General features: G+C 45.1%; 4 protein-coding genes and 1 non-coding gene across 15 annotated transcripts; 3 read left to right on the top strand and 2 right to left on the bottom strand.

The window, feature by feature from the left end:
* Positions 1-23,010: 23,010 nt before the first annotated feature.
* On the bottom strand, positions 23,011-107,632 carry LRRC56 (leucine rich repeat containing 56). Its single transcript, XM_071558715.1, has 17 exons — positions 107,582-107,632; positions 101,193-101,307; positions 99,441-99,500; positions 87,280-87,423; positions 80,975-81,143; positions 78,950-79,114; positions 68,148-68,235; positions 61,472-61,532; positions 42,902-42,998; positions 42,310-42,507; positions 36,144-36,321; positions 34,135-34,335; positions 32,671-32,735; positions 31,408-31,538; positions 30,465-30,658; positions 27,408-27,768; positions 23,011-26,353 (listed from the first exon to the last, which is right to left on the bottom strand). Exons 5-17 carry the CDS (start codon positions 81,038-81,040, stop codon positions 26,161-26,163), a joined length of 1,998 nt encoding a protein of 665 aa, XP_071414816.1. The 5' UTR covers positions 81,041-81,143; positions 87,280-87,423; positions 99,441-99,500; positions 101,193-101,307; positions 107,582-107,632; the 3' UTR covers positions 23,011-26,160.
* A 344-nt stretch (positions 107,633-107,976) lies between these two features.
* HRAS (HRas proto-oncogene, GTPase) lies at positions 107,977-149,454 on the top strand. 6 transcript variants are annotated; one of them, XM_071558720.1, is made up of 8 exons: positions 107,977-108,136; positions 130,911-130,977; positions 132,279-132,423; positions 139,003-139,156; positions 143,667-143,845; positions 146,092-146,251; positions 146,948-147,072; positions 149,152-149,454. In XM_071558720.1, the coding sequence occupies exons 4-7, from the start codon at positions 139,046-139,048 to the stop codon at positions 147,065-147,067; spliced, it is 570 nt and encodes a 189-aa protein (XP_071414821.1). In that variant the 5' UTR covers positions 107,977-108,136; positions 130,911-130,977; positions 132,279-132,423; positions 139,003-139,045; the 3' UTR covers positions 147,068-147,072; positions 149,152-149,454. The 6 variants fall into 6 exon arrangements, with proteins under 6 accessions (XP_071414821.1, XP_071414823.1, XP_071414819.1 ...); XM_071558719.1 differs by lacking the exon at positions 107,977-108,136 and adding an exon at positions 109,449-109,835; XM_071558718.1 differs by lacking the exon at positions 132,279-132,423 and having other exon boundaries at positions 107,978-108,136.
* Positions 149,455-157,009: 7,555 nt separating this feature from the next.
* LOC139673294 (USP6 N-terminal-like protein) lies at positions 157,010-238,651 on the bottom strand. 6 transcript variants are annotated; one of them, XM_071558710.1, is made up of 17 exons: positions 238,569-238,613; positions 233,251-233,463; positions 225,294-225,375; positions 189,406-189,696; positions 184,378-184,451; positions 183,764-183,849; positions 182,877-182,916; positions 182,083-182,163; positions 173,381-173,488; positions 169,494-169,603; positions 168,816-168,864; positions 167,183-167,303; positions 166,222-166,316; positions 164,652-164,717; positions 163,199-163,298; positions 161,836-161,988; positions 157,010-161,650 (listed from the first exon to the last, which is right to left on the bottom strand). In XM_071558710.1, the coding sequence occupies exons 5-17, from the start codon at positions 184,441-184,443 to the stop codon at positions 160,350-160,352; spliced, it is 2,376 nt and encodes a 791-aa protein (XP_071414811.1). In that variant the 5' UTR covers positions 184,444-184,451; positions 189,406-189,696; positions 225,294-225,375; positions 233,251-233,463; positions 238,569-238,613; the 3' UTR covers positions 157,010-160,349. The 6 variants fall into 6 exon arrangements, with proteins under 6 accessions (XP_071414811.1, XP_071414810.1, XP_071414812.1 ...); XM_071558709.1 differs by lacking the exon at positions 233,251-233,463 and having other exon boundaries at positions 238,569-238,651; XM_071558711.1 differs by lacking the exons at positions 225,294-225,375; positions 233,251-233,463 and having other exon boundaries at positions 238,569-238,640.
* Positions 238,652-238,744: 93 nt separating this feature from the next.
* TRNAA-AGC (transfer RNA alanine (anticodon AGC)) lies at positions 238,745-238,817 on the top strand. The gene has a single exon. It is a non-coding gene; the product is annotated as a tRNA-Ala (tRNA).
* Positions 238,818-245,455: 6,638 nt separating this feature from the next.
* Positions 245,456-258,003, top strand: RNH1 (ribonuclease/angiogenin inhibitor 1). Its single transcript, XM_071558708.1, is given in 11 exon segments — positions 245,456-245,834; positions 245,837-245,896; positions 247,487-247,592; positions 249,172-249,342; positions 250,944-251,114; positions 251,764-251,934; positions 252,709-252,879; positions 253,367-253,537; positions 254,486-254,656; positions 255,882-256,052; positions 256,446-258,003. Coding segments are annotated over 11 exon segments (1,530 nt in total). The 5' UTR covers positions 245,456-245,755; the 3' UTR covers positions 256,534-258,003.
* The last annotated feature ends 6,242 nt before the right edge of the window (positions 258,004-264,245 follow it).

The following is a 264,245-nucleotide window of genomic DNA, read 5'->3' as shown; positions in this document are numbered from 1 at the left end:
CAGCTTGTCTAGCACTGGTAGTGTGCTCCTTGTACCCCAGTGTGGCCTCTTCCACCTGCCTGGCTCTGCCCCAGACTGTGCAGCGTGAGCACAGACCCACAGACTTGCAGCTCCAGAGACACTTTCTGGCTCGGCTGCAGTTGCAGGGGCAGTTTTTCTCCCAGCCACCCTCTGCAAAGATGTTTTTTACAGAGTCCAGAACTGGAGCCCTAAGCCCCTCCCGAGCACAGGGCACTTTGGTACACAATGCAAACAATCTATCTTTTGTTAAGGAAACTTTGCTGTCTGACCATTTGAGAGGCATTAAAATTTGGGACAGACAAAGTGCCTCCCAAATGGTCAGACAGGAAAATTTCCTTAAAACCTTGGTGCTGGCTTCTCTGCTCAAACACGTGCAGCTGCAGAGTGCACAGTGAGTGAAAGATAAAGCCATTGTCTTGTTTCCTGTAGTGCAAATTGTGGGAACCAGTGCATTTTGACTGCCCACAGTTGGAGAGGGTTAGACCCACCAGGCTCCTTCCCAAGGTGGGTAGGTTCAGGTGCCTGGGTAGAAACTGAATAGAGACCTCCACATCACCATGGTGGTGATGGTGATGATAGTGATAGGGGGTGGACAACAGAGACCCAGGTATCCTGGCAGAGCTTTTCCCCTCAAGCTCCTTAGACCCTCCAACCCAGAAATCTGTTCGTGTCTCCTTCCTGCTCACAGTTCAAAGTGATAGGATAACATCCTCCATGCCCAGAGCAGATGCTGATTCTCTGGGATAAGCACACCTGCTTTCTGCTAAACCTGTTGGCTGTAATTTATTCTCCCCAGCAGAAAACAACTGAGGTTTTGCCAGCTCCCAAAAGAAGATGACCTGAAGTGGGGTCTGAGCATGCTGGAGGGTGGAGCAATAGGATCAGCTCCATGTGGTGCTGTGCCTGACTCACTTCTCCATTATACTACCTCCCAACCACTCATTTAACTCCATTAATTAGCTATGCTGCTGAGGTGCAATTCACTCCCATGGCCAGCACTTGGGCTGCTTTCCTTGCCACCCCATGCCAGCAATAATTAATGAAATCCAGGCTGGCTGCTCACCCCTCTCTGCTCTGCAGGTAGATGTGGATGAGCTGTAGCAGCCTTTTCCCAGTGGACCCATATGTTGGCTGTACACCACCAGGCACCCCAGACTGCTTTCCTTGCCTTTGGGCTCAATACAGAACCCTTTGAATGAGGCATGATTTAATTAAGGACACTGTTTCTGCAGAAGATTGCTCATGTGAGACTGTAAAGGACTTTAACTTACTAACTTTCAGGACATACTTACAGTTAATTTGTGGTCACTTAAAGCAGTAGACAAGCACACAGGGAAGTGTCCATGTTGTTCTGAGGTTGCTCTGCTCATCCTTAGCGTCAAGCCTTCACTAGTGCTGGTTAGACTACAGTTACACATGTCCCTTGTCTGGCTCACATACCAGATTTCTCCATTGACTTGATGAAGAAAGAGAAGGCAAAAGGCAATCACAGAAAGTGATGGGGTGGATTTCACCCCCTCATTAGCTCAATCATCCCACACCCCAGCCCCCCAACCACAGACAAAGCAGGAGGGTGAAAACATTGATGTTTCTGGCAGCTTCCCCAAAAGGAACAGACAACATCCCAAGAGATCAGGTGTGTATCAGCCTGGAGCCAGGTGGGTATGAAAGGATACCCCTACCAGCGCTGTCAGTGCTTTTAACAGCAGATTAGGAGAGCTGAACATGGCAGCAAGACCTGGCTGTCTGGGCATCACTATGGTGAGCTGCAGTGCTGGACCCATGTGAAAGGCAAATGGTAGCCCTGGCCAGCAGTGGGGTTTGGGGATGAGGCTGTCAGAAATACTGAGCTGGGGTGGTACCAGCATTTCTCTAGTGGAGAAGGAGCCATTTCTGCACTTCTTGCACATGATTTAGAAGCATGTCCTCTTATCCTCAACCCATTCTGTCCTCACCTGAGCCAGGACTGCTAGACCCCCCGCCCCCAGGTCATCATCTTTTATCTCAGGCTTTAATGCAGGCAGCTAATTTTGTGTCCTGGTCACCTGGGGAGATTATCAGTCAAGGGAAGAAAACACACTTGAGAATGATTGCTCTCTTAGGTGACTGATTCAGCCCCTGGAGGAGCCATCTCCCTCCTCCACATAGGCAGGAGCCAGATATAACCAGGCATAGTCTCATGTTAGATGAAGAGGAGAGTCCTGCCTCCACTCAAAATCAAAAGATGTGAGATACCAAAGTACTACAGAGGGCCTGGGCCTCACTCCTTGTCTAGGAGTCATCCCCCAGCCAGTCCTATGCACTTTGTTCAGGCATGGGTAGCATCAGTGTACTGCATGAGTGAGCTCAGCACCCTCCTCCAGGACTCACCAGCTCCTTCAAGAACTGGAGATAGTGCAACTGCCAGCATGGGGAGGGAGCACAAAATCAATTCCCTTTTGCACAGCTCTCCTGCAGCCAAGCTGTCAGAAGAGCTGTTGTGTTTCTGGACAATGGACATCTAGATGGCTTGGATGTCTGACCATGAAACATTTGAAAGCATCATAGTGGAAGAGGGTTGCAGCAGAAACCTCCTCCAGGATGTTAATATGAGTGTCATGGTGCAACAAGGCTACAAGATAGCAATGAAATGGGCCAAACTAACTCAGTGGTGGCGTGCAGTGAACTCAACCAGTCAACCATCAAGGGCAGAAAGGGGGTAGTCTTTTCCAGAGTTCAGTGGCTCAGTTCTTCCCCTTTATGCTTCTCCAAGCAAGTCTGCTCTGTCTGTTACTGGCGCAGATGTCCCATCCACAGCCATCCAGCATCACAGGCACTGATGCAGTGGCATGTGGAATAAGACAGTATTTGGATGCAGCAGCACAGCGTGATTTCCCTTCAAGCAGCTACTCCTTTGGGAGCTCCCCAAAATCCCCAGCTAGCCAACACCAGAGCTGGTGGACTGATGGAAGCAAAGAAATAAACCCATTGTTTCTAGAGCAGCTGGAAGAGGGCCAAGCAAGTATTGATTCAGTTCTTCATTCAATGCATGTTTGAGTGAAGCAATTCAGAACTGTTCCATCAATTCAAACTTGTGTAATAACATTGCCCACAAAACTCAGGAACTTGGTCCATCTTTCCTAGCAGATCCATTTATCTGAATCACTCCCTGAGTAACAGCAATAAAATTATCTTGGCCTGATACACCAAAACCAAAAACCCTAAAACTCTAAAAGGCAAAGTTCTTGTTATCACTTTTCTCTGGACAAGAATACTCTATGGGAATATGTCAAAGATTCAATTCTCCATCTCCCCCTTACCTTGAATAAGTGATATGATAAGAATAAGAATAAAGTAAAATTTAGAAAATATGTTTTTGATAAGGACATGTTAAAAAAAAATTTAAAAATGTTAAAACCCCTTTTAGCACTTGGAGCAACCAGAGCCAAGGAAAATGGCAAGGCTGAGGAGAAAGATTGTGTGGGCACTGCCAGTGTGAGAACAGTGTACAGGGAGGGAACTGTGACTCTCGCTTTTCGCCTTACAGTACATATGACTTGAAGTTATATATGTTTTCTCAGTTCAATAATACTTCTAATAAACTTATGTCCATCTCTGCTCTCCTCACATCACCTGCTCTCAGGTGATCATTTCTTCTATCCCATACTTTGGGCTTAGCCTAATGTTCCTCCAAGGTGGCAATCCACCTTTCTCCCCATTCCCTCTAAAGGGTTTTCCTTTCCCATCAGATTTATTTTTCCACGTTCCTAGCAGAAACTGAAATGAGGGCAAACAAGGATATTCATTCACATCACCGTCTCCGTATTATATCTGTCTCATGGGTAAGATGCAAACCCTGCTGTGAATAACAGCCTTAACCATGGCAATGTGCTCCAGCACCACAAACACAAAGGCACTGAGGTTGTAGAAAGTCTGGAAAAAAGAATGAAAGGAGGTGAGGGACCAAATCCATCAAGGCCTGTTAAGAGCCAGGCATCTGGACCTGGGTTGAGCAGCCAGGTATTGGGATTGGTACTTCTTCCTGTTTTTTCTTCCTTTGTACTTGCATCTCAGCATCTTTCTAAGTGGAGGTCTTGTTCCACTACCTCTGCCACCACCAGGCTTGATTAACCTGGAGAAGAGCTTGTTTCCTTGTGCCCTGAGTTGTAGTTGTATACATGACAATTGAAGATCCTGGCTGCTTGAAAATCACAGTGATGCATCACTGAATGGCCTGATGGTAAAACCAGACCAGTAGTGAGATGCCATCATCTCAGCTTCATCCTCCTGTGTGATGAGCCACATGGCTCAGGCTATGAAACCCAACAGCCCTTTCTTTCAATATGGGGTACCCTGGCTTCCTCCATGTCAGACACTGTCATCATCTTGCTGTGTTCATGGGAGAGTTTTGAGTGTACCTGCTGGCTGGAGAAATCAAAGCACTGAGGTACTCATGAAAAGGACAGAAATCCCTGCTAATATGGAGGAGAGAGATCATTTTAGCTGTACAGAAAGCACCTGCAATGTAATCAGGTCACTCTAGGCATGCTTGACCCCTCCATTGAAGACCCTGGCACTGTTACACGAGACTCTGCATGGGCAAGGCCCTGTCCCACAGAGCATGCAGGCCAAAGACACAAGATTGATGGGAGGAGGCAGAAAGCATGTTTTATGAATTTCATTCTCCAAAGAGGATGAAGAGGAGTGGAAGGGTTAAGTGACCCTCCCATAGCCAGCTCACATCCCCATGGCAGTGCCAGAAATGGACACAGATCCACTGCTGTTACACCTCCTTGTGGCTGTTAATACTCTTAAGACACAGCCAAAAATACAGCACTGGGTGGACTGGTCTCTCTCGTCTAAGGAGGGACCTGAATCTGGATAAAGTAGCAGCTTTTTGCTATTCACAGATGAAATGTCATAATTTTTGGATGATTTTGGCTCTATGGAGACATCAGACTTCCTTTTAAAGGATGATGTAGGTTGTTTTGCTTATTCTTGTTTAAACCCAATAAACCTCTAAAGCCTGTAAAGAGCAAAGGAGATGGTGATGAAGCACACTGTCTACAGACAGTGAGGCTGGAGGTGACATTCATGGTTTAGAAAAGCTGTACCCTTGCAAATCAGAGAGAGAAGGAAAATTGGAGCTGCATGGGGAGAGGTGCACCCAAAGGTGTAACTGGCTAGTGAGGGAGAGGGGTGCCAAAGGGTTAAAGGGTTTTAGTGAAAGCACAAAAGAGACTAAATGGATCGGAGAGTGAAAATCCAATTAGGAGATCTAACAGGAAGAAGCCAAGCTCTGAAACAATAAAGATAATAGTTTTAGCTGCCAAAGAAAAGATTAGAGTGAGAGCAGATTTGTGGTGGGGCCAAGAGGAAGGAAAAATTGTAGCTAAAAACCCCCTAAAAAATACAAAGAGTTATTATTTGTCAAGACAGATTCACATTAGAGTCTCACCTACAGCAAAGTTCATCTTGTGACCCAAACTGTGCAGCTGGTTCTTGCTTTTATAATCTGCTGAATGCCTTCAAAGAAGTTTGAAGTTCCAGTTTGAGTCCACCACTTTCTTATAAGCATGAAAGAAACCAGAAGAGAATTGACCACAGTGAGGTTTGTTTGCTTACTTTGCTCTTCTATGCTGTCTTGTAAATACGTTTTAGCTGGGATAAAAGCAAAGGGGAGGAGCTGGTGCAGCTCCAAATCTGTTCCCTTTGGGTCTCAGACAGGCTTTCACCTACAGTTCTTTACGTGCAATGGGGTCTCTGGAGGAAAACCAAGGAGATTTAACACTTGGAGCATGGCTTTGCAGTCATGAGGCAGCCCAATGCTCAAAAAACCTCTCAGATGACACCTCTACCCTTACAGAGGAGAAAGAGCCCTGGATCAAAAAAACCCCAAACCAAAATCCCAAGCTGGTTATGCGTGGTATGCTGTGCTGATTACTTAAGCAAGAGGGATCACAGGAGCTGGCAGAACCTCTGGCCAAGAAACAGCGGCGTCTGGAGGGAGCAAGAGCTGTGGGGCAGGCATGCTTGCCAAGCCACTGCACTGACCTGTGCCCCAAAAGGCACCTCTTTGAAGCCTCAAACTCAAAATGTAATAGGGAAACATGGAGAATGGGATGAAAGTATCAAAAGTGTGGAGGAACCTCCCTGCAAGCAAGGACTCATGCACACCAAGCCTTCTCAGTCTGGAAAAGACATGGCTGAATAGGTTTGGTAGTGGGCTACAAAGTCATGCATAGCTCAAAGAAGGCTGATATGGATTGGTCTTGCTGCCTCCTCCCAGTGCAAAAACTGGGTCTGATTTCAAAGCATGCAAGTTTTCAGGCAATGGGGGACAGACCTGGGGATCTCCCTGCCTAAGGATGCTGTTGGCTGTGAGCATTTGCATGGGTTCAAGACAGGACTGCACAAGCTGGTGGGGGAAAAAACCATTTGGATTAATAAATACAGACATATGTTGTTTAGGAAGTCTGTGGGATTGTGCTCTTGACCTGTGTTAGTAGCAAATGGTGAGGGGACATATGGGCCACACTTTGCCCATGTAACCCTCCCTCACTCCTGGTGGTGATGACAAAGGGTGAGAATGAGGCAACTCTAATCAATATGCCCTTGAGAGCACCTACTGCTCCCTGAAGCCTCCCTAGGATGCTCAGCAATTCAGACCCTTGATATTAGTAGGAGTTTCTACTTCCTCATGGTTAAACAGCCACATGGATCCCAGTCTTGTCCCAGGATCACAGCTGCCCTACAGCTTATCAACAGGAAAACATTACAGGGAGTGATTTCTCCCTGTAGTGTGTGTCCTCAACTGCTAGACTACATCAAAGAAACCCAGCTGCAGCCTCAACCAGCTTTTCTCTGAAGTGTGACTTGTTATACTTGAAAACAGATGTTCCCCCCAGTGAAGAATCCCACCATGCCTACAGGGGATCATCCATCTCTCACAGAGTTGAAGCTTGATCTCCAAGCTCATGCAACCCCACTCAACCCATGGTCATGGCTGTGTTTCTCCACCACCAAAAACACACTGCTCATATGACACAGCAGAAGGCCTCTGACTCCTTTGTCAGAAGGGAATAGTCTTGCCAGTGCCAGCTCCCAGATGCTAAGAAGAAACCTTTGCCAGCCCCATGCCAACCCCAGGGCATCTGGTCCCTCTGCCAACTTCTTGTATGCTGAACCATATTTGCTATCTCAGGCAACCATGGAGCTTTCATGTTTAATAAAAGTGAAGGCTGCACAGGTGTGGGGGGAGTAGATGGCTGGCTGAAGGTCAAGATGTCCATGTGCTCCTTGTCCCTCACATATTATGTTTTCCTTGACTGTTCCTCTGACCTTCCCTTCCTCTGGATATACATGGTGCTGATGTGGGATGTGATGCCAAGCCAGAAACTGTGGTCTGGCTTTTATGGCCTTGTGGGATCACCAAACCCAGCAAGAGCTGCCAGGCACCAGCCAAACCTGTGTTGGGTCTATGTCTTGTGCCTATTGGCAACTGCCTCATCCTGGCCAAAAGAAGGGCCTTGCAACCTAATAGAGAGGTCTCATGTTCTCATGATGCCAAAAAATGCCAGTGCCTCTGCCTGGCTTATACTTTGCCAGCCTGTGATCAGCTCAAAGACCCCAACCCCAAAACACAGCACTGCAGAAGCTATGGTAAGCCCCTCTGCTGCCAGGACATCCTGGGAAGGCCACAGCAGAGGAGAGCTGTTTGAACCAGAGCTGCTGCACTCACAGTGCAGGATGGAAATCTTGCCTAAGCCAAATGTTAATGAGATGGCACAGGCTCTGGGCAGGCTTTGTACTTTTTTCCTCCTGGATTAAGCAGTGACATGTGAGGATCATGGAGCTGAATGGCTGACAGCTGAAGGTTAACATCAGGTCAACAAGCTCTTTTCCCTGCCTTTCAGCTCCAAGACCCTGAGGTGGGAGGTTTACCTAAAGCAAACATTTTTAAAAAGGCAGTTCTCCTTTCTTCCCTGTCTCTTTGCTTGCAGAGGAGATGCCCTGGGTTGAAAGTCAGCTTGAACACTTTTTCATGAGTATCAGGATGTGGGAGAAATGGCAAGCCATGGCTCTTCTCCCATCTGAAGTCCATTGGTCTTCTTTCCCAGGGCAAGCTCACTCCCACACACCTGCAAGTGTCTGTAAGCACCTGAGCTGTGCACAGAAAATCAGGTTTAAGCTCCTGACTCTGCAGCTGATTTCTTGAGTGATGCCAGGCAGGTTTTTCACAGACTGACTCAGCCACCCTCAGGTTTTCTTGTATTGTAGAAGCATAACTGAGGTCTGGGCTCTGACATTGCTTCCCTAAAGCAAGGGTCATCACCTCTTCCCACATCACTCTCGTGGTGTGTGCCAAGACAGTGACACCCCTTACAGAGCAGTGGTTTCTGTTTGATCATCTAGGTGGTACCACAACTCAAACACAAGAGGCTTGTTTTGCCCTGTGCTGCTGTGCAGAGGGCTGTGGGCTGCCCTAGCCTACACCCAAAACCATGCAGGCTCGTCAACAATATTAAGGGCAGTAGAGCAAAACATGATACCCAAAGGATCTTTTTTCCAATGCAGTATTTGATGACTTATTCACTATACACCTTTTGAAGTAGTGATCCAACAGTTGCATTGGATGGAGGGGCTCCAGGGCAGCTCCCCCTGCACAGGGAAGTGACTCGTGGAAGCTGTTTCCTAAAGGGATCCAGTTGGGCAGTGTGGGAACTTCAGAGAGGACCATGGCTGTCCAAGCTAAATAAACCCAGTAGAATGTGCCATGGGGATGAGAGGAGGTTCCCCAGCCTCCCCACCACCTCTACTATGGGTGCATCAATCCTGAGCAGTCAAGAGTACTGAGCAGCTTGGAGAGGTGAAAGAAAGGAGGGAACAGGAGGAAAACCAAATCATAAACCACCATAGATACGTCTGCCATCACCTTCTGGCCACTGCTTCACTCCTTGTTAGCATTCAGAAGTTGCATTGATATATAGCTGTTGGAGTAATTGAATTGGAACAAATTTCCCAGTAATTTTGGTTTTTTGCATTCAGACACAGACACACATACACATATATGAATGTAGGTGTGTGTGTGTACATATATATATATATATATATATATATATATATATATATATATGTATATATATAAACACATCTATATGTATGCCTGTAAAATTGAATCACCATCCTTTATATTGCCATAGCTTACTCTTGCCTGAGAAGGAGGTTCCAGTAAAGATTAGATGTGTTATCAAATGTTGTACCCCTTATAAGACAAAAACATTTCACTTTCAAAACACCATCCACATTTCTGATTGTTTTTTATACCAATAAAAATGTCATGTGATCTCTTGGTAAGTGAATCAAAAATAATTAAGACTGTAGATTTAGATTAGTGGAACCACAATAAGTCTTTCTGTATTCACTCTCACTTGAAATAAACACCCCTAATTCAAATTAATTTGTAATTCAGTGAAAAAAATCCTTAATTAAATTGAAGGAGCCGTTAGTCCATTGTGTTCCAAATGAGACTGTCAATAGAGCTCTCATCTGATTCTATATTGCCAGTCATAATTACACTAGAACAAAGCACCTGAGAGTTTCCCTGGGCAGCTAAGAAGCCCTCAGGGTCTGTGAGGGGAACTTGGCGGCAGTGATAGCACATCCAAGCCTTTTCTTCAGGCCTGGTGCTACAAACTGAAGCAAAACCCCTTGAGCAGAAAAATGGCCCTTTTGGGCTCTCAGTCCTCCACTCTCAGTATTCCCACCTCCTTGGTGCTTGTTGCCCTCTGATGTAGCTTAGGAAAGGAATTGCTCACTTCCTAAGTGTGTGCAGGGAGGGTGCTCACCCTGCAGCCCCCTAGGGACGCAGACTAAGGGCATCACTCATGCAGAAAGGCACAGGTGCATATTAAGGTTTTGCATGTGCCCAGTGCAGTAGTTTATCCTGCACATGGCTCCCAGAATTGCACCTTGCTGAGAGCCAGCTACTTACCCATCATCACTTATTCCAAAGTCAGGCTCAGTCTGGGGTATTTGGGCAGCTCAGCCTAGCCAGGAACAGGAATGGGGCAACCAGAATCCGTGTCCCACAGCACCAGAGAGGAGGAAGAATGGCTTATCTACAACCCAACCAAGACCATACAGTGAAACATCCCATTGCTCATGTCGTCTGCCCCATTTTTGCTTTTGCTTCAGCAAGTGGAGCAAGTATAGACTATTCCCTGCCATCACTGACTGAGATCTTTTGAGGGTCAGCTGTGTTAAACCCATACAACCACTGCCTGTGGTGGAGCCACTTGCTTTGAGGAGAGGAGACAACATATTTTCATGTTAGTGAGGCTTTAGACATGGTTACAGATAAAACATCCTCACATAAGTAAGTCTGGGAAAAGATGGTTGAGATTAAAAATACTGTACAGGGAGTGCACAGAGTGTATTTACTGGCTGTTCAGGTCAAAACAGAGAGGGTCCAAACCTGTTAAACCAATCAGGTATTCAGTTTGGAGATAACAGTAAATGGAGGAATTGCCAGCACATCTGAGAAAGGGATTATGATCTTGGGAAATCAGAGAAAGAATCTGGAAAAAAACCTCAAACTAAACCATAATTCAACAGAATTGTGGGTGAGGTGAGATAGGATAACCAGTTGGACAAACGGAGGATGGAGAGAGTTGCTCTTGCTGGAATAGTCAGTCAGACAAGAAGAATAATTTCTATAGAAAAGGTGCTTTTGATCATAATCTATGATATGGGTTAATCATGCTGTGTTGGATGGCTTAAAACAGGTCTCTTACTTGGTTATCTCTGCTGGTAATGCATCTCAAGAAAATAAGAAGCACTTTAAGTGAGCTACGTAAGTTGAGGAGAAAAGTGATCAGGCAGGGGTTGGTAAGGGAACTGGGATCATTTTGTCTAGGAAAGGGGATGTTTCAAATACAGAAAGGGCTGTGACGGAGACCAGAGTTTGTGCAGGCAGAATAAGAGCAATGGTCTTCAGTGGGGTCAAGGGCAGTCTGGGCTAGACAAGGGGAAATCATCTTTATCCCAGCAGTCAGGATAGCTGGTGCCACACCAGTGGGAACTGGCAAAGAAAGTGTCAGGAGAGTTAGGACAGGGCTAGGCAGCATGATGTCACCTCCCCATGCCCCTTCCTCTTGTTCCCTTCCTCCCAGTCTGACAAAAGGCATGTTTCATTGACTCAGGCAATGAAGCAATGCTGGGGATTAGCTGCCTGGTATCGTGACAGGTGAGAGCAAACATCAACGATGTTGTAAGATCTTATCATGAACTTTTTTCCTGTTTAGAGTTCATTGATGCCAGCTGGATTGCAGTCACTGACGATCGTGGTTTATAGCATGGAGATGCTGCAGGCTGCAAAAATGAGGGAACAAGGAACAGTGATGGTATTCAGTTCCAAATATTGCCCTTTATATCACTGTCCCTTAGCCTTGCATGGTGTTGCCAGTTGATGGAGGTTTTCCTAAAGGTTCCAGCACAGAGATGAGACTACAAAATTATTCCATTCCCGTATGCCAAAGGCACAGATGATTACAATTTTTCTTCTGACTCCTACTCATCCCACCTCATGGAGATCAGATTAATTGTGGCACATGATCAAAGAGATTAAAATGAAGAAACCAAGAACTAAATGGCTGCAGTAACACTGAAGAAAAACTTGGGTGCAGATAAGGACTGTAATTTTGCTTCAAAATAGCCTGGGCTTGGAGGGGTGAGGTATATGGTGCTAACCCCATGTGTTTTTATCCTAACAAATATCCCAGCTGCCCTTGTTCAATGAGAACTCTGTTATCACACTGCTAGCTTCAAGAAAAAAATTTCACTGCCTTTTGGGAGTGTAAAAGCAAGGTGTGAGACCTGTGAAAATCAGCAGAGCTGCAAAGAGACTTTGCTGTGCAGCAAATGCACGTGGTGGCTTGGAGTACTTGGGGCTGAACCTCCTGCACATGAAGTCCGACATGACGCCAGGTCATGGTGTATGGACCAGCTGCAGCTCCAGGAGCCCCTCCCCTACAGCTGAGCACCAGCAATACACCATAAACTGGCCCATAAACCCACCATCCCTCTCCTAAGATAGAGCAGTTGCTTTAATGAGAGGTTAGAACCATCCAAGAGAAACTTCGCAGTGTGGGGCATGTGTATTCCACCCACTCCTCTCCTCTTTCTCCTCCTCCTAGCCCGCTCCTGGCACACCACCCACAGACCCCGCTGGCCACCCTTGCCAGCTTCTCAAAGAGCTCCACTGAAGCAGAACCAGATAGAGCTGCCAGCTCGCCTGTACAAGATGGCACAGGCTTTTCAAGCCGCCTCTTCCTGGAGCTGCCTACTCCCTGTGGGAGGTGTAAGCAAGGCATGTGTTGCTTCCCCTGGTAAGTGATCTTTCAGCATGTCCCAGCACCACCAGCACCACCAGCACCAGCACAGAAGTCTGTGCTGCACAGGTATACCAAGCATCAAAGTTGGCTCAGATAAGCACCATGTCACCTCTTCCAAAGGCCCTCTGGGTGAAGTGCAATTCAAGACAGAGCACTGTAGCTGCTGACCCAAAAGCCAAGGTATGCGGTTTTCGCGGTGTCCCTGCTGTATCTGTGGGCACAAAAGTCCCATCCATGGCCCCTGACCTTGCCCACCATAGCATTGCACTGGTGCCAGCAGAAGAATTCCCAGGCTGGGAACTGGAATTCCCAGGAAGACCCTTCTTCTTGCACACTCCCAATTTTTATTCTCACAGCTTTGGGAGGACCACAGGAAAGAGTATCCACCACTGTGCCTTAGAGAGACCTGCCCTAGGCATCCTGTGGGATGTACTGCCCATGAGGACAGGCTGGTGAGTGGCAGGGGAAGATGTCACCTGCTGTGACGCATATCTTCATGTGGAGATGAGGTGTTTGTGCAGGGGTGAGAAAAGCCAAGACCACTGCACACTGGTGGCTCTGGCAAATCCCATCTTTAGGTAAAATCCTGTCTTTAATTCCCAGCATTTTACTGTCTCAGTAAAGCACAGCACACATAACGGAGGAATAACAGGCACCCTGCCTGCACTTCAGCTTGCCAAAAATGAATTCAGGTGCTGGTCACAATGCAGGCACACACTTCAGGTTGCTGCTTATCACAGTTTTGAGCCTGCTGCAACCAGAACTTCTGGAAATGCTGCCTTTGAAATATGGGAAGTGACCAGTATGGTACTGCAGGGGAGCAGGCAGGCAGGTGTCAGATTTCCAATGCCTGGGAAGCAGAATGCAGACTTTTGTGGGCTGAATGAGCTGCTGAGACACAGACTCACACATCTTACTGGCATTGCCAGGGATTGGGCTGTCTTGACACATTTCCGCGAATCTTCATCTGTGCTGGAGAGGCACTTCTGGTCTCAGCAGTCATGCTGACCAGGGAGAGACTGGGATACTCAGAGATGCAGTGTTTCTTCTGGGGGAAGCAGGCAAACACAGATCATCCAGCTGTATTTTCATGCTGGGCTTTCAGCAACTGGATAAGTGGGGGCAAAAATACTTTGTAAAAGGAGAAAAAACCCTTTCACACCCAAAGCAGGAGGGCTGGGTGCTCCCCTGAACCCCAGGGCTGCTGTTAGGGGTCTATCATCATCCTGGGAGCCCGTAAGGGTGGGATAAGGAGTGGTAGAGTGGCGAGGGTGTCTGGCATGGCCAGAGAGGGTATGGGCTGTGTGTGCACTGTCAACACAGACGGAGCAGCCTGCAATGCAGGACAGTGATGAGGACCTCCAGGCCACATGCAGCCTCCTGGGTCTCCCCTTATTTTTTTAGCAAAAGTCTCTCTGGGGTCAGCCCAAGCCAACACAAGACGCAACCTCTAATTATTCAAGTCTGAGTTTACAGCTCCTGTTGCTTACCACTGTGGAGCCGCATTTGGCCCTCTTGGCATGGCTCTGTGTTTTTAGCTCAGTTTGCTGTGGTTTGCAGTGCTGGGCTCGGTTGAAAGGAGCTAAACCCAAAAAGTGTTTTTTAATATAATCACTTTTGCATTGCCACTGTTGCACTGTAGGAGGGATGACAAAGCACTTGTCTGAGGGATGTGGACTTGCTCCACCAGCTGTGGTGTAGCATCTGCCACACCAGGCCTAAGGCCAGCACCTCTTCCAGCGAGAGGGTTTAGGAGGAACCTAATGTCTGTTGTGACCAAGGAGGGTGGTTGTCACTTGAAGCAGACCTCGTGAATGACAACAGACACATGATAATAAATACACAAGAAAACCCCTTCCACCCTCTCTCCACTGGCCTTCACCCAGGATGCAGGGTGCATCCCTTCGCTGGCTCAGCTTTCTCCATGGTAACAGATGGATGTCAGAGTCCCATCCCCCTTCATAATGCTGGGATGGGCGGGTGGGAGACAGATGGCGATGGAGGGGAAAAGAGTCCAGATCCTCCTGAGTGGCAGAAATTGCAGGAATCCCTCATTGCCGAAGCCAAGACGCTGACCCAGAGCCATAGGAGGGAGGGAAGGTGGAGGCGCGTGGCTCTGCTGAGCCCGGAATAGCAGAGCAGCTGTTAAGTTATCACTTGTAATTATTACAGCATATGGGAGGGAAAGAATAGCTCTCAAAGGGAGAAAAACAAATAAGGAAAAGGCGGGCTGCTGCAGGGCTGAGCCGCGGGAAGAGTGACACTCGGCACTGCAGCGGGTCCCCACCAGGTGGCAAGGGCATCAGAGGACAGCTCTTCCTCTCCACAGCCCTGGCAGGAATTTGGGTGCAAATATTTGCACCCGCAGCACCAGGTGCTCACCTATCTCACAGGGTGCCCACTGCCCACTCAGAGGCATGGATATGCTAAGGAGAGGATGACACTGGCTGAGGTGTTGTAGAGCGATGGATCCTGGCATGCTCCGCCCTGGGCCCTTCTCCCATGCACGATTCTACTGCTTGCTCTGCAATTCGGCAGGAGCCATTGCTACTGCATGTGGGAGAGGCAGTAGGGCCATGGGCAGCAGGGGATATTGCTAGAGCACAAAGTACCTGCACGCCACGGTTTGGAGGGAGGGCACCCAGATATCTCACCTATTGATGCTGTCAGACTATGCCCAGTGCTGCATGGGGAGACAGGTCGGATGGCATGGAGCACTGCTGCTCACACCAGCTGCTGCAAGACAAGGCTGGAACTGCAGAGCCGGACCAAACACCTGCCCTTGGCTTCAGGATGCCTCAGTTAGCCCCAGTAAACCAAAGGAAAAACTTCAGGTATGGGCCATGTATTGGATAGCCGCCTCCTGGAGTAGGGGACAGGTGACATGCAGCAGCATGAGAAAGAGAAAAGAAATTCAGATAACAGTTTGTGAATGAGGAGCAATTGCAGTCTCTCTTCTGTGCCACTCAGAAAACAAATATTGTATCCCTTCACTGTAGTTTTTATTCTGGGCTTTCAAATTCAGAAAAAAAAATGACAACAATCCCTTGGAAATGTATTGGCAATTGCACCAGCTGCACCCCACCTTTGGACTGCAGTGTGGGAAAAAGGAATGTTGAGGAATGTCCCCACCCAGAAAAGTCCTGGAAGACCAAATGAAGAAAAATCTAACTATATCTGCTATGTATTACATGCAAATATTTAAATTCACTTATGAAATTCATAGCCACTGAGGTACAGATATTCTTGAGAGCGGGAGAGCATTTTGGACCCATTTTGATGCTTGCTTGTCCTGTGCAACAGGCAGGTAACCACAGAGATGAGTAAAGATAAGGAAGAGATGTTACTTGTCCTATTCCCATGCTCTGATGGCTTTTCTCTGGGCAACTGCTACTGGCTACAATTGGAGATGACGCAGCACCAGGGGCGAGGGCTTAATGGGTTAAAATTTACTCTGCAGAGATACTTCTACACTCTTTTATGTTCACCTCTCTCTTGATTTTCAGTTGTATTATTTTCTGTCTACTGCTGCCTTTTCCCTGACAGTATAATGGGTATCCTCAGAGCAGGTGAACTGGCACCTGCCTGCTCACCTAGAGCAACACCAGTGTGTCCCCAAGCCAACCTGATCCCCTTGCAAAAAGCCACACCAACATCTGACTGAGCAGGAGATGGGGAACCCTGGACACACCGGGCTGTTTTGCCAGGACCAAAGCACTCTGCTGCTGGACTGAAGCCAAGAGTTTGGAGCAATGCCTTGGACAGGCACTGCCAGCAGGACGTTGATTTAGATGGGTGCTGAGCATCTGCTGGCCCCATGAGAGCCTAGGAATTGCCCTTAAACTCTGGCACCCCACTTGGAAATGCAGCACAGGCAGCTGCTGAATGGCGATGAAGCTGCAAACAAAGCTGTGACAGAAGCACTGGAAATGGGACAGTACAGTTCTGTAATCCAGAACAGGAATAAATCACATGTGGCAGACAACAACCCCAGCACCCAGTAAATAAACCAGCCAAACCCTGCCAGCATCCCAGGATCCTTGCCAAAACAGGCATTGTGCTTGGAGATTGATGGACCAGCTCTGTAGCTAGCACATATAAGTTAGCCTGGGTGAAAATCAGGGAGGCAACACCAGTTTGCATCAGATGGAAGTCTGACCTGATGCTTTCTAAACTGCTGGGCCTGTCAGAAGGGCTGACCCCTGCCCAGAGCTTAACACACCTGCATGGGCAGGAGAAAAGGACTCCTGCTGCCTTCCCTATGAAGCAGAAATGCTGATGTGTGGGGGTGACCCAACAACACAGCTGAACCCAGAGGTGCTCCCTGCTGCACTGATAGCTCGGAGTAGAGGGAAGCAGCAATCTTGAGATTTGCAGAGCTGGTTAGTCCTTTTTGCTTCCATTGGAGCAGCCCAGGGGGCTGTGGCAGGGCAGATGGGGGCTGTGCCCTGGGGCAGGACACAGCTTGGGGTATCCCTGCCATGGCATTGGTGTTGGAACTAGGTGATCTTTAAGCTGCCTTCCAACACAAACCATTCTATGACCTAGAATGAAAGGATTCTCAGTCTTTCTGCTAGACCCTTCCTGGGGGACTGTGCTGCTTCAAGCAATCAGGGAGAGACAGAAAGTTTGCCAAGAGCTGCAAATGAAGAAGTGTGTTTGAGGTTCTTTCGTATCTCCACACTGGCCCTGGAATGGCAGTGGCTGAGTTAGAGCCATCAGGGTCTCGATGGCTAAACCCTTGTTTTTAGCAGAATGCTCTGCCTAGGTGGGGGTGAAACAGGTCAAACTTCACCTATTTGCAGGAGTTATCAGTGATGAATGGAGAAGGGGGGGTCATGCTGCTTTAGGTGTTGAAGAATGCTGAAACCAGCCTGACTCATCAATCCCAAAGTTAAACATTCTGCAGACATGAAAAACAATGTTTCCTGACAGAAACTGGCACCAGTGAGGAGGTGGCAGACAAAGTTCCTGATAAGCAACCAACAAGTGATAGTCCTGATAACTTACCTCATGGTGCTGAGCTGAAGGCTGCTGAGCTGACACAGCTGGCCTAGAAACATATGACTGACAGTCAATCACTTTATACTATAAAAGCCCAGTCCCAGTTCTAATGGCAGGTCTTCTAACCATCTTGGAGACTATGTGGAGATTCCTCTCTTGAGTGGGTATGTCCCTCAAGGTTACTCCACAAGGCTGAGTGAAAGAGATATGTCCATGGTTGTTGGTATGGGTGAGCAACATCAATCTCTGCATAATAATTATTTAGCTAGCTTTAATATTGTTGCTTCAATATGGTTTCAAGAAATAATGCACTATACTAGTAGTTACAACTGTCTATATTCTGTAGTAAGCAATTCTGATTAAAGTCTTTAGTCATCATTATCATCATTATTAAAATAATCTTTCTATTAATATAAATATATTTGGTTTGTCATCCTTAACTCTGTAGGCCAACATTGTTTAAAGGCTCAATTACACCTATAGAATCTTTCAGACATAAACTATTGATCAACTCTGGGACTAGGATTGGATCCAGCCATAATTAGACTCCTCTCTGAGAAGGAATTTTGAAAGCAAGGGGGTCCTTTCTGACCCTTGTGACTCAACAGGAGGGTCACCATGATAGAACTTGACTGAAACTTCCATTCTCCCCATGACACTCCTGCATCCTGATTACCCTGCAGCCCCTGTTCGACCTCCCACGCCCTCCATTCTTGACTTAGGGCAGGGTTGCAGTGATGCCAGAGCCATCCCGGGGATTACCACCTTGCAAGAAGCAGACACACACACAGTCACACACAGGTGCACACACACAAAGACCCCCTCCTGCATTTTTGGCCACCTTCCCAAATGCCAGCATGACAGGGCAGCCCCTTTCCATCTCTGCCCCTTCTTCTGTAAATCACTTGCAAAGTTGTTTGATCTCAAGCTAATGACTTTTTCCACAGCAGCAAGGGCCTCTCATATGGTTTTACACGTCACTAATATCATCCAAGGGTTTGTGTTTGGATTCCTGCTTCCCCTGAGCTTTTCGTAATAGAAGAAAATCAGGATTGGGCAATAGCAATTGAAAGGGGAAAGTAATACCTCTCTTTTTCCTCCTCAAAACTAACAAAATTGACAACAGATAAAAGAGAGGAGAAATCAGGGAAAGTATAGGTTTTGAGCTTTTTTTTCCCATTTAAAAATTAATTTTGTTCATGATTATCCAGGGGAAAAAAGCATTTCTTGTTTTGACCTTACAAGACCTCTGAATGTTTTTAATTCCTTGCTATTTATGTGAAACCCCACCTGGAGAGGCAGCAGGAGACATTCTTTGGAGGATCCTAGCAGACTTTGGGACTGAGCCTCTGAAGGGGGAAGGTTTGGTGACTAATTCAGGAAATCCCCTTCTCCTGGACACAATGTCCATATCCTGATCCTGGCTGTTGTTCCTGACATGCAGCACTTTTCTGGTAAGGTCTGACAGATTCATATCCAGACCCTGGAAGATGCTTGCCTTGGAAACACCACAATCTTGCTCTAACCCCTCCACTGTTGAGAGGCTCTTGCTTTGGAGGGGCTCCATCACTCCTGCCTTGTTACTACCTCCACATCCCATCCAGCAGAACCCCCTGTGACAGAACTGTGCAGTGCTTCCAGCCTGACTCCTGCTGCCCACTGCAGTGTGTGCTTCCTCCTCTGCCTTCCTCCTGCAGCAGATCTCCCAAGGGTTTCCAGTGCTTCCTCTCACGGCAGTTTCACTTTTTCTTTCTCTCACTGAACCTGACACCTCTGTAGCTCCTTTACATGGCAGATGGTGCAGTCACAACTGCCTGTACCCTTGGTCAGCACATGCCCTGGCAGAGCCCTGGTCTGCACAGCCTTGGTCAGCTCAGGGCACAACCAGGAGACAGCACATACTCCACTGTCCCTACAGGCAGCATGGCCAGAGCCAATGTGTTTTTGCTGGTGAGGACAGAGCACGTACTATGGTACTCACCTTCAGGCCCCTGTCATGGCTCTAGATGTCCCCTGGGTTGTGGAGGATGCTGGTGACAGCAGCCTCATCAGCAAAGTGGCCCAGGGATGAAGAGGAACAGTACAAGCTGTTGGGGAAAAAGGGTCAGATCCTGCCCACAGCGCAGCAGTAAGACTCTGGCCGTTGATTTTTGCAAGGCTCCACATGAGGAAACGGCTGGGGCAGAAATTATGTGGGTGGGGTGGTGGCAGATATTAAGCCCTTGGGACCACCCCTCATGGCTGCTGTCGCGTTGCCCCTTGCAACCCTCCAGGGTCTCCCTGTGCTGTCCTGACACCAGGAGGAGGGCCAAGATCCCTGCAGGTGGAAAGCCACAGAAGAGAGAAGAACAGCAACAAATGCAAGCCATGCCTAGCTTGCACTACTGTTCCAGTGAGGTGTGGCCAGGAAGGTACAAGGATGCCAGCAATTGCTTGCAGGTGGTGGGCTGAGCTGGATGAGCACTAGGAGCAGGGCAGGGGAAGGATAGAAGGGGCAAGGGTGGGGATAAAGGGAAGAGAAGTGGGAGAGAGCTTTCACACAGCTGGGTTGGGAGAGGACTGGTATCAGACCGGAAGACTTAGCAGCAGGGATTTGCCCAACTGCACTGGGAAGCACAGTCCCCTAGGAGGTTCTGCCTGCTTTGCTGGGCTCCAGAGATGAGACATCCCTGGTCAACATGGGAGGAGAAGCTGGAACTCAAGCCATGCATGGTTTTGAGCCTGTTTGCAGCTTGTAGCTATTGTCTGTGACAAAGATCGTATCTTTAAGACATGTTGGGATTGCACATAGAATAATCATATGCCCTATAGCACCACTAATGCCCAAAAGCACCACAGCTTTCCAGTGCTGAGGCGAGTTTGGGATGTTCTCCAGTACATTTTGAGGGCATTGCAGGCTTCCCAAATAAATAGAAGCCAGGTGGCATACAGCAAGCCACTACCAGAATAGTACATTTGAGTGCATCACACGAGGCTGGCCCACTGGGTACTGGATAAGGCAAAAAAGAAAATACTGAGCCCCTGAGTGCCGAACGCCTTCCAAACACGCTGGAGCCGCTTGGGTTTGGGTTCCGAGACTGTTACACTTGTGAGACTCTCTTCTTCCCTCTAGCGTCCATTCCAAGATGTTCCTCTTGCTCTTTACCTAAAGCGGCGCTTGCCTGGTTGTATGTGCAGTCACTCCCTTCCTCAGGCACAGGTTTAATATTTAGAAATGGTACTGCAACTCTCCACCCAGGAATTCAACGTTTTCTTTTTCCCGCTTATGCTGTGCCATGCAGGAGGATCCCGATGCAAGGCTGTCGTCCCCTGGCACACTCAAAAAATGATCTCAATTACTTCCTTAATTTTAGTAGCATCACGCTGAGCTCCAGCTGGGGATGTGCAGCCACAATGAAGTTTGTGATGGCAGTGGAGAGAGGATGTTGACAGTGGCAGTTGTCTTGTTTGAGGGATGGGTCAGAGCAAGCCCCTGCTCTTGTTGCCTATGTAAGACCATACTACATCTCTCCTCATATCACAATTTGTCCTTGGGCAAAGCCTTAGGAAACCAGTGCAGAGCTGAAAAATTACTTCACTTTCACTAAGGCTGGATCAAGGCTGTCACTGAAAGGTTGTTTTATTTCTGGTGACAGCAAGAGACCTCTCAGGTGGGACCTCCATTATCCATGTCCCCTCCCATACAGCTGGACTGGTTTCTCTAAATCCAGCCAGCCCACTCCTCTTTGAGCACAGAGGCAACAGACATACCCCTGTTCTGGGGACCAGACAGCAGACCTGCACTCCCAGATGCATCCACAACAGGCCAGCTCTCCGTCTGCACCACCAGCTCACGGTCTGTGGCAGCACCTTGAATTCAGTCCAGGACAAGTCCTCCTTGCTGTCCTGAAGCCATCTTGACCTACCTGCTCTCCAGCCTGTGCCTCCCTGGAAGGTCCAAGGGCTGCTCAAAGAGCCACATGCACTGACTTGAGGTGTGCTGCCCCAGTGGTCACAGGCTCCCATGATGCCTCCACTCTCCATGGCTGATTCTTTACTTCAGCCAGGACATGACCAGTATTCCTCCAGGTAACTTTAGAGGAGGAGGACACTAAAAACATGACCAGGATACTCCAGCATACTAAGAAAGCTACTGCAGAGTAGGAATCACCTCACCTGGCATTGCGTGGTACTATCTAAGCCATCACAAATCCTGTTTTATCCCTGGACAGACTGGCACGAATGGAGCAGAAGTTATCAGAATAACCATATGCCAGGAGTGTTTGTGTTCTACCATGGGTGCAGATGCTGCCCATGGCAACGAGCCCAAACATGTCAGGCTCTGAACAAGCCAAGGAACCATGCAAGAAATGATCCTGGCTGACCTGTCATTTGTGTGTATTTGAAGAGAAGGCATGTACAAGACTTTACCTCCTGAACAACTCCTGGACTTTCTCCTCCTTAACAGCCAAAACAAGTATCTTCTCTTTGTCCTTTAATGAAGATGAGTTTGTTCCAAGTGCAAAGCAATCCCAAGCCTTCAGTGACAGTAAAAGCCTTGGTAACAAGCCCGACAGTCATGAGCCCTGTGGTGGTGGGCTGTGCACACAGCTGTGATGGGGACACAGGACAGGGCTAGTACCCCCTTTGGCCTGTCTCCAAATGGGATGCTAAGGTCTCTGCAATGGGTGGAGCTCTGCAGAGCTAGGAGGTGTAGAACATAGTCCAAGTCTGAGCAGGAGCTACTTTTGCTTGTCAGGCCCCATTTGTCTGAGTGGGATGCTGTCTGGGACATGCTTCCCTTCAGGAAGAGGGACAATTTTTAGACACTGAAATAACTGGCTGGCTAGCACACAACTCCCTACTTATTTTTCCCTTTTTTTAAAAAGCTCTAGCTGCATGGAGCCTTTCAGTATGCAGGACAGCACCAGCTACTCCAGCAGAGCTGCTCAAAGCTAAGTGATGCTGAGAGGCCTCCTGGTTGGAGCATTGTCACTTTGGGCCAAATCCCTCTGTTCCTATCTCTGCTCCCTGCAGGGCAGCTGTTCCCAGCTGTTCCCCTCCCTTCCTTAGCAGCATGTACTGACGAGACTTGGCTCCCAGGAGAAGACGCTTCCCCCTGAAGTGCTGATTTATTAATAGGTGAGGAGAATAGTTCTCGCCCCTGTCTCCAGCTTACATACCAGATATCCATTTGGCAGCCAGCAGCAAATTCCATTAAGGCAGTGAGACACTTAAAGGCACCAGCAGCTCCTGGCCCATTACAAGAACAGGGAGATGGACTCTGGTAACGTACATCTGAAACTGGTCACACCCAACTGGAAGCAAGGATGCTACTGAGACAAATATTAAGAGTCTGCAAAGGCAGGGATGGGCATAAGCTTGTTCATTAAAGGATTTTGTCCGTATTCAAGGGACCAATGCAGGAATTTAGCAGGGGAAAGAGCAACAAAAAAACCACACACTGAAACTCCCCATATAATTCCTTTTTGGGCCAAGAGATCTGAATTCATGAGTAGCCCATGCCTGACATTTCCTAATTAGCCGACTAAAGCCCTGGCTGACTTTTTCATTTTCTAGATGAAAAAGCATGGACAAGCAGAGGCTAAACCAGAGCAATATATTTCTCTGTGGATCTGTTAATAGCTGTGCAGACAGCAATGGCCCTGTTTATTTTGCTTGTCCTGGAAACTGCAAGACAACAGCATGACATCTACAGGAAATGTGGAGGCACACCTGCTACTGGCACAGAGGAGTCTACCAGCCCTTCTTCCCCATCACATTGGGCTGTGATCACAAACTTGCTCTCTTAACAAGCCTCCCTGCTGCTCCATGCATGACAGCCTGATGCTGGGTCCCATTATGCATTTAGCTGCAGAGAACATACTCTTGCACATACTACTCAGCAGGTCAGATCACCCAGAAGGGACACAATGAAGGTGGCACACAAAAATCTGATGCCCCCAACACAGCTGTACACCACTGTTTGGCCTTGCTACCTGCTAAGCTTTCATGTACTGAGAACTAATTAGCCTGACTCCACTCCCTGTGCCAAAACCATATTAACAAGTTAGAGGCAAGTCAGATTCCTATTGGTGCCGCTGGTCTGCTGCCACCACAATTCACCATCCTCTCTGTATTCCTGAAACCAGGCTTTACCTTGCTGGGTAGCACAGCTGGACATCTACTTCAGGAAAGCAATGCCCAAAAGCTAACTGGGCATGGGAGCATCCTTCTCTGGCCTGCTGCCCTGTTCTCTGGTACGTGTGGTCAGCAGAGCAGCTTGAGACCAATCATGCCTCCCACAAGGTTCATCTGACAGCAGAGCTTTTGCTTTCCTTCACATAACCCTGAGGTTCAAATGAGGAGTGGCACACTGCAAGAGCCCCAGGGCCCTCAGCTCCTGCCATTGCTAATTTCTTCTGCACCACAGTGCCACTAAAGCCACAGCACTCATCCCAATTGCATCACTCTTCAGGCCTTCAAGTTTGTACACTTAATTCCTACAGTGGCACCACTAGGACCCAAAAGCACATGGTATCAAGCCTGTCTTACATATCCATCCCTACCAATACACACCTGAGAAGGTAATGGGTCTCCAGCTGATGCAGTGATCATCAGGTAGAGTAGACATCTCCTGTCTCTGTGAACACATGCCACACCACGATGCAGCATGTGAGTTCCTCCATTAGGCCACCAGTGGGGAAGAGCTGGTTAGTAAGGGGTGGGATGGGTCTTTAGAAGGTGACACAGTGTCTGCATCCCTGAGAGTTATCACTGGAGTACCTGAAGGGAACGTAAAACAGGCAACCCTGAGTTAAGTGGTCTGGATGAATCCCTCAGTGACTTGTATTTCCCACACACAAGCACAGAACTGTTTTTTCTGACCATTTCTCCACATCCCCTCTGCCACCTCAGAGAAGCTTCTTGTCTCTGTGCACATAATGAGCCAAGCTGAGTTTGCAGTGAGACAAGTTCATAGGTGCTTTCGAGGAATTTTCCAGCTCTGTATGCAGAATTTTGCACCTGCAAATGCACACATCCAGACCCATCCAGCTGCTCCAGTTTACATGCACACACCCCACAGATCCTTTTTTTCCCCCTTTGCTGCTTTGAAATCAGACACCAATTGAGAAGGAGGCTCTGAGTATCTGGAGAAGACAGTCCTACTCATCACCCACTGATACAACCCTGGATCTAAAGAAGGGCCTGATTGTCACCATTGCTGACTGACAGCAAGGGCTGCAGACTTCAAGCAGGCAGGGAGGACACAGAGAATTTCTGAAAACTATGCTGTCACTGTCTTCTTTCTTTTTACAAGGTCAGATTTTTTTTTTGTGATGGTATGGTCAGTGACACTGGCAAAAAGGCAAATTTGGGAGCCCATATAAGAATACAGGCACTGTTGTTGGGTGATATTTAACAGGAAATCCTGCCTGCATCCATAGTATTGGACAGAATCACATCACATAGTTTTTAATGATTTATAATGGATGATTTCCACTAGGCTCACTAAAACTGAGCAAACTAGCTTCAAGCTCCATGCTATTCTGTAGAGGAAAGTGGTGCAAGGAGGACCATGACAAAAGGAAGTTTTAGGGCTTTACCTATTATTCTGTTTCTCTATCTTAAGATGGCCAGCAGAAAGGAGACATAAACCAATTCATTAACTCATCACATAATTACTGCTTTATAAACTGATCAAAAATATAATCTAACCATAGTAATTTAAACTAGAAAAAAATGTGGTCATGCTTGGTTTCAGGCTGCAACATCAACAACCTTGTAAGGCACAGTCATTTGGACCAGCATCTTAGTCTGCAGTCACTAAAACAAATGTTTTGAATCTTACCTGAATATAAAGAAAATGCCCTATTGAAAAAACAAGATATTATTCTCTTGCTTCCCTGCCTTGTCTTTGCTGCGTCATCACTTACAATCATTGAGTTATATTAAATTGGAAAGTCTATTTGGTCTAAAAAAGCTAGTGGCAGGATGGAAGTGGAAGGCACATACAGAGGATGCTCTGACACCTGGTGACAGAGGTCAGATCTGTTAAAGAAATTCTGAAATGAAATGTCTATTCAGATGAAGTGAGAGAAATCCTTCCAGGCAGCTCTGGAGTAAACAAACATGTTAATATTGGCATAAGCCACTTGTTCAGCATTTGCTCTCATAGCAATGCATCCAACAAGAACCTCTGATGCCTGTGAATGGGGTGAGATCCTGTGGGGGCATACACTCTGAAACCATCCAGGTTTCCTGGGCTGTTCTCCAGGAAATGCACTCCTCCCTTAGAACCTGCTCTGGCCAACACTTCCTCTCAAGCCCTTGGTTTTGGCCCTCATATGTTACACATCCATGACTGCAAAAGACAGATGGCATGGCTGCTGCCTTGTCACCTCCTCCAGCCCACTCCACAAACAGCACACTCCATGCTCTGCTTTGTTCAGTGTCCTGCCTGACTCACAGAGCTGGGTATGGTGTGGTTGAGGGGAAATACGATAAAATTTGTTCTGGTTTAGTGCACAAAAGTTGCAAAAATAACCATGTTTTTTCTGTAATAAGAGGTTGTTCATTAGCTCCTTGGTTGATCAGCAGTTGCTCTTTAAAGTATTTCTGGAACAGCTGTATCCTGAATTGAGGCAAATCACACCTTTTGGTTGAACTGCTCTACTTGCACAGCTGTGTTTAGCATGCAGAAGAAGCTGAAAGATAGCATTGATCCTTCATGACTGTTCTGTGTACATGGCTCCAACACATATTGAAAACTGGGCATTTTCTAGGATTGCAGACTTCTGTTCTGAGATGTTCTTGTAGCAGTGGTACTATCTGGCAATGGCTGCAACACGTCCCTGGCAGTCAGGGGCGAAGCAGCATTCGCTGGACCAAACCTCTCTGAGGCTTTTGTGGGTGAGCAGACAACTGGATGCTGGTGGTTGATCTCTCCAGAAGGGTTCTCATCCATGACAGGCCTGAAGAAAAGAGAGAAATGCTGTGGTGAAATTGCAGTCTGCGTTTGGGTATCTGCATTCTCCTCACCAGCTCTGAAAACTGAACCGAAAGCTGCCAGGCTTGGGAGAAGCACAAAGAACACTGGCTTCCCACATAAGGCATGTGTTCTCTGCCTATACTGGCTCCATAATGACTATGTTAACTTAAAATCAAGCTGTCATGTCACAAGTCCTCAGCTGTATTTCTTCAAAGAAGCAACACGATGCTAATGTTACAGTAAGTGGGTTCAGAAATAACCATGTTTTGGAGCATGTGACACTTCTCTAATGCCTACTTTATTTTTTAGAGCTCGTTCTAACATGAATTCATCTCAGGGAAAAAAACCTAATACAGATGTCAGGAACTTGTCCTGGGGAGAGTCTTGAACAAGTGCCACAACAAGAGCTTTGCAACAGACACAGCACTGGCTCTGTGTGGGGAACATGAGAATGGAGCAGTAAGAACATAGCAAAATTCTGAGCTATCATTCAAGAAAATACACAATTTCCAGTACTCAAGCTATCATCATGGCTCGGCTTCATGAATGAAGACCTGGGAAGGGCTCTCCCCACGTGGGTGTGCCCTTCCAGCTTGCGCAGTGGATTTATTAGGTGAGGCACAGAGTGTGCAGAACTGGCCCCACCCTTTAACTCCTAAGGTTCATCTGCCACGGCTGAGCGAGCCTGGATGGTGACAGTGAAGTCCTCGGGACTAGAACCTATAGCCCCTGGTATTCCCAGGAGGTCTCCCATCCAAGTACTAATGGGCCTGACCCAGCTGAGCTTCTGAGATCTGACAGGATCAGGTGTCAGGCTAGCATTTAACTGCCTTGACTCAAGCTGTAAGGAACATGAGAAAATGTTTAATTTAGCATTACGTGGACAAAGGTAAATGTCAGCATGTATAAAAGGAATTCTTTTTACAGAACACGAAGGAGACCCCACAGACAACATGGAAGTCTGCCTTTTCCTGCTGCAAAATCCCTTCTGTTTTCTCCAGACATGTTGCAGGCACTGCTGCCAGCACTACACATACCTGATCCTTGTTGATTTAACAGCTGCTGGTCCTGAAATAGGCCTTTGCTGGCCAGTGCAGCCAGCAGGCTGGTGCTGGGATCTGGAGGCAGCTGGCATCTTGTGCAGGCTCAGGAGAGCAAGTTCCTCGTCTGGAGGCTGGGCTGAATGTTCTTGATGAGCCTGTGACTGGCATTGATGTGTACACTGCCTATCCTCCTCTTGGATGGGTATTTTTAGGCATCTTACCCTGTGGTTCCTTGTTTTCCAGGGTCTTGCTGCAACACCCATTACAGATGAAGGTGAAGGGCTTTTTGGAGGGGATGGAATTAAACAATGTCTTGGGTTGGAGAATAGTACACCCTCCTGAGTCTGGGATGAACCTGAAACAGAGTGAGAAGTGCAGTGATATACCATCTTACTCCTAAATGACTAACTCAGTGAATGAAGGGGTTTAGAGATGCTGTGTGAGGGAGCTGGGTGGGCAGATGTGTCCTGGGGCAGACAGCAATGCTGGCCTTGTTGAATTGCTTCCTCTGATAGTCAGGGGTTTGGGTTCCTTGGCAGCCTCTTTGCCAGCACTGTTGGTGATGTGCCAGGCACCACAGCTGCTCACAAGCCATGCAGAGCTCAAGAGGGACAGACCAGCTCACCCACCCTCCTGTTCTCAGGCAGGACCACACATGCATCATTCCTGGCCAGTGTTTGCACTGACTTGTTTCAAATACCTGAGGACTCCTTCCAGAGATCTGAAGTGCAAGGCACAGGAATAATCACACATGAATGGATCAACTTTTTTTATTTGGAGACAGAGATCACAGAATCTCATAATTTTGAGATTAGCTTTAAAATTACAGAGAGTTCCTGACCACCAGGGAATATATTGCACTACATGCAGGACTACTATCTGGCTGTTCATATTTCAGCCCATGTAATCCTTAGGTGCAGCATACAGAGAAGAAAAAAACTTGGTGCTGACTTGTAATGAGCATGTATATAGACTTAGAACAATTCTATACATAGCAGGAATCCAATTGCTCTTGTCTGTTGAAAGAACCAACCATTCTATATATAGCAGGGATCTGATTGCTCCTGTCTATTAAAAGAATCAACTGTACCTACGTGCCTAATGTGCAGGGTCCAAAACCCAAGCCTAGAAAGTTCAGCTTAGTAGCTCCTAATTGATGGGGATGTATTTTACTGGCTAGATAACCACATAAAGCTGACATAAAATTTCCACTGAACAGTTTCCATCATACTATATGCTTTTAAAATATCTAAACCTCACAGTAATTTTAAATTTGTTTTTAAGAAAGACTGGTATGCCTGACTCAAGAGACTGAAATAACATTCAGTACCTTCCAAAGAGTGCAGTTTATACAGATCTGGTGCTGCAAATGCTTTTATGTAAGAGTGGCTTTACCCAGATGACTCGTCCTTTTCTGGTCGTGATTGTTTCCAGCAACAAGTTCTGTGAGAAACTCACAATGGGTACAACACACTTCTGCTTGTGATTTGGGATCTGGGTCATTCCCCTCTGCCACCTTAGATAATAATAGATTTCAAACCACTCCATCATCTCCTAGCAGAACTGGTTACAAAGCGGTCAGATCCATGCCCAACCATTCACTTTCACAGAGTGCTATAGGGCATGACACTGGTATATGTGAGATGTTTCTGACATTGCCTTCTCAGTCTACAAAGATGATGAGACCGTAATACTCAATCTAAAGAAATCATATGAAATCTAAAAAAGATTATATTAAATATAAAGAGACTATGAGATCATAATCTTAAGATTTCTGCAGTCACTGGACAATAGGCCCTTCCTTTAGATTTTTTGAAACAGCTTCTGTTCTTCTTAAGGAGATACTGTTTACATCCCTGTTAATACACACAGAAGCTGTGACTAGTTTAATGATATTTCTGGGTTTTTTCCCCAAATATATTTTTCCAAATATTAATAGATCCATTTTTGCCCTTGAAGAAATGTAAAATGAAAAGTCATATGCTTTTATTTATTGAGAAAAAAAGAGTTATTATTAACAATAGAAAAAGATTTAAGTTGTAATTTTGTAAGGTCCTCTATTTGATATGTATTTGGAATAACCATTATTAATATTTCTAATGTTCTTAAAGACAATATTCAAGAAGTAGAGAAGAGTGGGAATTCTGCTTTCATTCATGTAAATGCAATTTCAGAGAAGCCTTTGGCTTTGTTCCCGAGTAGAAGAGCAAGTTCCATTTTTAAACTCTTGAGACTGAGGGGAGATGTCATTGCAGTTACAACTTCCTTGTGAGGGGAAGAGTAGGGGCAGACACTGATCTCTTCTCTGTGGTGACCAGTGACAGGACCTGAGGCAACAGCCTGAAGTTTCATCAGGGGATGTTTAGGTTGGATATCAGAAAAAGGTTTTCCACCCAGAGGGTGGTTGGGCACTGGAACAAGCTCCTCAGGGAAATGGTCACAGCATCAAGCCTGACAGAGTTCAACAAGTGTTTGGATGATGCTCTTGGGCACACAGTATGACTCCTGGTGAAGGTCCTGTGCAGGGCCAGGAGCTGGACTCAAACTTGTCCCTTCCAAGTCAGCATATTCTGTGATTCTGTGACCCCTTTAGTTACATATCTTTCCAGAACTCCCAGTTGCCCAGTTAAACCTTAATCATTAGATCAGTTATTATTTACATCAATGCCAACTGGGTTCAAATACAGATCAGTTGTGACAGTATGACAGTATTTTAGACTCACCTGGCACTGTCATAAATCAATGACACAAGGTAAAAGACAGGCAAGTCCTTCCTCTAGACTTGATGCTAAGCTAGTGTAAGATCACCTTCGGTCCCGTTAATCCTACAGATCCATGCTGAAATATATCAACTGATGGACAACACAGCTGGCCACCATGTCCTGCTTAAAAACCGGAATGGATTACTTAGAGTCTGACTCTGTAATGGTATTTCCAAATTACCGCTTTAGATCTCATAAAACACTGCAGTTACTAATAACCATATCTACAAACAGTAGCCAGTGTTACTACCCTGATGCTCACTCTTCACCAGACGTTTAGGTCCAATACCTGAGGAAGAGTGGGAGAGACTGGTGTGGCAAGAAGAATCAAGTGAAATCCTTTCAATGAGGTCATCATCACAGGCCTTCCTCAACTCACCTTCAGAGCTGTGAGTCAGGTCGCAATCTTCACCCTCTTCCTCGTGACTAAGAATTACCTCCATTGCTTGGCTGACTTGTTCTTGCTGACCTGTTTGTAGGCACCTGGACAACATCAAATATCCATCTTTAGTTAGCCTTTGAGTGTGTTTATGCAGACAGTCAAGTGCAGCTTGGCATGGCTACTCAGGCAAACACCCAGGCAGTGGATTTAATTATCCACTGTTATTTCACACTTTCCAGGATATATGAAAAAAATTATAATTTGATCAGTCATCTAAGATGCTTGTGTCTGATTATCTGAAAGTGTCCTAAAGTTAATCAGGTGATGTGGGACAGATTTAAAATACTTCCAGTGAAGTAAGCTAAGAGAAATACAACCATTCTTACTTCCAAAATAACCATTACCCATCTATGAGATGGGGGAACCTCTGCATAATGCTATTTGTCTTTCAGCCTTTCATTTGGTTAGGCCAATGTGTTGCTTGCAGAAAACCTCATCCACTTTCAGATCTTTTACTGTCTAAAGGTAGACACTGTCAGGGCCAAGAATGGCTTACCACTTGAGAAAAGTTATTTCCTTGCTCTCGCTAAGGAAGCAAGCCCACCCTGCCTATGCTGGACTTCAACCTGCTCTATGGAGAGGTCAGAGGGTTCTTCTTCCTTGCCCAGATGCTCCAGGCGGGAGGGCAGATGGAAGAATTGCCACCCTGTCTCAAAGCAGGGACAGGAAGGCAGGAAGCCAAGACTATCCCTTGAAACTGCCACCAGGTGGCCAAAGAGCTTATTTTATTTTTGCAGAAGAAAATGAATACCGAATTGATGGCACGGCAGGATTTCTCCCGCGGTCTCACCACTTGTGCTGCTGTCTCCATACATTTAGTTCAGAGGATACACTTTCCTGGTGCAGATCTCTTCCTCCTCCATAGCCGTAAAGGTTTTCTGTCCTCAGTCCACACAGTTTCAAAGGGCTTGCTGCAGGTGGCTTCAAAAATGACAGAATTTATCTTGATAACCTTGGGAACTCTTCCCCAGCTCTGTTTCTAGAGTTGAATTTTAGATGGCATCAAAGTTCACTGTTACTCCTGAGTTTTTAGATAACACCTCCCCAGTTTCTAACCCTTCAGTTTTAGGAAGTCCCATACCCCAGTCGTGTGCTGTTACAGCCTGAGGAACCCAGGGTGGCAGTAACAAAATCTTTGATTTACATCTCACTGGCATATAAGCCTATAGCATCTATACCAATAGAAATATTAAGATCAGTACCACAGAAACTGCATAATTCAGTATATGACCACAGTCCTATTCTACATCCCAGTTTATAACACACAGTAATTCACTCAAATGTTCAAATTTATTTCAGAGAAACTTCCAGCACTTGTCCAGTAGCAGCAGAAAGAGAGGGGTGGAACATATATTTTTCCACAGTTCTTTAACATCTATTGTCAGCATCAAGTGAGGCTGCTGACAGTGCAGTGGGGCAGGTATTCTGTGCATGCCATCTCCCTGACTTAGCACATAAACCTATGCACGCGTGTCTGTGCTGTGTTCAACCTCAGGGCCCACAAAAGCTCACTGTGACGAGCTGGGCTGCACCCCTTTGCACACATGAGTATCCTTGTGCTAAGTTATTGCTGAAATGAGCAGTCTGACCTGCAGGTCTCGGCTACCACCCCATTGCCAAGAGGCACAAACTTTGGCTTTGTGTTTGTTTAGTCAATAGGAACGATCTTGAAGAATTAGCAACCTGACTATTTATGCCAACATCAAAGAAACACTAAAGTCTTTTGCTTAATACCTGTTGTAGAAACACCATCAAATTTTGCAATCCTGCCTTGCACTTTGCTCAGTGCAGGATGATAAGAAATCTGCCACCAGCAGCTTGTATGTGACTTTCATGTGTTCCTTTACAGGTAATGGTTAACTGCTGCTAGCACATGGGCAGATGCAACACCATGGCAAGAGACACTCTGTCCTCCTAAAGGGCAATTACATGTTGAGGGGCTTTTGGGCAACAGAAGAGAGTGAGCTGATACAGGACACATTGGGAGTTCAGTTTATCCCAGGATTTGTGGGGGTCACCAGGCAGAAGTATGAAGAATACATGAAAAACATACTCCCAGCTTTTGCCTCCTTTCACGAAGGGCCTTTGTAGGGTTCCCACATATAACTTGACTGAGTCCTAGGAAAAACAGGAAAAAAGAAAACATTTTACTCCAGTGATTAACAAATGATGCTGTTTTTGCAATCAGTCAACATCATTTCCCACAGACAGTACCAGCTGGCATGTCCTAACACTGCTGCTAAGAGGCAGTTTCTTTGTTTCCTTCAGAATCTGTCTTCTGCTCCTGCCTTGCCTCCTCCACTGTGCTGATACAAACATTTGTGTGGACACATGGTGAATCAGATCAGGGAATAGATTCACATTAAAACAAAATATGATTTTGGGGGATCTTTTTTGTTTGTTCTGCTGTATTATTTTTCAGCTGGCTCTTGATCACAATTAGGTTAACAAGAGACAAGGCAGCAAAAGGTCAGGAAGAAGCAGTGAACACTGGGTGAAACTGTCTCTGTCAGAAGTGCTAGCTACCTAAGAGTCCACATAAAATATGGTCTCATTCCTTGGCAAGCTGTACTTGACTTCCATGTATTTTTCCAAATGTGCACTCAGCTGTTGACTCTGCATTGCTTCATATAATTCATTATTCTGAGTCGTACCTAAGCAAGAAGTGAGGAGGGACTGGCATCTGAGAGAAGCAATCACAATGCCTGGAAACAAATAATGTCTTCCATTTAATCTGCACTCTGTGGGCTAGTAGAGTTGGACCATCAAGGTGTTTCCAGAAGCCAGGGAAGAATGTCTTGGGAAGTGCCAAATACTGTATTGTAAGTGAACTCCCCTTCCACCCAGCTGTTCCCAGGAGTTGCTGACTTGTTACTACTTCCACATGACCAGGGCAAAAATGGGCAGTGGTACACCTGTGTTTTGGTCTAGCCTGTAGAACAGGTATGTGAAGTCAAGAAACTGACTCCTCTTGCTAAAGGATCAACCCCAGTAAACCCAAAAGTGTGTGCTCATTGACCACAGTGATGCTGCTGCAGTATGAGACTACAGAACACAGTCTGAGCACATGATCCAATGGGCAGTGAAGATGCATCACCACACTTTTATAGAGGACTACCTTGGGCCACATTTCTGTGACTGAACAGGATGTGCCCAGGTATTACTCAAGTGAGCCCCAGCTAGGCTGACATATAATTTAAAGGGTTGAGCAGGAGAGCTGAGGTATGAAAGGCAAGGGAACACCTCTGAAGTACAGGGGCTGTCAGGAGGGACAGCAGCACATGATGCATGGGGGTGAGGGGCTGAGGAGTGGGTAACTTGCACATTCTGCTGTAGGAGGAATTAAAGGAAAGCCTACACTACAGCAGGAGAGTCTCATGGAAGAAAACATGCTGAACCTGATCTAGCAGTGGCATGGGTGGGTGGTATTCAAAGCACCCAGGCTTTCATCAGTAACAATATAATTCAGAAAAAGGTGGAGGTGTGGGAAAGAACATGATTAAAAAACATATAGTACCATGTGTCAAATCACTGGAGTCATCTTCTGTGAACAGCTTATCAGAAACAGTAAGATCTGGAAAAAGACGGCTACTGCACAAGACGTGGGCATCGCTAGATTTCCCTACTTTAGCAGACCACTGTGCATTTCCAGGTCTGGAAGTTGTTGGGGGTCTTGGACCACATCCAGACTGCCTTGCTACTGCTTCATGACACGGATCTAAAAGGGAGATTTCACTTGTGAGAGCACAGTTGTATAAGGCTTCAAACCACACCATCACCATACACTGACAATACAGTGACTGTTGCTGCACGTTTGGAGCTATAGGGGACAGAAATTACATAATTTCAGCTACAAGAAACATGCAGGAATGGGTTGAGCTTAGGGACAGGGGTTTCCTGTCCTACACACAATCCCCTGTAACTGTCCCTTGCAGATGGCAGAACCTGGGGATCCCCAGCTAAAGTAATATCCCTTCCCACTCTTCTCCTGCTCCTGGGCATGAGGCAGTAAAAATTCCTGACTGTACTCACCATCAACCTCTGATTGTCCCGCAGGTGAACCTGGATGCATCCAAGGCTCTGCTACTTCCCCTGCCTGCATGCCCAGGATAAGTGGAAGCTGCATCTCATTTGCTGCTCACCTGCCTGTGGGGGAGTCATTGCCCCAGGCACAGCCTAAGCCCTCAGTCTTAAAATATGTTGCTTAAATGCCCTGGCACAACACAGATGGTCACCACCACCTTACCAGAGCTACTGGACAATCAGGGCAAACTGTGTACCAGGAGTTACAGAAATCTCAGAATGGCAATGATAGATTTTTCCAGTCCTGCCTCAGAGACAGATACTTCTCTACCATAGAAAGAAAGGTGAAAACTGTGTTTTTTTGTAACGTTCCAGGACAGGGTGGATTACACAAAAGCTAGCAAAGGCACTCAGAGCTTTGTCCTCTTACCTGCCCAACCCCTGGCTGTCCTGGGAGCACAGCACAGCTGTAAGAGCAGCATATACAGCCAACATTCCATAGAAGAGTCAATTTCATTTCAGTGCCTATGCAGATGAATAATGTCTTTGTAAAGTGTTGAGCATCTACCAGCTCCACAGTGAGCCATCAGATCTGTAGTAATGTGGCTATTTCCTTAAGAGCTGAGTATTATGGACCTTTAATATATCTCAGCCATAGTTGTTAATATGAGCCCATGCAATACACAGCATGTGAAAAGTACCCAACTCAACACTGGTATAGGAAAGAAAAAAATATGGGTATGTCTGAACTTGACCATATGAGCTCATCATTTTAGAGCTGATGGCAAGAATATGTCTGATTACACTAGGAAATGACATGAAATTACAGTTTTGTGTTCTGTCCCTACTGTTTCTGTCAGCAAACTTTGTTAACTAGTTTTCTGAACCACCAAGGTGATATTGCCAAAGCAGGATCACTAAGGGATCAGACTTTAATGGCTTCTTTCCTCTACCATAACTACTATTACAACTAATGATTTGGACCCATAGGGATTAGATAAATTATAAATGTGTGTACTTATTCCAAAACAAACTAAATTTTTAATGGAGTACAATTGGCAGGCAAACCACAACTGGGGGGTGGGGGGCTGGGATACCAACTGCATTGCTCACACTAATGGGAAGCAACAGGAGCAGTTATATGAAATACTTCGCAAAATTTAATGGTTATGTGGTAAAGTGCATGTAGTATGACACATACAAGCATGGACATGTGAACTACTACCATACTATTACGATAGGTACAGGGACAACAGGTTTACTTTTAAACCATTTACTCTCTGCTGATGAATGTAATGGACTTAATCACAGTGGAAGAGAAAATGGAATAGTACTCTTACAAGACCATGCAAACTTGCTGGGATGTTGCTACAACTGATGGGTGGTGACTGAATTGCCCTTCCTGTTATTAAATTGGAGTAGGAAATCCTACTACATCCATGCAACATCTTTTTTTCCCATCACTTAACCCAAAAAAGGAACCCCAGTAGGAAACTGTCATACCTAGCCATGAAAGGTCTCCAGCTAAACCACCCTCCTTGATGGATTTCTTGATGATTAGACAATCCTCATGCATCTTCTTAGAAGGAAGGGGAACAGTCTGGCTTGCTGGTATTTTGTCCAGATACTTCAAGTGGGGAATGATTTTTTTTACTTCTGCTCTGTAATTATAACCTGGTTCCTGGAGAAATTGAGAAAGTGGTCAGTTTGTTTAACAGTGGTGGACTTCCACCAGTAGCACAGCACTGTTCAATTTCTATGACTACCATGTAACTCAAAATGCCCTCTATGAGGCAAACCTATTCACCCCATCTGACAGATACAGTCAGGAGTTTCATTTCACTGTGTTTTTCTCCTCATAATTTCTACTCAAATTGATCATGAATATGTCCTAAGCAGTGCAAAGACACGGCCTTCACCCAAAGGCTCCTTTGCTGTTTATGCACTGATGACTTTGGCATTTGTCTTTGCTATATTATGTATAATGTGCAAAAATGTAGAAGGCCAGTGATGCCAATGGAAAGCCTGCGCAACCCTCAGCATTTGGCCAGTCTGTCTCCCTGCTTTTCTGATTCTCTGGTTGTTGCATCAATACTAAGGAGATAGGAAGACTTGAAAACATGAGTGTTGCCACACCAGCTGATGGGAAAAGAAAGAGCATTTCCACGGAATCTGTTTTTAGGCACACTCATAAATCATCTACAGAGAATGAACTGCACTGATTTTCTGGGGCAGTCTTCAGGGGTTTGGTGTGTGATTTTACAAACTGCTATAAGTAAAGGCTTACTTCAAGGTATACTTTCTTCTGCAAGAGGTAGCATGCCAACAAGCAGGTGCATAGAAGGCTAAAATGGGCTGCACTCGGATTCCTTTTGTGTGTGCTGGAAAAACAATACGATTCCTCCCGGTGCACAACAACTCAGTGTGACAGCCATGGGGAAAGCACTGCTGTAGCCTCTCTCTGCATGTGTGGGTGGAGCTGACACCTTACAAAACGATTCACAAGCACATGCCAGTGCCTGGGGACCTCTGAGCAGCAAGACCAATCCAGAACAGTTCCAGCTGTGCTCAGAGCACAGTGCGAATTGGGCTGTTCTGGTGGATTCCTGCAGCAGAAACCATCTTGTGGCACCTTCACCTTTAGGAAAACTTAGCAATACCTTAAGGCTGACTGGGCTGTGCTGGCTTACAATGGAAATATGTTTGGTTAAACCAGTCTCAGATTACAAAAGTCAGCAAACAGTGTTGTGATCTCTTCTACTGGAAGAAAACCCTATAAAGCAAGAGTGCACTACTAGTAGCAGAATAAAAATCGATAGCTACCTGCAGATCAATCACTTCACCCAGGAAAATGTTACACTTTTCAGGACATTGCACGCAATATTAGAAATCCCCACAAAGTCCTCATTTAGTACTGAGTTGCCACAAACTGAGGTCTTTCTATGGGACCTGGAGGGCTGGATGCTCCCCACATTTGCACAGTGCAGCACTGACACTGGCAGAGGGAACTCACCAAACAAAACATGTTTGTTGTTGTTAGAAGGCAGACATTAATTTTCTCTAATTAAGTCTTTAATCTTAATTTAGAAAATGAGTCAACCATTCATGGTTAAAGAGACTTTCCAGCTATGTCTTGTTGGAGAGAAGAATCATGTTACATTCATGTTACGTTACTGCAACAGAGGCTGCAGAATTTATCATCAGGTTCTTGCTCTTGGTTTAGATAACAGGGGAAGATGAGCTCATCTGAAAATCAAATTATAGGGAGCAAACAGGCCATCTGAAGAAAGAACAGTAAATTTAGCTGGACCACTCTGTAGATTAAAAGTAAATAAATAGGAGAGCTTTTACAGAGCTGTAGCAAGGGGCAGACTTCAGGAAGCAGCTTTGAAAATTAGAGCTGGCCATCTAGGGCACACCAAAGTAAGCCCACATCTATTCTTTTCTGTATTTCAAATGGCTTTTCTGTACCCTGAAGTAATGCAAACATCAGTCAAAACCAAGAAAGCAAAAAAGTCCATGGAGAAATTCTTGGCAGCCAAGGACAGGGCCCACTCTGTAACCATCTGAGGGCAAAGCAGCTTCCCAATACAGACACTTGGGTGGGAGACTACAGTGAACTTACAGTCTACCTCTGATACAGCTCAGTGTAAAACACACAGTTGTGCAGACTCCCTCAAGAAATTCTGCCTAGCATTTGAATACAACTACTTGCACAGGAGGAGAGACAGCAATCTCATGTGGAGGAGAGCAGTAGGGCACACCACCACATAGACCTTATCTTTGCACTCCTGTTATGTGACAACATGCAGCAGCATCCCAAGGACTGACTTCCTCATCTGAAGAAGCCAATGGAAATCTGACATTTCTCCATTACAACTACACTTGAGGGCTGAAGATGCCAAATGAAAACTACATCCTCCAAAATCTTCACTTTCATTGAGCAGGAACAAGAACAGAGTTGAATCAGACTTTGTGTGCCATTAGGATACTCTGCACCATTTCCAGGTAGGAAGCTGGAAATTAGGATACACTGCACCATTTTCATGGTAGGAAGCTAAAATAAGGAAGTGTCAGAAGTTGTATTTATCTTCATGAGAGTAAAAAAAAGCAGGCAGTGCTTCCTTGCTGTGGGAATATATTATTTTCCTCTCATGATTGCCTCTTCCATAAGGGAGGAATGTTTATGGAGAAACCATTTGGGTTACAAGTAGTTACAAGTGTGGTCTCTTAAGTATACTCTCGCCATTTCAAAACAGAAAGGCAAGTATATAATATTTTCTTTTGAATTCCAGAGAGGAAAATTATGATAGCAAAAGAGCTACCTTCCATGGCCCCTTTTACTGAATGATATGATCAAGCCAACAATTACATCTGAAAAATGCTATTGACTCATGCATCCAAAAAGTGCCAAGATTTAAAAACTACACATCTACTACACGATTGAGTTTTACTGTTAGCACCTCTTTCCAAGTCCAGCTCCAGAACAAATATTAAACCCAACCTTTTAGGCAAATTAACAGCATAGGCATGATTACTTTGGAATGCACAGTGAAGCCATGGAAAATGGCACAGTGGGATCACAGCATCAACTCCTGCTCTGATTTTTGAAACCTTCATTAGCAGCTCTTTATGGTGCCATTGGGAATTGCACCATCCTTAGTGAGTGCTGTGTATTACACAGCTCTCTATGTGTGTGCATAGGCCTAAGACCTTCCAAAAGACCTGGATGGCAGTTTGTTGGTGTGCTGGCTGTAAATAGTCAGTGAAATGAACGAGGCATTATGGGACCAAAATGAGGAACAGTCTCTTGTGACCAAGCATTTTAAACTCTGATTTTCCTCTAGTTACATTTTCAGTACATGCCAAGACACTTGTTTTAATATCCCAACAACACCCTTTTTTCAGGAGAAAGTGACAGTAATACAGCTCTGAGGCTGTTAATGTAGAATTAGATCTTGCTTTGCTTTGTTTGTTGAGTGCCCTGAAACCCAAATTAGATCATGTATTACCATGTTCTAATATTTGTGACACAGAGGATCTCATGCCCTCAAAAAATATCTCAGCAGAAATTATTTTATCATTTCAGTACATAAGAGGTGAATCACTCTATTTTGTATCTTCAGCTTGTTCTGAAGGTCTTTTTGATAATTTAACATTTCAGGAGAAAGGGCAACAAGCAGTTTGTACAGTATAGTTTTTCCCAGTTACTTCAAGCATCATTTTCTGAGGGTTCAACTTTTGAGCACAGTGGTGCCAGAGCATTTGATTTTGGACTGGAGAGCCTCCAAAAGAAATGCAAAAGCCTCAAAACCAGGTATCTAATTACAGAAGCACAGAAGAGTTGGTGTTGGAAAGCATTTCTGAAGATCATCTAGTCCAACTCCTCTGATAAAGCAAGTTCATCTAGAGCAGCTTTTACAGGATTGCATCCAAGTAGGTTTTGAGTACCTCCAGGGAAGGAGAATCTACAGTCTCTCTGGGAAGCCTGTTCCAGTGTTCTGTCATGCTCCAAGTAAAGTTCTTTCCCATTTCAGATGGCACTCCCTTTGTTTCATTTTGTGTCTGTTGCCCCTTGTCCTGTCAGTGGGCACAAATGAAAAGAGTCTGACCCCATCCTCCTAACTCTTGGCCTTGAGATATTTGTATGCACTGACAAGATCTCCTCTAGTCTCCTCCAGGCTAAACAGTGCCAGCTCTCTCCGTCTTTCCTCATAAGCAAAGGGTTCCAGTTCCCTAATGATCTCCGTGACCCTCTGCTGGACCCTCTCCACTAGTGTCTTCTCTCTTTTGACCTGGGAAGTCCAGAACTGGACACAGCATTCCTGATGAGGCCTCACCAGGGCTGAGTAGAGGGGCAAAATCACCTCCCTTGGCCTGCTGGCAATGCTCTTCCTAATGCACCCCAGGATACCATTGACCTTCTTGGCCACAAGGGCTCACTGCTGGCTCACAGACACCTTGTTGTCCACCAGGACCACCAGGTCTCCTTCATCTTCCTTTTGCTACTGATGTAATTGATAAGCCTTTCTTGTTATCCTTGATAACCTTTCCCAGATTTAATTCCAAGTGGGACTTCGCCTCCTCATCACATCCCTGTATGCTATTTTCCTATTTAGCTGATACACTGTCTTCCTGTATTCCTTACAAGTGGCCTCTCCCTTTTTCTACATTACATAAACTTCCTTCGTACTTTCGAGTTTCGTTAGATGTTCCATCCAGGTCTCCTTCCCTCTTTGCTTGATTTCTTACTCACAGGGATCTACCAATCTTGAGTTTAGAAGAATGATGCTTGATTATTCACCAGCTCTCTTGGACCCCTCTGCCTTCTAGATCCCTAACCCATGGGATTCTTCCAAGTATGTCCTTGAGGCGGCCAAAGTTAGCCTGCTCATGAAGTCAAGGGTTGTAATCCTATTCACGTCCTGGCTTCTTCCACGCACAGTCCTGTACTCCATCATCTCATGGTCACTGTGGCCAAGGCTGTACCAGCCTTCACCTCCCAGACCAGTCCTTCCTTGTTTGTCAGTACCAGGTCCAGCAGCACACCTCTCCTCAATGGCTCCTCCACTCCGTATCAAAAAGTTGTCACCAGTGCTCTGCAGGAACCTCCAGGGCTATGTGTGCTCCAGTGAAGATCAGGGTGAATTGAAATGCTGTGATTGGCAGCTCTTGTAAGAAAAAATATTGTTTTGGTTTAGCTTGGAAAAACGCCAACTGCCCATAGCCTGTCAGAGTCCCCCCCAGCCCTCTGCAAGGGAAAGGGCAGGAACAGAGCGGGGGAGGGAGGAACCTAGAAGTGAAACTTTAAAATGGCAAGGTTTTCATAGTTACACAGAAGAGAGAAAATGAAAAAGAGAATACAATGTAACACCTATACATACAAATGTGAAAAGAAATAACAATAACTATCGAGTTGCCCAACCAAATAATACAGCTTCCAACCACCTAAACCCACAAAACTCCCCCAAAAGACTCTTCCTGAGAAAAGTCTCAGCAAGAGAGGAGAAAACCCAGTAATAAGATGCTACTTCCCTAGATAACACAGCCATGGGGGTGGCAATGAGGCCTAAGCACAAGTGGTGGCAGCGTGTCCTCCTGGGGCTGGGGGGAAGAGCAAAAAGAGACAGAAGCTCCACCTCCCTCTCTTTTTATACTTGCTATGATGTTAAATAATATGAAATATCTCTTGGTTGCTTACGTCAGATGATGCTTGTTCCCTTTTATTTATGTCACTCTATCTGGGCCTGCCAAACTGAGGCCTAGCTAAAACTAAGACCAAATCTACCACAACTACTTTCTAACCTGCTTCAAGTCCCCCACAGTCCAGAAGGATCCACACAGCTGGGTCCATGTTGTATGGATTTCTGTTAGCACAGCTGTATGGATCAGAACAGCTGACTCCCAGTTTAGTCCTGCTCTCACAGGGAAGAACGAGCACATTGCTAGGAAACAGGCTCGGGTCTTTGCTAGCACTCTTGTATTTGATTTGTTATCATCCTGGACACCACACCCATGAGATCACAAAATCAACAGCAATGAAAGATGAGAAATGCATGTCATGTCATTACTTAGAATGATAAAATAAAAAGATTAAGAAATGTTTTCAACTCAAAGTTAAAGAGCACTGACAAAAAATTAACACAGTATGTGTACACCAAATCCTCACCTCTGCAGATTCTGCATTTGGCTTCAGGCAAATAAGGTTTCCCTCCACTGTTAGGTGGCTTAGCTTGCAACAAAGTCTCAGGTACTGCATCTGGTCGATGTCCTCAATGTTGTTCCCTTCCAGGTCCAGAACCTCCAGGCCATCCAGCCAGGTCAGCTGGCTCAGCTCAGAGATGTTGTTATAGGCTATGTACAGCTCCTCAGAAGAAGCAAACAGAATGAATATGTAAACCACAGCCTCGCACAAGTAACACTCCAGCTTTGCAAAATGTTTTCTAATATTTGAAATGTTAGATGTTACAGGTTGAAATTAGCACAGAAATGAACATTTTTCAAGCATGGCTGTTGCTGCCCTAAATAACTGTAGCTAATACAGCAACAAACACTATGTTGCTTTACGCATATTCAGCAGCAGACTTGACTGTTACACTTCATTTTAAAAAAGTTACGTTGCAGCATCCTTTAGAAACAAAATTAAACGCATGAGACCCAAGCCATTCAGAGAACCAGAGTGAGAACAAAGACTACAAGCGAAGAGTATCAGCTGAAGATAGTTCTGAGATTGTCTTTTGGCAGGACACATGTATACTTACTTTTAGAGAACTGCAGGAAGAGATCCCATCTAAATCTGAGAGCCCACAGCAAGCCACCCACAGGACACATAGGTGAGACAACGAGGTTCCCAGATCTCTGATAAAAAAAATAAATTCAGGCTCTATTGGAATGGATGAAGAAACTCAAGACTTATTTCTTTTTCCGAAGACTAGGCCACTGCTACATCTGTCGAATTCTACACTGTTTACAGGAAATGTCATTAAAATGTTCACCTTCAAAGATGGGGAATAAAATAATACCCTTCTACTTCTCTGTCTCTCAGAAATCTGTTTTTGTATGACAACATGTCACCCTAGTTCAGTTTGATTAAGATTATTCCAAGAGCTACACATTATGGTAATTCTGCTATAAGTCACAGGCAATTGCTATGAATTTTCTTATGCTGGCATTATGTGATCTACACATATAACACAAACTAACATATCTGAGCTGACTGCAGAGTCATCTCACTCTGCTCTCTTATGGAGTAACCTTTCTTGTGATTTTGCAATTGACAGGAATAGCATTCTTGCTAAACAACATTTTTTGAATCAGCAGAAAATTATAATCCTTTCCATTCTATTTTCCCACTCCTTAGATGTGGGAAAATATAAACGTGGGATCATTTATATGAATTTTAAACTTTCTGGCCCTAACCCAGAAACCTACACAGTGGCCTGCTTAACTCCTTGCATATGTAATATTCCACTGACACTGGAACAGTGCACAACACAAAGATAATGCAAAAAGGGTGGCAAATCAAACTGGGGGCTTAATCACCTTGCATCTTTAATAACCTTAAGTTGCATAAAACTCTTACTCTAACATGAACAAAATACAACACTTTATCAAATCCCAAACCAACTAAAAGCTCAGAATTCTCTACTGTAGCCATGATATCAGACTATCTGAATAATAAAGAGCTAAACAGCAGGTAACTAACTAGGAGGGCAGTTTATCAGAGAAGGTAGAGACTAGCATGGAGTTCAAAGAACCACAGCAATGGCTGAGGTTGGAAAGGACACTGGGAAGTCATTCTCTCCAACATCCATCCTCAAGCAGTGCTAGTTGCTTAAGTCCACATCCAAACAGCTAAAATAGTTCTTAGATAGAAATTCTTGGATTCCAGAATTGTGGATTAACAATATTACATAATACCTATTCTTATAATATTCATTATGATAAATTTTCTAGGGAAAATTTAAGAAGATAAAAGTAAAGAAATCCCTTCTGATCTTCCCTTACTCATATCTTCTCTTTATGGATGGCACAGAGCAGAGTGGCTTTGCATTGCCCTTTGAGAACATCACATAGCTTTGATACAATTTTGCAGCACAAAACATGTGCCTGCTCAAAGGATCCTGTGCATCCAGCCAATCCCAGAGGTCAGGAAGGAGTGCTTTTACAAGGGGGGATAGATGTATACTTGACTGTGGCTCTTCTTGTTTCTCCACCATCTGAATACTTAGAGAGGACCATGTCAGGAGAAAGGAGATTGCAAAAGGCTGAATAAAGGATGGTTACATCGAAAAATATTCTCAGATGCCTCTCTCCTGTGATGTGCCAAACACAGGATTGAATAGGAGTCTTTAGGTGAAAGGGGATTTTCACCCCTCTGTCTCCTAGGGACTGGTATGTCCACAGACATCATCCAGACATATCTCACATCATCCATCCCCTACCACTGCAGGGCTGCTGGCATTGAGTGACTCTAATTAACCCTTCCCTGAATGCTGTCGATTTAAGTAAGCTCACAATGGATACACCATACAATGTGTTTATATAACATTTTATAGCTTTTGAAGTACAAACAGTGCAGCTGAATTAATGGCCAGAACAAAGCAAAAGAGAAAAATCTGTCATATGACACATCTCTTTCTGTTTAAGGCTACTCCTCCTTACAAAGAAAACCCCCTCAACTAACATAAACCACAATTTCTTCACTGAATTTTGTGCACCCAGGCAGTTTGCCTATACTGACACAAGGATAAAGAAAGCCACACACACCCAGAAACTCCTTTCATGTATAAACAATGTAATTCCTTCTGCAAACTTACTTTACCTTGTTCCTTAGCTATATGGGCAACAGGAAACACTTGCCATGGTGTCACTGTTCCTGTAACCAGATAACCCCCCAAAAAGATGCCTTTCCAAGTCCTCATTCAGATTTGCCTGACCCAAAGGATCATAATGTCCCTGTATGTCATCACATTCCTGGCCTTGCACAAGATCTTCCAGGGACTATTTACATTGTGTGTATTTTATAAATATATATTAAAAAAGTGGTTATAAAGCTTCTTTAAGGAACAGATGCCTCCCAAAGTAGTATTTACAGAAAATTTATTATTAGATTTGCAAGCTGCATGCCTATAATAAGAAAGAAATTAAATTACACAAACAGAACCTACTATCAAGCAAGGACAACACATCCATAAACACAAATATGGCATTAGGCATAATGTGAAGGGATTACACTGCTCATTTCATGGCCTACTTCAAGCACTGATGAGATTTTCAGATTTTGGACTAATTTTGGTGCAGAATTTTCTTTTCTGTAAACCACCAAACATACGTAAAGGGAAGTAGCCACTCTCATTTTTGTATCATTGAAAGGATGTTTTTGGTAGACACTCTGTTTATTAGGCCAGCAAAACTGAAGACAATCCTAACCTGTTTACTTTACTTATGGTATAGTAAGATATAGTTAATAGATTTTTTTAGTTTTGTTTGAATTGAAGGGGTTTTGTCACAGAAGGAGACTGCAGTAATATGCTTGTTCCTAATGTTTCTCTGTCAATATAAAGAATGCCCAAGCAGAGCAAAGGATTAATTCCCAAGCAATTTTTACACAAGGTCCCTAAAAACAGTTATTCCTCTCTAGACCTAAAACCTTGATCACTTCATGCATTTGTAGGAGTCCCCTGCTCCAACTCAGAGGTCAAAGACTTCCAGAGTTAAATCATATTTCCCTCTGAGCGTTACAGTTTTCAGTTCCAGTGCTGACTATGGCTAAATCCACTGCACACAAGTGGGGCCAGTCCCTACTCAACTCTCTGCTGTGTAACACACAGCAAATACTCACTATGAATTATGAGCTAACAAGTCTTTAAGGATTCTCCTGCTGTGGACACCATCAGCAGAAGACACTAACTGAAAGACTTTGAAAGCCTACTTACCTTACTCTTCACAATTTATGCTGCCAAGTATAGCATCTCAAATATACTCCAATTTCTTTCATGAGCTGCAGCTCTGACTCTCCCACAGATAACTGGTGCAATTCAGGAGTAGCACATTTAAGGCTAATACTAAAACAAGTTGATTAGTATCTGTATTCCACACAAAGGAATTAGGTTGTATATCCCCTGTCTTGGGTACTTGCAAAAGGCAGAACTGCCGCACATTTGCAATGCAACCCAGTGTTTGATAGCAAGGTCTTGTTACTAAAAAAAATACTTAAAAACTAGATACTTCAGAAAAGGAAAAAATGGAAGCTAATGTGAGGTGGTTTCTTGTGAGGCTGAAGTTGGCTGTCCCAAAGCTCTTTAACTCATGAAACAAAATACTGAGAAAGCATGACCTTTGTTGCAATGTTTGTATTGCTTAGCTTAACTTTGTTCTCAATTTCAGAAAATGGAGTTAGAAAGCCAAGGTATCGTCTCCTCTGCACCTCAAGATTGAGAAGACCAAATAACTGTTGTCTTTCCTTCCCTGCTAACGTAGTCAGGAGAAGACTCAAAAGGACTTTTTCCTCTGTCTGGGCCTGTCTGTAGAACTAAATTCCTCATGCTGACACTGGCGTAATGGAGGTGCTAGAGGAGCCTAAAATTCTGGATCATGCAGTCACATTTTGGCCCTGCAGATCTTTATTCCTGCATCCGTAATGAGTCACCCCCAGTCAGAGATGTTATCACATCTAAGTACATCTGCAAATATTTTATTCAGTAACTAACAAACTAATCTTTTGGAAGCTGCATGACTCATGCTGCAGCATCAGGGAAAATTCCCTTGTTAATTACTACAGTGATAATTGCCCTTGAGAGCACGTCTGCTGTAGGGTGAAACGGCCACATAACTCACAGCAAGCTGTTCCTGTCAACTTTATACACCTGCATTTCTGAAAACTCTTCTGAAATATTTTGGCTGGTGAGAACTGAAGAGCTTGCAAGAGATGGGAGTGTCTCCTCTGGGACCAGCTCTACTGCATCTGGCACAACCACCTTGGAGGGGGGGAGAGCAAACTGAGGAGTGATGTGAGCACGCATGACCACCGTGGAGTGCAAGTGCACACACAGGCATGTTTTCATTTAAGTGCAGAGGGTGAGGTCAACACAAACTGGGGTGATGCATCTCATTGCTTTTTAACAAGAAATTGAATTAATAGGAATCTGCACTCTGATAATGATCTACTAGGGTAAACTATTTTAATGTAATAATAAACTCTTAATAACAATTTATCAGGGTAGTAAGAGAGAAAATCCACTATAATTATACATGCAGTGTAACAAAATAGCCCTCCAAAAATAATAACTGGCTGAGACTGAAATTAATGAGACCAGGACTCTCTGGTATTAGGCATGATATAAATGTATAGAAAATTACAGCATCTATTGAAAAAATTAGGTAGGGAGCATGATTGAACAGTTTGATAGCTGAAAGGAAAAAGATGAGACATTGTACAAAGCTGGTGGCAATGTGTCATGTGACACAGCACAGGAGTGCTCCAGTGATGTGCAAACAAAAAGCATACAGAAGGAACTAGAGAACACTACAGAGGAAACATAGCTCCCATTAACATACATAGTGGCTAACCAAATTCCAGTGGACAAATGTCCCACCTCAAGTGATGTGGAAGCTGGGAACTTTACAAGAAGGGCAAAGAATAAGCAAAGCCACTACATATCCTGCTCACCTCTGTTGTGGTTCATTCAAGTCAGGTTTGAGGCAGTGAAATGGAGCATGGGGTGGGAATGTGTATGTCATACCTGTGGTTGTGATAAACAGAGGATTACAGCTCCTGAAGTTGCCAGACCAGGGAACACTCCACACACACAATACTCCACACACAATCTGACAAAACTGCCTGCAAAACATGCACTGGATACCAGATCATGTTCTTAGTAACCAAAAGTGCCAAGGAAAACAACATAGACTTTAACCTTTAACATACAAATTTGCATTTATAATTGATTTTGAGAAAATAATACCAATAAACTGAAGGGTTTGAAACCTGGGTTCCAATTATCTCCAGATATGGCTGCAGGGATGGGAACTCATCAAATATCTTCATGTTTCTGTGAGGGTCTTGGCAACACCTTCCCCACTTGTGCACAACCATTTAGGATTTTTCCCATGAAATCTGATGCTCCCATCTTGTCATCACTCCCACAGACTAGGGAGAGAGAAGAGGGCAATGAACAGTTTGGCTTACAACACCTAACAGCAAGTTTGGGAAATAATGTGTTCTTCCATTAATCCAACATCCCTGATCTTCAGGGATTGATTTGCTCCAGCCAAAATTTTACTGGATGAAGAACAGACCTAGAGAGCCAAATCCAGCTCTTGGTTTCACCACAATAAAACTTGAATAACTGCACTGAGCTCAAGCTACCCAGTAAACACAACAGCACAACCCTGAACACGTTCATCAGCTTGAAAACCATTGCATCTTCTGAAAATTGGTTTTGAATCACTCACCTAGAAATAAAGCACTAAATCCACTGACCTTGCAAACAGCATCTCAAAGCACATGTGCATCTGCTGAATAAATCTTCAGAAGCAGTACATCTAAAATAGCCCCTGATGTGGATTTTATTTATTTTAAAGGTCACTCTGAAAATGAACACACTGGTAATCGGAGAGATTTAGATTGTAAAAGAGTGATCAAACTACAGTCTGGCAAAATAAAGGAAAAAAGAATCCAGTCTCTGACCTACAGAAATCAAGTGGACTATATCAAGTTGCACTGTAATAACAATGGCATGATCTGTGTCAGCACACAATGGTTTGGTTGTACAGATAATTTTGACATCTGAAACAAAAACTTTTAAAGCCTGAAAGTTATTTCAATTAGTAACATATGTTCTAATAGGAAGCTGACATAATAGTTTCACTGTGTTCTCAAATAGCTGTATTCAAAATTATAAAATTGATTGTGTGCATATGTTGCTTGCACTTGATCAAATCTATGACACAGCCTCCAAACTCTGCAAGCAGCACTGCGACCACATACCTGCTGTCCCTGCAGTGCCCTTTCACAGCTGAACAAGGGTCATTTGAATGTGAAGACTTGTCTTGCTTTGCAGTATTGCAGTCTTCGTTGGTTTTGTATTTGCCCTTCCAAATTCAAGTACAATATGCCAAAAACTGTTGGCTTGCACCTCCTCTGTCTTACACTTTACATCGCCATGACACACAGGTTGCCTTTAGGTTCTTTATGCTCCCTTGTGCCAGTGTGAACCATGGCCCAAGGTGCAAGACAACAAGCATCGTGTCCCATCTTTTGTTGCCAGCTCACATTTAGGCTGAAATACATGGAAATGTAGCACCTAACAATCAAGCCTCATTCTGCTTTCTGAAGATTAGCTCAGTTGGTTAGAGCATGGTGCTAATAACACCAGGATTGTGGGTTTGACTCCCATATGGACCATTCACTTAAGAGTTGGCCTTGATGATCCTTTTGGGTCCCTTTCAACTTAGAATATTCTGTGCCATGTATCTGTGCAGCTTTTCAACAGTAAGGGTTTCTAAGCATAGAGACGTTGTTAGAGACTTCAAAAACTAAGCAAAAAGATAGTTTGCTAGGCAATTCTTAACTCATATGCTTAAACACATCAGAGGAAGGCTAGCATGTTTTAGGTTGAACAGAAAGTATGCATTTACCAAAGGGCTTCTTAAATAAAAATTGTGTCTATGAAATTCTGTTTTTCTATCTCCCTTTTACTGCAAATGAAGAATTTCTGTATGAACAAAAAGTTACTGTTGCCAAAGGTCTTTGCAGTAGCACGTCTCTGTTGTCCCATATTTTTGAGGCAACCTTATTATGAATAAGGAGCTGTTTTCAAAATGGGCCGCAGTGCTCATGCCCCTGGCAATATTTCTCCCAACAAACAGATTTCAGTATTTTATTCCAGCATTGTGGCATTTGATTGGTTGCTTGCTTGCTTGAAAAGGGTTGCTTGCGCTTTTTTTTAACCTGTGGATCTCTGCTGCACACCTTCCTGATGGCAAACTGGGTGTCTGTGAGGAAATGCAACTGCCTGGTGCTGCACAAGGGGTAAATAAATCAAGGAGAACATTCAAGGCTTCACACTTTGTCCAGTCCATGACTCTCCCTTCTCAGCTTTGCTATGCCAAAAGGAGAACCAGCTGTTGCAGCTTTTGTGGACCTACCAATGCAAATTGTAATTATCAAGGAGCCACGTGCTTTTGGCCAGCACTTTCTCTAAAGCAAAAGCCTGAAAAGAAGGACAGGAGACTACCTGGCTATGGCAGCCAGAACCACAGACTGCTCAAGGCAGTTTGGCTGTTTTCCAGCACTGGAGCCAGAGACCACACTGGCGGTCCTGATAAGAGTACTTGAGCTCTGCCATGGACACATCTGTGACCAGTGCTTCAACCAGAGACACTGCATAAAAGTAGCTCTAACACCAGTGCCCACCTCCCCCTGCCTTCAGTGGGGCCGAGATCTCTCCCTCCAGCGTTGGCAGGTGAGGACAGCATATGGATACAGGAGATGACAACAAAATTCAAGCCCAGTGAGACACATATCTGGGCCATTCCTGACTTTTTCACTTGTCATTGTTGCTTCTCCTTGCCTCACTGAACTCCCTGTAGCAACTGCAATAATACAGTGAATGCTATGCTACTTGCAAGCCATGCCAGACTACACCTCATTTAAACAAAAAGTGCTTTATGAGACCAGTAGGAGAGGGGTATTTGTAAGTGAAATGGAGTGCTGATACACGTGCTTCTATAACTACTCATAATTGTGCTCAAGGTAACCCAGCTGCTTACTTCTGTTAGAGTTAATAGAGATGAAATGTAGCTTTAATTTCAAGTGCTTTCATTTTTAGTTGCTGTCAGAAAAACCTAGAGCAGAATAATAGGCTTGATCAATGTTGATGGAGTCAGGAACAGCAATTCCCTAACACACGAATATACATGTGTGGGAAGGATAACATAATTTTGTGTTAATTTCCTTTTGATCATTAAAACTGCTTGTCAGCTTAGTTACTGCTAGCATTTTAACAATGGAAGATCAGTTGCTTTAACTCAGCTCCCACAACTTGAAAGGAGTAGAGATTGTCAAAATATGGTCTTGTCGAACAAGACCTGCCCTTGATTTTTTTTTTCCACACTACTCCAGCTCCCACCCTTGGCATAAAGCTGCATCCCAGAGGTGCTGTAGAAACCCAACACACCGTGGCTGCATCTCACCAGGTGCATTATATCTTCCACAAGGCAAACTGAATTTTCAAATAGGAAACACTTGAGACAGAGTAAATAAAACTCTCACACCCACATTGCCCCTCAATTTAGCCCCAGAGCTACTGACAGATCCTATAGCTTTGGCAATTGTTCATTCTCATTGTTGAAAGCTTACATATAAAAAACCCCAAAGGACAGTGAAACTGTGGTTACTGAATGAGTTACTTACATTGAAGAATTGAATCCCACAGTGCTTTGAAATTTCCTGCATGAATAACTTTTCAGTCTCCCACATGTTCTATGCCTGTTTCACAGTATGTTCCAGGTCTGAGCTTTGGCAGAGTAAGACAGATACATTCTGACTTTGATTTGATATAGATCTCATCCTTCAAAATCAACACTTGAAACTTTACATGCTGCAGGGTAAGCAGAAGGAATATTCTGTAAAAGATCCAAATTATGTGACAGATCCAGTGGTGTTAAGACACACACCATTAAAAACGTCCCTGAAATCTCTTCTTCTGTGTACCAGAAAAACTGGAGTTCTAGATTAATTGACCACACATGACAGAATTGGATCAGCTTGGAGTAGCTGTTCAATTTTTGTCATGGTAATGGCTATAGAGTTTCCATTGGAAAAAAAAAACAAACTTGAGACATTGCAAAAACGGGTTGGTATGAAAACCCAGAGAGAAAATATAAGTCATAGTGATTTAGTCTGAATGTACAGTAGTGGAAATACAGGTTCTTGAGATTCTTTAGATCTGGCACATTTGTATGACATTAATGATTTTCTCCTATGGCTGATGAAAATTTCTTCTAACTTTTTTTCTATCTGTTTATCTATCTAATAAGAGAAACAAAAAATACAGAAGCTTGCAAGGAACAGACAGAGGTACAACTTGGGCCTATGAATGTCAGGTGATTTACTCCAAATTTCTTTTCTCTCTCAGCCTCTAATTTTCATTCCAGATTTGGTATGACAGACTTGTCTCCATATGTCCCAAGTCAAGATTTTTTCCTTAAACAAAAGCTTCTAGGGAGATTTTCTCTGCTTGTACTGGCCTACAGATGTTCTGTTACAACAAGTGAACAACATGCAGAAGAGAAGCTTGGGGGACATCACCAGGGCTCTCAGCCATCAGAGAGGCCACTGATCAGCTCCACTGAGAAATGGAGAGGCTTCACCACATGTGACTAATTGTCCTCAGCAACCTCCTGCCAACAAAAGTCTCAAAAGGCCTTAATAAACAATTTGAAAGGAGCTCACACAAAATTCCAACACATCTTGACCTCACTTTTCACCACCTGCAAGTAACAGCTCATTTGTAGACTAATTTGCAATGGTTCCTTTGCAGGCTACCAACCATCTCACCAAAATGGTGTATGGTCTTTGTGCAAGTAACTACAGTGACAAAATAAGACTCATTAAGCAAATAAGCATACTTTCAAATATTTTTAAAATCTTCCAGTATGATTTAGCAACCATATTTAATGTGCTTATTTTATAACAGATAAAGTTTATGCTACTGATTCTTACTAATTCTAGGGTCAAAACATAACATGTGGTGATAAAGCTTTCTTTCTTTAAGAAATTCTTAAGGAATAAATGTTATATGTTAAAACTGGGTTCATCTTGGGATGCTGAGAAAAAGAACTTGAAAAAACCAAAAAAGATCTATAGGACCTTAACAGGAATGATCACCATAATTACAAAAAAGAGCAAGACAAACTAAACAACAATAAGCAGAGTAAACCAAAACACTGCAAGTTGGTGCCTATGGTGAGGGCAGAAAGCAGTAGAAAGTGGAGCAGTAGGACTGTGAGGCTGATGGAAGTTTAAACCAGGAGATACCACAGATGGTCTTTTCAAACACAGAATACTTCATAAAACTTCTGTTACCAGAAGTGGAGGTGATAGGTTTCATTATCAGATCTTTGTGTTCAGATTCTCACTTCCACAAGAACATACAATTGCGGCTTAACGCAAAGGGTGAAGAATATGCATGCATTATATGCTGATGAAATCACAAACTTCACCTCCTAAAACCCCAAAGGCATTTCTGTATTTCTTTCTTGCAGCTACTGACCCAGCTACTGATGCATCTGAGTGATCTGATGCATCCTTTAAACATCTCAGGACAGAAGGATAACACTTTGCCACACAGCAAATCAGAAACACATGTAGAGAAAAAGAAGTGTGCATGTATTTTAGGGGGAAAATGCAACAGGTCCTTAGTGTGCAGTAATGCATCCACAGAAAATAAGAACAACTCAAATCATCTCTTGTGTAGAGAATATTCCATAGAAATTAGATCATAAAACTGATGGTACACTGAAATTCTATTTGTTCATTTTTTATTCATATTGCTTGGCAGTTACAAACTGATGAATAAATAGTAGCTTAATAAACTGATGAATAAACATGTAGCTTAATTTTCCCTCCAACCTTATTCTCTCCCTTTTTTAAAATCAGAACTTACCTTGTATTCCAAAAATGCAATTTCCCACTGAACATAATTATTTTCAATTAAAAAACCCAAACAAACTGCAGAGAAGCAACTCTCTTGTAGAAGAGAATCAAAACAACCTACAAACCCATTAAAGTAATGCTGATGACTTTGCTACCTATTTCCATGAAGACAATCCTTCCATAGCTGGATAGCATTAAGGAAAGAGGAGGCACCCAGCTCAGGCTGGTTTTGTGCTAACCTGTCATGAGTAAATTGCTTAAAGGATGCAGACACCTCAGGCTCTGCTAGGGGAAACTTGTCTGACTGTGTGAGTGTGGGGTGTGCAGGGAGTCAAGCAGGGCACCCAGCATGTCAGGCCCAGTGTGAAGTGGCTTCAGTCGGAGCAGTGAAAGTCTGTGGTGGTCGGAGTGTGACTGAGGGTGGCTCCTGGGTGGTCAGACAGAGAAGCTTCCTTAACAGTTAGTTCCACTGGCAATGGGCTAATTATTACTGCTTCCCATCCCTGTTCTTTGGGTTTTCTCAGATTATGGTTATAACCACTCTTTCTCATCACTGACTATAATGAATATTTAGGTATAAGTTTTCATAAGTGAACCCTGACACAGCTGAAATAGAGCAGCTGCAAACTGCCTAACAGTCAAGTACCTAAGTAGTTATTTGCTGGCAGTAATCAGCCAATTATTACCACCATTTTTATTTTTCATATTCATCCAAAGCATCTAAGCAAGATCATGACCCCATTAAGCAAATTCTTATACATAACTCATTCAAAAGACTGTGTCTATCCAGCAGTAATATACAAAATAAACAACTGAGACAGAAAATATGGCATATTTCTACGGCTAACACAGGATGCTGTAGAAACAACAGCTAACTCAGGATCTGAGTTCTAATTTTGAAGGCCTGTCTCAGTGTGGCTCAGTCACAAAGCCTAATCTTGCCACAGCTTAGTCTAGCCAAATCCAGTCAGCCACAAAGCCTCTACTGCAACCTGTGAGTGGTTCAATGGGTAAAGCTTCTCCTGTAACTCCAGAGACTGGAATCAGGTCACCTTGAGGACCACTAAAAGGTTCCTCATTTACTAAAAGCAATTAGTGTACCCTAAGTAACTACAACTTGTAAACAAACAATATTTGTAAGCCCAAAACACCACTTAGTAGAGAATTTCAGAGGTTCCCTTCGGAAATCACAAAAGTTTTTATCTATGCATTTTCTTGATGAAGGAAAGGAAGGTGTACAGAAGGTGAGACACAGTGATGAGGCTTTTGCAGGTGTGGATATATGCACATTTTTCTGCTCACTGACTTTAGAAGAGTAAGTGCTGGATTCTTTGCATAGGACCAAACAGTTTACCCTCAAACACCAGAGCAGGAAGGAAGAAGAAAGGTCCTCAGGCCTTCTCATCAGAAGGAAGGCTGAGAAATGTCCACCATGACAGTCCTCTGACTCCCTGGAACACATCATACTACCAGCACATCTACAGCCGAGGGAATGCTTGCTTTGAGATGAGCTGCATCTCCTGGACAACACCAAGTGAAGCTGGACCCCAGAGAAAATCACACGTGGAAAAGGTCTGAAGCCTTCATAACAGCAAGCCCAGGCTCCAGTATGGTATTGACTCCTCAAATATGCAACAGAGCTACATTAGCAAGTTAGTGGCTGAGGAAGCAGAAAAGAGAAGCTGAACTCTAACCTTGGATGGGTGCATGACATGAGAAAACATCCTGAAAGGAAAGGTCACTTTTTACCAGATATACTCAAAGTGGAGTCTCTATTCAGATCATGGGCAGAGAAGGGTTATAATTATTTAATGGGCTTTCCTTACCTTGCAGGAGTTTACTGGCAGACTTGCTGTACACATTATCTCTTACTTACTTACTTTGCTATTTGACTAGCCACGTTCATGTCACAAAAAGTGTTGTGGTCTATGATAATCGTCTTATGGTTTTCATGCTCTGCATTGTATGGCAGCTTGGATCACAAAATAGAACCATGATAGTGGTACACCTGGGGGAAGAACCTACCACCCTGGAACTGCTCAGATGGCCACAAGAGCAGACCCTCTCTGCTCGGTCTATGATGAGACAGGTGCACTACACCCTTCCCACTGACCCTGTCATGATAAGGAGACTTTTAAACCTGGAGTGCAATGGTAGGATCTGCCTCAATCCTGTTCCTTACAGGTCCACTTTGTACCTGACAGTCTGAAATAGATGACAGGGGAGCTTCAGAAAACAGAGTGCTGAAGGCAAGAACCATGGAAAGGCACTGCAAGGCCATGAACTTGTTTTGATGTTCTCTGTGCTTGCTGTGGAATGGACTCCAAGCTCCAGAACTGAAACAATGCATTTGTACAGAAAAACAAGTTCAGTTTCCCTTGCTGGTGTATCAGACTGCCAGATTCCCTGACATCTAAGGTCATAAAGACATTTACACTGTCTGCTTTGGGCACCTGACCTGGTGAAATTAAACTAGAGCTAGGCATCTCAGAGAGGTTTACCCAGGACAGATAAGTGGTCAAAGCTATCAGATTTCCCTAGGGCTTAATGCAGACAGTCTGATGGTGCTTTACTGAAAATAATCCGCTCAACTAAAAGTAGCTGTATTTCTGCACCCAAATCATTACTTTTTATCAATAATATGAATACCCTTAAAACCCCCAATGCTAAATAAAACTTGATGTCACAGCAATTTTGCCAAGGTTTGTAATATTCTCAGGGATCTGCAGGCATTAATACAGAGAAGACTCATTAATACTGAGATTAAGATACAATTTAAATGCTTTCCTAGCTCCTGGAAAGCACCCAAATTCTTCAAAGAACATGTTCTTAGGAGAGACTTACAGCCACTTTAAGTGCTGAATGACTTTCAGGCTGGCTACACAAAAGAAGTAACAGAAACACTTCCTATAGAAACTAGCTTGAATATGAAATTAAATGCTATCCCCATCCTGGAATGCAAACATGAAATTAAACGATGATGCTCTGGGCACTGAAATAAGGGCATGAAGCAACTCACCTACACCGAATCAGAGCAGTGGTTCTCTCACTGCATGTATAAGTACAATCCAGAGCAAGAGGACCCTGATCCCTCAGTAAACACTGCAAGAAACTACTGTATATACAAATAAATCAACTGTTGACAAACATTTACAACTTTAATGCAAACTAAGCAACTGAATTAATTTTAGAAAATATTTGTGGATTTTTATCTATCCTAAAAGCAATGCTGATCCTTGCTGCACAAAATTTGTTGCATTTACATGTGGTACCTGTGCTACATGCATCAAACATAGTAATTGAAAAAGATTAGAAATTACAGACAGAAGAAAAAGCAAACTGGAAGAAAAGGGAAAAAAGAGAGACAGGAAAGGAATAAGTAAAAATGACAAGGAAAAAAGTAAATTTAGGGAAAAAGCAAATAGCTGGTCCCTAGACACACACTATCAGTAATACATCAAGTCTTGGGGTGATGAGTGTCACAGCTCAGTCTTACACAAGGTGGTGTAACTTGATCCAGAACCAACAAAGCACTTGGATCAATTTTTCATTTTCAGCTTGTGAGCAATGCTACTGAAGGCAAACTTTGTGTGACTTTAAGAGGTACACATTTCCCTAAACTCCTTGTTGGATAAGTACCAGAGAGATATATTGCTAAGTACAAATACATAAAGATCCTAATTCAGGTCTCCAAAATATTTTTAAACATTACTTAAACTTTACTTGCCCTCAATTAAGAAAGAATTTATTTGCTTCTGGTTTCTTAAAGTCATGAAATGATCGGCAAATCCCTTATTTAAATCACTTGGCTCACATTTCCAGTTAATTTTTTCACAGCACAGAGGGCTCAAAATATTTCAAAAAGTGAATACACACATTCCTGCATGGGTAGTCTTGGCTCACAAAAGCTTGAGAATTGTTGATTTTGAATGTAATCTGCACCTTGTTCATTTGAACCTTCTGATTATTTTACTGACTGAAGAGGACCAATATTCCTGCCCTCTTGTTCTGGGGGACGTTCTTGCAATAGTGCAAGACCAAATTAAGAACTGAATGAAATGTTTACTCTATCTGGATGAAGAAAATCTGCTTTCCTTTCCCTATATCCCTTATGCTCACTTGTGTCCCCACATTTTACAGTCTGCATTTCATCTCACTTATGACAACCTCTCTCTGTTACAAGCAGCTGCTTCAGTAGCCCTGAGAGCAGATCAGTCTTCTGCTGGCTACAATGTTTAGAGCTAAATGGGAGGAAATGAACTTTAGCTGGTGACACAGCTTCTGCTATAAACTTATGGGAACCAGTTCCTAAGATCCTCCTATCCGATCTAAAAGCCCTTTTGTAAAGATATCTATCTAAACATCTTTAAATGGATCTTTTAATTCATCTCTGAATTGAGAATAAAAGCAATCTGATAAAAAATACATTGGCTATGTGCCACAGCAGAAGTAGTAATTCATTGGCCTTGAAATACAGTTCTTTGACTGGAAACATTACAAAGTCAAGGACTATGGTCATCAGAAAAAAAAAAAGGCAGGCAGATTTTAACAGGCACTCTTCAGAATAGGTTTGACTTTTCGTCCTTTATTATCAGTTCATAAATCTAGAATTTCTCAGCTGTTAGCAGATGGGTGAAGGTCACCAAACAAAACATAATAAAATTATTGTGATTTAGAAAATTAACAACAATATAAACTAATTTCTTTCCACAATAGACTGCATTTTCCAGAGCCATTCCCCCTTAGCACAGGGCCAGTAGAAAATTAAAACCCACAAACAGCCAAAAAATAAATCCCCTTTCAACTGCCAAGATTGATTGTTTTCAAATAAACTTGGCTATATTTTTCTTATGGAGTGAATTAAGTAGTTGATAATGCTATCCTGTACTTACATAAAGGCTTTCAAAGTTTCAAGCATTCAAAAGCAATGCAAGCTTTAGGAGGATTGGGGAAGGATCATGAATTTACAGCTAAAGTAGCTGAACCACATTGCCCCTCAAAGGAATCAGAACTTCTTCAGAACGACCAGGAGAAGTTAATATCCAAACTCACCAACCTAGCAAGCATTGTTCTCCCATAAAATCTGTAATATAAAAATACCTTGATTCCTCCCTACCAGAACATCCCTCCTTTGATTTCTATTGAACAGCAAATGGCAACGCACATCTCAACATCCTCACAATTTAAGTTCCTTTGTGAGGCTGACATGAGGAAACATCAAAAATAAAAATCAGTAACTAAAGTCAGGATCATAGATCTGCATTTTGACATCTCCCTATATCCTCTTTACTAACAAGTCAATTCTTTCCCCATTTTCACAATGAAAAAAGATGTTTCAATTCCATTTCATTCTAAAGTAATTGGGTAATTCTACTCTGCAAGACAAAATTAAACAAAAACAGAGACAAAATGCAAAATTTCCCATCTTAGTACCCACTCATAGATGCACACTGTCAGTCTTTTGCTCATAATGATTCACAAAAATATGTTTTTGTCACATAAAATAGCATGAAAAGGATGTCTGCTTTTAACATTCCATTTATGTACAAAACACCCTCTATCTTTTGTCTGCTTTTCTGTCCTTACCTTCTTTTCAGTAAACAAACCAGTCTTCCAGTCTGACCCTATGGGCTGTTTCCTGTTATCTGCTGCCCTTTTTAACATTACAACCACAATGATTCTGAACTCATGCTTGACAAAATCTGTGGGAATTACTTTCATTAGGAAGGTAGAACATTTTTTTTCTATCATCCTCAAAAGCTTCAGTTGCAAGGGTTTGGTTGAATACAACACAATAATCACATTTTGAACACAATTCAAATATCAAGAAAATTAATTTAGAAATAAGATTTCTGAATGTTAGAGTAAATGGCTACAGCCTGCTAGATTAGAAGCAGATATGTTGCATCAGCTATAGGAGGCTTCGCTACTGCTGTGGCAGCAACATTGCTTTAATGGGCATTACACTGACATGATACAGACATCCAAAAATAAAGTTCAACTACCAAGGCTGTGCTTGCACGGGATGTGTCCTTTAATGATCTGTGTTTATCAATGACAGATTGTCAAAGATGGGAATTATTAAAGAAAAGCTACTAAGATAACTATATTGAGTTCAGGTCTGGGAGAGCTAAGTAAGTTGTCTTCTTCTTCCTTTACCTATTCCCTGACAATTGCGTTTAACTGGCACACAGAAAGGACATTTATTTAAAGGAGCAGCAGTAGCTTCTCCTGGGGTCTGTGGACCTGTGAATCCTCACAATATTAGATCTGATATCCAATACCAAACATATTTACGTTTTAGTGAGTCAAATAAAAACTCGAGACCAAACCTTACCTGCATCAAGTACCACAAAAATGTCAGGTCAAAGAAAATGGTTTGCCAGAACTTTTCATGACAGAAATTAGTGTCTCAGAATACAAAGCTGCAAAATCCTCCTAAAACCAGTCCAACAGTTTAGTTTTCCTGAACAGCATTCTATATTCAATACCCACAGAAGTGGTCAGAATATTTCCCGTTGACACATTTAAAGCAAATAAGGATTTTTCACCAAACTAAAGAACATTTTTTAACGTTTTTGCTTTCTGATATCTTCTGATATTGTCAAAATTGTAATTTTTTAACACATTACTTACTTCTCCATTGCAATAATGGAGCAATTTCATGCTTATGACAACAGTTGGTCACTACTAAAATAATTGCAGCAATGCAGAATCACCACTTTTAGATGTTATGGATTAGAAGGTAGGAAAAGCAAAATTTAGACTGCAGATAGTTCACCTCATCACTATAACATGGAAAAATAAGATAAAAGTATGACAACTGAAGTTCATTAGCAACTTTCGAGAGACCAAGAAGAAGTTATTGCAGTTTCTTATCAGGGACCGTGTTCTCTTTATCAAGAATTGGCAAAAACACTACTTTTCCCCCCCACAAATTTAGCAGGTAGCCATACAAAGCCAGAGAGTAGTCCTGTTTAAAATAAAGATAGCCTTTTACACAGCCCTTTTCTGATATGAACTGTTCCTATCAACTATGCATTAATTACCAGGGATAATACAGATATCATCACAGGAGAGAGAAGACAGCTGCGCCTCCTCATTGTGATGGTTTTCACTTCTACCTTTCCAACCAACCATCTCCCCAGTTGTCTGGGACAAAACAGGTGATGTTTCCATGAAGCTCAGTAAGCCAGGGACATGCAGTCTTCATAGCAGCTCTTATAAACCCAACTTCCTTAACTTCAATAAAACCAAAGTGCTTTTCATCAGCTAAGGAACTTGTCTGACCTGTATAGAACAGGCTACAGTGCACAGTAAAAGCCCAAAGGCTGAAACATTCTGAAATCCAAGAATCTACACATAGGTAAGAGGTGAATTTTTAGCTCCTTTCAAATTTGCAACAAATTCCTATGGACTTCAGCATGGCAGGAACTTCCCTGGTGGCACACGAGAGATAATTCATTGACACCATTGCAGCTACACTGATTTATTCCAGTTCAGGTTCCATCCTTAAACTTGCACAGTAGCACAGCATATATTCATGACCTAATCCGTTATATAGCATGGAGAAATCGAAGAAATGAAAGCAGCACAAATGAAGATTTTGTCACTTAAATTGTGGGCTGTTATTCTTTATATTTATTTCATGGAATCATTCATTTCTTACCTCACAGACACAAGCAAGCTATTGTTCAACTTCAGTTCTCTCAGATTAGGTAGATGCACACCTATGAGAACAGAATAAAGAATCACTTTGCAGACCTGGGATTAAATGAAACTTCCAGCAACTAAAGGTCGAAGCATCTAATTTTACATGCATTTCTTGGCTGTTTCTGCCAGATCTGCACTGGACTTCTAAGAAAATCCATGAGATTATTTCACTGAAAAAATATTTCATTCTTTGCATTTTTAGAACATACACGTATTGTCTGCATGACTACCCAATTACAATTTTTGAAACCCTCTCCAACAGGGCACCTTTCCAGACAGACAACAACAGCAACTGGCTTGAGGGGTGTCAGTTTTCTTTGGGCCGATTCCTCATCCTTACTGACTATTGACTGATATTCTCAAGAGGTAAGGGATACTTTATAGTACAGCACCTACTTAATGGAAAGTAGTGATGGACTTTACTGGATACGCAGCTAAGTAACACTTCTTCCAAATGTAACTGTGTGCCAAACAACAAAAACACAAAGTTCCACGTCACAACATCTTTTATAGTTCAGAGGTCCCCAAAACACTATTCCTATTTAGCTAAGAATTGCTTTCTTCTTTTAATTTTCTGGATATGATCAATTGTTTACTATTGAATTGTACAAGTTTCATATCCATGAAAACCTCGGTATTCTGTTGTTGTTACTTCTTTAATGCTGTGTTTTCTTCTATACTCGAGAGAGACTTACCTTTCCGGTTGCTTCTAAAGGTATCTCTGAACCAAAATCATACACCAAATCCCTCCAAGCTACAGAATAATTTGGATATAAGCGCAAGTCTCAGGAAACATTTTTTATTGACAATAGCAAACCTGTACCCTTCCCCACTAGGAGAGCTTACCCAAGGCTGGTGAGAATCCTTCAGCATAACATGCAACCATGTAGAAGCAATACTAATTTTAGACAAACTGGATCATTGCCAAAACATTAAAAGGTGTTCTCAGCAAATATTTTTGAGCGCTCTGAGTAATCACTCTGTGGCAAGGGTAACTTACAGATATCCAGAAGGACATCATTCCAGCCCTTTGCAAAGTATAAAAAGAAGAAAAAAGGAAACAAACAACAAAGAAATAAATTTAAAAAAAAAAAAGGACTGGGATTTCCAAAGCAAAGAAAGGTTATGCTGTTCATTCCCCAAACAGAACAAGAGTGATTATGGCAAAAACATTTTAATAAATCATGTTCTAGTAGGAGCATTATCTACATATAATGCTATTTGGGAGTGATTATAATGCACATACTGCAAGTATTTAACTTCATGCCTTTGGAAAGCTCTTCTGAAAAAAACCCAAAAAATTCAAAACACTCTGTGGATTTTTTTAGTTTAGTCTTCTAATAATTTTCCATAACCCATAAATATTGGAGTACAAATTATAACACACATTCCTCATTCTGCAGGGCATACTTTTGCATGTCAAATAAGTTTTATACATTTATAACAAAATAATTTAGAGTCCTGGCAGAGGAGATATTAGGATCCCTGTAATTATTCACAGCAGTCATACCAGCTACTGAGCAAATACTTCCTCAGATACAAACCATGCCCTAAGAAGATTCCCACAGAAAAAAAATCAAATCTAGACTAAAAAAATTGCTATCCTGTTTCTGATAAGGACAGAGAGATTAAATTATTTCCCCCAAAGTGTTAAAGGAAAGAATGAGACAGATGCAGTAGCCTCTGCAGTCCCAGCTCAGCACCGGGAATAGCCTTGCCGTGGTTTCAGCTGGAGAGGGAAAAGGGTTACCAAGCAAAGGCTACAGCAAAGCATTACAAAGCAACTGTGTTTGAAGGACTAGTATTAAGCAGCAAATCTGAATGAGGAGTCAAGAAGAGTAGCACAAAAGAAATGAAGAGACTTGCCCAAGAAAAAGCTTTCCACTAAATGCATTTAGGAGTGATTCAGGAAAAAACCCAACCATTAAAGGATTCAGAGGCAGAGTGATAGGCTGATGACACAATTTTCACATCTGGTTATTTCATTATTGTAACTTGATCCTCCATCTCAGATATTTTTCTGCATTTTGTTTGGCACAGTCTATCCCTGCAAACTTCTAGAGTGCTACACCCTAATGTGCGGTTTACTAGACTGAAATAGAAGTGTTTTCTGTGTGGTCGTGCAAAATTCTGCCAACAATATTCTGCAATGTATTTCTGCAAGTCTGCAGGTTCTTCCCTCCTTTAATTTTCCTATTGATATGTAATTGCTCTTTGGTGCTTAGAATTCATTGTACAATTGATTTTGCTGGTTTTTACAGTCCCAAATACTTATATATACATTAGAGCCTGGAAGATTAAACTTGGAAGAGAAAATTGTAAAGTGAAGGTGACAAAGTAAGATCTACCCAAATGTAACAACATATTTCTAATTTACTTAATTTTAACCCCCATGGCACCCTTCCTGAGAACAAGGACAGAAATTATTTTCATGCTAACCTAAAAATACTCTAAAATATCAACACTATTAAAGTCTAATATTAATTTTAAAGGAACAGATGATATATTCCTTATCCTGAAACTGCCTTCATACTGTTTAATTTCAATTTTTTAAAGATGAGAATGGTCCAGAAAAATGCTGGTGATTGCAGAGCAAGGCTGAGAATTCAAAATGATGATCAATGTTATCTCATGTCTATGATTCCTTTTCATTAAATACCATTTTTGTTATATGGCTCTGAAATTACTAACCACCAACAATGTACTACTGTTAAACTATTCTACTGTACTGTACCAGTGGAACAAAACTAAATGAAGAGCAGAAAGAAATCAAAGTGTAAGGTAGGTGAATAAAAGAAAAATAAGCACACTCAAAAGCATTGCCCGAAGTGCTGCACTTCACAACAGATGTCTTTCTGAGCTGCCTGGGTACAGCAGGTGACATTTAGAAAACAGGGTAAGGAGAAAACAGACAAAATGCTGCTTTAATTATATTCTACAAGCTACAACACTTATAACACTTCTTGTTTACACTAGGAAACCCTTTTTAGGGAGCATCATATATCTTGTTTTTCTATTGTTAACAAAAATCATCATGACTTGACTTTTGATTTTTGGAAGGTAGACTAGTAAAAAGCACACAAAAGAAACTACTGATAAGGACTTGCACTGGCATCAGGCAACCTTCACACTTTGTTGATCCTACAATACAAAACAGGCATGTGAGAACAGGTTGTCCTCTTCCAGCAAGAGCAACCTGATTTGTAAATTAAACAGTCTACTTAATTCACTTAAGACGTGTTCGATCAAGTAAGATACATCACTTTGATGTTATTTCTACACGTTCTAAATGTGCCTTTTTTTTTTCACATTTCTAGAGTGAACTGGGCAATACAATTGGGGACAAGACCACAGCACTTGAAGGCAAACCCAAGCTAGCTGGAGTCAAGCTACTAGCATGCTGCCCCAGTACATACTTGTGACTCATGGAGACCCTGCTCAAACCCTGCTGCAGTGGGCTGTCCAAGCCCTGCTCAGCAAGGTTTGTCAGCTCCAGCTAAAGCAAGACCAGCACAGTCAGACTCACATCTCCAGCCTCCACACTGGCTCCCTGACCGTGCAAGCACCTGCTGCTGCAACACTGGCTACCAAAAAACATCTCCCAGCTCCACACCAGGGATGTCAACACATAGGGAAAGGGTAAAAAGAGACAATGACCCTGTGTGAAATATAATAGTGCATCCCTACTTCTGAACCTTTAAGAGAGATTTTCCTTGATAATATGTGTGCAGTGAAAGTGGCAATCTCCAGACATGTAATCAACTTAGCCTGACCACCAGCAGCCAACAATACAAAAAGTACCAGCGAACAGCACTGTGGGTAACTTGATTTGTAGATACTGAAATTACTTAGAAATAAGAGGACTATGTAGTGTCTTAAATGACTCTATCCCGCTATTATTTTCAGCATGAATTTCTGTGAGTTGGTCATGAATGCAATTTCATATCTGGCCATGATCGAAACTGAAGGGATAAACTAATGAAAAGGAAATAGTCCCTCTGTTTGAGTATGAACTGAAGTCTACATGCAGTTGAAAAGCACAGAAATCAGCTCCAAGATCTGCAAAGCTGGATACAGGACTTGCCAGGGTGTTCAGTGTTTTCCCTGTCACTCAGAAGGCACACTGAAAACACCTAGACATTTCAGCATTTACCCCAAGCTCAATACTCACAAATACTCACATTCAAGTTCTGGCATAAAGCCTTTCCTTCATTTTAAAACCAATCACATGAAAATATTTCAATATCAGTCTTTTCAAGTTTTAGTCCACACCCTGCCCTAAGAAAAGTAACTGTTCCCCCCCACCACGTCCCATCATTGTGTAGAGGCAGACCTGACAAATTGGGCAAGGTTAGCAGGATGGTGCTTTAAAGTTTAGCACATCCCAAAGTGGAAAGATCTCAAGAAAAACGTCAAGGAACAGCTTTTAAATTACTCTGGAAATCTTTAGGCTCCAAGTGTTTGTGTTACAGACTGTAACACAGGCTGTAAATTTTGAAATGTTTCTCAAGTGAAAAAGGTAGTGTAAATTTGAGATTTGAGTGCTGCAAAGTTCCATGTGAGCCAGTTATGAGCAGTCAGTAACTTGCAGCACTTCTACTCGGACATTAAAGAGTTTGCATAGCCTGTTTTACCTTTACACATAAACCCAGTTCAAACAGTATTGTTTACTGAGTGTGGGACGATCATCCAAACAAGTAATTTCTTGATGATAAAGATGCTCCTTCCACAGCCAAGGAATACAGTGAGAGAAGGGTTCAGTCATTTAATATGACCATAAAGGAAACTAATTGGCCAGGTTTGAAATGCAAAAGAAAAACCAAATTACAGAGCAGTCCAGGCTGGAGGGGACAGTTGGAGGTGTGGAGCTCAGAGCCAGGTTGTCAGTGAGATCAGACCAGGGTGCTTAAGTCTTCACTCAGCCAGGTCTTGAAAACCTACAGTCTCCAAACCTGTCTGGATACTCCTATTGCTTGACTGTTCTAGTAGGGGAAAAACTTTTCATTCTGTCACACTGGAACTTCTGTCATTCCAGTTGGTCTGGTTCTTACCCTACTCTTTCCCTCAGGTTATTTCTCCAGACCGCTGTGACCAGAGACCAGGTCAGCAGCACAGCTCCAGGGGCAGGCAGACAGCAGGGAGCAGGCAATGAGTCTGACACCTTCAACAGCAGCCTTGCTTACACCATTCACATTGAAGGTGTAAACTGCTCTGCGATACCCCTAAAAACTTAGGCCTTACTCCATGCACCTAAAAAGCATCTGCCATATGGAAAAAATGGCAATAAATTGAAGATCACTGGAAGCATTAAAGTGGCAAACTTTCTGCCCTATACATGTGCTGACATTTGCAAAGAGATTTTTTCAGGAAGGAAATTCAGAAATGCATTTTTTTTAAAAAAAAAAGAAGGAAAATCAGGATGGTCTTGATGTTCTGTTATTCTCAGAAGCAGTGGGGACCTGCAGGTAGTGGCCAACTCTTGATAAAAACAGTGGGATATAAACAAGATGGAAATTGTTTGCAGCGTGGGAATAGTGCTCTGTATTCTGTAAAAGTTGCAAAAGCCTTACTAGGGGAGGAGAAAGGGATTTATCCCAGTGAAAGACAAGAAAGTGAAGAGTGAAAAAAGTGAAATTTTGCTAGCTTGTCACAGCTAATGTAAAATGGCATAGGAATGGGAGCACCACTTTTGAGCACTATAGAAATGGCATAATGAGATTTCTTTATCAACTGGAGGAAACACAACTGAACAGATTATGATCTCTGAAACAAACAGATGTCATTTACCTTAAATTATCAAGTGCCTATCAGAAAGAGACCTATTTCTGAAATAAACAGAATAACTAATATGAAGAGGCGATATAATTCAAGACAAAATCCCCCTTCACTGTACTTGCTCAACCATTCTTGACAAATGGACATCAAAAGAGCCATTAAAGCAAATCAGCTGTTACATTACAGTCATTTGCATATGAAAAATAAACTGCTTGGTAGGAATCCACAAGACAGAAAATGACTGCCATTTCTGGACAAAAAAGGGAGGTTTTATAGTCTCAGTATTAACTCTGCTACAGAGGGAATTCCTTGGGTATTTCTCCCTTCCCTAGTGCAGTGATCAGGACATTGAAATGAATCATAAGCATTAGGGCTGTTTGTGGCTTATCAGAATGACACCTACAGGTCCTTTCTCCAGCACACTTTCCAGCACAGCTCAATAAGGCAGTACGGGATGCAAAGACAGGCTGCTGGCAGCATGAGCCACCTGATACCACTGGCAATTTCTCAGTCACCGGGAAATCTTACAGTAGAGGGAAAATGACCTTTGGCTACTGTTTTGCTAGAGACAAGGTAATCAGTAGGCCCTAGAAGCACATTATACAAGAAAAATTTGTTCAAGTTAATTGGCTTTAGGCAGAAGTGGTGCCACTCATCCCATTGCCATAGTTTTCAGTCCTATTTAGAGCCTCACATAAGAAAACAGAGATCAAGGACTCTGAGGCACCAGAGGGATCATGTTTCAAGAACTCTTGAGCAGGAGAGTACTTTACACTGGCTGTTGGTCTCAGAGTCCCCAGCCCAAGACAAGATAAAGAAAAATTTGAGATGGTGAGCAGAAAATAGTGTTTTCTTACCAAAGTTTCCCAAGCTGATCTCTCTTGTATCTACTCGCATCTCCAGGAACTTCGCTTGCTGCAGATCATCTACCCCTGTCAAAACTTTCTGTAAAGATAAGCAGAAATATATGTGTACTCTCATGCAATAAACCAGATGTCACAGCAGCAAAAAGCTGTAAAAAGGCTTTCAAACAGTGTTTTGTCAACACATATTACAGGTACACATGACCAGACATGCAATCACATTGAAATAGTATTCAAAGACCTTTTTTCCTTGTAGCTCCAAAATATTGTACTCTTCCATAATGTATATATTTCTTAAAGAGACAATGCTGAGGGTTACATTCAAGCTGCAAATCAACAACAGACCTACGAGCCAATTAGCTTCATTTAAACACTATGGCCATACTTTAAGTTTTGCATGAGTCCTGCACTAATCCTCAGCAGATAGAAAGTGTTACCCTCAAGCATCACCTGTAATCGAAAAGGCACTAGGTGGTAAAACTCAACAAAACACACTGTTCAGGCTTTAAACCTCAAACAATGAAAAGGAAAACATGTTTTTAATTCAAGCAGCCCACTTTTCTGAAAGACAACAACACTAGTTATAAGAATTACAAATTCCTTTGAAGATATCTAGGCAATGCAAATAGATGCCTCCAAAATGCTTCAGTTTTTTAAAAAAATCTTAGAAGTTGGATCAACCATTGCATTAAGCAAGGATGTGTGAATGCAGACTCTTTCCTGTGTTATCACATTAATACCCTAAAGTCTGTGTTGATAGACTCATGTACTTTTTACCTTGGCAGGCATAAGCAGGATGAACAAAATAAGCAGAAGCTACACAGACAGGAGAGAGGGAAGCCCTAAGACTGCCAGTGAAAACTACAGCAAGGCTGTGAAATCCTAACACGCCACGCTGCAACTCCACAAGGAGCTGAAGTAATCTCACATTACCACTGTTCTCATCCCCTATTTCTTTCCGCTTTGATCCAGCTTCTCTCTCTTCAGTTTTTGTGCCTTTACTTAAGAAGAAGGCAGGAAGTCATTCATTCAACCTCTACATACAAGAGACAAGCTTTCTAACTATTAAAAAGTTATAACTTTCTTTAGGGTTTTTTTAATAAGGGGGAAATGATTAATTAGAAAGGAATGTGTAAGATCACCTCTGCTTATAAATGTTGGGAAGAAAAATAACCACAAAAATATTCGATTCATTTTGCAGGGGAAAATATGGTGGTTGTGGTATTCCTGCTCATTAAGTAACATTTTTATTGTTCAAAAGTGGCTGCAACTTCACTCACTCTGATTGTTCCACATTCTCTTACAAAGGATGAAACGCAGTCTGACTGTAACTGAGATGACAGTTTAAAAGAACATGGTGAGCATGGTTTCCAGAAAAAGCTGAGCATTCCTCCTTGAAAAACTGTCTCTCTTTATAAGGTCTTTACTTATGCTTCTAAGAAACAGAATTATCCAATATCTTAAACTGGTTTTGAACTATCTTTAAAACATTATGTTTAAAATTATTTTTAATCTTATTTTTGAAACTCTGATTTTAGGCCACCTGAACATAAGAAAGCTTCCAGACTTTCTTGCCTCCCCACTAGAGTAGAAGAAACAATGGTCTAAGGTGAAAACCTGGGAATCCCCAACAGTATCCAGACATTTACTTCCTATTCCCAAATGCAGCCACTACAAAATGTGTTTTGCTCCTTGTCCTAGTTCAGCAGGAGGGACCAGTTATCACTGTGTGTGGGGTCATCAAAGCTGTGTATTCTACCCCCTCTATTAATTCCCCAAGGACAATGGACTATTAGCAGCAGCTGCCCAGGGAACCATTATCACCTTCACACCCAGCCTGAGGCAGTGTGGCTGCTAATGGGCCATCAACAGTTCAACAATACCCTCTGGCTCCCAAAGTTAATCACCCATTGTGTGAGTCCCCGCCCAGGGGGAGGGACTGGGTGCTCCCTGAGGGTACATAAGTGGTGGGTAAGAAGACCTTGGGAACTTCTCCTTGTATCCAGAGGAACAGCAGGACCTCAACAGGAGGAGATCACCACTCTTACCCAGACCACAGCCCTCGCCTACACCAACAGGTTTTCCACTTCCTTTTGCTCTGGACTTTGGGGGGAGCCACAGGGGTCTCAGCACAAGGGCTAACAAGCTCCCTTGGGTTTGTGCCCCAGGACACTGAGTTATACTGCTGGGGTTTGTGAGTTGAAAGCAATTTCCCTTTGTGTCAGTGTATTTATTGTAATATTATTATTAAATTTTAGCTCTGACTTACAATCTCTCTCGTGGTGAGTTCATTTCCCCTGCTGGTTCACCTTTAAACCAGCACACTCCTGCAAAGGTAGAAAGCTTACCAACTATGGACTGCTTTCTCCCTCCAACTGAACGCCAAATCTCTCACTGCATGACACATTTTGCAGTATCCCTTTCCAGCAGATGACTCTGTCCGTCACACAGCATGAGATTATGTGTGAAACCAGAGCTAGCTGATGGCCAGGCACACAACCATGCACTCGGAGTGCTGGATTTAGATGCAAGTTTATTATCATTAAAGGAAACTGCTTCTGAAACATACTTCCCTGTTTCCCATCAAAATAGTCTTCAGAGTCTACATGAGAACAGGGAGAAGTCTCAGAACAAGTAATAAGCTTAGGGTCATACACTTTTTCAGTAGAGTAGCAAAAGGTCCTGACATCACAAGGAGTTTTTGTTCCTTTTTTGTCCTTTTTTCCTTTGCTGTCTGCAACTTCCCTGCATGCTGTCCTTCCCCCTCCTGTATTCCAGCCTTCCTTCACAGTTCTGCTCCCGTTCTTCTCTTTCAAAATCCAAACAGAAAAGCTGCATAAAGTAATATTCTCTCCTTTTTTAGGGTTCCCTATTCCTTTTTCTCATACCAGGGAGTACCAGTGTGATTTTTTTTTCCCTTCTTTTCCTATTCCAGATCCACCGTTTTTACTTTTTATCATTGTCTGAGAGACGAGCTGCTTAGTGCATCCATATTTTTGTACTGCAACAGGCAGAACTGTGGCTCCAGTGCAGGAAAGGGTTATTGGCCATCACTACCAGTTCTTTGAACTATAGATAGCTGCTTTGAAGCATGTGCTGACCAGATGCAATAAACTCCATGTATTCCTGGTGCCCACCTCCCTGTTCTGCATTTCCAAGCATCTGCAAAAATCCCTGTCCTTCCATCTGCTAATGCCAAGGACATGCTTGGACAGCTTGAAACCAATTTGCTGGGGGATGCAAAAGTTAGGGCAGTATGTGAAGGAAATGACATATGCTCTTAGGTGGAGGATATGAGCTCACTTAAAGGCACTAGAAGCACAGAGACCGCAGGTGCAAGCCAGTCAGCAAGCAAAAGGCCAGGGCGGCAGTTCAAGAGAAGGTTATGTGGTGAATGGTTCCTGTGGAAGATAGTTAGGATATTACTACTCCCCAGAGACCATTCTTGGCACACTGGTGAAGCTGCATGTACGATACAACTCACGTCATAGGTAAAATTCTGACACCAAGAACAGGGGAGATTGAGGCAAGGATGTGGAAACATTTAAACAAAGGTGACACATACTTAGCAGCATCTTCTTCTTATGCTGTTTTTTATGTCAAAACATGGGAACCTTCATCAAAATTTGAAAGGAGGCATAATTTAGGAAGAATTTTGTTGCTATTTGGTAGCAAAAATAAAAAAAAAATCATGACCAAACACACTGAAAGGTCATCAGCTTGGACAGATAGATGTCTGGCACCATGTGAACAGAAGTGATGCTGGAGTACTCTCTGTCTCTTCATTCCTAGGGCCATCCCAGGTCTAGGACAGGCTCCCACCCTAATTCCGAGGTGTCCCACTGTGGCTTCAGATAATGACTGCCTACCCACAGCTCAATGAGCTGTTCTGACAGCCAGGGACAGAATGTCCCTGCCTGTGCCCCAGGAGGGCTCACAGACATGAAGGTGCTGTACCATCCAGGTATTCCTTTGGCTGTTTACAGCTGTTCAGCCTCCACAGAGTGCAAACAAAAAGGGACCAAGGATCTGTTCTAGGCAAAGAGCAGGATATAGTTTTGATCTAAATTAACTCAGAGTATACCTTGAAAAACCTAAGTATAATTCCAGGCTGATTGTTGCTGTTCAGGGTGGATTCTGCCGGCCACCCATCTGCAGCCCAGCAACGTAAGTATCAGACACAGAGAAGAAGGCTGTTTGCTGAAGAATTAAACATCAAAATCTGCTGGCACATGCTGTTTAAGAAGGTGGCCTGACAGCTTGATTCTGAGGAGTAAGTATTACACTCCACTGTAAATTTATTTATTTGAAAGGTTACATTTCCATGGTAATGCACTGCACTGTTCTTTGAAGATGAATACACGATCAATAAAACAAAGACAAAGTTCACTTAACATTTTTCACCTTCTTCAAAATAGGAGTAAAACTACTCTTCATGATAGTATGCAGAAGCTATTGGTAAGTAATTTAGTCACTATTTAAGAAGCAACAGCATGATGAGTCACAAACCATTTCCACAAAGCAAAATGTCTGGCCAATATCTAACTAGAGAGTATACACTAGTTGAGAAAGCTTTTCCTCTGACTGAAAATAAGAGCCAGTAAATATTCTGCAAAAATTTCAAGCGAGAAACACTTCTGCACTTGCAGAGCTTCCCAACTGGCAGAACAATCACCTGGGATGCTGAGAAATCCCACTTGCAACTATCTGTAAATTCCTTAATTGGCAAATAATATTTGTTCAAATAAAATTGGCATATACATCTGATATCTTCTCTTTTTCCCTAGATTTTTCACATACTCTTAGAAAAGTAGGTATGTAGCTGAGAAGCATGTTGCATGCAGCTGTCACAAAAATATTTCCAGCTGTGCATTTATTTTGCTGATCCTCATTAATTTGGCTAAGACAGGAATTCCTGAGTGGTGAGCTTGTTTTCATTTAATACTACACCTGTATGCAAATATTAGATTCATGTCCATTCATGTGTTCATTGCTTTTTTTTTTTCAAATTCTCAACTCAAGTATATTCTCTCTCTCAAAAAAAAATGTTGCTAAAAGTATGACAAAATATTTCTCCTAGGAAGAAAACTACTGGAATAGACTTTAAGTGATTCTAAGTCAATGGATATTCATTGAAAGGACGCAGAACTTCTCTGTGGTCTCGTATGCCAATTTCCTTTCAAAATAGCTGGCTAAATGCTGCAGATCCCATAATTACAATATTTAGCTGTATTTCACTACTTTCTGCATATACATACAAATACATTCTTCTCTCAGCTAAGATGAAGAGATTAGCTAGGCACTATAAAAAGAGATTTTCTCTGCTTGTATGAAATGTGTAGATGAGGGCAGTAATTATGAAATTTAAGAAGTGATGGAGACATTAGCAAAGATATCTTTATTTTTGCACCGAAGCCTCCAAGTTATGCCAACAGGGATAAGTTCTTGCCTAGTCTTGCCACCTACATTTCAGCTCCCCACTGAATCGTGCTGGGGATTCACAGTACTGACATCTTTTTTAAAACTGTATTAAGAGTCTGATGCTGCAATTTGCTGGGAGATCTCCTAACTATGGCAAACTTCAAAGGGCATGGTGGAGCACCAGACATTGCATGGCAGTTGTGTGACAATGTCATGTCACTGAACATACAAAACTCAAGACTGTACTCTGCCATTTTATGTTAGCTAAGCAGCTGTGACTGTAGGCAAATGAAAATCTGGGGATTTTTTTCATATAAAAGCATGTCTATGTGTGTGTATACATATAGACAATCATGATGTGAAAATTTGAATGTAAAACATCAGATGCCTAAGCAGCAGGATGAACACTAATATAAACATTAGAGGCCTTCACTGTAATGAAGGTATTAGTGTTAGGATAAGAACATGTAAGAGGAAAGTTCTGAAACTAAATGAGGTTTTGTAAGCTTTTTTTCCAGCTCACAGAATTACTTTTACTATATGCTATCTTGACTAATCTGATCTAACTTTGTAACTCATGTGCTTTGAGCAGATCGAACTGGAAGAGCTTCAGAGAACCCCTCAAACTTCTAAAAAAATTATTGTACACTCCTAATGAAGGATTCAGCAGATCCAAATTCAGTCAGTTACCTCCATATCTTTGACTCTATTTATCAGTATTTTGCACTTTCTTGATCTCCATTTTTTTTCTCAAATTCTTTTAGCCTACAACTGACAGGAAAAGTTTCTGCAAAAGCAAAAAGGAAACGATCGAGTCATTTCAGTAAGAATCCAATTTGCTGTTCCAGGACCCTCCAGCATTTTCTTTTTTCCCATGAGGATGAGTGCATACCAAATGAAATACACCCTAACCTCCTGAGCAACAAAACTAAACACCACTTCCGAACATGTGTTCCCAAGTTTAGAAAACATGTTTAGTTGGAGCAGGATCAATAAATAGCAAAATTAGAGAATACTTCCTTTCTTCTCTAAAGATCACACACAAACATGATTGTTTTTTAAAATGTGACTATCTGGAAGATCATTTGACCTGTTAAAATGAGTTTCTTGTGAGAAGTGGAATGCTTTTTGAGCAAGTCAGGAAAAGATTCTTTGCAAACCATGAGGAGAGGGTGGGGGTTATAAAAGCAAAGTAAAAATGTGATGCCTTTAATCTCAGGTTCCCACATTTAATGAAAAATCTAGGACACAACCCTAATAAAGTTAAAAAAATAATTGCCAATTATTAGCCAGTTTTCAGAATGAAGTCAGAATTTGCTGACTCTAATATTCTACAATATCTGACAACAACACATAAACACAAGGACAGGCAGAGTAGAGAGCTGGAAATATTCAAAGGACAGGTAAAAAATGAAACAGCAAGAGTGCCTATTCATTTAGAGGAATATTAAAGAGTACAAGAGAAAATTGACCTTGATACCAGCAGAAGGAATAAAAAGGACATCTAATGATACTAACCCTTGCATCAAAAGCTTTTGACCTGTAGCTTGGATAAAGAACATTCAAATGTAAAAGGGTGTTACAGGACAGTGCAGCAAGAGAGCTGGCAGCAAGCAGAAACTAGATGATGTGATTAACATAACAGGGATATAGAACCATACGGGATTGTTTTGGTTTAGCTTGGTAAAATGCCAACTGTCCAACAGTCTGTTCATGTCCCCCCCACCAGGGAAAGGGAGGGAGGAGGGAAAAAAAAGCCCTGAAGAAAGGAACCCCAAAACTCAAAATGGCAAGCTTCTTATATTTATACAAAAGAAACAATTAAAAACAGAATGCGATATAACACATATATATACACAAATGTGGAAAAAACAATAACAACAACGACCACCGAGTCGACCACCCAAATAATACAAATTCTAACTACCCAGACCACAAAAACACCTCAACAGACTCTCCCCAAAGGACACCCAGCAAGAGAGGAGAAAACCAGTAACAAAAATAATGTTTACTTCCTGAACCAAACAGCTGTGAAAGGGTGGCAAGGCCCAACACTACAGGCATGGGGACAGCATGTTCACTCACTGTCGGTCATGAAGGGGACTGACTGAGGCTTCTCCTGCACCTTCTTTTATACCCGATTTGACATAGAAATGATATGAAATACCTCTTTGGTTGTTAAGTCAGATGATGCTTGTCCTCTCTAATCTACATCAGACTGTTTGGGCCTGCTAAACTGAGGCCTAGCTACAACTAAAGCCAAAACTACCACAAGGATTTAACGTGAACATTATGCTGAAACAAGGCCACAGAAGACAAAAAACTGCGGGGAATGAACATAAGGTCTAAGTGAAGGAGAGGAGAGGAAGAGAATGGGCCAAGGTCCAATGGCTTTCTAGAAGTTCTACATGGTCTAAGAAGGCACAAAGCAAAAAAAGAAAATAATTAGTCTAAGTCAAGTTTTCCTTTCTTTGGAGGAAAATAATGCATCAACTGGACAAAAAAGTGAAGGGATATAAGTATCATGGCTTTTAGAGAGAGTTCTGAAGAATGAGGTCTGCTAATGGAGACTGCTAATGTTTTAATTCCAAAATAGACAGCCATTCCCCTGGAAAAAAGACAAAAATTAGTCAAATGGACAGGTAGCAATGAGGCTGCAATTCAAAGTGCCCAATCTTCACAGATTTTCCACAGCTAGATCTTCCAGCTTTCCCAAAATCAAACTGAGCTGGTGCAAGAGAGAACATCGCAAGGGCAAGGAATAAAATTGAGTACATATCTCAGTACAAATACCTTCCTCAGGAACCTCCATCAGGTGTCCAAATACCTGCCTACACAACACTACAGAACTGGGACCCTTATTTTAATGTAAAATAATTTTACTTTTATAAGCATGAATTTTAAAAGTCTATTAATTTTCTTCTCAGAACCCTTCAGTGAATACAATCCTAAAATATTCACAAAATAAGACAATCAGGGAGATATTGCAACTGCATTGATTTAAGCAAAACAACCTTTCAAACTGTTTGATTGTCAATGGCATGTGGTTCCCTTAAAAATATGCATGTGAAAACTTATTTCATTAAATGTTTCAACATTCTGAATGTTTGCAAATCCCAGGGAAGCAAATTTATGGAAGCAGCGGTTTCTATCTGATCAACATAAAGGTCTAAGAATAGATAGATTAGATATGTTATTAAAACAAGCTATAAACACTGTAAGTTTCCTTGACAATGTCATGTAATTTTCCCTCTGAGCAGGAAGTATCCCATCTATGTCAACACAAATGTCGGGTTCCAGGGCAGGAAATAACCATCCAGAAAAAATTAGCAGGAGAGTATGCATCCATTGAAAAGAATCTTTGAAATGGGATTCCTCACAAGTGTTAAAACACAACCTTAAAAAGGAAAGACTCCATTATTTAACTTCTTTTCTGCATTTAAAAAATTTCAAAATAATGAACAGTAATTTCAGGGGATGTGGATAATATTGCTTTACATACAGTTTTCTGCTTACAAGTTATACTGTGAACTAAAGCAGCAGAACTTCAAAAAGAGAAGAGTTTTGTGAAAGAACTTCCTAAGGGTTAAATTCAGAGTTCATTGAATCAGAGGGCAGCTGTTTTGCTTACTTTAATGGGCTTTGGTACACATCTAACAATACAGACTAATCTGAGAGGTTCCCATTGATTTATGGAGGGTGTTGTAGGCCACAAACACATTACACTGGTAAAACTCTATGCCAGGTTTTAAAAAAGGATCAAGAAATTGTCAAAGGTTCTCATAAGCCTAAGGAAAGTGAATGGCACAGATTATACCATCATGTAGCAATTTTTCTCGAGTGCTTAAAATACACACCCTACAGAAAGTGATTTTTGCATCTTTAACCATTTTATAAACACTAAAAGACTTAGCTACTAAGGGAACAACAGTTCTGAGAACTATTTGCTGTCTAATCTATAGCACACTGTCAAAATGGTGACTGGTATGTAGCCAGGGAGCACTTAGGGAGTGGTGTAAACCTGCAGCTGGAATGTGCTCCCTGTGGAAGCTCCTGCCTCTCCACTGGTGCAGTGGATACACAAAGGATTATGGACACTGCAATCACCACCGTGCCAACTGGGAGTGTAAAGGAAAATATGTGCAGGTATTCCCCCGAAGGAACAGCAAAGCAGTGGAAAGGACTCAAAAGGTTTATTTCAGAGGCGAGGACGCTGAAAACATAGATGCTAATGGTGCTGTATGGCAGCATCAGCCCTCAGACAGACGCAAGGCTGTCGTTTGCTCCTCAGGCTTTATCATTGTGTCCCCTGCTCAGCTCCCCCTTGGCTGCCAAGGCCTTGCAGCACATCTGTGAGAGTTTGCTCTCCTGTGCCCAGGGACACTCATTCCACCTTCTATGGAATGAGGCAGAGAAACAACCAAAACTGCATCTGGAAAGATGCCTCGTTCCAGGCAGGAAAGCTTCCTTAGTGAAGAACTGCCTCCTTGGTAGCAATATCTTCCAGAAAAGAGCTATTTATCCCTACAGGGAGCATCTCTGAACCACAGCCGTGGCAGCCCTGTCAGTCTTTTCATGAATTATACCAGCAGAAGGGCTACCCTTCTGTAGCTCTGCAACACAAAAAGCTTCTCCCCTTAGCTCTCCCCTCCTTTAGCAGGGAAAACAGGTTCTCAGCTCCTACACATCCCCCAGGATTTCACCCTTAATTAGTTCTGGGCGAATACAACACAATATGTGCAACCAAATATTCTTTCATGACTATTTCACAAAGTGAATTCCTTCATGAAGATTTCGGCATGTTACTCTCTTTCAACAGGCTGCACACTAAAATAATTTCCTCCACACAAAAAGGAACATGTCTTTCAAGTATGTGTTGAAATTCCACACACTGATATACATACAAAGTACTTCTAGCATTTGCAGAATATTTTAATTGGCTTCTTAGCAGGACAGAGGATTTCACTAATTCAGAAAAAAGAAGTTGTGCTTTTAAAGTTACATTTCCAATCTCTAAAGCAAAGTTAATGTAATTTTCTTTTCTAATGCTTTTCTAATGCAAGGTACTCTGGATGGCAATAATAAGATCTGTGTAGATTATAATTATGCTGCCTGTACTTCTCTTCATACTGCTTCAAGAAACCTAGCAATAAACACAGCTACATTCATGCTGGGAATGTTTTTGATATGAAAGCAGGTGAAAGGAGGACAAAAACTGATACACTTTCTTAAGACAGAACCTACTTTATGAAGAAGTCTAAATGTCAGATAGACAACAACCCACAATCAGCACAATAGCAGTTGGAAGGTTAATGCAGCTCTGTATATGCCAGTTTGCCTCTTCCACTTCATTAAAAAGTTGGATGCCTACTCACCAGTTTCCTGGGGGAAAGATGTTCTTCTATAAGCAGCTCTCCATCATCTCTAATTGGCAGACTGGGATTTAGGTTGCCTTGCCAATTCAAATCAGACACCCAGACTGCAGATGAGCCCAGATGAGAAACTCTGTCAGGATTCCACTTCAGGTCCATCTCAACACTCTTTGAACAAAAGGATAACAAACAGCCTGATTATTTATTACCCATATTTATTATTTTTCCTTCAGCACAATCTATTTTGACTCCCACTGCAAGACAGCAAATGCCTATGGAGATACAGGTTTCTCTAATCAGAAAGAACCCAAAGCAACACATCACATGTTCCTCCTTTTCTTCACCCTCAAGAGCTGAGTCCCACACCTCATTCAGCTTTGAGTGGAAGCTTTTACAGCAAACTGTTGTTTGCAGTTATACAAAAAGACAGGCATACCTATAGATCTGTACAAAGACAGCAGATGAGAACAAACAACTCAGGACAATAGTTCTTTTCAGTCTTCTCACTATCCACTCACCCTTTTCCAGTGGCAATGAACTTCCCATTCACATGGGCCTTCTACCCACCTATACTCCGCTGAGAACCATGAACAGCACTCAGCAAAACTCTGCTGGACTCCAGACTGCAAGTGCCAGTACCAAGGCACATCACCACTTCTCTTCAGCATTTTGAGCTCTGCCTGTAGGTAGCACGGACAGAAACCGTCTGTATTTCCTGTCCTAAATTAAACACACCTGCACTGTTACTGACACTAGGTCAGGCAGACTATGACTACTGACTTTCAGTTTTAAAGTCAGTCTTGGAGAAAATTAGTTTAAAATACAATTTAACCAACACTGCGTATGCTTCAAGTGAGGAGTGAAATCCAAAGTCTGAAGAAGCAGCACTTCAAACAAGTTCATTCTCCAATTCCCAAAGCTATTACTTTCACAGAAATATTAACAATTAACTTTGAAATATGAGAGTAAGCATATATACACTTGTTATAGGCAAAAAGCAATCGGCTGTTCCCGAATGGCACAAGCATTACTATGATTTATACAGCTATTTACTATTACTTGGCAGCAAGGAAGTATCACAGCTGGAAACACTGCTGTAACAACAAAAGGCTAGCCTAGAGAAAAACTCCCTTGCTTTGCTAAAGGAACACCTGCAGTTTTGTTCTGTTCTCCACTGTGAAGCAATACTTAGTCTTAGCAATGGAAAAGTAATTAAATGATCAAGCTAATCATAACTGGCTGACAAAGCTTCAGTAATGGCCAAGACATGAGAATTACCACCTTCCTTCCCCCTCATACTAATAAACAGTTAAACACAGGAGTAATTTCTGTCAGGACAAATAGAAGAAGTTCTGAGTGCTCAGCTAGTCACCTCTGCTTGACAGGACTGTCACATTAGTAGGTAGAGAGGTTGAGATCAAAGAGGCTTCTTGCTCTGACTACTCATGTCCAGTCAAAATTCTTCACTTGCACAAGACAAAGAAATTCAAAGGACTCAGTACTGTCAGCAAAAACAGTAGCCCTAACTCAAAGAAAAACAGCAACAAAAAATTAATGATCCATCAAACCTCTCTTTGCACAATCTCCTAGCATTAGGAGGGGAGAAACCATACCTTCAGATTCCTAAGTGCTCTTTTCATACATTCATCAGGGGAGAGAAAACCCACAGAAAGCAAAAACTCTTATCTTCAGATCACTGCACGTACCTCGCAAGCCCTCCTACAGGAGAAGCTGACTTCTTAAATGTGCTGTATCTAAGCCACAGCAATATTTAACTCTTAAAAACATATTCAAGAACAAATTCTTTGGAAACACATAGCACCTTTCAATCTTTCTTACTGGCTTATAAAAGAGCCACCATAAGTGAATTGAGCAGTGATATTTGCAGCTTCTAAAACCTAAGCACGGCTCTAGTAGTATAAAGACAACTTTCGTATTTTCATACTTTACATACATTAAGAGGGACCTCAAAAACCTTATGCGTCTCCCATCTTGGAAGAAAAGTTACAACTCATAAATTTCTATTACCTGTTTCTTTTTCCAAAGATTTCTAGAATCTCTCAGATTTTTTCCTCTGTTTTCTTTAGAGCACATGTCAATATGACCTAGTCAGTAAAAAGTTGCAAAGGTCATCACTTGTCCAAGGAAATAAAAATCTTCTGTGACAGGAAGATCTTCTGGTGTTGTCCTTATTTTGCTAGAAAGGAATTATTTTGGTCAATAACTGACTTGGAGTAGAATATCTCTCATATGAATTCTGGAATACTTTTGCACAAGACTTGTGTCGGATTGTGTGCAAGTACTGGTGGTTCTTTCTAATTCAAATGAGAATTGTTATTATCCAGAGATAATCTTGTATGTTACCAGAGCCAAGTGCAGCAATAGTCACAGAACACTGATGTCATGTGTGAGTGCAAAACATAATGAGACAATAAGATTATGAAAATTTGGGTTGCAAAGAGTTAATACACTTGCATAAAGCAAATTACTGTTTTCCCTCTGTTGGTCCATCACTATTACATTTCAGAACGTTCTCAAATCTTTGAAACATGTTGATACAGCACTTACTTTAGGCTTGACAGAGGGATCAATTTGTGGCTTAATATCTGAAATAACACTTCGTTTTATACTTCCTGCTATTGATCTGCTCTTGTAATCATTGTAACAATGGATTAGTGAGGAGAAAAGTATTTTCATTACAAATTGTCTGGGATCAAGTTGAATTATTGTCAGCAAGGAAAACTTTTTTCTAAGTGCTTCTATCACTTCAAAACTTTCTCCAGAGAAGAATCTTCTCCTGAACATGGATCAAAATAACACACTCAAAATGAGGAATATAGATAAGAGTGCAGGAATCCTAGCGGTGAAGTGCCAATCTTACATAAAATCCATAAACCTTTGAAATCTCCAGCACCATGAAGAAGCAAAAAGAGGGCCTGGCACAACACTTGTCCCCCTAGATATGCAGGGGACATATTGCTCATTTTCATCAGGTCCACCTGACTTTCTGAGACCTTTCCAGTAAAGCCACCTCACCCACTCATTTAAAATGTTAAGGAAATGAGAAACCTATGGCTCTGCCAAATGCACAGGACAAGCAACCACTGACCCTAACTAGTGTTAGCCTCAGAGGGACAGTTTACAGGGACAGGAAAGATTTTGTTGTCATCAAAGAGGTCTGAGAAGTCACAAACTTGAAGATTTTCTCCACGGAGAAAATAGTTATACTGGATATATATTGGATCTATGTGCTGACTGGAATGACCATTCCTGCAAGACTTTGTGGGACCAACAAGGATGGAAGCTAACTGCACCATGTACAAACCTTCAATTCAGTGGGACAGCAAAGCAATGCCAGTAAGCAGATGAGTGTCAGGGAAAGAGAAAATGGATAAAAATAATAGAGCTTTGTCCTGCATGTGAACACGGAGAAGAATAAAAGAATGAAAGAAATTAATGAATTTGGTTTTTCAGGATTTGCATCAAAGGTCTTAACTTTCAGGCTCTTACATGTGAATAAGTACAGGCAGATAATCATTGAGTGCAGGAGAAATAAATGACTAGAGGAGTAAGAAAGGAGATCTTGAATTCTACAAACTGTTAACCTGACAACTTTCTCCTCTGCTGCCACTCTCCTTACCAAAGTGAGTGTGCATGATAATGGTAAGCTATTCAATTCACAGACATTGTGAAAGTCCATTAAAAACTGCAGGACATTTTTGACATACATAAATACCACTAATAGAGATCATTATTAAAATTTAATGATCCTTGGAACAACATGTTATTTGAAATCCCTGCAGAATACTGTAATTTGCTAGAAAGAAATTGGCAGAGAAGAGTTACTTGATGTTCTTAGGGTCTGGCAAACTGGCAAAACTCCAAGATTTTATTTTTCTGCTACAAGATTCATCAAAGAGTCAATGGTAGGATTGTGTATTCTTCATTAAATATATATTAATACACAATTCAAATTCAGCAATTGTCAGAAATGTCTGACTCAATAATAATTATGGTTTCTTAAGAGTGGGAAAGACCCTCTGAATTGTGTGAGTAGGCATAATAATTTCTAAAGCAGTCTACAAGACATTACCTAAAGAGCTTGTCCAAGCAATTAGCTTACGTTTTAAAAACAAACAAATAACAGCAACAACAACAAAAACCAAACAACAGTAATCAATCCAGATTTACTCTAGGAAAGGCATATACTTCCATACATTAACATCCCATACAAAAAGGAATCTACTCCCTTAGGCAAGCTTCTCAGCCAGCATCCTCTCCTGCTCTGTGGTTGCTCATGCCCTCGCTGGACAAGGAGGATGCCACTTCAGTGGGGATACTGCAACCTGTGCACCCTTATTGGTATGTCACCAGCCCAAAAATTCTCTGGAAAAAGCATTTAAGAACCATTGTGCTGTCTATCCCTTCATGACAGGAAGCTTGCACTGCAGACCTCAATTTCTCTTGTCTTGCATAATATAATTTTTATCTGTTTAATTCAGAATCACAAATTACAGTAGTGCCCATACTGTTACCACTGACACAGAATGAAAACAAAGAATTCTGTGTTTACTAAGGATTTGACAAAAGGTTTGGTTTATAAGTCCCAAGGGAACTATGAGTGCCCGTTTAAGTGTAATTTTGCGCAAGTGCACTGCAGATAACCTCTTCTGGAAAATAACTGTTTGGGCAGCTGGAATTTACTATGATGTCATCAGGAAACTACTGTTACAATAATCCACCCATAATGGCAAAAACAGTTCCTGCAACATTTATGTAACATACAGCATCCTACAACACATCAGTCTATTTTAGCAGGTGCAACTTCTCAAAAGCTGAAAAATAAAAGATTGATTTGTTATTAATACATTTTTTTTCTGTATATGACTGGACAATCTGATTCTAATCCTCTGGTTTTGTTAAGCAAAAGGAGGTAACAACTACTTCAGTAATGCTACTTTAATTTCAAGGGATCATGTAAACACCATAAAGAGCATTCATAAATATTCCACCTGTGTGCCCCACTAAAGAAAAAAGGCTTTTAAGAGAATGCTGAAATATCAATATGCCATTTAATATAATTAAAAATTCACTGACATAAAAGACACTGAATGACTCGAATGCTTACAATGCTGGTTTAGTGCAACTTCTCAGTCAATTTGAGGCCTTGGTTCAAGCATCCAAATTTACAGATAAAGTCAGCATACTGATTTGTCTCTTTCGTTTACCTTACTTATTTATTGTTTTACAAGCTGGAAGATGGCCTGACAGGCCTTTGCTATTACATGTAAACCCTGCTTTACAATTACTGTGACCCTAGCAGGTAGGCCTTGGGATTTATGTCCCACAGAGTCCTCAGGGTAAGTTCTTGGTTGCTTCATGGGCTTTCTATTACCCCCATGCACAGAGCTGAGTTCTAACTGCGCTCTGACCCAAAGCAGCAGTGATCCCAGAGAAGAAAACGCATCCTACAAACCCAGGCTGGATTTGAGCCAACACTGTTGAGATAAAAAGATGTCTAATATTCTTCAAAAACATAGCAGTAATAAATAAAAAGGCAATGCATTTCAATGTCACCCATTTCTCCTTTATACATCTACAAATTGCATGTATTAAATTGCATTATTACAATTGCATGTATAACACTTTCCCAGATCCTGCTGAGAAGGTTGTAGGGTAATGAGAAATGCTTTATTTCATGAGCCAGAAATGCCTATTAAATAATGCTGGAGCTAGCTTGTCAAATTGTTAAGGAAGCTTCCCTGTCTGACCACCCAGGAGCCACTCTGGCAGTCACACTCCCACCACCACAGACTTCCAGTGCCAGGACAAGAAGGGCCTTCACACCCAGTGGCTCCAGTGACCCAAGGGGTGCCCCCTTTGACTCCCTGCACACCCCACACTCACATAGTCAGACAAGGTTTCCTTACTAGCTTGACCCTGGGATTCCCACAGCAGAGTCTCAAGTGTCTGGTTACTTTGAGTAATTTAATAGTGGTGCAGCAACACAAAACCAGCTTGAGCTGGTGCCTTCCAGGAGCGACCCTCAAGAAAGGAATCCCTGGGATTTTGTACCCCCACAGCCTGTGCATCCAACCTGTTCCTCACATGCTCTTCACGCCCCTTATATGCGCCTCTTGGTCCAATGGTGATATTTGGTCTGGGGTCTTCTTGTTCATTTGGATTGTCCAGTCTCTCTGGGTGATCAGCCACACCCCAGCCCGTGCCACAGGTCCCTGTTCCTTTTGTCACGCAAAGGGCCAGTGCCAGATCACAGCCTCTGGCCTGGGGCTCCCAACATTTACCCCCACCCAGGGCACAACCTGCAGCTCACACAGCAGCTGCACATCCAGCTACTGGTACTAAATGTATTTCTCAATAAAATGTCCTTGTAGCAGAATTAAAAGCAGATCACTCTTTGTTATATGTTCTGTTACATGTCAAAGAAAAAACGAACCAAATTCCAACCAATGGGTTTTGGTTTTTAGAGTCTTGTGGTGGGAGGGGATCCATGGCAATTTCTATCTGGCTACAAACATTCATCGATTCTCTCTGCATTGCAAGTCTCCAGACAGTGGCCATGGATGACTATGGATGATCTAAATCCTTACCTGAAACTGAAAGATGCTAAAGACTGAGTGTTTTTTTCCACATATAAGTGAACTTCCTGCTGCAAGAACATGTTTCCAGACATGCCTCTTCTGTTGTCTGTTCCCACTCCTCCCCACCCCAAACAGCCCAAGAAAAGCAAAGCAGGGAGCAGGATGTGGGGGTAGTTGACAAACAACAGGGGTTGCAGATGCTCGGCATGTTACTAGACATACTAAGAAAGGACATAAACAAAGCAATTTTTTGCAGAATCACTATCTTGTCAAGATCAACAAATATATTCTAACCCAGGGACTCAGTACCGAGTGACAATCCAAAGCTGCAGAGAAGAAAAACTCTATGGTTTTGGTCTTCAAAGCATTTCGAAGTATCCAACATTTAGAAGCATTTCCAGAATCCAGCCAAGAAAACGATAATAAAAATGGACCTTTTTTTTCCAGCTACTGTTGCAATGTATTTATGAGCCTTTTGAAATACAAACTTCTGTGCAGGATGAAAATGCACCATATATGGCATTTCTGAGTTTCAACATGCTCTGGTTGTCCTCAAACAATTTTCAGTCTATTTTGTTTGGTAATTAAACTAATTGAAGCAAGAGATTACAAAGCCTGCAAAGCCATTTGAAGAGCAGCTGGGATGTTTCTGGTTTCCAATGTGTTGCTCACATGGGATAGATTGGATAAAAGGAGACAGATTTCAGCTGAACTTGTAGAAAAACACTAAACAGTGGAAGATGCTGCAGGAGCTTATTTAGTAACATACATTCCCAAAATTTTAGCAAGAGCAGAAAATGCACAGTGAAAAGGACCTTGCAAAATCAGTTTAGGCTACTGAGGAGGATGCATTATAACTGTCCTCCTGGGTCAAGACTGATTTCCAACTAACTACTGCAGTCAGAAATAGATCCTTTAAAAAGCAGTATCAGAAGCAGGGGTAATCCAAAGCGATCCTTCCCGTGGCATACTGCTCTAATTTTTGGCAGTCAGCTGCTCAGTATCTTCACAATTCAAAAGGTGTGTTGTGTTCAGCAGGTGGGGAGGTATACAGGGAAGCAAGTATTTGCCATGTCATTTTCTTAAGACATGACAAATATTCATCCAGTGTCTAAAGATGACACAGAAATTTTATCAGGAAGCAGCTTTTAAAAAGGAGAAAGTGCATTTTTGCACTGTGCTTATTTAAACTGTGGAAGATATTGGCATAGGTTGTTGAAGAGGCTGAAATTAGGTCAAAAGCAGTCAGAATTATGGACGATACATCCAACTGTCCCCACAGAATGTTAATCCTGCTTTTATACAGCATCAAGTCCCTTGAACTGTGTAAGAACAGGCTGATGGCAGCCCAGCCCATGGGCAGAGCCTGTTCTTTCTTTTACTGACAGTAGCATACACTTAACAAATTGAGCTGCCCATAGGTGGACGTACACACATATCAATCCTTTGAGAGGTCAGACTCACAGAAGCCTATTAATTCTCAGTGTTTAAGCCAAGAGAGAGAACACAAAGTCCAGAAAAAACATTCGCCACAATCCCCCCAACAAAACCTATCAATGACAGCAACTCTGAGATCTGAAATGCCTGAACACTGCATTTTTAGCCCAAGTTCTTTTAAGCAAATTCAAACCAGTCAAAATAACATGAAGCAATGTAACAAAATTAAATGGGAGAGTAATTAAAAAAATTCTCAAATGTTTTCAGTCATTTGTACATTTGAAATTATTTTACCTTTTACCAATGCCACTGCTGTTCAGCATCATTTCTCATCCCTCTCATACAGACATTTTAATTTAGTAGTCACAGCCGTTCAGCTCCATTTATCTTGACTCACAGGTGCTCATAGTGCAGTTTGTTATTTAATTGCTCCATGTTCTGGTAAAACAACATTAAGAACACAATCTTCATGAGAACAAAAAAACTCCAGCAAAACAAACCCAAGAGACTCACAATTAATAATGAAAAGTGCTTTATCCATTGTAGCAGCAGAAGTCCATGCTCAAAAGGGTTTTAAAACTATAAGAGGACATGAAGCAGTAGAGCCTAGAAGAGTTTAATGAAATTGTAACTGAATACAGTTCCTAAGCAGACCATGAGAAGGTGAAGGATTTGACACAGAAAAATCTACATATCTGAAAAGGGAAAAAAAAGTTATTTACTGAACAAAAAGAACAGTCATGTCCCAGGTGGTAGGAGTAAGTTAAATGTGTGTTAGAAAAAACATCATCATTGGGGAAGCATGGGATAAAAGGTTAAAGCTGAAATTTAAAATATTTTCACTCTATCGGTTGTCAGAAAATGTTGCCTTGTAAAAGCAGTCTGAATGGAAAACAATAGGTAAGTAGGAACACTTATATCAGGAATTAACAACTCCAGAACAGAGGTGCAGAGCCAGGACAACACAGGCCTCACTGACAGGTCAAAGGGAGAGCTGAAGATATCCAATTAACTAATTATTGTCTGCCAAAAACTATGAGTGGGTAATGTGTTTCTCTTGCTGACAGTGGGTTCATTCCCAAACCATTCTCCATACCACAGTAGGCTGGACAGGGACCACACCTGAGCCCTTTCTGCAGGAAGCTAAACAAAGTTTAAGCCCATAAGCTGAGTACTGTAAAGTCTCTGCAGCCCTTCAAGAGAAGCTGAGGAGGCACCACAGAGGAGCCCCATTCTCTCAGTGCTAAATATCTGGGGATACTTCACAACTTGCAGCTGCCTGTGACTATTTACTCATCAACTTGTTTCTCTTTAGAGCTTCATCAAAACATAAAATTTAAACATGTTGTTAAACCAGATTCATTGTCAATACTGACATAAACAGAGACTTTCAGTCTCAGACCTCAGGTGCTTTCCCCCCGTGCATAGGCTGGATTGCTACAGTGATGTACGTGCTTTGGTGGGGGCTTCAAACCCTTGGATGCACTGGAGGTGTCCCAGACCAGCCAGTGTGTCCCACACTGACCACCGTGGTCACCACAGCGGCCTTTTTAACGTCCCCAAAGCCAGGGGCACAAGCCCTGGGTACGGAGGGCAAGCCAGACCCCGCGTTACTGCCCTCCCCGCGCCCACCACACACTCCCCGACACCTCGGGCTCCCCCTGCTCCTCTGTCTCACGGGCGAGAAGCGAGACCTCTCCGCATGGGCCTGCCTGCTGGCGGTGACGGGCCGGGCCGGCTCCTACCTGGGGGCCGCGGGGAGCACGGGACCGGCAAGTTGGGAGACAACGGGAGCGCGCGCCCGTCGCCTGGCAACGCCCGCGGCCGCTGCGCCTGGACCGGCCCCGGCGCCCGCCCCTGTCCCTGCCGCGCCCGCCCATCCAGCTCCCACCGCCCCTGCCCCTGCCCGTGCCCGTGCCCGTGCCCGGCCGCGCCCGCCCATCCAGCTCCCATCCAGCTCCCACCGCCCCTGCCCCTGCCCCTGCCGCGCCCGCCCATCCAGCTCCCACCCAGCTCCCACCGCCCCTGCCCCTGCCCCTGCCCTGCCCCTGCCGCGCCCGCCCATCCAGCTCTCATCCGGCTCTCACCGTCCCTGCCCCTACACTGCCCCTGCCGCGCCCGCCCATCCAGCTCTCACCGCCCCTGCGCCTGCCGTGCCCGCCCATCCAGCTCCCACCGTCCCTGCCTCTGCTCCTGCCCCTGCCGCGCCTGCCCATCCAGCTACCATCGCCACCGGCCCGCCCGCTGCCCCGGCGAGCGTGGGGAATGGAGCCTGGGAGGGAACCCTTCCCGGCTGCGAATAGCAGAGGAGAATGCCTGCAGAGGGAAGAATGGAAATGCAAACAACGGGAGCAAAGTGGGGAGAGCAGCTCAGGGCACGGCATTGAGGACAGGAACGGGATGGGAAAGGCAGCAGGACCCTGTGGGATTTGGGTGGTAGGTCTCTTGGGATTTCGGGATATCTCTGTACCCAACAACATCGGAAACCCTCTTTGCTGTCTGATGAGTAACTAAAGACGCCATCATGCACAAATGTGATTCCATATGCCAGCAGTATGTTGAGGACCAAAAACTACAACTTGTGGTGTGTAGCAAGACTGGTTTCACATAATTATTTTGCATTTTAAAAAACTGAGAAACAAGCAGATTAAAAGATTAAATTTCCAGACCAGAGTTGTCAAAAGATTAGACATATAAGAATGAAGTTCATCATAAACTGGATCCAAGGGATGTGGTTCAACTTCTATTGGTGACGTGATCAAACATCTGTCGGTGGAGGAGTGCAACTTCGGTGCAGTTCTGTGCAGCAGCAATGTGCTATTCTTTCACCATTCACCATGTCCTGGTTGGAGACTGCCACAGCATCATCATATTCCTCTTTCACTATTCAACCCCATATGAATAGAATCATAGCATGGCCTGGGTTGGAAGGGACCTTAAAGATCATCTAGTTCCACCCCTGCTGCCATGGGAAGGGACATCCCCCTCTGGACCAGGTTGCTTAATGCCCCATCCAATCTGGCTGTGAAGAGAGAGTACTTATTAATTTCTGGGGGAGATTTTCTGGGACATCAGAAATTCACAGTTCAGAATTAACTTTCTCTGGTTTAATGAGTTACCATGCATCTGCAGAGCCATCTCAACTGACCATGTTAATAGCCCTTCCACTCTAAACCAAACATGTTTGCTTTCTCTTAATATAATTCATTTTAAAAAGCAAGGGACTAAAGCACAATGCAGTCAGTTTTCACAGCTCCACTGAGAGGCAGTAATTCATTAAACTGGGTTAATTCAATCATCCAGACTCATCTATCCATAAATTAAATTTGCCTGTTTGGACACATACATTACCCGATCTCTTAGACTCATCACAATATATGTATTCAGAACATCCCTCTTACCATTCTCACTTGCAGTTAGGAGAAATCCACATTTCTGCATTTAGATATAGGATTCATAAATCAGACACCTAGGAAAATGTGATTATACACTCAGTAGTTCCACATCTGCTTTTCCAGGGGTTAACATTCAGGATGATACCCAGCATTTTTTGAGGAGCAGGCCGTAGCAGAGTTTCTCCTGAGGGCAGGAAGGTAGGTGGATTGCATCAACATTTCCTCTGCAACAACATTAAATTTACTCTAGTATTTGGAAAACACTTAGGCTATAGGTCAGGAAATGTGTTGACTCCCCTCTTGTAGCGTCTGACAGCCAATTAACATCAGAGAAAACAACCAGGGGCCTGATTTTCCAAGGTGATGAGCGCACTCAGCTCCACCTGGTGTCATTGCAATCCAGCTGCCCATCTTCACAGGAAGGAAGGCAATGGGCCTTGACGTGCTCCAGGAAGGCAGTGTGATTCAGTGAAAACAATACTGAATCAAGCATCTGCCCCTCGAATTTTATTCCAAACTCTGCCACTTATTTTTCAGGTAACTATCTCAAGTCACTTTGACTCACTTTCTCAACATACTCCTTCTTGGGCTACACTTCCCAAAGAAAATCTACAGAGTACATGTATTGTATATGCACACACCTGCAGGGTAGTTTTCTTCTTTTCTTTGTTTTGTTGGAAATAATCTTGTTATGGCAAATGCAGCCTGAGCTATTTGAAACCAATCAAGGAAAGAATGTATCTTCCCATCTCTGAGCAAGAGAAAAATCTGGCACAATTTCAAGGTAGATACAGAAGCTTTATGTCTGTCCTATTCAGAGTTACTGTAATTCTGCTGGCACCATTCCCAGAGCTGAGCTAAGGTCAGTGAGAAACCTGTAAATTAATTACTGTGGAGCTGACGTGATCTCTGTCCAGGAATCATGTTGTACGCTCATGAAGCTTTGTGGGAAATATAAGTTATGATTCAGCTTTGCCAAGAAATGTTTAAAATTTAAAAATCTTAATATTGAAAATTAGCATACCCTGAACCTATTTGGAGATGTTGGAGCTGATTCTGATGTCATCATCACAGGAACTCCACAAAATAGGTTAGTCTTATATCAGTGCTACCCAAATGAACAGGAATTGGGTGAAGCCCTCTCTGAAGCCTGGAAGAGCACTCTTTTCATTTGAGAGTCTTATCTTACAAAGAAGAGGTTTGTCTGTCCTCCTGGTTTTATCCAGACACAAGCAACATTCAGTCAACCCAGTCTCTCATTAATATTACTGATTAATAGCTAATTGCTGTTGCTACTTGCATTATTAACATTTAGGAATTCTATTGTACTATGATCCAGAAACACAGAACCCAAAAGGACTTTCTGGTCAGAGGAAACGGTTTTCTGCTACTGCAGGTAACCACATCAGAGTAATTTAGATACCTGTCAGACCCCTATCCTGAAAGACTGGTCCAAAGCCTCTCTCTGCATATTACAGACCTCCTAATTTATAGGCTCAAATTATTTATTGCCGAGTTATACCTACTCATTCTCTTGCCAAATTATTTTTCAGCTTAAAATACTTCTTCCCCTCTGATGTTTGCATTCCTGATATATTTATAGGGCCCACTGTCACCTCCTCTCAATGCTTCTTTTGCAGAGTCATACAAACCAAGCTCAAAATTTCTTGTCATTAAAGACAGGCTCAATTTTTTTGGTATATCTTGGGGTCATGTTATCAAGTTCATATCAAACTGGTTGCTCACAATCATTGACTCTTAAGATGGGGTTCCTCTCTCTCTTTGTCCTCCCTGGTTGTAAAGGCAAATGGAATAGAAGTTCCCATCACAGTAAAATATTTTGTAAGTACATGACCATGCACTGTGTTTTATTCAATTCCTATTACCTGCATTTTATTCAATTCCTATTACCACATCCCCTTTTCCCCATCTTACTCTGATGATACCCTTTAATAATTAGCAAAAGTTATTAGCATGTTTCAGTCTTTTCCAAATGGCACTAACAGAAATGAAAATGAGTATTGTCCATAAGAACCTCCACTATAAACTATCTCTCTGCCTGGTAGCTTTCCCTGCAGAATGATCTTTTATCCCCATTAGCCAGCACTGTAGTCTACTTTTTGTCCTGTGAGAATCCCTTTTCCAACACAACTATCAATTTCATAGAATAGTTTGAGTTGGAAAGACCTTTTAAAGGTCACCTAGTTCAAGTAGATAATACATAACAAGGATTTTCATCCCCCTTTTATATAACAAGACAAAAATCAAAACTAATTTGAGATTAAGTGGAGAATTTATACTATGGTACTGCCATAGTACCATACTGCATCCAAACTGCAGCTCTGCTGGGAAATTCTCCATCTTCTATTGCACAATAAGCAGAACACTACTTTGGTAGTTCTTCTGTCAATTAGGAACCAGCAACTACCATAGTATTTTCAAAAAAAAAATCAGCTCAGGTCAGCAGAAAGAGCTTTGAAGTCTCGACTGTGGCATTAATCTCATGATTTCATGTGACTGAAGTCACTGTGTTCAGGAGATGATGCAAGAACAGTTTCAGCCACAGCAGGTGTTTAGAACTTTATCCTTAGAAGTGATGAATGAGGCTGAGAGGGAATGACAACTGATCCAAAGATCCGGAGGATGAGAGAAGTCTGCAAATTGAATTTATTTTGCTGTCACTGCACCTGGCATGAAAAGAAAGGGCAATGAGAGAATCCAGTTAAAAAAAAATCTTCTCTGACTCAGTGAATCTGGCCATTTGTTTTTGCTCCTTTTCACAGGCTTATGTGAATTAATAAAGTGCAATCAGAAAGGAAAGCTTCGTCGGGCAACATATGGCATTTTGTACAAAGCAGTATCTTTTCCAACTGAATGAGACCTGTGAAAACTTTCCTTAGCAGTTTTTATAGAGTATTTTAACTCACACTGAAAGAGGGATGAGCACAGTTTTATTTTGCCCTCGCTCCTATGAGCAAGTAAACCAAACTACTGATGTCACCAAAGTCACACAGAAACTGTGTGGGACATCTGGAGGTGACCATGCATGTCAGAGGTCCTGAGCTAGGTGCTGAGTGGCAGAACTTATCTCCTCTCACTGCTTCATGCTGGGGTACCAGAAGACAATAAAACCAGCAAATGGCACCTTCTCATGGTGAAAAGTCTCTTAAAGAAAAAGTAAGCTTAAGACAGCCTTCAGTTGTGTTGGGATATCTCAGCTTAAGCCCTGTAGCTCTGCTGGGAGGGAAGAATTCTGATGGAATCCCAGTTACTTTCAAGCCGTAGTGGGTGCAGACGACACACCAGAGGGCTCTTTCCTTCCTTTGTATTATTGCTTTAGAAAAACAGGCTTTGGTTCATAACCAAGTGATTCTACTCTGAAGTAGCTGCATTACTGTGCAGTCAAGGTGATTGACTGGGATGAAAGACATGAGATAGCAAAGGTGAGACAGGGCACTGTATCAATATTTGAGCCACTAAGTTAGAATTTCCTAATTCCAGAAGGGCTTATTTCTTAATTCTGCCTTAATTTTAATGAAAAATGGTAAATAAAAACAAACAAACAAACAAACAAAGTAAGATTTTCCTCCCTTCCCAGTTACAGTGAAAGGGAAACAAAAAGCTTTCTTATCTGAAAAAAAGATATTGAGAGCCAGAAAATCATGCTTGTACTCCCTTGTTGATATCATTCCTGATTCGAGATGAATGAATGGTAACTTGAAATGCCTGGATATAAATTATTATTGTTTTTTGTCTCTGTTCAAGGCCCTTTATCTTTCACAGGTTTTTTGGGGGTCAAACTATTTCCTGGTTTTGGAAAGCTCAAGGATACTATCTGCACACATCTGCTTTTCCAGGGTATGGTATCCTGTCCCATTGTATGGGACAAGTCCAAAGCTGCTAAATAGCTGCCAGATGGTAATTGTTACTAAAAAAATTGGTAGATGCAAATCCCGACATCATTACAACCATAGTACTACTACAGGGATTTCATTCAGTCTAGGGCCATCACAGTTCTTGGTGTGGTGAAAATCCTCTGTAGGAGGTCTTGCTTAGAGGTCTTAAAAAATGGAAGACTTAAAAAGAAAAATATAAAAGGAAAAGTGCTGACTGCAGGACTAGTGCCCCTGGACACAGAAGATCTCTTGCTGATGCTATTTTTAATCCACACCTGGTCCACTTTTTTGGTAGTCCTTGCATTTCTTCTGGGATGAATTCCATAGTCAATGATTGAGTTACAACTTTGTTTTCAACAATAAACTAAGAGGAAAATTAATTGATGTTGGAAAGGAGTTAAGGTCAATGACCTTTTCCACAGTTTTTCAGGAGCATCATTTCTTCTTTACATCACTTGTTGCAGTGTAAAGGAACCTGTGGCTTCACTGTGCTTTTAAGGTCTGTTGTTCCAAACAGGCTTTAGCTGTTAAATTCATCTAGTTGTCTTCAGACAGGGGAACCAGCAGCTTTCCAATGTGTACTTGCTTTTTGTGCCAATGCAAAGCCATGATGAAATGTTTCCAAATCAGAAAAGAGTCTATTTATTTTCACTTCCCATCAGTGTAAATGACAATATATGGTGAGAAGCAGTGGAGAAGCTGGAGCTTTAAAAAAATTAATCAGGTCAAAGCACCAGTTTGCATGCCATTACACCACTAGTTTGCATGCACTTTGCACAGTTCAAAGCTTACTCTGAATGCAACTCATGTACACAATGGCTTTCAGCCATCACAGCCACAGCACCACTGCAAGCCACGCTTCAGACAACAGCTCTGGCAAAAGTCCTTCAGAAATCCCTGTGCAACAGGGGAGGAATAAGGTGGCTGGAGTGCAATCTGCAGTAGTGGAGGGAGGAGATCAGCAGCTAGATCAGTCAGACAGTTCTACAGACTGGAATAAACACTGCAAACCCTGTGCATTGCTGTGCACACCCATATAATCCTAGGGCCAGTATCTGTAGCCTAGAAGACATGGCTCTCTATGCTAACACACTAAGAGCCAAAGTGCTCCTTTTAAGCCTCAAGTGCCTTGCTCATTCCTGATGCTTCCAAGTACAGTTTCAGCTCCATAGTCTACTATGTGATTTGTGCTCACTTCTTGACTCAGCATCAGTGAATGAACCAAGCAAGGCAAAAATGGTCCTATCTGCTCTGTCAAAGGAACCCTTGACACTACACATCTGCTTCTGCTGCAGGCAGCCTGGAGTCAAGTTCAGCAAATACTATACAGGAAAGTGATGCGACATGCAACAGTTCTGTACCGGATTTTCCTCAGAAAGTAAAGGGCTCAGTTGCCTTTCTATGAATAGCCTCTTTGGAAAGCCTTGGGATTCATCTGTTTTTGGGTCATTGTTGTGTGTAACATCCTCTAGACTACTGGAAGGAATCCTATACTCACAGAGAGGGAAGGAAGTTTTGCTTTAAATGACAGGAGAGACCTGATTTCCTAATACTCTCTTTACAGCCCTGACTCTGAATTTGCATAATGCATGCTTAAAAAAAGGACTATGTACTCACATTTCAGCAGCTAAGTTAGGTTAGTGATAAGAAGAGATGAATTATTGGTGCACTTCTGTACATTTTATGCACTGTCTAGAAGTTTCAGTAAAATTTGGCTCCATTACCTAACTCAGCATGTTGGCTAAGACAGACAGATGCTCAGGTAGTGTTTACAAGTATTAAAAACTACAAAACACATCCCAGTACACACAAATTTCACACCTACCTCAAATGCTTGGCTTGACAGTTTGTTTTCAAGGCTGGATCTGTCAGCAGCCCCACTGGCTGGGTGACGGCACAAGGCAGAGAACATGGCATGTTGTTTTCTTCAAGGGATTCCAACTGTGCTTGTAGGCCAGCTCTTTGGCCATAAAAACCCACACCTTATCACTGTATGCTTGCACTTTTGACTAAGCATTCCATTAGTATCCTCTTCTCTTGAATCATCTTAGAAGAGAGCCTGGGGTAAACCCTCATAGTGGTTTAATAGAAACTCCTAGTGCCTGAGCTGCATGGTGTGCATTTGGCTGAGCATATCCCTTCAGCTGAAGACAAAAATTCAAAATGGGAATCCTCCTGTGACCGCAAACTACAGTTATCTGTAGGAGTCATGATGTTCCTGCAGTGCTGTGACTCACCTTCATTCACTTCCACAGTCTGAGCAAAGATCTCTCATTCCCAGACTCACCCACCATTGTTAGCAACGGAAATGGACCTTTGACAATCTCTGTTTCAATTTGGAACTTTTGGAAAACATAGATATGGTAAAACCAGTGCTGGATTTGCACCTGGATTTTTCTAATATGATGGGTCGCAGAGGCTTGATTACTTCAAAAGTATTGCTGTAGTGAAATGAGCAGAAGTTCATGCATTGCACTGGCATTATACTGACTCAACTCTGAGCAGTGTTTGGCTCTTGCTATTTTGTAGCACAGGTCAATGTAGATGGACATTTCTAAAATACTACCAAGCAGTGTCACAAAATATGTGTTCCCCCAACCACTCCTGACACACCACTACTGTCGGAACCTGTCTTCCTTGGAGTATGCATAAGCCTCCCCTGTCCTGTCCTGCCCTGCACTGGTCACTCCCAAAGCCACGATGTGGATGTACTAACACAGGGACATTCATTATAGACCATGCCTAGTAATCTTGTGTAGCAAACACTGGCAGCTGTCTAATATCTATGTTATTAGTTGATTACTCCCTGCAGTAGCAGATCAGGTTGCAAGTTAAGCTGATGATAAAAATACATTTCCTTCTCATTCTCCTTCAAAGTCAGTGGAAACACAAGTGTCTAGCACTCAACTATATATTCACTGCTTACTGGTTAACTCCTGGTTTGTGGAAGACAGATTTTCCAGGCTTAGTTCACAATTTCCTTTTCTAGAGAATTGAGCAGTGAGCAGCTGGACATATGCCTACAGCTGTTTGCATAGGTTACTTCTTTCTTCTTTGAGATGCCTCACAGCATGTGAGCAAGAACCACCGCCGTTGGCAACCCAGAGAGTGAAATACAGACTTTGGGGCAGGCAAATAAATAAATAAATACATAAATAACCAAACCATGGGTGCGATCTCAAACCTATTGAAGTTAAAGGAAGTGATTTCAAACCACATCCACCATCTAGCCTTCAAAGAGGTGCCAAACTAACTCTAAGCTTTCGGGCTTTCCAAAACCTCCACAAAGACCATGTTTATAAAAGTGTTGTGTTGATAACAACTGTTGTGATAACTCCTGGTCAGTGATTGTTAAAATAAAATCCTTGTTCCAGCAGCATGTTTGGTTGCAGCAAGAGTTCCATGAAAGTATTGCCTGCTGCATGCAATGTGTACAGGATCTTAAAACACAGGAAACAAACCTGTTTGTCCCACTGTCAACATCCCAGCAAAGGCAGTTCTTATACCACTACCCTACCACGTGCCTTCTTGTTTGTGATCGCATGCTTGAATTGCGCCCTCATTGTTTATACAGCAGCTATCTAGGAAATACACTCGGGGAGCATCCTAGCACTCTATGCACAACTTTCTGATATGCCTATTTTTAATCAAGACATTAGACAAACAACTGCTGAGGAATACAGGTCCCTGTGACCACCCTACCCTGCTGATAATTCTGGAAGCCTCCCTTCTATGTGGCATGGTGCATGGTCAACTACCAGATACAAGAAAGGCACACTCCCCATCGGTGCAATTGACAGAATCAGAGAGCAGAAGAGATATCCAAGTACTAGGGCTAATTACAAAGCTCTGTCTGGATGAAGAGAGAAAGGAGAGAAAATAAATAAAAAGCAGGAATTAGCCTGAGGAATACTTCTACCATGGTCTCTGAAATACCACAGGTAAGCAAAGATCTTAGAGTAGGAAGTGTCTCCATCTTGGACACAGCAATATCTGAGTACCTTTCCTCTAGCAATTTTGTAACACTGTTTATAAAGGAACTTTATATCATCTTCTCTGCTGCAGCATAATATCTGCTTAGGCCTGACATTTTAAAATACCTCTGCCACATGAAAATGGACAGGGGACTCAGTACAATCATGGAGACCTCAGCGTGGCCCTTTGATAGGTGTCATATCACAGTATGGCTTGTGAAATCAAGAGCTACAATATGCTTCTGGAAACAAGTGTGCCAGCCAGAGGATAGATCTGCTTGCACAGTCACTGCACCTGGCATTACAGCTTGTGTTACCATCCAGACTATCTGTAGGCCCCAACCATCTATGAATGGAGCAGCCCAAGGGTCTGGGACATTCCTGAGGAACTGTGGGCTTGGGATGGGACAAATGCTGGTTGCTGCTGTACCAAAGACCACTGAAAGACATCTCAGAACAAGGTGCAATTTTTGTGTCAACAATGGGATCATTAATATGAGCACTGCGGGCTTCAGATCAAATCCCTTTCTTGGAATGATGCAAAGGGAGTAAGGAGGTATGTTTTGCTGAGCCTAAAGCTGAACTCCCCTGCTCTGGACTGCAGCATACAGTCAGGAGGGTAAGTGTGTGCGGACAGAAAGGTCTTTGCTCTCTAAGCCTGCCTGGCTCCTTGCCCAAGCTTCCAATGCAGCCAGTGAGGGTTTGACTTGAGACAATTTGATGGATACTGTGTGGGTGCTGAAGGCAAGAGAAGCCAAGAAAATGAAATATCTGTCTGTTAGTTGCTCTATTTCCTCAGATATTTAATGCAAAACCCCTCACTTCTGGAAATATACTCTGCATGCTGCTATAGATATGGTGTGGATTTTAAGTGTGATACTGAGAAAAGGGTGCAATACATAAACCAAAACAGAAGAGTTTTTAATCTACAGACCTCATTCCTTATATGTGGTAATAACATTCATGTGATAAATTAATTTATTTCTGCAAGCAAATATATACATAGTAATCCCCATTTATCCCATTCTTTGACCTCCTCGGTAATATACCCATTGAGTCTTTACTCCTTGCACTGCTTTTAACTTTACCAAGTGCCTTAAGCCCTCTGAATTCTGATCATTGATTGCCAACAACCGCAGTGATTAAACTGAAGCCTGAACCATCCCCATTATTAAAAACTCACCACTTACCTTTTCTGCAAATTGGATTTCAACAGCATTCCTCTCCTGTTCCCCCTTGTCTGGCTCTGACTGAAAAAAAATATGCAGGAGCATTTCCCAGGGTTAATTTTTAATAGTGTCCTCACTGTTGCAGCAAATGAAGTCATTTATTATCCAGCAGGCAGCATGCTAACATGCTAGGCAATAACAAATGCTAAAGGAGGTGACTCAGGCATACAATCAGGTGGAGTTCTACCTTTCCACCTGCTGGATGGCTCAACACAAAGTGCTGAGTGTGGCGTTTTAGTTTACCCTACACTTGTCCAAGGGACACCTGGATTTAAGCCACACAGCCAGTGAGGTTTATATGCTTCATAGTCATGTGTGAGGCATGAACAGAAAGGCTGTATGGCCAGCCTTCCCTCTGTCTGGGCACTCATTTTCCCTAATGAAGCAGGTTAGTATTCCTCCTAGGTGGTCATCCCTGCTGCAGGAACATGTCAGCCTAGGCAGTTTGACCCTAAATAATGTTTTATGATATCAGGTAGACTGGAGCTCAGCCTACCCACCTGTAAAACAGGCTTAATGGTAGAAGGTTTTTTTCTAGAAAAGCTGGGAGGATTACTTCATGTCTGAGATCTCTAGATGAAAACTGCTGAGTGGCAAAGAGTGTTTTCAAATAACAGCTAAAACTTAGGGCCAGAGCAGGCTGGTAGCCCTATGAGCAGGTAGAAGCTGCACTGCATTACCCAAAGGCCTCAGAAAGGCTGGGATTCTGATGATTCACAAACCAGAAAGTTCTTTTGAATTACTTATTAAGTGGGATTCATGTTGCTTTCACTGCTCTGGCATGCACAAGGTTGGACTGCAGAATTTCTTTTGCCAACTCTTCAGAGTGAAATGTGGTGGTAATGTAGAGTTCACTCACCCATGTATCTAAAACAGTTGTATTTTTGCTTCCATAGAGTAGCCCAAAGCCACTGCAGAAGTACATGAATCTTCACTGTATCTGCAGGAAGCTTTGGATCAGACCTCAGTAAGCCAGTAAGAACATGTGGCTAAACATGCTATATATAACAAGTTCACCAGCATATACTGATTTCTGCAGGAGTGTTGGTCTAAGTGTGCTCCTGAAAACCAGGAAGATCTTAACTAAAGAGGTAGAAGTAGCTACCTGTTTAGGCCTCATTGGAGCACACCAATGTCACTTATATGGGGGAAGAGAGCAGCTCTGAATCCATTCACTCCCCTGTGCACTATCCCAGAGAAGCTAGACTGAGACTGTTGTTTTAATTCACTTTGTGATCACGTAAGTCCCCCAGATCCCACTGCCAGTAAGCTCCAATGATTAAACAGCTTACTGAAGGGAAACTATAGCTAACACCTTCTATCCCTTTCAAAGCATATTGCTAATGAGGACTGGGAAATCGCTCAGTGCTAATACAACATCTGTAGATTAACATAAGCTTGCTCATGTTTTTATAGTCAATGGCTGAAATTCCATCAATCACTTGGATTCATGTAACATTTTGGATCAGTGTTTTGGTATGTTAGCCTCAGTATTTCCCCAACGGAAGTCCATTGACTGGAAGTGGAAACGGCAAAGTCAGGAATCTTAAGCCCAGGAAGAAATTTGCAGCATGTTGCTTTGGGCATCTCAGCTTAGGAATCTTGCAGAAGGTCTGATTTCTGGAAGACCTCAGAGAGTATCTGAGTGATTTGAACACACACACACGTGAACACTCACATCACTGCTGAGTTCATGTACACCTGAAAAGTTACCTGGAAACATGCAGTGGCCCACACCAGTTCTGCATGTGATGCAAGTGACTGCAGGTCCTCTCCTGCCTTTCACCTTCCCTGATGAAGAAGCACCAGAACAAAGGGGATAACCAAACTGCAGACAAAAAAAAAAAAAAAAGCTGTAGTGCACTTTATGGCTTCAATGTGGGAAAGTTTTTCACTAAGGAAGCAGGGTAGCTGCCAGCAAAAAGAAAATCTGTGCAAAATAGGTGTAGAAATGCCCTGAAGACATCAACTATGCCACCTCACTGACTGATGGGACAATTTCTAGCCCTGTGGTGCTCTTGAAGGCATTTGTGTGGGAGGACTACGACCTCACTTTTACTAGAGGTCTCTCAGGATATCCTAGATCAGATAGTGACACAAGAGCATAGCCTTACTGCTGAGAAGACCTTCCAACATCTTGCCTGAATCTCATTTGATGCAGGAATACTGCTGCCATTGTAAGCTCACAGGGAGCTGTATACCTCAGGAACTCTAGCTCTGATGACAAGTGGCTGTACTGTAGGAGAGTCTACCTTTTCTATAAATAACATGAAGGCTGAGGTCCCCAGCAGACTTTGTTACAGCAGCAGTGTGTATTTTAGGTAATCATAGAAGGGGATGAAGAAGAGCTGGAAACGCTCCCCAAGAGCATCAGGAAGAGGTTGCCACAGGGGAAAATGGCTGTCTGTAATGAAAAGGGACTAGATAAGCAGGCTTTACTAAGGTGTCCAGGAATACAGCATACACTGAAGTGTCAAGAGCACCAAGAAGCAGAGAGATGCTGGGAAGGCTGGATTCCATCCTCTTCTCCAGTCAACAGGGTAGCTATATTTTATATGAGTACTTCTTTTCATCAGCTTTACTTGCTCGCTTAGGCAGGAACCAAGGTGCAGGGCAGCTTCTCACAGAAGGAAAAGCAGAGTTTATTGAAGGACTTGACAGAAGAGAAGGCTCAGCAGCATGAGTGTGATGATTAGAAGGTGGGCTGCATGGCAGGGATAGAGACAATGTGCAGCCAGTACATTAGAAAGCAATCAAAGGAAAAGGAACCAGTAGTTTAAGTGGATAAAGAAAAATGTCTTTAATTCTATCTAGTTCTACCGTGTGTGCATGCCTGAATCATGCTGCACAACACTCTTTGAAATTTCTGCAAGAAACAGATGTAGTTAGCAATTGTTCTTTGCTGGTGAGGGGAAGAAAATCAGCATTAGCTCATGAAGAAGTAAGAAGACTGTTTAAAAAAGAATACGAATAATCTTAGTGTCTTCTCCAGAACATGTGGGATAGTCTGACATTTCAGTACTAATTCATCTGGTACAGAGAGGCCTTGAACTACACAGATAAATCTGTTGCACATCAGTGAACATATAAATGACAAAGGGCACAAGACATCCCTTAGCAACTCATCCCATTTCCACTCTGGAAATCTGGCTCCTGCCAGCAAAAGTGATAGATGACCCAGAGCATGGTAAGTGACCCCAGCACTCCCATAAAAAAACTAGTAGCATGTAAGTTGCAAAGTGTTCAAACTTTTCTGTAGAGTTTGAAAATCACATGGGGATTAAATATTGCAAGGGCTTCTTAATAAAAATAAGGCTTTCAGCTTCTAACAATCTGAGTTACTGCTGTATGAAGACAAAGGCAAAAACCATCTTTTAGAGTGCAGTGATCTGAAGATCAGGCTCCAGGGGAATGATTGACGTTCCATTCAAGCTGACAGCTAACAAAAGTTCCTGTACATATGCCAGCAAACCATCGGCAGTAAAATCAGTGTGGCTCCCAACATGCAGATATCTGCATTACCAGGCCTCCTACCCTACATGACCCTTGCTGACTTACACTGGCAGGCTCAGTAGAGTGGAAGGAGACTTTCCAACCTTGGCAATTCTTGGTCAGGTGGGGGCATTTCATGAAAAAGTCAGTGCCATTTCTAAGTAACTCAGGCTCCAGAGGCACCACATGATCAGCTATAACTCACTGGAAAAAGCACTAAAAGTCAAAAAGAACATTGTTGGGGGCTTAAGCAAACACCCACAGGAACAAATGAGACACTGCAGAGGGCACTGTCCTTCAGATCAGACTGAAATAACCAGGCTGTTATAGAACACAGCCTCCGAGATCAAAACTATGTCTCATCTCTCCCATCTGACCACCCCCCACAGCAAAATCTGAAGTCCAAGCATCCCACCACCCACTCAGGTGAGGGCTTCATGTTACCAACTGTTGCATGTCATGGCTAGGGAGAGGCCATTGTCGTTCATTCCAATGATGTCTCTACAAGAAAGCTGACTGGGAAATTACTAGCCTTTGAACTATCTCTTTTTGTGTGTGTGTATATGGATTATGAGGGTTCTTAATAGAAAAAAGGGAATCAACAGCTGTCTGTATTTTTAAACTATGGAACACAGACCTCCTTCCACTTCCAAGCTCTGATTACAAAGCTTTTCACTTCTGCAACTACAGAGCATCTCCTCTCTGCAAGTTTCTATTCTCAGTTCATAATTGATCAAATCCAACTGTTAGTAGAATTCCTTTCAGTCAACAGGAATCTTTCTTCTCTCTAGCTTTGGTGGTGCTTGGGCCAGGCGCCTGGCAAGACATTGCCTTGGTTATTTCAAAAAGGAAATCCATAAGAAAGATCCTGTTCTGGATCAGATAGCCCCCTAGAACTGATGATTTTGCTCTACTGATTCAGAATCTCCTGCAATGTTTCAAATAGTTTGGTTGAAAAAGAAGACTGAGCAGTCTTACTTAGAATTTAATCCAATATTTATAACATTACTTTGGGGATTAAAACCAAAGCAGTCCCACTCACTTCTTGGGTCATCTGAAGCAATGGGATGTTGTTGGAGATAATATAAAGGAAGATTTTGTTGATTGATGGAGGACTGATTCATTAATTCAGTGTTTTACTTTGTTTTGTTAATTGATTACTTTAGGAAAATTCTCCAGTTCAGTGTCTCTCTTAAAAAACCCTTTGAAACCAGGACTGGGTGGTCTTCTCTTTCTTCTTTCTGTGTGGTCTCTCAGCTGGACTGCTGCTTCAAAGACTTAGGTATCTCCAACAGTCCCAGGCCCTTGGAATGATGGTGCACACTTGTAGAATTTCACACTTGTGATGTCTCTTGTGGCTATGTCTCTCTTGATACAATCTGCAGTAAGGATTAGCCTGCAGACTTTTCCCAGTCTCTAGGAGACTGTGTTAGATTATAGTGTTGAACAGTTTAGCATGGTTCCTTTGAGATGACTTTCATTTATCTCATGGTTCCTGTGTGCTGCAGAAGACTCAGATTTCCCCATAGTGTTTTTATAGTCAGTCTTTAACAGTACAAGAACTCATTGTCAGGAGCAAGATCTAGCTTTGCATCTCCACATAGATTTATCTGAGACATTTAGAGTTTCTCTCAAAGGCTTCTTTCCAAGTCATGCTATTGTTGGGGCCTGTAATGTAGCAGTATTTTCTCTACAACCTCTCAAGGAAGCTAGAAGGGGACTGTCCATCAGTCACAATAATTTTACCTGTGAGTTCAGCTAAGCCCCCGGGCAGCTCAGAAGGCTGGCCATTGTTTCTCAAGCCCTATAGTACTACATCAATGCTACAAACTTTAACTGGGAGAGTGTTTTTAAAATAGAAAGAGGACCATACACTTCACTCCATCGCACCATCGGAGCTGTGTTACTTGTCATTCATATCAGTAATCTATCAGTTTTTCCTTCACTTTTCAGGACTAGACATTCTTTCCAGCTTTTGGGTAAAGCAAACATTTTGTGTATACCCTAGACTCACTACAGATCTACAAATTAGCCTATCTTCAGCACAGGAATCCAGCACTAGTTCCACTGGATTCTGTGACTATTTACAGTTTTCAAAATTGTCATCCTCTGAGCAAACAAAGCTCAGGTTTGATTTTCTCCCACAGCAGTAATTATGAGTGTTTGCCCTCTCTGCCCTTAGCTAATTCCCTTTGCCATATCTAAATTCACTCACTAGCCCAAGTAAGCTGAGCTGCAATGAGTCTGCCCTTCCCAGGAGCAGCCCTGTAAAGGGCACAGGTTTAAGACAGACTTTGCAAGCCTATTCCATCCTCTGTCCTAGGTAATTCCAAAATACTCACAGATCTGAAGAGATTTATTCCACTTAAAAAAAAATAAAGAAAGGAGAAGGGGGGAAGAATTGAGATTGCCAGAGAATACAAGCCAAATTAATTTCAGAATTGGTTCATCCTTTACTGGCATCTTCAGAGTTGCATCAGCTCATTGAGGAAATGGATTTGGCCTTGTATTTCTGAGAATCCAGGCTTGCTTCAATTTTTCTGAATACTTCCTTCTTTCCTTCTGACAGCACTTCAGTTTTGATCCAAGTATCAGATGGGCCTACAAGGCAGCTGACTTGCACTGAATCTAACACAAACTTCTACTGACAGGTTCTGCTACCTAGATGATGCATGGCTCACTAGTGAACAAAATGGATAAGTTCCCAACTTCTTTCCTTCTTAATAGTAACAAAGCACCTTGTGATGATATTTTTTTCTGTTTCATAAGCTGGTTGCTATGGAAAATTACTTGTTTTACTCTGTCAGATCCTACAAGGAAACACTTTGCATTCCCTAGAAAAACAGAAATTTTGAAAGTTGATTGTGTATCCATTTGCTTTCTGCCATGACAGTACTCATCCTCTAAGCTCAGGGAGAGATAAACAAGACTAACATCTCAAGGGAAGGACTTGAAGGTTTCTTGAGTCTAGTGTATCTGCAGAAGGACTAAATTAAAAAAATCATGAAGAATATGGTGCAGCGGGGAAGTAAAAGTCCCAGGGATCTCTGCTTTTCTCAGTACACTCTCAGAGACACTCTTAAAGAGAGCACAACGATAAAGTCTTCTTTGCAAACACTTTCCAAGAAAGTTTCAGTTATGCAGAAGTGTTCATCCAGGAAAATGGACTAGCAAGAGCTCCAAAAAAAAAAAAAAGGAACTAGAAAGAATCTTCATGATTAAAAGTCAGGGCAACTTGTAAATATGGTGAAGCAACAGGAGATTCAGAACAACAAAAGCAATGGACACCACTAATCTACTCTCTGTGTCTGCTGAGAACTGACATACTCTTCAGCATATCAAAAACATATGATGCATATCTAAATGTATTTAGGTATGTGTTCTTGTGAAGTTAGAAAATTACTGTTACTTACTTTGCTGCTGATTTTGATGATCACCAGAAGAAACTTTCATGTTTTTTGGGAGGAGAGACAGAATATTTCAAGCTGGCCATTGTTTGGGTATTTCTACTAGAAATCATTCCAAAAAAGACTGTAATTACAAAAATGTCAGTGATAGCCTTGCTCTGTAGCTGATGGGCAAATTTAGTTGCTCACTAAGCTCTTGGCATAAGTCTGTATGTCACAGACTGGACAGCTAAGCTTATTTCTTTTTTATGATTCCTCTCTTGCAGAAGTTAAAGAGGGTATGACAAAATCAAGGATTTATTTTTTGGGTCAAAGCACCTACAAAAATCAGTGATGTACCTTCACAGACTGAATTTAGAGTGTTGGTACAAAAAGTCATGACAGGATGAGTATGTCTATGAGTTATGGCCTCCCACCTGCAATCTACATACAGTTTGGGGAAGACAATTGGGAAAAATTGAAGTCTTGTAAATGATGGAACAGCTTTCCAACCCCAATACAGATTTTGTTTTTGCAGTTTTACTATGGCAGTGAGGACCTTCTAAGATACTCTGCCTTTTCTTTTCATTGCTCTGCATGCCAGTGGACCCATTATTTGTTTAGCCTTCCTCTCCTGTCAAGCAAGGCTTACAACAGCTAGAGCACTACATGATTTCTACAGAGCTGCACAATTTTCTTTGCCTGCCTTGGGATTCGCCGTAGAGCACAAGAACTGCACTGCTGCTTGGTGGGGGAGCTGGAGGAACTTATTGTCAATCCAGCTGAAGACACATCATGGGGTGAGTTAGCAGAACAGTGTTAGTAGGCTGACCTACCTTCTTGCAGTGGCATTTCCACTGCTGATGCTGTGGCACTCCACATGCCATGTTTAAAAAAGGAGGTTTTGTCTCCCAGAGGCTTCAGACAGGCCAGATATTTTTCAAGAATTAAACTCAAGCTTAAAGAAAGGAAGGAAGAACCTGCTCAGGCAGAACAATTTTTTACAAACAGAACGGGCTATAACCTCAGCAAGTGTAAATCTGTACTCTGACAAAAGCAATGGAGTTACATTGCTCTGCCACAACTGAGGATCATGTCCCAATATTTTGCTTTTCTAATCAAAAAATCGAAAGGGGGAGAAGACACCTTTAAGCTAATACAATTCTCTGTGGTCTTTGCAAGTTTGCGTCATCACCCCTATGTGATTGTGTGGTTATGACTCACCAATAGGTGATTACCTCTCTGCTTCCAGCAGTCTGCAAACAACTAGTCCTCAGGTATCTTATATGCTGATGTGATCTGGCACTGAAGAATGAGCAAGAGGCAGTTTCAGTTCCATCTTCTGGTATTTCTTGCTTCATGTAGGTCACTGAGAAGCCCAAGAAGCATGAAACTGAGGTTCATCCACAACTGACCCTATTTTACTACCTATTTGGTTCTTGTTCACTGAAAAGTTTTGAGCCACTGAGTTACTGAAAGATATGAGCTTGCTTTCAGGGTGCTTCAAAAAGCAAGATTTCTGCATGCTCCAGTACCCTGCCTGCTCGTTAGAAATGGCTAAAACAAGACGAGACAGGTAGCACGGAGAGGCGGTGCACTGTGCGTGCGTGTGTGTGCCTGTGAAGAAACCCATCACCTTTGTGTGTGCTGCTGCTTCTGCCCTTGGCTTGGTCAGGAGAGATGCTGTGTTTCTGTGAGCTGAGGTCCTCGCTTCTGTGGAGAACTGAGTGGTCATCCAGAATCTGGAGGTCTTGTTAGAAGCAAGGAAGGAGTTTCAAGGTAGGTTAAAGCTTCAGCCTTTTTGTTTGGACCTGCCTGTTTGTGTGCTGGCTTTTAGAAAGTGCTCCAGCAGGTTTGTTTGTGCTCATGCAACACGATTATGAGACCTGAGAAAACCTGCACAACTATCTCAACAGGTATCCCTAGAACACATTTAATCTGCTCTCTCTACAAGCTCTGCAGGGCATGAGCTTTCTGTGTCAACTGTAGTATCTAGAACAATGATTTTTAGATCCATTTTCAGATTACTAGATACTTTTCTAATGGAAACAGTAAATCGTTGAAGTGTGCTTGAAAAATATTCCAGAGAGAACAGTGCTTTTCCAGTACTTGGTGTGCGTGCTTTATTTGGCATCATATTCTGCGTCAAAGCTTGATCATTTCTGCAAGCTGCTGGATAACAAGGTGACTGTGCAATCTACTATCCAGTTTCCAAAGTAATAGGGGAATCAGAGTGCCTCATAGCAGAAAATGTCTGCTGTACCATGACAGGATGGGAAGTGCTGCATTGACAGACCTGAACTCATCGCATGAAGCTTGAGTCCATCAAGATTACTAGCTCTGATTCATCAGTGCTCCCAAACAGGATCAGGCACGAGCCTTTCACCACTCTCAGACCTCTGTCCGTAATTGCAGTAATTCTGCTCAGGCAGGGTATAATCTCCGCTGCTAAGCCTAGTTGGACCCCAGCCGTCTTATATAGAGCCAGTTCAGGTGTATTTTCTTTTGTGGCCCGTCTAAACTGCTCTGGAATAATGCGGAGCCATTTATTTTTCCGGGCATTTCCAGGGGCCAGACAAGCACCCGTGAGCCGAGTTTAGCCCAGCGGATGACCAGCCAGCGGCCGTGACAGGCAATCACCGCTGCATTTCGGGGGTCTTTGGTTCTGCCTCCCGGAACGCCCCCACCACGGGGCGCCGACAAAGGCAGCGCGGCGCGGGCAGCCCCGGGGGGAGGGCGGGCTGCGGCGGCCGCAGAGGCCTTCTCCTCGGCTCGCTGCGCGGAGCTCCCGAGGAGGAGCGGCCGGGGGGCGGGAAGCGCAGCCGCGTCCCCGGGGACCAGCAGGCGCGATCCCGGCGGTGCCGGGGCCCGGGGCGCCGAGGCGGTGTGGGGTCACCCGCCGGCGGTCACTCGCCGGGGCTTGGCGACACTCGTCGCCCCCTTCGCCGCCGCCGCCCCAGGGACCGCCCCGCGGCCGGGCCGCGCCGGGCGGTGGCGGCGCTGAGTGACAGGCGGCGCGGCCCACCCGGCGGGCGGAGGCGGCGGCGCCGCCAATGAGGGGCGGCGGGCGGGCGCTGAGCGCAGGGCGGGCGGGGCGCGGGCTGGGCGTGTGCCGCGGCCGCCGGCGGGGCGCGCTCCCGCTCCGCTCCGCACGGTTCCGCTCCCCCCGCACGCACATTGTCCGGGCGCGGCGGCGGCACAGCGCCCCGGCGCCCCGTGCCAATGCGGGGCGGGCGCGGCACGCCGGGGGCGCCTCCACCACCGCGGTGGAAACTTCCCCTCGCCGCCGGGCCGACGCGCGGCTGAAGCCCCCGGCGGGGAGGAGCGGAGCCGGGATTCGCCCGCCCGGGGGGCGCCTCGTCTAGTTAGGCTTTTCCTCCGTTGGAAGGGAAAAAAGCAAATAATACTGTTACGGGGCTTTAAACTTCCGCGCCCGCGCTCCAGGACGCGCATCCCGCCCGGCGGCGGGGACGAGGCGGTGAGTGACCGCCGGTGAGCGGGTTGGGCTGGCAGTGGGGATGGGGATGCGTTGGGGTGGGTGGGACGCGCCTTCGCGGGCGGGCAGCACCCACCGGCGCGGCGGGGACGGGGCGGCAGCGCCGCCGCCACCTGTTAGCGGGGCTGTTCCCCCCGCCCCCGGGAACTTTGCACCCCCGCTGTGCTTGGGGTGCCCTCCGCCGGGCCCCGGGGGCGGCTCCGAGGAGGGAGCGCCCGGAGTGGGCGGTGGCGGAGACCCACCGTCTCTCCTGGTCGCGCCATGACTCTGCTGCCTGGGCGCTGCCTGCCGACCCCAACCCCGGCAGGCCGCCGAGGTGGGAGGGTGATGGGGTGCCACCGAGCCTTTGCGCTTGCTTTGCCCTCCATCCCCTCTCCTCCTGCACCCCCTTTGCACTCCTTCTGCCCTCCTCCTTCCAAGCTGTCGCCCCTTTTCTTTCCCCCCCTTTCCCTCCCGCTCTCCTCCGCATCCCCTAGCTGCAGCCCTTTGCCCTCTCCACCTCCTCTTTATCGCACCCTCCGTTTGCAGCCCCCTGCGTGCACTTTCCCTCACCCCCTTAAATCCCCCACGCTGCTCCTGGGATGCTTCAAAGGGGGAGCACCAGACTCCCCATTCTTGGCCCAAGGAGGTGCCTCCTGGCTTGCAGCACCCCCCAGGAGAGACCAGCGTCAGGCGGTGCCAGGCGTCGACAGCCAGGGACGAGGTGCGGAGGGGGCACGCAGGTGGCGGAGGCGCGGGTATATATATGTATGTGCATCTGAGATGTGAAGTGAGCGAGATGCCCGTCCTCTTGAGCATGCGGCTCTGCGGAGCTGGCGACACTCCCTGCCTCCTAGGGACGCTCTCTGCCGGGGCGCTGCGGCGTGCCGAGCCTGCCTGCCCGACGTGTGAGGGTGTCTCGGGATCCAGGGCTGCAGCACCTTCGACCCAAGAGGAGACGCCTCACGGCTTGCTTGGCTCATATGGATCCTGGCTGGGGATGTGTTTTAAATTGCCTCAAGGAGTGGAGTGTGCCTGGAGACAAGAGAGACAATGAGGAATCAGAGTGGGCTGGCAAACTCTGGAGTGACTGAAGAAGTGCTTAGGACAGCTGGAAACAGGACTGTGCATCAGGAATGGCGTGTTAAGCCATTGAACGGCAAGTCAAGCCATTGACATCTTTCAGTGTCCTGTGTTGGTCATGTTTCCTCTAGTCTGTGACATGCAAAGTTGCTCCTGGGTAGGTCTTTGAGCTACAGAAGGGGTACAGAGTACTGGTGAGGCTGTCACCATGTACTCCAGTCTGGTTGGTGTGGATAGGTTGTGTGGCTTGGAGCAGGAACTGTTTTTGAATGGAAGAAAGCACATGAGGTTTGGTGTGGGCTTAACTGGAAGAGTTGCTGGAGTCAGAATAGGTAAAATGTTTATTCTTCAGAGCTCCAAAGTATTTTGATTTTGCAGATGGTGATTTGTGTGATTTCCTCAAGTGTTTGTAAGACATCATGACTTTGAATCCATGTGTGTGCCCCCCTCTGTGTGTCTGATCCTTTCGCTCTCCTTGTTAAGTGTTTTCCTTGTGTGATTAATAATGTGCCAACTGCTTCATTTCAGCACTGGGGAGGCTGATGCTGATTGATTTCCCTATTCAATCTCCTTGGTGGGTCTGGAGGCTGATGGGTGTTACCACTGTAGAAAAGTCTGCTTTTGTGTGGGAGCTGTCAGCGTGTCTTTTTTGTATCTCAGTGAACCTCTTACTTCTTTCAATTAGAAAGAGATGAAGTATGCATGGTAATACCCTTTGTGTTTACATTAAAATGATCTTGTAATTAGCAATAATTATATCAGTTTGGGATATTGCTGTGATATTTAGACAGCACTTATGACCTGAGGGACACTTTTCTGGCCCCAAGGAGTTGCCCTTGATGTGGTTCTCTCCTGTGCTGGGCTTGATTCTTGGTGGCTGTCAGTGGTGAAGGCAGAAGAGCAGCGGGAGTAACCCTGTGTTTCTCTGATGTTGGCCTAGAAAGAGATGGCCATGGTTTCCTTATCGGGTCCAGTGCTGCTGCACGGGGCTCCCTGGCAGACCTGCTACCATGTGCATGGAGATGGTCTGCCCTGGTGTCTTTTACCCTGTGGTCTGAGGATTCTCAAGGAGATCTTGCTATTGGCTTGGGGGAGGGGAAAAAACCAGGCTGAAAAATTGCCAGTTGACTTTTTTTTACCTAGTTCTCCTAGGGAGATTTGAAAAAGGCTGCTGATAATGTGGGAAACTTTTCCCTGTGAGAGAAAAGGTTCTGAGGCATCCTTGTCCATGTGGCTGTCTTTCACCTGATTTCCCTTCCCTGTGAGAGGAGCAAAGCTCAGTGCATAAGTGTGAACATTTGCTTCCAGGCTGGATATGGCACCCGCTGCCTACTCTCATGCTACTGGTGCACCCCAAATTTACCTTGCTGCTAGGCTGCTCTTCAAGAAAACATCAGGTTTTCTTGGAGAGAAAAAGCTTTTATGGAGTAGAAAAAGTCAAATACCGGGGAAGCGTTCAACAAAATAAAATCCAAGACAAAAGCGCTGCCTGTAGAGGGCTTTCTTGTGGGAGTGTGATAAAGGGAAGAGGTAGGAATGTCTCCACTCCTGTGTTTCAAGAAGTGTTACACAGTGTACTGTACTTTTTCTCAGTCAAGGAAAAGCAAAATGGTCGTGCTACAAACAAACTTTATCTAGTAGTAATTTATTATCGCCTTTCTATTTCAACATTTTTGATCTGTAAACTTAGAGCCAGAGCTTATTAAGCAGCAGATAAAATTGTTGAACGTATTTGAAATTTACCTGTATTGATCTAATAACGTATTTTATGACATGATATTTGTTCAGCTCTATAGCTGGTTGAAGACCACAAAAGAGCATTAATCAAATAAATTATTTGACAAATACAAATGAGATTAAACAAATGATCTATTTGCCAACTGCTGTTCAGCTGATCTGCCATGGAATGTTCCTTATTCTCTTATCTTTTCCTTCCGGTTTTCATTCCACTTTTTCATGGTTTATCTTCTGAACTGTCCTTGGTATCTGTTTCACTTACCTCTTTTGCGTCATGGTTTTCCTTTCATTCTTTCTTCTGCCTCTTTCTTGAATCTCTCTTTCCATGCTTTTTGAGTCTAAATTAGTGGTTTTCCCTCTTTTTCTCCACCTCCCTCATGGAGGTTTTTATTGAATGGTTCATGGTCAGCTCAACTAAATCTGGTCTGGTGTGTGTTTAAACCCATAAAAATGTAAAACTAAACCCAGACTGTGTGTGAGTATGAAGATGTTTGCTTGGTGGTAATGCTTCTCTGCCTCTCCCCACGTTTTCTGGCTGTTGCAGGAAGGGTGTTTATGCAATTCTTGAGATTTTTCCCAGCTCTTATTTTTGCTTATGCTGTCCTTATGCCTTTTTCAAAAGTGAATTTGACTTTGTATCTTAAGAAAGAAACCAGGATCAAATGGCAGACCTTGTGTTGTTCATTGTTTGTGTGTCTGTATGCAACCTGCTTCCATCTACTCTCTGACCAAACCCAACCGTCCTGCCAGGCAGTTCTCCTTTCCTCCTGGAATCATCCTTCTTTCCCGCTGGGTTTACAGCCAGGAGGTGCCTTTCAGTAGGGCAAAAGGAACGAGTGCCCTCAATGTTTTCTGACTTACCTGTTACTTGCAGAGACTGTCAGGTTGATGAGGGTAGGTGGCAAGAGGTGAATAGCATATTGGGCAGGTTATTGTTCATGGCCAAGCAGTCACAATATTCACCTTCCAAGTCTCTTAAAAATGAAATTACTGTTATGCAGAAAACTTGATTTGTTTTTGGTTTTGCTTTTTTTCCCCTGGATGAAATCTAGAGGCAGGGAAGATATTTTTCAAAATCAATGGAAGGAGTATAAAACCTTGTATTTCAAGGGGCGAAATTTGCTATGCCATGGCAATAAAGCACAGGCAGTCCAGAGATGTGTGATGGGAGTGCTCAGAGTGCGTGATTCGCCTCCACTGATAGTTACAGTGATGTTGCAGCAGTAAATGAGCTAAGCTGTGCATGTCATAGCCGTCTGCTTCAAGTACTGGGAGTTACGTGACCGTGCCCTCTCATACCCAGAAGGAAAGGTCTCTGCTGCTCTGAAGTTGTTACACCTCTCCCCTGTGTCTTCTGAGGTGTTTTGGGTAACACTTGACTGTGAGCAATCCAGGTGACACGTTGCAAAGCAGAATTAATGGAGGAGGATGGAGCCAACAGGAATATTCTTTTGCAGTAATTACTTACTGCAGGGAGAGAGGGAAGAAGCTGATTATGTTTGGTTTATAATTACAGATATCCAAAGGAAAATACTTGAAGATGATTGATTTTATTCTATGTGTTGCTGCCTATTTATCTATAACATGAGAACCAACACTGTTTAGTGACTGGCTCAGTAAAAGCAAAACTTCATTATCAACTTCTCACTGATGGAATATGGTTTTAGAGCTCCCTATGTGTGATGCCAAATTATCTGAATGCTTGCAGAGGGAATAGTCTTTCTGTGCTCACTGTCTTAATGTATGACCTGCCTGTAGTGCTCATCTGACAGCAACGTGGGTTCTTGAAACAGTTGATATTTATACTGAAAGGTGACTTTGTGGTTAAAGTACAGGATTGTGAACTGGGGAGTCCTGACCCCCCAGTCTGGTCTTTGGTAAGCTGTTTGCCTTCTCACTTCTTTAGGAGTGATACCGACTCAGCAGGTACCCAGCACATATCCAGCCTATCTGCTAAAAGGATAGGATGCCCTGGGTGAGAGTCACTGTGAGAATGCAGAGGTAGTGGCAGCTCAGATACTTGTATACTACTGTTCTGGGGACCAAACTTTAACTGGATTTTTCCTTTTGCATAACTAAATCCATTATGGATCAGACTGCTTGTATGTATGTTAAACTCGGCTCCACTAGCTCTTGAATTTAAATGCATGTGTGTGGGAGCAATAATTTGACGAATACAAAAAAGAGACATTGCTGCAATGTCTCTGGGAAGATGCCTGTATGTCTTCTGCTTGTTTAGCATCCTTGGGAGAACAGCAGACATGAGAGAGAAGCTGTGGCCTGTGAAATGAAGAGGATGTCTCCCTCTTAGTGGGAGAAAAGCTGTAAAAAGCCAGGGAGTAAGAGTGAAATGAGTGATGCAGGTGTGCACAGCAGGAGATGCTTTGGGCTGCCCTGTTCTCACTGGGTAAGGCTCTGCAGGAGGGGATCAGTGCAAAAAGGCATTATGGAGACTGCTGTTGTTCATGGTGGTGCGTCAGCGATCCTTCTGGTCTGGGCTGAACCGAGGCATGGCTGGCTGGCAGTGGAAGTACACAGGGTTGTCTTCCCTGAGAAAGGCAGACTGGTGAAAAATCTCCAAAGGAGAGTCTGGCTAGCAAGTGCTTGTGCCTGAGGCAAGCTGGGATCTTGTTTAGAGGCTTGCTGAGAAGTGAGCTCTGTTCATCAGCAGCTTGTTGGTCATGTAGGCCTGCTCCACTATTGTGTTAAGTGCTCTGACACTCCATGCTATCTTCAGCAGTTCCGTGGCTTGCATCCAGTGCTATTCAGTGTGCTACAAACCACGTATATAGAACAAACTTGAATGTACGGAATTGGAGCCTGCAAATGATGGATTTTGTCCTATCCCAGCTAGCCACTGCAACAGTCAGAGCAGTATTCCTGGTGTGGTACTAGGTCCTCTGCTTCTGTAGTGATTGTATCATCTGTGCTTCTTCCCTGCTGCTGGCTTTGCATGAGATGCCAGGGAGCTTAATCTTACATGAGGGACTGGAATTCATCCTCCGGGAAAAGAAGTCTGGGCTTGAGAAACCAGGCTTTGCTTGGTATGATTAAATAGATAGAACAGTAGTTGACTATGGTATGTAAATAAAACATCACTGTTTCTTGGAGGTAAATGTGGGTCTGACCCCTGGCTTGTATATCTGCTAATCCTGTGATTAATTTTTTTCATTGTCTCCACTTGGAACTCTGTCTGTAGATGCAATGGCTTTTTTTGGGTCTTACCATGTTAGGCTCCTGCTGTGAACAGCACAACATTCTTCTTTGTACAATGCAGACCCAACAAATGCTGGTGAAAGCAGGAGGTATCTACTGCCTGTGTGTGTGCACACACATTCTTGCCTCCCTCCTTGTGTGCAAAGGCTGATTATCTAACCTTACAGTATAACCTTGGTCATGCAAGGTTTCTCCCAATCTTGTTTCTCCCAGCCTTCTCCTGATTTGCATTATACTGTATGAGGCCAGCTGGCTTTTCTGGAGGACTTGTCCCACTTTCCACACTAGGCAGCCTTGGGTGAGTGGTCTGCTCCCTGACCTGCTTCAGCAGGCATGTGCTGGCTTCTTGTGCTGTTGGTGTGGGAGGGAAAATGAGAGTAAGTGCTGGGGGGCTAGGCAGGGGGAGGACATTGCTGTGCCAGTTGGTAGTGTCACCTCCCATCTGGCAGTCAGTGTAGTTGCTGATGGATGAGAAGGTACATACAAATCCCTGCTTCACTTTCTGCCTAACTGTTCTCCTGAGTGGTGCCATGGCTGAGACGTGTACTAAAGTCTGTGAGGGTCAGATCTGCTCTCTCTACTCCTCTGAGTTCAACTGCATGTCCTTCATTCTGCTGTACTCAGTTGCAGCTGGTGGCTCTGTAGCTCTTCTAGTGGCCCTCATGAATTTCCAAATATCAAGATACTGCTTCTCAAAACACATGCACTGGAAAGAAATAACCACCATAACCATGTGAAGGTGGGAAACGGAGGTGTGAGAAAGTCAAACTAGACCTGGAAAAGTGCTTCTGCTCCTGCTTTTCCACAGAAACAAGGAGGCTGTGTGGTGGTATGGCACAAAGTCAAAGGGGCATGTGCAGTGTCTGACCAGGTCTGTGGCAGAATAGGGAGGTAGATGAATGAGGATGGAAATATCTTTAGCGTATTCATGAAAAATATGCATCCGGTACAATTCTCTCATGATTCCTTGTGCAAAAGGAATGAAAGCCACAGTATTCATCCCAGAAAGCAATTGCAGAGGCAGTATCAGAACTTCTGAGAGTGGCTGGCAAAGTCAACACAGATGTGTTGTCTAGTGCAGATCAGTTCTGTGTTCCCATTGCTGTAATATACCTGGTACTGAAGGATCAGTGGCTTTAGAGATGTTTTCAAGTGTGAGAAGCATCATTTTCTGAAAATACTATCCCTTTGTGTGTTATAGTTGGTTATTCAGGGGCCAGAGTGTTTCCACAAATTGTGGTAACATTGACCAAGACTCGAGGAGAGCAAGAAGATGGAGCACGGAGGTAGAGGTAGGGCTGTGTGGAGTGCAGCCTGGTTTCAGTGTGCAGATCATGATCCGCATGGGATTGTTGAGTGAATGCAAAGATAGAGACAAACAGTTGGCATCAGACTGGGAGGTCCGCCAGCTGTGATAGGTGGCTAAGGTTGGAGGGTATTTTGGAGCACGCAAGGTTTTTAAACTACTGGCAGTGGTTATTTAGAGCTGCAGCAAAGTGCTTTTTGTGGGCATACCACTGCAGCTTAGCTTTGGAGTCCAGTGAATAGGTTTACTACCACTCCATCACAAACAGCAGGATCTTAGGGCCGATCCTGCAGCGAGTTGTTGCATGCCCAGCTCAGTCCCTAGCCCTTCATTATGGGTCTAACAAGGCAGAATCTTGGTCAGGTAAGAACGTTCCTCTCGCTGTTTTGTAGCAGGCACAAGGAGGATACAAATAGGAGAAAAATGGCCTTTCTTGACTGATTGCATCAATGACTTTCAAGGGTTTGTTTCTGAGGTCACTTCCTATTTACCATCTCTGACAAGAGTTTGGGCAGTTGGAAGGAGGAAAGCTAGGTCTTTCAGACCCCATTTGTTCTCAACTAGTAGTCATCTGATCCTCACAACTACTGCACCTGATTATCAGAGGCTGGACAAGGTGTCCTCTGGTTCATAGTCCTTCTACGGTGAGCACAATCTGTGTTTGGTGGACATCAGCTTACACCCCTTCTGCGGCGTATATCCCAAGCACCCACCCTCATTCAATCTGTGAAGTGTCTGTGCCTGCCTGCCCCTCGTATCTGCTAGAAAGTGAAAAACTGCCAAGTATCTGCCAGTGCCTATAGCTGGGGCATGCACTGGGCAGGGAGAGGACAGACATTATTACAACCTCTTGTTTTGCAGCTGGGAAACTGAGAAACGGAAAGTCACATTTATAGGAGGAGCCTAGAGCAGAGCTGAGAACAGAAATTGTCCTAGTCTAGCACTTTGACTGCAAGGTCAGTTTCCCACTTCCTTTGGTAACTGATGAGCTCAAAAGATTAAGTGCCCAACTGTTGTGTTGCTAAATGTGATTTTCTGATGAGGGCAGTGCTTTCTTGTCAGAATGAGCCCTGAGAAGGTGGGGGGTTGTTTCTTTTTATCATTTCAAGCAAGGCTGTCCTGGCTGTTAATTTAATGTTTTAGGTTTCTGGTCTTAGCTGTGATGTGAGTGAAGGGCTGGGATAGCAGTACTTTGCATGCTGCTCTTCCAGGCTGTAAGTCAGGCTTGTGTGTGCAGAGATGGATAGATATCCCATGGTAAAGCTCAGTGTCTTGTTGTGGGCTGGAAAAAAGGTAAGAAGATTTGGACAATTGAAAAGAGATGTTGGGACCCTCTGGATGGGGATTGATTTAAAAATCAGAGGGCTTTAGGATCTTAATTTATGTTGATGGCAGGTGATTGCAAAATGAACCATCTCACTCCTGGTTACCTGCATCAAGGCACTTTTTGTGGGAAGATTTAGAAAACAATAGGCAGTTAATTGACCAAATATTTGAGGTTGAAAAATAAAACAAACTTCTTGGGGGGCGGGGGGGGTGGGGGGTTCGGGGGGGGGGGGTGGGGGGGGGGTGGTGCGGGGAGGGGAGGAAGCGAAAACAAAGCAATTTCAAAGTAATTTCTGAGGCACCTAATCTAGTATTTCCCAAACAACTTTCTGTCAGTCAAGGCTCACATATTTTAAAAAACAGTGTAGAAATGAATGTATAGTGACAGTTTAATTTGTTGCTGAAATGTGGTCACCTCTGGGATAATTCAGAGCAACCATGGAGTGGATGATAAACCTGTTCAGGATGGGAGGTGAGTAATGGGAGGCTGCTGAGATGAAACCACCAATGGAGGGTGCTCATGCAGAGGTATAATTCCTGGAACTAAAATTTGTCTTCCTCCTTTGACTCTAATAGAGCTTGTTCACATGTTCTGAACAGAGGAGTTATTGCTGAGTCCTTAATGTGGCAGCAAGGGAGGTTTTGGTGGTGATTCTGCCAGGAAGGTGTTAGGGAAGAGGCTCTGGTACTAGCCATCTTTATAGAGATCAAATGAATGCAGAAATAAAGGTGGAGGATTACAGTACATAGGGTACAGGGCTCTGGCTAGGGAATTGTAAAGGCGCAGGGCAGCCAGCTGGGTGTTGTAGTCATCAATCCATGGATGCAAATTGAGCTGTGTAAAGCTGGCCTGAAATGTCTACTCTTTTAGAAGGAAAACAAGGCAATTGAAGGATGCACTTGAGAAGGCAAAGGAAAGCCTTCCTGAGTTTTAGTGGAAGATGTACAATTTAAAAAGAAAGTTGTATGGATTTGTTAATCTGAAGTATGCTCCTTGAGAAGAGTGCCTCGGAGAGGCTGGGCTTTTTCAGAGCATGCTACTAAGCACATGCTTTTTTGGCAAGCCTTGCAGTTGCATTGCAACAGGGTTAGGAGGTCTTGTTCAAATTCTGCTGAAGTTGGTTGAACTGTGTTGACTGCAGTGGCCGTGGGATGTTTGGCAGTACAGCATCTCTCAGGTCAGTTCAGTTTTTCGTCTCCTTTATTTCAAAGCTTGCACCTGGAGTGAGTTTATTCAATTTGCAGCTTAGAGCAACTTCAGAATAAATCCCAGAGGAGGAGGAAAGGAAAAGAACACTATAACCATAACAAATCAAAATCATAAAACAGGTTGTGCTATGGAACTGGGATGTGACTGGCAGGTGCTGTGTAGACGTGGGCAACCACCAGTCACACTTTCTCAGCATGTCTTGCTCTCCTGGGGCAATGGAAGTAAGTTGGGATTAGAACACAAAGAGATAGTGTTTAAAATCTGAGATATGAATATGGAAGCTCAGTGACAGCTGAATGCTGGGATGGAAGAAAAAGCTTGCCATCAGTAAGTCACCCTTTCAGGGAGCTAAGCTGAACGTCTTGTTTACTTCTGAACCGTTCAGTCCTGCTGTGGGTAAATGTTGTGTGGTCTCTCCGTGCTTGCTTTTTTTGCCCCTATTTGATTTAAGGGCCCTTTGTAACAACTTACTCCTTGTGCATCCTTTTGTCAGAGAAGTTATTCTGCCTGCAATCCCTGTCTGAGTTTAATTTTCACGTTTTCTGTAGCACAAGGGCTGATGGCTTCACAAATCATGGCATAACTCCCCAGTCTCCCCCCTGGCCAGCCTTGCAGCATGGCAGCTCCATTTAACGTGTACCGTCTGCTTTGGCTTCCTGCCCCTAGACTCATTATTTTGCAGCTGTCTGCATCAAGCTCCAGTGTTGCCTGCCCCAAAGGATTGTATATCAGAAGTCATGAAAAAGAGAAGAGTCCTCAAGGTTGCTCTGTAAATCCTAAGTCTCTCTGCTAGAAGAAATTGCAGCCCTGCTGCTCTGTAATTTCTTCTCCCATGTCCTTGCCCCAGCCCTTCTGTGTGTGTGCATCCCTCCCTGCCTGTCATAGTGCGTGTTTTGAAAGGCATGAAGTGAGCCTTGCAGGCTCTCTGGGCAATGCTGTTTCCACAGCACAAATGGTGCCTGGGATGTTTTCTTTTTTTTTTACCTGCTAAGTCATAGGCAGGTTGAGACCTGTAGCTCTGCCTTCTCTTCAACCATCACCCAAAATTATTTGGATCCACTTGGAATATCTTTACAGGGAAAGTATTGTGAAGTTGGGTAGATACTTCAGGCCATGAGCCTCTCATTTACCACTTGAAGTGCAACATTACCTTTGGGCCCTAGGGAGTGGAAGTGCTTTCATGTTAGGTGCAGAGTGAGACAGTCCCTCTCTGAAAAGCTTACAAGTGCAGGATGGGGAACATCACAGTGTAATTCAGCTGTCCAGATGCTGACATCTAACATGCCAGCCACATACCGTCAGCCCTCTATATAGGCAGTGGAGGAAATGAGCACTTTCATCTCATCATAATGCGGGTAGATATCTGAAACAGGTCAGACAGATTGTGCCTGTCTCTGCTCATTGATGATAAAGAGTCTGTGGACAGTGGGCTCTCATAGAGATGCCTGTGTTGTAGATGAGATGAATCCCACTTTGATTAGCTGCACTGAGGAAGTTGGGGTAGCACAGAAAAGGGACAAGACAGGGTTGAATGTAGTTTGTCCTTGACTTAACTGTGTGCTTTCTCATTTGGTAAATATGTGCATCTTTCTTCGGTCAAGAACCTATCCTTCATTTTGATTTCTTGCTCACCAAGAGCTGGAGGAGGGGGGATGTCATCCAGACACTAGCTGGAAGACAGTTAAACACATCTCAGGTGCTCCTAGGACACAGTTCCAAGCCTGTCCCAGCCCTGGACATGGGCATGTTAACCAAGTGAAGGCAGAAAGTATAGATAGGAGTGGGGCAGTTTTGCCTGTTTCATCCTTTCATACTGAGGCCAAGTGGCTTGGTAACATAGGTCATAGGTTACTTGGCCACTTCTCAAGGGCTCCTGACCTCCTGAATGTACCCAAGCATGTATTGTATTGCTGTGGGGAAAGACATGAGACCTCTAAATATGGAGCTGAGACAATGGCATGGGATCTCAGATTGCAGACTAACAGATGCTGTCAGCAGGAGCCCTCCAGTGCCTCAACAAGTGCTGCACATCTCGGTATTCCAGGCTTAGAGGAAAAAGAGCTTTTTTACTAACACTGAAGCACTATTAAATGTCATAATTGGACTTTGGGGATGATGGAGCCCTTTTCTGTAGATGTGTATCCCACTTGACCTGAACCTTCATGGTTGCTCTGAAGACCCTGTTGTGGTCTGCAGGGAGCAGGTTGGAGGAGACCCAGAGCTATTCTTGGAAGAACTGGAACAATGAAGCTGAGCCAACTGGAAGGAATAAAGCCTGGTAGCCTGAGGAGGATTTTCTTGACTGGCTGAGTTCTCCCTTTGATTTGGAGCACTTGTTCCATCATGCCTTTTGCTGGGGAAGAATTAGCCTGGTGGCAGAAATGGTGGGTGTTCTGGGAGCAAAAAGCTTGTCCGCAGCAAGAGCGCCCAGAGATTGAACTCCGCCTTTGAGTCCCGGTGCTGACAGCTGGTTTCAAGCCTGCTCAGTGTGAGATGGTACCGTGCCAGTGTCTTTACCCTCCATCTTGTGCCTGTGTCGTTGGCATGATTTAATGCTAGAACTGAAGAAAAAAGAATCAGTTTTATACCCCAATGTAATTTGTTATTGATACTCATGTGTAATTGCCATCAGTTCAGACACCCATAAAATGGTAGTTAGCTCTGGAGAGTCCCTAGAAATCTACTGTGAGCACTGCAGTCACTTCAAACTTACAATAGCAGGGAGTTCATCAGGTGGAAATTCCTGGCTTGGCCCTATGTAGGAAACTCACATACTATACTACAGAAAAAGGCAAAAGTACCTTATATTTCATTATATTATGTATTTTCCTCACTTCACAATGTATGTGATCTCTCCCTGTTTTTCCTGGCTACATGTGTCCACGACAAGCTTTTGTACTTTTCATCTTGTTCTTCTAGCGAACAATCATGAAAACCTTGAGGAGGCTTTTAGTTCAGTAAGGAAGGTATATCAGGGCCTTGTAGTTAGGACCCACAACATATGTTTTGCTCTGATACTTTCCTTGTTGTCTTTTCCCTCTGAACTTTGGTACAGTAAATAGTGTCTGTGTTTGAAGAGTGTCCCAACACAGAGGCACCTGGCACAGCTTCAAGTCCTGGCAGCTTCTCTGCATTTCTGCTGCACGTGGCCTCTTGCCTGGTCAAACAAGTGCATTGTCAGTGGCACTGAATGGTGAATGTGTGCCTGCCCCCTTTTTCTGCTCATCCAAGGTAATTCCTTCTGCTACTCCTTCTGTGTGACAAAACAGTTCGCAAAGGGGAGATGCAATGCCTTGCTGTCAGGTGCAAAACTCTGAGCCCCAACTGCAGCAGCAGCAGTATTGTGCCTAGGACTGGCTTTTTGTTGCAGTCAACCTGCTGCTGGTTGGGTGCACTCTAGCAAAACAGTGCTTTTTACTTGTTATTTTTTGCCACCAACAGTATGCTGGTTGTCTTGTCAACAGGAGGTGGTTTGTAGGTCTGTGGAAGATTTGCAGCAGTATCACTCGGCTGTTTGCTGTCTTGGTTGAACAGCCACATGTGTGATTCTCCGAAAGCTGGTAGGAGAAACCAGGATCCATCAATCTCTTTCACAAAGGTTTTATAACTACATGATCTTCCTAACTAATTTTCCTAGTTCCCTAATAACATATAGATGTAACTAAATCTAGGCAGCCAAGGCTGTATCGAGCCTTAGGCATGAGAAATTGTGTAATATGATCAAGTTGCGTATTGTGTCCAGGGCAGAGGCAACTCTATTGCACCAAGAACTTCCTTAAGATTTTACCTTTAGGGTGGGAAGACAGCTCCTATAGCGGGGAACCCAGTTCCCTCCAGTAGTCCACCAAAGGCTGCTTTGGTTTCTAATTCAGCTCTGCAAGTACTGTCTGGTGGCTTCAGACTGGATATGAAGTTGGCTGCTATTACTTCCCCTGTGAAGGCTAGAGTGAGAGAGAGAACTGAAGCTACTTGTCTTATCCTGAGTCAGCATTGCAGAGTTGCAAGTGTGTTTCTGTAGAGCGTAGTGAAAGGTCCTTGCCTTATCTATCTTGATATTTTGCTAGTTACACAACTTGTACATCCCAGAGTTGCAAGTATTTTCCTGGGCGTGGCCCTGGTTGCCCAAGGAGGGTGTTTGTTCAGATTCTCATGCTTTGCAATTAATGTAAGTTTGCAATTAATTTAAGCTTCTCAACTTTGTGTGAGAGAAAGAAAGGGAAGTGGTGCTAGGTGGTTGGGTTTTTTTACCCTCTTGCTGTTGTTGTTCCTCACCAGCTGGCTACTTTGAAATGAGCATGTTGTGGGTTTTTTTCCTTAAGCAGCAACATGTCACTGCAAACTCAGCCTTGGAGAGGTTGTAGGAGCTTTTGTTGGCTGGTGCTGCAGCTGTTGTGGGCAAAGCACAGACAATAGGTAGTCCTCTGGGTACCCAGCCTGCAAGCTGGGTCTGGCTGAGGTGGATGCCAGCCCAGCTGAGCAGCAGGAACCTTCTTCCCTGCTGCATTCCCACACTTGCTCGGCGGTGGCTGGGACATGTTAGTCCTGCCTTGCTTCAGACTGCAAGAGCAGCAACGTTCACATCAAGGGATGTTGTCAAAGGAGTCAGAACCTGGTGAGTTGCAAGTATCTTTTCCCCACCTCATTCAGCTATGGCATTGTTATCTCAAGAGGGCTGTATGACGTGTGCTTGTCACAGCTGTGCCAGGCACTGACACAGTTCATGGGGATATCTTGCATGTTCTCTCCTGAGCTACTGGATGAAAATTGGCTACTTTAGAGGGTAAATTGCCCCCATTTTAGTACAAGTTCAAAAAGAAAGTATCTAGTTTAGACCTAAGGAGCTCACATCATCTTTAGATACAATGGCCAATGACCTGGTGAAGTCTCTGTACATTGTGTTTTTCAGAATACTTTATAAGCTTGCATTTTTATGTGTTGTGCTCTTCAAAAGCAGCAGTTCCTTTGGTGCTGTAGAATAAAGGAAGCACTTGCTTAAAGTGGTGTGGAGGAGTTGTCACCCTATAAAACTCACATTGGACATCAACTGTGTGTTTCACAGTGATCTTGGCTGGGTCACATTTGTGGCATTTTCAGACCTTGCAGCGATTTTAAAGTTTTCTGGAGGGATAAAGGCCAACTACATGAATTGTTGTGTCTGGTCAGGGTTTTGACTGTTAGTTTAAGTCAGATTTTCTATTTGAGTTGACATAGTATATCTTGAGTTTAATCAAAACTCTATGGAAGTGAGAGCAAATGAATCCTGTGGAATGGCAGCCACCACTTGGAACAGCTTCTTTACGGAAGATTTCCATTTGGGTAAGAAATACTAACCTTAAATGTACTTTTCTTCAATGCAGGTCTTGCACCCTCTCTGTCCAGTCTTAGGTGTACAGGTGAAAGACAATCACTGTTATATGAGGTGAAAAAATATGTGTGATTAGTAGCTCCTAGACTCTAATCAACCTTTGATGGAGAGAATTAATTTAGAATGAGACAACCATAATGCAAGTTTTTAAGGATGAATTATGAGGGTAAGTTGACAAATTCCAACTTTCAGAACTCTCTGCTTTTGTTGCTGTTGGAATATAAATTTTCCTTGTGTTAATATACTCACCCCACAAAACACTGCAGCATCTTTTTGCTTAAAGTTGGCTGGTTTGGCATGTGAGATGGTGATTTTCTGTGGGATTGTTCTGTTTCTAGAAACAGCTTTTTGCAAACACTTAATTAATTTTTTCAGTTTAATTTTATTTTTTTCAGTTGAAGTTCCTGTGTTGGAACAACGACAGCTGTGTAGGAACTGTACCCAGTACACCACACTGTGGCCTTGAAGGTTCATTGAAGAGAGGCACATGGTCTTCAGGGAGTTGCTTTATGAAAATTAGAGAATTTTAAGGGGGAAATGAAAAAGCAGTTTATGTCTAGTTAGATGTGAATGATGTCCAAGAGTGAGAAACTGTTGCGTGTGCTTTAGGAGCCCTGAAAAACAGCACTGGTGAGCTCTACTGTCCTCAGATGAAGAGGGAGGCTTTATCAGAACATCACCCCTTTCCAAAATCTCACTGATAGCTTGTCACTCTTCCAGGCTCCTGTGAAAGCATGTGATCACATTTGAGATCTCATGGTATTGGCAAGACTGTAACAGTTCTGAGTTGAAGCTTAATCTCTGAATTTATTCTTCTAAAGAAAGAGAACTTTATCATACTGGGGATCGGAGGAGCTATGGATCCATAGAGTCTCTGACTGCAGATATTATAATGGTTCTCTGCTTCCTTAAGGTAAAAAAACACAAGCACCAAAGCACCATAACTCTGAAAGAGGTTCTTGTTCAGAAGTGATGATTTTCTGTAGATATTCCTAATGACTTTTTCCTCAGGAGGATCATTTCCATATCTTATGTGCAGTTTTTTAATCCAACTCAAAGCCCACAAGACAGATGGGGCCATGACAAGAGCCAGGAAGTTTGCATCATCTTATTAGACCTGGATCATCTTTAACAGTTGTGGTTCATATCACCTGTCCATTTTCTTGCTTGCTTTTTCCAAACCACAAGGGGAAGAAATAAAACCCTTAACAGCCTTGTGACATTTAGCATTTCTCAGTCTTGCAGTTTTGAATGGTCAGCAGAGGCAACATGGGCAGATTCTGTGGGGTGTGGGTGAGCGGAATTGGGGAGGAACTTCATAGATCATGCACAGGACCAGGCTCCTGCCACTTGAACAGTGACTTCATAGCTGTTGCAGTCTGTATTTATAGTAGCAGATTAAAAAAAAAGCCCAAAGGTGTGAAAAGGGCTGCAGCCACAAGTATGAGCAAGCTGTGGTCTCTTGGTTCACATCTCATCTCTGTGTTCCACCAGCCCTGCCTGGAGCTGCTTTTGGTGGTATTTGCTGTAGCCCAAGAGGTAGTTGTGTGAGCTTTTTGGTCCCCTGAGGTCCAGCTTTCAACCCTGTTTCCAGACATCATGGTTTAAGTATCAGAGCTTCAGTTCTTGTGTCTTTGCTGGTGCTTATGAGGGCAGATGCTGAACGCAGGAGTGAAACACTCTCAGCAATCAGTGATTTGCAGAGTGATGTAGGTCATGTAACAGATCTTCACACACACACACACACACACACACACACACACACACACACACACACACACACACACTCTCTCTCTCTCTAATAGCTTCTAGAAAATATAATAATTTTACTTACAATAATAAAGTTGTGTTATTATACACTGGGGAATTGAAGGCAGGTGCTTGGATTTTTTGCAGTGGGCTGAAGGAAGGTTCAGGTTATGTTTTCTTTATTTCTTATATTTTAAACCAAAGCCAAAGAATTATGAGTGAGCTTGATCTTTGCTGCTATGGTTCCTCTGCTGTGGTCCCCAGGTGTTGTCTAACACACTTGTACCTCTACAAGGCTGAATGAGCCCTGAGACTGCAGGCTTATTTTTGTCAACCCTGTCACAGAAACTCCTTGGGAAGGGTCTCTGTATTCTTAGGAGGCACAATGGAAAAGCCTCTTAGCAGAGGGTCCTGGGAAGACACTCAACTGCTGATCCCAGGAGCAAGTTCTCTGTGCCAGCGCTCACCAGCACCATATACAATGCCTCATGGCAACCAGATCTCCAGAGAGGAGAAAACTACTCTGCCACCTCCTTCTTTCTGCTTTATGATAGCTGAGTTTTACAGCTGCTCTGCAGGCATTCTATGCCTCCCTGGCTTAAGGAAGATGTGTTTGTACCTTTCACAGGTGATGTCAGTGTTGTAGTTTTGATGTAAATTCTCTCCCCGCCAGTAACTCCCCATGCCATTAAAAAACTACAACAGTCAGTCTACCTTGCTATGGTCTCAAGATTCAGGGAGGGATAAGTGCTTTAAATGGGCTAAGGTTGAAAATGAAAACAGACCAAGTGAAGTCCCCAGTCAGTGTTGACTGTCTTGGCTTTAGTGGATTCAATGCAAGGACACTGCTTGTTACCTTTTCTTAAGGTGGACCTTCAAGATGAGATCTCAGTTTTGGGACACACGTGTTTGGTTCTTACTCCTTGGCTTGGACTGTTCTCTCCCTTTCTTTGGAAGCTGTAAAAACTTGCACCTTGTACATATTACACACAGGTAATGTCTTTGGGCTGTCAGGAGAAGTGGCCCTTGAAGTTCTAGGTTTGCCTTCTGTGGTTATTTTTTTCAGAGCAAATACAGAGCTGTTTGCATGAGCCTTATAATGTCCAAAAATAAATCCAGTTGTGTTTCTGTTTAAAATGTCTATGCAATGTGTGCTTCCCCAGCATTGCAGAGTTGTGCTTGGGCAGCAGGATCAGAAAGCCTGAGAGTCTAGTGGGAGATGGCTGGACACCAGGAAAGAAAAAGGGAAGCCATATATACACAAATAAAAAAAGTGATGTTTATATTTTGGACATCTCCTGCTCTCCTCCCTTCCCATGTGCATGACATTTTCTTGCTGCTATATGTGGTTTGCCTGGGGACCTTGCTGAGCTGAGGCTGATCTGCGGTGGAGGTGCATTGTCATGCCTGACAAAAGGATGTTTCACTTGGAAGGACACCTGCAGGATCATGTTGCCCTGTTTCCCTTCTTCCAAGCAATGATTTTTTCAGCTCATGCTGTATATGTTTTGGGATGTACTTTGCTCTTTCTTTCTGTGCTCTCAGGAGCAACCAGGCGCTAGGAATTGGGTGTTGTAAGTGCCAGCTGTGTCTGGTCATCAGGTGCTTGCCACAGCAGTAGCAACTGTGGGCAGGTGCTGGTCTCTGACTTTTCTTACTAAAGACATTCTCTCTGTAAAGACTTCAAGGTTGTTTTCCTGTTTGCAGTTGGGACATTATGTCGAGGCTCCCTTGCATCTCTTTGTCCATTCACTTCATGGACTTTTTGACTCTTTTCCACAGCTAGATGTCATCCCTGAAACTCAGGGCATGGTGTGCTTCCTGTCCGTACCTCTTTCAAATAAGTGAATCTGGTTCATGTGACTGGAGGGAGCATTTGCCCATGGTGTTGTGCTGGTCCAAGTGAGGGTCAGAGCCCTGTTCAGCTCTTCTCCGTGAATTGTTGGTCTGTGTAAAGGAACACCTAAGCTGACTCAAAGAGGTAGGGCAGAGTCTCTGGAGTTTTATAGCCTGTCAAGTGCAGTGCCAAGGCTGTATCTAGATCTACTCATAGCCTCTAGGAGGGTGTCTGAGGGACTGGGTTTCACTTGAGGGATTCTAAGGCGACATGGGTACACCTAACTGTTAGGCATTACCAGAGGGAGCTCAGCTGCTCCTCTGCTTTTAGAGGCTTTGCTTATTTGTTAACCACCTTGCTTGGTGTCTTGCATTTCTGTGGCTTCTTTTCAGCCTTAGTTACCCTTAAGATGCTGGCTGTGAGCCCACCCAAATCCTGCATGCCATTGTCACTGTGGACTTCCAAGGAAGCTCTGGAAGGAAACCCCCCCTGGCTTCTGCTGATTGTGCAGGTCTGCCAGCAGATGTTGGAGGCTGTGATGGAGGTGGTGGGAGTAGGTGTTATACTCCTGTCCCCTGCACACTCAACTGCAGCCATTGATGAGCACAGACCTGTGACAGAAGCTTGAATGTGGGGGAGCAGAAATCCTCAGCTTTACCAAAAGTTTCCTCTGTGACAATCAGCAAGTTGCTTAATTGTTGTGTGTTGTTTGTTGCAGGGTGGAGTTGCTATTTCCTTGATCTGCTCCACTATGTGTTGCTGAGGGTTGGGATATATGAACGTGTGTGGAGGCTACTCAGAGTTGAAGGAGTATGTCTTCTGTGTCGACTCTGTAATTCTTGCTATGATAGGCAGGATGAGTCCCTGCACAGTGTCCCCTTGTTACTCCAGATCCAGAATAGGGAAATGCCTTCATTTTCAGTATGGAGAACTGTAATCAATACATCTTCAGTCTTTTTTGTAGCAGGTCTCTGCTGTGACAATGATGCATTTAAATAACTCACCTATAGCAACACTGTTTGCTTTTTTTTTTTTTTTTTAAATCCAGACTGCTGCAGAGGGAGAAGATATGAGCATCACATTAACAAGTCTGTTGTGGCTGAGGTTTGCCATGAGCAGCAAAGTGAGGTTTGGGCAATCCAGGACCCTAACTTAATAAAGTCTACTGATCCAAAATTAAATCTCTCACCTTAACTTTTGGACTTCTCTGCTTCTGTCAGTGTTGCTCAGTATTGCACACACAAGGCAGTGGTTGGGTCTGCATGGCTACAGACTTGGTCATGATGCATTTGCCATGGCAAATGAGGGGCTGTGTTTGAAGGTCTTCTGTGGACCTCTCTGCCAGCTGTGCTCGCTGTCCCCATCCCTCTAGGCTGCAGATGCCAGGTCCGTAAATCAGCAGCATGCCCTGAATATCTTCTGCATAATTACTGATGCATATTCACATTTACCACAGCATTGTGTCAGCCTGATAATAATGTATCACAGGGTCCCAGCAGAAGGTGCTTGCTCACTTCATTTTATCTCCTCTTTCTGCTGCCACCTTGTCTGGCTCCAAGGTGTCCCGTCACTTGCTTTTCTAATTCATTTTCCACAGCTGCTTCTCCCACATTTGTTAAAGTGAGCCCTGCAGGTTTTCTTTTTGCCATGGTGCCTTCTTCCTGTTCATCCCTGCTCTGCTAATAAATAAGAGTGTGTGCCTGCAAAGGCCCTCCAAGGGCTAAATGAATGTAAGAGGAGGATCATTCTATTTGATCTTGTAAATTGAAAGACTTACTAATAAAAAGACACTCTGGAAGTATCTGATCTTGGCTGTTCCTTTGAGCGCTGTTTTTGAATGAACTGTTATGAACCATTTTTATTGGTGTCCCATTGGGAATGGAAGGGCAGTAAGGAAACACAGTCTTTGTCCCCTCATCCCAAGATGGCCTGTCCCTCACCCACAACTAGCCTGCGGAGATGATGCTGTTGCACCTGTGATGCTTTACTACCCTCTGTTTTGAAAAACAAGGGAAAGATAAAACTTTGAAAAATATGATTAGCACCCTGTGATATATCACACATGAGAGGGGACAGATGGGGGTTGACGCTGCTTTTCCCTTTCCAAGATCCTAAGTGCTTGTCCAGGGGAACTGGGGGACCCAAGCTGAGTACTAACCAAAGCATACCCCAAGGTACACTTGATTTCAGCACATCCAGGGCTGCAGAGAGGGATTCTTCTCACTCCTACTCTGTGTTTCTTTTTCTAGGGGGACTTGAGCCATCCTTGACAAGAGGATCCTATTTCTCTGTGGAAGCTGGTTAGCCATCCAGAGGGTGAGTGAGTGTCGCGTGGGCAGGAGCAGACTGGGCTCCTACTGTCCCAAGATACTCATTTGTCTGCTTTTCTGCTGCTGGCCAACAGCTTCTGTCTTTTTTTCACTCAAATCTCATGCTGCTGGCTCATTGTCTGGACCTTTCTGCTGCAGAAGCTGTAGTGTGATAGGATAGTGCTGTGTGCACTGTTCCATTCCTGGGGACTGGAGCTCACCAATACTCTTGTAATGTTATTTTGTTCCAAAACCTTGCTTTAAAAAAAAATCTTATATCCATTAAATGTTAACTTTAAAAAAAAAACCCCACAAAACAAAAACAAAGCTAAAAAACCCCTAAAAGCATTATCAAAACAGTTCTTGAAACTTCCCAGCTGCAACTGCCCTGTTTTCTTATCCATGTATTTGCTGTATTTTGTTAGAATTGAAAGCAAGGAGGAAGCCGAACAGCTATATCTATTTCCATTGCAAATTCTTCTCAGCAAAAATGGCTTGGATGTGTTTCCTGAAACCAGTTTCCAAATTTTTCCTTATCAACAGTGCTTTGGGAGGAATAAGGAAGGATGGGGAAGGAGAGGAGAACAGAAATCTTGCAGTGGGACTGCATTTCCTGACTGTGGGGTACTTCTTTTGGTCCAGTATGCATCAGTGGTGTTCAGGTGGGGATTGGCCCTTTTCTTAAGTGATATACAAGGCCACCTTTTACCAGTGACTGCCCCCTTTGTTGTAGCTGGGCTTTAAATGAGGAAAACAGGAGCAATGCTCAGCCTGCCCCTCTGCTCCCAGCCCTACCTGCAACTCCCGTTGCATATCTGTGTATCAGAGCATCTCCGTCCCTGCTGGCCGCCTGTGCCCATGATCCAGTTGTGATTTCATCAGGAGAATTGGAGAGCAGGGCCCCTCTTGCAGCACTCTGGGCTTTCCTGTTTGATGTACCCTGCTTCCCCAACTGTCTCTGCCAAGGGAAGCTGGGCCAGGTTTGAGCTGCCAGCTCTGACAGCTCAACACAAACACCCAGCAGGAGACCAACGGCTTTCCCATCCAGAACATCTACTGGGAGCTTTTTGTCTAAGGTGAAGACCCCAGATGGGAAGTTGCATTGCCTGAATTTAGTTCCCAGCTTTAAAACCCATTGATGCCTTTGGGCCAGTCTCTTGGCTTGTTTGCATCCCCTTGCCTGTCTCTACAGTGAAGAGGATGGTTTCTGTTTGTGCATGGCTGCCACCTCCAGCTCTAGCGGTGGGTGCTCTATCTCTTGCAGCTTAGTGGTAAGATCTGAATTTGTCCCTTCTTATGCTGTTACAGCAGAGAGCCAGACAGCTCCTCCTATAGCAGCCTGCTATAGCGTGATGACAGGACTGGTGGGTCATGGGAGAGGCTGTATCTTTCCCCAGCAGCTTGCCTGCACCTGCTCCTTTCATCACCAAGAGGACCAGGCAGAAGATACCAGGTACCTTAGGAAACCAGCCTGGAGACAGCATCTCTTGTAATTCCACTGCATTACCAGGCAGCATTTTCCCCAAAGCCTGATGTTCTCTGTCCCAGTTAATAGCTGTGATTACAGAGATCCACTTATACTGGCGCTGCATACTCATCTGCACCTTATATCTTGTGGGAAAATCAATACAGTTTGGTACTGAGCCTAGCAAGACAAGAGATTGCTCACAGCTTGGGTTTGTGGTTGCATACCACGTGTTTTAGCAGTTAACAGTTACTGTCATCTAGAGCACAGGTCTTGTTTTAAGATTTCCTGGGTACCTGTCCATCTCTTTATATACTCAAGATACATCACACTACCTTTCACCCATCCCATTAATGTTTATAGGTGAGATTTTAATGTACAGGAAAATGAATAAGATCTGGCTCTTCTTTCAAGGTGCACCTTGGTGTCTCTGTTTTCCAGAGTATTATTAGTTTTCTGAAAAAGGCTGGGAAGCTGGGGAGAAGTCATTTCTCCAGGGTGGAGTGGAGGGCTGCCAGCCCAGGCAGGGAAGTGTCTGCCCCTCAACCACCTGCTTGGCCCAGGGAGGCTGGAGATGAGGTGAAAGCAGAGGGGCTCTGGCAGTTTGCAGCCATCTACATCGAGAGTTTTCCTCCCTCACACTGGTTTCCTACATGTGTTGGTAGATTCAACACTAGGTCCTAAGTCTTGACTGCAAGAGTTCATTTTTTTAATTTAATTGTCCCCTATTGTCCTGGCCTGCACTGTGGCATGTTCATGACTTTGTGCATCCATCTTTACCAACTTTCAGACACAGCTCCAGACTTCTCTCTCCTTAAGCAGGCTACTCTTGTTTATCTAGAATCTCCAAGAGCACTTAAGTATTAGATCATAAATCACGGGCATAATTTAAAAACTGTCTTCAATCTTTTTCATGACACTGGTCTTTCCAGATGCAGACAGCTGGTGTTTTCGGCTAGTGACTTGGATGCTAGCACAGGTGGTCTCTCCTATCTGCCTGTAATTTTTTTAAAGGGTCTGTGTTCAGGAGTGGTGTGGGCTATATCATGTTTCTTTCTCCCCTTCCATGGATTGGCAGTGATGAACAGCTTTTTCTCTGTGGAAATTAGCTTGGAAGATTGGTTCTTCTACAGACACTATGCTGGGATGAGCAACTTGTTATCCGGGAGACGGCTAGGGTGGTGATGGTGGAAGGTGACAATTCCACTATGATTTGCAAGCCTATCCCACACCTGCCAGAGTTTCCTGACTGCTCCTCATGCCACATGCATGATGCTGGAGATATGGGCATGAGCAGTCTTGATTTATAAGCTCCTAAGATTAGGGACCTGCTCATCTTTCTTTGGCGTACAGTAGTTTTGGTGGCCTGTATTGGCTGGGGGGAGTGGGGTAGGTGGGCAATTCCTTCATCCAGAGGGAGGCTCTTGGGTAGCTGTTTTGTTCTCAGGGTTTGTTGTGTTACTGACTTGTTTAGGTTGTTTGCTGGTTTGCATAGTTTAGGTATAGCTACCTATACCTGTTGTTTTTCTTGGAATAAGCTAGCAACAAAAAAATTTATTAATAATATTTATTATTTGAGAGGGAAAGCAAGAACAGTGTAGTTCCACCCACTTACTGCTAACAGCCAGTGAGTGCATAGCTTTGTCTTTTGCTCAACTATCTTGACAGCTGAAGAAGGAGCCAGGGAGCAGAGAAGAGGTAGTAGCAGCTCTGGTGAGGATGGAACCGCCTTGTTTTCCTTTGTCCTTCCGTATCTTCACAAGCCCTTTGTGGTTGTGTAGCCTCTGGGAGCGGGGTTGTGTTGCCACATGTGCTTCATCTGGAAACTGCAAGGGCTGGGCCTGGTGCAACGACCAGTCCATGCCTGTTTAAGACCTTGTGCAAAGCTATGGCTTATACCTTGCTGCTGGAACATGTTAATGGCTGCTACTGAGAGGCAGTCCCTGTCTTCCAGACCTGCCTATGGCTTGAACCTGCCTGTTCTTCCTCAGGTTTCTCCTTGAATGCACGTCTGTGGTTTGAGCCTCCTACATTATGTCATTCTGTGCCTCTTTTCTTTTTCACCTCTGCAGCAATATTTTTGTGCTCAGTCTCTTGGGACAGGCTGTCTTTTCCTTCAGATCTTGAAGAGCTGGCAGAGGATAGAAGGAGCCATTCTGTTTCTTTTTGACTTTTTTTTCCCCCTAGTAGAAGGCATTTATTATCTCCAAGTCAATTCTCCAAAGCAGGGCCAGCATTTGCAACTTCTATTCCCTCTTTGGCATCCATTGCTCTTTTTTTTTTCATCTGTGAGGTGCGATGTCTGAGTTTATGGATACACAGCCAGCAAGCCAACAACAAGCACAGCGAGTTAGACTTATAGCCCACTTGTTAACTGAAAAAAGCAACAAGTAAATGAAAATGTAGCATTGGATAGGCAGATTCCTAACAGCACCAGTTTGCCAGCCTTGTTTCCCTAATCTCTTTCAGGCTGGGCTGGCCACTGAGAACATCAGCATTTTGATCCTAGAGTGAAAACAAAAGATGTTGTTTCAAACCACTGGAGATGTTCTTCAGTCCCTCCAGAGGCTGTCTTTTGTGTTGTTGATGACAGTCCTGTGCATGAGCAAATTGAGGAGCTAGATAGTCACTGGGGTGAGTCAACAAGGTTTGCTTTTTCAGGGCTCAGTCCTGATCAGGTGTGGACTGCTGGTAAAAGGCTGAGATTAATGTTGTTCTCCTAGAGGATTGCAGACCATTTCTGCCTGCAGGGCATCTCTGCTTGAGGGAAATAAAATCAAATGCTATGGCATTTGTGATCATAGGGCTCCTCAGTTCCTCTGGACAGGGCTTTGGAGGAAAGGATGCCTCTGAGATGTGCCCAAATAGATTTGCAGAGTTGAAACTGACTTCTGATGCCTTTAAATGTAGAGACTCCCAGTGGACAGGTAGAGGGTAAATGTTCAGTCAGGAACAGTTGTAAAACTTCTGCCATGGCTGGCCTCAGTACTGCAGTGCTGCACAAAAATCTCTCTTGGCTTGTTTAGTTGGTTTGGTGTCCATCCTGGGAGAGATGCAAGGTGATGGGAGGAAACAGAGGACATAGAGAAAGCTCCTTCAGTTACTCTGTTAAAAGAGTGTCAGAGCCTCCCTTGTGATCAATGTGCTGGAAACCCAGTGCATATCCCTTTCACTTGATGCCTGAGCTTTGTTCACACTCTGGAGATGTTATGTGATGTACTGATGGGGCCAAGCCCCTCAACTTCCTCACCTCTCCTGTGTAAGTTTCTGGTGGCTTCACAGTCAGGTCCCCCAAACCACCTTTCTGTGCTGGAGAATAGGGACCATGAAGGTCAGGTTGTTTTTTGCAGGACACAGCTGCACCTCTGGGTAACACCTGTAGCCCTGATGCCTAGACTTGCTTCAGAGCTTAGCCCTCTGCACGCTTTTGCCAAGCATCTTGGTCCTTGTTTCTGCAGGCAAGGCCTCCATGCTGCTTTCCCAGCATGTGCAGGCAGAGGAGATGATGTGCCTTCTGCCCTCATCCATACCTTCATCCCCTCCCTGCAAGACAAAGGTAGAATGCTGGTGTCCATTGGAGCTGGGTGCTTCCTCTCCCTGCTTCCTGCACAAGGCTGGCAGATGTTTCTTGTTTGCTGGAGCTGCGTGGCTCTGGCTACTGGGCTGGGAGCAGCTGCTGCTGCCAGGCGGAAGCACTCGGCAAAGCTTTCCTAGACAGCTTTGACTGGGAGCCAGGAGCCCTCTCGCTACAGGAGAAAATCCACGAGGTCAGGAAATACAGCAGCGGCAGCTACGGCTCCACACTGGGGCTGTTGGCTTGACATGCAGATTCCAGGTCTCCTCTTTCTAGACAGTGCTCCTGAATGGCTCTCCTCCTCACCATTTCACTCAGCTGTTGCTTGACAGCCCTGTGTGGCTTTTGGGGGTACAGTTGAGTACTGCAGAGGTGATAAATTTCGATAGGCAGGGGAAACACTAGACATTGACTTGGATCAGAGTTTCAGATCTTGAAGAGCTCACAGAAGGTGGAAGAAGCTCTGTTCCTGCTCTATGTGGGACTGAGAGACTATGCTTTTAAATTTCCCTCTGTTGTTTTGTGGTGGGCTCTGTGTTAGCTGCTGAGTCATGGAAACTGGAAATCCTCGCATCAAGAGAAGCTTTCACAACCATCAGCAGTCTATAAACCTCCATCCGGTGTGTCACCAGCATGAAAACTTGGGGTGTCTGTTACAGTCTCTCTGACAGGAGCCACACTCTTCTCTGCTTCTGGTTTTTAGGAAGCCAGAAAGATTGTCTTTGGGATGGCTGTTCCATGAACCAGCCCCTGTGGTGGAGGGGGCGGTGGTGTTGAGGATAGTCACCCCTGTGCTGAAACCATGTATTTATAGATGAGCAACCTGACTTTTCCCATGTGGAGGAGCAAAAAGCATGGTGGGGAGCTATGAGATGATGTTGGTAAGGTCAACTTGAGGATAAGACCAGCTGCCCAGCTCTATAGCAGAGCTTGGCCATATGGAAATCCCTGCTTTCCCGAGAGCCTCTGGCCCGGCTCCTTCTGTGGCATTTGCACATGCTCTGATGTGGAGCTGAATCTGCTCATTGCCTGTGAGCTTACATTGTGGCTCCTTTGGGAAAGGAAGCAAGCTTGTCTGAACATTGATTTTAGCACACATTAATTCGGGCAGCTCTCATGACCAGAGCTGTCCATCATTCCCCACGCTCTCACTCTGCATTAGGACATGTTTTGCAGCAATGGTATGAAACAGTTGGGTAGGCTGGACTTGCTGTCTTCTGCAAGCTGCAGAATCTCTTCTGCCATTGTTGGGGCAGGGATGGCTTGCAGAGCAGTAAAGAGTTAGCCAAGGCAATGGCACCTTCTAGTTATGGTGTTAGTGAGCAAACACCAACGCTGCAGAGTTTTCTTGTATGTAGATTGTCTGTGTGCTGGCCATGAGGATGAGCTAGCAATAGCTCCTTTGCCCTGCTTATTTCCTCTGCCTCTTCGGTGGGTGCAGAGCAGGACGACACGGGTCTGTGTTTCTCTGGAGGAGCCAGATCTCAAAGCTCTAGGCTAAGGTGGTGATGTGCAAGGCTTGCTGCTCTGTGACTACTGCACAGTGGAGCTCAGCAGCTTGGCTGGGGTTCCGAGTAGGGGAAGACTCTTCATCTGACATAGGCCCACAGCAAACAGAGGTCTTGCTTGGCAACATGTTTATTATCTAGTTGCTGTTTTGCACTCCTTCCCTTACCCTGCTTTAGGATCCTGGATGCTGAGAAGGGCATGATCTTTCTTTGCCTTCCCACTACCGACATAGCAGCTCAGAAAAGGCTTCAGCAGGAGGTGTTTGTTCCTGACTATTCCCAGCTCACGTGGGTGATGGAACTGTCAGAGTGGTTTAGCGTTGCAGTCAGGTGGGGTTTGAAGACAGAAAGTTCTGGCCTCCTTGCCATTAGATTTTTGCTGTGTTAGCAAATACATCAAATGCAGTCTGGGTCTAGAGAGGCCTTTGACAGCACAGTTTGTACGAGCCTGAGTTTTGGGAGCAGGGCTGGCAAGTCTTGGGAGAAGGGTGGAATGATTTAACTGTCTGAAGTGGGGGGAAAGAGTTGGTTCTAATCCCCATGGAGTAGTGTTGCAGACAGCATTGAAGGGCGACTGTCACGGGGAACTGTGAGCTTGTCTTCCAGCTTACCTGCTGCATTTTGGGTGGTTCCCAGAGCGTACAGATGGTAGCTGAGAATGAATGTCTGACCTTGGAGTGACTTTCACTGGGCAGGGTCTGCAGTCCAATGAGGGTAGATTTCTATTTAAACCTTTGAGGTTTTGTAATCTTCCTGCGTTAGTTCCTCTTTCTCAGCAGACTTGGAGCAGAAGTTTAAGGGAGGAGCTGGGGGGATGTGAACTTTCTCCTGATGAAGGGCCATGGCAAGTACACAGTACTGCAAAAGTGTAGTTTGCTCATCCTGACCCTAATCATCAATGCCCTGTTGGGCATGCCAGCTCCATCTCTGGGGAGCAGGGGTGCCCCTTCTGCAGGCCTCCATCCTGGGATGGCCAGCACAGTGGGAGGCACTGTTAGCTGGAGCTGGGCGGAGCGTGGGGATGTGCCACTATCTTAAACCTGCCATGTGGTTTGAGGTTTAACGCAGCCTTGAGGGGTGAGGACATGGAGGTAACAGAATATTTGGCGGTTCTTTTTCCCTGCTCTTGTGGGAATTGACGTCCCAACCTCATTGGCCAAGGGTTTCAAATCTATCTAATGACTTTGGATTGTCAGCTTGAGATAAGGTAAATAAGGGACAATGCTGAGAACTTCTGCAAAACCAGACCTCTTAAACTGGTTACTTTAGGGGTTAATCTACACAGCCTGCACCTCTCTTTTTCTCATCAGTAACACTCTCTTACCTCTTGAAGTTTGCTCAGGGAATCTGTGAAGTTTGCATTCAGACCAGCAAGCTGAAGGATTGCAGCAAACCACAGGATAAACATAGTATTCAGTTTGATGGATTATTTTGCCTATTTTAAAGTAACCTCTCCTAACATGGTGACAATGTTTCTCCTTGCAGGTAGTGGTGCTCCTGGAAGTCCTGAGCTGGGGTCAGCTGGAAGATGACCGAATACAAGCTGGTGGTGGTGGGAGCAGGTGGTGTTGGGAAAAGTGCTTTGACGATACAGCTCATTCAGAACCATTTTGTTGATGAGTATGACCCCACAATAGAGGTAAATGGCTCTGGGCATGGGGTCTGTCTGTCTGCATGTTTTCCTCTTGCTTTTCTCCACCTTGTCTCCAACCTAGAGCATGCTCAGTTTCGTCTCGAGTCTGAACTTGAGCAGGTATGTTCCTCTGCTTTGCAGAGCTTTCTGAGTTGCTGCGTGTTTAGAGGTCACAATGACCAACTTGTGCCTCCTGCAGAAGGATAGTGATGTGTGCTGAAGAGAGACAGACAACACGGAAGGCAGCAGAAGCGGGCAGAGCTGCGCAGGTGCTGAGAGGCAGCACAGAAGTCTTCCTTTCTGATGAGATGACAGCATAGGGAGGGATTAAAGGTTTGGGATTGAAGAGCCATTTTGTGCCTGTGTTTTCATTTCTCCTCCTGCAAGATCAGAATAAATATATTGACTTTTTCTGCAGGATGTTTTGAGATTTACTGATGAAATGGGTTTTGTCAGAGGTTGGTTGTATTATGTATGTCCTGCAGTTTTAGTGAGACGTGCCAAGCAGCTGAACTGTTGTGCTTTAGAGAGTGCTGCCTCTGCTTCATCATAAGGAGTTAGAGGTTGATGTATGGGTCTCGTGGGTATGGATGGTAGCACCGACCTGTCTAGCTCAGCACTCTTCCTGAAGGAGCTGGCAGGGACCCTCTGGTCCTCAAAGGCTGTATGGGGGTGGATGGAGGTCCAGTCTTCAGTTTTCACTATGCTATTACTTCTTTAAAAAAACATTCCATTCTCTGTCTGCTATCGCTGTAGCTAGTGACATGCTCATTAGCCCCTGCATGACTTACACCTTTGCTGGGGGAGATGTGGGTAGCAGCCACTGCTCTGCACAAGGAGTAAGTCCACCCTGGGAAGGCAAATTGCAGCTCTGTCATGCCTCTTGGACAATAACCTCCCTGTCTGCAGTCCTATAGGATTCTCTGCCAGATGTGTATGAATGCAGCTGTGATTGCTGCGATTATTATTACGATAATGGCTAAAGGCTCCAGCTGGGATCAGAAATCTATTCTGGTAGGTGTTGTGTGTGTAGTCCCCACCCTGAAGAGTTCACAGCTTAAATAAACAAGCAAGACAAGGCTTGGTAGAAAGGCAGAAGTAGTCTTACAATCCTACAGACAGGAAGGAGAGAAAGCACTTAAAAACATATGCTATTACGTCATTTGGCCAAGGTCACCTAGAAAATGCATGGTGGAGTCTGGAAGTTAATTTAAGGGCTCCTGAGTCTCCTTGCTTATGGATGCAGTTCCCCAGCTCCTCGCTCCTCATGTGCTTGTTCCCAGTAGCATTGTGTACTTTCCTTAGAAACCCATTCCAGGTTGTTTTTGGCAAAAGAGCTGCTGATGGAGAGCAACCTCCCTGGGGAGACATCTGCATGCCTGAGTCCTCTCTTGGACCTTAGGTGGGCACAGGCAGCTCTCACCCAGTGATGTGTTGGGTTTTGGCATCCTGTGTTTTTTGTCTCCAGCTGCCTGCCCCCTGTATGTACCCTGCAGGGAATTTTCTCCATGTAAACAGGCAGTGGGGAATGTAAACCTTGCATGGCATTTCCCAGCACACCCTCCTCACCCTACCAACTCCTGCAGTGCCCTGGGAGGTGCCTGCTCTCTCCTACCCTGTTCCCTCCAGCCCCATCTGTTTTCCTCTTCCAAAAGCAGCTTCACACTGCTCTTTAGCCCTCTCACCCCTGGTACTTTTCCACCTGCTGGTCCCACCAGCCCGATGCCTTTGCAGCTCCCTTGGTCCTATCCCTTGTCCCCTATTACCTCAGCCATCTTCTCATTCATTTTAGGAGACTCCTTTTAATTATGCTTCATTTTATGGGGATTTAGGATGCACAGAGAGCTACCTGCCAGCCATCCAAATGTGGCCAACAAACCACCGTCCTGTGACTATGCTGCTTTGGAACATGCCCAGGAGCTGACTATGACTGTTCAGCCAGCTAACAAGCAGCACAGCAATGCTGAAATGAGCAGGATAAAAGGGGGGGAAATAGAATATACGTGAAGGGAGCAAAGGCGTTGCCTGTGACCCAAATGAACTGAGTGCATGCAGGCTGTGCTGCGAAGTGGGGTGCGAGTGGATCAGGGTGCACTGAGAAGATGCTCCCCAGGGCAGGAGGGTTTTGGCGCCTGTCTGAGGCAGAGACCCTGATTGGATGCCTGTTCCTCTCCTGCTTTCCTGACTGACTCTTGCAAACCTCGGGCTTTGTAACTTGACACTGTCTAAACCCGCTATAGCACACACTCTCGTGCCTACTCTTGGACTGCTGGGGGGCCTTAACACCTTTATTGTGGGAACAGGAGGGCCAAGGCTCCAAGGAAAGGTATGTTACTGGCATTGTCCCATGGTGAATAAGCAGGAATGGAGTAAAGAATTTCACTGTGTTGAGAAGTTATTTGGTTCATCTTCGAGCTTCTAGCAGCTGGCCAGTAATGGGCTACTCAAACCTCTGGTCATATCCTGACTGTGGTGTTTAACAAACTGATGTCTTGGCATGGTCCCCCTGCACACCTGGGATGCTCCCAGCTCCTAAGTTTGGACTCCAGACAGATGTTTCTGCTGCCTGGCACTTAACAGCCGGGTCTGGCTGCTTTCCCCTATGCAGGAAGGTGGGGTAGAATGTTGGGGGCTGCAGAGAAGCATTGAGGCAGGGTGCAGTGTGGCAGGGATGGCTGAGCTGCCATCCTGAGGCAGGATTTGGATGAAGCCATACACAAAGCAATGATGGGGAGAGCTTGTCCCCTTCCTTTGCAGGAAGCGAAGCATCCTCTGCAAAAGAGTTAATGCCTTTGCCTTCTAAGTAAGCAGGCTGTCCTCATGGGCAGCCTGTTGATGACCTGAACTGAGGTGTGGGATCCCTCCTCCATCTGCATGCTGTGTGCTTGAGAGACCTCCTGTAACTGGGGACTTGGCAATTAATTGTGAACACATGTGCCAAGAGGCTGGTCCTCTGTACACAAGCCAAGGTGCAGGAGTGGGAGGATGCTTTGCTGGGCAGACCAGGCACCAGGGTCCCCTTGCACCAAGGAGGCTCCAGATACATTATTGATTAGAAATGGGAGCACATTCCTGCAGGGCAGCCTGCCAGTTGCCTTCAAAGTGGTTGGCTGAAAGCCAGCCCATCACTCCAGGCTTATTCTCAATGGGTCAGCAGTCCACCTTTTGGGAAGGCACAGCTGAGAAGGTCATGGCAGAGCAGATATCTTCTCTGATTTCCCAGCCCTCTCTGCAAGGTGAGGAAAGACTTTAATTAGTCCCAGTATAATGATGTTGTTGTAGCAAGGAACCAAAGGATGGAGGCTGTGTTGGCCCCTTTCCCTTTCTGCGCTGCTACTGGTCCTGTTGGTGACCTTTGCTTAGTTGGCTGTTTGCAGACCTGCAGAGCTTATCTGATAACATTGTTATGGTCATTGGAAGAGCAGCCGACATTTGAATTAATTTTAAACTCCAGCCTGGACTCTCTGAGTGGTTGTAAAGCACTGTTGTGGTTATACCGCTGACTTGCACCTTTTTTGTATCTTTTGTTTTGGCCTCCTCCTCTGGCTGAGGGTTGAGGATGCTTCACTGTCCAGAGGGGTTGGCTGTTAGAGAGGGATGAGGCTGTCCTCCATGCAGGGGCTGCCCCAGCACCACCCCTGCCGATGAGACTGAGCATGGGCAGAGGCATGGTGGGGAGGAGCAGTGCTCTGAGGAGCCTGCCTTCAAAATGAAACCTTTTAAGGGATGCCCTGGGTGATTTCCAGGCCTCCTCACATCTGTGATAAGTTGTGATTGCCTCTGCTGCAGGGAAAACCCCCAACTTGAAAGGACCTGCCTGGATAGTTCTTGCCTTTCCTGGAGCCCTCTGGGCACAGACTGGTATGGGAAACACCCTGCTCACACCGTGCTTTTATTTAAGTTTTTTTCTCATGTTTAAAGAAGAGGTTTACCATCAAACCCAGTTTGCAGCCTTAGTGGTGGCATATCGCCTCTGGTGCCTGATCTGAGATGCATTGGAGGCACTGGATTTCCAGGTCATCTTAAACATTAAACACCTTTCAGCCCTGCAGGTCACAGATGGTGACTGGAAGCCCTGGCTGGCCAGAGCCTCCTTTCCTGAGTGTCCCCTTCCAGTACCCAGGCAGGGTGGCAGCAGAAGGGATTAGAGCTGTGACTAAATAATGCTTGGGAAACAGTTGTTGAGGGCTGTGCAGTGTGGTCGAGATGGAGCTGCTCCTGGTCTGCCAGAGGCAGGGCTGGGAATGGGGAGAGCAAGCCAGGAGCTGTCTTCTGTGGCTCCGATAGACAAGGAGAAACTTGCTTAGCTGCTCTCTTTTCCTTTGGTTATTTCATATTATTTTTCCTTTCCCTTCCATTTTTGAAACAGATTGAGTTGTCTCTTTAATGGAAGCTAAAGGCAGGCAGAATGTGACCTGGCATCTTCCCAGGGATGCACTCTCTGCATCCCTTTGTTCAGCCGGACCTAAGCCCTCCCTTAATGCATCCTCCTCCCTTTCCTTCTCCTGGCCTTCAGGATTCCTACAGAAAGCAAGTAGTCATCGATGGAGAGACCTGCTTGTTAGACATCTTGGACACAGCAGGGCAAGAGGAGTACAGTGCCATGAGAGACCAGTACATGAGAACGGGGGAAGGATTCCTGTGTGTCTTTGCCATCAACAACACCAAGTCCTTTGAAGATATTCACCAGTACAGGTTGGTATCCTGGGAAGGACCCTTTCCCTCTTGCCCTGTGCAAATGGGAGGCTTTGCCTCTGCACTCTGCTGCCCACCCTTTTAGATGGGGCCTTGTGGTGGAAGCATTGGCTGCCAGCAAACACAATTAGCTCAAGTGGCCATTCCCCAGGGAAGAGACAGAGCAGATGGCTAATGTCAGTGACTCCAATAAAACCCATCCTAAGGGATTGCTTGTGGTCTTTGGGGACTAGGTAATGTAATGTTTAAGTGTTTACGGTGACGAAAGAGAGAGCTGATCCTGTATGACCCCTCCCTTCTCTCCCTAATTAGTGGAATTGCTTTGTTAGCGCAATCGATCTCAGCGACTTCTGCTGGGAGAGGAGACTGGGAGGGGCAGGGAGGGCTGCTTGCCCTGCTGTCTGCTGTTGTGACCGGGCTGTGGTCTGCCAGCTGCACACACGCAGGGAAGAGCAGTCCTGCCCCTTTGGAGGTTGGTTTTAAGCGGAGCAAAGACAGAGCAGAAGGGGAGTCATGGCCCTAGCGAGGTGATTTGCCCAAGACTATGGGGAAGCACTGACAAAGCAAGGACCTCATCCCAACATGGTCCTGCTTTGGCAGCACCCAAATAAACCATCCCAGTTCTTCTCCCTGCTGACATCACTGCTGGAGAGCCAGGAGGTGACACTAACACAGCGGGATTCTTCCTTGTTTACCCCAATGCTTAGGGAGGGATTGCTGTGTTTTGTGCCTTTTTCTGAGGTTTGGGTGCCATGGGAGGCACTTGCAGAGGATGCAAGAGATGGCTCTGCCTGTCCCTACTCTGTCCACTGCCCACAAGGGACTCTGTACCCCAGTCCTCCGTCATAAACTGAGGTTCCATTAATCCTGTTGCTCGGAGCACGGGCACAGCCATTTCTTGCTCCATAGTCAGAGGTGCTGCTCTGAGCTGTTCTGATGTCTCAGTCTCAGCTAGCAGGCACGTTCATTGTAATAGCTGCACAGGTGAACTAATTTGGCTTGGTTTAGCTGAACTGAAGGACAAAAGATGGGATTTTCCTAAAGTACCTGAGGGATTAAGCAACATTCATCCTTGTGTCATGCTGGTGCCTGTAAATCGCTTGCAGGATGGCTCGATTTCAAGCCATCATGATCATGATGTAAATCACTAGCTTTTCATCTCCTTTAGCCTCTGCTCTTTGTGTTTGCACTTTTAAAATAATATTCCCCAGAGAAATGCTGGCTCTCCCTGGTTAGTAAGTTTGGAGGTATCTCTTTTCAGCTAAGTGTAGCCTGTGCACTAAATTTAGTACTTGCATTTGCTCATCAGGATGTTCCATGGAACATTTAAAAGGCTTTATGGCATATCATACGTATAGTCAGACTTCATTTCTATGTTCTACATTAAAAAAAGATGATTGGTTCTTTTGTGTGTGATACATGTCCAGCTGCCTTTGGCTGGAAATTTGCATTAAATTAAAATGCAGAAATTGGCATTTTAAATAATGCTTTTATTAGTTAAATAAAACCATGTTAAATGTTTTGGATGTATGAGAAAAAACCCCCTGAAATTAAATGATTTATTAAGCAAAGGAAGTTATTAAAAATCAGAAGGGAATTGAATGGATTGTTTGTGGTCATAATGGACTTTTTAAGATTTTTAGACGTGGTAGATCTCATCCTCACCCACCTAGTTTTAGATCCAAGGTTGGAGTGAAGAAGTAAGCATTATAGCTTTTTTAGTTCCCGGTTGGTTTCTCAACTTTGAGTGACCTGAACTAAACTGAGAGGGACCAAATACTGCCTGTGCATCTGCAGAAAAGGTCACAGCTGCCAAAAGCTGCTTTATCAGCTCAGCTCAGCAAATTCTGGTTGCAGTTGATTTTTTATTGTTTTTATCCCCATGTTGGGGGGATTACTTGACCTAAAATGTTGGAAATAGCACAGGTAACTGCGAATTCATTTTTGTTTAGCTTAAACTATCTTAAGGTCATGTCTTAATATAGATTGTCATAATTCAAGTTGTTTTGTAAATAATTGCAATTAAACAGCAGAAGTATGTTTAGTTTTCATTTCCAAAAGTGCTCTAGCTATTTTGCCGTTTATTCACTTCTGTGCTGTAGCCATTTACATTTTCCTGAAGGCACAGCACAGGGCACTTGACAGGAGAGAGGCGTTAATTCTTGACAGAGAAACTGGTGGGGAATGTTCTGGAGCTGCCTCTGACACCTTTTCTCCCTTCACTTTGTCACTTCTTCCTCTTGCAGGGAGCAGATCAAGAGGGTGAAAGATTCAGATGATGTTCCTATGGTGCTGGTGGGGAATAAATGTGACCTACCAGCCCGGACAGTGGAGACCCGGCAAGCGCAGGATCTGGCCCGGAGTTATGGGATCCCCTACATAGAGACGTCTGCCAAAACCAGACAGGTAGGAGGAAGGTTTTAAACAAAATGTTCTTTTTCTGCTCTCCATTGCTTCCCTGGAATGACAGGAACAGGCAGACTCCAGCTTGCAGACAGATAGGTGCAAGGGCTGCGGTTAGTTGCTTCTTCAAGGCGAGGTGCTCCATCAGGATGTTCTCTCCCCACTCTGGGCTTGAGCCTCCAATCTGGAGAAGTACGTAATTCATGCTCTGGCAGCTGTGATACTTTCTAAGGGCTTTCTCCAGCGCTCTGGAATAACACCCATAGTCACTGCAGGTCAGCTGAGCTCAGGGGCCTTAGCTAACCTCATCTGTGGTCTATTGTGGCAGATCTACATGCAGAATATACCAGTGAGGCTCCCAGAGGACAAAGGTGGAAATGGAACAGCTGACACCTTCAGTGGTCTAGTAGGGGCTTTTCTCTTGGGTGGTAGACCTTGTTCAGACTGCTGAAAGCTGTGAAACTTAGGGACTTGAGAGCTCTTTTGTCTCGTTGGTTGTTCATTCAATCTTGCTCTCTGTTTGCGGGCCACACTAAGGTCCTTGTTAAACCTTCCCAGCTTGGTTTTGTACCTTAAACTGCAATTTGTGCTGCTGGAAGAAAGGGCTAGGAACACCTTGCTGGGGAGCAGAGCCCTCTCTTCTCTCTACTGTCCCCTCTTAAAGTGGGCAACTGCTTCAAGTGATGCTTTCTTCCCCAGGGCGTTGAGGATGCCTTCTACACCTTGGTGCGGGAGATCCGTCAGCATAAACTGCGCAAGCTGAATCCCCCAGATGAGAGCGGCCCCGGCTGCATGAACTGTAAATGTGTGGTATCGTGACTATGGTGAGTTGTGGAAGCAGGAGATGGGGTGCAGTGGCATTATATGGGCAGCAGGAGATAGGGTCCATGGGTGTACTCTGGAAGCAGAGCAGGAGGTGACTGCAGATGCATTTGTCTGCAAACAAATGCAGCAGAAACCATTTCGGCAGCAGGTATTTTTTAACAAAACACCTTTGTGAGTGAAATAGCCATAGTCAAAATTTCCACTTGCCTGAGGAAGTGTGGGAAAGGAAGGGGTTTTTCCCTCTCATTTTGTGCAACAAAATTCTATAGAACTTAATTTAAAAACAAAAAGCATATTTTGTTGTGCTTTGCCCAGGAATGCTTCTTCCCATATTGCCACTCTGAAAGAGAAGTTATGGTGGTGCTGAAGGTGTACGGCTCACTGTGTGCTCACCAGAGTGACTCTAGAAGAGTTCAGATGAAGAGCAGAGTGGGTGCATTGTCTCATAATGCACTCACATAAATTGCCTCATCCTAAAGTTTTAGAGCAGACCTGTCTCACTGTGAAAGTCCTGTCTTCCTCAGAAGAGTTTTCCCCATTAGATATTTCCCCTGGGATATTTGGAACTGATGCAATGTTGAGAATTAGCCAAAAGGGGGCTGTTTTGGTTTTATAAATTCTGTGTGCTGGAGCCAGAAACATTGTTTTTCAGATTGTTTATGTTCACTCGCCTGTTTTTCTTCTTTTTCTTGTCTTGTTTGGTTTTTTTATTATGAGTTTATTTAAATAATTGCAATCCTGCTGGATAGCAATCAGGGAAGCTATTGTTGTCCCTGCATGTGCTGGCTAGCCTTAAGCCAAAGGCCTGGGAATATCTGTCTGTGTAACCAACTCTTTCCATGGCAGAAGACAGAAGGACAACTAGGGATGAGATTTACATCTAAGGACATCTGGGACTGGGATGTGGGAGAAAAGCCTATATGAACATTTCCCTTTATGTAATTTGGGGAGTTCCCAAGCATCTGAACTGGCCCCTTTCACCCCTTTATAAACTGAAGGCATAAAGAGAAGTGCACTATATCCAGAGATGGTGTTGAGAGGTCTCCTGAAGGTGGAAGTGTGCAGCTGGTTTCCTCTGTCACTTTTCTAGCCAAAGGCCGTGAGCACAGCAGAGCTCTTCCTCCTGTCCCCCACCCCTCAGAAAAAACAAAACAAAACAAAACCAAAAAATGCTGGCAACGTTTGCTTCCTATGAGCAGAAACCCACCCGAGCACCCCACCCCTCTGCTCCCAGCTGTGGCACGTGAGGTCATCGGGGGGCCGAGCTGAATGCTGTGCCCAGCACACTTATCACTATTAAGGGAATTTTCCAGATGTTTGGGTCCTCCAGATGTTCAGGAGTGTTTCCTCCGGATGGGGATGTGAGCTCAAGGCTCGTTTTCCTGTTCTGGCTCACAGCTGACGGCATGGGCTTGGCAGACACTGCTGCTCCCTTACACCGACTGCCAGGGGCCTCTTCCTTGTCATAGTCCTGTGGCATAGTCCCTTGTCATAGTCATGTGGGCAAGAAGGGGTGGGAAGGAATCTCTTGGGAACACTCCTCTCTGTTCAGAGCATGCCCTGTGAGTTGCCCACGCCGCTTTCTGCTCTGGCAGAAACTGGAAACCAGACATCCCAGCTCACTGTACCTGCAGTGGCTGAAAGCAGAGAGGGAGGAACATCAAAGCACAAAAAGAGAAGTGAGGCAAAGACATGCTGGGATCTGGGGAGGAAAAGGGTGGTTGTGTGGCCAGGGAAATTTGGCTGCATTTGCCCTCGATTCACTTTGTGGTTCCCATCATACCTGGAGGAGGGGGCAAGATCTTGCCAAACAGTGCCCCTTCCCACAAGATTTGGTCAGAGGCAGAAGGTCTGGTGAGGTGCCCAGGGCTTACCCATCACTGCAAGACTCCAAAGCTTATTTCCTTCAGCAGATGTGCAGATGCTTCGTTGAGCCAGGCCCAGATCTCTAAGGCCTGTGTAGCCTTTTGCATTTGCTCTGTGAGCACTAGCAGGGTCATCCCAAAATGTGAGGGGTGAGTAATGGAAACAGCCCTGATGGTCAATGGGTGCTAATGGGAGTCCTCTTCTGGTTTCAGGTGACTGGACCATATCTTGGAGAGGTTCCCACTGTGCAGTGCGCAAGGACAGAGGTGAAGCGAAGAAAGAAGCAAACAGATTCAGAGGAGGAGTATGGGGGAGGGGGAGAGGAGGAGGAGAGGACAGGGGGAGCATGAGCCCCTCCAGGGACTATCTCACACTTCACCCAAGCCTACGGCAAACAACATTTTTTTCTTTTTTTTATCCCAATCCCCTCATCCTTTGGCCTCCTCCCACCCCAACAACTGTACAAAGCCACAGATTGAATCACAGTAAATTATTATTTGATGGTCTCAACAAACCATCTTGATGACTGTGTCCTCTTTCCAGAGGGTGCTGCTGCTGGTGCTCCTGAAGGATTACTGGTGGGGTAGCAGGGAAGAAAGGGTGCTGATATTTGCTGTTCACAGACTGAGGTTGTGCTGTAGATTGTGAAGGCGACTGGGATGGGAAAGACAAGCTGTCTTTCAGGGGGAAAACAGCTTGTCTTTGTCTCCAGAAAGTTGTCATGGTGCTGTCCCCTCCAGCCCACCTGAAACTCTGCTGGCTCCAAATTCTGGTAGGGTGGAAGAATGCAACCAGTCCAAGCCTGTCCTTGGTGCTTCCTTGAGTGCCCTGCTTTCAGCTAGTTCTTGTGGGATATTTTTATGGCCTCAGATGCAATACTTAGAAGGGAAGAAGCATTGGGGAGGAGAGCTGAGAGCTGAATTCACCCCAGCTGGTGCCAGTTTGTTGCTTCTGTGATATTTTCCAGGCAGCTCTTTCTGGCACAAGACCTCCATAAGGTGTTGTGCTCCAGAGGTAGAATTAGGCCTCTTTGGTCCCCTCCAGCACCTAGCTAGTGCTAACACCTGTACAGTACATATACCTCAGGCTGCTCCAGTCTGTTAGCAGTGTGTAGAAGTGTACAAATCCTCATCTGCCCGTGTGTGTGGCTTTGTTACTGGTGAGCACGCAGAGAAGGGCTTTCCTGCACTGCAGACAGCTATCCAGCCACTCAGGAACTAAGGCTAAATCATTCAGGCTTCCAGTCTGGGGTTTAGAGTGGGTAAGAAGAGTGTTTTGGGTAAGGGCTAATGTGTTGGGAACCCTGTCTTTGCTCAGCTCTGCTCCTATGAGATCTTTGCCTGAGGTCTGACCCATGTGCTTTTCACTTGCAGACCTAAGATGCAGCCTCAGTACTGCAGGTGGCTTGCTGCCTTTTCCTCACCCAGGCTATTGCACAGGCTAACTTAGCTGGCATGCAGAATTAAGAGTATCAAAGGGGGAAGGTGATCCAGCTGAGTGTGGCAGGGAGCTGTTCTGCATGGGCAGGCCCAGGCCTGAAGAGGTGCTGGGTTTGGCAGCCAAGGCTGGTCAGGGTTGGGAGTGGCAAGGGCGGTGTGTGAGTCACATGCTTCACATGGCAAAACTGGAACAGAAACCCTGGTCACCCCCAGCACAAAGCCACAGCCCACCCAGAGGTTCCCAGCGTCCACACGAACAGCCTTCTGTCCCATTCCTCATCCTCTGTTGTGCCAGGCAGCAGCAGAATTAAAGCAGTAGAATTCAACTCCCATACTGCTTGGAGGTGCTGCCTTTGCTTTTGACCTGGGCAAGAGACGACTTGCGCTAATGGCTTGCTTTGTGTACGTGCCTGCTCCTGAACTGCTGTGGGGCACAGCCCCCACCCCAGGCTGCAGCTGCCTGGAATCCTGTTCCCATAGGAGAACAGCTGGAGTGGGAGAAGTTGCCCAAGGGAAGAGCTGTCCTGCCTTTAGCTGGGTGTGCTGTTTGCAGCAGTGCCTGTCCCTATGCTTGAGGAGGGCTACAGATGCTGAATCTGGTATTACATGGTGGGACTGGACCAGAGGCTCCCAGAAAAACTCTCAACCTAAGCTGTTTCAAGTGTGAAGCCTGGCAAAATGGGGTTGTTCTTAAGTTGGCAGCTTGAGTGCAACTGCCCATGGGGCAGAGGGCAGGAGTACTTCGTCCCAGAGGATGACTAAAAACCTTAACAGTGAGGTGGGTTGACATTGGGGACCCTCACTTGGTGGTGGTGCTGCACAAGGAACCTGGTGCTCTTTATCTGGAATAAAACTTAGCGGGCCCTTGGTGAAGGATGAGATAGCTGTATCTGGAGGCCTGCAGATGACAAGTAACACTGTCTGGGGCTCTCTCAAGGACTAGACTCTAGGAGGCTTCAACAACTGAGAGTATCCTCCCATTTCTGGTTCGGAACCAGACACCACAGTCAATGATGGGAGCTGTAGTCAAGCAAGCTGGGAAGCTGGGAGCACCAGAGGTGAGGTGTCTTCACAGGGCAGGCACCAGCTGCAGTTGCAAGAAACAGGCATGTCTGGGTGAGGGTGTGCTAGAGCAGCACTGTCCAGAATGCAAACTACTTCAGCAGCTTGGTCAGGAGCAGGAAGCCAAAGTGGGAGCATCTCCCTTTCACAGAGGTTTCTGTACTCCTCAGGGTAAGGTTTTCCAGCTTGCTCAGGAAAGCTCCATGTCTGGTCAAGTCACATGTATTATTGCAGCTTGTTTGACCATCTTCTGGTTGCAAAATAGTTGCTTCCTTGGCCCACTCTTCATGGCTGTTCCACCAAGGGGTGCTGAAAATGAGCTATTTCATCCATGGATCAGCATTCAGTGTCTACGTCAGCAACATACCATCAGGCCCCAGACAGACTTTTCTTCCCAGTGGAAGAATCCAGTTGAAACTTCACACCTTACTTCTGTTGTACACCTCAAGTGGTTTCAGATATTGACAGTCTCTTCTGGTGTGGCTGGTTATAGTTCTGTTTAATGTACAGCTAAAGCAGACATAGATGATGTGCTAGGAAACACTGGCTTCTGCAAATGGCCCTAAGAGTTCTTCAGGAGCCAAGGTACACCTTCACCCTGGTACAGCTGACAGGACAGTGATATGACAGGACAGCCTTTCAGAAATCCAGTGGTCAGGTAGGAGATAGAACTGGAGACAGCAAGCATCTGAGGGCTGAGTCTGGCAGTTTGCAGACCAATCTCATGCCTTTTGTGGATTGCGCCCCGCAGAAGCAAGGCAACTGGGACCCTTTTTCAAACAGTGCTGGTCAGTAACATGACCATCTCAGGAGCTGGTTAGCTTTTTGCAGTAACTAGAAGATCATAAGAAACCCTGACTCAAATTCAGGTCCATGCTGATAGTCTGAGGTAGTTTGAGAGGAAAAAGGTGCTAAAGGCTTGACACCACAGCTCTTCTCCAGAAATCATGTATTAGTTATGTATTAATGTAGTACTGCAACTTTGTTCCAGGAGGAGAATCATGACAGATCTTGAGTAAGATGTATCAGGTGTGATTTAACCTGATTTTTGCTGTTGGCAGAAAAGATCGTATCACTTCTCTCAGGTGGAGCTGTTACTCTGGATTTGGCTTTTTCACTTCATGCCTTGGTGCTGGTAATTTGTGTACAGGACAGCAACTTGCTGGCCATGACAGACAGAAGGTCACTATCTGAGGTCACAATGTGTTCTCTGGTTGCTAGCTGAACTTCTCAAGTCTGAAAGTAATGTTAGGATTACAGTTTCATTGGAGTGAACGTAGATCTAGAGAAGGAACTGTGGGGTTTGGAGTTGATGTTTCCCCATAGTTGTTTTTTTAAGGCACGTTTGTTCTAGAAGTACCTGGAAGGTGCGGGTTTCAGACACTGCAGTCATTGCCCTTATGGCAAGGAGTTTGTTGCCTATCTCAGCTCTGCTTCTGTGGCACAAGCTTAGCGGAGCAGAATGTAATTATTCTGAAGGGCTGGCCCTGTTGCATAGCTGGAAGCTGCAAGACTCCACAGAGGAAAGATTTTTGCTATAACTGAGCACATCAGCTCACATTTGGCTGTTACAATATCTTCAGCTAGTTATGGCAAGGCTGAACTAAACTTGGTGCTGTGCTCCAGCAAGTGTGAACACCACTTCTCAAAAGGCTTCACTCAGCATCTTACTGATAATCTGTTGAGACTGCATCTCCAGTGGAGGAGAGCCACCTTTGAACCTGTACTTAAATGACAGAATAGCTGACAAGGTCTCGTCTAGTCTGGTCAGGTCCAGTTGTCTCAGTCTGTATAATATATGCCTTTCTCTCACATCATTCAAGAGCCCCACACCCTATTACAGAGTGTTTGGGGCTCTACAGACATCACAGCTGAGTCAGCTGGCAGAATTGCTTACAGGTCCTTAAAGCTGCTGATTAAATGCTGGAACAGATCTCATGCCTTTTGGTCTCTGAGAGCTTCCACACTGGCATTTTCCTAAGGCAGCAGAGATGGTGACGCCAAAACAGATGAGCACATGGTGCTTGCTGAAGGCTTTGGCAAGCACCTCAGTGGAGTTTTCAGGACCTGGCAAGCAATGGCTCCTTGCTGGAGTGAGATCTGAGATGTGATGGTGGTGACAGGGGTAGCTGAATGAAAGGCTGAATTTTATGGAGAAGTCTTGTCTAAATGCTGGCCTCATCCTCCTCGTGTGCAGTCTGGTTGGGTATAGAGGAGCAGATCAGGTTTCTGGTTTGGACTACAGCCTCTGCTGCAGATCTTTTCAGCCTAAGCAGTACTTGCCTCCAGCAGGAGCCATAAAGGTAAGCCAAGTGACACAAGGGCCAGCTTCTCCAAGAACCTGCCTGCCTGAGGTTATCTAAATCTGTCTGCAAGCTTAGATATCCCAGGAGCTGGGCTCTGATGGGGAGCCAGGCAGGCTCTTAATGGGATGGTTGGAAGCAGGGGCTTGTGGTATTGCACCCCATCTATCCATAAGGGACCTCTAAACCAGTTTTGGACTAAGATGGAATTTTCTCAGTTTACCTTTCTCTGTGTTTTAGGAGGAGCCTGTTTTACTGTGTGGAAGAGAATGGCTAAATAAGCCAGGCTTTAGTGACTCCAATCCCTCAGATTTGTGTCTTTGTGTGTGCCTTCAAAGCAATCTCCATCACCCCTTAGGGGCAGATGGGTCTTACTCTGTGTGTGTGTTGAGTACAGGGTCTGTGGCTTAGCAGAGGCCAGGTACCAGCCCCAGCCATGGCTGCTGGAGCTTGAGGTGCACACCCTGTGCTGTGTGCCCTCGCTCACCTCCCCACCGTCCCTTTGCAGCACAGGAGAAGCACATGAGCAGCACACAGAGCTACCATAGCCGGGGAGCAGCACAGCAGGACGAAGAGGAGGAACACTCCTAGGCCCAGCCAAACTCCAACATTGCCTCTGCCAAACTGGCTGGGACACAAAGCTCCCAGACAGAGTACACCAATCTCCCCCCACTATATCCTGGGACCAAAGCCTAAAGCAGCACAAAGCCTTGCTCCCTCCCTCAGCTTGGCTCTGCTCCAGGCTCCACTTAGCATCAATTATTCAGTGCCGACTGGCTGAAGCCTTGTGGAGGCACGCAATGGGGGTTGATGAGATTTCCATGTCATGGGTGGCAAGCAGGGAGGGTGAGGAGTACAGCTGTGCCTTGGCAGAGACCCAGAGAGCAATAGGGACAGAAGGGGCCACCCACTTGTCCCAGCTCCTGGCGCTGCTCGTTTGGCTGCTCATGAGCCAGGCACGACAGGAGCCACACAGGGCTGTCAGGGCACCAGAGCTGAGCACAGCTTGGGGAATTTGTAGTTCTGCTTTGGGGTGGTTTCCGGGAGGGACCAGCCCTGGGAACTGGAGAGCTGATGTAGAATTGTCTGAAAGCCATGATGAGAGCAGTGGCTCCACCAAGGAAAGGGTGATACGGAATACTGGCAAATACCAAGTGCAGAGGGAGAGGCAGTGGGAAGACCAGTCCCTGGCTGACAAGGCCATTGCAGCAGGAAGCATGTCCTGACCTCGTGCTCCTGGCACCAGCTGGAGGCTTAGCATTCAGCCTCGTCTGGACATCTGGCAAGGCTTACATTCACTCTCAGGTCTTTCTCTTCTTGGGTAAGGGATGCAGGTCCTAGGCTTACCTGGTGCGCAAGTCCCAGCGATGGTCCCCTCCTGGGGAGGACTCTGCAGTTGGTGCTAGGCATCCCAAAACCCTTCCTGGGACCCCCATTAAGCACCGATTCAAGGCTGAGTACTGCTGTGGCTCCTGCATTAGCTGGAGGGATGCTTCAGGAGGAGGTGGTGGAGCCCCTGTCTGTCCCTGGTACTCACAGGGGCAGAGTCAGAGTACCCCACCACAGCCAGGAGGTCACAACTGGGCACATGCATGGAGTGTGGGGATCAAGGATACCTGTAAGCAGTTATCTTCACCTTTTTGCAACTACCAAGTGAATGAAGCCTGTTTAATAGAGGAACACATCCCTCAAACCGAGCATGGCTCACCTTACCTGGGGGGAAACTTCACCCTTCTGGACACTTCTGCTCTCTCTTTGGCAGGAATGCTGTTCCAGCAGTTAGATAAATGCCATATCTAAACCCTGCACTGCCTGCCACGTAGGTAACCACGGCAGATATTCAAACCTGGTCCCACCTGGCTGCTTACTGCCCACTGCCTGAAAGCCAACTGGGGCTGTTGTCTGGGAGGTGACACAAAACAGCTTGTCCAAACCAGGCTGCTTGTGGGTGCCAGAAACACACGGGAGAGATGAGGTTTGCTTCACTCCAGCCCATGGATGTCTCACATGCTCACGGTGGCACATCCTTGGGTTGGCAACCAGTGTGAAATGGCATGGGAGACATGCCACAATCTGCATCCTCACTGCACTCCTGCTCCACTGTTGTGTTTACTGGTGCAGGTTTGGGTTTTTTTGTAGTGTTGCAGACTAGTTTTTAAACAGTTAATATAAATGAGCTAACTTAAAGACACTGGAGAGCAAGATAGGAGCATTTTTTTGTTCATTTGACCTCTTTTACGTGAGGCACAGCAGTGATAGAAGCAGTAATATGTATTCAGCCTACAGTACCCAGCGGGTGACACAGGCGACTCCCAATATTCTGCACTGCTCTTACATCCTAGCATGGTATTTAGCTCATCCTGGCCCCTCCAATTGCTGTCAGTTTTTGTGCCCTCTGTGCTGCTCCGGCAGAGACAGATGACCCTGCGTTTACTATAAACACGTTTTTTAACACCAAATGGCGGCTTTCTCATAAGCAAGCCAGAATACTGCTCATGTTTAACACCCCAAACCCAATAGTACCATGGTCATCTAAGCACAGGAAGCACTGGGCATGAAATCAGGAATGTGTCAGAGGTATTGCTCACACACAGCTTTCTAAAATTCATCCTCACCTGTGAGCAGCCCTACCTTACGCTCCCAGTGACTGGCGTAAAGGTGACTCAGTCTTGACTCACAAGAGTTGAGTCCCATTCACCCACCTGCTGTACAAGGAGCTGTGTCCACCCGCTCCCCATCCTGTCCAACCCTCCTAGCACTGCCTCAGGGCAGGAAAACAAACTCCAAACGCAAAATCTTGGCCAAAAAAGAAGCTGCAGCAGGGCCGTGTGTCAGAAGGGATGTGCAGGGGCTGCAGGCAGGATACTGCCCTTTGCTCAGATGGGAGAGCACAGCGGTATGTGGGATGAAGCATTTTTCTTTCCACTCCTGCTGGGAATGCCTAGATTTAACTACAGTACAAAAGCATGGAGGAAAGCAGAGATGAAGCAGGAGGGATCCACTGCAGCTGAAGCATACCCAGAGAATCAAGCTAAAAGTCAGGAGAAGGCAATCAGTCTTCCCTGCAGCTTCTGTCACTGTAAGAAACGTCATGGAGTCTGATTTTATGCTAAACTTCTTTAACCATTATTGTTATTACAACCATGTAAAACACATCATCAAATACTTTGGACAGTTTGGATCAGTGTAAGAAGGAATGATCGAGTTTTTCCCTCACAATCCTTTAAAAAAACCACACAGAAAACAAAAACCAAAAACAAACAAAAACCAAAGACATAAAAATGTTTTTTTAAGTAATAATTATAATACATTAGAAAGACTCACAGAAGAAGCGTTCCACGCTGTAAACAAGAATAGCAATTAAAAAGAAAAGCAGATGATAGCCAGGCTCTCTAAGTGCACAGCTGAGAAACCCTGACCTCAACCGCTGTCCTGTGCTGGAGCTGGTCCCCAGCGCTGGAGTCCACGGTTCCTGCTGCCCACTGGTGCTGCAGCCTCTCAAAGTGCTCAATCACAAACTAACACCAAGAAGAAGAACCAACCAATCCCCCAAAAAACCAAACCCACAACATTGGTCTTTACATTTATATGGAAGACAGTGAGGCGAGAGTTGTCTCATGGGACAAGGGCAAAGATGGGGGGAACCTGCTTTCCCAAGTTTGCTCACAGTGAGAGTGGCTTTTGCCAAGGGGCTGAGACTATTCTAAGAGGCTGGGCAGGGGTGGAAGTGCTTTAGGCCAGTTAATCTGTCCTGCTGAGCTGCCACCCTCACCCTTTTCCTTGCCTTCCTATTCCCAGCAAAAAAGCTGAGGCTGGGCTAGGTCCTGCCCATCCTGGTTGCCAGTGACCTGCCAAGGCTGCACCTTTGTCTGCAGCAAGAGGCAGAGGGGGAAGCAGGATTGGTCATCTCCTTATAGATCATGCTTTGATGTGCTGAAGGGAGAGTATCACACCATGGAAAGCAATGCACGCTGCTGGCTTCCAGCCAGCTGGGGCAAAGGCCCTATTCCCAAACCTATCAGCTTTTAAGGCCTAGAGGTTGGAGAAGAGCTGCTTAGGGGGCAGAGTGAGGAGCTCAGAGACCTTCCCAGGAAGAAGCACACTGGTGGAAATGGGGAGCTTGTGTTTGCCTGGTCCAAAGGTCACTGAAATCAGATGGTGGCTTCTCCCAGGCCTAGAAGTGACTGAGGACCTTGCTGCTCATTCCCATTAGGGCTTGGAGGGGAGGAACCACACCCATAGCCCCTGAAAGTTCATGCTGAACATCACGCACCAAATGCCATGCAATGAATATTGTGCATTTGATAGCTCTCCAAAATTAGAGCAAAACACCTTCTTAAATGTTAATACTGCAAAACATCCCAGACACACACTGGGCGAGGAGCCTGGGTGCACAAGCAACATGATGTGCAAAGGCTGTGTGCCTGAAAAGAAGGAAAACAGGTCAGAATGAGGGGAAAGAGGTCTCAGCTCTTGCATGCGTGAACAAAATGCTCAGATACATTAGCAGAAGTCCTGTGTGGGCTTCAAGGAGTGGACAGAGCCCCAGGCTATACAGAAGCCAAGCCAAGATGTGACCAACAGCTCTCAGATGCTTCTCGCTAGCAAAAGGCAATGGATATCTGTCCTGAAATACTGCTCAGATATTTTAACACACAAATAGGTTTAACTATGCACAGTTACAGAAAAACATACTCTAAAACACAACTCAAGCACCACTGTCCTAGAAAGAACCAGTGGTGTCTCAAAACACAAATACTGAACATTCATAGAGCACTTTTCCTCAAACAGCAACACTTGACTCCTTACAACACCCCTGCGAGGTAGCTAATAGGGTTATCCCTGCTTTGCAGAGGGAGAGGATGGCCAAGGCTGGAGGCTCAGCAGAGGATGGGGTCTTAGAGCAGGGGTTGCAACAGATGCTGAGGGTGCTGTGGTCTGGGTGGCTACAGCCAAAGATCGGGTGCTCGCTTCGACACTCTTCCTGCTATGAACACAAATCACCACATGTACAGAAGGCAAAATAAACCCTGATCAATCATATATCTATAGAATATGCTGAGCTGGAAGGGACCCATCAGGATCATCTAGTCCAACTCCTGGACCCCACAAAGTAATTTACTGGAACTTTTGAGTTGGGCTTTCAGGTAGGCTTCAAATCAAGTTATGCTGTTGAAGCAGCCTGTGAGATAAAAAAATTAGTTTTCTAAGTCTCCTTAGAACTTAAAGGATCTTTTGCTTAGGGGTCTCAGTTGAAGGGGTGGGAATCCCACCTGCAGCCACCCCTTCTGAACAGCAAGGTCAAAAAACTCACCTAGAGTAATTTATTTCCTGCTTCTTCCACTGATCTGCCTTCCTGATGAAGTCCCTTCATCTCTAGGGGTGAAGCAGATGCTGAAACAGGATTTCGGACCAGCTCTTTCTGTGGGATGAGTGTCCCAAGGTCCTTGCACATCTCCAACCAATGGCATAGGCTGTGCAGAATCAATACACTGGGATAGGGAGGAGAGGGACAGACCACTAGGACTTGGTGCATGAAGGGCAACCAGGTATGTGGGCACCCATCGTGCCCAGGTTTCCTTCCTTGCTTGTTTTTCTGTGCACTCTAAATGAGAAGAGCTGGGATCAGGCCCTGGGCAATGTGCTCCCTTTCCCCAACTCCTATGCCATTTCCACCCTGACAGTTAACTTGCTCAAAGTAAAAGTGGGCTTCAGCCTGGGCACTGTGGTTAGATGCCATTGCACCTCCAGCAGATTGCTAGTGCTGTCAGGCTTCCCGAGCCAGCAGTCCCTTTTCCTGTTCAGGCAACAAAAAGGCAGCGAGCCTGCTCGCCACACTGGACCTGCAAGGGAAAGGCCAGCAAAGGCCACTCAGCCCAAGAGACCAGGCTCAACCTTCATCACTGTCCTCGTCACCTTGAGAACGTGGGAAAGAACCACCCTGCTGGCAGTTCTCCACTGGGGTAACACCAAGCAGGCCCCCCAGGGACTCAGCAGCTTTTAAACATCTCCTCTGGGACACCATCCACGATTGGCAGGAGCCAGGTACAGGGCACTGCTTTGTGGAATTGCATAGAGGGAACAGCAGGCCAGGATGCCACGGCCCTGGCTGCAAATCCTGCTGCCTACAACCATGGGTATGGGAAATGAAATAAAGATCTATTGCTACAAAGGCCTTTGAAAGCAATGCTGTGGCTGTGCCAAGAGGGCATTTTAAATAAAGCATTTCGGACTCCTATGCTTTGTGCTTGCTTCCTTGGCCATGGGTAACCAAGGCAGGCATAAGCAGAAAAAAACACGCAACACATTCACCAGCCCTGCCTCTTCCTCCAAGTGATGAGGCTTGGGCAGCTTGAGCAACAAAAAATGAAAGCACTTTCCAATTTGTCCATAGGAAAGACACAAATTCAATTTGTTGGTGTCTCCTGATGCTGGTGGCCACTGCTTTATCTCCTTGCTGGACGCTCGTACCAAAGCACAGCTCAACATGCGCTGGCTGCTGTGCTGTCACCCCGACACAGCCCTGCTGAAGGATGGGGATCCTATAAATGGGGCAAGGGTGCTACTCCAGAACACACTTCTTCTCCCTCGCCTCCATCATCCCCACTAAAATGTCACTGATTTGGGCAGCTTTGCCAGAGGAGGAGAGCCTGAAAGGAAACTGTTCTCTGAGTGGGATTTGGCAACCTTCGGTGGTACTTTTGGTTTGGGGCTCAGGGGGGGTCGTGGGGCTTTCAGTGTGTTTAATGGTTTCTGGAAGCTATTTTGGACAACCTCCTCTAGGCCTGGCGTAAGAGGTGGTGGCATGGAGGTGGCAGGCATGGGGTGTCCAGTCTCCGACAGAGGCAATGCCACCTGCTTTCTGTTCAAGAAGTCCTGCTCTGTTGCATGGGCCAGGTGGAGGGGAGTGATGGTTTTGATAACAGTGTAGGGGCTGTTCACCTCCACCACAGGGGATGGTGCCTGCTGGAAAGGGCAGCCCTCGCCCAGCCCTGCTGCCTCTGGTTCGCTGCTGGATAAGATGGGCACACTGCCTCCCACCAGCCTGTGCACGGGCAGGGCACCCAAGTCCTTGGGCCAGTGCATAGTGCCTGTGGCACTCCCCAGCCCGTTCTGCAGGCTGGTGAGCTCTCCTGTGGACGCAGCTTTGGATGCCGAGCACTTCAAGTCCGTTTTGTCTGGCAGCACCGCTCTGCAGTGCTTCTGGTCCGCTGCCTCCCTGCGCCCACTCTCAGGGGAGTGCCCACTCTCGGGGGAGCTGCCATGCTGTGATGTGCAAGAGAGCCGCCGGCAGCCACTTGGCAGAGGATCAGGGGGTGCATCGAGCGCGGCATCTTTGCATGGGGAAGATGCTTGTTCTCCTGCTGGCAGGGCAGCAGGATTTGGCTGCCACACTGCATGGTCCGTAGTGGAAAGTTCAGCAGTGCTCGAGTCGGGAGGATTCGGCCTGTTTTGGAGAGAGGAGCCTAAGGATCTGTGCTCAGCTGGGGCATGGAGGGAGACTCCATGGTCCACCATGACACAGCCAGGAGCAAGAGGCTGCTCTGGAGACAGGGCTGCAGGCAGGAGGTGATGATGGGCCTGTGTCTCGCTTGCCTTCAGAAGAGATGATGGTTGCTCATCCACATTAGGCTCCACTCGGCCCTCCTCTTCCAGTGACTGCCCATCAGGAGGAGACAGGTTTGTTGCTTCAGCTGCTTCACTGCCCTGGAGGGTGGGAATCCTCTCTTCCACCACTGTCATTCCTCCTGGTCCCCCAAGAACTCTGTCGGGATGGGGCTCCTTGTCTGGGGTGTGCTCACCCACCCGCCCATTCTGCCCATTGGCTGCTGGGTTATCCTTTACAGCTACTGGGTTGAGGGAGAGCTCCAGGCCCAGGGGTTTCCTTGGAAACTCTTCAGGCTTGGCTGCATTAGAAGCAGAGAAAACAAATTAAAACCCAAGCTGTGCATCAGTTTGTTTTTGCCCTGAATGCGAGAAAAGCAGATGCTCCACCCAACAGGTGCCAGCCCTTCTGGGCTGTCCCAGCTCCCATCCACACCAGCAGGATTCTCTGGTTCCTGCTGGGCTGCCCACCTTCCCCTCTACCTACCTGGTGGAGGGAGGTCAAATTTCATCTTCCGCAGTTCAGTCATTGACACCTGCAGTTGCTCGATAACTGCATCATCCTCATACTGCAGGGAAGCAGCAATTTTCTCCTGCAGAAATTCCCGTAAATCTTCCAGTGTCATCTTCAGCAAGCGCTCTGGGGAAGAGGAGAATGGAGTAATGATAGTGGCACAGCCAAATTGCAGGGTGGATTGCATGCTCTGGATTTATGTAGGATTCTGCTGCTGTTTCCACTCTACAGTGAGACAGCCCCAACATTTTTGCCTCTCTCCCGCTGTTGCTCAGGGTCGTCAATACACATACATATCCATACCACCTCTGAGCAGTAGCTTCACAGTGGCAGGGCTGGGAGCTGTGCTTACAAGGATGAACGTTTTGGGCCATTTCTGGAAGTTCTCACCAATACCTCTAGGAGGAGGAAAAGCTCCATGAGACAGGCCCTGAGCATCAGGCTGAACAGTCACTGCTGGCAGCTTGCCACCACCTGCACCAGCCAGCAGGCAGGGATGCAGGCAGAGGTGCCAGCCTTTGCCAGGGTTGCAGGCAGGGGTGGGATACAGGTTGGAATGGGTTGCAGGGAGGGATGCCAATCAGCACCACACATTCCTCAGGGAGGAGAGATTTCACAGCCAGGCTGAAACTTCTGCCTTACTGCCAGTTTCCAATTTTTGTAGACAAACAGGGTACTTCAAGATTTATTTCTGGATAGCCTGTTCTTCATTTAACTGAAGGAAGAGCAGGGTGGCTTTTTGCAGAAGCCAACACATGCAGTCCCAAAAATCCTACTGGCCTGAAGGTTCCCAGCATGCACTGGGATCAAAGCCAACAGCATGACAAAGCAAGACTGTGATCTTATAGGAGGAGAGGGGTTCAAAGTCCCAAAGATCTCAAGGCAGAAACATGGCTGTAATGTTATGCAAGAAAACCACATTTGATAATTTTAGAAGTACATTAATGGATTCACTTCTCTCTCTATAGATTTTTCAGCTGAACCACCACCTAGAGTTTTGTAGACAGATGCTGCAAAGATGCAGCAAGGAAAGATGCTGCAAAGTATGACAATTGCTGTCTGTATTGCCCCTAAAAGCCTGTTGATAGAATATGAGGGGCAGAGCATGCAGAAAGAGGCAGCTAGTGAGGTCTGTGTGTGCTGAGTGCAGCATGTCATCCCTTGCAGCATCTCATTTCCTCTCTGGAGCATCAGCTCGGGCCTGTGCCTTTTGTGGCCAGCGCAGGGCCCAGAGCAGGCTGGAAGTGGCCAGCAAGGCTTTCTGGGTTGGCAGCAAGAGGGTGGCCCATCACGGTGCCACTGCAGCCATACAGGACACAGTGTGCTGGGCCCTTACTTTTGTGCAGTTTGAGGATGGTGTAAGCCATGGCTGTCAGTACACGCTCTCCTTCCAGGATGTAGATATCCCACAGCCGCAAGGTGAGGGTGAAGGGGGTCTGTTTCAAATACACAAACAAAAAGACAAATGGGATGATGATACAGAGGTTGGTGCCATCACTACATCCCCTTGCACCAAAACACATAACAGAGCTAGGCTTTGGAAGTCAGGAATTCATCTCTAACACAAAAATATGTTTTATCCTCTATGGTTTTGCCTTAAAGCTAACCACATTTAGTGGTTGGGAAAGTACTTAAATCCCATACATGAATGCAAAAAAAGAGAAGCTTTGCTCACAGGCATGCTAGACACAGATTCCACTACCCTGGAGGGCATGCCATCGTCTTTCAGCCTTGTGAACACACAAAACAACTCCTGTATCCATACAGATTGCCCAGAAGGGTTATTTATGGGATAGGTCTGAAAGCCCAACAATGCCTCACTAAGCATAAAAAAATCACTCACTGGTGTCCAGAAGTGGTTTTCCTTACACACAGACATATTTCAGCCTGCTAGAAACCCCTCTGCAAGAGGTTTTCATTTGCATCCACTCCCAATCTGAGAAACAGGAGTGAAATTATATCCAAAATTATGGAGCAGCCTATACCTCCCAGCAAAGATCTAAGGCATTTCACCAACATGGAAACTAATACTAGTCCTACTGTGACATCTGAGTTCAAATTTAGGATGCTGCACTTACTCTCCAGACTTTGGCACAACTGACCATTTTACCACCTGCTACTGCAGACTTTGCGGCAGACTGCAAAGCAGTGAGTTCCCTCTCGAGGGGAAGAGGTCATCCACTGTTTTACAGGAGACAGGGCAGCAGAAAATTGAGACTGGGGCACACAGATGTCCTGAACATTAGCAAGTCTGGACACTGCATTCAAGTATGCAAGCACAATGCTGCCCCTAAAAATGGAGTAGTCTTGGCTCAGGAGTGGAAAATTAGCTCTGGACAAATCAGGGTAATTTTCTGATGCTTTCACATGTTTCAAGTCCAAGCCCTCTCCTTTGCCTGGAGCTGCTACACTGCTATTTGTTGAGGTTTGTGCCCCCAGCTCTTCTTCTCCCTATGCTGTTTCCAGAGCCAAAGTGAGGTTAATTGCCTTTGCAGCAGTGCCAAAGAGAAAGATCTCTTCCAGCTTTGAAGCTTATAGTGCTGCTGCTGCTGAGCCATCTCCCAGCAACTGCTTGAGATGAGGCGGCAGGAATTGTTTTGTCATTAGTGACATGCAGTTATTTTTAGCTTCTCCCTTATTAATTTTTTTGCCTTATGAGAGTGTGCATAATATCCCACCTTATAAAATATTAATACCTTCTTCAAAGTATGGTATTTGCAAAAAATCCCTGTCAGATTAACCATGCATGCAAACAGCAGAGAAGCAAAGAACCCCCACAGCGTCCTCACCCGGTCAATGAAACACTGCAGGAACCACTTGGTTGTGTAAATCCCTGTAGTCATCTGCTCCTTGTCCTTGGGGGAGACAGAAAGAGACAGGCATTTCACCAGGCTGGCTGCTGGAGGTTCAAACAGCTCATAAGATTTTGGGGGAGGTTGGTTGGTTCAGCTATTAATGCTGGGGTCTGGGTGCAGGATCTGGCTGTGATTTGTCTCCCAGAGAAGCCCCTGCTTTAAATACCAGTGCTGAAGCCCTGCTTTTGTCCTTTGCCCAATTATTGAACCTGATCCTTGAGGTGGACAGACATAGCTTTGAACAGGGATTTCTAGGAAAAGGTTTTCTGGCCTAATACCTACTCCCAGGGATTTACAAAAACATTCCAGGAACTCAAACTACTCACTCCTTGCAGACTACCATTTTTGATTCCATAGCAATTCCCATGTGAGCCTCTAGGAGTGCCAGAGCACCATCAAGACAGCTTTGAAAGCACCCACCTCCTTTGCACAGTATGGCTGCTGCAGGAGCAGGACAGCTTGACAGGCTAAGGAAAACTCTTAAAAGCCTCACCATCATCACCCTGGTCTAACAGTGCTGGGATGTAATTGCTGCTGCAGAGCCAATAAAGCGGTGGGGATGGGAAGAGAAAGAAGCCCATGGGATATTAATGGCTGGCTCAGGCCTTTGCTTTTGCTTGGTTCTGATCACCTGCAAGCCTGAAGAGCCTTCAGGAGCAAGAGGCAAAGCAGATTTCATAGTAATTCCCATTCTCCCTCCCCTACCTGTGACTATAATTAAGTGAAAACCTGTCCTGGCTCTCTCACTTTTACAGGTAGGTCTGGCTCATTTGCAGCATGAAGCAAGAGCTGTTGCAGATGACGGCAATATAAACAGCTTTTCCTGGAGCTGGTGTGCCACCAAGCCCCTTGGGAGCATCAAAAAACTTTAGGAGTCTGGCCACTGAATGCCAACTGTCTACACCAAATGCAAGAGTGGACAAGGCCAAAAAACCAAAAAGGGAGCAGGTGTTGCAAAACAGTTGCCTAAGATGTTAGACTGTGGTCACTGTGTCCTGCAGATGCTCCTCCAGCACCAAATGGGCCTGTGCCATCTGCTAGAGAGAAAAACAACTGGATGTGCCCAAGCAACAAAACACACTACAAATCTTATGTGCCTCCTGTCTTTTAACAACAGCAAAGCACTTGGACCTAATAATTACTGAATTAAGACTCCAGAAAGTTCAGCATCAGCCTTTGGCCTTTGCAGCTGGTGTTAAGAATACAGCCCAGCCTCAGTGCTGTATGTAGCAGCTCCTTCTGCTGCAGGCTGAGTAAGCCTTTCTGCCTGGCTTCTCTATTTTAGCAGTCCCTCCACTAGTAATGACCAGCAAGCAAATGATAACCATTTGCCTCAGCAAGACTGGGGCACCCCATTTAATTAATGCCTGCCTCTTTGTGGCTGAAGCAGTCCTGCATGGTTAGAAATATGTTCAGTTGTGCATCTGTTTGGCAGAACATTACACTAACTGCTTTAACATTAAAATGTGGTATTATTATAGGAAGACTGATAGCAAGGAGATACCATGTGCTTCTTCAGTTTGGGAAACAGTTTGCTTAAAATCTGTTCGTGGTGAGCTTGAAACCTCTGCAGCTTCGGGAACCCAGGAATGAAAAAACCTGAACAAGATGAGAGAAATAAAAAATAATCAGAAAAACTCTGAAGCAGTGACAGGGATAGCCTGATTTCTTAGAAACTCATCTCTTGTACTGCCCGTTGAAGTCAGCTGGACCACAGGGAGCCCAGCTACCTCCTTTCACTTCCCTCCCTGAGTCCATCCTTCACTCTGTCTACATGGGCAATGGGGACACTCAGACCAGCCCCAGCTGGTCTTTCTCACCCAGCCCCATAGAGCAGACCCCCACACATCCTCCAGCCCATCTGCCTGAAAGTTGGCTTGGCCAAGACCTCTCTGAACACACCTCAGTGCTTACCAAGGTTCAGAGAAAAGCTGAAGATGTTTGAACACCACAAGCTTGTGCAGTGTCCTGTAATCTTGGTTAATCACATTTAAGACTGTCCAGAGTTATCAAGCCATAAGGCTTAGCCCTCTGCCCATAAAATAACCCTCTGTGCGAAAGGATCTTTAATGTGTTTGAAGTAAAATAATATAGCACATTTAGTGGAATTACATACACATTTAGTGGATGCTCTTGGATGTACTTCTGTGAGACTTCCTATAAACTCATAACCTTGAGTTAATTGATTGCCAAGGGCAAGGCACTCTGGAGGGTGGATAGCACCTCTGTGAAAGTGTTAATTACTGAGCACTAAAGCTCAGGGTTCATAAAACATTTTTTTTTCTGGTAAGAACCTGTCTCCCTTCAACAGTGAAGTTCAGCTCTGTAGTCAAGTTGCACATATAGTTAAGCCTTACCGACTTTAATTAAACAAGTATGTGAGGAAAAACAAGGCCCTACCAACCAACCCAAACAGCCTTCCCTCTCTCTGTCAGACATCACTCCACATCCCACCCCAGCCTTACCATGCATGGCATGACGCTGATTGGTCAGCAGCTGTGCCAGTGCCCAAAACGCGTCCTCTTCATTTAAGTACATCAGGAGGATGGCTGCAATCTGACTCATCCCTTGGCAGTAGCTCACTTCCTGCAACAGCCAAGAGAGACACAGGTGCTGCCATGCCGTCAGAGCCTACTATAACGTTAAAACTGTGGCAGCAGGTCAAGCTGCCTATGGTTCCCTCTCCTCTTTTAATGTTTATCCTGTTTCAAAGTCTTTACCATTTACGTCCAAATTCACTGCTCCCAGACATCAAGAACATCTATCATGGCACTGACTCAGAGAGTAAACTGGTTTGGAAGGGACCTTTGAAGACCATCTTGGCCACCCCCTGCTATGGAAAGGGACACCATCCACTAGATCAGGTTACTGAAAGCCCCATCCAACTGGGCCTTGAACACTGGCAGGGATGGGGCATCTACAGCTTCTCTGGGCAACCCATTCCAGTGCATCACCACACTCATTGTGAAAAATGTCTCCTTATGTCCAATCTAAACATACCTCTTTCAGTTCAAAAGTGTTCCCCCTTGTCCTGTCACTACAAGTCCTAGTAAAAAGTCTTTCCATCGTTTTTATAAACCACTCATATATTGAAAGGCCACAGTGAGGTCTCTCCAGAGCCTTCTCTTCTCTAGGCTGAACAATCCCAGCTCTCACCTTTTCTTAACATGAGATGGGTTCTGGCCCTCTGACCATTTTTGTGCCCTTCCTCCAGACCCACTCTAGCAGGGCCTCCAGCAGGAGGTGAGGGCTTTGAAGACAATGTCATACCACCACACCTCTGCCCCCTGCTCGAGGGTGAGGGACAGAAAACAAACATAAGAAGTGCCTGCAGCTACTTCAAGAAATAGAGGATGGGATGACAAACAGCATGTGGCTTCAATGCTGTTTTGAATTCCCTCAGCCATATGAGCACTGAAGTAATTAAACAATAAATAAATGTGGTAAGCATCTATCTGGTATGAGGGAGGCTCCTCGACTAACCCCCTGAGCATCTTCTGTGCCTTTTGGGGTAACTGTCCCTGCCTGAAGTTGAAGGTAGTGGGTTCAGCTGCTAATTTAGGCTTATTCTGCCTGTGCTCTTCAGCTAAAAATGACTGGTTTGTTGTAGTAAGTCAGTGTTTTTAACAAGGATGCCATTTGGTGTAAGACAAGAAATCAGAAACATGACAGACTGCCAGGAGACTAGTGCTGGAAAGCCTAGACTATATTGCTGGAAAGCCAAAGGGCTTTAACATTAAATCCCTTGCTCTTTGCTCACACTCACCCAAACTGAATCTGCCAGATGTCACTTACCAGATGACAAAATGAACAAAGAAATGAAACAACTGTGCAAAGACTCTTGTACTGCCTGAGAGTCTTGCAACTGCCTGTACAAGCCAGTATTAGGACTTAAAATTGGAACTACCACTGGCTAAATATATGTGTGTATGTTATATATATTAAAAAACATATATTTTGTGTATGCATATATATATACACACAAACATACTTGTCAACAGATATATATATAATGCTTTTTAAAAATCTTCATTCAGAGATATATATATATTTATATAAAACACAATGTTATTCATGTTGACTAGACTTACTACTTACAGTATTATAAACTGAGTAAGCCGACAGAACATGGAAGAGTGCCTGTTGCCTGGGGAGAAAGAAGGATATTAAAACAGCTGAACCCAAAGTCTCCAGCATCGTGAGCACACCAACACATATGCAGAGAGCGCAAAGACTCCGAAAACACTGAGCCAGCTGGTACTTCAGCCTTTTGCAAGGAGCAGGGCTCACAGAACCAGAAAGCACCTTCCTCAGGTACTGCATAGGGCAGCCAGGTGTGACTCATCCAAGTGACTAAGTCATTCTGTCAAACCTCTCCAGCCCCACCTATTGTGGAGACCCCATCCCACCCAGATCCTGATGGGTCCACCCCATCACGCCAGCCAACCCAAACCAAGCCCTCTGCAACTGTGACCCTACCACCTTGGGGGACAGGGCACTGCAACAGGCTGGTGCTTGGGACAAGACTGGGGCTGAATATGGTCCAGGGTGGACCTCCTTGAAGGGAGAATCCACAGCCCAGCATCTGTGGGTCATACCGTGTGGTGATGGTTTGAGGAGCAGGCAGAGATGGCTTTGCTCTCCTGTGAGCTGCTCTGACCTAGGGTGCCAGTGGCCACCCCAGGCCAGGGGACTTCTGGCCACCCCATTCAGCTCATCCCCCACATATCTACGGGCACCAATGCCCATATAGCCACATGAAGCTCCTGTACTCACTTCACTCCGTAGCGATCCCGAAACATGATGTGGTTTCGGAAGGTGCGGTTAACGTCCAAATCTATCTGCTTGATTTCCGATGAAAAGCTCTTTGCTTGTTCTTTCATTTGCTGGAAGGGAGAGAGGCAGACAAGAGGTAGGAGTCAGACACCAACTCAGCCCACACTTCTCCCCACACAGTGAGAAAGCAGGCTTCCTAGAGCAGGAGTGGCAGCTTTGGAGCTGTACATTGTTATCCAGAGCAGGGGAGGCTGCCACCTTTCAGTAAGCAACGATCTGCAGCCCAGAGGTAAATCCTCAACCCCTTGTCTGTGCTGCTGGCCCAGAGGGAAGGGGATGACCCCACATTCACATGCTATGCAAGTGGCAGTTGCCAACCCAGACTTCGTCCATCTTCCAGTGCAGATACTGAATTTTCAGAATCTAAAACACAAATTCCACTCTGTTTTATTTTGATTTCTTTGTCTGGTTGGATATCAGAAAGCATTGAGAGCTCTGCTGGTGCTTAAGGAACGATACACTTCCTTAAGGAAACAACATGCAGGTGTACACACTGAATCCCTGAGCTCTTCATAGGCTCAGTCATAGCAAAGTCCAAACTGTTACAACAGATCACTATGAAGTGATCTCCAACTACTGCTTGCCCTGCAGAAGAGAATCATCCTAGGTTTAAGTTTCCATTAGAAAAGCAGTTCTAGGATATTCCCTTTGGTGCAAATTTTAAAGAATTGGAGGAGTCCAGAACAGAAACTAAACTCAAAGTCAAGAATTGCCACACAGATAAAGGACTGAAGTTTACTGCAAAAAAATGAAAATTCAAAATGAAAGTGAAGACCATTTCAACCAACTGTGCTCTCAGAGTTCCAAGCTGAAGATATTTCATGGACGAATCCCACTGCAGCCCCATTTGTAATCACTGTTCAGCCCTATGCTGCAGCCAAGGACCATTATGCTACAGCCAAGCATCTCATCTCACAGCCTTTAGCTACCACCAGTGATCAGGCCTTTCTCCTTTAATAGCTACAGGATTAATTGCATGAAGAAAATACATCTTGTGACTATCTTGAGGCAGACTGAGATCCACTGGCAGGTTAGAGGCAGTGTTGATGGGCTGCAAGCCCACCATGCCTTAAGCCTCGGGTCAGAACCCCTCCTAGGCCCACATAGAAGACAGAAAGTAGCACATCTGCACAGATGCTTATCATCTGCTCCAGCAGCTGCCATCCTATGAATGCTTCTCAGCCTGATACCAGGTGACTCCAGGCTGCTGTTGACCTCCTGAAGTCACCACATCAGCTCTGGAGAACATCAAAAGGTCACTGACACTGCCAACGCTTATGGCAGTCACAGCACCTTGGGAATATTAATTCCAACCTTGAAAGCAGCAGAATGGATGAGCAACAGTACAAGGGCTGTTTTGAACTATTGCCTGCACAAGACCAGAGAGGATAAAAGTGACCACAGGGTGATGGTCTAATAAACAACATAATTTCCCTGCTGTAAATACTGTGCTCTCTGCATACTACAGCTCCTTGCCCTCTACAAAGCAGGCAGACTACCTGGGAGAAGAGGACTATTCATAAGCACTGTGTTAGTTCAGTTCAAATTTCCCTGTTGAAGCCTCTCTTGTTTTCCCTGCCAGAATAACAAAGAAATCTCTCACAGACTACAAATACCCATACCTTGGTTTGTTTTGAATCACTGCACCTGAATAACAGGCAGAAGGAACAGCATTTTGTAACTTCCATGCACCAGGAGACTTTAGTAATTGGGCAGATGTAAACAAAAACCCCAGGATGAGTTATTCTCCTTTTTTAACTTGTTTAAATAACCTGGAGGTTCCACAGTTGCTCTGCTGAGCTCAGTAGAGCTGTGGGCCCTGCAAGCTGGTGGCAGAGCAGAGGCTGGGAAGCTGGAGTCCTGTCCCAGAGACCTTGTACAAAGCAGTGGGTAAAAGCCAGGATGCCTCTGCTCTGCCCATGGCCAGGATGTTTCTACTGCTGCCTCCTCAGCTCCCCTCAAGCCCCTTGGTTGTGGCAACAAACCCAGGGAGGGGCAGAGCATCAGACCTGCATCAAAACCAAGCATGGCGTGTTCCATGGTAGCCTCCAGGCTTTTTGTGCCACGGTTCATGCCTCAGGGAGAAATGAGGTGGCCTACAGGACACAAGTCTGAGGCTGAGGCTTAGTATCTTCTTGAAAGCAAAACCCCTCATGCAGGACGTTCACTGAGCCTCTTCTGGAGGAAATTAGGGGAGAGCTAATTACTGGCGGCAGGTGGCAGCAAAGAAGAGGCAGATTAAGATGAGCTTTTAGAGGGTTTGTATCCAGCAAAGCCTATTAGCCCTGAAGCTCCTGTTTATCACAGACCCCTCTGGAGCACAGATAAACTCCTTGTGACTTTCATTTGCTTGGATTGCTTCCCTGCCTGTGCAGCACAGCTTCGAGGGAGGGAGAGCAACTTCAATCTGCGTGCTGGGAGAGCTTGCTTGTCCTCTGCTGGCTGGGGTAAGCCCAGCCCACCTTCCCCAGGCCCCTGCGTGTGCCCCCATCCCACCACCAAGAACTACACTTGACTAGCTATAATGAGCGTTATCATCATCCTGCCTAATAGGCAGGGATTTTTAGAAACACCTGCTGGAAGCAGCACTCAGCCTCCTGCCTCTGAAATATAACTGTCTCCACAACACCCTGGTAAATAGTGCAAGCTAAATCACTAAACAAGAGTTTGGAAAATAAGTTAATTATCAACAAAGGGCTTCCACGCTGCCTATGAAAGGAGCCAACCTGGCTGAAATAAAAACAACAAATACAAAAAACCCTGTCACTAGGGATCTTGTTCAATGCATGCTACAGAAACTGCTTATTGAAGCCAAGGAATCCAAGCCTAAAGCATGCAGTGCTCTAGTAGGAAGTAATCAAAGGCAGGCTTTTCTCCTACTTTCAGAGAAAGAAGCGAGTTTTAACAGAAAATTAATTTTTATTTAATTTTAATACAGATTTTTAATAGAAACTTTCAAGACAGTCATAAAAAGACTGAAGATGGAAGATAAAAGAATCCACTTCAATCCAAGTTCTTCCAGTGCTGCCAGTTAACTTCCAGCTGCACTTCTAAAGTGGTAAGGCAGGATTCCAGGTTCAGAAATAAACGACTAACTTGCAAGACCTGCCCTCACCTCACCCTTATTCTGGTTTCTTGACTAACAGCTCCACTGTTGGCTGGTTCAGGGCTTCTCACCTTGCTGTACATGTCAAAAAGCCCTAGGTGACATTTTAAAGCACACACAGAGGTTTGGGGTACCCCCACCCAGCATCTACCCACTCCAGGGTACTCGTGCCTACTCCACATCACCCTTGGGAGCTCCGGGAACTGGGAGTGGTACCTTTGCGAAGCTTCCCCTCACTTGTCCCTGCATCTCTCCCTAAAGATGCCGTAAAACTGACAGCAACTTTGCTCACAACTTCCAGCACAATAAACAGGAGCACCATATTACAGAAAGCAGTCAGCTAACATGTGAAAGACCCCAGCTCTATACACACCCATAGATAAAGGAGTTTGTACCACTTGTGTTTTCAGTCCTCACTGAAAAAGCAAAGGGTCCTTCTCAGAGGTTGCAGCAGTTCACAGCCAGGATCAGGCCCCACCACCACTGCACGCTGTAGGATGCTCAGCTTGCTCCTGCCCTGTGAGGGAGCATGCAAGGGCTGTGCAATACCCCTGCCTGTTAAAGTATCCCCACAGGAACCTCCATTTCTCTCCACCCATGTGGGTGGAGATGGCGACATTTGCATGTACGACGGGTCTGACTTGCCCGGACTGATGATGCTCCACCAAACCAACCTCCCCATCCCGTTGCTCCTGCTGCCTCTGGCAGGAAGAGCCCGTACCTCATATTTTCCTTCATTCTCCTTCTTCATCTTCTCAACGTCCAGCAGAAGTGACCAAACCTGGCCTCGTACTTGGAGTGGGATCCCTTTGTACACTCGCCGGCACATCTGTGGGGAGGCAAATGTGCACAAGGTTAGCTGGTCCAGCTGGTGGCAGAACAGATTTACTCCATGGTTTGCTGTGGCAGATCACCAGACACCTGAGCAGACACCCCAAAGGGTCACTTTGTCTGCCTGCACTGGTGCAGAGAGGGCATCTCCAGTCTGATGGATGAGCTGAGTACCTGCAGCCATTTAAGACAACTACTCAGTCAAAATCATAGAATCATAGAACAGTTTGGGATGGAAGGGACCTTACAGACCATCTGCTTCCAATCAGTCTATCATGGTCATGGATATCTTCTACTACACCAGGCCGCTCACAGTCCCATCCAACCTGGCCTTGAACACTTTCAGCAATGGGGCATCCCAATCTTATCTGGACAACATGTGCTGGTGCCTCAACACCCTCACAGTGAAGAATTTCTTCCCAACATCTGACCTAAGCTGTCCCTCTTTTAGATTATAACTGTTTCCTCTTGCCCTATCACTATGTGTCCCATGTAAAAAGTGGCTCACCCTCTTTTTCATAAGCCCCCTTGAAATACTGGAAGGTCACTTTGAGTTCTCCATGGAGCCTTCTCTTCTTCAGGCTGAACAACCCCAGCTATCCCCACCTGTCTTCATAAGAGAGGTCTTTGCCAGGAACCTCCTGAGCTTGGAGGAGGTGACCCCTGAATATCAGTCTGCTTCTTTGGGCTCCTCTTCCCTCCAGGGCTTTATCCCGTGGTACCCTACCAAGCAGTTCCTTGAAGAGGACAAAATCTGGTTTCCTGAAGTGCAGGGCTGCAAGCTTGTGCTTTCGCCTTGCTCCCCTAAAGATCTTGAACTTCACCACTTCACGGTCACTGCAGCCAAGGCTACCCTTGAGCTTCATATTCCCCACCAGCCCCTTCCTGCTGATGAGAACAAGGTCCAGCATAGCACCTTCTCCTCATTGGCTCCTCTGTCACTTGGAGAAGGAAGCTATCATCAGCACATTCCTCCTGTACTGCTTACACCCTGCTGTGCTGTCCCTGCAGCAGGTATCACGGTGGCTGAGGACCCCTGTGGGGACCAGATCTGGTGAACAACAGGCTGCTCCTATCTCCCTATTCAGTGCCTCACCTGCTCAGTTGGTTGGGTGGCCTGTAGCCGACTCCCACTAAAGCATCACTTGTCCCTGGACTCTCTTTAATCCTGAACCACAAGCTCTCTGCTCTTCATCCCTTCCCAGGCAGAGCTCCATGCACTCCGCACTGACACAGAGGGTGATACCTACTCCTTATCTCTCCTGTCTGTCTTTCCTAAAGAGCCTGCATTCTTCCATTCTAACACTCCAGTCACAGAAGCTGCCCCACCACATCTCCCTGATGCCAGTAAGATCATAGCAATGCAGGCATACACACATTCTGTGCTTGCCCTTGGATTCCTCTTCAAAGACCAGAAAAAGCATCTTGGCTTTGAAGCCTTTAATCTGACCTGGGACTGCTGTTCTCATCTGGACCCTCAGGGACTGAAAGAAAAATACATCTCCCCTTGGAAAGGAGAGCCCTTACCATGAGAGCCACAATGACGTGTCCACAGCAGCTTTACAGCTTGACAAGTGGCAAAGCAGACTGCAGGCTACCCCAGGGGCTCTCCCCTGAACATGCAGGGCACTCATCAGGCAAAGAAAGTGATTGCAGACAAACATGCATATATTCACTTCATCTCATAAATGCCTCTTCCCTTTTACTTGTCCATAAAGTCTTCTCTCTCTAAAGAGACCATTAAATTTCAAACAAAAACAGAAAGAAGAGCTTTTGTTCCACCGCTGACTTCTCAGACTAGAAGAAAATGCTTCATAAAAAAGAAAAAAGCTCAGTTTCTGAGTCTTTTCCATGCTTTCATTCATCCCACCTATGAAATGCCTTGCAGCTGCAGTACAAAATCAGCTACTTCTCCAGGCTCCTGAGGACCCTTGGGTATGCTGCTGAAGGACCTGCCGCACATGCCCAAGCTCCAGCCGTGGAGTGTATTTATTCTGTGACGTGGTGCTCCCTCAGAACCACACAATTCCTTGAGAGGGGACAGAGGTGCTGGATTTCCAGTCAAGGCAATGAGCTTGGAGCTGAACAGGTAAGTGCCCAACCAGGCAATCAGCTGGAGCTACCATCACTGCCTTGCACAAGTGCATCTGACCACCTTCAAAATCCCTCTTCCTTTTCCACAGGGTGTTCTGCTTCATGCAATGCAGGCTGCAATTCACAGGGAAGCATCAAGATCCTAGCAGAAAGTTTTCTGGACATGGGCCTGCTGCATTGCCTTTGCATCTTACACCAAGTTGAACATTTGCTCCTCCTCTTACCATTCTTTTCTGACCAATTTTGCACCATCACCTTTTTTAATTCCAAATTTTTAATTCCATAACCACGGTACTGTTTTGGCTTGCAGACCCTGCAAGCACAGACTGACACCCCTCATTTCAGCACCATCTGCACTGTGCCTACCCAGTGCAAAACCCAGCAACAACAGCTCTTGTCCCAGAGGGTCAGCACAAGACAAGACAGCAAAGAATTAATGCCACTATCCCAGTCAAAATAAGTATATAAACCAGCTCCGTAATAAGTGTCAAGATCACCATGTAGTACTAGGACAACTACAGGTGTGTGAGAATGCTTTTCCACCCCATTACGATAAATATTTCAGTATTTCTGCTGACACAGAAAGTGTCAGTGTAATGTATCCTGATCCTGTAAGTGTAATTCACATTCAACATTTAAAACTCCATTCTCTGCACTTCCCAAATGCTTGCTCTGCCCAAGTGTTAACACCTGCTTTGAAGGTCCAGTCTATAGCCAGGACCAAATCCTGCAGAAATCCTTTACCAGATCCTGTCCTCCCCTTTCTATGCACCAAGTAAGAGCTGCTCCCCTGAAAAGCAACCTCAGTAGCAAGATACGCCCATGGAAGACCACCATCCTGTTCAACAGCATCCTGCATTTTAAGAGGGACATCACTAATTCACCACCTGCACATCCAGGGGAGTTGCTTCTGCTCCTCCAAGCTCACATGGGGAAGGTGCTCCTGAAGACAGCAAAGCCTTCACACCATGCAGGACAGCTTCACCCCCACAGCTGAAAGGCCCAATTCCTGCAAGTCATTGAATCAGGATGGAAGAAGTGCAGTGCATCATGAGACACAAAGCAACTGGATTAGATGAACCCCATCCCCAAAGTACCACTGGCAAGGCACCCACAAAAGCCTGACTTCTGCAAGCACTCGTGCCTTCATGAAAGAAAAGCTGAGGTGGGATCAAGACATTAGAGTATGAATCAATTCTGAAAAAAACACCAATTCAGAAAACATTATTTATTTCCAATGGATTAGGAGAGACTGACAGCTGCCAGGGTAGATGGTGTAGATGGTGCTCAGCTACGTGGGAAGAAAATAATTTTGTTTTGAATTCCCAGAGCTGGTATTGTTGTACTTTACTGAGTGCAACCCTCAGTGGCATATAGTAAATGTCTCTAATGATTTTCTTTGCACATATGTGGAAGGAACAGGGTAGTTACAAAACATGCTGAGATGGAACTGAACTCAAATACCTTCCTGTTATTTATCCAAGGGCTTTCCTCCTCCCACCGCCTCCAGACATGAAAGTGATAAAACCTCAGAGCTGTGAGTCACGCAGAGGAAAAATGAGCAACTTTTCTGCATTGTGAAAATTAAAGGAAAACAGAGAAGTTACCATTTCAAGCAGCATTTATCCTGGGATGAAATGATAGAGGTAAGACATCAGGTGATGACAACTCTCATTTCATGTGAGAATCAAAAACAACCCTGAAGGTCACTACCTTCCATCTCTTACAGACTGCTCAGCCCTTACAGATGGGAAGAGGGCCCCTAGATCAGGTCCCTTGCAGACTGACAGACTGACCAATGCATGGCAGGAAGAACGGACATTATCCCGCTCCACAGATGGAGGTGCTGGTGATCAAATCAATAGTCCAAGACACTGTGCAGAAAGGCCATGTCAGCCAAGGACTGAACCCATGGTGTTTAAAACTTGCACCACGTTTTGCCATAAGATCATATTCCCTCCCTAGGCTTTAGCATACAAAGGTTGTGGCACAGAGGCCATCAGCAAAATATCCCTGTATCTCCCTTCCCCATGCATTTAATTTGTGTTAGATGGGAGGGGGAAGACTACAGAAGAACAGATCTGAGCTCCATCTTCCTGCATCAGAAATCTCCTCTGAGAAGTACCAACCAAGTGCTCCAGGTCTTTAATTAGAGAGGTGGATTCACTGCCTTTAAAGACAGAACATCTTTTTGCAGTAGTTAAGACACTGCAGTTAAAAAGGGTTTGGGAGAGGTGGGTTGGATTTTAAAGCAGAATATACACATTGCAGATCACCTTCACACTTCGGAGTCTGTCACTGTTAGCTTCTCAGCCATGTGCATGGCTCACCAGGAAAAAAGTGCAAGAGCAATGCCCAAATTTTGGGTATGCATGGTGACGTCCCTTTCAAGCCTCTGCACATACCCAGCATATACCTCCAACATCCTGAAATGGGGTGCAGCCCTCCTCCCTCGAATCCGTTAGGGCTCAAAAGTGTTCCTTCTGCAGAGGAAGAACTTCTTCACATCCTCTACCACTGATGCTCCAGGGTAGCTGAGCTATGAAGATCTTCCCCTGGAGTGGCAGGTGAAGCTTCTGCCACCACCATGGCCACCATCGCCCCAGAGAAATGGATTTCTTATTTGTACCAAAAAGCTGGCTAATTGCACAAAGCCAACTGATTGATAATGTGGCCATGCAAGATACTTGGCAGACTGGACATTGCTGCACGTCGCTTTTTTGCCATACGGATAACGCTTACTTTCAACTCTGCTGTTGTGCCTGCAGCTGGAGCCTATGCAGCTACACCTGATGAGGTGCCAGCAGGCCTGCAGGGGCTCCAGCAGCAAAGCCGGGGCAAACTTAAATCCTAAAGCTGATGGGTTGTGGGTAGGAATTTCCATTTATTGCCTGGGCTACCTTTGGAGGAGAGAAAAATGCAACCTGCTTTTCCAAAATAGAAAAAAAAAAAAGGAGGCAAAGCCATGCTGAAGTTCCCAGATGCAACCTCCTTTCTTTCCCATGGCATTTCCATGCAGAAGACCTGACTTCAGCCAACCCTAACATGACAAACGTCTGCTGACTCTCCCTGGCTTTAGCAGACTATTTTGTCCTGGGAGTCTGTGTCAGTCTATACAGATCCCCAATTCATCCTAAACCGCTTTGCTGGCATACATTGGATTAAGTGCTCTGCACTCCCGTGACCTTAGCAGAGACAAGGCTACCACCAATGCACAAAGACAGGCTTTGCTTAAAAACCAGACATCTCTGACTGAAGACATCCCTCTCTAAAGGTCCCATCCCACATGGACAGCAACAAGACACAGCTTGCAAATGATGCAGAGGTCACATCCTCTTCCTATGACTGATACTTCTGGCTGAAATCCATCTACTTCAGGGCTACGATGAACAAATTATCCCACTGTTGGAGTGCACACAGCACAGCCATTTTTCTCTACAAAACTGTTCTGCCTGAACTGTTATGTTTTTACATGCACCAACCATTTCCTAACCTTCCCAAGCAGAGTCAGGATTTAAACTTGCGTTCAAATCAGCAGTGAACAGGACATAGACCACCCAACCCTCCCTGTGCTGAACCCCAAGTTACACAATATAGCACTTCTTTGCAAGGTTGACATAGCTTAACTCTACAAAACTGTGGTCCTTTCATGGACTCCTTTATTTTTGTACCTTTTAATTTGTGGAAGTACAGCAAGAAAAGCACTATTGCATCATTCTAACCCCACCTATGTGAAGAATTGTGCTGGTATCACTTTTTGCTGATGTTGCTACTGAAATTAAATCATATAGCTACAAAATGTGTCTAGAACAGAAATAGAGACAGATCTGAGGTGATAATGAGCCCAGGGTGCCTCAGGGCATCACTTTAATTAAGATAATCCTATTTGTTGCTCATCCTGAAACAGGTTATGCCAGAAATTATTTAAGGCATAGCCAGGCCATTCTGAGCTAGGAACAAGTCCTCCTCTTTTTTTCACCCTTATTTCCTATAGACTATGACAGTCACAAGACCCAGACTGCAATCAGCAGCATGCAAGGATGCACTCCGAGTGGAGGTGGAGCTACAGAAGGCCAAACCTGCTGCTCTTTGGCAATGGCTCACGCCAGGGGTCTGAAAAAGCTGCTTTCTTGCCCAGTTATGGGGATCAGTGCCCTGATGGGTACACAACCTCTCTCCTCCTGCTGACATTTCACAACACAGACGCTGAGACAACCTGAGCTCCAATTAGATACTAAGATTCTGCAAAACATCATGGCCTGCTTGTTAAGTCCCTCTTTGTCAAGCACTCAATATGATCAGATGTCTGCCAGGCTCCAGCATATGAACTGGAACTCAAAAAGTTGGCACTGAAGCCCTGAAAGTCCTAGCCTGGAAAATAAGATGGGTTTTTATACCATTCAAGCAATCAGTCAGGGCAACTTCTCTGCAAAACTGCTTGCGATTCCTGCAACAAGATTTTTTTCCCTCTAATAAAGCACAGCATATCAAAATGAACTTCAGAGGGAAAGTTCCTGTCTTCACTAAGAGGAATTTTTCAAAGATGACATCCTAGTCATTGTTAAAATAACACGGAGCTGCTGCCTTGTGACACTCTGGTTTCTATCATGTCAGCAAAGTGCTGAAGACAAACCTGAAGAAAACATGCAATGTAGATGTGGCAGCCTGAGCACTCAGAGAGGGAACAAAACCAACTCACCCTGCTTTAGAAAAATCAGATCAAGGGCTTGTCACATTTACTTTCGTTAGAAAAGAAAACATAGCCATCTCAAGGGCATGACTGTGATCTCAGCGTAAGGTCCTTGAAATGCCACAGCTGAACTGCATCCAGCTGTGGCAGTAGGAATATCTGAGCAGCTTTCATGCTCCTGACATGAGATTGGGTTGCACACCCAGGTGAAGGATACAACCGAAATTTACTGGTTTTTTAAAGCACTTCTTTTGTGCCTCTCAGGGTCTTTGCATTTAATGCTGTGTGGCTGCTACAGACCTTACTGCCTCCACTTGACTTGCTGCAAGGCAGCAGGGTGTTAGGCTGGACAGGACTGAAACCAAAGCTCCTTTCTACTCCCCAGGGTCACCAGACTGCTCTTTCCCTGCCCGGGGCCAAGCACTGCTCCTCTGTCTGCTGGGAGAGGGGACAGCCATTTCCAGTCCTGCAGCATGAAGACAATGCCATCTCTGTCCCTAAGAGTCATTGACCATTTACAGGCTGTTATAAATAACATCCTTTATTCTACTACAAGAGCTCTGTGATTTTCTGACCCAAAGACCCTCAAAACCCACTCACCAGTCCAATTCTTTGCCACACAGCAGATCTGAGTGACGTCAGCTGCAGTGTGCTTAATACACACTAATTATCAAGGTAAATCCAAAATAGATGGGGATCACTACAGCTCCACACTCCTCATGCCAGATTGTCCCCACCAGGTGTCCCAGGGAAGTTAAGATGTGCTAAAAACCCACCCCAAACATCCTCCAGAACCTGAAGGAGTTCTCTGCACTCTGCTGGAATTTGGTGGTTTACCCACAAGCCCACTAACCAATTAGTGCTAACTTCTAATTAGAAAAAAAACAAGCCACGTCAGTGTCTCCAATTTTGCCTGTGCAGCTGCACTGATGAACAAAATAATCAGAACCACTCTGAAGTAAACAGAAAGATTAGAAAACCGCAAGTCCATCTCCACTCCATCCCTGCTGTAATGAAGATTTGGTCTTTTTTTTTTTAAAGGATGTGACTACAGCTGCTCTTCAGCTAGGTAAACCAGACGTCCCTCCTGATGGCTGGGCAAAGAGGATGCTCTGCTTGATGCTGTCCCTACAGCTATGCAGATATTCTGTTCTGAGACTTCTTTCTGCATAACCCCTTCAACCTAGCTCAAATTTCTCCCAAGGACTCTCAGTAGGAGCTAGAAGCAATCCATACAAACACCTCACTCCTCCTGCCAAACATCTCCACCCTTGATTTCCACAGATGGTTGGAATTTCACACAAATCTAACACCTAAGTGGCATTTCACAGACACATCTAGGAGCAAAATACAAAATCTAGGTGATGTTCTAGACAAATAATTCTTCCTCCAAGGAGAATTACAAGGAATATCAACTGGACAGATCAGTCACAACCACATCATTTCCAGGAGGTGGAGACACAGAAGATACCTGTGGAGTGCACTGCCCTCTACTCTCACAAGGCAGGGACCCAGCTGGGCACACAAACACCTCTGCTGTGTTCCCACTTGCACAGGGAAGCAGAAGTGCAAACTCATCAGCAGCATTTAGGAAATGCTTTTTAAAACTATGTAAGTCAGAACAGGACTTTTCCCTTGAGTAGTAACCCAGAAATTTCAAGGAAAGGTTTAAAATGTTAAAGATCAATTAGTAGAATAAGGCAATATTCTAGTGCTCTCTGGTTTCTTTATCAACGTTTTGAAAGCCTGACTCATCATAAGGATGCATCATACCCACCCTTCCAGACACATGCTCTTTTCTTCCTCACCTTGTCACTGTTTCTGTATTTGCCCCATTTCTTCAGCATCTTAAGCCACTTGTCCACACGTTCAATTTCCTGCTGTTTTTGCTGGTGCAAGGGAGAAGACAAATTTAAGAAAAAAAAGCCCCAGAAGATAGCTCTTGAAAATACAAAATTTCATTCTCTTAAGTTTAAATTTCTATGCAAAGACTTCATATTGGAGAGGGGAATAATCCACAGGTGCTGCGGAAACTGGTAATTTCAACCCATGGTAACTAAAAGCAGCATTGGTAAAAATCACAAGATACACAGGCTTAACATAGATAAATCATTTCCATGAGGAGTACTCCTTCACAATAAAAATCTATACAGGTTCAGCTAGCCTCAAATTGCATCGCTGTGTCAGATCGGCAGAAACATGACACCAAGGAGTCCGTCTTAGCAGGATTCTAACAGAGGACATGCTCTCATCTCAGGGAAGATGAGGATGGAGATAACCTCTTTCCCCTGCACATGCAGTCCCCTTTTCAAGCCACAGCTGCTGAGCACTGTGCCAAAGCAGAGGGAAAAGTCCAAAATTACTTTAAAAGGTGCTTTTATAGTGCAGCGTGGAGGAAGGTAGATGCCTGACGCAGGAAAATAAAAGCTCCAACAACTGAGCCTTGTGCAGAGTTCCCACCTCTGGGCGAGTAGCAGTGACCAGTGGGTGCTGGCTGCTTGCTTCACTCTCACTTGCACCCTCCTTTTCTCAAAAAACATTCCCTCCCCAGATGGTGTGCTAAGGATGCCACATCCATGATGACAGAGCTGGCAGTTCTCACCTTCTCCTCCAAGGCGGTGCGGGTTGGCAGCTCCTGCTCGCTGGAAAAGCAAGGGGTCACTGGTTACTCTGTGGGCAAGAAAGGATGCAGAGGAGTGTGGGGTGCTGTGGCTCAGGGACCACCTCAGAAACCTGAGGGGATATGTCTTGGGGACTTCAGGCCTTTCCTAGAGCTGTCCCCAATGCAGAAGAGGTAGAGGAAGCATCATCCAAAACCCTAACACCCAACAGAAGCTGCTGGGAGGTAATCAAGCACTGGCCATAACTGGAAATCCTGGGCATACAGCTCTTCTTCAATACACATATAATCAGCAATTAAAAGGGCGGGAAAGTGGAATTTCTGGACAGCAATTGCTTCAAATCCCACTCCCCCACACAGAATGTCTTCTATTACAACTTTTGTTCAGATTTGGAATAAAAATAGTTCTTTTAAGCATTCTTCCCAGGCACAGGGTGTGCATCTAATTCATCTGCACCTCGCTTTGGATGGGGATTACCCAAGGGAAGCAAAGATGATCAGATATATTGCCTCATCTCTTCCTATATCTCCCTGAATCATTAGGTGCAAACACAAGAGCCTCTTGCTCTGTGACAGACCGTGGTCCTTCATGGAGGGACAGCAGCACCAGACTGTAACTTCTAATGCCAGGCTTGTGACAGGAAACCATTTCTGAGCCTTGCCTTGCAGCAGATTCAAAGCATCAGTGTTTGAACATGCATAGTTGAGGAAGGAGGCCCACCTGGTTTTTCCTCCAGCATTTGGGATTGATCAAGCCAAGCCACAGAGCAGCTTATAGGAAGGATGCTGGGCATGTCATGCTTGGTGCAGAGGGATGGTCTGCATACACACACAGGTCAGAGAGGACAGGAGTGGGCAGGAGGACTTACTGCAGGAATCCAAACCGGTCTGTAACTTTATACAGAGTGAAATCAGCATCTTCCCAGTGGTCAATTGGAGCTCCTTCCTGTCTACCCTGAAAGCAGAAAGGAAACCCATGAGCTGGTCTCAGCAGGAATGCCCCGCCCCAGTGACTGCATCCCAACTCCAAAGCCCACACCCCTCTCTCCTCGCATACTAAAAGGCACAGAGCCAGAAAAGCAAAACCTATGCTAAAGAGACAAATAAACACCAGCAAGAGAAAAATGCACAAGTTCAGCCTATCCAGCATTCCATGTGTGCCTCTCTACTGGCTGGGAAGGGCTGTACATCAGAGAAACCAGTGCTATCAGGCCATCCTGGGGTTAAGGGAGCATTGAAGCACTAGAAGCCCAGCACCTTTTGGTATCTGTGCAGAGCACACATGGGATCCTCAAGAAACCCCAGGAATGTAGTGAGAGGGTTGGGGCAGGCAGAAGGAGGCAGGGAGAGCTGGCACGAAGCCTGTTGACATGAGGGTTACTAAGATAGTGCTGCAGGGAAGCAAAACTTATTTGAAGCATTCTTATCTACTAAATAGCTTCAGCCTTAGCCATCATGTTGGGGAGAGACACGAGGCTGGTACCTTCTCATATTTGGCAACGATCTCTGCTTTTTCCTGGGCTATTAAAGACTCTATATCCTTCTTCATATCAGAAGCTGTAAGAAAAAAAAAAGGAAGGGGAGAATAAAGAAGATATGTAAATGTGTACAAAGCATGGGAAATATTTTAGAAAAGTGCTAATACAAAATGCATTTGCTGACAACTTTAGCTTCCAACCAGATCACATACCTAGAATTAGGCTGAGGTTGAAAAGCTGCTGTACAAAGCATATTTGGAACTTGCCTGCACACAGCAGGACTGCCAGCTCCCTGCTCCCTGCCCGGGGACACAGCCAAACCTGAGCAAGGGGGAGGCTAAAGCCAGGCCATCACAGGCCACATTACCCAAACCTTTGGGCCACTGCAGGTCTCTAATGCATACCAGGAGCTATCCTGACCTCCCTTCAGGAAGAACAGGTCAGGGTTCTAGTCAGGACAGCCTACCCGAGCCTCTGACTGAATCTGCATCTCAGCAGTGGTGCTTGCTATCAAACAAGCTAGAGCAGCTAAAGGCATCGCACTTGGGATCATCTGAAGGATGTGATTATTCCTTGAGGGGAAAAAAACTGGGGGAGATAAGATAAGCAAAAGCATCAGCACACTTGTAGGCTCAGCCCACTTCTCTACACCTTCACATGTCTGCAAGAGATTATTTGTCTCATCTTAACAACTCCTCAGTGCAGCTTGCTCATTGCCACCATGTCTTTCAAGTATGGATGGAGATAGCTGGAAAATCCACCTTCCCCTAACTCTTCATTTTGAAAGCAGCCATCACTCTTAAGTTGCCAGCAGTGTGACAGAAATATTATGCCACACACAATATAACCAGGGTACCAGGACAGCTCCTCTGTGACCCATTATCAGCAGCACAGGCATGGCACAGCTTGACATCCATCCATACAGACACTGGAAAAAAGCAGAATCTTCATGACAGGAATGGGTGTATCTTTCATTATTCACTCCACAATCAAAACAGAGAACAGACAAAAATATTAGAATATATTTTGTCCTTTTATTTTTTCCAAGCCAAAGCTCCTACTTCAAATGTGAACTTTGCTCAATACATTTTAACCACAGATTAATTTTTCCAAGTAGAAAGGTCTGAGTAACTACCTCATCATGTCACCTAATATAACTGCATCTCCTCCCTCTCATATCTCCTGTGAAGTTTAACTCAAAGGCAATTTCACTATTTCACTCCCTCGCTTTTGACATTGCTTTTTTTGGTTCTTACGGGGCAAAACAAAATCAAATGTTGTCCTCTATGTGCTGCCAAAAATACAAACATTCTGCAGGCTACAGGGAAAAATAAACAGTATGCCAAAGTAAATAGGAATTTTTCAAGACATTTACAAAGTGAAAGCTATTCTGAACGTCTCTAACCACAGACTGTAACAGAATAACCAAAGGAAGAGCAACTTTGTAACATGGGGGGGGGTTTACAAAGGAGACAACAGCAAGAACACAATACATTTTGGCATCCACCTCTGCAAAAGCCTCTCTGCAGCCAGAAATGCCAGACTGGTGCAAACAAGCCAGTTTTGCATTTCATGCCTGGAATATGCACATTTGTTTTCTCTTTATATCGTAACAGTACAGAAGTCCAAATTTAGGAAAAAACTTGAAAGCAGAGAAAGTGTTTGATGGAAGTGGAAAGGATGGAGACAGCAAGGTGGCTGCACCAGCCGGATCTGATGACAACACCAGCTTTGTGGATACAGAGTCAGTGCTGTGGTTGACCGGGTGACTTTCAAAGTACTAGAGAGGAAGCAGATATAGCTTAACTCTGTAACAGCCTCTATCAAATATGGATATTTTTATTATTTTATCCTGCACATAGTCAAACTTCAGAGTAGTTTGACACCATGAAGTTATATAGCATTTGCTTGAGGGAAATGACACCTTAGGTATATGGAAACTACTGAGACATTTTATTTTCTGAACAATTTGAGGAAACATATAATTTGTTTTCATTGATATGAACAGGCTTCCTACAAATAGGAACAAGCTGTACCTACCACGCTTCTCCATATAGCTATATATGACTGCATACTTTTTTTTTTTTGTAACACCATTTCAAATCAAGCCTGCTACCCAATTTTCTCCTGCCAATACTGTATTTTCCTACTAAATAGATTTTTTTTCCATGACAAACCCACAAGATTAAGCTGCTATGAACAGGAACAGTAAGAAAATGTGAATAATGAGACAATGATACTACATAAATTTACTGGGATATAAGCAACAGAAAGCTCCAAGCCATGCACACTTATATTCAACTGGGAAACAAAGCCATCAAGTAGTTCTTTTTAAAAAGAATAAGCTGGAAACACCCACAATCTGTCATCTCACACTCAAACTTGCCAGTTTACAATTTAAAGAAGTAAAAATTAATCCAAGCATCAGTAAACCTAAAGATGATTAATGAAAATGCATGTTACTGTGTACCTGCACTGAACATTATCTAGGCATCAGCAAACCTTAAATAAAACACCCAATTTCTGGATAACAACTCTCCTGAAATTTATTCACCAGCTGGGATCTCAAGTACTGGCAGTGGGAAGAAGGCATCTGCACCAAAAGCCTCAGTGTGTTCTCCATAAATCAGATTTACTGTTATAACCTTCACATAAAGTCAGTATTTTTCCAGTCAGATCTGCCAAGCTCCCATTGCCCCATGTGAAGTGGTACCCACTGGGACCAGCCTGGCTGGGAGCATGGGAACCTCTGCCCACCACTCACCCAGACCATTGTTGCAACCCCGCTCGCTGCCCAGAAGAACCAAACATTTCCCATGGCCCAACAACAAGTGGTCCTTGTGACACAGCCCAGGACACACACATGTCCCCTGTTACCCTGAGTCACAACACCATGTCTCATGCTCATAAACCCACTAGCAATTGCCCTGCCAGCACTTCCACCAAGTGTCATTTGGCAGAAGGGCTTTTGAAAATAAAAATATCAGTGAAATCTTTTCAGGAAGCACACCATAGCAACATGTTTTCAGTCTCTGGCTGAATTTGAGGGTATTCTGGAATCCAATTTTTAAATCTTTTGTACTGCGAAACAGTATTTACACACGAGTCATTTGAGATTAAGACTATCTGTTTTGGTTATTTAGCAGAAGGTCATTGAAAAAGAAGAAATGGTTTGAGGTGAATGTTCACATTCTAAATGCATCCATTGAACTTCAAATAGAGACTGCTGCTAGGAGAAGAAAAAAGCAAATTTTGACACACTGTACTTCACCATCACTCTGGCCTCTATAAAACTGAAATTACTGCTGTGGAATAAAGTTAAAAAGATATGTACTTACTACAAACACATCCACCTCTGCTGAAACTCAACAAGTCACTGTTCCTGTTTCATATTCTATTTTAGAAATACATTTTATCACAGCATTTTAGGTCTTTAGCCATCTATGTTTCATATCTACAATTTTTCCTTTAGGGAAAAGTTTTAAAAGAAAAGCTTATGCATCTATGCAAGTGGAAATGCTTATACAACATCTGCTGAGAAGCAAGACCCTCTCACAAGTCACACCTGCAGCCTGCACCACCTCCCAGCAAAGCAGTTGCTCTCACTTGCAAAGCCACTACTAGTTGTAACGTGACTCATGCACTTGCATGCCGTGGGAATAAACCCGGCCATGCAAAGCAGTGCAAGTGGCTAAAAACCCTATCATGGCTTTTTTAAGTGAATGAAACACACCACAGCACCATACAAACCACACAGACTCATGTCTTGGAGCAAACTGCCCACCTTGGTTGCCTGGTACAATTCACAGGGCACAGTCAGTAGCTGCAAGCTGAGGGGAACTGTCACCATAGGCTCTTCTTCCACATGCTTAAAGCTTTTAAAAAGCAAAGCCACATGGTTACACCACTGCACAAACCTATCAAGCACAGCCAAAATGAGCATGGCTTTGGAACAGCTTCAACTGCATCACCATGGCCCGAGGAAACCTCAAAGCTTCTCAAGACACACAGGAGGGGCTGTGGGCTGCTGCAGGGGAGTGCCAGCATGCATGGCTGTGTGCCCAGAGGTGACAAGACGAGGAGGACGTGATAGCCACACGTTGCTGACTGCAGACAGAGCTTCTGCTTCATGAGAACTAGCCCCCACACCGAAGTCAACCTGCGCCCAAGTCTTGCAACAAGACTGGCCAGCATCTGCATCTCCGGTGTTGCTACTGCTGTTTGTTTGCTAGAAACCCAATTCCTATTCCAAAATGGACAACACGCTCTGTGCTTGCACCGAGGACTTCTGCTGATCATCATCTGCAGCTTTTCTCTCATTAACAAACCCAGACTGCAAACACCCTGGCCAGGCACCAGCTACAAAACAACGCATCACTGGACTGTGCATCACCTACCTTAGCCCAAACTTGGCACACGCTTAAAACCCTTTTAATACTGGAAAGGAAATCAAGACCTGCACTCTCAAAGTGAACTATGACTTCAGGAATGAAATTACTATCAAGCAGGATGAACCAAGACACAGGACATCCTGTTTGCATGTTTATTTTCTTGACTACAATCCCAGAGCACACAAGCAAGCTTTTTTGCTTGTTTGAAGAGAGTAAGGAGCACCAACTGAATTGCAAGGAGGTTTATGATTCAACTGTCTTGGTGTCTATGAAAATGACTGCACATAGATCACTTTAGATGAATTGCAGATGTGTTACAGAAAATTCAAATGAGCTCCTATCCTAGTAAACTTGTATCTAGAACTGCACAGGATGCTATGCTGGATAAAAACATGGTCACCTCCTGCAGCAGAGGAACTGGGAACTCCTAAGGAAGAACCTCTCGCTTTGATGCCATCAGCAGTATTCCAACAAGGCAGAGCATTCAGCATCATCGCAGATGAGATCCTGCTGATTTATTAGCATGCGTACCTACAGCACACAATGGCTCTCAGGGCAATACTCATCTCCTCCAGAGTCAGTTAGTGAGTTTGGAGAAGACAGGATGAAAACGCAGCCCAGCTTTAAGCAACGCACTCTTACCTGAGCCTTGTATCAGGTGCCGAGATGCATCAGCTCAGCTGAAGTTGTCCACTCCCCGTAGGCATCTACCTGGCAGGAACCAGCTGTCTCTGTCATGGGGTGGCAAGGATCCCCAGTTGCCACATCTCACCAGTCAAACACCCTTTGGCTTACTCGTGTTGGCCCAGCTCAGTGCAGTGGCTCTCCTCCACTCTCCACTTCTCTGGCATGTGAGAGCTCACCACATATGGCTGGCAGGAAAGGCAAGGCAGGAGGCAATCCACACATGTGGTCTCTTGACACCCAGGCTCACTGCAAAGGAAATAACAATTTGGTAAGCTTTACAGTTCTAGTAGAATTAAAGACCAGTCCTCTACCAGCACAGGGGTCTTTCTACACTGAGATAAAGGCAGGTCCCATTGGAGCAGGCAGCAAGGCAGCATCTGAGCCTCATGGGGAAGGAACAGGCTGTAACATCAGGGGACCCAAGGCAGAAGGTAAACTGTGTGTGGCTGCATTGCAAAAAAACAAACCCTGGTGTGGTTTTGCTGGCCATTTTCTGGCCTGGTTGAGTGCAGGAGATAGAGGGGTTTCCCATGCAGGTCTGAGAAACCAGCACACCTTTGCACCAGGAGGCACATTGTACTGGCCACTCAGCAAGCAGAATATATCCCCTGTCCAAGGCAAAGGCACAGTATTACACCCAACCTGAAATGACTTAAGAGCATGATGCCACCAAGAAGGGCTTCAATGGAGGGTCCAGACTATTTCTGATGACTTTGGTTCAGGTTAAGACCATTAACACAACATCACTGACTTTCCAGGCAGAAGAGCTGGCACTGGCTGTGCCATCTGAGGCACCTCCCAGCACTTGCAGTTCCTACCTGATACATCCAAACATGTAGCACAGTTCAAAGGACACCAGAGCCCCATATATAGCTATTGTTTATAAAAACCCAAAGTTTTAGTTCTCACATTTGGAGAAGCAATGCACTGGCTCATAAGTGTGAAATCAAGACATCACCCCAAAGCATGATGCTCTGTTTGAAGCCAGCAAGCACCGGGAGAGGAAGCGCAGCTCACTTTCATCATGAGCAGTCACTTCAATAACACCACCTTTTCTCCAATCCCCCACACAAGCACCTATGAATGGAGCTATCCCCATATTCCTGGGCTGTCCTATGCCCAATTTCCCTGCTGTCACCCCTCCAGCACCTGGACACAACTCAGAGACCCCAAAGTGTAGAAGACTTTGCACCCTTTTAGAGGTGACCAGCTTTATAAACAAATAACCCATAACACAGATTACATTTTATATGAGTTACCACTGGGTAGATTATAATGTGGCTTACACACATTATAATGCAAAATACACACATTTCTCCCTATTCTCCCAATTTGAACCAAGTTTTTACAGTACAACGGCAAGCCGTGGTCACAATGATAATAATACTTTTCCACTAGGCTATGGCAATATCTAGAAACCCAAATATATTGCCCAAACTTTTGAGATACAGAAGTAACTAAAAAACCATGTCAGACTGCAATTACATTCTATCCAACCACCTCAACACCAGTGTGACGGCAGCACTGACAGTAAATAAAACCTCAAACCTCTCCCCACCATCCTTCTTCCTGTGCTCCCAGTACTTACGTCTCGCTCTCATTTTCACACACGTTTTTGGTGCTCTGCCTTGGTGCTCAGGGTGAGATCCTCTGCCCAAGGATGGAGATGGGAGGAGAAAAGCAAGAGGGCTGATACAGAGATTTTCTCTCCTCCCTGCTTAACTCCGTAAGCCCAGCCTTGGTGTTTCTGTACAGCTCAGCTGTTGCAATGTCAGAAGATGCAGCTTTAGACTAAGCTAAACCCTCTGAGCAGAGCAGTGAGTCTATAAGCAATTCTTTGTCAGCTTCTATTTTTAGACCTCACTAGGAATAAAAGAGCAACCAAACATTTTTTAAGCTCTCTATAACATGAACTCATCTTCTAAAGACAACAATAGCAAAAACCCCAACAAACAGAAGACTGCATAAAAATCCCAAGATGCATGAATTATTTTTTTAAAGCATCATTACATAAATGATTTTTCATTTAAAACAAAAGAAGTACACTGAAGAATGCAAAAGCCCACATGCTGCTTTGGAAATTCAAGATTAATTTTCTCTCTGCATTCCCTCTTTCTTCCACTGCAGTGTCTATAAAAAGGCCAAAAAAAAAGCCAGAGGGGAAACAAAAAAAAATCCTTTTTTTTTTTTCGGGTGTTGCACTGACCTGGAAAGGAACTATATAAACACAGTGCTTAGGAACAAGCTTATTCTGTTTGCTTAAGACTGCAAGAGCAGTTTACTTCTCTTTAACTATAAGCTAAATGATGCTACAAGAATGGTCATTCTCCACTGGGACATGCATTCCTCTTAAAATACTGCATTTTGTTCTTTTTTTTTGTAAATGTAGCAACACCATGGGACACACTATTCTTCCTTTTTACCAACCCCACTGTCATTCTTGCCCACACCTATACTCTGCAATTTTGGGTAAGCTAAAGGCTGGCTCCTTTTGCATCTTCTTTTGCTATTTAAAACTTTTCCAAGTGTTGGCTTGGCAGGCACCATCAGCTAGAGGCCACCCACACCTAACACGGTCCTGAAGCAGCAGGGTGAGGATACACATCCTGTGGAGCTAACGATGGTACCTAGCCAAAACCCAAAGAACTAAGATGCAAACATAAACTGTGATGGTCCTGGCAGCCTGTGGTCTCTTTGGCACAGACAAGCAGGACCTTTTTTAAAATACACAGAAATAACAAATGTACCATTATATAAAGTCACTGAGGCAGCCGATGAAATAAAGGAGTAGGAAATCAAAAATCCACTAACAACAAGATGCAGCTTGTCACAGAAAAACTTGTCCAAAATAACTATTGAGGGGAATGACTTACAAGTCATATATATCTAAGCTGGGTTAAACTGAGACCTGTACTGATCATGTGGGTCTTGCACTGCTTGCCAGAGCCCCTTTCTGCAACCCAATTTCAGGAGGTCAGGCAGCTTCAGCCTTTAGCCTGACCCAGACTAATGCCCAGCCCAAAGGAAAATACGTATTTTAATTACATTCTCTGAGTACCACCCTCATTCCTTCAATCCTTCCTATGAGCTTAACCAGCTCACATTGCCTCCAAATACAGACCCTTGCGGTAAATCATTTGTATTTGGCAGCCTTTGCAAAGGACACTCCCTGACCATTTTCCTGGCACTTGCGTTACCTTCCAACATCATCTCTGGATAGTAATGTGTGAACTTTTGTTAACTTCTTCTCTTCTACCAAAGCCCCGTGCAAGCAAATCCAGCAATGGAAAACTTCAGGGAAATAAGTATTTGATCCAGCACTGGAAAGTACTGAGAAAATGTCTCACAAAACTTTTTTACAGCCTTGAACTATATGCAAGACAGCATTAGGATACACAGCTTTTCTAAGGATATGAAAGTAATCCTTCTGATTACAATATAATCTTTCCCTTCCCTATTGCTTGTTGATAACCTCTACAATCACTCCTACCTAAGAGACACATGGATTTTTGCCCTTTTTCTTTTGTGTATAAAACCAACATTTTATAAACAAGAAAACGTAATCATAGAAATATGGGTTGGAAGGGACTTCACGGATCATCTCGTTCCAACCCTCCTGTCATGGGCAGGGATGACATTCACTAGACCAGATTGCTCAGGACCCCATCCAACCTGGCTTTGAACACTTCCAGGCATGGGGTATCCAGAACTTCTCCAAGCAACCTGTTGCAGTGTCTCACCTCACCACCTCCTGAGCAAAGAATTTCTTTCTAACATTTAACCTCTCCTCTTTTAGTTTGAAATCATTCTCCCTTGTCCTATCACTGTCTATGAAAAAAGTCACTCTCTCTCCTTTTTATGAGCTCCCTTTAAGTACTGGAAGGTGCTCTAAGGTCTCCCTAGGACCTGCTCTTGTCCATGCTCAACAACCCCACCTCTCTCAGCCTGTCATCATAAGAGAGGTGTTCCAGCTCTTTGGTCACCTTGGTGCCCCTCCTACTCTAACAGGTCCACATCTTTCTTACACTGAAGACCTCAGACCTGGACACAGTACTCCAGGTGGGGCCCCACCAGAGCAGAGTAGAGAGGGAGAATCCCCTCCCTTGACCTCCTGCCCACACTGCTACTGATGCAGCCCAGGATGCAGTTGGCCTTCTGGTCTTCAAGCACACATTGCTGGCCCATATCCAGCTTTTCATTCACCACTACACTCAAATCTTTCTCTGCAGGGCTGCTCTCAAGGAGTTCTTCTCCCAGTCTGTGCCCTTGTCTGTGATTGCCCTGACCAGGGGCAGAACTTTGTAGTTGGACTCGTTGAGCTTCATGAGGATCTTGTGGGTCCACTTCTCAAGTTTGTCCACATCCCTCCAGATGGCACCCATATTTCTGCTGTGGCAAGTGCACCACTCTGCTTTGTGCCACCTGCTAACTCACTGATGGTGCACTCGATCCCGCTGTCTGACTGTGTAATTGGTGAAGATACTGAGGAGCATTGGTCCCAAGACAGAGCCCTGAGGGACACCACTTGTTACTGGCCTTCACATAGACACAGAACCATTGACGACAATGCCCTGGTTACATCCAGCCAGCCCATTTCTTATCTGCCCAACAATCCACCCTTCGAATCCATATCTCTCCAATTTAAACACATAAGGATGTCACATGAGATTGTGTCAAAGGCCTTAAAGAACTCTAGGACGATACATTAGTTGGTCTTCCCTTGTCAACCGTTGCTGTCACTCCACCACAGAAGGCCACCAACCAGGTTGGTCACACACAGTGTGCCCACAGAGAAGCCATGCTGGCTGTCTCAGATCACCTCCTTGTCTTGTATGTGCCTTAACATTGTTTCCATGAGGATCTGTTCATGATCTTTCCAGCCACAGAGGTGAGGGTCAATGGTCTGCAGTTCCCAAGGTCCTCCTTTCTACCCTTAAAAATAAGAGCGATGTTTCCCTTTTCTCCAAGGACTTTCCTTGACCACCATGCCTTTTCAAATATGATGGATGGTGGCTTGCCAATCACATCAGCCAGTTCCCTATGGATCCTCATAAGGAGATGAGATGCATCTCATCACACCCCACAGTCTTGGGCCTATTCAATTTCATCAGGTGGTCTCAAACCTGCTCTTTGCTTAGAGTAGGAAGGATTTCACTCCCTCAATCCCCATGTAGAGGTTCAGGGACTTGAGAGAAGTGGGAAGCCTGAATGCCAGTGAAGACTGAGGCAAAGGAATTCTTGAGTTCCTCAGCCTCCTCCATATCTGTTGTTACCAGTTCTCCCTTCTTGTAATTGCTGTCTTCCCCTTGAGGAAACTGTCCACACAAGAAGTCCTTCCCTCTTCTCTAAGTGGAGAACATGTTTATAAAATCGACCCAGAGGTGAAAACTTAAGGCAGAGGTAATATATCAGTTTATGAAACAGCAATGGTCACGTAGGACATCCTGTTAAAAGCAGCTTGCCAGCTTAGAAGTCAATACAAAAATAACGCAAGGATTCTTGGGTTCTTTTAATAGTGTTGAAATCAACACCTCTGTCATTTGGTCAGGGCTCCAAAATACATCTTAAAATTCACAGTGTATTTGGCTGTTACCACTTTACTGTGGATGATGTAAAACTAGACCTGACGCTGGGGTTGAAAGATAGACACACAACTTCCCATCCAGGGAAAATTAAGTGGTATCGATGTTTTGAAGAAAGACGTATTATTGCCGTAACAGTTTCTCTATGTAAGTTATAAGTGCAATGAATTGATGCTCAGGGGAGTGGTGGAAACCCCGCCAGAAGGGTTGGGGCTGGATGCTGGTAAGATTGAAGTGTGGAAGAAAGTGGAAATCTCCCAGTCACTGGCAAAACCCTAATGCTGGTAGCAGGCAGCTGGTGAGGTGTCATACCAGGCAGTGACAAGGGGCAAGCAGCATCAGCTCCTCACCATCAACAGCAGCCAAACCAGCGCTCCTGAAACTGCAGCCTGACTCACCCCTTGCCAACCACAATCCCATGCAAGCGTGGCACACGTCTCCCTGTGACTGCAGTTGGGAATGCCCCAACCCAGAGCAATGCCTTGCAGATCCCCTGTGCAGTCCCACATTCCCCCCAGAGACCTGACAACAGTTTTTTACTTGCAAGCACACCCTCAGCACTTGGGAAGTTTCCTAATTAGCTAAACACCACTCTGCAGGCTTGGCATGGATTGCTGACATCACCATGCTGCCATCCTACAGGCTTTACCACAATCGTAGTGCTTTCCCCCAACTCATGGCAGCGAGGCCAAGCCCCAAGCATGCACCCCTCCATCCGGGAGATGGCAGAACGCTGCCACAGTTCATGGCATGTACCAGCATGTGACAGTGGATACCACTGACATCCCCAGGACACCTCAAATCAGTGCGAATGAGACATTCAGGTTTGCTAAATCAGTGTCTTCCTCACCCCTGATTTGATTACCACCTGCAGTGTTGTGTTCATTGTGGGGAGCATGACTCCAGCTTTGTTTGCGAGGAGATCACTACACACATCATATGGCTCAATACTCATTTAATCCCACGAGGGACTCAAGGGTGGAAGAGTAGCAATGAACGGCCTGAGCCAGCCCCATGCTTGGAGATCAGCTCCATGTAGTGCATGGAGAACCCCCAGGAAAGTCCAATGCAACCTGAATCTGCAGATGCCTGCCACCATGGACCCGGGACCCAAGGGGATGCACAACTGGGGGAGCCAGGTGCACTGGCAAACATCAAACCAGATGCCATCATTGCATTTCTAGACTTTCAGAGGCATTTAGCACCTCTGATCAAACACAGCTCAGAAAACAGTGCAATAACTTCAGAAAAACCCATGCTCAGAACCACAGTGGATCTACTACCTACATTTACCGTTCCGCGTGTCCTCAGCATTTCTGATGTAAATAATGGTCAGCAACAGAAGTGGGACAAAGGCAAGTCAAAGGTAATACAGTAGGCTCTAGTCTATTAATGGAAATGTTTGAGAAGGGTTTTTCCAGTGAAAGCTGGAGCTTGCTTGGGGACAGTGACAGTACACTCAGAAGAACTAAAAAACTCACAAAACCTCTTCTTGGATGAGATAAAAAGCAGACGGAGAATTCCAGTACATGACAGCTTGTGGCAGTGATATAAAGACAAGCATTTGGTACAATAGACCACCATGTAAGGCTGTCCAGAAAAGTTGAGGAGATGCTGCTGTCTCCAGGAAACAAACAAACACAACTCAAGTGTCACCTGCATTTCAAGATGCAGTCTTAGCTGAAGACATGCTCAGCTAAAATAAAAAAAAACCCAAAACTATTTTGAAATTGACAGATGCATTTATCTTTAAAATGTTTTAACATTCACCCAACAAAGCAACAACTAGACAGTTCACTTAAAACAGTTCACTTATAAACACAAAATTTCAGTTAACTGCTAGAAAAAGCATTTGCAAGCAGGATGATGATTTCCTCAGCAGCTTGGGAAATGAATCTTCCTGTTCCAAAATCAAAATGTGAGAGAGCTGAATGCATCCTATTAAAAGACAGCTGAACTCTACCCTGTGCAAAAAAGCGTGGAAAAGTGAAGTTGCCAATAAGTAATCATTTCAGGGCAGTGGAGAGCCTTTGGATAGGGAAAGGCACCTTTTTTTCTTAACATAAGAAGTGGGTCCAACACAAAAATATGATCCCTGCTTGAGCAGGAACATGCCTGCAGGCCTTCAGGTAAGACATCAAAATGGAATAGCAATTGCAGGGGAGCTTTCTGCATTGTTTTTTTACAAAACATCACATCCTTCAGTAGGAAGAATCTTTCCAGAGAACAGAGATCAGAGTTGGTTCACTCTTTACCATCAATGTCAGCTGAGCAGAGATGGGCATCTGTGAGTCCTCCCTTTAATTTAAAGCACAGTTGCTTCAGTCTTATCCTGAGTACAAACCAAAGAGTTCATTTTCCCAGTTCCCACATATGCCTAGACCTGGATTCCCATCTTGGCTCACTAGTCAGAGACCTTCCTTTAGCATTTGCCTCACACAGGTGCACAACTACAGCAAAACAAAAGCTGTGTCTTTCCCACCCACTCTAAACAGCCTCTCCCTATGGATATCTTCCCTCCTAAGACCCACTAGATGAGTATGTGCACTAAATCGCTTTTGCAGCGGTAAAGCCTGTGCTGCACTAGAGCTATTACATGTTTCTCCCACTTCCTTCTATTGACTGCAAACAAAAGCTTGTACTATTGCTCACTGTTATCAGAAAATATCTGCTTTTCCAGATTGTTTCTGCTGTCCTTGTTTCAGAAAGGTTATCAGTAGAGTAACAGGCTCACTGTCAACAACAAGCAGCAGGGGGTAATTTGAGACAGAGGCCCTTTTGAGCCCACCCAGGAAACCCAGCCCAGACCCAGGCATAGCCTGCTCCTGCCCTTCCCATCCCTGCTGGGGTCTGCACACTCCAGCATCCTTCATCAAGTCATGCAGAGGAGACAATGTTTCAGCAGCATAGCTTGAAGAGACAGGGCCAATTCTGCACCACTGACCTTGCTTCAAGTGGCTGCCCCTGTTTTTCAGCTGCAAACCATCTCCAGAAGATACTCTGTCCACTCTTGAGTATCTGCTGTATTATACTACAAGTACGATAGTCTGCGTAACTGCTCTTCTCACCCCACACGGCACTTCCTTCCTGCCAGATCCCTTATCACCCACCGTGTTTCATACCCAAATCACCCAGATGAAGCTTCCACTCTTGCTCATGCTGTTGCTTTATTCAGCAACCAAAGAAAACACTCTCACACCAGGCACTAAGCCCATGGCATTTCTGCTAATGAATGATAAGGAATTGAATACAGGTGTCACATGAAAACAGGGTACCAAGTTTACAGTTCCCAAAAAAGCAGTACTTAGTCACTTTTTATTTTTAATTTAATCTTTCTTTAAGCAGCCAGGGTATCAAGTGTCAGATACTAAAACTACGAAGGGCACCAAAAGTCTAAGTATCATTCAGGATATGAAACGTTCAACTACTGCAACCCAAGCTGATACCTTGCAGACTCCTGACTGAAATCTGCCCATGAGAGCTGTGCTAAACCCAAACAGCTTCATACACAGGCAAGGGTTCCCTGCAATGGAAGCATTGTCCAGATAACCACTGTATGCCCCAAAATCGATACAAGGGGAAATGTAGTCACAGAGAACAGGCAGGTCCTGCAGGAGTCCAGCACCAGCCCTGCACTACTGCCTGATGAAAGCTCACAGGAGGTTTCATTTGGAAAAGTCAGGTCTTAACTCTGGCCATCACTTTGGCATAAGGCCCTCTCGAAGACAGATTTCAATAGGAGCTTCAAAATAAGTAAGTAATGTCTTGGTCCAAGAATAAGAGGTGGAGGGGAGAGGAAAAGACTGCTTTGGGAAGTTTCTAACGCTGAATGATCCATAAGCTCTTTCAAGCAAAATCCCCTTTTACTGTGGCAAGTCCTGCCCAGCCCCAGAGCAGTGAGGGGCTTGCAAGCATCCCCTTGGCCCTGCAGCCCAGTCTCCCCAGCCACAGGCTGCAGGATGTGGGCTTGGTTTTTGGGGAGCAGCAACTTTTTTTTTTTCTGACTCAATGCTGGACCAGTGACCACATGCAGTGTCAACACCTTGAGTAGGCAGGCTGGGCTGTTATTTCTGACAGTGCCTTTAGTCATTAAAAAGGCATCACAGCATGAAAGAATTTGCTGGAAAGCAAAACAGACTCAGCTCAGGGAATGCTTCCTTCATTTCGCTTACTGGCAATTAGCAGAAACCACTAATCACTGACCTGGGTTCTTAAAAAAAATACATAGAAACAAGCAAACAACAACTTAAACAGTCCTCCTTGTCCCTTCCCCAGGCTCAGCCTCAGCCAGACACCCCTCCAGCCCTGCCATCAGCTTCAACTTCCTTGATGCCCACTGTGATGGAGCAGTGCACCACAGGTGCAGCACAGACACCTTCTGCCTGTCTTTACTCCTGCTGCTGCCTTCACCTGGCATGTGCTTATTAATTACACTCAGCTTAACTGCCTTCCTCCCACAATGTCATCAGAGGCAAGCTCAGGGGAAACACCTAACTGTGCTGCTCACTTTGGAAAAGCCAGATCATCTCCACAGGTCACTACCAAGAGATAGACTGCAGCAGTGATCCAACCTGAAAACTCTCCTCCTCTCCTGCTTTTCATACCACCTCTCTGAGCTTTTTCATGGTCCCTTTGATGCACACAAAAGCCCAAGACCAGCTTCTTGGACCCTCAGGATTTGTGCTGGCTTTTCAGTCCATCGACAACCAGTGAGAAGCCCAGTACACTGTGGTCTGATGACCCTCAGGTTTCACATGGGAATTTACTGGCTGTCTTACCTCAGAGACAACATTTGTAGGTAAATTTAAACTGCCATTCCTTACACCTGCCCTTCCATGGGATTCCTGGACTACAGCATCTCTATTACCACATCATCCCTCTGTGCAAGCTTTCCTCTTTCAACTAGAAAAGCTTGTCCAAGTTCACTTTTTTGATCCCATTTGCAACCGCGTTTAGGAAGCTGGCAGTGGCAAACTCACAGCTGCTCACAGGACAGACAAAAAGCTGAAGCACAAGCCACCCCTCTGACCCAGGAAAGGTCCCTCACAACAAGCATCAAAGATTGCACTCTCTCAGGCACCAAAATCCAAGAGAAAACAGAATTCAATAGTTCTCCTGCCTGTAGACTGCTCCTCCCTCTTCTCCTCCTGCATCTTTGAAAAATCCTCTGGAACTACAAAAACTCTAAGGAAAGTATTAAAGAAATGTATTATTAGCAGAAGGTCACAAAACAACAACTTGAGAATAGCTGCAGCTAAAAATACACAATCCCCACACTCCTTCTTTAGAGAAAACATTATCAGATGTCGCTTCCCAGTGGTAAAAACATGTTTGTTTGTTTTTTAATTAAGGTTATATTTTGAACATTGAATTTTTTTTTTGCCAGGGAACACAACAAAGCGACCTCAGGAAAAGACCTTGTTTGCTCCCTCGAAGATCCCACTTTTTTGTGTCACTTAATGGCAAGACCCTGTCAGAAACTGGTACCTACAAATCTCTATTTTCTTCTAGCACCACCTAACTTTGCAAAATAACTTTCTAAAGAGAACAAAGTATTTTGCCACCCATACCAAGCTGCAAAGGATTTGTGCTATATGGAGTTATTTTTACTTTTTAGTATTTCAGAGTATCGAGATGGTGAATGTTGGAAGGAGAAAACACCAACAAGTAGAGCAGAAGTGCAGAGCAAGTACCAGTGCAGGGAAACTAAACAGCCTCTCATCTGGCCCAAACCCTAGGCAGGACTGGAAAAATGGATAGACTGAAGTGGTTAGTGTGCTGTTGAAAACCTCCCAGCTCCAAAGGGCAATAGCCATGATGTACAGCAACTTTATGGCTTCCTTCAACAGCAGGGTGGGCAGAACTAACGAATTCAATTAAATGCCCCCCCCCCCCCCCCCCTCAGCAGAGACATTTGTACCTTTTCATTGATCGCATAAATACCCAGGAATTACCACAGGCAGGTAAAGAGAATGCCTGTGATAATAATTTAACAACCTGAGCACGTACAAGGGGGAGCCTAGCACACCACAGCATGCTTTCTCCTCCAAAGACATAGACAAAATCCAGGAATAATTTCTCCAGAAGGTCCAGAAACCTTGTCCAAGTTACGCTCAGTACTTTGCAACCCTTAAGAAATATGTACCTTTTCCCTATTCAGAAACAGTCAAAACAATACTTTTTTAAGAAATCACACACAAAATAATTTTGATGGTTCATTACTTCAGTGGCCAACTCTTGCTGTGCTGCCCCAACCCAGATGTCTCCTTCCCTCCACCATAAAGACAGCAGTACATTTCATACAACTCCACTCTCACTTCTTTATGCCTGTGCATGAAGGCATTTATACCTATAGTTCACCTGCCTCCCTGTCAAAGTTATTTCAAACTGGCCTGATGCAAAGTTTAGTAGCATCGGAAAGATTGTGTGTGCAAACCTTCTGCTTCCCTGAGAAGCCGGGGGGACCCAAAAGCACTCCAAAAGACTAACCTGAAAATGATGAGCAGGAAGACAACCAGACCACCACAGCCGTACCATACCACTAAAAAGTTTGCTAAAGGAGATGCACCAGTGTGCTGGGGGGCCTCCTCCCCAGAGGAGAATGGAGTAATTTTGAAGGACAGCCACCAAGCAGAACCACAGGGGCGCAGTGGGAAAGAGCCAGAGCTCAGCTTCACAGCCACCACCTCCCTCCGTCGGCTCAGCCTCGTGGAACTTGGAAGACATGTCCACACGATGTCATTACTGGGTTGGTGTCTAAATAAAGGAAACTTTTTATAGAATTTCTCATTGACAAATTTATTCCAGTAACCCCCCCGATAGCCAAGATGTCAAGCAGAAGGGAAGGAAAAGGGAAAACAATAACCACAGCCTTGCTGGGGCCTGGGCAGGTGGGTGGCGTCTCAGGAAAGAAACCTAAACAAAGCCAAATTTACTTCCTAATAGCTGCTTGTTGGACAAAAAGCACGGGTAAGGGCAGCGTGCAATGTAAGGGAAGTGTGCTTTTATACCATCTGTCACAAGGACACCCAGTCTATTTCTGCACCAGGTAGGAGAGAGAAAGATGAAGGCAAGGAGGATAGAGAGAAAAAAATCGTTGCTTAAAGAGAGTAAATAAAACGTACTTCCATGTCAGAGGGGTTTTCCAGCTTCATATTATTTATGTGGCAATTACTGTTATTCCTAAAAGCAAACTGGGGTTTCTGCATATTCAGAAGGCTCTTGGTTGCAAACACATTAAGCTCAAATCATCAGCAAACATAATTTGCTGGAAGTTCCAAAAAACAAACAAAGAAACCAACCGAACAGCAACAAAAAAACCCTAAAAAAGGAAAGCAAAGGTCGAGATCACGTGTGTCTGTATGTCATCCTCTTCTTCGTAACTCTTCACCACTTCCACAGCACTACAGAGCAGTTCCTCTTCCTCCTTCTGTTCCTCGGTGTGCATCTTCAGCCGGGCATCCACATGGAGAGCAGTTGCAACAGCCTGGTGACTCATGCTACAGTAATGTGGGTGGGAACTGCTCCCATGCCCAGATTCTAAGGACACAGCCTTTTATGGTATTTTTAGAGTGGAAGCTGTTGTGGTTTGTAGCACTTTGCCTTTTGTCTTTCAAAAGCCTCCTAGAAAAGAGCTCCAGCTCCCCAGGAGTTTCAGGATGCAACAGTGAGGAGCCCAGGCAGGTGATGAGCCAAGCCAGTCCCAGACTCTCAGGACTGTGCCCAGCCACGCTTAAGGGATGCTCTAGGATGTCACCAGCTCTGTGTAGCGGCTGGTCACAATCGATCCGCAGGTTCTTCCTTCCATGCAGCAGGTCCTTGTGTGGCTGCACCACCCCAAAACTTCCAAAACAGACGTAAGAGCTGGGCACACGTGCTACCTGTGTTGTGGACATCTTAACTACTGCATCCCAAAGTTCTAAGGAGTCATTCCCTGTGTCCCCTGAGTCTAAACACTCTGTGGCAATACACTAACAACCTCATTCTGGCAAGCCACCACACATGCCATTCCTACCCTGGATGGACTGCTGGAATATGAAAAGCTGGCAGGGCTGCCAGAGTCCTGTCTTCCCTCAGTTAACTTAGGACTACACCTCTCCATCAAGAGGAAAATTAACTCAGTAAGGTCTCTAACCCTTACAAATTTAGGTGAAATGGGGCAAGAGGTCATTAGGAGAAAGCAGACAGAGGTGTTGCACTGAAACTAGGTTAAAAGCATCAGGGAGAAGGGCAGTGGCAGAAAGGTCACTCTCTGAGCTTGTGGACCACAGCACATGCAACTCAAACTCAGCCAAGGTAACAAAGCAGGCACAGCTGTGCTCTTTAAAAGCTTACAGTCACAAGTGAGATTAAAAGCATATCCCAAAACATTATCCCATAGAGCTTCAAACAGGACTCTGGTTGCAGACATGCAGCGGATTGCTACTGAGCACGCATTTTCCTTTGCACTTGAAGCATTATCTGCTGTAGAAGAGAAAGGCATGAAAGTTTCTGCATCCCCAATTTCAACTCCAACCAGCAGTTAATTGTACTCCTTTTAAAGTTGTTAAATTCAAGAGGAAATTAAATTAAAATCTGCATATGCCTAAAATGTCTAGGAGAAAAGCTAGCAGGATGAAAGAAAAGGTAGTAAACATTCGTCCTGATGCAAAGCCACTGACATTAGAGGTACTAGTCAGCTTTCCAGCCAGAACAGATGAATGACAGACTGCCCTACAGACAGATTTCACCAAGTGGGAAGCAGCAGTGGGAAGCAATTTCTCAGGTACAAGAGACACAGTGGAGGGGAAGTTTGGGGGACGTCCTTATGGGCAAGCACTGCAAAGCCCACAACATACCGTGGAGGCAAGCCAACAGCAACAGGCGACCAGATGAAAAACCCTCCAGCCATAATGCAAGTTAAAGGTGACTCAGTGAATTGCCCTGGGCACAGCAACCCCCAGCATCTGCCAAAAAAGGCGCCAGGGGCAGAGCGGGACTCTCCAGTCAGACCAAGATGGAGTCTTTTGATCCCCGAGCAGATGAAATATGTTTCCAAGTTTAGGGAGTCTTCCTGTTACGAGATAACGGATCACGATTACAGAATTAGTTTAAAAAAAAAATCACGTGAAAGGCTCCATCCTGTTCAAAGGAATACAATGCGTTTCCTGCAGTCTTTCCCTAAAGACCACAACATCACACCCGATTACTATCCCATCTTACTCCTAAGTCCTGCAGAGCCAGCTTGGCCATATGAGAGCAAAATGAGCTCTGTTTGGCCTCATTTCTCGTTAACTAACTAACTACACACAGTAGTGGATGTCTAAGAGTAAGGACAAGCTACTTAATTTTCATTACACTTTACCTGGACCAACCCTATGAAATCTGAATTTTTTTTAAAAATCAGGAAGGAAAGACAAGTGGAACAGAATAACTAGCCTAAATCTCCTCTAGACAGAAAATGGACATATCCAAGCCTGAAGTCAGGTTCAGATCTTCCACACCAAACAGACCTCTCTGTATGAAGCCTTTAGTTATCAAAACCTGCCATCTGTACTCCTAAGAAAACCAGGAAAAGGAGGAAATACCAGTTTGCCCCTACATGCTCAACTCTGTAGTTGATGCAGGCAACTTGGTGCTTCTCTGACCTTGGTGTGCTGGCAGACCCCAAGGACCCTGCCCCATGACACCATCCACATGCCCTCACCTCTAGCTGTGCAGGACACCTGCATTTAACACAATTTTAGTGCTTTTCTCCACAAAAGAGAACCTTTCCCAGCCAGAAGGTTCTCTGTAAACCTAAAAGCATTGGATGCAGATTCCTACAGAGCAACAGCCTCCCTTAGGCTGTCAGATAGTGCCAGCACAGCCTGGACTTGCATGCATTTGTGCTTGGATGTATCCAGGCTTTGCAGTTGATAGTGTCTTCAAAGAAGCAAATCTGGACAGTCTGTCAAAGTGTTTGCAGCCCTCTCCTCCTCCAGTGAGTGTTCCAGTGACCATCCTACTGTACATCACAAGAGCTGGGGTCCAGCTCCTTTGGAGCAGACCAGACTGCAGCTTGCTGGGACAGCTGTGGGAAGGGATGGATGCCTTTCTCCCCCAGTCATGGGGAAAAGGCTCCCTTTAAAAGCACGCTGTGGAGCATGTGAGGTAGATGTGTCTCTCCAGAGGAAGAAGCACGGGCTTGAAGCATTGGCTAGCTGGAGACTGCAACCCTGGCTCCACTGAAACAAATGGGAATGCTGCTAATGAATTTACAATCGAACTCAGATTTCCACTAGTCTTCATATAAGGCCCATCTGAACTAGAATCTAGTGTTTGCTGGAAAGGCTGAGCTTTTCTGAGCTCCAGTTCCTTATGGGTTTTTCATGCTTACCTTTTTACTTCGCCCTCACAAATTTCCAGATGGGTTTAAGCCCACAGCAGCTTCTGCTCTGGACCCTTCTCAAAGCAGTTTGCATCATCAGGGAGCTTGAGCTAATGACTATAGGAACCCTTGAGAGGACAGAGAAGATAATCTGAGAAATTACATCCTTCAAAGGATCTGGAGATGGTGTATTCCTCTCAGCAGGACCAAAATCATTCAAAAGATAGAAGGAAGCCCACCAAAAGGAGAAGCAGACATTGCCAACACAGCCAGGTGAAAAGAAGATAAGGCAGCAGACCATGACACAGGTGGTGTTTAGAAGAGATCTTTCAGTGTTTCATAGAAAAGAGGTGAAAAAAAAAACAAAAAGAGAATCATCCCACTCTGTGAAGATTTCATGACCTATTACCTTTACCAGTCCTTTGCAGAATCAGCCTTCAGCTAAGGATCTGCTCAGCTGGAACTAGACTGCAAATTAGATAGTAACAGAAGGCTTTAAAAGCCTTGCAAGAAAATACAATAAAATAAATAAAAATCGGTTGTGCAAGTTCTGTCTGACAGCTCACTTTTCCCCATTCAATACACTGTCATGTGGAGAGACTGTGTCATGAATCAACCCATTTTGGCAGCAAGTCTAGCCAGGAAGGGCAGGATGCATCACTCAGGCAGTATGTGGGGAACACCCTCCAAAAGGCTTTGTTTACCCCAGCAGGAGCCAATGCAATCCCTATACAAAGCCTGTAAGTACATTTAAGGCTCATAAGTAACCTGAAACATGTCCATTCTCCACTCCCACTCCGTAAATACAATCCAAATTGGGTCATCTCCTAACAATGAATGAATGACACTCACTTAAGGCTCCTCTGCAGTGCTGACATAATCTAGGTCCTTTCATTCTTCTTGTACTGCAAGTACTAAAGATGCTTTTGTACATCCGCTGAAGTACTCCATTTAAAAAACCTTGGTAACTAGGGCATTGCATTCAGCTGCTCTTGGGGAAAAAAACATTCCCCTTGCCTCTCAACAGGCTCTTAGGAGGCTTGGGACAGAAAAACAACACCTAACTGAAACAGCTTCACCAGGATGCCTGCAGTTGGATGATGGAAATGAGGTGCACATGACTACTTGGGTACCACTTGGGTCTGCAGCGTGAAAAACACTGGCAATAGGATGACACACGGAGAAAGAGCCATTAGCTGTGACCTGCAGATAAGCAGCACCCAAATATCCCATTTAAAGTCACCGAATGTGACAGCACAACTGTAGCATTCAACAGGTAGAACATATTTTCTTTTAAAATTACTCAGTGCTCCTAAATATCTTAAGTTTTTTTAGGAGATGACAGGATTATTCAGTTTCAGTACTTTAGCATGACAAGGACTAGGGGAACCAAGAAGCAAGTTTTTCTGTCATTTTTGCATAGCAGTAGAAGTTTAAGGGGTTTGGTGGTTTTTTTTCTTGCTCATGTCTAATGCCTCAGAACTGTGACACTTCCCTGCATGGCAGCTTTTGAAGTTTGTCTCCTGGCACCAGCGTTCTTCTCCTTCCTGAAATGGAAACATTCAGAGGTGTGGGCACAGAGATCAGATGGAAAGAACATGGCAGCTTCCACTAAAAAAGCCATTAACTGGGAAAAAATCCACCATGATAAAAAAGGGATATTGTCTAAAATGGAAGGTCCATTATTTGTATTTTCAAAAAGAAAAACATTCATTAAAAGAAAAAAACCAAAACACATGCATCAGCACCAGCAAGTCTAACAAACTTTAACATGACCTAACTGTTTCACTATGCCTTATTACAATTTTACCAGATTTTTTTTCCAAATCCCACTACATACTGCTATGGAGCCACATTCCAAGATTAAAGGTTTTAAAAATAGAAGGCTTTAACCACAACGTCTGCAAAAGTACCTTAGGAAAAAAAAGAAAATTTCAAGTCTGATCCTGTTATGGAGGCCATTCTCCAAATGACGCACAGAAAAACACTTTGAGCCTGTAGGCTGTAGGAAGCAGCACTGGGATTCACAACAGCATTGCAACAGAGGACTTTATAACAAAATTCCTACCTGTTTGAGAGAGGTGCAAGCCTGGGAGAAGACAGGCAGAGAACAGATTCTTAAATGGGGAAACAGACATGGAATGATTAGCCAATTCCTCAAACAGCAAAAAGTTATTTCTTCAGGCTAACACATTGTCATCTTTGCTAACACAGGCTGTTGGGGTGAGAGACACGAGGGGGGGAACTGAGGACAGGCTGAGCAGTTATCCTCGAATTCCTGACTCTGCTCCTGACACCACCCACTGTGTAATTTTCATATGGAAAACAGGAGAAAGCTTACAAATGAAAACAACACAACCGTTTGGGGAAATGGGTCAGCCCAGCTCATGTGGGACATGGAGCCTTAAAACCACGTACCAGCACACACCTCCTGGCCATCTTGGGAGACATGCAAAGTCTGAAAGTGTTCACAGGCTGAACTACTGTGCCCTTATCTCTAAATAAAAGGAAATAATAAAAAAAGTGTATTAAACTTATGCAAGTAGTAAAGAATAAAAGGTAAAGTAACAAGAATTTTGCATGAGATGCCCTGATTTTTGCATTGTAACATGTGCAACAAAAAGATAGGGCTTTTATAGTCAGCATTTAGTATTGTTCTGTTGCAATTTTTCTTGCGACCCTAAGAGTCCTCTCCTCTATATGAACCTTACAGGATGGGAAAAAAATAGGAAAAGCTACCACTCCTGGTATTGCTCTCCTCCTTTAGGCTTTTGAAGACAAAAATTATTATAGGAATTAAAGAAGAGAAATGACTCAAGAGCCTGCTGCTCCGTGCCACCGCTCATGGGATGAGTACAGCAGCTCCTGGCTGCACTCCCTTATCTCTGCCATGGACGAGGCAACTGGGAAGAGTCTGCTCACAGTCAAGTTTATGAATGTTTCTACAATGCATCCTCCATCGAGCAGCTGTCTAAAAGCTTACCCAAACCTGGGCCTTCTGCCACATCATCTGGCTGCTCTAACTAATGAGCTCCTCGGTTTGTAAACTCAAGCCTTGACAGACTCTGGCACACAGGTACATAATGGCTCGCACAACCATAGGCTGCCTGCTCCCAGCCTGCCACATGGCTTCTCCATCCCCTGCACCGTGCACCTTGTGGGGACTGCACCCCTTAACATCAGACCGACAAAGACTGGCACTTCGCAGGATCTGCTCCAGCAGGAAAGCAGAGGATCAGGAGTAAGTTCTCCAAAAGTATTTCAATCAGCTTTATAAGGACAGACTGTGCCAAGTTTCATCTCACAGTGGAAAGGACACATGGGCACACCATGACCCACAGAGTTTAGCTCCCGGGACCACTAACGCCAATGGCACTGTGTTTAATGCACAATGTCTGTCACCTTTGGTCCATGCTCTCCTCCTCTGTTCAGGGGAAGGACATGTCTATGGTACACCTCAACCTGAACAGCAGAATTTTGGTGTTGTGTTGCCACAGGTTTCTTCAGGAACAAGAACAACCAAAGAAAGCACTTGGAGCAAGAGACAGAGTAGTATGCAGTGCTTTGTTGTGGCATAAGGGAAAACAGCAACCAAATGGCTTTAGGAGAGCAGATGACACTGCCTGGTTTTGCTGCTGCTATTCCTAAAGAAACATCAGTCATGTTCTGGTCCAGGTGAAGAACAAAGCCCACACGCACAGTGGATACAAGTCTCACAGGAAACTATGACAGGTACTGTGGGAGAACCCAAAAAGCAGGAGGAGAGGAAATGTCCCACCAAACTATCAGCACTCAATCAGGCAGGCAATTTCCTCTGCTCAGAGCAATCATCAACTAGTCATCTCAGTGTTCTGGAGCCCTTGCCACAGACAAGCCCTTCTCACTCTGATCTAGCACCAGCCACCAGAAGACAGAGGGAGAGTTTTAAGGAAAACCTACTGGAAAGAGAAATCAAGACAGACAGGAAAAGTTTCACCAAATCCAGTCACCACACATTTTCTACTCTATTCCTGTTGATGGATCTCTAATCCTCTCAATATGGACCACCATAGAGAAAACACAAGACTTAGCAGAGAAGTAGAGATCTGCAGGTCTAACTTTTAGCCTGCTCTCTTCATCAGCACTTCAAGCAAGAGCCCTTCCCAGTCATGGTAACTGGCAAAGCATCCCCTTTGCCTCCAAAGTCCATACCAAAGCAGAAATCCATAGACATTCAAATAACAATCTTTGCTGAAGGGAGATCAGAAACCCCTACAGCAAATACAGACCTGTTCTCCCCACACACCACAGGAAATAAGGCTGCTATAAAGAGTACTATCTATTGTAAAGCAAGACGATCAACTCACTGGATGCACCATTATTTCCATCAAACCATCTCAAACAGTAGTGCTCCTGTATAGGAACCTGTGAGTTAGGCTTCGGATGTGTTGCATTTTTTTATGTGTGTGGACATCAACTCTGGAAAATTTGAGGAAACAGGGCTGGCTATTTTCTTATCACAGTATTTGGAACACTGAAATGAATTAATTTGTGGCTTTCAGTACTTTAAATTAAGTGAATAAATGGAGAGAATAGCCAGCTTCTGCATTTGCCTAGATGAACTACTACAATCATACCAGTAGTGAATATTGCTCTCACTTTGTTTTTGACTGGAAAGACAGTGCAAAGGGGTGTCCAGTTACAGAATGGAAACACTGATAAATTGCCTAATGTTTCAGCAAGAGGGTAAATGCAAGATGTGCAACAAAAATGCCTGCTGAGTAATAGATATTGGGTCACATGGGCATGCTTCTAAATTCCTTCTCTTTGGTATGTTCAACAACTCTTTGAGCAAGGAAGTCAGTGCAATGAAGCACAGAATGCTTTTCTCAAGTAAGTTTGCCACTACTCTATTTTTCCTGAAACTAGGTGGTCAGTTCTAATCCTCTTCAAAGCATCCAAAAAGCATTTGCCTAAATGCAGACTCCAGAGTGGTACAGTTAAGGCAGACAGTGTATTGTCATGGACTATTGAGCTGCGGGCATCACAAAAAAAGGCATCTGTGTACCAAGGCAAGAAAGAAAACAACCTCCAGGAGCCACTGGTGTCATGCAAAACATGTCAGGAGCAAAGAACAACTGTTCACAGTGAAAGACCATGAGACAGCAGATGAAAAAAGTCAACCCAAAGGAGGAAATGCTTCTTCCAAGTGACCCACAATTGCATTGTGGCATGTTCTGCTACTCAGAGTGAGTCATAAAAAGTGCCTGCAAAGTAACATGCAAACTGCAGGAGAACAAGACTGTTGCAATTTAAATCCAGTGACTCATTCCCTTCCCTGAGGATCCAATCCACTCTGGTTGTCCCCAAGGGAGGGGACACTGGTTGAGATGGACCTTTGCTGGAGCCAATGTGGCAGGTCTTCCACCCTCCACCCTCAAGCAACCACACATGGGCAATACAGCAAAGCTGGGAGAAGTTTGGGCCCTTGCATTTAAGCCCTTTGACCTGGCATCTTAAGAGACCATCTCTGCCAGGGCTCTGAAATATGAGCAGACCAAGAAGTGACCACAGATACTTCCCACTGTCTTTGCAGAGAATAACCATCACCTCCTCTTTCCTGAGCAAAGGGTTTGGAGGGGAAACACTGTTTAATCTGGTGCAGACCCTCAAACAGTGAGACAGATAGCTCTGTCTTTTCCACAGTGTGTCACTGAAACAGAAACTGCAAGTATTTTAAAAGACAAGAACAAGTGCAGCAACCCTTCATCAACTAAAAATCCAGGACTGAGATTCCCAATGAGTGGCACAAAATTTATCTAGCATCTACAACTATCAGCCCATTACAAAAAGCACCCTCTCTCATGATCAATGGGCCACAAGCTTTACAGAAGAAATCTGAGGGCAAGCAACATCTCCATCTGCTTGGACATCCCTGCCACAGTGACCACTGCAATCTTCGATGTTGCAACCATCAGATTGTGTGTACAAAACTCTTGCACAACTAGACAGGACAAACTTCCAGGAAGACACACCAGGATGACCTCTCTACACCACAATGTTCCCACACACAGCAAAAACTTCCAAAGCCACTAATTGGTGAATGACACTGGAAGGCTGTGAAAACCAGTACACTCACAAGGAATAGGAAGGTGGTGCTGTGCCATACTGCCGAACAGAGCGAGTTTTAAGCCACTTTATTCCTGCACTTGTCCTCGATCAGTTGAAGGACTGGACCACAGCACTATTTTCAAGCTGTTCCTCTCCTTTGCTAGGTGTCCAAGTCAAAACCTGGCACAAACCTACCTGCTAGGGTGGCTTTGGGTGTGTTTTTCCTCCAAAAGAAAAACATCTCTCATTAGCAGCGGAAACATTCACAGCAGGGAGGAAGCTGATGCACTCCACGTTAAGGTTGCTCTGTCAGAAGATGCATGAATGCAGGCAAGGTCCAGGAAACAGGTTAATGGCTCATGCAGAGACATCTCTATCCCCTTCAACCAGGAGTAGATTCAACATCAGTAAAATAGAACAGATACCTCAACAATCCTTCTCCTTGTGGCAACCAACCCTCCAGAACAAATCAGCAGCACCAAAATCTGACAGAGCTCTCTTCTTTTGAAGGTTTTTAGCCACTTCTGCCTCAAGAGGGAAAATCATAAGGACTTTATGTAGATCACATAACTTGTCTTCCAAGTCACAGTAGTTTGTCAGCATTCTGCCTTGATGTCAGAGACTGCATGTGCACATAAAAGGAAGCATTTGCTCTCTGCTGTAGATATTTTCCAACCAGGCTGACAAAAGCCTCCAGCTTCTTTATGCTCCTCCTATGCTTCCTATTCTAGGCAGCTGCTTCAAGTGCTCATGCACACTATGAGCGATGATGTACTCTCACACAAGGTTACTCACTTCTAAGTAGAAAGAGCCAAGACTTTTAAGGTACTAAAAATGATAGGTTACAAAACTTTTATGAAGATGCTCTCACCAGCTGCTGCTAAATAAAAGACTGAGCTCTATGGACATTGCAGGCAGTAATAATGAGAGTGATGATCACTAATAAAACCTGTGGGTCAGACATCTCTCACTCCACAGAGAGGTGCAAATAAGCATCATGGCACTAATCAGCTCTAGGGCTGGCAGGAACCACTCAGCAAAGAGGTGTGAAACCCTTTGCTACTGGAAAGGTGCACAGAATGTGTTAGATTTCAGGGTCAACAAATCCCTCCACTGAGAAGGTTAAAAGCAGGACATCCTATCAATGGGGTCTGTGCATTCATGGTCCCCCAGCTGTGAGAAAATGCAAGCTGACAGCAGTGCCAATACAAGCAGTCTGTCCTCTCTCCTGTTCATTAGGTTTATGTGCCGACGATGCAGCCTGTGGGCATCTCGTACTCACTCTTTATATTTGGCATCCAGCTAAAACACCCCTTCCTCTTGCTTATTCTCCCACTTCAAACCAGTCAGGCCTTCGGCAACTAGGAGAGTAACTAGAACAAACAGTCCTCCTGATCCACTAACTTAAGCATCTCTGCCTTGCAGTAGACTTGGAAACAAACCAACCCACCTCAGCCTGAAGCCAGGTGTGCTGCAGACCAGGGCTCCTACAATGCCACCTTGGAGAGATGCTCATGCAGAGGGGCCAAGCATGTCCCTCAGCGCTGCCACACCACTGCCACACTCTGCTTTACCATGCCAGCTGAAAATGCAGGCCAATGCTGGGGTGAGGTTTCCTTCCCTTCCACAGTACTTCTCATTGCATCAAAAACACAGTGGACAACAGAACCAGAGCTGCCCTGGAGAGGTGCATCTCAACTCTTCTAAACAGAGTAAAACCTGAGTCCTGGTCTTCTTTCATCCTAGCTCAGCTCTGTCTACCACTTTTCATGCCCCAGCCTGCTTTTGCCTGGGATTGCACCACAGAAACAGCTGCATCACCATCAGCAAACTATGAAATGCCTGCCATCTCCAAGCGGCAGATTTCTGGCCAAAGCAGCAAGCCTTTGGAAGTCTCTGACGACTTGTTTTTTCCTCCGTCACCTATATCAGTTCATCTCAACAGCAGATGCTTCCTTTGTTAGTTTTGGTTTCTGCTTTGTTCAGAGGTTTGCTTGCTTTTCTTATTTGAGTTGCTCATAATAAAAAGCCCAGCTCCAGGCTGTGGTGTGACCCGTGCATTAGGCGGGCTGGTAGATTGCTCTTTTTTGATCTACTAATAACAGCTGGTTTTTTCTCTTTGTTTCCTGGGAAGGCGAATAGCTCAGCCTCCAGGAAAAAGACACAGCAATTACGTTTACCTCAAACCACCAGAGTGTTTTAGTGCAGAGCTTGCAGGGCACGCACTGAGCTGGTGCCCTCCAGCATCTGTTCTGAAGATGAAGTACACTGGGGATGAGCTTACCAAATGGAGAAGGCTGACAGCACCTTGCCTCTCTGCTGCGGAGGGTGGCCCAAAAATCCTCATGAGGACATCCAATAAACCTCTGTCTCCCTGCTGCTTTCATAAACTGTAATTCTAGATTTTGAAGGAAAATAATATGCAACTGAAATTAATCCACAGACTTCTCTTTGTTACGGTCACATTTCCACAAAAAAGATGACTGCTCAATCTGCAGATCAGTGCAGCTGTATAAAGTACTCTGTAAGCACAACCACTGCGACTTTTCAAGTTCAGTCCGATATCCAGCGCAACTCTCCATTAGACATACTAATAGTTAAGTATAATATAAATAGTTATGTCTACAAGTAATGTTCTATTCAGGTAAAAATTCACATTATACACTTTGCAGAGTGTTATTATATCAATAAAGAAATCATATTTTCATATGTGCAACTGCAACTATTAAGAAAGCAGTAGGCATCTTATACCTGCTTTTGTGGATGGTGTCTGCCCATGGCAGGAGAGTTGGACTAGATGTTCTTTAAGGTCCCATCCAACCCAAACCACTCTGTGGTTCTATGATCTAGCTTCTAAATTATTAACACCAAGTCTGTTTTCTCATGCATCATCCTTGTGGCTTTCGCAACCTTATTAGGGATAGCAGGGGATTACTTTATCACAGATACCAATACAAACATAGAAGGGAGAAGGTAGAGAACAGAATTGCCTTGTCCCTCTGCACCATGCCAAACAGCAAGGATAGAACCAAAGCGATCCTTGGTTTTATAGCTGTTTTAGCTATACTAGTACACCACTACCATTACCTCAACTGCATAATTAATGAGTTAGGGCAAGCTTAAAATAATAGGCTCTTTGAAAGGTGTGCCAGCTGCCAATTCTATACATACTATTTTGTATGACAAAGTGTGCCAAGCCTGATACTCTACCCAAGCAATGGAAAAAAACAGATTTTCAGGCAGATCCCCAGGACAAACACTCACAAGCAGACATAGCAGCGGGTTTTTTCAGAGACACAGCGAGCCAGGTATGCTTGCAGGCTTTTCCATACCAGACATACCAAGTCCCACAACTCAAAGAAAGTTTAATTCAAAGGGTTTCCATCAGGAAAGCAGGAGTCTCTTTTACAACATGCTGCCAATCTCTAAGGCTAGAAAGTTCAAGCAAGATGTTTAGTCTGTGGATTTTTTTTCCCTTTTCTGTTTTTAATTTTTTTTCCACAATTAACATACCAATAGCTTTGGCATCAGGCTACTTACACAAAATGCTCCCTCTCAATCCTAACACTAAATGTATATCCAAGAGAGCTCAATAACTGAGGTAGAGGATAAACTAATTCAAACACAATCCGGCCTACCTGGAGGATTTTTAATACAGAAGGCAAAGAGTCAAAGAGACAAACCACTGCAACATGGAGATGACTATTGATTGGCCTGAAGGGAATCTGCAATTTTGGTAGCAGAGAGAGAAGGAAATGGCATTTTCATTCAGAAATAATATTCAAACAATTGTCAAATATTAGTCCTTCTGAAAATTACGTGTTTAAATTAACCTCTAATTCTAATCAAGTTCTTGAAGGAAGAGCATAATCAACTTCTTACCTTTGGCATTTTTAGGTAATCATCGCTACATCTACCTAAGGGATGCTGCAGTGCCAAGGTTAGGTTCTGCAATAAATTACTCCTTTATTTAACCTACACATAAAGCCTTCTGATAGCTGAACACCAGAATTTTTGGTTGGTATTTGAAAACAGCCAAAAACCTAACTGCTTAGAGCAAACTTGAGTTTAGCTAGATTAAAGAAGGAAAGAAAACGCATCTTTTCTTACAGAAATCATCACCATGCTTGGCGTATCACTGCAGGTCAATATAAGCAAACACCATATAATTTTGAAGCAAAATAATTAATATCCCTGCACATCTATCACCAAGATTCTCTGAGGGGCTGATACAGAAAGACATGACTTGAAAGAGGACAATGGCTGAGACAGGAGGACACAAGCTCCTCTGTTCTGAAACTATCTCTTTTTAGGACCAGGTGACCCACCTGGTGGATGAGGGGAAGGCTGTGGATGTGGTCTATCTGGACTTCAGCAAGGCCTTTGACACTGTCTCCCATAATATACTCCTGGAAAAGCTGGTAGCCCAAGGCCTGGACAAGTGTACCCTCTCCTGGATTAAGAGCTGGCTGGAGGGTCGGGCCCAGAGAGTGCTGGTGAACGGAGCTGCATCCAGCTGGCGGCCAGTCACCAGTGGTGTTCCCCAGGGGTCTGTGTTGGGTCCAGTCCTGTTTAACATCTTTATTGATGATTTAGATGAGGGGATTGAGTCCATCATCAGCAAATTTGCTGATGACACCAAGCTGGGAGGGAGGGTCAATCTGCTGGAAGGCAGGAGGGCTCTGCAGAGGGACCTGGATAGACTTGAGAGATGGGCTGATTCCAATGGGATGAAGTTCAACAAGGCCAAGTGCCGGGTCCTGCACTTTGGCCACAACAACCCCATGCAGCGCTACAGGCTGGGCACAGAGTGGCTGGAGAGCAGCCAGGCAGAAAGGGACCTTGGGGTACTAATTGACAGGAAGCTCAACATGAGCCAACAGTGTGCCCAGGTGACCAAGAAGGCCAATGGGATCCTGTCCTGTATCAAAAATAGCGTGGCCAGCAGGACCAGGGAAGTGACCCTTCCCCTGTACTCTGCGTTGGTGAGGCCACACCTTGAGTACTGTGTTCCGTTCTGGGCCCCTCAGTTCAGAAAGGATATTGAGGTGCTGGAGCGAGTCCAGAGAAGAGCAACAAGGCTGGTGAAGGGACTGGAGCACAAGTCCTATGGGGAGAGGCTGAGGGAGCTGGGGTTGTTTAGCCTGGAGAAGAGGAGGCTCAGAGGTGACCTCATCACTGTCTATAACTACCTGAAGGGAAGTTCTAGCCAGGTGGGGGCTGGTCTCTTCTCCCAGGCATTCAGCAATAGGAAAAGGGGGCATGGGCTTAAGCTCTGCCAGGGGAAATTTAAGTTGGAGATCAGAAAAAAATTCTTTACAGAGAGAGTAATCAGGCATTGGAATGGGCTGCCCAGAGAGGTGGTGGATTCACCATCCCTAGAGATTTTTAAACGCAGATTGGACGTGTCGCTGAGTGCCATGATCTAGTAAATGGACTCGAGTTGGACCAAGGGTTGGACTCAATGATCTTGGAGGTCTTTTCCAACCCAATCGATTCTATGATTCTATCCTAACAACAGCAGCAAGCACATCTGGTTGCCCTGCCACAAAACCTAACCAAGAAAAAGTGTCTCCCCAAAAAACCCAGAAGGGTTTCAACTGTGACTAAAAATACTTGAGTTTGCAGTTTATACACATGAACTCATAAGAGATGCTCTGGGAAATGTTTCTCTCTTGTGGTTTCCCTAACAGCATCATGATTACATCATTAAAGGGGAGAAACTAATTCATTCCATCACTAGTTGCTTAATCCAATCACTCCTCTATGGCCATTTAAATAGTCAGATGACATTGAGGCTGTTTTGACTAGAAAATGCACCACTGGTTTCTCACATGTGGATTTTATTGCAAAATTCTTGGTCTACAGTGGGAAAAAAAAAGCTTATTCAAAGGATAAAAGAGAACAAGGACTTGAGAAAAGGGTAGTAATCTCTACATGTGCCCCATTCTCCTGTCTCCACCATTTTTGGTTTTACTTTTTTCCCCCATCCCAAGGAGCACGATAGCCAAGGAGCATGTTGTTTGTTAGAGCACATCTGACTAACCTGGTCAGCTGCAACAAGTACTGAGATCGCATGTTCAAACAGTTGACACTTAGCAAACCTATCTCCTGAGCATCAAGGTCATGGTAATGAGCTGGTGGTTGAGGAGAACATAGTCACTTGCTCTGGTGGCTCACATCCTGTCCCTGAGCTGTTTGCTCGTCACAGTCCTCCCACTGCTGGATCAGCAGAATCCCAGAACCCAACAGGCCAGGAGTTCCCCTTTGCCAAGATCAGTGGTCATTAGCAGAGAGGCGAAGAAATCAGACACAAGGGATGCCACCGCTATGCCACAAGTGCCATCTACCTGGGCTCATGTAACCCAAAGCCTTTCACCGTTGTTCAGTGCTCAAAGGGAAGGGGGAAATCCCCAAAATGCAAAAAAACCCATATGTCACATAAAAGATAGTTAGCTAAAACAAAACAAACAAACAAAAACTTAGTGGAGAAATTAATTATTGCAGCTCATTTTAAATTAGGGAAGCAAACAAATCTTTGCACAGCCAGAAGATCATACTCTGAACAAACCAAGGGAGGTTTGCACATGTACACCATGATGACCACAGGGTTCAGCCTCCGAGTTCACGGTAGGTAAAGGGATGCTTTGGTGCAAAGCTATGTCAAACCTGGTAAACACATATGCATACAGATCCTATTAATAATCAGTTATTTCTGGAGGGAATTGGTGGAGCTTGAAAATAAGCATTGGTCTGGAAGAGCAGAACAAATTTAACACGTGGGATGCTCTGCAGCAACCAGAAGTATCAGGATTTATTATGTCACTAGAAATGTTTCCACAAAAGTCAACTCTGTCAAGGTTATGAAGTCCTGCTTAAAGGTGAACTTAGCACAGTCTTAACCGAAACCTGGCCAAGCAAAAGCTACACAAGAATCATGCTTTCAGAAACTCAAATGTAAGTGCTAGAAAGGCAACCTTCCTGCCTGGAGCTTTGAATGTAAGACCTTCTATAACAGGAAAAAAAATATTTTCTGCAATGTGACCCAAAAAACTCCAGAAGCATTTAGGAGACTGTTTTAGTCAGAGTCAAAAGGGAGAAAAAACCTGCCCATAAAACTAGAAGAGAATGTGAACAATGCTGAGCTATTTATTAAAAATGAAATCGGCTTCTGGGAGAGAAGGGGAAATGCCCACCACAATAGCTTTGGAAATCACTGCCCAAAACCCCCAGGAAAAGAATTAAAAAAAAGGAAAACATACTTTCAGAAATGGAGAATGATAAAAGAAACACAGAAGAATTACGGCAGTTGCACACTAGGAAATAGAGACCAAAAATAAAAGCATCATTGTCAAGCCATTTATCTCAGCTCCCCTAAGACTGGATTTACTCAGTTTAATACAGAAAACTGGTGCAGGGGTTTGGCAGCTGCCAGCACTCATGTGACACAGTGATGCAGCTCCTGGTCCTCCCCAATCCAATGCTCCCCATGGCTCCCACCTGGACGTGGGTCAAGCCCAGATGCCACATCTGAACTGCTTGCACTGTGCCAGGGCAGAAAATAAGGAATGAAGGATTGATTGCGGCTCCTTTAAAAAAATCCTCTTTGATTTAGATGCAACCTGGTAAATCCCTGGGGGACTGTGCTTTTCTTGGTGTGGTCCTCACTGTGCAACATGGAGGTTTGGAAACATGTGGAGGCTGATGGCACTATCACATGCTATGCATGTGCTAGCCACTGTGTTCCTGAGGAAGCCTTTAGATGGCCTGATTTCCACTGAAAGCATGACCACTGAAGCTCCAAAACCAGTTATCCTAGACTTTTCTTTTTCTTTTATATGCCTGTTTAAGAAATAATACACCTGGAAGTACTAGCCACCTCCTTGTGATGGCATTTTCCCAGCCTCCCAAAACCTACCACAGGCACTGCCACAGCAATTTTACAGGGTTAGATGAATAAAGACAGCAAGCCATAATTCTAGAAAGCCATCAGAAACCTCTGCCATTTCAAGTTCCTATTTTCACCTTTTTTCTCAGCCTCATCTTCCTGCACCCTGGTGGGGGAGCCTCCAGTATCCTCTCTGGGGCATGTAGAGAGTAAAGTTTGGCCACAGCTGTCCACCAGCCAGCTGTGACTTAATGCTGCTTCTTCTCTGCGGCTAAAAGGGCAAGAGCAACGCAAGACCACTCCGGTTTTATGGGCTACACCATCCACAGCATCCTGGATCCCAGCAAGGGATCCAAGCAAGAGGCTGTATCTTCATTTTCATAAATCACCAGCACACCAAACCCTTCCAATGTCTTCCAGCAGTGCTGTTGTTCTCCCACCCTCCCCCTCTGCAACAATATCTCAAGACCTAAAACCATTTATTATTTATCAATCTAGCAATTCTGAGAGCTACTTAGGGGGAAAAAAAACCCAACCCTTATCAGGTGACATCAGCAGGATGCCAAAGCAGAGAACTGGCACTTGTCTGGAAGAAGTGGCACCACTCAGACAGTCTCAAGCAAGGAGCAAAACATGGCCAAAGCCAAAACCACCCTTAATGAAATCAGTATCTTTTCTCTGAGGAAAACAAAAAAGTGAACTACATGGCAACTCAATCAGAAAGAAAAAAAATCACAATCCCTTGTGAACAGATAAAACATGAGATAGCTCACTGCATTCCCAGCTTGGAGAGAAAAAGCAGATTATCTTTACTGTTCGTTTTTTTTTAATTCTGCAATATGTTTTTTTGGCAAGCCTGGACTTCACCTGAGAGTAATGCAAAAAGGAACATAAAAAATCCCAACACAAATGACAACTAAAGAGCAGCCATCTGTGTGGGCGTTTCTCTTTCCAAACAAAACTTGGAGCAAAAAGGGTTTTCCAGTGAGCCAGCCAAGAAAAGAGAAATTTCATCAAGAGTCACAGTAGGATCTGCTTGGAGAGTATGCTTCATGCAAGCACCAGGGCTAAAACCATTCCCCCTGTCCACTACCAGCAGCCCTCACAGATGTCCATCTGTCCACTGTTCCTTACCTTCCCTTTCAAAAACTGCAGTGGAAGCTGCTGGGAAGCACACAATGCACAGCAAGTAATTACAGAGCAAAGCAGAGCAGAACCACCTCCAGAGATAAGTAGCAGTTCAGACAGTCCCCAAACGCTGACCCTCCATGGGAGCTGCATGAGACCTTTGCATGTGAAACCAAACTGAGACACTGACATGGGCATTGCTGTGCTTTGTAGGTTGGGTAAGCATGAACTGTGGAATGCCCACAGATCAGACCTGTGTGCTGCAACTGCTCACCTTCACCAGATTTTAAAAACAGCAATCTGAACCTTGCAGAAGTCAGCTCTGTTCTCTGCTGCAGGCAAGCCAGAGAATGCAGGAATTCCCACTGTTGCAAGCTCACACACAGACCTAGGTGGAGGCTCCTCACCTGCCTGAGTACCTGGGGCTGGAAGCTGCTAGCCAAGTGCAGCTCTCAGCCTGCTCAAAAACCCAGCACATGTGCATGGCAAGATGTCAAGCTAAAGCAGATAAAAAATGTTGAATTAGGCTGCTCAGCCTCCATCCAGCTCCTTACGGAGCAGCTCCTCTAATGCCACTGGAGACAGAGTACTGATTTGGACATCAGCAGTTTACATGTACCTTTGGTCCAACCCAGGACAGCTATTTCCACAGTGTCTCTGCCAGCAGATTACAATATAAGCCCACATACTTTAAGCATGTTCAACTATTTCACTGATAGAAAAATTTTTCCTACCAGAGTACTCAAAGCTTGAGGTGGACACCTCCTTTCTAAGCACTCACCTGCTGGAGTGAAACCCTCCTTGCTTTCACCTGAGGGTAAGAAGAAAACCTGACCCAGGGATGCCCTGAGATTCCTGCTCATTTTATAACAAGCCACTGTAGAAGGAAATTGAGCTGAATATTCACATGCTTGAGGCCATTCAAAGCAGAGACTGGCTTTCCTAATGTATCAGTTCTTCCAGACTCCGAGGGCAAACGGCAGAGAGGAAAAGAACAGTTTTGGGGGAGAAGGATAGGAGTTCCCCTGAAATAATTAGCAATGTAAGAAAAAAAAAAGGAAAAAAATATCCCACAAAATCCAACAACCCACAAACTTTCCATAAGGAAAAGCATCAAACTTACAAAGCACCTACATCCACAGGCCATCAGGTGTATGGCAAGCATGAGGCCAACTTCTGCAGCAACACTGGGAGACACAGGATCTTTTGCAATCTCACATGCTCATCAGATTTGCAAATAAATTTGTAACTAGAAAGTCCCCAGGAACTAGGGAAAATTGAGTAGCTAAAACAATCCTGATTTGCCAGCTGATACAGCTAATTTTTGAACAGGAAGATAGTAACAGGTCTTAGGAAAGCATAAGCACTCTCCCTCATGTAGAGAAGAGTCATTTTGGCACTTACTTTTTTCTAGTCTTCTCAGGAAGCTTAGTGGGAAATGGCAGAGACATTCCCACTGCATAAATTCTTTCATCAGGTTAAATTAGATTAATTCCCCTGGGAAGATTACTGCTCTAGAGAGCTGATGGGTGCTCCCAACTTGATTCTCATGGTGCTTCTACCTCAATGACTAAGACAGCATTTAAAATTTTGTTTCATTCTCAATTCTTTCACAAAGATACAGCTCCATTATCTGCAGGCAACATATACCCACTTGGACTGAATGCAGAATACACCTAAATTCCTAGTGCTACTTCCTCTCTTTCTTCCGATTTCCAAACATTCAGAAGAAAAATGAATGATTTCTCCTTGTTTTCTTAATGGAACCATGACAAAGCTTCTGTGCAATTGTCTGCTATGGAAGGGGGAAAAAAGAAGAAAGACGAAGCAAACTGCAGGAGTTAGCCTGCAGCAGCAAAAAAGTATTTACATGTCCATACGTAGAATCAACTCTCATTTATTCAGAGGAGTAAGTACCAAATGCTTGGAACACAGTCATCTACTCTGGTGACACTCTCAGATGTTTGGTCCTTGCAGCGCTAACAGCTAACAATAACAAAGATGCCTCCGTAAAAGGAGTGGTGGAAATATCAGGGAATATGTGCAGGAACAAGAATAAAGTATCTCAGTATTGCTCAAGGGCAGCTGTTATGTGAGAAGCCAGTGCAAGACCCAGAATGGTTAGGAGCAGTTGGTGAAAGCAAAGAGGCATATGAAGAGAGTTTGTCCCCAAAGCAGCAGCTGGGTAGGAGAAGAGGAGACAGCTGCAGCACTGCCCCAGGACATCCCATGTGCCACTCCATTCATATCAGGGTATCTGACAAGGGTACTCAAAAACAGAGACTATAGTTCCCACATCATCAAAAAGCTCAACCCTCAGTGAGCCTCCAGTGGCCCCAAATGCAGGTACAACTGGACAGTGCAACACACTGCATGGACGTAACTCTTCCCATGGATGCAGTTAAGGTGACTTTGCTAATTCCCTGCGCAGGGTCAGGCCAAGAGGTTGGCTACATCAACCACCTGCTCCTGAACAGCAGTTGCCACCCATGGTGAGTAAACCTCTGTGTCAGCCACCAGAAGGAAAAACATGAGCAACCTAGCCTGAATTATCTACTGCAGCAAATGCAGTGCTGTTCTCAACTTGCATTACCCAACCCCTATGCTCTCACACCAGTGTCTCACAATATTTTTCAAGTCAGCATTTAGCTTTTTCACTAGCTAATACGACATTTCCTCTCCCTTCCCCCAGTCTAAGTATTTGGCAAAATCGCTGCTTCTGCAAATTGTGCTGCAAATGCTGAACTTTTGCCAGTTAAGACAGAGAAAGCCTTGACTAAAAATAAACCGTGTTTCAGAAAATAGATCCCTTCCCCATACAATGAAGTAGTGGATAATGCAAGCAGATCTGCCAGGAGAACACAGCCTCCAGAGTTGCATAAGAATCTCATCAAGCTCAATGGACAGCCACAACTCCTGCGACTTGTCCCATCTTAACAACAAAACGGGAAAAAAAAAGGAGAAGTAGGGTTGAGGGTGCTGGGATAAATCAACTTTCGACCTGTTTCGCAGGAAGTGCCACCACCACCACCACTTGCCTACACCCTCAGTGAACCAAGCTCCTTTTAACTCAAATGGGATGAAGAAGATGGCACTGCACTCCTTAGATGGTCATCACAAGAGGCAAAACCTTGATACAGGAAATTTGCAGCAATTTAGACATGAAAAGGGAACGACCTGGGCTTTTGCAACCTGAGTCACCAGGAGTCTGGGGCACTGACTCAGTCTGGCTCCCTCCAACTCAGACGCACCTGCAATACAGCAAATAGAGGCACTCCTACCTTTGCTGTTCCCACTTCTACTATGGTTCTCCCTTTAAGAGGCCTTTTATGCTAGAAAATCAATTGAAGAAAAGCAAAACACAAGGAGAAGACTAGCATGGGAAGCACAGGTAATGCTCTGCTAACCAGATCTGCTTCATGCTCCAAAGTAGAAGGCACATCTACTTGCATGGCGTGATAAACTCCGGGAAATATAGGAGAACTAGGTGGAAGCAGCTCTGCCCTGACTCCTACTCCTCCAGCATGTCTGCGGCACCGCCCAAACAGTCCCAGATGAACCAGGTTTTCAAGAAAGGTCACTTTCCATAATGAATCCATTTCACTTCTTTAAGGAACAAGAAAGCTTTATGCAGCAAGTTATGGTTACTTCCTTAAACAATCAGATGGGCCATTCAGGCAAGCTAAATGCAAGACAGTGCCATTTTGAGATAAAATCAATCAGGGATGGATGTCTGCAGAAGGAGCTTCTTTTGCTCTGTAAACTCTTATGGCAAGCTGAAGGCTTGAGCTCAGCATGCCAGGTAAATCCCTCCTTGTCTATGGACACTCCCACAGCAGCATTCATCGACCTGCTTTTCAGACCTCCCCTGAGTGACCACAAATGGCAAAATATGCCACTCCAGTTCCAATGGTTCCACACATCTCTTGTCAGCTGGGAACATAATTCCACTTAATAAAGTAGATTGCAACCCAGGCCTACATTTTCTTCTCCTCAAAGTAATGCAGGAATTGAAACTGAGGTACAAGTGGACCTGCTGGTAGCATAGCGAAGGGGCATCATTCAAAGCATGTCTGGCATCTCAGGGACTACATCCAGCTCAGGCAATTCACTTGGCAACTGTCTGGCACTCTAAGAGTGCAGATTAGGTTTTTCAGTTGAGCACTGATGCCTTAAAGCAACAATAAATCAAGTAACTCTGCCAAAATGATGCACAGGGCAGTGCAGCAGTGGCACTACTGCACTGCTCCTGATAGCAAGCAGTGGCAGAGCAGAGCAGTAATTATCCAGGGAGGAATAAGCTGCTACAGGCTGTTCTTGCCATACATTAAGAAAACAACAGCAGATTTGTTCATGGTTGGATACCAACATGAACACAGCTCCCTCCCACCCCTGCTCGGGGCGCAGGCAGGCACGCACCACGGGGGAGCTACCAAAGGCCAGCAAAACAGGAGGGTGCAGCAGTCGCCTGTGCAGCCACGAGCCCAGCCGGGATTCCCCAGCTGGTGCTCTGGGAAGGAAAAGGCTGCGCCTGCATTAGTGAGGAGCGCGGCCTCCCAAGAGCTGCTCTGCAGTCAAGCTGTGTTTCCCAGGGCACTCCTCAGAGGGCTGTCAGCAAGGCTAAACGCAAGCCTTATCTTCTGCCTGGGTGTTTTCACAACATGTCTGGATAGGAAAAATAACTATTCACTGTGGAGCAGTCTCTATCATGGTGTCCACTCCACACCCACAAGGCAAACCCTTCACACATTTCACTGTTAGTCATATGCAGACCCTCTTCCCCTCACCAGGAGCACCGCAAACATACCTGTTGAGAGCATCGGCTTCTCTTAAAGCACTGACAAGGAGCCAGGACACAATTCCCATTGGCATAAAGGAACTGGTATATCCTGTAAGCATTAGAGAGGATGGTAATTAGTGACATTAGTAAGAGCTGGCTGGTGAAAGGAAAGGATGCCAAAGAAATCTCATGAGAATTGGAAAGGTGCTAGATACCTGCCTAGCCCTGGCACCACAGGGGAGGTACATCACATGGGGACTTCTCCAAAATCACAGAAGAAACTCAATGTAGAAGGAAAGACGATGAATCCCAAACCAAGGCTGTTCATCCAGTAAAGCCTCCTCAAAAACCCATGCACTGAAGTTAGATAAGTGGAGGGGCAGAAAAGAGGCTGGTAAATGGGATGGAAGGGGTAACCAGTGCAACGCCCCTACTATTCTCCCTGAGATGCTGCTGAAGATTTGCTCCACAGCACTTGTGCAATTTCTTCTAGTTTTGCAGAGCAGGCAAATCCCACATGATGGCAGAGCCAGGCTGCTTCCATATTTTCATCATCATCATTATTATTGATTCATCATTATGGCTTCATAATTCAGTTTTGTATTTCCCACTGATTGCTATACAAAGCTTTAGTACTTTAGTCACACAAAAGACATCTAACAGCAAAAGCTGTGACAGAAGTTGCCTCTGAAGGCTGCAGGAACACCTCACTTTGGGCATGTGAAGTGCCCACTGCATATCAAAGACAAGCTATCAGAAATGTTTTACTGGAAACAAGTCTGTAAGGAGATGTTTTTTCTGAGGATACCACTGAAGCAAAGATCACCACATTTAATACAATTTTACTCTTCATGCAATGATTTGGGGATAACAAGGAACATGGTGGATGGTTGACCATCCTCAAACAGGATGTTGAGGGAGGTAAGGAAACAGGGAGGGCCAACTTCTCTAGTCACAGCACCAAACCAGCTAGGGGAAGGTACAGAATCAGCTTGACAATGTCTCATGTATTTCCTGCCAACTGGACCCCATTATGAACTGTGAGAAAACTTAATCATGCAGCACATTGGTTTACCTTGGACTGAGAAAAAGAGACTTGCTTGCTTCCCTTAGTCTCTGTGTGTGATTCAGAGACCTCAGTCATTGGCAGTTGGTATTTACAGAACTAAGAAAAACTGCAATTCATTTGTGGCCCCCACTCCCTCATTTTTCCCCTTCTCCTTTCCCATTATGGAAAGGCTGAAGGCATTCCTCAGGATGAAAACAATGCTAGAAGCCACAGGACCACAGCACAGACCTTGAATTCCAGCTTAAATCACGAATTTTCCAACACCATTTATAATCACTCTCCCTGTTGCTTTACATTACTACTTTAGCCAAAATACAAGAGTTATTTACTCCTGTTATATGGAAGACCCCACAAGGGTCTTCTGTTGTTCTTTTGAAGCCAGTAAATGAATACTGTTCAGCAGTTCTACAAAGACAGAAATAACACGACAAATCCAACCTGGCCAATAATCTTCAGTGGCAGCTTATGTATAAAAGTATGGAAAGACTTCTCTTCCCCAGCAAGGAAATTTGTATCTTAGCTTCACATGGCTTAAATATAAAGGGGGCTGCTCTAGCTTTGTAGGACTTCATCTGCACTGGCACTGACCCTCACTTGCACCAGGGCTCAGCACGTGAACAAGATCAGCATGGCTGCTGTGCAGACAACCTTTTCTCCCTTTCCCCTCTGGATCGTTTTTCTAACAATTTTCTCAATGCAAGTCCCAGTATTAGACAACATTGCAGAAACATCAGTGGCAAAGTTCAAAACTCCTTGTCTCACAGTACTGTCAAGCAAGTAAAAAATAGTTGCCTGTATCTTCCCTAAGTGCTGCTGGATTTAATCAAACCCATGTGAGGGTGGCCCAGCCTGCCTTTCCAAAGCAACTGCAGCTCCCAGACAAAGCATTCTGTCCCACACCAGACAGATATATTGGAGTGCCAGGGAATCAGACTGCCCAGCCTCTCCCTCGATTCCCAAACTCCCTTCGTGCAGTGCCCAGCAGCATCACTTCCCCCAGGGCTACTCCTCCCTGGGACACAACCAGGCTCCAGGCAATGCAGAGCATGGATGACACACTCATGACAGTAAAGCTCCCCTGCTGCCTTCCTGCAACTCCAACTTGTCCACCAAAATGTGCATTTCTCAGTGTCACCATCCCAGTGACCCCTCTCTGTCCTTGACCAAGACACAATGACTGAAGTAATGCTGCAGAAACACACTAACATTTTATTTCATCTAATGCAGCAAATAAAAATTCACAAGTTTATAAAAAGTTATGAAGCAAGGGGGCAGAGGACTGAGCTATACCAGGCGCCTACAGGAGAAGGAAGCATCTCCAGATCCAGAGCAAAGAGTTCAAGAAAAATGATGGAGCAGGGAAACACAAGGGTTCTGCAGAGCAGGAGAGACCAGATGCCCCCACAACACAAGCAGTAAAACAAGAAGGGTGGCACTAGCCAAAAGACCTTGGAGGACCTGCCTGAGGGCACAGTTTTGCTAATGCCCCAGTCACAAGCAGATACATTCACCATGAAGGAAACCCTGCTCTGAATCCTAAATAGGATGTGGTGTTTCCTGCCAGCTTTGAGAATAATTAAGTTTTCTCTAAGAAACTGATGCTGATTTTCTCCCCTCCTGTGATGATCTTCCAACATCAGTAATTTCAAGCTCAAACAGCCCTGATTCCCCATAACCAACATCAAGGCTTAGTGTCTGCGCTGCTTCTAGGGGGAAGATGCACAATCCCCTTCAACACACGCACACATCATGAACTCCTCACGCAGCTACAGCATGCTGAGTGCTGCCAGTGCCATGCCAGCTCCCCAGTCACCAGGCCCTGAGAAGCCATCATCAAGGTGATAACGTGCTTGCAACTAGCACCTAACACAATGGCTTTTCAGCCTGAGATGGGTCAGATAAAGGTTTATAGCAAGTCAGTCAAGAAGATAAACCTACTCCCAGCCTCCAGGACAGCAGAATTTGTCCCTCCTAGAAAGGCACTAACACATCAGGCCCTGGTCTGCAGTGTATTTAAGCAGAGAAATCATAGAAATGCAGAGTGATTTGGGCTGGAAGGGAACATTTAAAGATTATCTAGTCCAACCCTCTGCAGTGGGCAGGGACACCTACCGCTAGACCAGGTTGTTCAAAGTTCCATCCAATCTCCCCTTGAACACTTCCAAAGACAGCTCCTGGAAGTAGCCTGTTTCATTCCATCACCACCCTCATCACAGAAAACTTCTCCCTTATATTCAGTCTAATATTCTCCTTGATATGTTCAGCAGACAGTTTTATTTAAAAGCTGTGCTCAAAGTCCTTCCAGAGGGAAATGTCCCCTGGGTTAACTGGGAATCCAAACACTTTCAGCAAAGCCATCAGACAGCAGTGGCTCTCAAAGGACTCTGCTAACATTATAGCCACCCAGAAACATTAACACACTTGACAATCCTTACCACGCTTTTACAGGAAAGAAAAGTAGGGTAGAAGCAGGACATGCTCTACCAGGGGATGATACACAGGGGCCCTTCAGCAAGTCATGACCACTCCCATATGCTCATCAGTTTAACTGAACCAAAACTACCCTTTGCTGCTAAAACAGACAGTCCTGACTTTTCCCTCTTCCTCCCCATTCTACACATCTCAGTCATCTCTACCCTTGTGACAGCAACCGTCATTTGCTTGATCCATCTGGAAGCCATCCCAGAAAGAAGAAAATACAGTCAGAGATCAGCTAAAGCCAATAGGAAGCAGGACCTCAGAAGGATGGCACAGTGGTACATCTGGAAACCTAGATGAGGCTTCAACCCATCACATCTTTGTCGTTGCACAAGGGTAGGTAATTTAAAACCAGTTTAACACCTCCATTCACTGCTGAACCTGCCCAGACACCCACTTTTATAAAAAGAATAATCCAAAACAGCATAGTGAATTGCTGTGTAAGATCTCCAAACTAGGCTGATGCACCCAAACAGCAACACACCACAGCTATGCAAGCCTCACAGCTTACCAAGTAACTAGTAAAACAAAATTCCTTCAAGAGGTTTGGGGATATTTTTTGGGGCTGTGTGTTTTGTCATAGTTGAAGCATGTTCTCAAACAGTTTTCAGAAGAGGAGCAAGGACAAGCATGTGTAAAGAATCTAGCAAAAGCTCTTAAGCAAAGCAGACAGCAGGAAGCTGGAAATAAATATGCAAAGCCCTTTGCAGCACCAAAGTTCAAATCCATCTGGATACTTCCAAGGCTGTCATAGTAGCCCATAGAAGGGATTTTCCAATTCCTTGGAAAATAAGGATAGAAAAACAGAAGCACAGGCTCAAACTTTAAGCCAGCTCCTCATCCTGAGATGTGACCTCCTTCAACAACATCAGGAGTGCAGAGAGAGGAGCATGACACTGCCCTTCGTAGTCCCTACAGGCTGGCTTGTCCTCAGTACTGGGTAGCCTGAGCCCCCTCCACCTCCATCCTGCTTCTCCTCTGGCACAGGTGGGATGGAAGTGTTACAATGGAGCCAGGTGCAGCTCAGGGTATCACAGGGGCTGCCAGCATCAGCCTTCACATCCCAGCCAGTCACCTCGCCTCCAAAACCTGCAAGAGGCAGAGTCCCCACCTAAAAAGTACTTGCCACAAGGCTGCACCAAGTGGGGGGAGCTGATCCATCAGCCTGCCCAAAGGTACCATCCCAACATCCCAGACGCAGTCTGACAGAGCTCTCCACCACTAGCTCCTTACAGAGGCGAAGGAGGCAGAGCTAGTCGTTTCTTGTTTTTCTGAGTTACGCAGCATTAGTCACACAGGCTCCTGACAGAGCTGGCCCAGGGCCCCCAGGCAAGCCTGGCCTTCGATCGCTGCTGCATGCTCCCACCGAAACCACCAACTCTGCCAGCTCTCAACAGGAACAGACAAGCACAGTGCAAAAAACTCACATTCAAACCTCTTTTAAACACCTTTCACAGAAATACCCAGAGCTGCTCCTCCGCTTAACACAGCTCTTTTTTTCCATCACCAGAAAAAGCACAAAGCTACCCAAAATGAGTTTCCGTGGTATTAAAATTAATTCACCAGCTACACATCTTCAACTGCTCCATTCCCAGTTTTCCTGGTAACTGTCACCTTGCAAAGCTCAGGCACACCCTCAAAACACCCCAAAGCATCCTTAAGAAAATCATGGACTTAATTACAAAGCTCAAGCTTTCACCTCAGCAGAAATTCATTCTCTTAATTTAAAAATCAACCAAACCACAATGTATCAATTCAGGCCAATTTTTACCCAGCAGCTTTAGAAGTCAGCTGCAGCTAGGTGTAACCACAGACCTGATGCTAGCCAGGACAGGAGTCATCCCATCACGCATCTGACTTTCATGCTGGGGAACCTTACAGCTGTCTGTATGCAACCTCCTGGCAGCAGGGACCTGGGGCAGAGCTCAGCTCCTCAGCTTGCGGGAAAAAGCAGCTCACTGCACTCAACCAAGACACAAGAGAACACTGCCAACAGATGGAAGCAATGCCCACACCTGGTTCTAACTAAAGACAAGCTGCCAAAGCAATCAAGCGAACCCTTTGGCTGTACCTCCATAGAGGTCTTCTGGCCCGTGCCATAGTTCTGCTTTCGCCATCGGCTTTGCAGCACCAGAGGGAATTCTCTGCAGCACAAGTTTGCAAGCAGACGTCTGCAGCGGGAGCAGCCTCTGGTGCACAGCCTCTTGGCTCATTTATTAATACAGTTTCTTGAAATAAACCAAGAACAGTTAAGTTTATTTTCTCTCAGCTCAAGCAGGGCACTGGCTAACCCAATCCTTTCATCTCAGTCTGCCACTTCCAGCAGTCTGAGAATACGGACCAGCAATATTGTTGGGAGTCACACACCAGGGATGCATTCCCCAGCCAAGGCTGGAGGGGCAATCAACCCCTCCTGTCCAGTCTCTCTGGGTATGGATCTCTCTGTCCACCCAGCTGTCCCCATGCCAGATCCAGCAGTCTGCAGGAGGTGACCAGCAGTCTCCCAAGGACTGGACTGCTGGGATATGCCACAGGAAGAGGTCAGTGAAGATGAAGCCAGCATCTGTGCCCAAGGCAGAAAGCAGTAATGGAAGAGATCCCTGTAAAATCTAGACAAAAGACTTGGAAAATTGTTTCTTTAGACACACATGAGGCTCACAACAGTCTATCAGTGCCAAAGAGGGGAAGTGACACCCTCAAACCCCGCCTCCCTGCTGTTCCCTTCTGTCTACACTGAAGGGAAAAGCTCTGGCTGCCATCAAGACTGTGCTGGCACACAAGAGGGCAAGACAACAATTTCCACCCAGACCTTTGGATATTAAAAGCATTGTGAGGGCAACACCGCAGGAAAGAAAACTCCCCGAGTTCTCATAAGTCTCCAAAAAACCAGAATAACTGAAGGGACTTACAAATTGAGCCTGAAGGCACACACACACTCGCAGAGCAGAGTCCACCCCTTGTCTTGACACAAGTATGGTGCAATTTTTTCCACAGAAACTAGATTACAGCACCTTACTTTAAGAGGTGACTAATCACATTTTAAACACATCAGCAGGAAACAAGTTCAGCCCCTTCAATGATTAAGGTCTTCTGAAGCTTACTGGTTTTCTCAGCTCTATGTTATACATGCTCCCTCTTCCCACTTCCAATTCAACTTGAAATTCCACCTGCTGTATCTTATGGCATCTTTCTCTCACAGTATGGGAGACACTGACCAGAATTCAGCCAGATCTCTTCATCACACAAGGGTATCAAAGCACAGCCATCAGGTCACCCCTCAAACACCTCAAAGTTGAGCACACACTCAACTCCGGTCTCAAAAGGTCTCCAGCCTCAAAAATTGAGAGAGGACACAGGACCTCACTCTCTGACACTGGAGCTTGAATTAACACCAAGTCCAGTTGCTTGTGGTTTTTCAACAGGCATCTTGTTAAAGAGTCCAGAACTGAGGTAACACCAGTGACCAAACGCTGCTCAGCATCCTCAGTTCATGACTTGTCGAGCCTGCTGTGGGACTTACACCATAAGATCAAGGAAAAAAAGGGATAATGTATCAGGCTGTTTGTTCAGCCTCTAGACACCTAGAACATCTCCAGAAGGCCAAGGGATGGTCCTGCCAGCCCCTTCTAGGAAGCCATGTGAGGTGCCCGTCCACTGTAGCTCAGCCTGCTCCCTGATCAGCCTGGTAAGCTCTGCAGCAAACCCAATGGGGATGCACCTGTGGCCCAAAAATACTTCGACAAAGAACAAATTCAGTGCTGGGGCACCTAAACTGTGGTATCAAGGCAGCAACAAGGTAATTCAACCGTGCACCTAGGCCACAAAAAACATCAAGCAAATCAATCCCCTGCAGATCAGATACAGGTGTCCCTGTGAAACTCACGCAGCAAGTCGGGGAGCAAAGAAAATAGTGAAGCTTTGAAATAATTTCAGCAACATTATCTGGTTAGCATTGTAATCACCAGCAATAGCATAGGCAACATTTCTGACACACTTTATTACCACCAGAGAAAATGAACAAATTACATCGTCCCTGACAAGTCCCCCCCATTCATACATCAATGCTCTCATGATCAGTTTTGACTCATGGAATTGAAGGGGGAAGGAAGAGAGATACTGCAAGAACAAGATACCACAGACATAAATTGTTTTAAGAAACTGAATTTCTGATTATGCAGGTAATTTTTGCACCTGCTCCTTCATCTACTCTGTTTTGAGATGTTTGACAAGATACACAATTCACTATCAGTGCAACTTTGCTCCACTCAAGCCCAAATGAGATGTCAGAACTATAAAAGCAGGAAAGGAGACACTCAAAAATTTTAACTTGTGATGAAAAATCCTTGCTACTGAACTAAAGCTTGAGTAGTCAGCTACAGTGCAAGCAAGAGAAACTTAAAAGAAAAAAAAAGCAATTGCATTAGCTCAGACTGATACCTGCATCCCCACCAACATCCTGCCACTGCGGTGGTGAGCAGCAGATGTGGCTCTCGCACACATGATCCTCACTCTTTAGGAAACAAAACTGATGTTAAGAGGAGGCAGGAGATTTAAAAACTCAAGACAGGCTGATCTTGATTCTGCTGATTTCGAGTGAGTGAACTGGACCAAAGCTTGCACATGAAGAAGGCGGGCACATCAGCACAGCTCCTGTAAAGAGAATTAAGAGATGCACAAGCAGGCTGGGGACTCAGATGGCAGTCCCAGCTACTGCTACATCACCAGCAAAGTGTGCACCTCGCTTTGCTCAACAAATAACTCTCCCCCACCTCTCTTACAGCAGAGGAGGCACTGACACACTGCTGAATACACCAACAACCCTTTTGAGCAAGCTGACTTTAATTCTGCTGTCAGGATGCCAGCAGGGATGCAGGTCCTAAGGAGATCAGATTTACACTGATGGATACTCAGGCAAAGCTGGAATGACGGAGGTACTTGAGGGGCTGAGCACTCCTATCACCTGCTTCCTCTTCGTGGACCTTTTTTCCCCTCCACTTTGGACTGATGGCAAGTAGTCTCCCACAAGGAAAATCTCGCACTGAGCTCCAAAAGCTGGGGGCAAGCACTTTGTTTGCTACAATTCTGGGGTAGTACAGCATTGGAGCTCACTGGCATTCCCACTCATCTGGACACAACTGCTCGGCAGCTGCCTGCAGCACAGGAAGCTCCTCTGCATAAAGCTGAACGTTGCTGGCTCCTGTGTTTGATTTCCAGGATTCGAGCCACAAGGAGAGCTAAAAATATCCCAATTAACCATTCCTTTTCAACACAAAACTTGATGATCTTGCCACAAGGGTATTATACAACTACAAACAGGAAGATGCGGTCTGCAAATCAAAAAGAAATCAAACTGAGAAAACAGCTGGCCAGGACAGTAACCTCCCAATGCAAGCATGGACTACATCCAAAACTGTGGAGGAGCTTGTGCTCCTTGCAGTTGTGGTGGCTAGCTCTGCAGTGCTTGCAAGCATTCTGATGTGACATGCATGAGGTATATAATTTCTGCTCTGCACTGATTATACACAGAGAGCTTGTTCTGGCTACAGCCCATACAAGCTGTCTCCTGGATGGGCTGGCTCCTTAGCTCAGTGCCATGTGGCACATCAGGAGTTAAGCAGTAAACTTTTATTCCTGGTAAAATTCATTGCAAAGAGACAGCTAGGCTCCAGAGCTAAGGATTTCTTCACATGCGGATTTAGCAGCAAATTTTTTTATTACTGCCCAATCTTTACCTTAGCATCTAGACTTTAACCATAGTCTGTGGGTACTACTGGAGTACAGTACTCACACCAGTGCACCCAGGAGAACCAGCAAATCCTCTCCATTTGAATCCAGCCGTCGGCTTTACCCTGGAATTACATTTATCTCCCTGGCACTAGGCTCCCATTAATGGAATTACCAGGCAGGCTGCTTCACACTTAACACTTGAGAGAAGCGGGCTGGGATGGCTCCACTCCAGACTCAGCCTGCAAAGCCGGCACTGTTTCTCCATCCTCACGAGCTGCTGCCCCAACGAGCCCGACCCCGTGATGAGAGCCAGGGAAACAAAAGAAACAACCCCGAACTGTCCAGGGCAATCAATATCTTTCTAGGAACATCCAGGCTTCTTGTCAGCTTTCTTCCAACCCCGATTTAGCTCTTCTACAGTGCACAGGGGGGTGGCACGCGCAAGAGCAACCCAGCAGGACACAGATCTGGCAAGTGTGGCTGGCACTTAGGGAGGCCAATCTACAGCAGCCCTTCTGCAAATACCTCATACTGAGGATGTCAAAGCAAACACACTGCTAAGGAGAGCACCCATCCACCTGGAAAATCAGAGCAAGCACTCCAGTCTGAACACTTGTTACAGAAATACCCAGTGCTACTTAAAGTGGGGAGGCACATGGTAGCAAACCTGCCAATACTGCTAACCTCTGCACAGGAGATTACCCTGCACATTCTAGAAAACTGCCTTGCATTGCACTGCCATGCTGAGCCATCTGCAGTGTGGCACGCACCAGTCCCTTAAAGCACCCCTGTACCACTCCATAAAATGGACAACTGGGAGCATCACCAGCCAAAGGGGATGCAGCAATCCCCCCCCAGACACTAACTCCAGTAATAGCTCTGCAGCTTCAGCACCTCTGAGGGCTGTTCTTTGCACAGACCAGGTGTAGGCTTCTTTATGTGGGCTCCCAGTCATCACCTGTAAGGGGACTTCTCTAATCCCGGCACAGGAGGAGCACAAGGAGAAAACGGAGATTCAACAAATGTGAACAATTTTTGCCCCAGGTATGAAGACCCAGGAGCACAGCACTCCCAAAGCAAGTGGAAGATAAAATAGAAAAAGCAAGGAAAAAACTTATTTGCAGAGTACAGACATGTCCTTACAACAGCTTGAGCAGTGGGGCTGAACTCCTCTTTCCTGTAATTAAAATGCAGGAGAGGAAAGCATAGGAATTACCCCAGTGTGACTGTGAAGGACTGACAAGCTTTGAGTTTCAAAGTCCATCTTAACACACACTCTTTGGTGCAATTTTAATCCCAAAGAAAAGGAAAAAAAGAGGTTTTGCTGTGAGAAAAGCTGCTGTACAACATTGTTATTAAACCACATGAGGTGCAAATGAGGGAGGACTGTGGCTGGAGTTGACCAAGCAGGGCTGAAGGCAAACCTCTCTTTCCCCCTGCCCCTGCATTTGCTTTGCCAGTTACTCTCGGCAACACAACGGTTCAGAGAGACAGACTGCCCCGTGACAGGAAAAAAACACATGTAACACCCAGGTGGTGAAACCTCACATTTGAGAGCCTTTATGCAAAACGCAGCCTGAAACATATTTTCCAGCTCCAGATTCAACTTCATGTTTTGCAAAGCCGAGCTGGTGAAATAGTATTATTTACATCAAAGATGAGTCTCACCAGCAGAAGTTACTCTCAAGCATCTCCCTACTGTCTGGGGGAGGAAAAAAAAGAGAGAAGCCTATGGGTAAGATTGTGGGGTCCTGCAGCTCAGGGTGATGTAAAAGAGACAGGAGAGCACCACAAAAAAAAAATTACACAAGTGTAATGTTCTTTACCCTGGCACCCAGGGGAATAGCCTAGCTATGAAAACTACTTTTCCTCAAAAAAATCCCAAAACTCTGAAGGCAGGAAGCCATCAGAATTATGAGTCAAGCTCCAAGATAAGAAATAATGTTGCTGGATGGGTGCGGCTGCCTGCTTGTTTGGTTGCTGTTGGGGTTTTCTCAAAAGATAAACATGTCTTTCAGAACATGTTTGTTGGCCAGTCTTCTCTCTGCTGAAAAAAAAAACAAACAAGAAGGAAACTCACAACTGTGAAAACTATAAATGAAAGGCAGGACAGTTTCCGATGTGCTGCGGTCACGCTTCATGGACCCTTTAAAGTAAGATGTAACATATCAGTATGTTGAAAGGAGCAAAAGAGAAGTAGATTCAAAATTCCAAGTAGTTCAGGAAAATATCAGAGAAGCTATTAAGCAAACTCTGCATGAAGTAGAGCCCATTCATAGACCAGAACACATCAAGGAAAACAAATAAATGTTTTATATCTATTTCAGTTGGAAAGCTGTTGATGTACAGGAGTCTTTAATCAGAAATTCAGAGTCTGGAGGATCACTCAGCAAATACATCCAGGAAAAAAAGTAACTTGTGTATCAAAAGCAGAACTAAGGCGAATCTCTTAGGAAGGGTGTAAAATTGATCAGAGAATGGTTTCAAATCCAACAGAACGATGCCTTGAACACAGATAAGGTAGAAGTACAAAAGTACTGCAGGAAAGCAAACAGTGGAAAATGCTCAGGAACTTGATGGAGAAAAAGCCGCAGCAGGTCCCATCGCTCTCGCCAAATTCCCTGCTGCTCAGTGAATTGCAGTAACTTGGTCCCAGGCATCACTGACTGCAGCCCTGCCAGCTCAGCCCAGGGCTGTGCTGCTTTCCAAACACAAGGTGTTAAGCAGCTACCACTGAGATTATACAACCTGGTTATTTGTAATCCCTTTGGTTCAGGAAGCATTTTGCATTGGCTATCAGTGTTATTTGGGTTTGCCTTTTCTTGTTCAAGAACATCAGAGGGGAAGAAAAGTGACCAAGTACAAGGCAAGCCATTTATCAGAATGACAGGTTTTTAACTAAGTCCTGGGTATCACCACAGCTGAACACAGCTTCAAATTAAAGCGGCAAGCCTGATCCTCCTCAGTATGGCACTGACAGAGAAAGGTCCTGAAGCTCTCACCTGCTCAGTTGTTATGCTCTGATTGACAGCATACCCTTTTCCCATCAAAAACAGGGCACCAAAATCCCATCGAGTCAATGCAGCTCCCCAAAGCTCCAGCACACACCCTCATCTGCGACTTCGACAGGCACCCGAAAATCCCTGTCCAGAGCACACACCTCCTTCCTTGTCCAGTGAGATGTTGCCTTTATTTCAGCTGGAGCACAAGAGCATACGGAACCATTTCTTGAGTGAAAAGACCTCACGATTCACGCCCGTGCCAGACACCACTTTTTTGGCTGTTGTTTTCCAAGCGGCGTTGGACGGCCGGGCAGTGCCAGCAGCAGGCTATGGGGCAGTGCCAGCAGCAGGCTATGGGGCAGTGCCAGCAGCAGGCTATGGGGCAGTGCCAGCAGCAGGCTATGGGGCAGTGTCAGCAGCAGCCTACGGGGCAGGGCTATGGAGCTGTGCCAGCAGCAGCCTATGGGGCGCTTGAGCTGCTGCACTCCAGCTGTCCCAGACACGCGGAGGGGCCAAGCCCGCACGTCCCACCCCTGCTGTCCCTGCACCCCCGGCATCCTGGGGGCTCCCCTGGCTGCCCCCTCGGCTCCCAGGCCATACCTGTGCCCCGCCGAGCTCCCGCAAGGACCGGCGGGGCTCGGTGCAGGCTCCGTGCCCGCAGGGACCACGCCGGGCTGCGGGAAAGGCGAAGCCTCCCCGACAGTACCCGAGGCCATCCGGGCCGCTCCTGCGCTGCTCCATCAGGTGGGGGCTCAGTATTTTGTAGGGCTTTTCTTTTGTTTGTTTGTTTCGTTGTTTGGATCTCAGTGCACCCCCATCGCGGCTCAAGGCACCACCCCAGCCCCGGCAGTGTCTGGCGGGAGCACAGCCCCGTGCCGGACCCTCCCCGCAGCCCGCCCGGCGCACAGCGCGGTGCATCCCGCCCCCCGCACACACCGCCCTGCACAGCGCCCCCAACACACGGCCCCTCGCAGCCCCCCAGCATCCCATTCCCGCTCCCATTCCCGTTCCCGCTCCGGGTCTCACCGCAGGGCGCATCCTCCTGCCCCGTCGCGCGCCCAGCCCGGCCCGCCGCGCGCCCAGCCCCGGCTGACGCGCTCCTGCGCAAGCGCAGTGGGAGCCCCAACTGGGAAGTGTGCGGGCAGCGGTGGCGTCTCGCGAGACGAGAATATGTGCGCCCCGGGAGAGTGCTTGGGCAGGCCGGGGAATTAGCTCAAATGGTAGAGCGCTCGCTTAGCATGCGAGAGGTAGCGGGATCGATGCCCGCATTCTCCAGTGCTTTTGTTCCCATCCGCTGCCAAGGCCACCTCCCATTCCTTCGCAACGCTACACAAGGGCATAACTGATTGCGCTTTTTATAATTTCCTTACATTCTTATTTGCTTTCTTGACGTACATAAAGATCACAGAATATGCTGAGGCAGAAGGGACCCACACGGATCATTCTGGACCCTGAACAGCCCATGTGCCCAAGAGTACCATCCAAATGCTTTTTTGAACTCAGTCAGGCTTGGTGCTGTGATCACTTCCCTGCAGGGCTTGTTCCAGTGCCCAACCACCATGAATGAAGAACCTTTTCCTAATATCCAACCTGAACCTCCACTGACACAACTTCAGACCATTCCCTGAGGTCCTGTCACTGGTCACCACAGGGAAGAGATCAGTGCCTGCCCCTCCTCTTTCTCTCACCAGGAAGTTGTAACTGCCATGAGGCCTCCGCTCAGTCTCCTCCAGGCTAAAATCAGACCAAATGACCGCAGCTGCTCCTCCTATGGCTACAAAGACACATTTGCTTATCCTATGTATAAGGCAAGCAGAGTGCTGTGTATTCCTGGCACTTTGAGGGGGCCTTCTGCTTTCTGATTTGATATTGGACGAGGCCAGCAGCAGGGAGCAGCTCCCCACTGCCTCTGGTGCTCCCCCCGCAGCTCTGGCCCCAGCCTTCTCCTGCTCATCCCACCCAGGAACAGGAGAATCTCAGAGATCCCATCTCCTGGCAGCCTCCAGTAGAGCTGAAACACTTGTTTGCCTTTAGGAAATTTGAGAGGAAAACAAAACACCTCTAGGAGTCATTGATGTTGATGACATTTAGTGGAAAAAAAAGGCATGGTGTTGCCCATTGCATTTATCCAGGTGCAAAATCCATGAAAATAATTTCTTCACATTCTGCTCCTATTCTATTGCAACAAGCCACAAGGAATAACTGAAGGCTTTAAAGAGAAAGAGTTTTTAGAAACTGAAGGTGTATCATGCAAAACCCCCAATCCCACAGGATTACACTTTGTTGGCATTTCTATCCCAGTCACTAGCTAACTTGGAAACCAAAGGTGGAAAATTATTCTGCACACTTTCTTGGGTTACATGCACAAGGAAATGACCTTTCTGGCAAATTTCAATGACAAAGACTGGAATTCAGCTTTCAAGCTGCTCACAGGCCCCGGCCAACAAATGAGGAAACTGTAGAACATCTGACCCCAAAACCTTTGCAATGAATTAATTCACAATTAAATCCCAATAGTTCAAAGAAGAACAGGATTGAAGAGAGGGTGAAATGGTTTTTTTTAGAGCACAAGTCTTATGTCTTATGGGGAGCAACTGAAGGAATTGGAGTTATTTATCCTGAAGAAGAGAATGCTCAGGGGAGACCTTATCACTCTCTACAACTACTTGAAAGGGGTTGTAGTGAGGTGAGGTCCGGTCTCTTGTTTGAGGTAACAAATGATAGGATGAGAGAAAGTGGCTTCAAGTTGTGCCAGGGGAGGTTTCAACTGGATATTAGGAAACTTCTTCACTGAAAGGGTGGTCAGGCATTGGAACAAGCTGCCAGGGAAGTGTTGGAATCACCACCCAAAAGGCATGTGGATGTGGCACTTTCAGATATGGTTTGTGCTGTTCAGTTAATGTTTGAATGATGATCTTGGCGCTCTATTCCAACTTAAAGGACGCTATGATTCAAAGTGATTTTTTGGCACAAATAACCACAAATTCTCATGGGTAGTCTCATGGAGATTAAAGAGAAATGTCTCCAATGGCAGAGGACATCTACCATTCCTTTCCACAAAATTACAATAGTAACATGCAAATTGAAGTCTGAAAAACAAACAAGTGTATGGCTGTTTGGGTTTTTTTACCTTGAAGACTTCACTCTTGCCTTTTAAAGCTGGTTTAAGCTCGGACTTCTGACTCCATAAAAGCTCATGAAATAACTAGCTGTCACTACAGTGGTCCTCAAAGTTTCAACAAACAATTTGAGTCTTCCTCTGCAGCAGGATTTAACAGCAAAGTGAAATCTATCACAGTCTCCCATTTCATCAGCTGCTACACAGCTAGCATGAAAAGACTGTGTTGTGAAATACATTTGTGTCTGTTGTCTGGTCCTCTCATTTTCCCCTCTAGCTTTGGCCTCATCTCAACCTTCAACCCCTGCAGTACTTTAGTGACCACGGACATCCTCGATGTGATGGAAAACCAGTGGACCATAAGTCCAGTCAAATTGATGCTGCATCGCCCTCTGCAGACTGGCAGGCAACAATTGCCATGGGCTGAGGCAGAAGATGCAGAAAAGCAGCGATGTGAGAAAAATTTCTCTGACTGTGCCTCTTCTGCAGGTCAGTGCAGTGCAGTGGTTGATGAACAAATCTGGAAAGCTCCATTTTCTTGGGGCTCCATTTTCACTGGGCTCACAGTGAAAGACTGTATCCAGAGGGATAAATTATTAGCTACATACAGCACTATTTCATTATAATGCTCCCCGCTCCCCCAAAAGCAAAACCAGCGTGAAATGGAGAGACCAGCTTTCCTTTTAAAAGAATAGGGTGACCACATGAGAACAGCAAAAATTTCCTCCCTAATGGTTTTCTTGTGGGAATCTGTAATGAGCTGCCAGCATGGAACATTCATATGAGTGCATGCACACATGCAAGACAGGGAGAGCGTTTGCCAGTATTTGATCAGAAACTCAAAGCTTGCTCAGCCATATTGTAGCTCCCAGCCTATTGCTACCAGCATCTGTTTATTGACCTTTTTTATTCTTAATTGCCCCTGAGACATCAGTTAAGCCAGTGTCAGGTTCTCTTGCTTCACAGATGCTTAATCAGCCTCCTGGCTCTTTAAGAGTGACTCAAGTTTTGCATTTCATCACCCAACAAATCCTTAATTCAAGTTCACACACAAGCTCAAGGAACAAATGGCTTCCCGGAATTGATCAAGTAGGAGTTAAAACAAGTCTCAGTGCAACAAATGGAGCTGGGAACATGCTTGAGAATCGCTGTTTTGATCACCATGGCTAAATTTATGTAATGAATTTACTGGTAGGGATGGCATAGTCAAGTTAGCAAAAGATCTGTCACTACTCTAACAATTTTATATTGTATTTAATTACAATTAAGTATATACACAGAGGCATCATGAGAGCAGAGAGAATGGAACGGGAAGCTGCTAGAGGGGCAAAAGGCAAAGCTTTCAACTTACACTAAGGGCCTTAATTTAAGTATTCTTTTGTAAGTTAGGGTTATGTGCATAAATTTAGTTTTTTAAAAAAGGCATTTTAAATGCAGAAATACATCTCAGCTTCCTCAGATCCCACAGCACAAGACTTACAGCAGGGCCAAGATGGACATCACTGTGCTCTACCTCCCTGCTACAAAGGCTGAAGGAATGGGAAAGCCTAAAAAAAGGGAAGATAAATTTGAGTGGACTCAAAATGGACATGGAGAAATGGTGATAAAGAAAGGAACACAGGGCAGATGTACCCATCAGACTCCCCAAGAAATCAGACCTCAGTCTGTACAAACAATAAAATGGATATACCTTCCACATAGGAGTATTCCACTGTTTCTGTGGCAAGACACATACATGTATTTCTCACTGGTGGTTGCTGTTGACTTTCTCAGCCCCATTTTACATCATTTCCTCTGGACTTATGTGTACCTTGGTGAGTAGGACAGCCTAGTCCTACTTGCTGGGGAAAGGGCAATAGATTTGTTCTGAGATACCTTTTGTTGTCCTCACAGTGAGGGCAGCCAAAGAGATGGCAGGGAGATACAAGCTGATAACATTTTGGCATGTCTCTTCAGCTGGTAAATCTAATATTCTACCAGCACAGACCAGTGTGTATTGGGTGCTTTGTCCAGGGTAGGAGGTCTACAGAAGATCCACGTGATTCAAAGCTCTCTGAAACCTCTAACAAACACTGGACTTTGTCCTTTAGAGACTCCTGATGTGTGCAGTGGAGCAAGACTGAAGAGTAGAGATGCCAGCAGTGGTTGGATAGGAAATGAGACCTTTCCTGTTCAGCTGAATGACAGGCATTTGATTTCAGATTGCCTGCTGGATGGTGCAACCTCTTGCCAGTGTTCATTTTTCTTAACACTAGTGGTCTTCCTAAGAACCTCATGCCAACACAGAGACTTCCTTCACCAGCCAGAGCATCTCACCCATCTGCCTGCCAGGGAGCATTCTAGCAAGCACTGAAGCCAGAAGCTTGTGCCATCTCCAAGTCTCTGCCTGTGTTTTAGCAGGTTTCAGGTCAGACCCAGAAGCACAAGAACTGTTCTAGCAAACTCTTTGCATAGACAAGCGTGTTTTTCCAGAGAGGGAATGGGGAAAAGGTGCACTCTCTGGCATTCCACTCTCTTCTGGGCACTAAGGAAGGTGGGTTTTAGCTCTTTGAACTCTTCTGGTTGTCAGTTCCCACTTCCTTCAGATGAAGGATAACAAAAGTAACTAGGGGGAAAACCTTTAATGCTTCCCCTGGGGCTCAGCAAAGGCTCTGCTTCCCAGCCTGCACCACCATAACTCTGTCAGCATCAGCAGCTGCAGGAGGGAAAATTGCAGCTGGCCTTCTGCTGCTGGCTCATTTGCACTATTGAAACATTAATTCATCTTCACACCATGTAGGATTGGGGAAGAAATCAGGTTACTTCAACCTGCAATTAGCATGTGATGCAGCTTGAGTGATGGCAGGGTATTCCTTGGGAGGGGAAGAGTCAGTAGGAATTTGGAGAAGGAGGTGTAGGAATTGGGTTCATGCTTGCTGCTAAGAGGCAGTTTTAGGGAGGCATGACCAGGGCTGTTCTCTAGGGATCCTTTCAAGCAGTGTGATCATCCAACTTGTGCAGAAGCAGGGAGCTGCCCATGCCCCAGGCCCTGCTGGGAGGTGGGATGAATAACCCACAGGTGAGGGGACAGGTAGGCAGTAATATGCTCAACATCACTTCTCAGTCAGGTGGGACAGGGCTTGCTTGGGGCATGGAGAAAGTATGCAAACTCCAGCATCTCTATCCACACTTTAACAGTGTAGTGGCCTTATTTTCAGATGGATCCTTCAATGCACTAAACCATGGCAAGTGGTTACACAATCCTGTGTAAGAAGTTAAAGCCACCTCTGTCATATGTTTGCATCGTCACTAAGCCAGACACAATCGCATGCAGAGTACTTGCTCTGCGAGCCTTTGAAGAGCTGCCACGGGAGAGAAAAAGCCGTCAGAGCCCAAAACTGCTTTCCTCCCTCTAGCAGGCACCATGTGTACGACAGCAGAGGTTGCGTGGTAACGACAGCAGGAAGGCGCCGGCTCTGCCCTCCTCGCTCCCCGCACCGAACCGAGGAGAGCAAGGTACGTATCAGCGGCAAAATCAGGCTCTGAAACTTCCTAAACTTTTCCTTCTGCTTACTGGGGAGCAACACATAACCATGTTAAAGCCGTCCTTTGTAGGCAACAGCTGGTTGTGCTTAGTTGAACTGTTGTATGAGCCAGGGGCATGGGAACAGGGTTTGTAGGAAGAAAAATCTCGGGGAGATGCTGAAATTTGGGGGGGAAGAGAGGAAAGGAGGCAAGTCAGTATGTTGCCTAGAGCTTCTCAGCACTTCAAAACCTTTTTTTGCCCTGTCTCGTGAAAATCTGAATGAGCTTTTACTGGGGCTAAAAGTACTGGGAGACAATAGGGAAACAGGGAGTAGCCGGCAGTCGGAGGGGAAAGCGAGCCGAGTGATGACGAATGTCTCCCATCCCTGACCAAGCGCTGGCACCCTTGCCCCGCCAGCGGACGGGTGTGCGGGCAGCCGCTGGTCGCTGGCGTCGGGAAAAAGCCAGGGAGGGGACAGTCATGGCAGCGGCAGAAGTCTGACGCGCCCGTCCTCCATTGCTGTCACGGCTTCGTTCCGAACAGCTTAGAGCGAAGCCTTTGTTGCCAGAGAGGTGCAGCTCGTCTGCTTGGCAAGTATTCCGCTAATGAGAGAGACAGATGTGAGAAAAGATGCGTCATGGATAGGACTGGTGACAGGGATGGAGAGCGGGGACATCCCAAGCCCTCCAAGCTGGGCCCCCGTGCAGAGCTGCCTGGCAAGCTGGAAGTCAGGGACACCACTGAGGAATGGATATTTTTGTTGTTCCCACTTCAAACAGTTCCCGGTTTTGTTTTCCCCGGGGAAGTACAAGAGGGGGGTCCTGTCTCCCCTGGCCAAGAGGTTGTCATGATGCCTCTCCCCTGGGTGATGCATCCCCATTGTCCCCCAGGTCCCACCATGGTGGGAAGGTTCCCCTCCCAGCCAGCTGGGACACCACCTCATTTTTACTCCCATCCCTTGTGCAAACCCTCACTATAGGGATTTCTCCTGCTCCTGTTCTCCTGACTTGTTTCCTGTATTCCAGTGCTCCTGGTCGAAATGGGAGTGGGGAGATTGGGGTGGATGGGAAAAAGGGGCAACAGGGGATGGGAGTAGAAGAAAAGCAAGGAAAAGAGGAGGAAAATAGGAAAGTTGGCGGGAAGATGAAAAAGAGAAGAAATAGGGTAAGAGGAGGGATAGCAGAAAAAAAGGAGGGCAGAATAGCGGAAAAGAAACAAAAGAGGGAATGGCTAAAGAAGGAAAAAGGAGTAAAAGGGAAAAGAGGGAAGTGGGAAGAGTACATGGGAAGGAAGGAAGGAAATGGGGGAAGAGGGAAAAGAGGGCAGGGGAAGCACAGAAAAGAAAGAAGAAAGTGGAAGGTAAGAAGGGAAAAAGAGAAAAAAGAAGGGAGGAAAACAAAAAAGAGGGAAGGAAGAAGATATGAAGGAAACAAAGGAGACTGAAGGGGGAAAGAAAGAAGCAAAAAGGGAAAGGGGGAAAAGAAGGGAGAAGTCAGAAAAAAATGAAGAAAAGAGAAAGATAAGAAAGGGGAAAGCGAGGGGAAAGGGCAATAATGTTAGAGAGGGTAGGAAAACAAGGAGAGGGGGGAAATGAACGGAAAAGAGGAAGAAAAAGGGAGAGAAAGAAGAAAACGGAAAACCAGGGAGGAGGGACAGACCCTGCCCCTCCCGTCGCTCTGCGTGGCGGGGCTGGGGCGGAGCCGGCGGCAGCTGCGCGGTGGCGGCGCCGAGGTGGGAGCTGCGGGGAGCGGGGCCGGGGGGGCTGGGGCGGAGGGAGGGTGGGAAGGAAGGAAGGAAGGCTGGAAGGCAGGCTGGCTGCGGGAGTTATCGCTGCCCGCGGTGCGGGAAGCGGCGGGACTGTGGGGTTACGGGCACGGGCGGGTGCCGGGCAGGGGCAGCGGCGATGGCGGGGGTGCCCGCGGAGCGGGACCGGCCGTGGCTCGGGACCCCGGTACGAGATCTCCCCATGGCTCGCAGGAAGGTGGCAGAGCTCAAGGGGGTCGGGAGAGAACCCCTTTTCGGTCCGGGGGCGGAACTGGCGAAGTGCCGCGGGGAGGGCTGTGAGCGTCCCCTCGCGTGTGGCTGCGCTGGCATCGCCCCGCGGCGCGTGGGCGGCGGTGCCACCCCCGGGCCGTGCGCGGCATTCCCGGCAGCGCGCGCGGTGGGAAGGGCAGAGGCCCAGCACGGCCATGAGCTCACGATCCCGCTGGCCCCGGTCCCGGTCCCGCCGCGCTGCCCGAGCGCCGCCCCGTGTGCGTGCGGGGTTCGCCGCGGACGGGGCCTGGAGGGAGGGAAGGAGCTCTGATGCTGAGCTCGCCTCGGCGAAAAGCTACTTTGGGATACCCGCGATGTTACGGCGGCAGGAGGTGACTGGAATGCAGGAAGGCGGTGGTTAACTGCAGTTCGCATTCCGATGTGATAGCTCAGGGGATTATTTCTTTTACAAATGGCCTGTAGTCTGAGTCATGTTGGCCAAACCAGGAGGCCAGGGCTGCATTTAGTCACCTACTGCAGAGCTGCTTTCAACCCCATCCATCGCAGACTAATCCTAGAGCTCAGCTACTGGCCTTGGCATGTTTTGTGCACTTTTATCTGGAGCTGCTCTGCAAGGGGCTGTGTTTACATCAATTCATAAATGCTGTTTTGTTACGCAGTGAAAAACTTTCTGCTTACAAGCTTCCTTGTACTTGGACTTGCCTGTCCAAAGTGACCTTTCAAACCTTGGAATCAAGTCATGGAGGAACGCTTCTCCCGTCCAACCTAGGTTCCACTGCTCACATACAGACACACGGCCAGCAGGATTTTTAATTTGAGCCCAGGCAGTTCTCGTGATGACCTTTCTCAGAGACCCTAATTCTCTCAAAAATACCCCAGTTTTAATTATAGCTTGATGTTCCAGAGTTGGTTGTGTACACCATGCTGGTAGAACTTGGCATCTCTGTGGCTCCGCAGTGTGATAGTGAGTAATACCAGTGCCTCTGAAAAGGTCATTCTGGTTAAGCTCCCTTGGAGAGGGAAGGGGAGCATCCTAGTCTTGCACAAGCAGCTTTCAGATAACAGGATCTTGCCATATCTCTCCAGGATTCCTGTGCTTTTTTTCCTCATGGAGAAATGGCCTTGATGAATCCCAAACAACACTATTCCAACTCTGCTGGCTTATACTGGTGCTTGCAGTGGACTAGTGTTGGAAAAACATAATCTGTCCCCTTTGCACAGTGGCACAGCTCTCATAGCTGAGAGCTGGGGGGATTAAAGAACATTGTTGTTTCTCAGTCAATTAGAAAACAAAGTGAGTTTGTTTTATTTTGTTTTAATTTTCAGGTCTTATCTCAACTGTCAAAATGGAGCTTGACATCCAGTGTGAGGAGATGAGCCCGTCTAGATGGGCTGAACTTCTGACCACAATGAAATCCTGCAAAACCATCAGGTAGTAACTAGTTGTGCATCATCTCTTCTGAGTAAGAACTGTTGCATTTCTCTCCCGTGCTTTTCACCTTCGGAACTGTTTGACACAGGACTTAGAAACTGCATTGCACAGCAACAGGAATGGTTCTACCTGTTTTTATCCAGAAAGTAAATTTGAATTAATATAAAATTTTCCAACTGCAAATAAACATCCTTTGTTATGAAGCAATGTTGCCCTGGTTCTGTGGTGTGCCATAGAGCTTTGCTAGCTAATATGATTATCTAAATATTTGATCACCATTTTGGTTATTGTTTTTCTACCTCAAGAGAGGGAAAACATCTCCCTGTGCTCATTAGGCTGCACACTTAGATCCTGTCAAGTAACTTTTGCTTAATAGTCACACACAAGAGACATGCTTTTAATTCTTCACTTGACCTTCAAAAGTACCAGCCTTACTTGATGAGCAAACAACATGAGGCAACCATCTCCTCAGGTGTAAATTGTAGGACTGGGTGCAGAAGAGTTACTCTTGCAATCTTTTACCTTTGCTAGTTGGGAATTCACACCCCACAGGTTGGCATCATCTTGCTCAGGCTGGAGAGGATGGGTGGCATCATGCCAGCAGTGCCTCAGAGGACATCAGCCAGGCTGAAGGTGACTTGCTTTTCTTTTGCAAAAGAGCTTTCTGCAGTCAAGCTTCATGGGCCTGGCCTTGACTTCCCAAGGCGTGCCTTAGGTGGCAAAAGGCAGTGGGATGGTTGTCTCTTAGGCAAAGGCTGGGATGCTCCAGAGACAGTGGTTGCGAGTGACTGCAGCAGGGATTGTTCATCAGTGTGGAACACAGTCCCATTGGGAATCATCTTACCAGAAGGGGGGGAGGGAGAAACACAGTGGAGCCTCAGTTTTCATACTGTTGTCTAAGAAGTGACCAGACAACTTTTGGCAGTCCTGGCTGTGGCTGTGCCTGGGGCTGTAGGGTTCTTCATGACACCCTCCTTTTGCCCCATGTCTTTTCCACCTCCCTCTATGCCTCCTTGCCTGTCCTGGACTCCTGATCCTTTCCTTGGCACTCCTTTCAATTCAGTTGACCCCTATCAATTTAGCAACAACTAGAAAAATGCTGATATCCAGTGGGAGAAGCTGCTGCCGTACTACAAACTCACTGTTTGTGTGCTGAGATTTCTGCTGGAGGAAGATGATGCAAACCAGCATGACTCACCTACAGGAGACCAAACCGCTGATGGGTGTCTGGGGCTGGCTAAAGATCCAGCTTGCCTGTTCTCAGTGCAGAACCAGTCTGACAGCCTGTAAGCTGCCTCTGGTTAGCCATGGCTTCAAATGAAGGCACTTCCTCCAGCTGAAGGGGGATGATTTGTGCCCTTTCTGTGCAGCACAGAGGAGGACTGAGGCTTGGGGAACTGTCACCCAGCCCATCCTGTACTGCAGCTGTGCAGAGAGCACATCTTACTCATACTTACAGAGGCATCCCAGGAACTGCAGAGGACTAAATTGCCCACTTTGCTTTCACAAGGAATACTCCAGCCAGGGAGAACAGAGCAGCTCTAGGGACTAAAATGCTCCTTCTCTCCTTGTCTTTCAGACTTGATGACTGTAATCTTTCCAGCAGTAACTGTAAGGATCTCTCTTCCATCATCAATACAAATCCATCCCTCACAGAGCTGAAGCTGAACAACAATGAGCTGGGAGATGCAGGCGTTGAATACCTCTGTAAAGGGTTGCTGATGCCAAGCTGTAGCCTACAGAAGTTATGGTAAAGCCCCCTTTTGTCTTGCTCTAACATGCTGTTGTGAATGAGTGTTGTAAGGTCACTTAAGGAATGACTGGCAAAGGTATTGGCAAAATCTGGTTTAATATGACATCAAAAGCATGACAAAGTTCATTGGTGAGGTTCACTCGACTGCTTAATAGATGATTAAAGCACACAGAGAAAAAGCAAACAAAAATCTAAAATCAATCAATCTAAAAACAATGTCAACTCAAAAATTGTCTGTGTGGAGGCTGGGATGGGAGGAAGGGTAAGGGTAGGAAAGGGTAAATAAAGAAGATTTTCCTAGTGAGTCACAAGGTTCAGAAAAGACCCCCTTGGTATCCTGAGCCCCAGACCTGACCAACAGTTTAAGACTAAAGGTTTTAACAGCACTTAACAGTGCTTAATCAATAGCTTAAATTAAACAATATAACAAAGGATTTGTACAGAATTTACTGTAGCACAACAGTTACCTCACAGGCCTAACTTACTTACAAATCTAAAGTACTTAAGCATCTAGGAGCGCAGCATTCATAGTACATTTGCTATTGCATATTCACACCTGCACACACACAGACCTAAAGAAGTATGTACAAGGTATTGCACCTGTGAAAAATTCCCCTCGATGTAGTGAAGTATTAATGTTGCATGCCTTTACATCTTCTCAGTGGGTGAAGGGTTGAGCCTTGAGGAGTGGAGGGTGTCAGCCCAGGGTCCCTTGTTCAGTGATCCTCCAAGTGTAGCAAACTTGAGAGTTGCCGGCTCTGAGGGGCCCCACTCTGGTCGCAGCCCAGTGTGGTCCAGGAGAGCTCAAAAGGTCTTGCTTTCGATCACTGTTTTTAGGGTTGCAAGAGAGTGGGCTTCAGTCATAACAATTTTTTATCCTGGTTGGTAATTTTCTTTGAAACTTCCATAAGCAAAATATTATTCCACTTGGGTTGTTATTCCGACAAGAAAAGTCAGTTTCCAAGGCCATTCATTAAAAAAACAGGAGCTCATTAGGCAGTATTAGTTCCTGGGGACAGTGCTTTTTTATAAACTCAAGAGGACCTTAGCCTAGGTGCTGTTCATCAAGGCTGAGGCCTAATGAGCATTTCTCAGATCACAGTGTGGCCCATGGAAGGGAGGGGATGCACCACTGTATGTGCTCTGGTGAAGTCATGAGGCAGACTAGTATGTGGTGGTAGTAAGAGGCATGACAATGCATTTCAGTAATTATGTGGGTCAGATGGCTGGAAACCCCCAGCAGTTTGAATTTAAGTGGTGTATTTATTGGATGAGTACAGATCATCAGTCTCTTTTCCTTTGTTTTCCAGCACAGAGGGAGGGACAGGTAGGTTTTCCCAGCCATGTGAAGGCTTTCTGGAGACTTTCTTTAGAAGAAGTTTGTTTTGGGAGCTATTATTCATGGTACAGCTATAATATGTTGACACACTTGTAAAACAGCAGCACTACCCTGGACATACCGCTTCCTGCAGGGTTGTCCACTGTCACTGCCATGGTGTCCTTTCCAAGCTCAAACCTTGGAAGATACACCTCTCTGAGAAAAGCCTCTATAATTGTGGGGTTGCACTTCCCTCACCCTGGTTGCTTTTCTCCTTCAGGCTGCAAAACTGCAATCTGACGAGTGCCAGCTGTGAGACTCTGCGCTCAGTCCTCAGTGCACAGCCGTCCCTGACAGAGCTGCACGTAGGTGACAACAGACTGGGAACTGCTGGAGTGAAGGTGCTGTGTCAAGGGATGATGAATCCCAGCTGTAAGCTGCAGAAGCTGCAGTAAGTAGTCACCAGGCTTTTTTGGTCATCAGACAGGCCATGCTTGTCTTTCCCTTGAGGCAATCAGGAGTTTTGTTGACAGATGTAGATTTCTTATTTTACCTGAAATTGTGTCATTATGGTGGGTTTGTAAGAGTTAGATGTCTCTTCCCATAGGCTTTGTTTAGGCCTCCTGACACAGTGGTGGCTGTAAATGCAGAACCTCTTAGGTGCTCAGGGAACATCAGGGTCTGCTGCACTTGGTCCTTGTCTTACAACTTAACAGGACCCAGGTCTATTTGCAGCCCCCAGCTCCTCCCAGGGAGGCCTGGTGGTAAGGCTGTGAGATGGGGCTGCAGTGTAGAGCTCAGCCAAGTGCTGCAAGGCAGCCTGTGCAGCGGTTTAATGAAGGACTAGTGTAAAAATTGGATGGGTAATTAGTCTTTCTAGGGTTCCCTGGGAGAATTTAAGAATTAATGCATCCTGAAATGTGCAGAGAGGTGCTGTTGAAACTTGCAGTTATTTCTGTCTTTATGCATTGCCCGGTCTCAACTCAAGCTGGCATCTTTTCTGCCCTGGCTAACACACACTTTGCCCACAGCTGATTTTGCAGGTAGTGAGACATGGCAAAGATGGTTGTTTTTTGCCTGGACTTCTTTTCTTCTTGCAGGCTGGAGTATTGTGAACTCACAGCTGATATTGTGGAAGCTCTCAATGCCGCTCTGCAAAGCAAGCCCACCCTGAAGGAACTCAGCCTGAGCAACAACACTCTGGGAGATACAGCTGTGAAGCAGCTGTGCCGAGGACTGGTGGAGGCAAGCTGCAACCTAGAGTTACTACAGTAAGGAAGAGCTGGTCATCTCTAACTGCAACTAGTCTTGCTGCTAGTCATGCCATCCATATGACAGGAAGAATTATTGTCAGGAAAGCTTGACATTTAGGCCAGAGTTTTTGCTGGCTCAGATTTATATGTCTGGAAACTGCACACTGATGTCTAGGGCTTCCAGTTTTGGAGTATTTGGTACCCCAATTTAAACCAGCCCTTACAAGGGGTGACTGTTCACCAGTGTTTTCGAGCAGAGGAACAATCACCCTCAATGACTCCAGTTCTTAACCTTGAATTACTACCCAGCTCACCATGCTTATTCAGAACCTTTTTTTGCTGCAAAACAGAGGTGTTGGATTTGGCCTCATATCTGGGGTAAAGCCCTTAAAGGCCTTTAGGGGAGAAGCATAATTCATTTTATCTAGACCCTGTGGTTCAACAGGGGTTGACTCAGCGGGGACTTGCTGTGTGATACAGTCAAAAGTTCCTCTTAAAAAGGATAATCAGTATAAAGATGGAGTTTGGCAAGAATGATCCTTGCTTTAATGGATATGAATAGGTAGATCAGGGAAAAAGTGCCCTGCAGCCTTATGCAGGAGCAATGTACTGCCTCACCTAGAGGCCATCTAGGACACCTGTAGCATCTGAGCCTTGCAGAATCTAGCAGGGCTGAGCTGAGTTGCACTGGTTTGCAGCAAGGAGGCAGCACATAGTCTGAACTGGGGATGTTTTGGTGTATTGAACACAGCAGGTCTGGAACAGCAACTACAACTGTGCTTTTTTATGCAGCCTGGAGAACTGTGGCATAACCAGCGATAGCTGTCGAGATATTAGTGCTGTTCTCAGTAACAAGTCATCACTAATGGATCTCTCTGTGGGGGACAACAAGATCGGGGACTCTGGCCTGGCTCTGCTGTGCCAAGGACTGATGCATCCTAACTGCAAAATCCAGAAGCTGTGGTAAGGGTGGGCAGAGGTTTCTTAAAGTACTTGTGCAGGCTCTGAGCTGTCAAGGTTGTGCTGCTGGTTTGCTCCTAAATGGAAAATTTCTGTACCCCCTGCCCTGCTGAAACAAGAATGTCTCAGCTGCAAATTAGTCCTCAAAACTGGGTGGAGGACACCATGAGCAAGCAGGGCCACACTGAGGTCACTTGGATCAGATTCTTGGAAGAGTGCAAATAGAAGTTTGCAGTGGCATTGTCTTGGCTTCTTGTTGAGTTATCTGTTTACTAGAATTGCATGTTTCTATTTTTTTATGTTAAGAACAGAGCTTTTGCTGCAACAATTGGGAAGTAAGAGGAAAGCTGTGTGGTATGCATGAATGGGTTTTGTAAAGGATAAAAGAAAATGAGACAATGTAACCTAAAATTCAGAATACTAAAATAGGATTCTCTTTTCTAATCCAGGTAATTCTTGGGAGAAAATAATGTTTTTTTCTTCCCTGCAGGTTATGGGACTGTGATCTCACAAGTGCTAGCTGTAAAGATCTCTCCAGACTCATCAGTACAAAAGAGACCCTCACAGAGATCAGTCTAATAGACAATAACCTGAGAGACTCAGGGATGGAAATGCTGTGTCAGGCGCTCAAGGATCCCAAATCTAAACTTCAGGAGCTATGGTGAGCTGCTGTCAAGTGTCACATATCCACTGCCTTCTTTGGAGGCCTCACTGAAGAAAGATAGAAGTGAAGTAATGCCCACCAGATTGATCCTCAGTAGCAGTTGATGCATAAACAACTCATGCTGGTTATTAAGGAAAGGATTTATACAGTTAAAGAGGGTTTTTGTAGACTTAGAGACTTAAAAGGGATTTGTATTTCTAGACCTGTAGACACTTTGAAGATCTGCCCTATAGTCCTATTATAAGCAAAAGGAGATCAAACATCACTTGCAGAGCTTCTAATATATTTTATCATGCAGCAAATGGCAGCTAAGGGACTTTTGAAGTTTGAAAGGCTTCATGTAATAGCAAAGTTAGTGCTGTGATCAGATATCTCAGGCTCTCCACTGGATCTAATCTCTCTCACTGATGAGCCAAAAGAAAGCTGTAGTGACATAAACAGTTCTCACTGTCCTCTCCTGTTGACTGTGTTACCTTTTAGGCTGGGGTGGTCTGGTGGCCTGGAGAGTAAATTTATTCTTTCACTTATAAATTGAACAAGCACAACACTTGAACTTTACTACATTGCAAATTCAGCTCCTGCCCCCAGATGGGTTCTTCCCCTACCCTGGTGGACTTGATGTCAATGAGGTGCTTCAGGAGTGCATGGTGGAGCCAAGAGTGACTATTAGAACAGCGTGCTTCGTCTTTGTTCCTGTGCTTTGTGGGCAGGTGCCTTTCCTAGGTACATGCTCTGAGGCAGACATCCCACATACAAAGAGTGGGAGAGGTCCTAGTTAGAAAGGATGGAGCAGATAGGGGTTGAGAGGAGTACAGTGATTATGGGAAGGCTCTGGTTTCCCCATTCCCACTGTCTGGGCTCCTGTTAAGCAAATGTAAAGAAGTGAACAGTGCCTGATGCTCTCTAAATCTCCCACCTAGATCTCATGTCACTTTTGCCTTGCAGGGTTAGGGAGTGTGGGCTCACGACTGCGTGCTGCAAGGCTGTCAGCTCCGCTCTCAGCACCAACAAACACTTGAAAGTACTGCACATGGGCGAGAACAAGTTGGAAGATGCAGGTGTTGAACTGCTGTGTGAAGGGCTACTACACCCCAACTGCAACATCCAGTCCTTATGGTAAGGTGCCCCTTCAGGAGTTGTCTTGTCTCTTGCTGTGTTACCCTTCCAACAGTGTGCAGAAAGAGGAAGATAATACCAAGTGTTAACATGGTATTTCATACAAACGAAACAAAAAAATAATTCATACCACAAGCTGATGTTTAATTAGGATCAAGTCAGTGGAAAGCCACAGCTGTTTCCATGTATCCTGTCACTCAGTGTCTTGAAAGTACAGGCTGACACCTGTGTGACAGTGTATTCATAGCTGTCCACAGGTGCTGTCCCAGGTGCAGAACTGAAAGTACATGGCACAGTGTACCTGGGACGAGGAGTGAGGAGGCTGGAGTGATCTTTGCTGTGGGAGCTGTACACTGCAGAGCTTCTGGTGCCTTTCTCCAAACTCATCTGCAGGGTGTCTCTTAGGTGGGACACTGAGATGGTGGAACTGCTGAGCCTGGATGTGGTGTGTTTATTCTCTTGCCTGCCAGGCACAGTGCAAAGCCTGCCTAAATTCACCTGTTGCCTCCTATTCCTGTAGCCCCTATGGGTGCCAGCAGAAGTGCTGGTCCAGCCTCACTGGTAGGAGCAGGAGGCCAGCTGGAGCATCACCTGTGGTGGGACTCGCCTTCTCCATCTGCCTATCCCTTCCCAGGTGGCACTGAGCTCTGTTTCCTGTGATGCTCAGAGCACCATACTTGTTTTGTCCATGCCATTTGACAGAAGCTGGAGGTGTGCTCCGATGCCTGAGTCTTACAGTGAGTGAGTTGAGCCAATGAGTCCTGGGAGGCATCAGTAAGACTAGAAGTCTCTCCCAGAAAAGTATGTTTGCTGACCAGTTAAAGCCACTTGGTCCTCACCTGAGAGGTCTCAGTTGCCCCTTTTAGAGAGAGTGCTGCAAGTCTGAAGTAATAGTAAAAGTTTAGAGATTATTTATGATCAGTTTAAACCAAAAAGAAGATGGTGCATGATGTTGAAGTTGGGAATATCTTTTATGGATTCCTTCTACCCCTGTAGCCATACATTGTTAAGCTTTAGGGAGGACTCTTAGGTGTTCAGCAGTCACCATGAAGGGCAGCTGTTTCTGTGCCAAGGCCATGGGCCAGCCCCTGCTGATATCACAGAGGTGTCAGCTTAACTGGGATCACTGGTCTGTGCTGGAAATGTCATGTGTGCTGCCTGAGCATGGGCTGGTGGTCCCTGGAGCTGTGGCTCACTGTGCTGGCCTCTCCCTCCCTCCCTGCAGGCTGGGTAACTGCGATCTGACGGCAGCCTGCTGTGCCACCCTCGCCACTGTCATGGCCACCAAGCAGTGCCTTACTGAGCTGGACCTGAGCTACAACCCTCTGGAAGACGAAGGCATCAGGAAGATCTGTGAAGCCTTGAGGAATCCCAGCTGCAACGTGCAGCAGTTAATGTGAGAAATGTTTGTGGCCCTGCTTGTGATCGCCCTGGCAGGTGGAGAACTCAGCAAACTGGGGGGCTGTGTAGAGGGAGCCATAAGCATCGTCTCTCTGGGAATTGCACCTGATGGAAATTGGTGGCCGGAGGGGATTCAAATGCCATCTGCACGTCCAAGTAATGTGACCACAGTGTCTTGATGTGCTTTGGTCAGTAGGCCCAAGAACAAGAAGAAGGTGGTGCTGGTGAGAGTAATAGGGCCTTGGGCTGTAAACCATGTTTTTTAGCTGTTAGGCCAGACAGTGAAACATAGATGGGCCCTTCCTGTTACATGACCTTGCCACTTGTGCATCTTTCCTTAACATGAGGATGCTCACTAAACTTTGTTTACTTTTTTCTTTTGGTGTAGTTTGTATGACATTCTGTGGAGTGCTGAAGTGGATGATGAACTGAGAGCCTTGGAAGACTCTAAGCCTGAAGTGAAGATCATTTCATGAGTGGTGACTGCCTGCAAAGCAATGTCAAACCAACATCCTCTTCTTAATCTGAACTTCTCATACCTGAAACTAATTAACTTAATAGAGAATTTTCTTGTACCAAAAGCATTTTTGGTTTCCCGGAGTGGGTGTCTGGGGAGCTGATCGACCTTCTGTTCATCTCTGGATTTACTAACTCTGAGGCTCATGAAAGCTGCAGCATCACTATCCTTGAAATAAACAATTACTGCCTTATAGAAGTGGGTCTCTAGCCTTTAGGAGCTCTTTAATCCTATAATCCCTTCTAACTAATTAGTTGGGCTTAAAGAGAGCTCATTTCCCAAGGCAAGAGAACTACCCACTGTATTGTTACTGGGTGGTGCTTTTGATAGGTCCCTGGAGAAGGCTCTCAAAAAACCTAAATGTTTTTTAATCTAAAATGGAGCTCTCCCCTGTCTTTCCTTAAAAGAGTTATTGGAAAGGCAGTGGTGGCCAAGGCACTAGAGAGAAAGAAATGAGCAGCTGTTCAGCTGTGTAATGTCAAAATTGTTGTCTTTTGAAAAGTGATTTTCCTACAAACAAAAGATGCTGTGTGCATTCTTTGCTAGTATGGGAAATGATTAAATGATTGATATGTTTGCTCTGGCAAAGAGTGGTTCTACAGGAACTTTATACTTAGTTTTTCTACTTATAAAATAAAATATATCTGTATATTTCTCCTTTAAGACCAATCTAATCACTTCTGGATTACAATACTACTAACACCTTGTTTTATTTGTTTGGTTTTGGTAAGTCTGTAGCTGAAACATGCCAGAAGATCTGAGTCAAGGCCTTAGGTAGACAACAAGTCTAGAAGACATTTCAGTTTTCAGGGGACATGGACTTAGTTTTCATGCCTAGTCAGAGTTTTAATAAACCCAAGGGAAAATGCATCTGTTGCATGCCTAAACACAAAAGAATGAACTTAGCTTTAAAAATGCAGAAAATGAACCTAGCATTGCCCTGGGATGGCCTTGCAGGAGAAATGCTGAAAGAAATCCATTCCCCAACATCTCTTTCTAGAGGGGTCACTTGGTGGTTCATTCACTTTCAAATCCTGCACAGGCACCCAGGTTCATAAAATCATAGAATATGCTGAGTTGAAAGGGACCCGTCAGGACCATTGGGTCCAACTCCAGACCCTGTGCAGGACACCTCAGGAATCACAGCATGTGCCTGAGAGCATCGTCTGGGCTTTGACTTCTGATGCTCATGCATTCATGCTGAAGAGGCTGTAACTGGCTTTTCTTTGACCTAAAAATACCTGAGCATAGTTTAAATAGCTTAATTTTTACTTCAGACAGGTGTGAAGGATAGGATTTTTTTTCTTCAAGGCATGTCTTGACACTGACCAAAATGCTAAAAAAACACTCTCTTTTGCTTTAGTCTTCTGCAGGAATAAAAACCCATTCTAAGGGGCTCATAAATAAACTTTTCAGTTCATGGACTTGGCATGCAGAGATACAAAGATTCATTTCAAGCTGAGGGAGAAGATGGGGCTGCAGAGGGGAAAGAGCTGTGTAGGGGGAGCCAGAAAAATTAAGCATCTGGTAGGGTGTAAAAACATTCTCTAAAAAGACACAGCAAATATTGGAAGTGGATTTCTGAGAGTACCTGGTGTGATGGATAGAAACAGGTGTCAGAAGGAGGCAGAGGTGCTCCTGGGCTGCTCCCAAAGCAGTTTGTGGTCTGTCAGGTTGAAGGTGAGATGTTTGCAGGCAAATCCTCCCTTGGCCCCATACAGTGTGCAGGATGGGCTAAGGACTGCGTCACCCAAAGCCAAATCAGAGCTGTACTAGCCCACGGCCAGCACCCAGGGTTTGACAGGACACATTCCCTGCAGTGTACCCTGTACTGGCTGCCAGGGGGGGCACTCTGCCCTCACTGCAGCACAGGGCACCGCGGTACTGCTGCAACGCCTGGAAAACGCCTCCTTCGCTGCAAGCAGAGGAGCACTGGGAAAGGCCTGCTGCCATGGCCCCTCTGCAAGAGTTCAGCCACTGACAGTGTGCTCCTACCTGGGGATAAGCCCCATGCCTGCCTTGGGTCCCACAGTAGTTTTGCATTTCCTCTAAGAACACAGAACTTGGAAAGCTCTGCAGCACATGCCACGTGTACAGCTTCAAGTTCCAGCAAGAAGAAAACCACAGGAACCATATTTTGCCACCTCATGAGCTTGGAGCATCTGAGGCCAGGGTAGCTCTGCAGAGCTCTGCTGGTCCCCCCAGGATGGAGAGGAACCTGTGCACTCAGTCTGTGTGCTGTGCTTTAGGACAATGTGAAGTCCTGTGCTTGGCTCTGAAAAGCAGGTATAAATTCCAGGATCCAGAAGCAAGCCACTGTAGCAAGAGACACTTGTACTGATAAACAAGACTCAAGCAAGTACTTCTAAAAACTGATTTTTTTCTTCATCTATTAGTTGGTCCAACTCACTTCCCTGGTAAACCTAGTCACAACAGTGAACTGGGGAAGAGTTGAAAGAGAAAAAATTGCTTCTGCATTTTAGACATCACCATTTTAAGCTAAAAGCAGTAGTCAGTAATTGAGTCACAAACCTTTCACGTGGATTAGACAGAAGGCTGGCAGGCAAAGTCTTGCTCATACCAAGATCACAGCTGGAGCACTCAACTCCTGGGACAGTGCAGTCACATTCTGGTTCTCAGTCAGGGCAAATGGTTGAATCCCCATGGTACTGTGGTTTGTAAGTACTGACTTTCTACTAGCAAGGGCTGAGTTTCACCTAGCATAATGAAGCTTAAAAATAGAATTATACAGCCAAAATAGAAGACTGAGAAATACAAGTATGACTTTCAGTTTAAGCAAATACTGGAACCTTAAAAAACACGCTCTGGAGATCTTAAATCCAGAGAAAGCAGGTCTGTATTTTGAACCTCAATAACAGCAACAGTGGTTTAGTATGTGGTAAAACTTCAGTTTTCTGCTAGTAGTTTAGGATTCTAAAATAAATTTATTTCTTTCACTCATCACAGCTTATGATCTCAAATGGGGAGGTCACACTGTTCCAGTTAATGTTGCCAGAGCAGTTAAGCAAACATTGCTGTCCTTACAAACAGTGTATACCCTAAGCAAACCTCCTACTTGCTTTGGAAGATCATCAAATCACTCTGGGATCCCTGACTGCTCTCTTGCTGCCTGGGCTTTTTGGGAAGGAGCTCCAGCACAGCAAGGCCTCAGGCACCAGCTTCAAATAATAGTGATGCTACAGCAATTTCAGTGCTTCAGTTGAATCTGAAAGAGCAAATCAAGCCAGCTGTGTTTGAAGAGTTAACCACACACAGCTCCTCACTTTGAAAACAGCACTTGCCGTCTGAGTCATTCCCAAGCCTCTACTGAAACAGTCTGAAAGGGAGTTACTTCTTTTCTGAATTCCCCTTCTGCACAGAAAATGATCATTTATCATTTCCAACATATCTCCTTCTTTCTGAGTGCTTATTTCCTCAGTCATCTCTTCCTTCCCAGTACCTTCTTTTCATTTCATCTCTTTTACTAATGTGGAAAACACATGGGAAAAAAAAAAGAAAACCCAAACCCAACCTTGCCCTAAGGGAAAAAGTCCCTCTCCTCACAAGGTAAGAAGAGATTTGATCTACTTTACTCATTCCCCTTCTCACAGCTGAGCATGAACATCTTGCATTTCTCTCCTGGGGCACAGCATCACAGCCCTCTCCTTTCTCACTTCTCCCACGCTGGCACTCACACCACAAACACTAGCCAGTCAAGTGCACTCCCAGGTTGGCAAGGACTTACAAATTGACAGCTTTATCAATATATGAGGTAAATCTTGCCTCAGCTTAAGCCAGCTGCATCCACCACGAGAGGAAACACAGCCCCCAGCAGGAGGAAGAAATTGTGCTGGGTCAGATGACTGCACAGATGATAAGCCTTTCCAAGCTAGAGGGCAAATTGGAGGCACATGGGATACAGGACCGTGTAGCTGGGGGAGATGGAAACTTTAATTGGCCAATATTCTGTCAGAGCCTGTCTGGTTTGCAATTAGAGACAGGTATACAGTGTGAGAGGTGAATTGTTGGCAGTTCCTCAAGCCCTTGAAGATGTTCCAGAGTAGACACTCAGAAGGTCTTAAGATCGGGCTGGCACGCAGCAGCCCATAATATCCACAGAAGGAAATAAGGTACCAGCAGAGCTGTCATTTGCACAGGTACCCTACAAGCAACTCAGGCAAATCCTCCAGTGCTGTTCACTGTCTGCTACCTCACTGGTAATTATCACATCCCAAGAACCGCAGTGTGCCAAAGCGACAGTGCACAGACCCAGCGTATCCTGCGCTGCCAGCACTTCCCACCCCAACATCTTCACGACCTATGTGTTGCTTTCGCTTTATTCACACTTCACTTAGACGCTTAGTTCAGATGCTAATTATGCTTTGCAGATGATTAAAGCACCTCTGCTGCTGGATACAGAAGTATTCCGAAGGCCCTGCTGATGTTGTCTGGGAAACGCTGCCTGCCTCCATGACTTCTAGCAGCAGCTTAGCTAATTGAGCTTCTCGTAGCTCAGTTAGATGTGTCAGCTCATCTCTCGTGTGCCACAGCTGCAGAACAAGTTGTGAGGCTGCACTTACAGATAATTAGAATGTAAAGCACCAAAGAGTTTTCTCTGTGGCACTTCCTATAAAGAGAGAAAATAAGACTGTTTTGTTCATCCCTGACTGCAGTGGGGAGCTGCTGCTTTCTTTTCCCAGGGGATTTGTTTTCCGCTCTGTGCCACAGGATCCAAAGCAAATATAAATAAGAAATGCTATGGGCATGCAGCCACGTCTGCTAACTATGGCAGGATCAAAAATAGCTATAATCCCAACAAGGTGGGTTAGAGTCAGCTAATGAATTCTCTGGGGAAGAAATCTGGCTGAACTTTGATGACTTGATAGAGAGCAAATAGGGTTTCCAAGGCTGGAGAAACAGAACGGGACAGATCTGAGGCTTCTCAGGGAAATTCATCTAAGCCCAGGTGGGATAAGGAATGAAAACCAGATGAGGGAGAAAGGAAAGCACTGGAGGATGGTGTTCTAAGTCCTTCAGCCTCTCTGCAGTTGTGTGAGCTGAGAGCACACCCATGGATCACAGATTAAATGAAATAAAATAATCTCACCTTCTTCTTACTCCTCTTCCCTTCTCAGCTCTGCAAGGTCACAAGCTGTGACTATGTCTCATCCCACCTCTCTTGTCCAGAGGCATCAGGCCCAAGAGCCATTTGAGCACAGCTTGCCAGATTGGTCCAAGATGCATTTTTATTGTAAGCAGGTCACAAGGCTGTCCCAGAAAGTCTAAACCATATGGTATTCACACCAGGTGGTCACAGTGCCAGCACCTGCACAATGGCTATGTTAATACTGAACTCTTCACAGGTCCCACTAACAAGGTCTTGCTGGTGACAACAATGTCCCTGGAGCAAGAGAAGCTGAGTGACAGTGTTAGATCCACTGCCTTCCTACTCATGTCTCAGGTGTTGGGAGAAGAAATACTTCCCACTGAACTGGGATCTTTCCCATCTGAACTATCCCAAGACATACGTATGCATAAACTAAAGCAAACGTAAGTGTAAGACCCTGCAACAACAATTTCTTCCTCCACTCCACTGATTTTTGGGGCACCCTGTCTAAACATTCTGGTTTTCAGAGACACAATCCTCAGGAATTTTTAGAACTCCAGCCTCTCTAAAGGCTTTCTCAAGCTATAAAATAAGAATCCCCCTCCAAGATGCTCATCATCTCCAAATGTCATCATTTTCAGAAATCCTACAGGATCAAGTGATGGACTGACTGACAGTCTGGTAGGAAAAAAAAAGACCCCAAAACCTGTGGCACAAAAACACGCAAAGAGAGACTCTCCATCTGAAAGGAATGGAAGGAGAAGCAAAGTAGAACAGAATAGAATAAAACACAACACAATATATTCTATATAAAATATCACACCTCTACTTATATCTATGTAATATAAAATATTGTTATTTCTCTTAAACAGAAGTTCTTCACATGTGTGCACCATGGCCACATGTCCCCTCATCCCTGTTTCCATAGGAGGACTAGACAGTTACAGAGACACACATTAGGGAAGTAAGGAGCAAAGTACTGATACATCAGGCCAGCACATGTACCCACTGCTGTGCTTTTACAAGTACTGCAGCCCAGCTACAGCACCTATGCACACAGTTCCCATCCTCCACTACCCCTCAGCCTCCCAGATGGTACTAGAAGTTTAGGTAAGGTCTGGATGGCAAACTCAGATTTTGACCTCTCACACATAGGGCTGCTGGGATGCTCCAGCTCTTCAGGCTGCAAGCAAAACACAGCAGACGTATCACAGTGTGGGACAGGGACCTTGGTTTTTGTTCCCCTGTGTGTTAAGGAGAGTTGCAGAATTTGTGAAGTAGGAGGCTGAGGGAAGCGAAAACACTGGTAGAGCAATTTCCTGGGAAACCGTTGCAAAAATTCCCCTCTCACCTGACCAAAAGTTTTACTTCTTACTTCTCCTTTATCAGTCTTTCAAATTTTTTCTGTAAAAGAAACAATTGCAAACTTTTCCCATCCTTTCTCCTTCCCTTATGACTGAAGAGATCCAGCCTGAAGGCCTCCAGCCTGTGTCTCTGTTACTGGATGTGATTTCCAGTAAAATGAATTCCTCAGGTTCCCAATGACCTCCTTGCAGCTGGCCAGGGCTCAGTGGGGAGGAGGAAGCCCAGGCAGGCAGCTCTGCAGTGGGGGAAGAGGCAGCTGAGCAACAGGAGGGAGGAGACAGCACCAAAATACCACCAGCAGCTGCGAATCACGAACTGGTTAATAGAGGGTTGCAGCTGCTCCTCTGTGATGAAGAGAAGGGCCAATGCCAGACAGAAAAGTGTGTCAAGAGGGGGGATTAAAGTCTGAAAGAACTCATCCTCATGGACAGGGGTGAGGGAAGCACCATGTGCTTGCTTTTCATGCTACACTTCTCCTGTTGGGCTGTGCATTTCATTCACTGTCCAGCCTGAGTTAACACACAGCTCTCCAGTGAGGCCAGGCTCTTTCCCCTCTTACTTTCCGCAGTCTCAGCCAGGACTAGATGCTGGTGCTGTGCCAGGGGACCAACCTGCTGGTGTGCTGGGTGTACCTCACAAGCCCTCATGAACTCCACTGCAAAGGCACAAGGTCTAAACACACCTTCCTCTCTTGCTACTATTGTAGGAACAGGAGGGAATTTCAATCCTACCAGACTATAAAAGATCCATACCTCTCTTTTCCTCTTGTCCTCATTTTCCTTAGGTAGAAGTATTATGAATTGAGCTGGACAAGCCATGCTCCTGCCCCATCCACTCCTCCAAGAGAACCAAGGACCTCAACAACATGAGCAGCATATTAAGATCACAGAGCACACTAGAACTCTCTACCACAAGAATGATGTGAGCTGCTTTTAACTGGTTTGGAGGCCTGGGAGCTTCCTATTCACAGGTGTGCTGAATTTGTGGACTACTGAGGCAGGTCACATCCCACATTCCCAGACTCCAGAGCGTGGTCCAGTAGTGACACAGACAGATGGTAACCAACTGCAGCAGAGCAGCCTTTGGGGACCACTTTGCACTCTGCAGGATGTCAAGGTAGAGAAAAGTACCCTGAAATTGGAGGCTAGACAGGGTGATAACTCCATAGCCATGAAGAAGAGTGCCTCGACCAGCGAGGA

Source organism: Pithys albifrons, chromosome 6 (assembly GCF_047495875.1).
Source record: "Pithys albifrons albifrons isolate INPA30051 chromosome 6, PitAlb_v1, whole genome shotgun sequence".
Classification (NCBI taxonomy): Eukaryota; Metazoa; Chordata; class Aves; order Passeriformes; family Thamnophilidae; genus Pithys; species Pithys albifrons.
This window is presented reverse-complemented; position numbering and strand designations above follow the sequence as displayed.

Bases quoted from the DNA above. Each gene is read 5' to 3' on its own strand.
- LRRC56 (XM_071558715.1), bottom strand. From the start codon at position 81,040: ATGTGCTCTAAAGAAAACAGAGGAAAAAATCTGAGAGATTCTAGAAAT. The intron at 34,336-36,143 runs GTATGACAGTTT...TCTCCCTTTTAG, and splicing joins TGGAGACCTTTCATGGCTAG to ATCCGTGTCATGAAGCAGTA. The intron at 31,539-32,670 runs GTATGTTTTTCA...TCATTTTTGAAG, and splicing joins AAAGGAGGCAAAAGCTGGGA to CCACCTGCAGCAAGCCCTTT.
- HRAS (XM_071558720.1), top strand. From the start codon at position 139,046: ATGACCGAATACAAGCTGGTGGTGGTGGGAGCAGGTGGTGTTGGGAAA. The intron at 143,846-146,091 runs GTTGGTATCCTG...TTCCTCTTGCAG, and splicing joins GAAGATATTCACCAGTACAG to GGAGCAGATCAAGAGGGTGA. The intron at 146,252-146,947 runs GTAGGAGGAAGG...TTTCTTCCCCAG, and splicing joins CGTCTGCCAAAACCAGACAG to GGCGTTGAGGATGCCTTCTA.
- LOC139673294 (XM_071558709.1), bottom strand. From the start codon at position 184,443: ATGAAGAAGGATATAGAGTCTTTAATAGCCCAGGAAAAAGCAGAGATC. The intron at 182,917-183,763 runs GTAAGTCCTCCT...TTGCTTTTCCAG, and splicing joins GACCGGTTTGGATTCCTGCA to CGAGCAGGAGCTGCCAACCC. The intron at 173,489-182,082 runs GTGAGGAAGAAA...GCCTCCCCACAG, and splicing joins AATACAGAAACAGTGACAAG to ATGTGCCGGCGAGTGTACAA.